Genomic DNA, 240086 nt, shown 5'->3' with positions numbered 1-240086 from the left:
GGTCTAGCTATGTCCCCCAGGCTGGTCCTGAACTCCTGGGCTCAAACAGCCCTTCTGCCTCGGCCTCCTAAAGTGCTTGGGATTATAGGTGTGAGCCACCATGCCTGGCCTAATCCCAAATTTTAGTTCAAGAAAATTATTACGAAAGGCCAGGCACAGTGATTCATGGCTATAATCCCACCACTTTGGGAGGCCAAGGCAGGCAGATCACTTGGGGTCAGGAGTTTGAGACCAGCCTAGCCAACATGTTGAAACCCCGTCTCTATTAAAAATACAATTAGCTGGGCACGGTGGTGGGCACCTGTAATCCCAGCTACCTGGGAGGCTGAGGCAGGAGAATCTCTTGAACCTGGGACGTGGAGGTTGTAGTGAGCTGAGATCGCACCACCGCACTCCAGCCTGGGCAACAGAGCAAGACTCGGTCTCAAAATAAAAAAAAAAAAAAAAAGAGAAAATTATTATGAAAGTTCCCTTGAAGAATAGGCAATATTTATTTTTAAAAAGGAAAGAAAAACCTGAAAAAGAAAATAGCAAAGGCATAGACTACCTTCAGCATGATTCTGGAATAAAGATAAACATACAGAAAGAAATACATGCACATACAGAAAGAAATATTGTACCAAATCGATAGCCTCCAAATAACCTGTAAAAAATTTAATGTTTTACAGCCTGGGGAACATAATAAGGCCCCATCTCTACAAAAAAAATTAAAAACTAACCGGGTGTGGTTGTGCATGCCTGTAGTCCCAGCACTTTAGAAGGCCAAGGTGGGAGGATTGCTTTGAGCCCAAGAGGTCAAGACTGTAGTGAGCCATGATTGCACCACTGCACTCCAGCCTGGGTGACAGAATGAGACTCTGTCTCAAAAAATAATAAATAAATAAATAAATAAATGTTTTAAATATTTGAAGTATCACATATGAATGAGAAGCAGAGTGGTTAATAGTTTGGTCTCTGTGCCAGATGAGGTGGCTCACACCTATAATCCCAGCTACTTAGGAGGCTAAGTGGGGAGGACTGCTTGAGGCCAGGAGTTTTGAGACCAGCCTGGGCAATATAGTGAGACTATCCTCACCTCTAAAAAAAGATGATTGAGGCCCGGCACAGTGGTTCGCACCTGTAATCCCAGCACTTTGGGAGTCCGAGGCGGCTGGATCACCTGAGATCAGGAGTTCGAGACCAGCCTGACCAACATGGTGAAACCCCATCTCTACTAAAAATACAAAATTAGCTGGGCATGGTGGCACATGCCTGTAATCCCAGTTACTCGGGAGGCTGAGGCAGAAGAATTGCCTGATCCCGGGAGGTGGAGGTTGCAGTGAGCCGAGATCGCGCCATTGCACTCCAGCCTAGGCAACAAGAGCAAAACTCTGTCTAAAAAAAAAAAAAAAAAAAAAAAAAAAAAAAAAAAAAAAAGAGAGATTGAGCCTCTAGAGGCAGACTGCCTGAGTTTAAATATAGCTGTGTAACTTGCCCTCAGTTTCCTCTTTAAGAAAAGGCATAATAATAATATGCACTTCATGGATTATTGTGAGAATTAAACGAGTTAATACACTGAACCAAATGGTTTTCTCTGGAATATAGAAACGAATGAGCCAGTACATGTAAGGCACTTGGAACAGAGACTGACACATAGTAAGTTATGTGCTAATATTATTTTTGTGTGAAAGGGAAAGATTATTCAGGACATGATGCCAGGATTTAGCATAAAAGACAATTTGTTCTGGCTCCTGCCCACATTTTTAGCTTCACTTCTCTCAGTTGACTAAGGGGTACACAGCCTGCTAACTTGTAGCCCTGTACCTTGGTATGTGTGCTCTCTGCACAGAGTATGTTTCTCCCTTCATCTAGCTCATGTCTATCTTTTTTTTTTTTTTTTTTTGAGACGGAGTCTCACTCTGTCTGCCAGGCTGGAGTGCAGTGGCGGGATCTCGGCTCACTGCAAGCTCCGCCTCCCAGGTTCACTCCATTCTCCTGCCTCAGCCTCCTGAGTAGCTGGGACTACCGGCGCCCGCCACCACGCCTGGCTAGTTTTTTGTATTTTTAGTAGAGACGGGGTTTCACCGTGTTAGCCAGGATGGTCTCGATCTCCTAACCTCGTGATCCGACCGTCTCGGCCTCCCAAAGTGCTGGGATTACAGGCGTGAGCCACAGCGCCCGGCCGTCTTTTTTTTTTTTTTTTTTTTTTTAACTTTTAAGTTCAGGGACACGTGCAAGTTTGTTACATACGTAAACTTGTGTTATGGGTGTTTGCTGTATGGATTATTTCAGCAGGCAGGTATTAAGCCTAGTACTCATTAGTTTTTTTTTCCTGATCCTCTCCTTCTTCCGACCCTCCACCCTCTGATAGGCCCCAGTGTGTTATTTCCCTCTATGTGTCCAGGTGTTCTCATCATTTAGCTCCCACTTATAAGTGAGAACCTGCGGTATTTGGTCTTCTGTTCCTGCATTAGTAAGGCCTTTCTGACTCCCTATGACTCCCTAGCCTGATTGGATTTAGATGGATCTTCTGTTTTCCCATGGCAGCCCATGTTTTCTCTATTATGACACACAATAAATCAGCTAACCACACAATAAATGTATCTGTATCCTCTGTTTGAGTGTAAGTTTTCTCTCTCTCTCTCTGTTTCTCTCTCTCTCTCTCTTTTTTAAAAACCAAAACAGGGACCATGATTGGTTCCCTGTTGATTGTCTGTGGCCCAGCATGGTACTTGACATATAGCAGTCACTAAAGTATTTACTGAATGAATGAGAGTATCTATAGTAGGCTGGGCATGAGGGCCCACACCTGTAATCCCTGCACTTTGGGAGGCTGAGGCAGGAGGATCGCTTGAGTTCAGGTGTTCAAGACTAGCCTGGGCAACATAGTGAGAATTCATCTCTACTAAGAAAAAAAAAGTAGCTATAGTAGACTATGTATACCTCTATCACTGCATTTATCACATAATCCTGGAGTTGTTTGTCTCCTCCACCACACTGTAAGAATATCTCCTATCTAAATGTTTATAATTGCTTATCAGAGTAAATGATTAATAATTATCTATTGAATGAATGGAGTTGGTACATTACTATTTATGAAAATAAAATTTTAAATGCAATATCTTAGATCCTCACAAATATATTTAATTCAAAAATGTATAACCACAGAAATGGTTAAGATGGTACATTTCATATTACTTGATTTTACCACAATTTAAAAAATATAGCCACAGAAAATTAAAGAAAACAGAAGTAAATATTAAATTATGTAAATGTGTAGATTATATATATTATTCTATTTACATATGATGATATATAAATAATTTATAATTAAAATATAAAAAATAAAATTTAAAGGCAAATAACAAACTTGGAAAATGTCAAAGCAAATCTAGAAGGCAAATGGCCAAAGTAAGGCAAATGGCCATAAGTAATTCATGCAAATCAACAAGAAAGCCACTAAATCTCTAACAGATAAATGGCCAAACAACATGAATTTAAAAATACACAAAAGAGGAAATGCAACTAGTGAAAAATGTGGCTAATAAAAAATTAAACCATGAGTAATTAGAAACATACATAAAAAGAGGTATATAATATTTAATCTTTTTTTTTTTTTTTTTTGAGATGGAGTCTTGATCTGTCACCCAGGCTGGAGTGCAGTGGCACGATCTAGGCTCACTGCAACCTCTACCTCCCAGGTTCAAGTGATTCTCCTGCCTCAGCCTCCCGAGTAGCTGGGATTACAGGTGTCTGCCACCACTCCCGGCTAAGTTTTGTATTTTTAGTAGAGACAGGGTTTCACCATGTTGGCCAGGCTGGTCTCGAACTCCTGACCTCAGGTGATCTGCCTGCCTTGGCCTCCCAAAGTGCTGGGATTACAGGCATGAGCCACCGTGCCTGGTCAATATTTTATCTTATAAAATTAGCAAAAATAAAAATGATAAGTGATGAAAACCAGTGTTGATTAGATTGTTGATTGCAATGTAAGTTTGCACAATACTCATGAAAAGTATATATGTGTGTGTATGTATATATATATATATATATATATATTTTTTTTTTTTTTTTTTTTTTTTTTTTAAAGATAGAGTGTTGCTCTGTCGCCCAGGCTGGAATGCAGTGACGTGATCTCAGCTCACTTCAACCTCTGGCTCCTGGGTTCAACCAATTCTCCTGCCTCAGCCTCTCAAGTAGCTGGGATTATTTAAACGCATACCATCACAGTTGGCTATTTTTGTTTGTTTGTTTTTGAGACAGAGTCTCGCTCTGTCACCCAGGCTGGAATGCAGTGACGTGATCTCGGCTCACTGCAACCTCCACCTCCCAGGTTCAAGTGATTCTCCTGCCTCAGGAGAATTGTTATATTTTTAGTAGAGATGGGATTTCACTGTGTTGGCCAGGCTGGTTTTGAACACCTGACCTCAAGTGATCCACCTGCTTCAGCCCCCCAAAGTACTGGGATTACAAGCCTGAGCCACTGTGTCCGACCACATGGAAAGTAATTTTCCAATATACCATGAACCTAAAATTTTTTGATTCAAGAATTTCTGAAATATATTGTAATGAATTGTTTCTAAATATATAAAGTCCTCCATGCAAAAATATTTTTATAGCAATATTATTTATAACAGAGGAAAATTATAAATAATTTAAAGATCCATCTATAGGGGAATACTTATCTAAGGCATGGAATATTCATTTGAATATTCATGAAATGTTGTAGAGTCAGTAACATTTTCAGAGAATATATAGTAGCATTAAAATACTTAAAAAACCATTAGAACAATAACCACATATAGAAATTATAAGAAAATGCCCACATTTTGCCATATTGTGTTTGGACGGTGAGCTAAGGGTTATAGTTATTTTTCTTCTTTTGTATATTTAATCTGATTTTTTAACTTTTAATAACAAAAATGGGCCAGTGCAGTGGCTCATGCCTGTAATCCCAGCACTTTGGGAAGCTGAGGCAGGTGGATCACCTGAGGTTGGGAGTTCGAGACCAGCCTGGCCAACATGGTGAGACCCCCCCATCTCTACTAAAAATACAAAAATTAGCCAGGCATGGTGGTGTGCACCTGTAGTCCCAGCTACTTGGGAGGCTGAGGCAGAAGAATCGTTTGAACCTTGGAGGCAGAGGTTGCAGTGAGCTGAGATCGTGCCGCTGCATTCCAGCCTGGACGACAGAGTGAGACTCTGTCTCAAAACAACAACAACAACAAAACCCAAAAATGAACATTAAAAGAATACAAATAGTTGATATTAGATGTAAAAGTTTATTGAAACCCAGGCGTGGCGGTGTACACTTATAGTCCTAGCTACTTGGGAGGCTTAGGCAAGAGGATTGTATGAGCAAGGAGTTCGAGGCTTTAGTGCAGTATAATTGCGCCTGTGACTCGCCACGGCACTCCAGCCTGGACAACATAGTAAGACCTTGCCTCTTAAAAATAAAGTCTATTGGAGAAACTAGATACTTTCCTACTAAGATTAGGAATAAGACAAGGATGTCTGTTCTCATCACCTCTATTCAACATTACGCTGGAAGTTGTAGCTAATGCAGTAAAACAACAGCAACAAAAGAAATAAAACATACAGAAAGGGAAGCAACGAACAAAACTGTGTTTGTTCACAGATGATAATGATTGTCTATGTAAAAACTTCTAAAGAACCAACCAAAGAATCCTGGCACTAATAAGTGATTACAGCAAGGATGCAAGATACAAGATTTTTTTTTTTTGGTAAAAACAAAATGTGTTTTTTTTAATTAAAAAGTATGAAGTCTGCCACTAAACTCTCGAAGCAACCCTTTTTTCTAATCCCCTTCTTGTGTCAAAGAATGTGTTGCAGTTGATTACTTTGTGGTGGTTTCCAAATGGGCAGGTGGCAAGTTCTCTTGGATTTCAGCTTCTACAGTTATCCAAAATCAGCGTCAGCTGAGCTATGCTCCCTCTGAAGGCTCTGAGGGAGAACCCTTCCTTGAGTCTTCTGGTGGCTCTTGACATTCTTTGGCTTGTGGCAACATGATTTTAATTTCTGCTTGTTTCACATGGCGTTTTTTTAGACAGAGTCTTGCTCTGTCGCCCAGGCTGGAGTGCAGTGGCATGATCTCAGCTCGCTGCAACCTCCACCTCCCAGGTTCATGCCATTCTCCTGCCTCAGCCTCCCGAGTAGCTGGGACTACAGGTGCATGCTACCACACCTGGCTAATTTTTTGTATTTTTAGTAAAGACGGGGTTTCACCATGTTAGCCACGATGGTCTCGAACTCCTGACCTCCTGATCTGCTTGCCTCGGCCTCCCAAAGTGCTGGGATTACAGGTGTGAGACACCACGCCTGGCCTTTTTTTTTTTTTTTTTTTTTTTTGAGATGAAGTCTTGCTCTGTTGCCCAGGCTGGAGTCTGGAGTGCAGTGGCACAATCTCAGTTCACTGCAACCACCATATCCCAGGTTCAAGCGATTCTCCTGCTGCAGCCTCCCGAGCAGCTGGGACTCAGGCATGAGCCACCATGCCTAGCTAATTTTTATTTTTAGTAGAGATGGGGCTTCACCATGTTGGCCAGGCTGGTCTCCAACTCCTGACTTCAGGTGATCCACCTGCCTTGGCCTTCCAAAGTGCCGGGATTATAGGCGTGAGTCACTGTGGCTGGCCTCACATGGCCTTCTTTGTGTCTTTTCCTCTTCTTGTTTTTCCTTTTTCTTTCTTTTTTTTTTCTTCAGAGAAAGGGTGTCACTCTTGCCCAAGCTGAAGACAAATAAAGAATGCTTCACAAATCTTTTTTTTTTTTTCAGAGATAGGGTGTCACTCTTGCCCAAGCTGAAGACACATAAAGAATGCTTCACAACTCTATCCTTGCACAGAGGCTATGCTAATCTTCTCTGTATCATTCCAATTTTAGTAAATCTGTTTCCAAAGTGAGCACAAGATGCAGGATTAATACACAAGAGTCAATTGTTTTCTTATATGCCAGCAATGAACGATTGAAATTTGAAATTAAAAAGACAAAATCCAGTCTGGATAACATGGTGAGACCCCACCTCTACAAAAAATAAAAATAAAAAATTAGCTGGACATGGTGGTGCACACTTGCGGTCCTATCTACTAGGGAGGCTAAAGTGGGAGGATCACTTGAGCCTGGGAAGTTGAGGCTGCAGTGAGCCATGACTGTGCCACCAAACTCCAGCCTGGGTGACAGAGTGAGATTTTCTCAAAAAAGGAAAAAAAGAAGCTTCTCAACAAAGGCTAAGTTTTAAAATATGTACTCTAGCTGGGCGAGGTGGCTCATGCCTGTAATCCCAGCACTTTGGGAGGCCGAGGGGAGTGGATCATGAGATCAGGAGTTCAAGACTAGCCTGGCCAATATGGTGAAACCCCATCTCTACTAAAAATATAAAAATTAGCTGGGCGTGGTGGCGTGCACCTGTAGTCCTAGCTACTTGGGAGGCTGAGGCAGAAGAATTGCTTGAATCGGGAGGTGGAGGTTGCAGTAAGCAGAGATTGTACCATTGCACTCCAGCCTGGGTGACAGAGCAAGACTCTGTCTCCAAAAAAAAAAAAAAAAAAAAAAAAAAAAGTGTACTCTAGGACTGAAGTAACTTTTCCTTAAAAAAGAAAAGGAATAAAAATAAAGTGTACTGAATATTTATTTGCTAGTGAGCAATAATTTATCACTAAATGATTTCAGATTTCACATGAGAAAATGCAAGAAATGAACATTTTCAGAGCAAGTTCATTAAGCTGATTAAATGAGAACACATGTAGATAACAATAACATAATTTCACATCCATTATGATGACTATGATTATTTTTTAAAACCCAGAAAATAATAAGTTTTGGAAAAGATAAGGAGAAATTACAATGTTTGTGCCATGCTGGTGGGAATATAAAATGGTGCAGCCATTGTGGAAGAGGGTATGGTAGTTCCTCAAAAAATTAAACAGAATTACCATATGATCCAGCAGTTCTCCTTCTGGGTAGGTACCCCAAAGAATGGAAACCAGGGACTTTGCCAGGAGCATGTCTCAGCACTTTGAGAGGCTGAGGTGGGAGGATCACTTTAGCCCAGGAATTGGAGACCAGCTTGCTCAACATAACAAGACCCTGTCTTTATCACAAATTTAAAAAATGTCCGGGTGCGGTGTCTCACACCTGTAATCCCAACACTTTGGGAGGCTGAGGCGGGCAGATCACTTAAGACCAGCCTGGGCAACATGACAAAACCCCATCTCTACCAAAAATACAAAAATTAGCTGGGCATGGTGGTGCACGCCTGTAATCCCTATTCCAGAGGCTGAGGCACAAGAATTGCTTGAACCCAGGAGGTGGAGGTTGCAGTGAGCTGAGATCATTCCACTGCACTCCAGCCTGAGTGACAGAACAAGACTCTGTCTCAAAAATAAATAAATAAATAAATAAAATAAAAAGAAAGGGATTCAAACAGAATTTTTTGCACTAATGTTCATAGTAGTATTATTCACGGTAGCCAAAAGGTGGAAACAACCCAAAATGTCCAATGACTGACGATTAGATAAACAAAATGTGGTATACACACAAATATTTTTTAGCTTTAAAAAGGAATGAAATTCTGACACATTCTACAACATGGATTAACCTTGAAGACATTATGCTAAGTGAAATAAACCAGACACAAAAGGACAAACACTGTATGAATCTGCTTATGTGACGTACCTAGAGAGGTCAAATTCAATTCATAAAGACAGAAACTAGGATGCTTGTTGCCAGGGGCTGGAGGGAGGAGGGAATGGGCAGTAGAGTTAGTGTTGAATGGGTAGAGTTTCAGTTTGAAAGAATGAAAAAGTTTTAATGATAAATAGCAGTGATGGTTGCACAACAGTATGAATGTACTTAATGCCACTGACCTGTATACCTAAAAATAGCTAAATAATAACTTTTGTGTTATGATTTTTTTTTTTTTTTGAGATGGAGTCTCGCTCTGTCGCCCAGACTGGAGTGCAATGGCGCGATCTCAGCTCACTGCAACCTCTGCCTCCCAGGTTCATGTGATTCTCCTGCCTCAGCCTCCCGAGTAGCTGGGATTACAGGCATGTGCCACCATGCCCAGTTAATTTTTTTGTATTTTTTTTCTTTTTTTTTTTGAGACGGAGTCTCGCTCTGTTGCCCAGGCTGGAGTGCAGTGGAGCGATCTCGGCTCACTGCAAGCTCCGCCTCCCGGGTTCACGCCATTCTCCTGCCTCAGCCCCCCGAGTAGCTGGGACTACAGGCGCCCGCCACCACGCCCGCCTAATTTTTTGGATTTTTAGTAGAGACGGGGTTTCACCGTGTTAGCCAGGATGGTCTCGATCTCCTGACCGCGTGATCCACCCGCCTTGGCCTCCCAAAGTGCTAGGATTACAGGCGTGAGCCACCGCGCCCAGCCTATTTTTTGTATTTTTAGTAAAAATGGAGTTTCACTGTGTTAGCCAGGCTCGAACTCCTGACCTCGTTATCCGCCTGCCTTGGCCTCCCAAAGTGCTGAGATTACTGATGTGAGCCACCGCGCCCAGCCTGTGTTATGAATATTTTACCATAATAAAAAATTTCTTTTTTTAAAAATAAATGAGGCCGGGTAGAGTGGCTCATGCCTGTAATCCCAACTACTCAGGAGGCTGAGGCAGGAGAATTGCTTGAAACCAGGAGGTGGAGGTTGTAGTGAGCCGAGATTGCACCATTGCACTCCAGCCTGGGCGACAGAGTGACACCCTGTCTCAATCAATCAATCAATAAGCAAAACCTGCATATGAAGAAATCTTTATGATAGTGATGACTTAATACCGTGGCTTAGTCTGGGCGTGGTGGCTCACACCTGTAATCCCAGCACTTTGGGAGGCCATGTGGGTGGATCACTTGAGCTCAGGAGTTCAAGACCAGCCTGGGCAATATGGTGAAATCCCATCTACAAAAAATACAAAAATTACCTGGAGGCCGGGTATGTTGGCTCACGCCTGTAATCGCAGCATATTGGGAGGCCAAGGCGGGTGGATCACTTGAGGCCAGGAGCTCGAGACCAGCCTGGCCAACATGGTTAAACCCTGTCTCTACTGAAAATACAAAAATTATTGGGTGTGGTGGCACATACCTGTAATCCCAGCTACTTGAGAGGCTGAGGTGGGAGGATGGCTGGAGCCCCGGAGGTCAAGGCTGCAATGAGCCATGATCACACCATTGAACTCCAGCCTGGGTGACAAAGTGACTGTTTCTGAGACCATGTCTCAAAAAAAAGGAAGAAAGAAGGAAAAAGAAAAAAATACTCTTAGAGAATTCTCAAATATTTATGAAAACAGATGATGAATTTATGAAATATTTATTACAACTTAGTGAATCAGGATAGGGACTTCATCTTTTCTAAACGATTATTAAGTATTTATTGAATATTTTACTATATTGAGGGCTACAATGGACTGAGTGCTTGTGTTCCCAGCAAACTCGTATACTGAAATCCTAACCCCCAATGTAATGGTATTAGGAGATGGGGTCTTTGGGCGGGTAATTAGGTCATCAGGATGGAGCCTTCATGAATAGATTAGTGCCCTTATAAAAAGGACCCCAGGCGGGGCGAGGTGGCTCACGCCTGTAATCCTAGCACTTTGGGAGGCCGCGGCAGGCGGATCACAAGGTCAGGAGTTCGAGACCAGCCTGGCCAACATGGTGAAACCCTGTCTCTACAAAAATTAGCCGGGTGTAGTGGCGTGTGCCTATAATCCCAGCTACTGGGGAGGCTGAGGCAGGAGAATTGCTTGAACCCAGGAGGCAGAGGTTGCAGTGAGCTGAGATCACACCACTATACTCCAGCCTGAGCTACAGAGCAAGATTCCGTCTCCAAAAAAAAAAAAAAAGGACCCCAGAGAGAGCTCTCTCACTCACTTCTTTTTCTTTGCTATTTTTTTTTTTTTGAGACAGGGTCTCACTCTGCCATCCAGGCTGAAGTGCAATGGCACGATCTCGGCTCAGTGCAAACTCCACCTCCTGGGTGGAGTAGCTGGGATTATACATGCTAGCCACCACGCTGGGCTAATTTTTGTTGGCCAGGCTGGTCTCAAACTCCTGACCTCAAGTGATCTGCCCGCCTCGTCCTGCCAAAGTGCTGACATTACAGATGTGAGCCACTACACCCAGTCCTCTCACTCTCTTTCTGCCATGTGAGGATACAATGAAAAGATGGCAGGGTGCCAACCAGAAGAGGGCTCTCAGCAGCACCCCACTTCATTGGTACTCTGATCTAGGACTTCCAGGCCCCAGAACTGAAAAATACATTTCTGTTGTTTAGAAGCCACCTGGTCTATGGCATTTTGTTACAGCAGCCCAACTAAGACAAGAGGCCATGTTAAGCAATGTAAATTTAAGGAATTTACATTTTATTATTATTACTATTATTTTCTCTCTTTTTTTGAGGCATAGTCTCACTCTGTTGCCCAGGTTGGAGTGCAGTGGCATGATCTTGGCTCACTCCAACCTCTACTTCCCGGGTTCAAGCAATTCTCCTGCCTCAGCCTCCTGAGCAGCTGAGACTACAGGCATGCACCACCACGCCCAGCTAATTTTTATATTTTTAGTAGAGATGGGGTTTCACCATGTTGGCCAGGCTGGCCTCGAACTCCTAATGTCAAGCAATCCACCCGCCTTGTCCTCCCGAAGTGCTGGGATTACACGCGTGAGCCACTGCACCCAGATGGAATTTACATTTTAAGAAGAAAACATAATAAAAATTATAAAAGTTTAAGAATACAAAATATAGTATCTGCCAAGTATTAAATGAGTGGGGCAGACATATATACTCCAGGAATTCTATATTCAAAGCACTACTTCATAGTGCTTTGTACAATGACAGAATTTTGCAGCTGGAAGGGATCTTGGAGATCATCTAGTTCTTTTTTTTTTCATTTTTCTTAACTTTTTTTATTACAAAACTATTTTTATCTTCAGAAATTAGGTCTTGCTATGTCGCCTGTGCTGGACTTGAACTCCTGAGCTCAACTGATCCTCCTGCTTCAGCCTCCCGAATAGCTTGGACTGCAGGCGCATGCCACTGGGCTGGCTTGATTATCTTTTTAAAGAATTTCAATTGACGCACAATAGTTGTACACACTTATGGGGTACAAAATAATAGTTCAATATATGTATATAATGTGTTATAATCAAATCAGGGTAATTAGCATATCCATCACCTCAAACATTTATCATTTCTTTATGCTGGGAACCTCCAAAATCCTCCATTCTAGCTATTTGAAAATATACAATAAATTATTTTAGCTATAGTCACCCTCCATTTCTATAGAACACTAGAACTTATTCCTCCTACCTAGCTGTAATTCTGTATACTTTAACCAATCTCTCCCTATCTCCTCTGCCCACTACCCTTCCCAGTCTCTGGTAACCACTATTCTACTTTCTACTACTGTGAGATCAAAACAATTTTTTTTAGCTCCCACATATGAGTGAGAACATGTGGTATTTGTCTTTTGGTGCCTGACTTATTTCACTTAACATAATGACCTCCAGACTCATCCATGTTGCTGAGAATGGCAGGATTTAGTTCTTTTTATGGCTGAATAGTATTCCATTTGTTACATATACCACATTTTCTTCATCTACTCATCTTCTGATGGACACCTAGGTTGATTCTGTATCTTGGAAGGAGTTCTTTATATATATATATATGATTAAATCTCTTGTTTGATATACATGCATATATTTTCTCCCAATAATTTGTTTTTTAACAGCTTTATTGAGCTATAATCCCCAAACCAAACAATTCGTCCACTGACAGTGTTAAATTCAATGTTTTTTGGTATATTCACAGAGTTGCACTACCATCACCAATCAATTTTAGAACATTATTTAACTTTTAATATTTTACATGTGCAAAAGTTTTTTTCAGTTTTGTGCAGTCAAATATCTCCATATTTATACTTTCTGTAATATGGAGATACCATCTTTCATCTCATTAATTTTATTTTTATTTGTTAATTTTTTTTGAGATGAAGTCTCAGTCTGTCGCCCAGGCCGGAGTGCAGTGGCACCATCTCAGCTCACTGCAAACTCTGCCTCCTGGGTTCAAGCGATTCTTGTGCCTCAGCCTCTTGAGTAGCTGGGATTACTGGCATGTGCTACCATGCCAGGCTAGTTTTGTATTTTTAGTAGAGACAGGGTTTCACCATGTTGGCCAGGCTGGTCTTGAACTCTTGACCTCAGGTGATCCACCTGCCTCGGCCTCCCAGAGTGCTGGGATTGTAGGTGTGACCCACCATGTTCGGCCTTAACTCATCAATTTTAGATTTTGTCAATTGATTTCCTATTATTGTAGATAAAGATTTGGCTTTCTTATACAATCATTTCGTATTGGTAAAAAAAAAAAAAGTCTACTTTTGTAGTTAAATAAATATTTAGACTCTAAATTATGTTTATATAAACATTATTCAATGCTGAGTATTATAATGTACTTTATGTCTTATTTTTTACTTTTTTGTTTTTCCTATAGTTTAATAATTGCTGTGTTTTTGTTTTCGTTTTTGTTTTTTAATTGAGACAGAGTCTCACTCTGTCTCCCAGGCTGGAGTGCAGTGGTGTGATCTCGTCTCACTGTAACCTTCATCTCCCGGGTTCAAGTGATTCTCCTGCCTCAGCTTCCTGAGTAGCTAGGATTACAGGTGTGCACCACCATGCCTGGCTAATTTTTGTATTTTTAATAGAGACGGGGTTTTACCATGTTGGCCAGGCTGGTCTCGAACTCCTGACCTCAAGTGATCCACTTGCCTCAGCCTCCCAAAGTGCTGGGATTATAGGTGTGAGCCACTGCACCCGGCCAATTGCCTTGTTTTTTGATTTGCTTAGTCATATTTGCATCTGTTACTAAATCTTCTCATGCCTGCCAGTAGCTTTTGGTACAATTTCTCACAAGGTCCACGTCCTCTATACATATATTCGTTTTAGTTCTCTCCTGGAGATCTTTGTTTCCCTCTATCTAGTAATGTCCTATGCCTGCTCTCAGTTGCCTATTAGTCCTCTTGAGACTTCCCTTTGCTGGTATTTTAGGAATTCCTCCTAATCTGAATTCTGTTCTTTGAATGATTTCATTTTTCTTGGTTTACTGTGTCATTTTCATGGAGCGTATGTTCCAGTAGCTTTGGCCAGAGGGTATAGTGGCGACAAGTATTACTGTGCCTGTCCCTTGAGTGACACTGCTGTAGTCCAGACAGTTTGCCCTCTCCCGCTTATGCACGTCTGTGATTTGGGGATTCCCTTCTTTTTTCTCCTGTGCTGGGTCGCCTGTTTTCTGTTTTCCATATCTGCCTCTTCTTTGTTTACCCCACATTTTGATAAAACATATTTTCCAATAGTTTCCTGAGAAAAATTACAGAGGAAACACATTTTTTAAAAAATGTATTTTTTGACTGGGCGCAGTGGCTCATGCCTGTAATCCCAGCACTTTGGGAGGCCAAGGCGGGCAAATCACGAGGTCAGGAGTTCAAGACTAGCCTGACCAATATGATGAAACCCCGTCTCTACTAAAAGTACAAAAATTAGCTGGGTGTGGTGGTGCGTGCTGTAATCTCAGCTATTCAGGAGGCCAAGGCAGGAGAATCTTTTGAACCCGGGAGGTGGAGGTTGCAGTGAGCCGAGATCATGCCACTGCACTCCAGCCTGGGCAACAGAGTCAGACTGTCTCAAAATAATAATAATAATAATAATAATAATAATAATAATAATAATAATAATAATGTATTTTTCTTCCCACACATGTGTTTGTTTGGCTGGTTTCAGGGTTCTAGATTGTGGATCATTTTCATATAAACTTTTGAGGGAAACAGAGGTGATGCTTCCTGTGGTGATGGAGGCTGAAGGGTCCTCTCTGGTATGCCTGAGAGTTTTCAGGAGCCAGTTCCACATCCCATGGAATGTCTCCAGATTCATGAGCACGCAGAGGTTGTGGCAGTGGCAGTGACAGTAGCAACAGCAGTTGTACCTTCTAAGTGTGACCTTAAAGCCAAAAGTCTAGTGATGGTGTCTGGCATTGTTCCTTCCGTTCCTGCGCCCTGCCCCGCCCCAACCATGTTAAGTACCAAATTTCCTGAAAACAAAACAAAACAAAAACAAAACACTTTTTTGAATGAAATACTTGGAGTGATTTCTGTTTCCTGTGCTGAAGGCCAACAGATAATGTTCTCTTTGTGATTACGTCCATAAGTATGTCACATGTGGCTATTCCATATTCTGAATTGTAAATCATTTGGACTCTAAATCTGTTTTGTCTGTTTGTTTCTGCTGAGTCTCATGGTGCTGGTGCTTGGTCATATTTATTGTGAGTAGATTTTACTGTGGTCAGGGTGGTGATGGTATGTACAGATCACAGTAGGGAAATAATGAGGAGTGAGTGAAAAACCCTCGAAGTAGAAGCACGTCCGGCACCTTCAGGAAGTAAGAGGTCGGTGTGGCTGCAGTGGAATGAGCGAATGGCAGACAGTAAGTACAGAGAGGTAACGGGTCAGATGGTACAGGGATATGGGCAGGAATTTGTCTTAGACTCTTAGTGAAAAGAAGAGCACTGGAGAGTTTTCAGCCGAAAGAGTGATATGATCTAACTTACATTATATAAGAATCACTCTGGATGCCATGTTCAGAGTGTACTGTAAGGGGAACAAAAGCAGAATCAGGGATATCAGTAAAGAGATAATAACGAGATGCAGACGATGGTAGCTTGGACCTGTAGGTAGTATTGGAGGCAGTGAAAATTGCTGGATTTTGGCTGTGTCTTGGAGATTGAGCCAATAGAATTTGCTGATGGTTTAAATATGAATGTGTGCATATGTTTGTGTGTGTGGAGAGAGAGAGGAGAGGAGAGGAGGAGAGGATTACTTCAAAGTTTTCAGCCTGAGCAAATGGAAGGATGGAGGTATTATCAGTTGAGTTGAGATGCAGGCTTGTGAAGGAAGATCAGGAGTTTAGTTTTGGGGATATAACTTTGATATATTTATTAGGCGGCCAAATGGAAATGTGAAGTTGGGAAACGGATATGTAAGTCTGAAGTTCATGGGAAAAATTAGCAGTTGATAGGAATTTGGAAATGTCAGTATTCAGATGGTATATAATGCTATGAGATTGGATGAGATCACTAAGTAGTGAGTATAGAAACGAGTTCTAGGGCAATTAAGTATTAAGAAGACAGGAAAACCAGGAACAATGAACATGACCATCTGAGAAGGAGTGGTTATCAAAGAAGAAAACCAACCCATTGACGTCCTTGAAACTTAGTGAAAAAGTATTTCATCAGGAGATTTTTCTCAGGCCGGGTGTGGTGGCCCATGCTTATAATCCTAGCACTTTAGGAGGTGGAGATGGAAGGATGGCTTGAGGCCAGGAGTTTGAGGCTGCATTGAGCTACGATCATGCCACCGCACCACTCCAGCCTGGGTTGGAGAGCAAGACCCTGTGTCTAAAAAAAGGAAAGAAAAGAAAATCTTCACTTAACATGGAGAAGTGTTTTGTTGAAATCATAGAGACTTAAATTCCAGATTATTAACAATTTTCTCTTTTTTTGAGAGAGGGTCTCACTCTCTTTCCCAGGCTGGAATGCAGTGTCAGGATGATCATGGCTCACTGCAGCCTCCACCTCTCAGGCTGTAGTGATCCTCCTGCCTCAGCCTCCCTAGTACCTGGGACTACATGCATGCACCACAACGCCCACCTAATTTTTTGTATTTTTGGTAGAGATGGGGTTTCACCCTGTTGGCCAGGCTGGTCTCAAACTCCTGGACTTAAGCGATCCTCTCACCTTGGCCTCCCAAAGTGCTGGGCTTACAGGTGTGAGTCACGGCACCTGGCCTAACAATTTGTTAATTATACTTTTTTTTTGCAAAGGATCCTTCTTAAATATTTAATGAAACTTCACAAGCATATTATACATTAGACAGAAAATAATGCAAATTTTCTGATCTTATTTCTTTTTTTTTTTTTGAGATGGAATCTCACTCTGTTGCCCAGGGTGGAGTGCAGAGGTGCGATCTCGGCTCACTGCAACCTCTGCCTCCCGGGTTCAAGTGATTCTTCTGCCTCAGCCTCCCAAGTAGCTGGGACTGCAGGCACACGCCACCACACACAGCTAATTTTTGTATTTTTAGTAGAGACAGGCTTTCACCATATTGGCCAGGCTAGTCTTGAACTCCTGACCTCGTGGTCCACCTGCCTTGGTCTCCCAAAGTGCTGGGATTACAGGCTTAAGCCACCACGCCCGGCCTCTTTTTTCTTTATATATGTATAAATAGAGATGGAGTCTCGCTATGTTGCCCAGGTTGGTCTCGAACTCCTAGCCTCAAGTGATCCTCCCACTTTGGCCTCCCAAAGTTCTGGGATCACAGGCCGAGCCACCACATCTGGCTCCAAAAAACAAACTCTTATCTCTTACCTCCAATCCTAATCCTGTTGGGTCAAAAGTACATCATCCATTTTTGGATTATCTATTGTTTTTATTTAAAAAAAGTTATAGAAAAGTTGCAAAAATAGTGCAGAGAGTTAACATTATATCTTTTACTCAGTTTTGCTTCGTGTTAACAATTTCCATAATCATATACAATTATGAAAGACAGAAAATAAACATCAATATGATACTATTTGCTAGAGTACAGGCCTTATTCAAATTTTACCCTTTTCCCACCTGTGTCTTTTTTCTGTTCTGGGATCACCCATTGCATTTAATTGTCATGCCTTGAATCTGTGACAGACTGGACAAGCAAAGACAATGAAAGTCAGGGAAAGACAATCTTTCCTTGTCTTTCATAATCTTGATGTTGATGAATCCTGGTCAGTTATTTAGTAGAATGCCTTTCAGTTTTGGTTTATCTGTTGTTTTCTCATGATTAGATTTAGATCATGCATTTTTTGGCAAGAATACCATAGAAGTGATGTTGTGTACCTCTTTATACATTATACCAGGGGATACATGATGTTAACATGTGTAACTACTGGTGATGTCAACCTTGATGATATCTGCCTGCTTTCTTCATAATAGCCACTGTTAAAGTGAAAGAAAATGACTGTTTTTCCCCTTTGTAATTGATAAATATCTTGGAGGCAATACTTTTTTTTTTTTTGAGACAAAGTCTCGCACTGTCACCCAGGCTGGAGTGCAGTGGCACGATCTCCGCTCACTGCAACCTCCACCTCCCGGGTTCAAGAGATTCTCCTGCCTCAGCCTCCCAAGTAGGTGGGATTACAGGTGCCCACCACCCCGCCCAGCAAATTTTTTGTATTTTTAGTAGAGACGGGGTTTCACTATGTTGGCCAGGCTGGTCTCAAACTCCTGACCTCATGATCTGCCCCCCTCAGTCTCCCAAAGTGCTGGGATTACAGGCGTGAGCCATGTCGCCCAGCCCTTGGAGGCAATACTTTTAGACAATGCTAATAATCCTCTCTCTCCTCAAATTGTCTTTATTTTATTTTATTTTATTTTATTTATTTATTTATTTATTTTGAGACGGAGTCTCGCTCTGTCCCCAGGCTGCTGGATTGTAGTGGTGCGATCTCGGCTCACTGCAACCTCTGCCTCCTGGGTTCAAGTGATTCTCCTGCCTCAGCCTCCCGAGTAGCTAGGACTACAGGCGCGCACCACTATGCCCAGCTAATTTTTGTATTTTTAGTAGAGGTGGGATTTCACCATGTTGGCCAGGATGGTCTCAATCTCTTGACCTTGTGATCTGCCCACCTCGGCCTCCCAAAGTGCTGGGATTACAGGTATGAGCCACCATGTCCTGCCTCTCCTCAAACTTTCATCCATTGATTTTAACATCAATTGGTAGATCTTGCCTGCAATAATTATTATTGTGGTGTTTTCCTAATGGTGATTTAGTATTTCTCTCATTCTTTATATATATATATATATTAGTTAAAATGTTTCTGTAAGAAAGAGATGTCTTTTGTTTATTCAATTACTTATTTCACTATGAATTTATAGATATTTTAGTATATGGGTTTAGCACAAATATATGTATTATCTTTATATATATACACACATGTTCATATAATAAGTATTATTAGCTATTTTGTGGTTCAAATTGTTCTAATTTTGGTCATCAGGAGCTCCTTTAGTTTGGATACTATGGCTTCTTCACATATCCTCATCCTTGATCACTTTCTTATTTTTTGGCACCATAAGGTGTTTCAGCCTCTTCTATATTTTTTCCTTCCCAGCTATAAAATCAACTGCTTTTCCAAGTTCCTTTTATTGGAGAATAGTACTTAGAAAAAAATATCTGGGTTTTAGGTATGCTCATTGTTGCTACTGGGATGTCATTGCTCCTAGGACCTTGTAGTGGATACAGCTAAGAGCTAAGGAATGTAAGTATGTATATTAACCCATGCATACACACACATTCATATTTATTTCTATGTCTATCAATCAATTGATCTGTATATCTATTAAAAATCATGTCCTCGGCTGGGTGCGGTGGCTCACGGCTGTGATCCCAGCACTTTGGGAGGCTGAGGTGGGCAGATCACCTGAGGTCAGGAGTTAGAGACCAGCCTGAGCAACATGGTGAAGCACCGTCTCTACTAAAAATACAAAAATTATCCGGGGGTGGTGGCAGGCACCTGTAATCCCAGCTACTTGGGAGGCTAAGGCAGGAGACTCACTTGAACCTGGAAGGCGGAGAATGCAGTGAGCTGAGATGGTGACACTGTACTCCAGCCTGGGCAACAAGAGTGAAATTCCATCTCAAAAAAAAAAAAATCATATCCTCCAATTGCAATTCAACACTGGAGTTAATCTTTCATAAACTATTTTAAAATTTTATTTAAAGTAATAAAAATATGACACAGAAGGGAATTATAAGTCCAAAACTGAAGTGAATATGAAAACTCAGAGAGGTAAATAAGAATGGAAATCACTTAAGACTTAACTATTATTCTGCATGTGTATTACACTTCAATAAAAGTTAAAATAAAACAAAACACAACAGGTCCTACATGGTGGCTCATGCCTGTAACCCCAGTACTTTGGAAGGCTGAGGCAGGAGGATCCCTTGAAGCCAGGAGTTTAAAACCAGCCTGGGCAGGACCCTGTCTGTACATAAATAAATAAATAAGCCTGGCATGGTGGCATATGCAGTATTCCCAGCTACCAGAGAGGCTGAGGCAGGAGGATCACTTGAGCCCGAAAGTTTGAGGCTACAGTGACTATGATAGTGCCACTGCTCTCCAGCCTGGGTGATAGAGTGAGGCCCTGTCTCTAAAAACAAACAAACAATCAAACAAAAAGTTAAAAAACAGGGCTGGGCACGGTGGCTCACACCTGTAATGCTGCACTTTGGGAAGGCCCAGGAAGGAGAACTGCTTGAGCCCAGGAGTTGAAGACCAGCCTGGGTAACACAGCGAGACCTCATCTCTACAAAAATACAATTAAAAAATTGGCTGGGCCGGGTACAGTGGCTCACGCCTGTAATCCCAGCGCTTTGGGAGGCCAAGGTGGGTGGATCACGAGGTTGGGAGATCGAAACCATCCTGGCAAACACGGTGAAACCCTGTCTTTACTAAAAATACAAACAATTAGCTGGGTGTGGTGGCACGTACCTGTAATCCCAGCTACTTGGGAGGCTGAGGCACAAGAATCGCTTGAACCCAGGATGTGGAGGTTGCAGTGAGCCAAGATCGCACCACTGCACTCCAGCCTGGGCGACAGAGTGAGACTCTGTCTCAAAAAAAAAAAAAAAAAAAAATTGGCTGGCATTGTGGCACATGCCTGCAGTCCCAGCTACTTGGGCTGAGGTGGGAGGATCACTTGAGCCTAGGTGCTTGATGTCACAGTGAGCTATAATCATGCCACTGCACTTCAGCCTGGGTGACAGAGCTGAGCAAGACCCAGTCTCTTATGGGGAAAAAAAAAAAAAAAAAGGGACAAAGCAAGATGGCAGAATAGAATGCTCTACCAATCATTTTCCCAGCAGGGACACCAATTTAACAACTATCTACACACCAAAAAGCACCTTTTAAAGAATGAAAAATCACATGAGCATTCACAGTACCAGGTTTTAACTTCATATCGCGAAAGAGGCACTAAACAGGTTAAATAGGAAAGAGAGTCTTGAATTACCAACATCACCCCTCCCCCACCCCCCAGCAGCGGTAATGTGGTGCAGAGAGCATTTCGGTGTATGGAGAGTGAGAGTTCGGCAATTGTGAGGCATTGAATTCAGTACTGTCCTATTATAACAGAGACAAAGCCAGACCAAACTCAGCTGATGCCCGACCACTGAGGGAGCATTTAAACCAGCCCTAGCCAGAGGGGAATCGCGAATCTCTACAGTCTGAATGTGAGTTCCCGCAAGCCCCGCCATCTCGCCATCTCGAGCTAAAGTACCCTGTGGTCTTGGATAAACTTGAAAGATCGTCTAGGCCACAAGAACTGCAGCTGCTGGGTAAGTCCTAGTGCTGAACTGGGCCCAGAGGCAGTGGACTGGGGGGCATGCAACCTACTGAGATACCAGGCAGGGTGGCTAAGAAAGTGTTGACATTGCCCCTCCCCTAGCCCCGGGCTGCACAGCTCATGGCTCCAAAAGAGACCCTCTCTCTCTACTTGAGGAGAGGAGAGGAAGAGTGGGGAGGACTTTGTCTTGCATCTTAGATACCAGCTCAGCCACAGCAGGATAGGGCACTGGTCAGAGTCATGGGGTCCCCTTTCTAGGCCCTAGCTTCTGGACAACATTTCTTGACACACTGTGCCAGAAGAGAACCCACTGCCTTGAGGGGAAGGACCCAGTTCTGGCAGTATTCATTATCTGCTAACTGAAGAGCCCTTGGGCCCTGAAAAACCAGCGGTGATACCCAGGTACTATGTCAAGGGCCACAGGTGAGACTCAGACATGCTGGCTTTAGGTGAGACCTAGCACATTCCAAGCTGTGGTGGCTACTGGGTGAGACTTCTCCCACTTGGGAAAAGCAGAGGGAAAAGTAAAGGGGACTTTGTCTTGCACCTTAGGTACCAGCTCAGCCACAGTGGGGAACACCAACCAGACTCTTGGGGTCCCTAATTCTAGGACTTAGCTCTTGGATAGCATTTCTGGACCTGCTCTGGGCAGGAGAGGAGTTCACTATCCTGAAGGGTGAGTCCCAGGCCACGCAACATTCACCACAGCTGATTGAAGAACCCTTGGGCCTCAAGGGTGGTAGTCTGGCAGCACCCCCTGTGGGCCTGTGGTGGTGGTGGCCATGGGATGAGGCTCCTCTGCCTTTGAAGAAGGGAGAGAAGAGTGGGAAGGACTGTGTCTTGTGGCTTGAGTGTCAGTTCAGCCTCAGTATAATAGAACACCAGGTAGACTTCTAAGGTTTTTAGGTCTAGTCCCTGGCTCTGGATGGCACCTCTGGACCTGCCTGGGGGAACTCACCACCCTGAAAGAAGGACACGGGCCCAACTGACTTTGCAACCTGCTGATTGTAGAGCCACAGGGCCTTGGGTGAACATAGGCTGTAACTAAGGGGTGACTACAGGGAGCCTTGAGTGAGACCCAGTGCTGTGCTGGCTTCAGATCTGACCCAGCACAGTCTTAGTGATGGTGGCCACAGGGATGCTTGTGTCACTCCACCCCCAGCTCCACGTGTCTCAGAACAGAGAGAGAAGAGAGAGAGAGAGAAAGAGAGAGAGAGACTCCATTTGTTTGGAATAAAGTAAGAGAAGAGAACAACAGTTTCTGTGTGGCGATTCAGAGAATGCTTCTGGATCTTGTCTAAGACCATCAAGGCGGTACCTGTGTGAGTCTGCAAGAACAACGGCATTACTGAGCTTGAGGTGCCCCCTAAAGCAGATACAGTTTAGATCACAACACTGAAGTCTTTTTGAATGTCTGGGAAGCCTTCCCAAGAAGATGCATACAAACAAGCCCAGACTGAGAAAACTACAATAAATACCTAACTTTTCAATGCCCAAACACAGATGAATATCTACAAGCAACAACACTATCCAGGAAAACATGACCTCACCAAAGGAACCAAATAAGGCACCAATCCTGGAGAAATAGAGATATGTGACTTTTCAGAGAATTCAAAATAGCTGTTTTGAGGAAACTCAACAAAATTCAATATAACACAGAAGGAATTCAGAATTCTATTGGATAAATTTAACAAAAAGATTGAAATAATTAAAAAGAATAGGGGTGAGGCGTGGTGCCTCATGCCTGTAATCCCAGCACTTTGGGAGGCCGAGGTGGGTGGATCATCTGAAGTCGGGAGTTCGAGACCAGCCTGACCAACATGGAGAAACCCCATCTCTACTAAAAACACAAAATTAGCTGGGCGCAGTGGCAGATGCCTGTAATCCCAGCTATTCAGGAAGGCTGAGGCAGAAGAATCGCTTGAACCCGGGAGGCTGAGGTTGCAGTGAGCCAAGATCGCGCCACTGCATTCCAAAAAAAAAAAAAAAAAAAAGAATAAAGCAGAAATTCTGTAGTTTCTGGAGTTGAAAAATGCAATTGGTAAGCTGAAGAATGGATCAGTCTTTCTTTCTTTTTTTTTTTTCGAGATGGAGTTTCACTCTTGTTGCCCAGGGTGTAGTGCAATGTCATGATCTCGGCTCACTGCAACCTCGCCTGCCAGGTTCAAGCAATTCTCCTGCCTCAGCCTTCTGAGTAGCTGGGATTACAGGCGTGTGCCACCACACCCGGCCAATTTTGTATTTTTTTAGTAGAGACCGGGTTTCTCCATGTTGGTTAGGCTGGTCTCCAATTCCTGACCTCAGGTGATCCGCCTGCCTCGGCCTCCCAAAGTGCTGGGATTACAGGGGTGAGCCACTGTGTCTGGCCGCATCAGTCTTTTAATAGCAGAATTGATCAAGCAGAAGAGGGAATTAGTGAGCTTGATGACAGGCTATTTGAAAATACACAATTAGAGGAGACAAAAGAAAAAAAGAATATAAAGCAATGAGGCATGCCTACAGGATCTAGAAATAGCCTCAAAATGGCAAATCTAAGAGTTATTGGCCTTAAAGAGGAGGTAGAGAAAGAGATAGGGGTAGAAAGTTTATTCAAAGGGACAATAACAGAGAACTTCCCAAACCTAGAGAAAGATATCAATATCCAAGTTCAAGAAGGTTCTAGAACACCAAGCAGATTTAACTCAAAGAAGACTACCTCAAGGCAATTAATACTCAAACTCCCAAAGGTCAAGGATAAAGAAGGGATCCTAAAAGCAGCAAGGGAAAAGAAACAAATAACACACAATGGAGCTCCAGTATGTCTGGCAGCAGACTTTGCAGTGGAAACCTTACAGGCCAGGAGAGAGTTTCATGACATATTTTAAGTGCTAAAGGAAAAAACTTTTACCCTAAAATAGTATGTACAATGAAAATATTCTTCAAACATGAAGGAGAAATAAAGGCTTTCCCAGACAACAAAAACTGAAGGATTTCACCCTCAGCTTTCATCAGACCTGTTCTGTAAGAAATGCTAAAGGGAGGCTGGGGGTGGTGGCTCACACCTGTAATCCCAGCACTTTGGGAGGCTGAGGCAGGTGGATCACCTGAGGTCAGGAGTTTGAGACTAGCCTGGCCAACATGGTGAAACCCTGTCTCTACTAAAAATACAAAAAATTAGCTGGGCATGCATGGTGGTGAATGCCTGTTATCCCAGCTACTTAGGAGGCTGAGTCAGGAGAATTGCTTGAACCCAGGAGCTGGAAGTTGCAGTGAGCCAAGATCATGCCATTGCACTCCAGCCTAGGTGACAGAGTGAGACACCATCTGAAAAAAAAAAAAATGCTAAAGGGAATACTCCATTTAGAAAGACAAGGATGTTAATGAGCAATAAGAAATCATCTAAAGGTTCAAAACTCACTAGTAATAGTAAGTACACAGAAAAACAGAATACTATAACATTGTAACTGTGGTGTGTAAACTACTCTTATCTTAAGTAGAAATACTAAATTATGAACCAATTAAAAATAACTACAACAACTTTTCAAGACATAGACAATGCATAAGATTAAAGAGAAACACATAAGTGGGAGTTGAACAATGAGAACACATGGACACAGGGAGGGAAACATCACACACTGGGGCTTGTCAGGGGTTGGGGGGTAAGGGGAGGGAGAGCATTAGGACAAACACCTAATGCATGCAGGGCTTAAAACCTAGATGACAGGAATATAGCAGGAGTAGCTATACTTACATCAGATAAAATAGATTTCAAGACAAAAACTATAAGAAGAGACAGAGAAGGTCATCATATAACGATAAAGGGTCAATTCAGCAAAAGGATATAACAATTTAAAATATATATGCACCCACCACTGGAGCACCCAGATGCACAAAACAAATATTATGAGAGCTAAAGAGAAAGACAGGCCCCAATTCAATAATAGCTGGAGACTTCAACACCCCACTTTCAGCAGTGGACAGATCTTCCAGACAGAAAATCAATACCAAAAAAATCACACTTATCTGCACTATAGACCAAATGGACCTAATAGATATTTACAGAACATTTCATCTAATGGCTACAGAATACATATTCTTTTCCTCAGCACATGGATCATTCTCAAGGACAGACCATAGATTAGGTCGCAAAACAAGTCTTAAACATTCAAAAATGGAAATAATACCAAGCATCTTCTCTGACTCCAATGAAATAAAAATAGAAAACAATAACAAGAGGAATTTTGGAAACTATACAAATACATGGAAATTAAACAATATGTTCCTGAATGGGTAAATGAAGAAATTAAAAAGAAAACTGAAAAAAAATTCTTGAAACAAATGATAATGGAAACACAACATACCAAAATATATGGGATACAGAAAAAGCAGTACTATCAGGAAGGATTATAGCTATAAGTGCCTACATCAAAAAAGAAGAAAAATTTCAAATAAACAAGCTAATGATGCATCTTAAAGACCTAGAAGAACAAGAGCAAACCAAACCCACCAATAGAAGAAAAGAAATAATAAAGATTAGAGCAGAAATAAATGAAATTGAAATGAAGAAAACAATACAAAAGATCAATGAAACAAAAATGGGTTTTTTTTAGTTAAACAAAATTGACAAGTTAACCAGACTAGTGAAGAAAAAAGAAAGAGAAGACTCAAGTAAATAAAATCAGAGATGAAAAAGAAGACATTATAACTGATACCATGGAAATGCAAAGGATTAGTGGCTATTATGAGCAACTATATGCCCATAAATTGGACCTCTAGAAGAAATGGACAAATGCCTAGACACATACAACCCACCAAGATTGAACCAGGAAGAAATCCAAATCCCGAACAGACAAATAACAAGCAACAAGATTGAAGCCATAATAAAAAGTCTCTCAGTAAAGAAAAACCTGAGACTTAATGGCTTCACTGCTGAATTCTACCAAAAATTTAAAGAAGAACTATTACTAATCCTACTCAAAGTATTCCAAAAAGTAGTGGAGGAGGGAATACTTCCAAACTCATTCTACAAGGCTAGTATTACCCTGATACCAAAGCCAGACAAAGACACATTAAAAAAAAAAAAAAAAAGAAGACAACAGGCCAATATCTCTGATGAATATTGATGCAAAAATCCTCAACAAAATACCAGCAAATGAAATTTAACAATACATTAAAAAGATCCTCATGACCAAGTTGGATTTATCACTGGGAGGCAAGGATGGTTCAACATATGCAAATCAATCAATGTGATACATCATATTAACAGAATGTAGGATAAAACCATTTGATCATCTCAATTAATTCTGAAAAAGCATTTGATAAAATTCAACATCCCTTCATGTTAAAAACCCTCAAGAAACTCATTATATAAGGAATATACTTCAACATAATAAAAGCTGTATATGACAGACCCACAACTAATATCATATTGAATAGGGAAAAGCTGAAAGCCTTTCCTCTAAGTTCTGGAACACAAGAAGGATACCCACTTTCACCACTGCTATTCAACATAATACTGGAAGTCCTAGCTAGAGGAATCAGATAAGAGAAACAAATAAAGGGCATATAATTTGGAAAGGAAGAAGTCAAATTATCCTTATTTGCAGACAATGTAATCTTATATTCAGAATAACCTAAAGACTCTACCAAAAAACTTAGAACTGATAAAACAAATTCAGTAAAGTTGCAGAATACAAGATCAACATACAAAAATCAGTAGCATTGCTATATGCCACAGTGAACAATCTGAAAAATAAAAAAGTAACCCTATTTAGAGGCCAGGCATGGTGGGTCACTGGGCACATTGGAAGGCTGGTAGGCGGATCACCTGAGGTCAGGTGTCTGAGACCAGCCTGGCCAACGTGGTGAAACCCTGTCTCTACTAAAATTACAAAAAATTAGCTGGGCATGGTGGCAGGAGCCTGTAATCCCAGCTACTCTGGGGCAGGAGAATCGCTTGAACCCAGGAGGTGGAGGTTGCAGTGAGCCGAGATTGCACCACTGCACTCCAGCCCGGGCAACAGAGCGAGACTGTCTCAAAAACAAACAAACAAACAAACAAAAAACAAACAAAAAAATCCTATTTACAATAGCCACAAAAAAATTAAGTACCTAGGAATTAACTTAACCAAAGAAGTAAGAGACATCTACAATGAAAAATATAAAACACTGATGAAAATAATTGAAGAGGACACCAAAAAAATGGAAAGATATTCCAGGTTCATGGATTGGAATAATTAATATTGTTAAAGTCCATGCTACCCAAAGCAATCTACAGATGCAATGCAATCCCTATCAAAATACCAATGACATTCTTAACAGAAATAAACACAATCCTAAAATTTATATGGAGCCACAAAGACCCAGAATAGCCAAAGCTATCCTAAGCAAAAAAGATAAAACCTGGAGTAATCACATTACCTGACTTCAAATTATACTACAGAGCTATAGTAACCAAAACACCATGGTACTGGCATAAAAACCAACACATAGACCAATGGAACAGAATAGAGAGCCAGAAACAAATCTACACACCTATAATGAACTCATTTTTGACAAACGTCCCAAGAACATACACTGGGGAAAAGGCAGTCTCTTCAATTAATGGTGCTGGGAAAACAAGATATCCATATGCAGAAGAATGAAACTAGACTCCTATCCCTTGCCATACACAAAAATCAAATCAAAATGGATTAAAGACTTAAATCTAAGACTTCATAATATGGAACTACTACAAGAAAACATTGGGGATACTTTCCAAGACATTGGCCAACATTTCTTGAGTAATACTCCACTAGCACAGGCAACCAAAGTCAAAACAGACAAATGGGATCACATCAAGTTAAAAGCTTCTGCACAACAAAGGAAACAACAAAGTGAAGAGAAAACCCACAGAATGGGAGAAAATATTTACAAACCATCCATCTGACAAGGGATTAATAACCATAATATATAAGGAGCTTAAATAACTCTATAGGAAAATAATCTAATAATCAGATTAAAAAATGGGCCAAATATTTGAATAGACATTTCTCAAAAGAAGACATACAAACGGCAAACAGGCATATGAAAAGGTGCTCAACATCACTGATCATCAGAGAAATGCAAATCAAAACTACAGTGAGATATTATCTCACCCCAGTTAAAATGGCTTATATCCAAAAGACAGGCAATAACCATTGCTGGTGAGGATGTGGAGAAAAGGGAACTCTCAAACACTGTTGGTGGGAATGTAAATTAATACAGCCACCATAGAGAACCGTTTGTAGGTTCCTCAAAAAAGTAAAAATGGAACTAATATATGATCCAGCAATTCCACTGCTGAGTGTATACCCAAAAGAAAGGAAATCAGTATATCGAAGAGATATCCACACTCCCAAGTTTGTTGTAGCACTGTTTACAATAGCTAAGATTTGGAAACAACCTAAGTATCCATCAACAGATGAATGGATTAAAAAAATGTGGTACTTATACACAATGGAGTACTATTTAGGCATGATAAAGAATGAGATTCTGTCATTTGCAACAACATGGTTGGAACTGGAAGTCATTATGTTAAGTGAAATAAGACAGGCACAGACATACAAACATCATGGTCCAATGCGGTGGCTCACGCCTGTAATCCCAGCACTTTGGGAGGCTGAGGCAGGCAGATCATGAGGTCAGGAATTCAAGACCAGCCTGACCAACATGGTGAAACTCTGTCTCTACTAAAAATACAAAAATCAGCCGGGCGTGGTGGCAGGCATCTGTAATTTCAGCTACTTGGGAGGCTGAGGCAGGAGAATCGCTTGAACCCGGGAGGTAGAGGTTGCAGTGAGCCGAGATCACGCCATTGCATGCCAGCCCAGGCAATAGTGCGAGACTCTGTCTCAAAAAAAAAAAAAAAAAAAAAAAAAGAAATACAAACATCACATGTTCTCACTTATTTGTGGGATCTAAAAATCAAAACAACTGAACTCATGAACATAAAGAGTAGAAAACTGGTTAGCGGAGGCTGGGAAGGGTAGTGGGTGGTGGTGGAGAGGTGAGGTTGGTTAATTGATACAAAAAAAATAGAATGAATAAGACCTAGTACTTGATAGGACAACAGGGTGACTATAGTCAATAATAACTTAATTGTACATTTAAAAATAACTAAAATAAGGCCAGGCGCGGTGGCTTATGCCTGTAATCCCAGCACTTTGGGAGGTCAGGAGTTCGAGACCAGCCTGACCAACATGGAGAAACCCCATCTCTACTAAAAATACAAAATTAGCCAGGCGTGGTGGCACATGCCTGTAGTCCCAGCTACTAGGGAGGCTGAGGCAGGAGAATCGCTTGAACCTGGGAGGCGGAGGTTGTGGTGAGCTGAGATCACGCCATCGCACTCCATCCTGGGCAACAAGAGCGAAACGCCATCTCAAAAAAAAAAACACACACACATTAAAATAGTGTAATTAGATTGTTTGTAATACAAAGGACAAATGCTTGAGGAGATGCAAAAAAATGGGCAAAATAAGAGAGAGTTTGTCAGGGAAAACTTTATCAACAAAGCCAATTTTGTGAAAGTAGGATCTATTTCATGCCCCTCCACCCTTAAAAATATACCACTGGTGGAAGAATAATTTACATTCCATGAAAAACTCTACCCCCAAATTTAGAGTATTTACATTCACATCTTTATTAGTATGTTTCTAAACATGAGAATAATTGAATTATGCTTATAGTAAATGGCTCTTTCTGTAGCATAGAGAGAGAGATAAATCATAGCCCTCCTGAAATGATTAAAAGTTGCATATTGGTCAGAAAGTGCATGATCTGAATTTTGGTCCTTCCTTACAGTCTAACTCCTACCGTGTGTAAGTGAAAAACAACTGAAATGGTCAAAGTAAATGCTCAGTGTTAATATATCTGGCTTAGTTAACTTATCCATGTGACAGACATAACTCTTAAAGTCACTTTTGAAATCTTTTTCAGAAGCACAATAATCACATTGTCTTTCACTAGACTTTTGAAAGTCAACAGAAATCAATAGAATTTTCACTGTGCAACAACAAATGTGACTTTCTGCCCTCTGGATAAATATTAGCATGTCCTGCTTTGTCAGAGTTTATTGGAACATTTTCCTTACAGACAACAGTCCATTAGGCAGCTTACTCTTTTCTGTGTTCGTGATGACTGCAGGTCTCGACCGGTGATGTTGACCTTATAATCCATTTATGAACATAATCATTAAATCATAATTTGTCACTATTAAAGTACACATATTCTAATTTAGGAAATTGGGCACTAACTATGTCATTTATCTTAATTCTTGAGTGATATCCATTTAACCTTCTTAATATGACTATGCTTGACTAAGCTAAGTTTATGTAAACTTGCCTAATAATTTTTATAGCCCGAAATAACAAAGTTTTTGCTAAGTAAATCAGTATCTTCACTTAGGTGAGAAGAAGCATTTACATCTAAAATAGCAAAAAAACCATATAACTTTACTGTTGACATACTCCTTTGATTACATATCTAATGTGTCTCAAGTCATGGATTAATTCCTAAAATATTCATTGGCAATTTTATGGGTGTGTATGAACAGAGTGACAGGAATTCCATCAGCACTTTGCAGTGATAGTAGATTTTATGATTAATCTTTTTTCAGTCCTACAAGCCAAAGGAATTCCAGGATTTGTGTTGTTGTTTTTGTTGTTGTTTTGCAGAAATAATGTGAGGCATAGCAAATAAAAAGCTACCCTCAGTTACTTGAGAACTGCTGCTATATTAGGGATGATCACATACGTGGATGTTCCAGACCCTTAGGACCTCTGAAAACCTGAAATGCTATGAGAAGGTATGCCCGGAATTCTCATTCATATTTCAGCAATGTTTGTGATAAAAATACATTTTGCCCCGTCTCTACTAAAAATACAAAAAATTAGCCGGGCATGGTGGCGGGTGCCTGTAGTTCCAGCTGCTTGAGAGGCTGGGGCAGGAGAATGGTGTGAACCCGGGAGGCGGAGCTTGCAGTGAGCCGACAGAGCGAGACTCAGTCTCAAAAAAAAAAAAAAAAAAAAAACATTTTGAACTTTCATGGAAATCTCACATGTTGTCTTTCTTGACATGAAGTTTAAATAGAATTAAATATGATCATCAGTTTATACGGAGTAGTGTATATTAGACGTTTTAAAATTTTACAAATACATCCGGTGTGGTGGCTCACGCCTGTAATCCCAGCACTCTGGAGGGCAGAGTTGGGCGGGTTGTTTGAGGTCAGGAGTTCCAGACTAGCCTAGCCAACATGGTGAAACCCCATCTCTTCAAACCATACAAAAGTTAACTGGGAGTGGTGGCGTGCATCTGTAGTCCCAGGTATTTGGGAGGCTGAGGCACAAGAATCACTTGAATCACTTGCACCTGGGAGGTGGAGGTTGCAGTGAGCCCAGACCGCACTATTGCACTCCAGCCTCGGCGACAGAGAGAGACTGTCTCAAATAAATAAATTAATTAATAAAATTTTACAAATAAACACAGATTAAAGTAGGAAAGGCATAAAAAAGGAATCCCAATACATTCACATCTTCTATAAAATATACGGCAAAAATCTTACTCAGATAAAATCTGGTTCATGACCACAACAGGATATAAACAATACTTTTAACATATCCATTTAAATTGTTAGTTGCTATGAAGAGAGCTAACTTTGTTTTAGTACAAATAAGGTAAGTGCTTTGGACTCTACATTTTAAAATATTACACCTGCGTTGATGGCTTCATATAACTATTAACATTAGCTCTGGATGGTGGTGCTTCATATAAATATTATCATTAGCTCTGGATGGTGGTAAGCACTTGATAAAGTAAATACAGTTTATCACTAATACCTGAGATTCTCTAGACATTTTTTTTTGAGACAGAGTTTTGCTCTTGTTGTCCAGGTTGGAGTGCAGTGGAGCAATCTTGGCTCACTGCAACCTCCGCTTCCCGGGTTCAAGCAATTCTCCTGCGTCAGCCTCCTGAGTAGCTGGGATTACAGGCATGCGCCACCACGCCCAGCTAATTTTGTATTTTTAGTAGAGATGGGGTTTCTCCATGTTGGTCAGGCTGGTCTTGAACTCCCGACCTCAGGTGATCTGCCTGCCTTGGCCTCCCAAAGTGCTGGGATTACAGGTGTGAGCCACTGCACCCAGCCGATTCTCTAGACATTTGTAAGAAAATGTTTTAGTTTAAGAGTGTGTGCCAGGCGTGGTGGCTCACGCCTGTAATCCTAACAGTTTGGGAGGCCGAGGCGGGTGGATCAGTTGAGATCAGGAGTTTGAGACCAGCCTGGCCAACATGGTGAAACTGTGGCTCTACAACAGAGACAGGGCAATAGAGCGAGACTCCATCTCAAAAAAAAAAAAAAAACAAAAACGAAGTGTGATTAGCAAAACTATAAATTGAAACTCACTACTATAGTTGAATTTCACCTCTTTTCCGTTCTCTCACTGATTGACTTTAAGTGCCAAGAATGATTATTAAAATTGCATAAAATGAAGACAAAGAGTAGTTCAGTTGTCAGCAAATCTCTACACATTAAAGAAATATTTTTCTTAGCGATTGCTCTAAGAAATATATATACATAAAATATATATGTATAATAGGATATCTCCTATTTAGAAGTCGTCATAGTTTCCTCATTCATACACCCTGCATTATAGATTGTGTAGAATTTAAATACTGCTATTCATATTTCCACTGGAGGCCGGGCACAGTGGCTCCTGCCTGTAATCCCCGCACTTTGGGAGGCCAAGGTGGGAGGACTGCTTGAGGCCAGGAGTTTGAGCCCAGCCTGGGCAACAGAGCAAGATCCCGTCTCTACAAAAATAAAATAAAATAAAGTAAAAAATAAAATAAAGTTCCACTGGAGTCAAAAGTTCTGAAAATTATAGGTGAATATGTAATTATAAATAGAAATAATTGAACAAGTAATAGACTTAAACTAAAAGAAATTTTGTATTAATGGCAACTACTGATAACTTTATGACATACTAAAATTATTTCTCTATCAGCTAAATGCAACCTATGCCATTGTTACCTGCTTCATAGAGATACAGATGTTATTTTTTGTGTGTGTGCAGTGTAAATATTTTATCCTCATTTCATTCATAAAATTCACTGAGGTAGGGAAAGCTTTTACTGATCTTTCCATTCAGCCTGAACAGCCAGCAAAATATATTGCATATGGAATAGATGCTTCTTTTGCTCAATGGTATATGTATTAGCCCATTTTCACACTGCTCATAAAGACATACCCAAGACTGGGCAATTTACAAAAGAAATAAATTTATTGGACTTGCAGTTCCACATGGCTGGGGAGGCCTCACAATCACGGTGGAAGGCAAGGAGGAGTAAGTCACAACTTACATGGATGGCAGCAGGCAAAGAGAGAGAGTATGTGCAGAGAAACTCACATTTTTAAAACCATCAGATGTTGTGAGACCCATTCACTATTACGAGAACAGCATGGGAAAGACCTGCCCCATGATTCAATCATCTCGCACTGGGTCCCTCCCACAACATGTGAGAATTATGGGAGCTACAAGATGAGATTTGGGTGGGAACACAGAGCCAAACCATATCATTCCATCCCTGGTCCCTCCCAAATCTCATATCTTCACATTTCAAAACCAATCATGCCTTTCCAGCAGTCCCCCAAAGTCTTAACTCATTTCAGCATTAACTCAAAAGTCTACAGTCTAAAGTCTCATCCAAGACAAGGCAAGTCCCTTCTGCCTATGAGCCTGTAAAATCAAGAGCAAGTTAGTGACTTCCTAGATACAATGGGGGTACAGGCATTGGGTAAATACAGCCATTCCAAATTGGAGAAATTGGCCAAAACAAAGGGGCTACACGCCCCATGCAAGTCTGAAATCCAGCAGGGCAGTCGAATCTTAAAGCTCCAAAATGATCTCCTTTGACTCCATGTCTCACATCCAGGTATGCTGATTCAAGAGGTGGGTTCCCATGGTCTTGGGCAGCTCCACCCCTGTGGCTTTGCAGGGTACAGCTTCCCTCCCAGTTGCTTTCATGGGCTGATGTTGAGTGTCTGCGGCTTTTCCAGGTGCATGGTGCAAGCTGTCAGTGGATCTACCATTCTGGGGTCTGGAGGACGGTGGCCCTCTTCTCACAGCTCCACTAGGCAGCGCCCCAGTGGGGACTCTGTGTGGGGGCTCTGATCCCACATTTCACTTCAGCACTACCCTAGCAGAGGTTCTCCATGAGGGCTCCGCCCCTACAGCAAACTTCTGCCTGGGCATCCAGGCATTTCCATACATCTTCAGAAATCTAGGCAGAGGTTCCCAAACCTCAATTCTTGACTTCTGTGCACTTGCAGGCTCAATGCTACGTGGAAGCTGCCAAGACTTGAGGCTTGCACCCTCTGAAGCCACAGCCCAAGCTCTACATTGGCCCCTTTCAGCCACGGCTGGAGTGGCTGGGACATAGGGCACCAAGTCCCTAGGCTGCACACAGCACGGGGACCCTGGGCCTGGCTCATGAAACCACTTTTTCCTCCCTGGGCCTGTGATGGGAGGGGCTGCTGCAAAGGTCTCTGACATTCCCTGGAGACATTTTGTCCATTGTCTTAGTGATTAACATTCGACTCCTGGTTGCTTATGCACATTCCTGCAGCCGGCTTGAATTTCTCCTCAAAAATAGGATTTTGTTTTCCACTGCATTTTCAGGCTGCAAATTTTCCAAACTTTTATGCTCTGCTTCCCATTTGAAACTGAATGCCTTTAACAGCACCGAAGTCAACTCTTGAATGCTTTGCTCCTTAGAAATTTCTTCCACCATATACCCTAAATCATCTCTCTCAAGTTCAAAGTTCCACAGATCTCTAGGGCAGGGGCAAAGTGCTGCAAGTCTCTGCTAAAACATAACAAGAGTCATCTTTGCTCCAGTTCCCAACAAGTTCCTCATCTCCATCTGAGACCACCTCAGCCTGGACCTTATTGTTCATATCACTATCAGCATTTTTGTCAAAGCCATTCAAAAAGTCTCTAGGAAGTTCCAAATTTTCCTACATTTTCCTATCTTCTTCTGAGCCCTCCAAACTGTTCCAACCTCTGCCTGTTACCCAGTTCCCAAGTTGCTTCCACATTTTCGAGTATCTTTTTAGCAATGCCCCACTCTGCTGGTATTAATTTACTGTATTAGTCCATTTTCACGCTGCTGATAAAGACATACCCAAGACTGGGCAATTTACAAAATAAAGACATTTATTGGACTTACGGTTCCACATGGCTGGGGAGGCCTCATAATCATAGTGTAAGGCAAGGAGGAGCAAGTCACATCTTATGTGGATGGCAGCAGGCAAAGAGAGAGCTTGTGCAGAGAAACTCCCGTTTTTAAAACCATCAGATCTCATGAGACCCATTCACTATCATGAGAACAGCATAGGAAAGATGCACCATCATGATTCAATTATCTCCTATCCCACTGGGTCCCTCCCACAACAATGGGAATTATGGGAGCTAGAAGATGAGTTTTGGGTGGGGACACAGAGCCAAACCATATCAGTATATAAGACTGGGCCAGGTGCAGTGGCTCACACCTGTAATCCTACCACTTTGGGAGGCCGAGGTGGGTGGATCATTTGAGGTCAGGAGTTAGAGACCAGCTTGACCAACATGATGAAACCCTGTCTTTACTAAAAGTACAAAAATTAGCCAGGCATGGTGGTGGATGCCTGTAATCCCAGCTACTTGGAAGGCTGAAGCAGGAGAATTGCTTGAACCTGGCAGGCAGAGGTTGCAGTGAGCTGAGATTTCGCCAATGTATCCCAGCCTGGGTGACAGAGCAAGCCTCCATCTCAAAAAAAAAAAAAAAAAAAAGTATACAAGACTGATCTGTAGTGTTGTATGATGTATGATCTGTATTTCATTGATTTTTATTGTTGTATGAATATATTTCAATTTATCCATTTTCTTTACAGTTAACATTCAGATTGTTTACAGTGGTTTTTGTTTTGTTTTGTTTTTGGGACAGCATCTTGCTCTGTCGCCCAGGCTGGTCTTGAACTCCTGGCCTCGAACTCCTGGTCTCAAGCAATACTCCTTCCTTGTCCTCCCAAAGTGTTGGGATTACAGGCATGAGCCACTGTGCCTGGCCTTCTGCGGTTTTTTGATTATTCTCTGCTTTGTGGTATACAGATATTGCTGAAAATGTCGAAAAGGCCTGCAGATACCCCTTTGGGTAACAGTGATAAGAAAAAGAGGAAGCATTTATGTTTATCTGTGGCACAGAAAGTCAACCTTAGAGAAGTTGGACAGCAGTATAAGTGTGAAAATCTTACAAAAGAGTATGGGATTGGAATGACCACCATATATGATTTGAAGAAACAGAAGGAAAAACTGTTGAAGGTTTATGCTGAAAGTGATGAACAGAAGTTAATGAAAAGTAAAAAAACAAAACCAAAAAAACCCTCCCAGCACTTTGGGAGGCCGAGATGGGTAGATCACGAGGTCAGGAGTTCGAGACCAGCCTCACCAAGATGGTGAAACCCCGTCTCTACTAAGAATACAAAAAATAGCCAAATGTGGTGGTGCACAACTGTAATCTCAGCTACTCAGGAGGCTGAGGCAGAAGAATCGCTTGAACCTGGGAGGCGGAGGTTGCAGTGAGCCGAGATGGCGCCACTGCACTCCAGCCTGGGTGACAGAGCAAGACTCCGTCTCAAAAACAAAAAACAAAACAACCCCCCCCCCAAAAAAAACTACGTAAAGCTAAAAAAGAAAATCTCAATCATGTATTGAAAGCATAAATTCATAAGCATCATAGTGAACACATGCCACGTGATGGTATGCTGATCATGAAACAAAGATCTATTGCAATGAACTAAAAATTGAAGGGAATTGTGCATATTCAACTGGCTGGTTGCATAAATTTAAGAAAAGACAGGGTGTTACATTTTTAAAAAATCTGTGGCAATAAAGCATCTGCTGATCACAAAGCAGTGGAGAAATGTGTTGATGAATTTGCCAATATTTTCACTCATGAAAATCTGACACTAGACCAAGTCTACAAGATTGCTGAAACATCACTGTTTTGGTGTTATTTGCCCCAGATAGATACTAACTATGGCTGATGAGCTAGCCCATAAAGGAATTAAGGATGGGAAGGATGGAATAACAGTGCCGGCATGTGCTAATGCAGCAGGCATCCATAAATGTAAACTTGCTGTGATAGGCAAAAGCTTATATCCATACTGTTTTCAAGGAGTGAATTTCTTTCCATGCCATTATTCTGCTAACAAAAAGGCATGGATCAGCAGGGAAATCTTTTCTGATTGGTTTCACTTTTTTTTTGTTTTTGTTTTTTTTTCCTGAGACAAGGCCTCTCAAAGTGCTGGGATTATAGGCATGTGCCACCATGCTCAGTCCTATTTTGGGTCTTCAAAAATATTTCCATTCTGGATATCTATTCCTTTATAAGAAACCACTCCAATACTTATTACCTTAACAGAGCAATCATTTAATTATGTTCACGCTACTGTGGGTCAGGAAATTTGGACAGGCCTTGACTGAGTGATTTTTCTGCTCTCCCAGGTGTTGAATGGGGTCAACAAAGCTAGTGAAATTCCATCAGTTGCTGGATGGGATCTGAGATGGCTTCATTTACATGCATGGTGCCTGGTGGAGATGGCTATAAGGCTGGTCTCAGATGACCACCTCCCTGGCTTTACATGGTGCTCCAAGAGAGCAAGACAGGAGCTGCCAGTCTTCTTAAAGCTTAGGTCTGGAGTTGGCATAGTATCACTTCCATTGTATTCTTTGATCAAATCAGTCATAGGCCAGTCCAGGTTCAAGGGAGGAGTTTCAAAGCATATGCAGTCATTTTAGATCTGGTATATTTCTGAGATAGAGTATTTTCATGTAAATAAATATTCCTAAAGAAAACAATCTCACAAAGAAGTTACAGTCTCCTGACTTAAGTCTCATTTAAACTCAAGGAAGGCTTCAAATGCCAAAAAAAAAAAAAAGCAAAAGTTAAGAGGAATGTAATATAAAAGACACGTACAACTTTTTATGTCTTATTTACTCATTTATTGATTTATAACACAATGAACATTATAAATTGGTGTAGGTCCTCTAAAATTATGGGCAAAAATTTGTGTGATATGTCTGCTAAGACAAAACCGAGGCACAGTAACTTGCCCTTGGTCACATAAATAGCAGGTGGTGGGGCTGGAGACCTAGCATCCTGGCTTCAGAGGGAACAGTGCAGTGAGGCCCTGTTAATAAGTAACAGTCTGTCTGTAAATTCGGGATAAGAGTAGTCAGTGTCATCATGGGGATAAAATGAGCTAGGCTAGTCCAGAGCTGCACGTACAACAATAGGCGTTTAATAAATACAAGCTGTCAATGCTCAGCCTCTGTTGTATTCCAGGCTGTTCTATCTTTCGCCATAGAAATGTTGGTGTCATAAAGCGCAAGACCCAACAGGGGGTGGATGGGTGAGAATTTCAAAAGTGTAGCTAGAGCCAAAGCTGGAGATACTGCTTTCTCCATTGAACTCTTTATGGTCTAATCTTTCTCTTGAAATCGTACGCAAATGTTTCATTGTATTCCGTGATTCAATTGCTAATCTATTCATATACAACTGGTTTACCCCAAAGCTTTCGGTATCTTTTCTTTTTTTTGAGGCGGAGTTTCGCTCTGTCGCCCAGGCTAAAGGGCAGTAGCTCGATCTCGGCTCACTGCACCACTGCCTCCTGGGTTCAAGCAATTCTCCTGTCTCAGTCTCCCGAGTAGCTGGGACTACAGGCACACGTCACCACCCCCTGGCTAATTTTTGTATTTTTAGTAGAGACGGGGTTTCACCACATTGGTCAGGTGGTCTCGAACTCCTGACCTCAGGTGACCCACCCGCCTCGGCCTCCCAAAGTGCTGGGATTAGAGGGGTGAGCCACCGCGTCCGGCCTCTTGATGAAACCTTATTACAGAATAGATATTTATACATAATATGTAAAACGCACAGCTAAAACATTTATCTTACTAAAGTTGGTAGTAAAAACTTTTCAAAGTTACTATAGGGAAGTGCATTGTCCAGACGTGTAACCGGGAGGTACTTGGGTACCCCGCCTGCCAAGGAAACCAATATCGGATCCCCCTACTTTAGCGCCCCCGCCAAAAACCGAGCTCACACCAAAGCACCGTGGTTCCTCTCGATGTCAGCGGCCCGCCTGCCCTCGGGGCAGCACCTGGGCAGGCGTCGCACCTCCCGCCTCTGGGCGGGACGGAAGCAAAGCTCGCGCCTCCTGACGTCATCACCGCGCGCCACTGTCTTCGCCTTCTTGCACTTCGCGGGAGAAGTTGTTGGCGCGAATGGATCCTGAGCCTCGATAACAGATTCCTCAACCGGCCCACCCGCCAGCCAGCCAGCGCCTTCATCCTGGGGCTGCGATGGTGAGCCGCTGGGGGAGGCCGTGCGGCTCGGGGTCTGGGGGGGCTTTGCAGGCCTGGTGTGGACCGGGCACTCCTGGTATGCAGGGTGGGGGAGGATGGCGGTGGGTGGTTCCGGAGGCTAGCAAAGGCAGAGAAGGGGCCGCACACCGGGCACTGGACGCAAAACTTTCATTGCATCGCGGGCTCTGGCTCTGGGCGGCAGCCAGCGCGCAGGGATTTTGTTGCTACGTGTACTTGCACTTTCCCCCCGCCCCCCACTCTTGGGGGAAGGGAGAAAGGAAGAGAGGAAGGATGGTGGTTTTGGGACGCATTGGTAAAGTTATTTTCTTGTTCGGCGTTGCCCGAACCTCAGTTTGAGTACTGCCTAAAGCGTGGATTTCAAGCTTTGGGTCACGAGGGAGAAGAATGTAACAAACTTTTCTTTCTTAGGGAATATGTTGTGTAGGGCCTTAAACTTTTATCATTAACAGCTCAGCTCGTCTCATCTCCGCTCGTCATTAACGATCACCTGAGCGGTGTTGAGACCGAGGGCATGGAGAGGATATTTTATTTTGTTTAGATGAGTTCATAGGAGTCAAAAGGATAACATGGCTTACTAGGAAAAAGAAGTACAGCGAATAGAAACAGATGCAAGACATTTGACAGCTGTCATCCTCTTACCACCTGATGTTTAAAATCTGAAAAAAACCCAAGCCTCACTGCATAATTCTGGATAAAATGTTCAAACAAATTGAAAGTGAAATGATTATGCAGCCAGCAAAGCAGACATTCCTGATGGTATGGCAATGGATATGGCTCTGTGTTTGAAATATTTTTAAAGGACCATTTAAAATGTTCATTAAGCTAGAAGATACTTAACAATCCGATATAATTTTTTTCAATCATTGGTCAACGTGTCACAGTGACAACATTCTGGGGGGGGGCGGTGAAAATTTTATGCCACACTGGGAAACGTTGCAGGCCTTTGTGTTTCTTCTCAAAAAAGGGCAACAGTAATGATAGTAGCTACCTTGTACCAAGCATCTTCTTTAGGTCAATATGTGAACTGTTGGTTTTCCATGGTTTTTTTTTTTTTTTTTTTTTTTCATTTCAACCCACATCGATGCAGTTTTACAGATGGTGCAAGCACCTTTTTGGAATTTAAACAGTGTATCATATAACTAGTAGGTGGTTGAACTAGAATTAGAATCTTGGTGTTTCTGACCACCATGTTATACTACTTCCCTATAATGATCATCATTACATTTTGGAGGCCAAAGCACTGTGGTATTTTGGAAGCTTGAGACTTGGAGTCTTGAAGATGAAGAACGTGGTAATATTTTAGTTTAATGGTTTATATATTAATTTATAGTTATATTACTATGTTAGTATAGTCTAGTTTAATAGTTACGTGGTCTTGGGCAAGTAAATAGCTTAAGTTTAATCTCTTTAAGCCTCTGTTTCCTTATCTGTAAAAGAGGGGAAAATAATAGCTGCCATAGTGATTGTTTTGGGGATTAAGCAAGATGTATAGGTAAAGCTTCCGTTCTGGTTCTGGTGCCTGGCATGTTAGGCAACTACACAGCTACCAGTGATCTATTTTCTCAGAAAGGACTCTATGGAAAGTTACATAGATTTTAAGAGGCATGGTAGATTCCTCTGTCATTTATGGTGAACATAGCTTGTGTGGTCAACTTTTGATCATTCAGGTGCTTTTACTTTTGGTTCTTTTCTTTCTTTAGTACTCCTGTTCATGGTGCAGATAAAAAATAGACCTCTTCTCAGAAAAGAAATAGGTCAAATTGGTCAGTTTTGTTGTTAGTGGGTAAACATCCTATGAGGTAGATAAGAATTTTGTATTATACTGATATTTAATTTAGCCCTCCAGTCTCTAGTGCAACAATTAGCAAAACCCTAGACTAAAATTGATTCAACAAATGTTTATTGAACACTTGTGCAAAGTTATAAGACAGTAGTTCTTTTTTTTTTTTTTCCCTCAGACTGTGTCGTTGGGTATGAAGGACAGTAGTTCTCAATCTTTGTTTCAGTTACAGTTTCCTTTGATAAATACAGTGAATGATATGCAAATTTTCTGCCCAGAGAAATGCATATGGGCATATACACACCATTTTAAGGGATTGACCTATCTTCTTCTTCTTTTTTTTTTTTTTTTTTTTTTAAAGGCAAGGTCTTGCTCTGTTGCCCAGGCTGGAGTGCAGTGGTGTGATGATAGCTCACTGCCATCTCTAATTCCGGGGTACAAGCGATCCTTCCACCCTGGCCTCCCAAAGCATTGAGATTACAGGCATGAGCCACTGTGCCTGGCCTGTTCACTTATCATCTTCTTCTTCTTCTTCTTTTTTTTTTTTTTTTGAGAGTCTTGCTGTTTTGCCCAGGCTGGAGTGCAGTGTGCAGTCTTGGCTCACTGCAACCTCTGCCTACCAGGTTTAAGCGATTCTTGTGCCTCAGCCTGCCTGGTAGCTGGGAATACAGGTGTGTGCCACCATGTCCAGCTATTTTATTTTTTTATTTTTAGTAGAGATGAAGTTTCACCATGTTGGCCAGGCTGGTCTTGAACTCCTGGCCTCAAGTTGATCCACCTGCCTCAGCCTCTTAAAGTGCCGGGATTACAGGCATGAACCACTGTGCCTGGCCTATTCACTTATCTTCTGAAGCCCATCCATAGACAGCTCTTGCCCTGGGAGCTGCATTGAAAACAAAAATTCCAATTAAAAGTTATCAATAAAGAAATAAAGTACGTGTATTCACACAATGGAATACTGTGCAACCTTTATAAAAATGAGAAAACTTTATACTCTGATATGAAACAATTGCCAAAATATAAAATTTCTCTGGAAAGATACAGAAGGAACCAACTGATAACATTTGTTGCCTCCAGAGATGGGAAATATGTGTCTGAGAGGCAGGATAAGAGGGGGACTTTTTACCCTTTCGAAATTTGAACCACGTAAATAAATAGAAAGAAAATTAAAAATAAAAGAAATAAAGAAGCCATGTAGACAATTTGAATTTCACTGAGATTTAATTGTTTGCACAAAACGTGAATAAAACCTGAGAGATGCCATTTTTAAGAAGTCAGCATATATAATTAATTGGTTGGTATAATTATTGAAAATATGCATAAGATTGAATTAAACACACATGAGACTTAAGGAACAGCTGTTTGAAGAGCCGTGAGGTCAGTTTAAATAAATTGTGGTCTGAACTGTTTCATTGCTCCACTCCTACAGGCAGGCAACTTTCACATCATGGTTTACTATGTGGAATGCTCTCCCTGGAGCAGTGCTCGACTTTATTATAATATAGCTTTTGCCAAATAATATGCTTTTGCCATGCATATGTACCTGAACTTGGCCTCTAAGGCCCCTACCTACCTCTCTGATTTTCTCTCTCTGTCTTTTGAGTGTGTTAGGTTGGTTCTGTTTCTCTCCGGGCTTTTGTTGCTATTTTCTTTCTTTGAAATAGTCTTCCTCCACATCCTTGCATGTCTGTCTTTTTTTCATCATTTAAGTTTCTCTTGCTAATCCAAGGTCATGAAGATTTATGCTTAAGAGCTTTGTAGTTTTAGCTCTTACATTTAGGACTTTTATCCATTTCTGAGTTAATTTTTATATAGGGTGTGAAGTATAGAGGTCCAATTTTATTCTTTTATATGTGGACATCTAGTTGTCCCAGAACCATTTTTTGAAAAGACTCTTCTTTCTCCATTGAATTATCTTGGCACCCTTGTCAAAAATCAGTTGACTGTAAATGCGAGAGTTGATTTCTAAACTCCCAGTTCTGTTCCATTGATCTATATATCTATCTAAATGCCAGCAACACACTGTGTTACCGTGGCTTTGTCATAATTTTTGAAGTCAGGAAGTATGTCCTCCACCTTTGTTCTTTTTCAAGATTGTCTTGGCTATTCCATTTCCTTGAATTTCTATATGAATTTTAGAATCAGCAAAGATGCCACATGGAATTTTGATAGGGAATTTATTGAATCTGTAGGTCAATTTAGGGAATATTGCCATCTTAACAATATTACATCTTCCGATCCATGAATGTGGGATGCCTTCATTTGTTTAGGTCTTCAGTTTGTTTAAATAGTATTTTGTAGTTTTTCACAGTGTGAGTTTTACACTTCATTTGTTAAATATATTCGTAAGTATTTTATTCTTTTTGGTGATTTTTTTAATGGAACTGATTTCTTTTTTTTTGAGACAGTCTCGCTCTGTTGCCCATGCTGGGGTGCAGTGGCACCATCTTGGCTCACTGCAAGCTCCGCCTCCCGGGTTCACCCCATTCTCCGGCCTCAGCCTCCCGAGTAGCTGGGACTACAGGCGCCCGCCACTGCACCCATCTAATTTTTTTTTGTATTTTTAGTAGAGATGGGGTTTTACCATGGTCTCGATCTCCTGACCTCGTGATCAGCCCGCCTCGGCCTCCCAAAGTGCTGGGATTACAGGCGTGAGCCACCGCGCCCAGCTGGAACTGCTTTCCTAATTTCATTTTTGGATTGTTTATTGCAAAAGTATACAGAAATACAATTGATTTTTGTATATTGATCTTGTATCCTTGCTGAACTCATTATTCTAAATTTTTTAGTGGATTTCTTATGTTTTTCTGTAAGATTGTTTCATCTGTAAACACATGGGTTTACTTCTTGTTCAATGTAGATGTCTTTTATTTCATTTTATTGCCTAATTCTTTTGCTAGAAACTCGACAACATTGAGTACAAGTGGCAAGAGCAGACATACTTTTTCCTGATTTTAGAGGGAAAGCCCTCCAACTGCTTACTTTTTGCTTCCAAGGTATAAGGCCTTAGTATAATTTTAAATATTTTATTGATTGATTGATTGATTGATTGAAACGCAGTCGCGCTGTTACCCAGGCTGGAGTGTGGTGGCGTGATCTCAGCTCACTGCAACCTCCGCCTCCCAAGTTCAAGTGATACTCCTGCCTCAGCCTCCCAAGTAGCTGGGATTACAGGCATGTGCCACCACACCTGACTAATTTTTCTGTTTTTAGCAGAGACGGGGTTTTGTCCTGTTGGCCAGGCTGGTCTCGAGCTCCTGGCCTCAGGTAATCTGCCCGTCTCAGCCTCCCAAAGTGCTGGGATTACAGGCGTGAGCCATCGTGCCTGGCTTAAATACTTCACAATTATTTCATGATTTTTTTTCTGTGTTCCCACCAGTTAAATCATTATATATTTTATTCAGATATATGATTTTGCATTTTAATGATTTTCAGGATAAAAGATTTTTGTACTTGGATAGACTTTTGTGAAGTATGTTGATGATAATCCATTTCTGCTCATGGATTTGGTGGGCTGTTTTAAAATATTAACCAGAAATACTTATATTTCTTTATTACTTTCAAAATAGAGAAGTAAAACCAAAATACAATATTTTGTCAACCGCTCTGCAGCATACTGCGGTACTTATTTTGCATAAAACTGTGTACTCTTCAAAGATAAAATGAACACAGTGACATAATTTGCTTTCTCCTTTTTTTTTCTGAGACAGAGTCTCGCTCTGTTGCTCAGGCTGGAGTGCAGTGGTACAATCTCAGCTCACTGCAACCTCCGCTTCCCAGGTTCAAGCAATTCTCCTGCCTCAGCCTCCCAAGTAGCTGGGACTGCAGGTGCTCGCCACCATGCCAGGCTGATTTTTGTATTTTATTTTATTTTATTGTATTTATTTTATTTTATTTTATTTTATTTTATTTTATTTTAATTTTATTTTGTATAGAGATGGAGTCTCGCCCTGTCACCCAGGCTGGAGTGCAGTGGCGCGACCTTGGCTCACTGCCAACCGCTGCTGCCTGGGTTCAAGCGATTTGCTTGCCTCAGCCTCCCAAATAGCTGGGACTACAGACGTATGCCACCACGTCTGGCTAATTTTTTTGTATTTTTAGTAGAGATGGGGTTTCCCCATATTGGCCAGGCTGTTCTCAAACTCCTGACCTCTAGTAATCTGCCCGCCTTGGCCTCCCAAAGTGCTGGGATTACAGGGGTGAGCCACCGCACCTGGCCGATTTTTGTATTTTTAGTAGTGATGGGGTTTCACCACGTTGGCCAGGCTGGTCTCAAACTCCTGACCTGAAACGATCCACTCACCTTGGCCTCCCAAAGTGCTGCAGTTAAGGTGTCAGCCACTGCACCCGGCCAAAAAAAGAAAACATTTTTGTGTTGCCTTCATTTTTATTTATTTATTATTATTTTTAAATTTTTTATTTCCATGGGTTTTTGGGGAACAGGTGGTATTTGGTTACATGAGTAAGTTCTTTAGTGGCGATTTGTGAGATTTTGGTGCACCCATCACCCAAGTAGTAGGTATGAATCCAGTTTGTAGTCTTTTATCCCTCACTTCCTTCCCACCGTTTCCCTGACTCCCCAGAGTCCACTGTATTATTCTTTTTTTTTTTTTTTTGAGACAGAGTCTCGCTCTGTCACCCAGGCTGGAGTGCAGTGGCGCAATCTTGGCTCACTGCAAGGTCCGCCTCCCGGGTTCATGCCATTCTCCTGCCTCAGCCTCCTGAGTAGCTGGGACTACAGGCGCCCGCCACCATGCCTGGCTAATTTTTTGTATTTTTAGTAGAGATGGGGTTTCACCGTGTTAGCCATGATGGTCTCGATCTCCTGACCTCATGATCCACCCGCCTCGGCCTCCTAAAGTGCTGGGATTACAGGCTTGAGCGACCACGTATTGTATTATTCTTATGCCTTTGCATCCTCATAGCTTAGCTCCCACTTATGGGTGAGTGAGAATATACAATGTTTGGTTTTCCATTCCTGAGTTACTTCACTTAGAATAATAGTTTCCAGTCCCATCTGGGTTGCTGCGAATGCCATTAATTCATTCCTTTTTATGATTGAGTAGTATTCCATTGTATATATATATCTCCCACAGTTTCTTTATCTACTTGTTGATTGATGGGCTGAATGACTTTATATTTTAAAAGTGCTCAAATCATTGCATGGCACAGAGTGAGGCCTCTAGAAAGTTGTGTTAAGTAAACAAAAGAAGTCCTGAATCAAGGCAGTGGCAGTGGGAATAGAGGGGAGAAGACAGCAGTATTTGGGAGATCGTTTAGGTTGGATGATTAGGTGGAGGGCCAGAGGGAGGAGGAAAAGCAGTGGCCATGTTTCTGTTTTGGGTGAATGGTGGTGCTATGCATGGAGATGGGGAATAAAGGGAGAGAAGCAGGTCCCAGCTGAAGATAAATTTAGTTGAGGACATTATTAGTTAGAGGCACCTTTGGGAGATTTGCAATGGGATGGATTTGGCTGCATGTTGGCTGCATAAATATGGAATTCAGAGCTGGTCTGGAGAAACAGACACAAGATTTAGGAAGTATCGGTATGTACATAAGTGGTACTGGGGTTAAGTAGGTGTGAGTTAGTTCGCACAGTGTGAGTGTGTGGTTCCGGAGTTTTGACTTGGGGTTCCCAATAGGCTTTAGGGGAAAACCCCTAACATTGGATACAAAGTTTTGTGCATATGTTTGTTTTTTCGTATTTCCGTGGAAAATATGTGTAGCTTTCATCCACAAAAGCATAAAAACAATTGGCATGATTAGTGGGAGAGCACCTGCTTTGTTTCCTTGGCACACATTTTGGCTTATTTTAATAAATGAGCAACTTGTTGCAGGTGTTGACAACTTCCTTCACTAGCATATAAGCTCTGTAAGGGCAGGGGTCACAAGGAGAGGGAACTGCCATATAGCGCGTGGCTCACGGTGCGTTTTCCACAAATATTAGAGGAATGAATAATTACAAGTGAACTTTATATTTCCACTAAAAATACAAATAAACTAGAAGGTAAAACTTCCTGGTATAAAAACATCTCTCGCACTGTTGCATGACTTTATATCTAAGCTATTAAAACACTTAGCGACAAATAATATTGCCTAGAGAAATACAGTTATTTTATTATGTTGTAGGTCTATTTTCAGTTTGGACTTAATTTCTTTTTTTTTGAAACGGAATTTTGCTCTTGGCCAGGCTGGAGTGCAATGGTGCGATCTCAGCTCACTGCAACCTCTGCCTCCCAGGTTGAAGTGATTCTCCTGTCTCAGCCTCCCTAGTAGCTGGGATTACAGGTGTGCACCACCATGCCTGGCTATTTTTGTATTTTTAAGTAGAGACAGGGTTTCTCCATGTTGGTCAGGCTGGTCTCGAACTCCCAACCTCAGGTGATCCACCCGCCTTGGCCTCCCAAAGTGCTGGGATTACAGGTGTGAGCCACTGCGCTTGGCCCAGTTGGACTTTATTTCTGTGTTCATTTAAGTAGTTTAAATTTGATTTTTTTGGCTCAGAAGTCAGTTGTAAAAAGCTAGCTTCTGGGCCGGGCGCTGTGGCTCATGCCTGTAATCCTGGCACTTTGGGAGGTGGATCATGAGGTCAGGAGTTTGAGACCAGCCTGGCCAACATAGTGAAACCCTGTCCCTACTAAAAATACAGAAAAATTAGCTGGGTATGGTGATGGGCACCTGTAATCCCAGCTACTTGGGAGGCTGAGGCAGGACAACTGCATGAACCTGGGAGTTGGAGGTTGCAGTGAGCTGAAATCGCCCCACTGCACTCCAGCCTGGGCGACAGTGCAAGACTCTGTCTCAAGGGAAAAAAAAAAAAAAGTTAGCTCCTGGATGAATAAAAACCATAATCGGAGTACATTAGCCCTGGTGAAAATGTCAAAATTCTGAAATAAACCATTAGATCAGGCATAAACAGTCTCAAATGCTTTAGTTATCCCAGTTATGCAGGTATGAAAAGATGCTTTTTAAACTTAAATTAGATAATTATTTCCATTTGCTATTTTAATATGCCTGTGTTGATTTGTATTTTTGGATCAGGTACCTGGAAACTTCTGTGATAGAGTATTTCATTGAATGCGTAGTCTAAAGCTCAATGATAGTAAATATTATGACTTCAGAATCTTATTCTTCCCTCTTGCCACAACAGCAGTAGAAATGGGTCTTTTTGCTGTCATGGGAGTGGCCTCTCAGGTAGACTTAACAGATACTGGGGTGAGTAGGGGAAGTAGTTTCTATTCTCTATTTCTGTTCCCTCAGTGTGCTTTATTTCTTCTGTTCTTTCTTTTCTGTGCTCTGCTTTGTTTTCTAAAGATGGATTAAAGAAAGATTAGGAACAGAAAGTAGAATGAAAGCTTCACAAGAACAGAGACCTAGCCTGTTTTGTTTATCCCAAGCATCAAAAATAGTTCTTGGTCCATAAAAGGCTCTGAGTAAATATTTCTTGAATGGATAAATGAATGATTGAATGAAAAAAGTTGATGCGGGCTCTTAAAATTCTTCCTAGCTAGAACTTGTTACTGTTCAAAAGTTTTTCAGACCACACTTATATTTCACTCACCAGTGTTTTCCTCAGAGAAGTTTTTGAGACCCATGCTAGACTGTTAAATTAGTAACATCAATTATAAATCTAGAGATATTTCTGATTTCTTTAAAAAAGTTATTAGTTTGACTTAAAATAAATTTTAAAGAAGAGGAAATGTCCTACTAAAAGTGAAAGTATATTTTTGTTTTTTGTAGCCACAATGTTTTAATATGAGAGTAACAGAAAATCAATTATAGAAACTCAGTTTTATTAACTTAGCTCAGAAATAATATATAATCAGCATTAATTTAATACCTTCTTAAAATTTCTTAGGTAAAGTCATAGCACAAAGTTAATCCCAATTAAAAGATTCTTTTAATACATAATCTTTAAAAACAAATCTACCATTTATTTTGGTTTACATAATCAAGAACCTCTCTTTCTGAGTGCAGTTGTGAAGGTCAGTGGCCTGAGGAATAACCGTTCATGTGTTCAATGAATTTTTTTGTTTTTAAGACGGAGTTTTGCACTTTTTCCCCAGGCTGGAGTGCAGTGGCGTGATCTTGGTCCACTGCACCCTCCACTTCCCGGGCTCAAGCCGTTCTCCTGCCTCAGCCTCCTGAGTAGCTGGGATTACAGGCACGTACCACCAAGCTCGGCTAATTTTTGTATTTTTAGTAGAGATGGGGTTTTGCCATGTTGGCCAGGCCAGTCTGGAACTCCTGACCTCGTAATCCACCCGCCTCGGCCTCCCAAAGTGCTGGGATTACAGGTGTGAGCCATCACGCCCTGCCTACCATTTCTTTTAGAAATGAAATTACTGGGCAAAGGGTATGTACCTTTAAAATTTTGGTAAGTGTGGCTAGATTGCCTTCCATAAAGGTTATACCAGTGTTTTTTTTTTTTTTTTTTGAGGTGAAGTCTCGCTCTGTCACCAGGCTGGAGTGCAGTGGCATGATCTCGGCTCACTGCAGCCTCCACCTCCCGGGTTCAAGCGGTTTTCCTGCCTCAGCTTCCCAAGTAGCTGGGACTACAGGTGTGTGCCACCATGCCCAGCTAATTTTTGTATTTTTAGTAGAGATGGGGTTTCACCATGTCGGCCAGGATGGTCTCGATCTCTTGACCTCGTGATCCACTCACCTCGGCCTCCCAAAGTGCTGGTATTACAGGGGTTAGCCATTGCGCCCAGCCAAGGTTATACCAGTTTTCACTTTTATCAGCAGTATAGTGCGTGAGCATCTGTTTCCCCACATCCTTGACAGATATGGGCATTATCAGTCTTCTAAAACTTAGGGGAAAATGATCAAGTTTTAACTTATCTGCTTATTTGTGACATCTAGCATTTTTTATGTGTGTTGGCTATTTGCATTTCTTTTATACTTTGCCTATTAGGAGCTTTTATTTATTTTTTCTATTGGTTAGGTTATCTTTTATTGATTTGTAGGAACCCTTTTACAAGTTTTGTGTGTGTGTGTGTTTTAAGATAGGTTATTGCTCTGTTGCCCAGGCTGGAGTACAGTGGTGTGATGGTCATGGCTCACTGCAGCCTCAAACTCTTGGCGCGCAAGTGCCACCCCAGCCTCCTGAGTAGCTGGGACTACAGGCATGCAGGCATGTGTCACTACACTAGGCTGATTTTTTTTTTTTTATTTGTAGAGATGGGGGTCTCCCTGTGTTGCCCTGGCTGGTATTAAACTCTTGGGCTCAAATGATCCTCCCGCCTTGGCCTCTCAAAGTGTTGGGATTACAGGTGTGAGCCACCACACCTGGCCTGTTGTGTGTGTGTGTGTGTGTGTGTGTGTGTGTGTGTGTGTATTTTTTTTTTTTTTTTTGAGATGAGTGTCGCTCTGTCGCCCAGACTGGAGTGCAAAGGGGCATTCTTGGCTTACTGCAACATCTGCCTCCCAGGTTCAAGCGATTCTTGTGCCTCAGCCCCCTGAGTAGCTAGGATTACAGGTGTGCACCACCACACATGGCCAATTTTTGTATTTTTAGTGGAGATGGGGTTTTGCTGTATTGGCCAGGCTGGTCTCAAACTGCTGGTCTCAAGCAGTCCAACTGCCTCGGCCTCCAAAGTGCCGGGATTACAGGCGTGAGCCACTGTGTCCAGCCTGTTGTAGATGTTTTTAAGTTAGTTGCTTTTTTTTTTTTTTTTTTTTTTTTGAGATAGTTTCACTATGTTGTCCAGGCTGAACTTGAACTCCTGGGTTCAAGCAATCCTCTTGTCTCAGCCTGTCTGGTACCTGGGACTGTAGGTGTGCACCACAGTGCCCAGCTCTGTTGCTTGCATTTTAACTTTGTTTATGGCACTTTTTGTGTAGTAAAATCTGCCTTTCTTTAGGGATGGTTTCTGGCCTTGATGTTCTGCTTTGAGGGACTTCTACTTGCCAAGATTGAAAAATAAATTTAAATATTTGTTCCTTTCTCCACTCATATGCTCAACAAGAATTATTCTGTGCAGGCAAGAGAAGTGTTTAGATTCATTATTTGGGAGTTAGACTTGTTTTTCTGCATTTCATGAAGTCTTTGAAGGTCTAGAACACTGGACAGCAAATGTTAATTGGAACAGTCAGGTGAAGTCACGTGCTATAAATTAAGGACAAATTGCTGACCTTTGCCTCTTAGATGTTTATACCTCAGATGGCTGCTCACACTGGAGATAGTTCTAAAAAAGTATGAGTAGAATGGCTTCCATTCTGATGAAAATTATTTTCTAAAAGCTTTGATTTTTAGTGTATACTGAGTTAGGTTACGATGCTGCAATTTCTTTAACTCTTACGTTGCCATCAGAGTGTGGGGGAGTTTAGGGGAGTAGGGTAAAGTAATGCAAAGGGAAAGAAAGGAGGATGTGAGTGGAAATAATTACGTAGGGAGGAAATGGTGTAACAGTGCTAAGGAGTGGCAGTGCAGATTTTTGTACAGACAAAAACCAGACAGATCAGTGTTAACAGTGGCTCTGTTTCCTGAATTACATTTTGTTTTCTTTCTCTTCTCAGTTTTAAGCATTTTTGGTCCGAAAACAGGTTGAAAACCACCACTTGCTTTAACCAGATTATTAATTTACAGTTTGGTTATTTCCATGGCACACATGCACTATCACTCTGTCTTTGTGTGTATGTGTTTAAACAATCACTACTTTTTATTTTTAAAATGTTTCCATCTATGAGCTCACTTAGAACAGTCATGATTGTTTGAGTGAAGAATCACTGTGTAATTTCAAAAGTGAAACTGATACGAAACTCATTTGCTCCAGAAGCAATAAAGTAGTTGTCAGCCTCAGACTTGATTCTCTGTAATTATAGGAAAGACTGTGGTTTTCTTTATTGTTCTTCTCCTCTTTAGCATCTGATACAGATGTCTCAGTTTCATAGCTGAGACACCCAGTCTGTAAGCAGTATCTTTTAAACTTAGACTTAATTAGGATGGATTTGTAACTAGGAGATTTACAAAAGAGGATATAAAGCCAGAGAAGTCTTTAATCTTTTTTTTTAATTTTTTTTTTTTTTTTTTTTTTTGAGACAGTCTCGTTCTGTCGCCCAGGCTGGAGTGCAGTGGTACAATCTCGCCACACTGCAACTTCTGCCTCCCAGGTTCAAGCGATTCTCGTGCTCCAGTCTTCAGAGCAGGTGGATTATAGGCATGCACCACCGTGCCTGGCTAATTTTCATATTTTTAGTAGAAATGGGATTTCACCATGTTGACCAGGCTGGTCTTGAACTCCTGGCCTCAAGTGATCCTTTTGCATTGGCCTCCTAAAGTACTGGGATTATAGGCATGAGCTACCTTACTTGGCCTTAAAAAAATTATTTAACATGCTATGTACTTCAATTATCTGCTTTGTTTATTGGCTTAGCCACAGTTATTTGTGTGTGTGTGTGTGTGTGTCACACTTATTTGGGATTTTTGACATTGTAAGAGTATGACAATTATTGTCAGGATCTAGGAAATAATTGCTAACTTTTCTTAACACTTTACAAAGTACTTTTATAGGCATTTCTCTCAGGCAATAAAGAGAGGTAGGTTGTAGGGATAAAAAGTGATAAAAACTGGTGATTACAACCATCAAGGATAGGAAGAGGGAAAATGATACAGGTGGTTCTTAAATCCAGTTCTTTGGAATTCAGATCCTACATTCTCATTATTTTTTCTTCTTATACCCTTCTCTATAAGCAGAGATAATGATAAACAGAGTGTTTCAGTAATATGAAGGGATGATAGTTCAGAAATGAGGTGAGGGTAAGATTTTTACTGGGCCAGAATTGTGGTAGATGCATAATTAATCCACATAAAGGGTCAGTATTAGTCCCACTTTACTGAGGAGAAAACAGATAAAGTAGCTTGCCCAAGATCACACAGTTAAAAAGCACTAGAGCACAGATTTGAATTAAGGCTTCTGATTCTAAGGTCTGTTCCCTTTCCTCTATACCACAGTTTCTTAAACTAAATTTTAGAGAGGTGGGGAAGACTATGCAAAGGTTAGGAAAAGTGAGTGATTTTAATTGTAAATTACATTGTAAATGTTTCAGTGTGATTAATTTGAATTCTGTGGTTTAACACGGGTAATTAAAGAGCATATTGTAATAAGCATCAAAGGTTTTTTTTCTTCAGGATGTTGAAAAATCATATAAAGGAAAACAATTTGAAGCTTTTTAGTTGCCAGGAATGATTAGGGTTGTGAGAGTTATTCTTTCATACTGGAGTATATGTTCCACAGACAAGGATCATATTCTCCAACTTTGTCTTCTCCCCAGCTATGCCTGGGATGATGGGATGTGTATGTGTATGTGCATGTATGATCAATAATAAGTAACTGCCACTTGCCTCTTTAATAACTCTGATGTCATTAGCAAAAATATCACTTGCTTATTTTGGCCTGTTTTTGGCCTGATTCTGAGAATTTATATTACTCTTTATTAGACAAATTATTCTTTTTTTTTTTTTTTTTTGAGACGGAGTCTTGCTTTGTCATCCAGGCAGGCTGGAGTGCAGTGGTGTTACCTGGGCTTACTGCAACCTCTGCCTCCTGGGTTCAAGCAATTCTCCTGCCTCAGACTCCCAAGTAGCTGGAATTACAGGCACCTGCCACCATGCCCAGCTAATTTTTTGTATTTTTAGTAGAAACGGGGTTTCACCATGTTGGCCAGGCTGGTCTCGAACTCCTGACCTCAAGTGATCCACCCACCTCGGCCTCCCAAAGTGGAGGGATTACAGGCGTGAGCCACCGCGCCTGGCCGACAAATTATTCTTAACTCAGGTAAAGTTATCAGTTAACTTTTGCACATGAAAAGAAAGCTACTATATTCGTGGAACTATCTTGGTATGGAAAAATTACTCAGGGTAACCCAGTGTGTACATAAAGCTGTCCCATCTTACAATTGAAGTTATAATTTTATGCGGTTAATGTTTATTCGTGAATCTCCTGTTTTTTGCTTTTAGGACATTCGGAAATTCTTTGGAGTAATACCAAGTGGAAAGAAACTTGTAAGTGAAACAGTAAAGAAGAATGAGAAAACAAAGTCTGATGAAGAAACTTTAAAAGCAAAGAAAGGAATAAAGGAAATCAAGGTTAGTTTTCTGGGTATAATTTTGCATTGAATGAAATGTAAAATAAACTCAGTTCTTATAAGTTTTTTTTTTTTTTTTTTTTTTTTTTTTTTTTCCTGAGACAGAGTCTTGCTCTGTCGCCCAGGCTGTAGTGCAGTGGTGCAATCTCGGCAGACTGCAAGCTCCGCCTCCTGGGTTCATGCCATTCTCCTGCCTCAGTCTCCCGAGTAGCTGGGACTACAGGCGCCCGCCACCACACCCAGCTAATTTTTTCTATTTTTTAGTAGAGACGGGGTTTCACCGTGTTAGCCAGGATGGTCTCGATCTCCTGACCTCGTGATCTGCCCGCCTTGGCCTCCCAAAGTGCTGAGATTACAGGCGTGAGCCACCGTGCCAGCCATTCACTCCATTCTTTATGCCCTAGTTGTCATATATATTACACCTACATATGTTAATACTGCACAATTCAATGTAATTTTACTTTAAATAGATGTGTATTTTTTAAAAAAATTAAGGCAAAAATTGCTGTTTTTATTTTATGCACGTATTTGCTATTTCTGATGCTTTTCATTTCTCACTGAAGATCTGAGTTTTCGTCTAATATCATTTTCTTTCAACTTGAAGAATTTTGTTTAGCATTTTTTGTAGTGTAGGTCTGTTGGTGATAAACCTCTATAAGTTTTTGTTAATCTGAAAATGTCTTTATTTTGCCTTCATTCTTGAAGGTTATTTTTGCTGGATATGGAATTTTGGGTTGACTGTTTTTTAAAAAACTTAAGCCTTTTAAAGATGTTCCACTGTTTTTTGGCTTCTAGTTTATCTGATGAGATGCCTCCAGTCATTGATGTTGTTTTCTCATGTGTGTTGTTTTTCTCATGGTTCATTAAAGAATTTTTTAATTTTTGGTTTTCAGCAGTTTGACTATGGCTTACCTGAGTGTGGTTTTCTTTTGTTTATCCCATTTTTGGTTTCTGAGCTTCTTTAATCTGTAAATTTATATCTTTTATCAAAATTGGGAACATTTTGCTATAATTTCTTCAAATATTTTTTCTGCCTCATTCTCTCTCTTCTCTTCTTGAATTACAATTACATAAACGTTGGAGTTTTGATATTGTCTCACGGATCATTGAGCCTTGTTCATTTTTATCAGTCTTTTTTTCAGATTGAGTACTTTCTCTTTCTGTCTTTAAGTTCATTGATTCTTCTTTTATCACCAATTTACTGTTAAGGCTATCTAGTGAATTTTTATTTTACATATTGTATTTTTTAATTCTAGAATTTTCATTTGTTTCTTTTTTGTAGCTTTAATTTCTGTCTTTTATGTCCTTGAGTGTAATTATAGTAGCTGCTTTAGTTTTTATTTTGAGATGGAGTTTTGCTCTCATTGCCCAGGTTGGAGTGCAATGGCACGATCTCGGCTCACCGCAACCTCTGCCTCCTGGGTTCAAGCAATTCTCCTGCCTCAGCCTCCCAAGTAGCTGGGATTTTAGGCATGAGCCCCCATGCCCGGCTAATTTTGTATTTTTAGTAGAGTTGGGGTTTCTCCATATTGGCCAGGCTGGTCTCAAACTCCCGATCTCAGGTGATCTACCTGCCTCGGCCTCCTGAAGTGCTGGGATTACAGGTGTGAGCCACCGTGCCCGGCCTAGTAGCTGCTTTAAAATTCTTATCTGCTAATTCTGACATCTGTGTTGTATCAAAATTGGTCTTCATTAAATGCCTTTTGTCCTGATTCTTTGGGTCATGTGTTAGTTCAGGCCACCATGACAAAATACTACAAAATAGATGGTACTGGCTGATTAGGTGTCTGGTGAGGGCCTTTTTCCTGCTTTGTACATGGCTGCCTTCTCGTGTTGTCCTCACATAGCCTCTTCTTAGTGCATATGGGTGGAGAGAGAGATTGAGCACTGGTGGAGAAAGAGAGATAGAGATTGAATGAGCACTCTGGTGTCTGTTCTTATAGAATGCTAATCCTGTCAGATCAGAGCCCCACCCTTACGACCTTATTTATCCTTAATTACTTGTTTAGAGGTTCCAACTCCAAATATAGCCACCCTGAGGGTTAGGGCTTCAACGTGTGAATTTTGGGGACACAGACATTCAGGATATAACATTCCATCCATGGCCACCCAGAATTTATGTCCTTCTTGCATGCAAAATACATTCATTCCATCATAACAGCCCCCAAAGTCTTAACTCATTTCAGCATCAAGTCTGAAGTCCACAGTCTCATGTCAATATCATCCAAATCAGATATGGGTGATACTTGAGGTATGAATCATCCTGAGGGAAAATTTTCTTTTGCTGTGAACCTGTGAAACCAGATAAGGAATGTGCTTCTAAAATATGATAGTAGAACAGACATATAGGATAGACATTACCATTCCAAAGAGGAGAAATCAGAAGGGAGGGAGGGGTGATGGATCCCAAACAAGTCCAAAACCTAGCAAGGCAAATTCAATCAGAACATAAGCCTTGAAAATAAACTCTTTGGCTTGATGCCCTGCCCTCTAGACCCACTGGGTTAGTGGCCCTACCCCCACAGTCACAGGCAGCTGTCCTGCTTCTGCAGCTCTGCTGGGCCATCCTGCCCACAAGGCTTTGGGTGGTGGCTGTCTCATCTGTTGAAACCAAGCTCCATCTTTTGAAGAGGGAGTTCTGATGGTTGATCTCTGAATTGCTTTTGGGGCCATTCTTCCCTTTTCTTGAAGAATAGCTGTGTTGTCCTGTCACTGGAATCTCAGAAGTCTGACAGCCTTCTTTCATTTTGTCCTTTCTCCATCCTCTTCAATTCAAACTGACAGTGTTTTTGCCTGTATAATCCCATAATCTCTTTATCAAGTGATACTCCAGCTACACCGTTGCTATTCTCTTTAGAACATGCTTTTTCTTTTCTTTTCTTTTCTTTTCTTTTCTTTTCTTTTCTTTTCTTTTCTTTTCTTTTTTGAAACAGAGTCTTGCTCTGTTGCCCAGACTGGAGTGCAGTGGCGCAATCTCGGCTCACTGCAACCTCTGCCTCCCAGGTTCAAGTGAATCTCCTGCCTCAGCCTCCTGAGTAGCTGGGACTATAGTCGCGTGCCACCATGTCCAGCTAATTTTTTGTATTTTTCCTAGAGATGGGGTTTTACCATATTGGCCAAGCTGGTCTCAAACTCCTGACCTGAAGTGATTGGCCTGTCTCCCACAATGCTGGGATTACAGGCGTGAGCCACCACACCTGGCCTAGAACTTGCTTTTTCATTTTCTGAAATACGGACAGGCTGAGAATTTTACAAATCTTCAAGTTCTGGTCCCTTTTGGCTGACCGGTTTCTTCATTAGTTCATCTCTTCCGTTTTGCATTTGACTACAAGCAGTCAGGAGGACTCAGGCCGCATCTTCAAGATTTTGCTTTGAAATCTCCTCAGCTAAATATCTGATTTCATCATTCACAGGTTCCATCTTTCACAAAGCACTAGGACACAACTTGGCCAAGTTCTGTGCCACTTTATAATAAGAATTGTCTTTCTTCCAATTTCCAATAATCTCTTTCTCATTTCCATGTAAAACCTTACCAGGTTGGCCTTTAACATTCATATTTATACCAACATTCTGTTCATGATGATATATGTATTCTCTGAGATGAAAGAGGCTTCTTCTCTAGCTCTTCTCTTCTCTTCATCAGCTCTCATTGTTATTACATTTAACGTTCATATTTCTACCAGCAGTTCCTTCATGGCAGTCTAGGCTTTTTCTACATGCTAGAAAATATCTAGCCTCTCCCCAGTTCCAAAGTCACTTCTGTATTTTAGGTTTTGTTTTGTTTTTGTTTGTTTGTTTGTTTTATAGTAGTATCCCATTTCTTGGTACCAAAATCTGTATTATACAGTCAGAGTTCTGTAGAGAAACAGAACCAATAGGATGTATGTGTGTATACATAGAGAGATTTATTACCAAGAATTGGTAGAGCTGATGTTTTAGTTGGAGTCCAACGGCAGGAAGAAAGTGTCCCAGAGATATCCCAGCTCTAAGGCAGTCGGGCAGGAGGAATTCCCTCTCATTCAGCAGAGGGTTGGCCTTTGTTCTTTCCAGGCTTTCAGCTGATTAGATGAGGCTTAATGCCATTAGGGAGGGCAGTCTGCTTTACTTAGTCAATTGATTTAAATATTAAGCTCATTCAAAAACACCCTTGTAGAAACACCTAATATGATGTTTGACCAAATATCTGGACATCTTGTGGTTCAGTCAGGTTCACATATGAAATTAGCCTCCACAGGTCACATTTCCTCTTTGCATGTTCTAGTTATTTTGGATTTATCTTGGACATTGTGAACGATACAGTGTAGGAACTTTGGATCCTGTTATTCCTTCAAAGAGTGTTCTTTTGGTTTATCAGGCATTGATCTTGGCTGTACTCAAGCTCCAAACTCTTGTCTCCCCTGTAATGGGCAGCAGCTGAAATCTTTATTCAATTCTTTTAACCTTAGCTAAGCTATAGGAGTTGTTCCACATATGTATAATTCAGGAGATAGCCAGAGATTTGGGTAAAGTTTACAGGCAGAATTTGGGATTTCTTTCTGTGGCTTTCTCCTTTACTTGATACCTTCTTCTCTTACTTTTGAGGTGTGGTTGATTCTGACTCTGTCCTTGATCCAGTGGTATATATAAATTATAATTGCTCATTTGTTCCATTTTCTTGCAAGCTAGTTGATTGTTCTTATGTTTTTGAAGTTTTATTATAATGGATAGAAATAGTTTCTATTTCTACCTTATAATTGATTACAATCAGTTTTTTCACTGCCTTCTTGATGCTTTCTGAGAAAATTTGAATATGTTAGAAATGTGATGTTTAACTACAAAATATATAATAATACCTTTTGCATTGGTTTTATTTAGTACTTTTTTTTTTTTTTTGAGACGGAATTTTGCTCTTGTTGCCCAGGCTGGCATGCAATGGCGCGATCTTGGCTTACTGCAACCTCTGCCCCCCAGGTTCAAGCGATTCTCCTGCCTCAGCCTCCCAAGTAGCTGGGATTACAGGCATGTACCACCACGCCTGGCTAATTTTGTATTTTTAGTAGAGACGGAGTTTCTTCATGTTGGTCAGGCTGGTCTTGAACTCCTGACTTCAGGTGATCTGCCCGCCTCGGCCTCCCAAAGTGTTGGGATTACAGGCGTGAGCCACTGAGCCTGGCTGGTTCTATTTAGTTTCCTAACAGGCATTGGCTAGTGGTAGGCCACTAGCTTAGCATTTATTCCTGTTTCTGTCGTTTCATTTTCAGGAAGCACTTGCCTTGTAATATCTGATATCCTTTTATTCTTTGTTGTATACATAGGTTAGTGTTGAAAATGGAGCTGAATAATAATATAGCGTTTTCTGTAATTATTTTTTTCCCATTGTGGTACAGTTACTGTCTGGCCTATTTTTAGCCAATAAGGGTATATTACTGACAGTTTAGTCTGGAGAATTCTTTGTTGTGGAGGACTGTCCTGTGCATTGTAGGATGTTTAGTAGCATCCCTGATCTACCTGTTACATGACAGTAAACCTCCCTACCCCCATTTGTGATAAGTAAAAATGTTTCTAGACATTGACAAATGCCTTCTGGGGGGCGGGGATGCAAAATTCCCCCTGGTTAAAACGACTGAGCCCAAATCTAACGAGAAAAAAGGATAGCCCCGTCTCTACTAAAAATACAAAAAATTAGCCAGGCATTGTGGCGGGTTTCTGTGGTCCCAGCTACTCAGAAGGCTGAGGCAGGAGAATGGCGTGAACCTGGGAGGCGGAGCTTGCAGTGAGCCGAGATCGTGCCACTGCGCTCCAGCCTGGATGACAGAGTGAGACTCCGTCTCAAAAAAAAAAAAGATAGTTATATAGGCTTCTTTATGTTCTAATTATATTGTGATGTTTATAGGTAAATAGCTCCCGTAAAGAGGATGACTTCAAACAAAAGCAACCAAGCAAGAAAAAGAGGATCATCTATGATTCAGGTAATAATTTCTTCTGAGGAGCTTTAAAATTTTAAAGTTATTGTATATCCCTTAGAACAGTGCTTTAAACTATGTTCTAAGGATGGGTGCGGTGGCTCATGCCTGTAATCGCAATCGCAGCACTTTGGGAGGCAAAGGCAGGCAGATGACTTGAGGTCAGGAGTTCGAGACCAGCCTGGCCAACATGGTGAAACCCCTTCTCTGTTAAAAATACAAAAATTAGCTGGGCGTGGTGGCACGCGCCTGCAATCCCAGCTACTCAGGAGGCTGAGATATGAGAATTGCTTGAATCCCAGAGGCAGAGGTTGCAGTGAGCCAAGATCGCCACTGCACTCCAATCTGGGTAGTGAGACTTTGTCTCAAGAAAAAACAAAAAAATTATAAATAAATAAATCAACTATGTTCTGAGATACGTAGCTCTCTGAGATGTTAATAAGTCCTGTGAGAAGAGGGCTGTATGCTCAAGTAAAATTTCAAACAATTTTATTATAGAACTTATCAGAACCAAAATATGTTTGTATTAAAGATTCCTTCAGAAAGTGATATAGTATGCAGCATTTGTCAAACTTATTTTGAATGTGATATATGTGTTTTTATTTAATTTAATTAATTTATTTAGAGACAGTCTTGCCCTGTTGCCCAGGTTGGAGTGCAGTGGTGCGATCTGGGCTCACTGCAACCTCTACCTCCCAGGTTCAAGCGATTCTTGCGCTTTGGCCACCTGTAGCTGGAACCACAGGCGTGCAGCACCACATCTAGCTAATTTTTATAATTTTAGTAGAGATGAAATTTTATAATTTTAGTAGAGATGGGGTTTCACCACGTAGACAAGGCTGGTCTCAAACTCCTGGCCTCAAACAATTCGCCTTCCTCGGCCTCTCAAAGTCTTGGGATTACAGGCATGAGCCTCTGGCCCTATTATTTTTTAAAATACTTGTATTAATTTCTTTTCCAGTTGAGGTTGTTGGAAGTTAAATTTGAAAAATAGTGCCTTAGAATACTGTTTTTAAAGCAAAGATCTAAAATTTAATTTTTGTGCTTTATTGAAAGATCTGGCTTTTTTGGGTTGCATTTAAAAAGGAATAAACACAATTTAAAGGCTTTTCTTTGAACATAATTTTAAAATAGGGAACATGAATTTTTTTGCATGCCTTTTATGATGCACAAAATGATGGTAAAATGGTAGAATTCAGAAAGTTTCAGTTTTTGCTTTTGTGGACAAGATCTGCTGTATTAATTCTCTCTTTCTGTTTTATTTTTATCTGGTGTGAATTTTTTTTTTTTTTTGAGACGGAATTTTGCTCTGTCACCCAGGCTGGAGTGCAATGGCATGATCTTGGGTCAGTGTAACCTCTGTCTCCTGGGTTCAAGCGATTCTCCTGCCTCAGCCTCCCAGGTAGCTGGGATTACAGGTGCCCACCACCATGCCCAGCTAATTTTTGTAGCTTTTAGTAGAAAAGGGGTTTCACCATGTTGGCCAGGCTGGTCTCGAACTCCTGACCTCAGGTGATTTTGCCTGCCTCGGCCTCCCAAAGTGTCGGGATTACAGGCATGAGCCACCACACCCGGCCTTCTGGTGTGAATTCTTAAAATAAAAAATGTGCCTAAAGAAGGATTGTCAAAATTTTCACAGTACTATCAAAGGTTCTGAATTCTGAAAGTACTTAAGTGTTTACTCTGTGCCTTTTATTGCTCTATATTGTAAAGAATTTGAAAGAAGTACGCGTTCCTCTTCCTCAGGAGTTTTGTTTGTTGGGAAACTGGACATTTGTTTGATACAGTTTACTACAGTGTGACAGGATTTATAAATGCATGGTGCAGGGGAAGAGGAAGGACACTAAAGTTTATGAAACATCTATTTTGTACCAGGCACTGTGCCAGGTACTCACACTTTGTTCTGATTTATATTTAAGTGCCCTGGGAGATTAGGCTGTGGTAGACAGAATAATGCCCCCAAAAGATATCCACAGCCTAATTCCTAGAACCTGTGACTATATTAGGTTATATGGCAAAGGGAAGTAAAAGTTACAGATGGTGTTAAGATGGCTAATCAGATGACCTTAAAAATAGGGAGATTAGGCCAGGCGTGGTGGCTCTTGCCTGTAATCCCAGCACTTTTGGAGGCTGAGGTGGGCGGATCACTTGAGGTCAGGATTTCCAGACCAGCCTGGCCAACATAGTAAAACCCTGTCTCTACTAAAAATACAAAAATTATCTGGGCGTGGTGGCACGCGCCTGTAGTCCCAGCTACTCAGGAGTCTGAGGCAGGAGAATCGCTTGAACCTGGAAGGCAGAGGTTGCAGTGAGCTGAGATCACGCCACTGCACTCCACAACAGAGCGAGACTCCGTCTCAAAAAAGAAAAAAAAATAGGGAGATTATCCTGGATTATTTGGATGGGCTCAGTGTAGTCACAAGGAATAGGGAGGTAGAAAAAGGGTTTAGAGAGTGAGATTAACTGTGGAGGAAGATTAGAGGATCCGGGAGATGGCAACGTGAGGGCTTTCGCTTGATGTTGCTGGCTTTGAAGATGCAGGAAGGGTCTTTGAGCCAAGAATGCTGGCATCCACTGGAGACTGGAAAAGGCAAATAAAATTCTTTCTTAGAGTATTCAGAAAGGAACATAGCCCTGCTGGTACCTTGACTGGCCCAGTGAGACCCATATTTGCCATCTATCTAACCTCCAGAACTGGAAGATAATAAATTTAGTGGCTTAGTTGTTTTAAGCCACTAAGTTTGTGGTCATTTATTATAGCTGGAATAGGAAACTAATACATAGGCTTAGCACTGAGTAAAAGTAACCTGTGAGAATTCACAGAAGACATGTGCCTTGAAAAAGACCTTGAGGAATTGGTTCACCGTGACTACTTTAAACATGCACTATATTATAATAGTTCTTTTCAAAGTTTTGTTTTATTTTTCTCTCACATACAGATTCAGAGTCAGAGGAGACGTTGCAGGTAAAAAATGCCAAAAAGCCACCAGAAAAACTGCCAGTATCTTCTAAACCTGGTAAAATTTCACGGCAGGATCCTGTTACATACATTTCAGAAACAGGTAAGGTTGCATTGTGGTATATGAGATGCCGTGTGTGTTATGTTCTTGAGTTTTTTGTTGGTGTCTAAATGTACCTCCTTCACTTTGAATGGAATTTCTACTGCCTTTTTGCTTTGTTGAGTTATATTTGTCAGGGAAGGCTGGGATCATCTTTTGCATTTCCAGTAGATTAAGGACCAATTACAGGGAAATTGCTCTTGGAATTTTTTTTAAGTGCTTGTATTGAATCATATAAGTTGAAGCTTAATCTTGAATCACATATTAAAATAGTATTGGGTTGTTTTAGAACTACTTTTTTAATGCAAGCTTTTTATCTGGCAGGCCAAAGTCAATAATCTAAGTGTAGAGTGATTACTCATATTTGTGATTTATAATTTAGCACGGATGTTGAATTCCTTGTATTCTCTGGTGACACTACAAATTTAAGTATTGGGTTTTTTAAAGAAGATTGTTTTGTACTTAAATTTAGTTCTGTTACATCTGTTTTAAGAGTAATGAAAGTGCAAAGGACATTTATAAATAATTATGTGCTAATCTCAAATATTTTGTTGTGTAAGTAATTGTTTCATGGATATTGTTCTTTTATGTAAGGATCCCAGAGTTATATTGTCATCCTAGGAGAAAAACTCAGATAAGTTAGTGGTGAAGTCATTTTGATTGTAATGTTGTTAACCCTTAGAGGAGACAATAACCGGAATAATACGGGATGCTGTACGTGAAAGGGCCAGACCCAGTGCCTGACACATTGAGTAGCAGTCCAAAGGAAAAAATAAAAAGAAAAACAAAGTCCATAGGTGAACTTTGTAGGTTACGTGAAACATTTGTTGATGAAACTGTTCAAAATATCAAAGACAAAAAGTAAGTGATGTGAACATATTTTTTGGAAAATTTTTACCAAACAGACGTTTCTTTGTTATGGGCAGGTGGCTGATTGACTCTTAACCTTTTTGTGCTGTTGCTAAATATCTGCCCAGGCACACTGTGTAAACGAACTCTTAAATTAAGAGGCTCTCCTCTTAGCTCTGGCTACCTTTGTGAAGTTTTGAATACGTGGGAGGGGAGAGTAAGAACAGTATAGTGATAGGTTTATTATGTAACTGAAGGTGGTGTGATAGGGCTTTCCAGTGACACCCTGAAAAACGTCAAAGTTAGTGTGCAGCCAGCCATGGCCTTCAACTGTGGATCAGGGCTGTTGTTATCTTGTGATTTTAAGTAAACAAAAAGGTCAGACAATTTAAGCTCTGATCACAGATTTTCTTTCACATGGGACTAGTTATTTCAGACAAGCAATTTTTTTCTTTCTGTATCCAGTCATCCATTAAGATGAGCAGTTTTTGAATGTTGTTTTGTGAAGAGATGTCCAGCTTTTTATCTGGACTTTTTATGAACGTTAGGCAGTATTTGTGTCATTTGCTGGTAGCATATACATGTGAAAGTAAACATTGTCCTCATGTTTTAGCTAAAAATCTTGGGGTATGATGTACCTGTCTCAGATGGTGTTCAGTATTATGCATTATTCTATTTTTTTCTTAGAATTGAGATGTAGGGAAGAAGCTTGCTTTATTATTGCCTGTTTTATCTTTTCATACTTTATTGTTTGAAATGATAGGTGAATGGGAGGAAGATAAGCCCTTTCCTTCATACAAGAGAATGAGACTATTAAAAAAAGCCCACAATAAGATTGGCATAATAAAATCACAAATGTAAGAGTTTCAAAAAAGAAAAGTGCAGCTTTTTCAAATTAATATAGTACTGGAAAATCCTTGACGTTAAAGTAATGCTTTCATTACTCTTTACGTTAGGCTAAAACCATACTTTTCAATATTGGGTCATAAATATTTTTGTTTTATATTACCAGTATAAGGTTAAATAAAATGTGTGTGTGTGTATAATAGAATTGGGCAATACCTCATTCCATAAAACAGAATAAGTGTTCCCAATATTTGTGTAATAGTTTAAAAATTCTAATCTAAAACTGTATTGATTGTCTGGAGATTGGAGCTTCTTGTGAAAAAGTGTCATATGACATGATTCAGTTTTAAAAAACCTGTTAATTCCAAAAGATAGAATTTTTTCTTCATTATTGCATACTTTATCTTTTCCTATCTTCTGTATTCTGACTTTAAAAACAACCTTTGGTTCTATTGGCATTTTTCTTGCGGCATAGCATGTATACTGTTTAAAAGCATGGCCTTGTTTACTTAACTTTCCTTGTGTTTTAGTTTACTTATATGTAAAATGGAGACATCGCTAGTACCTGCATCAGCAGCCTTTGTGATAATCAAATGAGATAATGCTTGAAAAGCATTTAAAATAGGGTCTGACTTAGGGTCTAAAATAGTAAATGCTCAATAAATATTAACTGTTATTCTTATATTTTGACTTTCTTATAAGCCTACATCTGCCTTTAAAGACATTTTGTATTTGTTTAGTTACTTAGGGCTTTCTGTTGATTTTGTAATTGAGCTTTAGAAATTTGGAAATGATATTTGGCCCACTTATGTTATGGATTTGTGTGGTCTCGTATGGGAACTACTAGTTATTTGTGGCTATGGAGCGCTTGAAATGTGCTTTTAGCCTGAATTGAGAATGCTGTAAATGTGAAATACACACAGATTTGACACAGCAAAGGAAACAGTCAACAAAATGAAATGACAACCTACAGATTGGGAAAAAATTTGCAAATCATATATTTGATAAGGGGATGATATCTACAATGTATGAATAATTCATACAATTCAATAGAAAAACAAACAATCAAATTTAAAAATGGGTGAAGGACCTGAATAGACATTTCTCCAGAGAATGCATAAAAGTGGCCAACAGGTATATGAAAAAGTGCTTAATATCATTAATCCTTAGGGAAATGCAAACCGAAACCAGTGTGCGATAACACCTCACTCGTTAGGATGGCTATTATCAAAGAGTAAAGGGATAACAAACGTTATTCAGGGTGTGCAGAAAAGGGAACCTATACACCATTGGTGGGAATGTAGATTGGTGCAGCCATTTTGGAAAACAGCATGGAGGAGCCCAATGAAATTAAAAATAAAACCACCATATGACCCAGCAGTCTCTCTTCTGGGCATATACCTAAAGGAAATGAAATCACCACCTCAGAAAGTTATGTGCAATCCCATATTCATTGCAGCATTATGCACAATAGCCAAGATATGGAAACAACTTAAGTGTCACATGGTGGATGGATGAAGGAATTGCGGTATATGTAATAATGGAATATTATTTGGCTTTAAAAAAAAAAGGAGATTCTGTCATTTGCCACAGCATGTGTGAACCCGGCGGACATTATGTTAAGTGAAATGTCAGGCACAGAAAGAAGAATATTGCATGATCTCACTTATAATGCGGACTCTTAAAAAAGAAGTCAATAGAGAATGCAACAGTGGTTGCAGGGGCATTGGGGAGGACATGGGGAGATATTGATTAGAGGTTACAAAGTAGCAGATACATGGGATGAACAAGTCCAGAGATCTAATGTATAACATGAGGACTATAGTTAATAAAGTTGTACTGTATTTGGGATTCCTGCTAAATTAGTACATTTTAGTTGCTCTTGCCACAAAAATAAAATGAGTAACTATGTGAGATGATGGATATGTTAATTTGCTTCACTATAGTAATTATTTTACTATCTGTGTATCCCCTGACATCATGTTGTATACTTTAGATATATACAATAAAATTTATTTTAACAACACCGATTTCAAAGACTTCCTACACAAAAAAGGTAAACTACCTTGTTAATTTTTTATTATTGATCCCATTTTGAAATGCTAATAATTTGGATCTATTGGGTTAGATAAAATATACAGTTAAAATTAATTTCACTTGTTTCTTTCTACTTTTAAAAATGTGGCTGTGAGAAAATTTGAAATTTTATATGTGGCTTGCATTTTACTTCTATTGCATAGTGCTTTATAAACAATGAAAAACAGATTTAGGAAAAATGTAGGTTTCAAGTATTTTTGCTTATATTATTATACAGCTAGCTTTTTAGATTATTGTTATACAGATTTTTAGGCTTTCCGTTTCACTCCATGAGAAATATTTTTCATCATCACTTTGATTAGATCTGTCTTCTACTAGGATTTATTGATTTTTAAAAACTAATTTAACCACATTAATTTCCCAAGTTACAGGAAAAGGAAAGAACTGCTTATAAATATCTTTATAGCCAACTATTGACTCTAGTAAAATGTTCTTCAAGGTTGGTAAAAACCCAAATACTTGTTGTACTGGGTAAATATATTTACTTTTAGCTGTTTAATGAAGTGAGAGACCTTGAGTCTTGTTTGGCGAAGATTGACCTTTTATTACGGTTTCATCAGGGCCTGTTGTTTGATCGAAAATGGTGGGGGTTTTTCCTGTCTTGAATTGTTTGACTGGTAATTTTAATTGTGCATATAATTCTGGAGGCAGTTAGTACTCCTGAAGTTAAAATTATTTGAGGAGTGTTTAAATGGGAAAAAAATTGGCGATGTTGTGTTCTCTAGGTGACAGGTTACCATGTAATAAGAGTGACTTGTGACTTTGGAAAATAGTAGCAGAAAATATTCTTGGGGATGTGTGTAACATTCTCTTTGCTAACTTTTAGAGACATATAGTCTTGTGTATCAGACAAATAGGTATATATTCTGTATATGATAGAGAGCTTCTCTTAGATGTTTGCAGGGAAACCTAGAGTGATAAAGGTAGAAAATTTCCTTCAAGTGAGTATTGTATTTTTTTGATTATACTTGTTAAAAAATCAATAATTTGTACACTAAAATTCTGTATAAAAGAAACTAAATTTAGAATTTTTGAAGATGAGAGATTTAAATTAATAATTTTAAATTACCTAAGTAAATGTTACACACACACACACACACACACACACACACACACACACTTATTTGAGTAGCATCTTATTGTAAAATTTCTACAGCTTGCTTTTTCTTTTTTTTTTTTTTGAGACGGAGTTTCGCTCTTGTTGCCTAGGCTGGAGTGCAATGGTGCGATCTTGGGTCACCGCAACCTCCGCCTCCCAGGTTCAAGCGAGTCTCCTGCCTCAGCCTTCTGAGTAGCTGAGATTACAGGCGTGCACCGCCATGCCTGGCTAATTTTGTATTTTTAGTAGAGACAGGCTTTCTCCATGTTGGTCAGGCTGGTCTCGAACTCCCGACCTCAGGTGATCCGCCTGCCTCGGCCTCCCAAAGTGCTGGGATTATAGGCGTGAGCCACTGCACCTGGCCTACAGCTTGCTTTTTCATAACTTAATGGCTTAACCCTCCCTTCTTCCTTCCCGCCCAGTAGAAGAATCTAGATCTTTGGATGTCTCTCATACACTTATTTTTTCATGTCATCTAGTTTTATATCTTCTATAAATTTGATAGATTTATCTTTGTGTTCCTTCCTGAATCATTATTAAAATTGTTTAGCATTAAGGGACAAATAAAGTTTTTTTCAAAATTTGCTTTGAATCATCATCAGCACCCTGGATATAGCTGTTTAGTTTCTTATGAATAACTGTCTAATTACTTATGAATCTTAGTAATGACTATTGTTTTGTATTTCTCTATCTTGCCATAAATCAGTGTTTCTCAACCAAGGGTGATATTGCCTTCTGAGGGGCCTTTGGCAATATCTGGAGACATTTTTGGTTGTCACAACTAGGGGATGCTACGGCATGTAAGTGGCAGAGGCCAGGCATGCCACTAAGCATCCCGCAATGCACAGGACAGAGAGTTACTCGGCTTCAAATGTCAGTAACGTGGAGGTTAGAAACCCTGCCTCTTATCAGAAGAGAATTTGGTGGATACTTTAAGTCCAGATATCATTTTTAGTATTCATTTCACCTACTAGTCTGATAACTCACAGAATAAATGAAGGCTTAGGCCTTGGTTTATGCTTAGTGAGCCCTTGTCTACTTCAGTTGAGTGCCATATGCTGCTCCTGACCAGTTCATGATGTTACTGTATAGCATTGTCACTAAACCTGTCTTCTGTAGTTCTGTGGTGTGGATCTGCCTTTCTCTTTTTTTGACAATTAGGACTTCATTTCTTTAATCTTCAGGGGCTTCTATTTTATATGATGATTCAAAGGTCACTGATAGTGCTTTAGCAATTTTATCTGCAAATGCACATATTTATGAGAGCTAGATGCTTTCTTATAATCTTTTTTGGTAATTTGTTCTTCAATTCTCTTTTATTAGTGTGTATTATGGGACCTGAAAAAAATTAAGTGGCATATGGAGAGGAAGGAGATTTGAAAAGGGCACAGTAAATAATGAGACACTAAGATACTGAGGTTCCGAAGCATCTTTGAAAATGAACAGACTGTTCTGGTGACAGGTACTTTACTGTCAGGCACTTGTGAAACTGTGAGAGACATAGGACTGTATTCCTGAATGCCAAGGAAGTAGGATTATGTGATGAAAATATCATTAAGTACTAATACAATACAATATATAATAATAAAATAATATACAAAATGACTTATACTTGGCTTTCGTACTGAGACCAGCACTGTTCTCTCCTCTTGTGTGGGGAAGATGTATGTGAATGGCAGTGGGGAAATTGCATCGATTGCAGAATCACTCCCTTAACTCTGTGGTCAGGCAGATTTCCTTATATTGCCCGTTTTATGCCTTAGAATTGTAAGAAGCTTTGGGTAATGTACCTGTGGCCAACTGCCCAGGCCTTTCCCCCACTTTTTCTTATTTAGGCATTCCAGTGGACTCGGTACCTGTGTGGTGGATAACATCACATTTCAAGCCAGTACTTTTTTCTCTTATTTATCATTACTCAGCTACCTCACTAGACCCCACGAATTATAAAATAAGGTTTATTTTAAAAATATAACTGACTCTGTTTGATTCTAAGAGGATTCATTTGTAGTGAATCATGAGATCTCTGGTTTCTTGATTGAAGATGAGCAGTCTTAGGGGTTTTATTTTATGCTGATATGTATAGAATGTCTGATTTACCACATAAATGGGCAAAAGTGCTATGTTTAGTTTCTCTTCCATCCACTTAATTTAACCAGTATTTATTGAAGGCTTGGCACATACATGAACCTTTTTCTGTCTCTGAAACCAAAATGATGGTTTAGATTTTTGACTCAAGGAAATATTGAAAAGAAACTTTATAGAAAAAGGCTTTAAACACCTTGATTCCTTTTTTAGTTTTTGTTGCTAAATAAATTATTTTAATCCCCGTAACTGGATCTCTTCATTAATTTGCTTTTTGTGTATTCTAGACCAAAGAAAATAAAATCACAGAATTAGAATTCAGAGATCTGTTTGGAAAGGCCAGATTCTCAGCAGTATGAATTCCAGAATTAGACTTTTTTCCTTTTTGCCTTTTAAATAGATTTTTATATGGACCCCCACATTTTTTATTTCTCTTTTGTTATTCTTCTAAATAAATGAATGTATCTAACACAGAGTGTTAAAGCAATCTTCTCTCCCAGGCAATTCCTCTGCTGTGTGTAGGATAATGTGATAATGCTAGTTTGCTTGGTTGTTCGTACCACATTTGAGGTTATGTTGCCTATAAATAAAAATAAATGGTGTTTTTACAAGAAGACAGATATCCTAGAGGGAAAATCTAAGTGTTCAATTGTTCATGATTTTCAACCAGTTCTCCTCAATTTGACTTAGATCTGTTTATCATTATTTTATTGTAAGTTTCTGGGGAGAAGAGAACATAGTTTGCCTTTGGCTTCCTATGAGGCGGAATCCAATTTAAGCTTATTAGAAAACAAGAACAAATGTTAAAAAAGAACAACTACAACTTTATTTGGAATGTTTCATCTCTACACACTGTGTAGGATTGTAAAATATTTATTTTACATGAGGATCCTCACAGCAACACCTGTTAAGTCACTGTCTGTTGGAAGCAGCTAGTTGTCTTCTTGGCCTGTTTTGTCTTCTTTCCATAATATATTGGTATAGCCTTTAAAATGTTAAGGGCAAAGGAACTTTAAGACAACTAGTTCAGAAGTCATAGTAGAGAAACAGTAGGACTGCTCGTTCTTCAAGTTTTCTGGTTTCATCAAGGCAAGATGACAGTGTTTTCAGATATGCCTGTGGCTTATAGGGTACCATATTTATTTATAAAATAAATATGAAATCCCTTATATTTGTGAGAAATATCTCAATGCTTAGGATCATGAATTTGCTTTTTTTAATGTTATTCTCATAACTGTAAGGAGTATGGGGAAATTGGCAAATCAGGGGGCACTAAATAGGTATTAAAGCAAGAGAGCCAGTCCTTGAGAATTACCCTCCCTTTTTCTTTTCATAACTGTGTTTTACTAGAGTTACTCGTACCTTCCTAGGGGCCTAGAGAGCTGTTTATTTTGTAGTTAACAGAGAAAAGGAGCCTTATTTGCACTTTTTGTTTAACACAATGAAAACATACTTGAAGTATCTTATAGAACACTCCCATATTTTTTCTTTGGAGAGCCATGTGTAATTAAATTTTTCTCAGAAATTATAAAAATGTTTATAAAATTATGCCTGTGTTTAGCTATAGTACATTTTTTAAATCTATAGCTTGAAGACATTGTTCAATTTAAATTCATGTATTCAGAGAAGGGCTCTGTTACCCTCCACTATTGTAAAGAGATCTCTGGTAGAGGAGGCTCATAACAAGAACCTCCCCTTTTAGGGGTGATGTTTATACCTATAACATTAGGGTGCACATAAAAGAACAGAGTGATGTATTTTGTTTTTTTGACAGCCGTTTTGCTATTTTCATGAGGTTTTTTTTTTTCAGCCTCGAAATTTGGGCTTAATTTTTGATGGCTTCATGAGTCCATTGTATAGTTAGACCATAATTTATATAAAAATTTCCCCGATTTCAGCATTTCAGTTGCTTATACTTTTCATGTTCCTAATAGTGTGATGACTAGACTAAATTTATATGCAAATATTTGTCATCACCTCTGATTATCTCCAAGAGTTACTATGCTAAAGGATATGAACTTCTTTAAGGTTCTGGTGTGTTCTACCAAATTACTTTCTAGAAAAGTCACACTAATTTACACTTTTATAATTAGTGTTTTTATTAGTACAAACTCATCACATTTTTACCAATATTGTGTATAATATTAAAAAAATCTATATGGCTACCCATAGGGTCATAAAATTGTAAAGGGGAAAATCTTAAGAGTTCGTTTGGTCCAACATTTTACAGAAGATCGCAGTGAAACCCAGATGGTTAATTAAAAATAGTAAGTCAAACTTAGGTTAGAATTTTAGTTTTCTAGACTTCTGGTTCAGCACTGTTTTTCCCAGAGAATACTACTTTTATTTATTGAATGGCTGTAACATGGCTAGGTGCTACACTGGGCACTTAGCCTCTAAAATTTTGTCTTATTGTATTTGTAGAGATGGGGTCTTGCTCTTTTGCCCAGGCTGGTCTTGAACTCCTGGGCTCAAGTGATCCTTCCGTCTTGGCCTCCCAAAGTGCTGGGATTATAGGCGTGGGCCACCATGTCCGGCCCTTCAAGAAAAATTTAATCTTCCCAGTAACCTAAATGTTGATTGGCTTGAAACTGTTTTACTATTTATAGAGAAGGGGACGTAAGGAAGAAATAAGGGCAGACTTCAGAGGCTGAATGTGGAAAAAGTAGATAAACTTTTTCTCCCTGTTCAGCGGATAGATTAAGGAAAGTAGGTGGAATTCACAGGGAAGTATTTTGACTTAATATAAGGAAAAACTTTCCTAAGGAGTATAGTATTTTGCTATTTGCTAAAGAAAGAAGGTGAATTAACATTGCTCGATTTTGAAAGTATTTAAGTCTAGTCTATTTTTTTGTTAGAAATGTAGAAAATGGGGTCTATGTATTGAATAAGGAGGTAGGACTAGTTGACTAAAGATAATTTATTATAAAGTTCTTGGCATGTAGTTTAATGCTCAATAAAAACTTATTAATAGTAAATAAAAAGATACCATGAAGTCTGTGAAGCCAGCAACAGAATAGCAGAGGTGCTGATAAATAATGAACAGAAGTAAGCAAAGAAGAGTGGAGAGGAGGTAGAAACTAAAGCACTGACTCTGAAAGCTAAGGGGTCAGAGAGTTCTAGGATGTATTCAATTTGTTGTAAAACATTAGACGGAGAAAAGGGTGTATTAGTCCGATTTCATGCTGCTAATAAAGACATACCCAAAACTGGGCAATTTATAAAAGAAAGAGGTTTATTGGACTTACAGTTCCACATGGCTGGGGACCTCACAATCATGGTGGAAGGTGAAAGGCACGTCTCAAGTGTCGGCAGACAAGAGAAGAGAGCTTGTGCAGGGAAACTGCCCTTTATAGAACCATCAGATCTCATGAGAGTTATTCACTATCACGAGAACAGCGCAGGAAAGACCTGTCCCCATGATTCATTCACCTTTCTCTGGATCCCTCCCATAATGTGGGAATTCAGGATGAGATTTGGGTTAAGGGCACAGCCAAGCCATATCAAAAGGTGTGAAAAAAACATAAAAATTACCCATATTTCCCTAATCAGAGATAAAAATTGTTAATGTTTTATTGATTCTTTTCAGATTTTAGAATGTGAATTTAAAAGTTATGTATATAGCTATAGATAAACAGTGTCATTAAACATACTGTTATGTCATCTGCTTTTGCCACCTAGTAAACATATGAATATATTTCTATGAGCAAATATAGATATTTTTTATAATTTTTATTGCTGTAGAGATTTTGTTACATGGTTGAGTATACATATTAATAGATATTTAGGTTATTTTTTTTCCCATATTATACACAATACTCACATCTCTCTGTTTGTACTGCCATTGTTATGGTTGTTGAGGCCATCTTTGCCTACGTGGTCATTTACTTTTTGTCTTCCCCTTTTCTTGCCCTGTTACAATCTGCTCTCCATAGTAGTTGATCTCACCCACTCAGCTATGGGGTTTTCTGTCATACTGCTTATAAGCACGGCTAAGTGTAGTGGAAATGGAATGTTAGTATTTTAGGCATTTTTAAGGTGGTAGGAAACTAGTAGAGCACCATCATTTCAGAGACAATTTAAGTTTGTTCTTTCTCCATTAAGGGACTCCCTCTTGCCCAGAAGTACAATTGTTGAACTTAAAGCAAATAAACATTATAAAATTTAATAAGATAAGAAATTTAACATATACTGGGTATAGCTGGTCAGCTGTCAAGTATTAAAAAAATTTGAGTTTCTATAATACCATGATCATTGTGTAATTATTTTAGAGAAAAGGAAAGGACTTTGAGATTATATTCTCAATGGTTAGTTACTAGGACTATTATGGGTGATCCACGTGGCTGTTATAAATGGAATGGTGATGTTACCTAGCCTTTTGCAAAGCCTTTTTCCCGTCTGGCAAAGAGGCAGAGAAGAACCAGTAGTTAGGTAGGGAGAATATATATATATGTGTGTGTGTGTGTGTATATATATATATGAATGACTGAACCTAGTCTGTTGACTCTTTGTAACGTGGTTGAACTGAAATCTGTTAATTGTATCAGGCCTTGGATGTGCTTTAGAAAGAGTTATGGATAAATTTTTAATTAAAGCTTGACGGTAGATTGACTATAGTTGAAGAGAAGTGAAACAAGTATGTTTTAATTTAACTCTTTCGGTTGCAAACACTTTAGTGTAAGCAAAATGGGGAAATTTATTAGGAGCCTGCTAACTTATCTCATTGAATGTAGAAATAAACCTTTTGCACCTTGGTTTGTACATACTGGTTGAGCAAATCAAGGATAAAGTTGGCCCCACCTTGCTGAAGTGCTCACTCCTGGTCTAGCTGATTGTGGTCAAGAGTGTGGAGCCATCTAATGGATATATCTGTGGTTTTTGGAGGCCCTTGGAGGGAGGGGTGAGCTGTAAATTATTAGAGAAAATGTGCTTGTAGTGAAGGGCACTGGCATCCTCAGAGATTTCTACTACATGCTTGCTTTAAATAGTGGGTTACTTTTTACATTTAGTAATCAGAAACCTGTAAGAGTGAAGTGTTGCAAAATTTATAGTTTCATTTTAATATAAATATAATAATTAGAAGGTAAGGCTGAATCCTTTTGATTTTTACATATCATTAGATACTTTCATGTTTGAAATGGCAGCCACCTAAGGATAACACAGTGCCTGGGACGTAAGGCCTTTAGCAAATGTTCATAGTTGAATGAGGGAGCAGTTGAGAGGACATAGGAGCCACTCATATGTGGCTTTGCATACCAAATTGATACAGTGAACCGTCCCCCATCCCCACCAAGACCTAGTCTTCATGGTTGTCTTTTATTTAAAAAAAAATTTTTTTTTTGAGAGGGAGTCTCACTCTGTCGCCCAGGCTGGAGTGCAGTGGTGCAATCTCAGCTCACTGTGACCTCCGCCTCCCAGTTCAAGTGATTCTCCTGCCTCAGCTGCCCAAATAGCTGGGATTACAGGCATACTCCACCACGCCCAGCTAATTTTTATGTTTTTAGTAGAGACGGGCTCTCACCATGTTGTCCAAGCTGGTCTTGAACTCCTGACCTCAAATGATCCGCCCATCTCGGCCTCCCGGAGTGCTGGGATTGCAGGTGTGAGCCACTGCACCTGGCCTATTTTCAATTGTATTAAAAAAGTTTTTTTTAGAGACAGGTTGGAGTGCAGTGGTACAATCGAGGCTTACTGCAGCCTCCATTTCTTGGGCTCAAGCGATCCTCCTACTGCCTTAGCCTCCTGAGTAGCTGGGGCTACAGGCCTGCACCACCATGCCCAGCTTAATTTTTCTTTTTCTTTTTTTTTTTTGAGACAGAGTCTTGCTCTGTCTCCCAGGCTGGAGTACAGAGGCACAATTTCAGCTCACTGCACCCTCTGCCTCTGCCTCCGGAGTAGCTGGGACTACAGGCGCGCACCGCTACGCCCGGCTAAGTTTTGTAATTTTAGTAGAGATGGGGTTTCACCATGTTGACCAGGCTGGTCTTGAACTCCTGACCTGAAGTGATCTGCCTGCCTCCCCAGCTAATTTTTTTTGGTAGAGATGGAGTCTCATTATGTTGCCCAGGCTGATCTTGAATTCCCAGGCTCAAGCAATCCTCCGCCTCAGCCTCCCAAAGTACTGGGATGACAGGTGTGTGCTACCGTGCCCGGCCTCATGTTTGTCTCTTAGATTTTCATTTTTATTGGATTTCTTTTGTTTATAGGCCAAATCGAAAAGCTTTTTTTTTTTTTTTTTTTTTTTTTTGTGAGTCACTGAAGCAAACAAATTTATTGAGGCCCTTTTGAGGTACATTTTTGGAGCTCCTAATTATCTAAACGTTGTCATGAATGCTTAAAAAGACATTTAAAGCCAGATGTTTTGTGGAAACTTTTTAGAAAAATAAAATGTAACAAAGAATTTATGGTCTTAAATGAATGGTTAGATATCAGTAGATGGTTCACCTGCAATATATAGCTAGAACCTGACAACTTACTACCTCTGCAAATACCACCACAGTCCAAGCCTTCCGTATCTCATCTGAAACTGCAGTAGCTTTCTAAGTGGTCTCCCTGCATTCACTTTCCCCGCTCTGCAGTGTGTTTTCCAAATGACAGGCCTTAAGTTGGGTCACAAACTATTCTCAGAATTCTCCAGTGGATTCCCGTTCTATAATAAAGACTAAAATTATTCCTATTGCCTAGAAAGTCCTCCAGGATTTGGCCCCTACCTCTTTCACCCGAACTCTTCTGGCACGCCTCCGCATTGTGCTGCAGCCACATTGAACTCCAGGCACACTTCCGTCTCGGCTTTTCCATTTGTAGTTTTAATTGCCCAGATATTCTTGCCTGAGGTATCTTCATTTCAGGCCTCCGTTAAAATGTTGTTTATCAAAGAGGCATTCCCTCACTACCTTATCTCAAAGAGTACCCTTCATCACTCTTTAATTCTTTCACCCTGTTTTACTTTTTATTCATAGAACATTTAACTTGACAGTGTATATTTGTTTATTTGTATATCTGTTTCCTCTTCTAGACTTTAAGTTCCATGAGGGCAGGGATTTTGTCTTTTTTATTCACTGCTGTATCTTAAGTTCCTGGTACATAATGAGTGCTCAGTAAATATTTGTGTACTCTTGGTAGTAACTGGGGGATATAGCGTATTACAGGCCTGGCACTGGTAAATGTGGGGATGATGGTTGAATTTTGGAGATAGGGGGAAAAAGTTATTAGCATCTCTAAGTTCTTGGATGTTTATTTTGTTTTTGAGACAGGGTCTTTGTTGTTCAGACTGGAGTGCAGTGGTGCAATCACAGCTAACTGCAGCCTCAACCTCCTGGGTTTATATCCTCTTGCCTCAGCCTCCCTAGTAGCTGGGACTACAGGTGTGTACCACCATGCCTGGCTAATTTTTTGTTAATTTTTTTGAAGAGAAGGAGTTTCATGATGTTGCCCAGACTGGTCTCGAACTCCTGAGCGCAAATGATTCTCCTATCTTGGTCTCCAAAAGTGCTGGGATTACAAGCATGAGCCACCATGTCTAGCCTCTTGTATACTTTTTATAAAGTTGGTAGAAGTGTTTTCTTTGTATAACCGAATTGATGTTTTATAAAAAATATTTGGTTACATTTCATTTAAGATGAAGAAGATGACTTTATGTGTAAGAAGGCGGCCTCTAAATCAAAAGAGAATGGAAGATCTACAAATAGTCATCTTGGAACATCAAACATGAAAAAGAATGAAGAAAACACTAAGACCAAGAATAAGCCTTTATCACCAATAAAACTTACACCCACATCAGTACTTGATTATTTTGGAACTGGAAGTGTCCAAAGATCTAATAAGAAGATGGTGGCAAGCAAAAGAAAAGAGGTAAGTGTTCTACATATAAGCAAGTATGCTCAGGATTTATACCCATTCACTAATATTAACAGGAGAAACTAGGATGTAGTAAATAGGCAACATGTTTTAATAATTAAAATAATTTTCCTATGATTATGGATAAAATGTATTGCCCTCATTTTAAAGGATGAGGAAGTTGGAATGTTACATATTTAATTTTTTAATTCTTGAAAGCGGGAAAAGATCATTTAAGCCATAAGAAAAAATGATAATTATTCGAATTTAAATTGAGTTCTCAGAATGGAAACTCATTTTACTATTGACCTCAACCAGTCAATATTAGCGATAAATTTGTTTCCAAATGAGATAATAAATAGATTCCTTATAAATAGAGCATACCTATGCTACACTTGTGACCTTCTCTACTTTGGCAGATATTGGATTCATCTGTTTCTGGCCATTTAGGAAACAGACATACCAGATAAATTATGGTGAAAGTAGTCCCCTGAGTTAAAGAAAGCCTGCCCCATAGTGTGTGTTTGTTGATTCTATCACTTCCTCCATAGAACAATGTAATCATTCTCACATATTGGTTTGCCAATGTTCTGGGCTACTTGTCAAGCCAAGACATTAATCTACAGGATTGGGTTTTTTTATTTTTATTTTTGGTACTTCTCTTGAACATATCAATAGAACTAAGTGAGACAGGTCTGTCTATAGGATATTTATTAGGGATTGGATATGGTCAGGGAGTAGCCATAAATTTGACTTTCTGGCTGGTGTACATTGCAGCTGTTACTGATAGATACACTTATCTCTCACTGGTGTATTTAATCAGCAACAGTCAAGAAAAAGTGCCTTATTTTTAACTTAAGGTTTATGCTGATTTTGCTTGATTTTCTTTGAAATATAGCTTTCACAAAATACAGATGAGTCTGGATTAAATGATGAAGCCATCGCCAAGCAATTACAGCTTGATGAAGATGCGGAGGTATTGGCATTTTGCTTAGAATCATTAGTAACTTGATATTCTGACTAGCTATTTAGTCCAGCCAGGTTTTGAATTGAACCTCATTGGAAGTTACATGTAAAATAAGTTAAAATCTAATAAATGAAAATCTAAATTTCTATACAAGATAAATGATGAGACCAGGGGAGAATTATTTACTGAAAGATTTATTTTTAGAGAAGATTGATCAAGTGCTGTGAGATGATTTTGAAGAAATGGCTAGCAGCAAATCCTGTAGGTCATGATAGGTCTTTGATACCTACAAAAAGGATGTTAATTATAAGGACTTTGGAATTTAGTTTCTTCCAAATGGGAAACCATTGGAGTTTTTATTTTTTATTTTTTGAGACAGAGTCTCGCTTTGTTGCCCAGGCTGGAGTGCAGTGGCATAATCTGGCTAATTGCAACCTCCACCTCCTGGGAATCAAGTGATTCTCCTGCCTCACCTGCCCCAGTAACTGAGACTACAGGCGCCCACCACTACGCCTGGCTAATTTATGTATTTTTAGTAGAGACGGAGTTTCACCATGTTGGCCAGGCTGGTCTTGACCTTGGCCTCCCAAATTGTTGGGATTACAGGTGTGAGCCACCACACCCAGCCCCATTGGAGTTTTGAATAGAAAAGTGACATGACTTGGTGGATCTTAAAAGAAAATTACTTTGGCTTCGATGATGTTAATAGTTCATGGTGGGGGCAAGATCAAAAGCAGATCAGTTTGCAGACTGAATGGTAGGTGAGAGATGTCAGCTTGTAATAGGAAAAGGCAGTGAGAAGTGGGCATAATCTGAATGTGCCTTGAAACATGCAAGTTCTTTTTGACAGATTGGATGTAAGGTGTGAGGGAAGAAGATTCACAGATGAGGCTGGGTGTGGTGGCTCATGCCTGTAATCCCAGCACTTTGGGAGGCCGAGGTGAGAGGATCACTTGTGCCTGGGAGTTTGAGACCAGTCTGGGTAACATAGGGAAATCCCATCTCTACCAAAAATACAAAAATCAACTGGGCATGGTGGTGCACACCTGTGGTCCCAGATACTTGGGAGGCAGAGGTGGGAGGATTGCTTGAGCCTGGGAGGTTCAGGCTGCAATGAGCTGTGATTGTGCCACTGCACTCCAGCCTGGGTGACAGAGCAATACCTTGTCTCTCGGAAAATAATATTCAGTTATGGCCTTAACAACTGGGTGAATGGTGATACGATTTACTAAGGCTGGAACACAGGAAGCAGAACAGGTTTGGTACAGAGAGATCTTTTGGACAAGTTAAGTTTGAGATGTCTAATAGACTTCCAAATGGAAAGGCAGAGTAGGTGGTTGGGTAGAAGAGTCAGGAACTCAGGGGAGAAGTCTAAACTGAAGATGGACATTTGGAAATCATTACCAGTTGAGTAATATTTAAACCTGTGTAACTGGATGAGATCATGGGGAGATAATGCAAATAGAAAAGAAAGAAAGGTCTCAGGATTGAGCCCTGGGCCACTGTTAGAGGTCAGGAAAAGGAGGATGATCCAGCAAAGGAGAGGAGAGAGTGGCTAGTGAAGTAGGAACATCAGGAGAGGTTGATATCTTACAGAAGCCAAAGAAAGTATTTCAGGGAGGAGCGCTCATCTCTGTCAGAGGTTCCAGGCTTAGCTGCCGGCTGTTAGAACTCCCTTCCTCTTGCTTAGCTTAAGTGTCACTTTCCCAGACTACCTCAACTATATTAGAAACCCCTCCGATATACTCTGTCACACTCTGTCATAGCTACTATTATCATTTATTATACTTGCTATTTAATTAGAATGGCAAGTATAGGCTCTAAGGTCCCCTCACCAGGACTCTCACTCAACCATTTGTCTCAACCATTTATGTCTCACTCAACCATTGTTACATCAGTGCTTATCTTAGTGTCTGGCATACAATGGGCTCTTGATAAGTATTATTGTGAGAGAACAATATTGTGATTGTTCACATTTTATTACTTTGGCAGTTTAGTTTGTGTTTTCAAAATGTTTTTCTATCTTATTTGATCACACTGAATTACATAAACTACAAGCGAGTATCCACATGACTCAAGGTAGCACAAGTAGCCTAGGTCAAACTAGGAAGTAATTTTTAGGAACCTGACTTCTCCTGATCCAAATACTAGAGGGTTACCTAATCCTTTCCAAACCAGGTGTGGTACTTTGTATCACAATCCTCTATTTTTCCATTTTTATCACATTCTTTCAGAATCTTGTTTGGGTAATTTATTAATCTGATTAAGGACTTCTAGGTGTCAGTAACTGAAGATGTCTTTACTAATTATCCCTGTAAGAGTTTTTCCTCCCTTTTTTTTCACTTCACTTTTAAAAGATTGAGTGGATTTTGAAGTCCTTTTCTTTGTTTGAATAATGTAGGGTGTTTTTTATTGAATATCACGTAAGGCCATTTTACCAGGGAGCATACAGCCATTTGGTTTATAATGAGAAAGATACTCCACTGCTATATATTCTCTTTTGGAAGAGCTCCATTTTGCTGAATGTGAAAGTATTTTGAAATAACTGAGATAACTAGAATGTCTCTGTGTTACATTAGCATGTTAGTAGAACTCCTGACATGATGACTTAAATTTTCAAAAGTGAGAACAGATGCATTTGAATTAGTAATTGAAAATAGGAGTTTGATAGTAAAAGTGATTTTACATTTGTATATAGCTTACTATATGTGCCAAAAAAATACTGTATAATTTTTTTAAATTCTTAGATTCACTATTTTTGTACTCCCCAGATGATTGTGTTTTCCTATTAGGTTGAGATTCCTTTCAGAGGTCTTTTTAGATAATAAATAGAAATAAGAAAGCTGTGTTGCATAAGAACCATTAAGAGAAAAGTACAGACCTCATGTTTTATAAGTAAGAAATATGACTTTAAAAATATGCTCACTTTATCTGTCATCCCTGCAAAACCAGAACTGTATGTTCCAAAATCTGATTCAGCTTAGTGAAACAAACCTGTGATACTTCACTATTAATGTTGAGTGGGAAAATGTCATAATTATTTTCTGGAAAATGTTTTTCTAGTTTCTTCTAAATATATGAATCAGACATTTAAAAATTCTATTTACGAAAAGAAAAAGAGCAACTCAACTCACTTTGCTGACACATTTTACAGCTGGAGAGGCAGTTGCATGAAGATGAAGAGTTTGCCAGAACATTAGCCATGTTGGATGAAGAACCCAAGACCAAAAAGGTGGCATAATGTTGGGCTATTTGCGTTCTGAATATACAGTACAGATCAGTGTTCATACTTGCGTGTTCTAGGCTCTAGCCAAAACATGAATAACTTTTCCAGAAAGAAATTAAATTATTTTATAAAAATGTTTTTGGGGAAGCTCATTGAGAAACTTATTCTTCTTAAAAGAAGGGTGACGGCATCAAAACAAACCAGAACCTTTTATCACAAAACAAAGAATTATATCTTTTCCTTATTCTTTTTATATTTTATTTTATTTGTTTTAGAGACAGGGTCTCTCATGAAGTGCAGTGGCCTGATCTGGGCTCAGTGCAACCTTTGCCTCCTGAGCTCAAGTGATCCTCCTGCCTCAGCCTCCCGAGTAGCTGAGACTACAGGTGTGTGCCACCACACCCATCTAATTTTTGTATATTTTTGTAGAGAGGGGGTTTTGTTATGTTGGCCAGGCTGGTCTTGAACTCCAGAGTTCAAGTGATTCTCCTGCCTCAGCCTCTCAAAGTGCTAGGATTATAGATGTGAGCTACCATGCCTGGCCTTTTAGTTCTTTTTTTTTTTTTTGAGACAAGGTCTCACTCTGTTGCCCAGGCTGGATTACACTGGCACGTTCATAGCACACTGAAGCCTCGAACTCATGGGCTCAAGCTATCCTCCCACCTCAGCCTCCCAAAGTGTTGGGATTAGAAGCATGAGCTTCTGTGCCCAGTTTACCTTTTCCTTACTCCTTTATCATAGGAGTTCTTATGTACTTGTTCAGAAAATAATGCTCATAAAAATTCTTTTGGAACACAAGTTTAATAACTTCAGTATTAATCACTGTCTTTTCAGGAAGCACAGTTTTGTCAGTTCTAATTAGTTAACTCTAAGATCTATATTATGACAGTCTCATATAATAATGAGTATATTTTGAGGAATCTTTTTCTTTCTTTTTTTTTGCGAGGTCTCACTTTGTCACCCACGCTGGAGTGCAGTGGTGCTATCTCAGCTCACTGCAACCTTGACTTCTTGGGCTTGATTGATCCCCTCACCGCAGCCCCCCAAGTAGCTGGGACTACAGGCATGTGTTACCACACCCAGCTAATAATTTTGTGTTTTTTGTAGAGATGGGGTTTTGCCATGTTGCCCAAGCTGGTTTTGAACTCCTGAGCTCAAGTGATCTGCCTGCCTCAGCCTTATTTTGGGGAATCTTTAAAACATCAAGACTTTAATTTTTTTAATTTTTTTATTTTTATTTTTTATTTATCTCCAGGAGATTAGCTTTATTTCTGATGAATCACATTCTGTTAATATAATTGTCAATGTCAATATGTGATTACTTCAAAAGATTTTACTTCTTTAAAGCAGAGAGTTGTAAACCTAGATACATCAGGAGCTAAGACTAAACAGGCAGGTATTAAGACAGTAGGGAGTGGTAGAGACTTTGCCATTTGAAAAGTCTTATTTCATCTAAAGACACTCAAATTATAATTACTTTAAAAGACTGTATCACACACCTCAATTTGTGAACTTTTTATAAAATGGAGTTTTGAAGGAGCAGTGGAAAGAATGGATATATTTTTTTCCCCTTTGAGAAAGTGCTCTCATTTTCTTTCGAGCTTTTGTTTATTTTTATTTTAGTCTTTTAAATTTAGATTTTAGTTTTTAACTACTTAATACTAACAATTTGAGAGTTGAGATGAAGGAGAAATAAGGCTTCTACTTCCAGATTTACAGGTTGGGATGAAGAGAGATAATTTTTATAGATGTATTTTTATACCCTTTCATCTGTTTCCTCATTTGTAACATGAAGTAATAAAATATGCCTCATTTGCCTTGGAAATTTTGTGGATGAATGAATGACAGTTTATTGTAGTGTCCTGCTAGTTGAAAGGTGACCCTTAAAATTTTGATGGATTTTAACAACAGATTTTATGGTAATAGTTTTTCTATTATTTGTCACATTTGACACTTTTAAAATTTGTTTAGGCTCGAAAGGACACAGAAGCGGGAGAAACGTTTTCATCTGTCCAAGCCAATTTAAGTAAAGCAGAAAAACATAAATATCCTCATAAAGGTAATACTAGCAGAAAAAAGTAAGATGGAGCACTTGTCTTCATGGAAGTAAATTCATGATAATCTTGTTTAAGTATCCTATTCAGTAATTATGTATTGTTAGGTAGACATTATTTCACAGGACTATTAGAGCATATTGAACTTAGAAACTTTGAAAGCTCTTTGGATGCTAGCTGGTACAGAATGCCCATCTGCTCTATGATTACTGTGAGAATTGTGTTAAAACTCCTGGCTTCTTGTTAATTTCCAAGTATAGTGCAATATGTGGATTTCAATATATAAAGATGAAGAACCTAGATGTTTTGAGCTTTTCATGTCAGAGGTAGTCTCAGAGTTGACTCATAGTTGGCCAGGTCATCTTCAGCTCTCTTGCTTATTGCCTGTAGGTTTTATTCTTCAGTGGTTCTGATAGCAAATCATCTGCTAGTCTAGATGATCTTAGTCCTATAAGTAAATGTATTTATAGATTTACTATAAACAGATGGTCTTGACACTTTAGGACTTTGGGCCTTCAGGGTATATTCTGTGCTAAGATTACTCAGTTGAAAAATGAAAGAAAAGTTGATATAGATTATCATTTTCCAAAAACAACAACCATAATCTTTTCTTTCTTCCTAGTAAAAACAGCACAAGTTTCAGATGAAAGAAAGAGCTACAGTCCTAGGAAGCAAAGTAAATATGAAAGTTCAAAAGAATCTCAGCAACATTCCAAGTCATCAGCTGACAAAATAGGAGAAGTCTCTTCTCCCAAGGCCAGTTCTAAGCTGGCAATTATGAAAAGAAAAGAAGAGAGCTCTTATAAAGAAATAGAGCCTGTGGCCTCAAAAAGAAAAGAAAATGCCATTAAATTGAAAGGAGAGACAAAAACTCCTAAGAAAACCAAAAGTTCTCCAGCTAAAAAAGAGGTAAGAACTTTGTTTTTTTTTTTTTTTTTTTTTGAGATGGAGTTTTGCTCTTGTTGCTGAGGTTGGAGTGCAGTGGCACAATCTCGGCTCACTGCAACCTCTGCCTCCCAGGTTCAAGCAACTCACCTGCCTCAGCCTCCCAAGTAGCTGGGATTACAGGCATGTGCCACCATGCCTGGCTAATTTTGTATTTTTAGTAGAGACGGGGTTTCTCCATGTTGGTCAGGCTGGTCTTGAACTCCCGACCTCAGGTGATCTGCCCACCTTGGCCTCCCAAAGTGCTGGGATTACAGGTGTGAGCCACCGCGCCCGGCCTTGGTAGGAACTTTCTAGGGAGTACAGTATTCCCCCTTATCCATGGTTTTGCCTTCTGAAGTTTCAGTTACTTGTGGTTAATCATGTTCTGAAAGTATTAAATGGAAAATTCCAGGAATGAACAATTAATAAGGTTTAAATTGGGTACTCTTCTGAGTAACATGATGAAATCTCTCTGGCCAACCTGCTTTATCTCACCCAGGATGTGAATCATCTCTTTGTCCAGCATAACCATGCTGGATACACTACCCACCCGTTAGTCACTTGGTAGCCGGCTTGGTTATTAGATAGAAAAAACAGTACATGTAAGTATATATATAGTTTGGTACTGTCTGTGGTTTCAGGCACCTACTGGGGTGGTCTTGGAACATACCCTCCTCGGATAAAGGGGGACTGCTGTATATATTTTGGTGCTATGTGTTAGTCTGGGTTTGTTTTCAAGTTTTATTTCTAACGATCATAAGTCATTATAATATTTTTAAGATATCTTATTTAGAAGCTGTTGTAGGATATGGAGTATTAATATAGCTAAGTAAGCCCATATTTATTGTTATTGTGTGTCAGATACTGTGCGAATACTTTACATGTGGTAGCTCATATAATTTTCACAACAACCCTGTGAGATATTTATTTTTATTATTCAACTTTTAAAGACGAGGAAACAGGCTGAAAGAGTTTAACTATTCTAAGATCATCCACCTGGTAAGTGGCAGGGCCAGCCTTGAACTCAGGTCCTCTGAAGCAGTATAACATAGTGGCTCCACACACAGGCTCTGGAGCCAGTTTCAGGCTCTGGGACTCTGAGCAGGTTTGGTCACTTCCCCTGTCTGTGCTTTGGTGCTGTTTGTAAAATAGGAATAATAATAATAGTACCTAATGACTTCATATGTAAAAGCACTTAGAGCAGTGCCTGGGACCTAATAAGTGCCATCTTAACTATTATTATTAAAATGATTGTTATTTGGCTTAGTCCTAAATTTACTCTTTTTTATTCTTGTACAACAGTGTTGCGATACTGAAATTATTTTTAAAGGAAAAAATGATGAGATAATGAATATCTTTGAAAAATTTTGCTAGGAAATATATTTGAGAAGCGAACGGTCTCTGAATCTCCAATTTGGAACTACTTTAGATTCATAATGAGAAACCACTATTCATTCATGCCTCTTAGGCACTTAGGATTAAAAGCAGAATATCACCTATTTTAACTGGTCATCACCATTATATTTTAGTGCAGAACAGTGAAATGGTGATGATTTCAGAATGCTTTTGTTTGTGGACAATGCTTATAAATACGCTTAAAGGAGCAATTAACTTTTTGATCTCAGATTTTTTCTGCACTAAATGCTTATCTGGTAAATGAATGGTTTTCTTCAGGCACACTAAAACATGTTCCATTTACAGAGGCAGTCTGTTTTTATGAAGAAAGAGGAAATCTTTAAATGATACTCTTCACTGTACTTTTTAAAGTTAGAATAGAAATAACTCAAAACTTTTACTTAAGCAGTTTTGGTTGGAAACGTCAAATAAAGTCTATTTAATACATTTAGTTGGTCTTGGTCAAATAATTCTGACTTCATAAAGTGGGTGTCCTTCAAAGTTATTGTATACGCTGTTTACCATTCAGAATTCTTTTCATAGAATGAGTGTCGTAAATTAATCGTTTTTCCATGTTGGTATGCACTGGACTCTCTTGTGAAACTTGTTAAAAAAATGGAGTTTCCCAGGGAATGTGGTGTGGGCAGCTGTATTTTAATAAGCTCCTCATATGATATGAACACACACCAACATTTGAGAACCATTGTTAGAAAGTAGGGTTAGATTCTAGGACCAGCCTGTTAATGGCTTATCGACCTCTTAGCCAAACCAGCTGAACTATTTTATTGGTTAAGCCATTCCTTTTTTTTTTTTGAGACGGAGTCTCGCTCTGTCACCCAGGCTGGAGTGCAGTGGCGCGATCTCAGCTCACTGCAAGCTCCGCCTCCTGGGTTCACGCCATTCTCCTGCCTCAGCCTCCCGAGCAGCTGGGACTGCAGGCGCCCGCCACCAAGCCTGGCTAGTTTTTGTATTTTTTTAGTAGAGACGGCGTTTCACTGTGTTAGCCAGGATGGTCTCGATCTCCTGACCTCGTGATCCACCCACCTCGGCCTCCCAAAGTGCTGGGACCACAGGCGTGAGCTACTGCAGCCGGCCGCCATTTCTTTGTATAGAAGTTACTATTTTGTCTACTCTCAAAAGGATTTGGGATTGCTTACAAGTTAAAAATAATGTTAAAATAGGAAGTGGAAAAATAACAAACACCTGATAGTGGTTCTTAAATGAGAGCTATCTAAGATATTTTTCCCCCACATAAACACATTCTAGCCATACCCCATATCTCCGAAAGAGAAACTTGGAGGTGGATCTAGGGATGCATAGTTTGAAAAGTTTCCCCAGGATTTTCTGAGATATACCTATGGTAAATTCCCCGAGAGAAGTAGAATGGGAGGAGATGAAATAGCATAGAGAACGTGTCTTCTCTTTGGAGTAAAGCTTGTACCTTCTTTGAGCTGACTGTTTAGATTCTCCTACTGGAATGCTTATGTCCTTAGGGATGCAGGCTGGTGCTTTAGGGGCATGGAAGGTCATAGGATTAACACAGAATATCTTCTCGGGCGATCAGGTTTACTTGGGGAAAAAATGTATTTTCCCGTTAAACATGGATATATGGATATATCATGAAATATAATTTAAAATTCAGGTGAATTCCTAAAGTAAAACACTTTTTGCATTTCTTTGCTTGGAGCTGGCAACTTGGCTTATTCCCATAATCTGCCCTGAGGTGTGTGGCTTTAGAGAGTGGAAAGTTTTGAGAAGCGCTGATGCAGGGATGTTCGTAAGTCAGTTGTCTGTAAGTTAGGAAGTACTTGTGTAGCTAAAACTGTTAATTTCACAGCCAGACACAGAAGTGACACAATAAAAATAATGTTTATTTCTAGATATGTATTTTAAATTTTGCATGAATTCTGTATGACTTTGTTCATTTTCCTTTCCCTGTTCCCAAAGTCTGTAAGTCCTGAAGATTCTGAAAAGAAACGCACTAATTATCAAGCTTATCGAAGCTACTTAAATCGAGAAGGTCCCAAGGCTCTGGGCTCCAAAGAAATACCAAAGGTAAGAGTACTGAGAGGGCATGCCATTCTGTGAGGGCCTCTGCCGTATGGGTCCATGTATGTATTCACGATGATTATAGCAGCAGAGGATTAATAATTAAAAATGAGCAACAGAAAAGCTTCAGTTACTGTCTTCAAGAATTAGGGATGTTTATTCATGTTATGAATCACTGCTTGATACTTAGAAAAATTTCCCTTTAAATAACAAGTAGCCCTAGAAAGGCTGAGCTTTGAGACTATACCAGTGACAAAACTAATGTTTTTGCTTGCATGGCACTTATAGCCTAAAGAAAGAGACATTAAATAAATAATTTAATTATAATTGGGATATGTGCTATGAGGGAAAAATCTAAGATGCCCTTAGGTAGTATAACAGAGGAACCTGGTCCTTGGTGGGGCATGTAGAATGTGACATTTAAATGGAGACTTGAAGAATGAAAGGGATTCAACAGGTGTGAAGGGGTTGTGATGGCGTGGTGGTCTGGGCAGAGGGGCCAGAATGTATGATGTTCCTGCAGGGGGAAGGTTCTTGCATGGTATGTTTGAGGAACTGAAAGAAAAATTATGGTTGGAGCATAGTGACCAAGGGATGAGAATGGCCAAAGAGGTTAATAGGATCACATCTTGCAGGGCCTAATGTTTAAGACTTTTGTCTAAGAGAAGGAATTTTTATTTTGTGTTTTTGAAATGGAGTTTTCGCTCCTGTTGCCCAGGCTGGAGTGCAGTGGCGCAATCTCAGCTCACGGCAACCTCCACCTCTTGGGTTCAAGCGATTCTCCTGCCTCAGCCTCTGGAGTTGCTGGGATTACAGGCGTGCGCCACCATGCCTGGCTAATTTTGTATTTTTAGTAGAGATGGGGTTTCTCCATGTTGGTCAGGCTGGCCTCGAACTCTCGACCTCAGGTGATCTGCCTGCCTTGGCCTTCCAAAGTGCTGGGATTACAGGCGTGAGCCACTGGGCCCGGCCGAGAAGGAATTTTAAAGTGGAGGGATAACATGACCAGATTTGAATTTCTGAAAGATCGCTCTGGCTGCTGATGTACCAAGTGCTGTGGATGGGGCAGAAATAGCTACACAGAGATCATCAGGAGAGATGGTGAGAAGTGATAGGGACTGGTCTGGGGGAGCAGTGAAAATGTCGAAAAGTGGAGAGGTTTCACTAGAAGAGGCAAAATCTATGGGACTTGGTGATAATTGAAGTGGAAAGTGAGAAGAAAGAGTATTGGGGATGATCTTGTTATTGGCATGAGCAGCTTGGTGGATCATGCGATTGGTGGCAGGGCTAGTTTGGGGAGATGATAATGAGTTCGTTGTTGGCCACACTGTGCTTTAGGGTTATGTGAGATGTCCACATGGAGATGCTGAGTAGACAAGCAGATATGTGGGACTGGAGCTTAGAACAGAAGTCAGAACTAGATGGACAAACTTGGGCATTCTTGGCATGAAGGGATTAATAGCATCTGGTAAACTAGTACAGAACAAGAAGAGAAGAGGGCCTTGGCCCCTGCTTCTTTGTGAAGTAGAAGAGGGTGGAAACCAAAAGGAAACTGAGAAGTAGCAGCTACAAATATGGGAGAGAAGTTTGATAAGCGTGGGATCACAGAAGCAAAGGGAAGAGAGAGTATTTCAAAAATGATTGAGTAGTTAAGTCTGTCATGCTGTTAAGATTCCAGGTAAGGGAAGACCGGAAATTGTTCCATTTAGTAACATGAATTAATGATCCTTAGTGGCCTTAGCAAGAGCTAAGGACAGTGGAGGCAGAGCCTGATGGAAGCGGGTGGAAGAGTGAGTGTGAGGAGACAAAATGGAGACAGCAAAAGTAGATATTTTTGATAAGTTTGGCTGTGAAGGAGAAAGAAGTGGGAGGACTTCTAGCTAGAAGGACTAGAAGGGGAAGTGACTTCTAGCTAGAATGGAAAGTGGAATTTAGGGGGAGATTTAAGTATTTTTATGGTAGGAGATATTTAAAGCATGCGTTTTGCTAATGGGATAGATCCTACCAGAAAGGGAGAGATGGAAGTTATACCAGCAGGAGAAGGAGAATCAATTGTAGCATGAGATTTCTAAGAAGGCAGGAGGGGAGGGGATAAGTATACAATATATGTATAAATTTAATTTTCAGTTTGCTTGGTATATATAAGTACATATAGAGATTAATAGCTCCCCTAATAAAGAGAGGGAGAGATGGTGTAGCTGGGACCGGAGTGGGGAGCGAGAAGGTCGGCCTTAAGGGGCTTATGGGTTTTATGGGAGCCTGCAGGAAGATGCCAGTCTTGCCTCCTGTACATGGGTATGAGAGACCAAACAAGTTCTGCTTGAGAGGACTTCAGTCAAAGTGGTGCCCTGAGGGGACAGACAGGTTTCAGTGAAGGCAAGGCTATGGAGGGAATGTTGGAGAAGAGGTTGAGGATACTAGGGGTGGCTGGCTGCTCCTGGAGTAAGAGCTTAGCCAAATTCTAGAATAGAAGAGTTTGATAGGGAGGCTAGAAGTGCTAAGATTGGATAAGTAAAAAGATAATCAGAGCCATAGTGGGTGATAATTTGGGAGATAATAGATGTTTGGGATATGGGATATAGGGGCTTGCATGTGCAATTTTTCCAGGGTTGTTTTGAGTTTGTTCAGAAGTAGTTAAGTTCCTGTAGTGTTACAGTAGATCATTTCAATCCAAGAACCCATAAAGGCTTCAAGGGACCCTGAGATATTGTTAGTCAAACCTTTTCTTTCCAAGCACCTTCATAGCTGTTTCTTTTTGTCTTCCGAGAAAGATTCTTCATCTGAATGGTGAAGGATTGAACTTACATGGAGGCAGTCTTTGAATTTTGGTTGGCTGCTGCTTTTCAAGCCCATTTTAAGTTTATTAATCTCAATTCTCTATTAAAAGAGTAATAAGTAACTTGGAATGTCATGTATAATTTTCATTTTGTTTGGTTGTATAATTTTATTGAACCATTGCAAAAATATATAACTCAACATAGTTCCAATTAAGATTTAATGTCTTTTCCATCCAGCTCTCTTTGGCAAGTATCTCTTATATTATACATTATGAGAGTTATCTTTCCAATCCAGAGATAATACGATCTTGCCTTTAAGTTACTAGAAGATTGCTAGATTTACTATCCTAGAGTAATGAGCAGAGAGGAAGGCACGAGCTCACACTTGCTTAGCTTTTTAGAATCAAAACTTTCCCTTTTTAACAATAGCAAGAGTTGCCTTTTTTCCCTTTTTTCCCATAAAACAGTAAAAATTTTTTATTAAGCATTATAAGTTGCATTCAGTAGCCTTCAGATATGCCACACCACAATCCATTGGCAGACCATCCAACCCAGCAGCAGTTTGTTCTTGTACAATCCATGAGTTCGGGCAAAACTCCCTTCAACTTACAGTTAAGATCCTACTTAGCTCTTGCGGGCAGGGATTGGGGAATTAGACCTCATTTCTGATCACTAATGTGGTGAAAAGCATCAGAAGTATTTGAAAATGATAAGAAGTGATTCTGATTTTAAAGTACATTGTTTCGAAACATTAACAGAAACATCAAAATGATAGGAGTATACCTGCTTCTATTAAATTCTTGTTGGGAAAGTTCTTAAGAACAAGCAGTTTCCTGAATAGCAAGAGTTTCTACAGATGGATTGCATTTGGTTGTTTATTTATAGTTATGCAAGTTAACTAGTAGTTTAGATATGAAGAGGGCATAATGGAAAATAGTATGAATGGGTAATTTTAATAGCTTTGCTAACAGTGTTGGATGTATGTTTTTCACTGCTTGTTTTGTAAGTTTATTAAACGTTAGCCATATCAAAATTTCTTAGGATCTAATTTCAGGTGGTGCTTATTTGCTGTAAATTTCCAGCAAACTTTCCATGCCAAGGTTATTTATGATGTGAAATGAGAAAAATCAACTTCCTGCAGTTTTGATGCCAAATGTTTCTTTGGAAAGCTACCATGTAATTTCCTCTCTGCTTGAACATTTTGGTTTTTAGGGAGCTGAAAATTGCTTGGAAGGCCTTATATTTGTAATCACAGGCGTGCTGGAGTCTATTGAACGAGATGAGGCCAAGTCTCTAATTGAACGTTATGGGGGAAAAGTAACAGGAAATGTCAGCAAGAAAACAAATTATCTTGTCATGGGTCGTGATAGTGGACAGTCCAAGAGTGATAAGGTGGGTACTGCTTTGTTCTCAACACCATGACACCTCCTGCCTGCCTTGGCACACTCTTGATGTGATTTGCCCTTTACTCAGAGTTAAATGAAGGAAAGAAATAGAAAAGTAATTTCTTGCCTACATTATTTCTTCTCCACAGAAGTGTTATTGGCTCTGACACCAGGATTTTGGTTTTCCAATGGAAGGCATAGTTCCTGTTTACTTGACTTTTTTTTAGTGTATTTAAGTTTAAGTCTTTTTTTATTTTTGAAGATAGAAACAAATGCAGTTTTCTTTTTCTTCCAGTCCGAAGTATTCCTATATATGCCACTGTATACACCATCTTAGGTTTTTTTAAATTGGTGTTTTTAGAAAAAGAATCAGCGGCCTGTTGGGTAGGATTGTGTTTAGCTCCAAACAGCAGAATATCTGATTAACCGTGGATTAAACAGCTGCTAATTTTTCTCACAAGAATTCTGGAGGTATTGCTGGGATAGTTCGGCATCTCAACGATGTGGTTCCTCCATCTGTCCTTATTGTGTTAACTTTTGTCCTCATGCATGTTGCCTTGTGGTTGCAAGGTAGTTGCAGCTCTAGGCATTTAAATTCTTATTCAAGGCAGGAAAAGGGAACAGTGGCAAGTATGTCATAAGAGCTGTGACTGGCCTGACGAGAGTTTTCCCAGAAACATGTCTTATAGAATTTCACATAAGGCTCATTGGCCAGAGCTGTCACCTGGCCACTCAGAGCTGTATGGGAGGTTGGGAAGAACCAAGACGTTTCTGGTTGCCTTGGACCAGTCATCATTCATCACTTGAAGAAGGACACATTGGAGTTCCATCAGCAGGGAAGAAGGTGGGGGAAATGTCTGCCATATGCATTAAATATGGGAGAAGGTATGAAGAGCTGGTCTTAGGCCCTAGTGGCCATTGCCCCTTTCTAGGGGAGGAAAGGTAAAGCAGTCCACAAAAGTAGAAATGGACCACTTCCCATGCCAACCTGCTACTCTTAGGGAATGTATCTGTTATTTTCTTTCTTTTCAATGTTACTTTTTCAATGAATGTGCTATTTTTTGTTTTTCTTTTTTAATTCCAGTGTTATCTTAATTTACGAATGTGGTTTTTCACCTACTAATAGGCCCTAGAATTTTTTTTTTTGTAAGAGAAGGGAATGGTAGGATGCAGGATGCAGTTTTGATGGTTTACATTTTTAATCAACAGGCCGCAGCCTTGGGGACAAAAATTATTGATGAAGATGGCCTGTTGAATCTGATTCGGACTATGCCAGGCAAGAAATCCAAGTATGAAATAGCAGTTGAAACTGAGGTTCGTATAAAATGAATGTGATTTAAGTTGGTGTATATTAACTTTTTAATTTCATAGACATATGTCTTGGGTGGATACAGGCTTGTTGGCTGAAAGATTAACATCCCTGTCTACCACAAATGGACCACCTTAGTTCCTTTTGAGCTGGAAGACTCTGCTTCAAGATGTCTACTTTGTTGTTTTTCCTTATCTTTGTCAGGGAATATGAGTAGAGAAAGGACAGTATATTGCATATAACATATCTACTTATCAAACTTTCCTTATTTTCCATATTACTATTATTACTACTATTTTTTAATTTTTTGAGACAGAGTCTAGCTCTGTCCCTCAGGTCGGAGTGCAGTGGTGTGATCTCGGATCACTGCAACTTCTGCCTCCTGGGTTCAAGCGATTCTCCTGCCTCAGCCTCCTGAGTAGCTGGAACTACAGATACCTGACACCACGCCTGCTAATTTTTATATTTTTAATAGAGACGGAGTTTCACCATGTTGGCCAGGCTGGCCTTGAACTCCTGACCTCAAGTGATTCACCCACTTCAGCGTCCCAAAGTGCTGGGATTATAGGTGTGAGCCACTGTTCCCGGCCATATTCTCACGTTGACTTTATGCAAAGGTTATTGTTTAAGAGTTCCTTAAAGGATATTTTAATAGGTATTAGCATGATAAATTTGTTTTCAATTAGAACTGTATTAGGACTTTTTAAATTGTGCAGACACCTAGCCTGTATTAGCTTTTGCAAAAGGAAAAATGTTGGCTCACATAACTAAACTATGGGCAGGGAGGGTCTGGTCTAGGAACTATTGGATCCACAGACTACAAAGCTGTGAGGACCCCTTCAGTTTCTGTCTCTCTGTTTCTACTAGTTAGCCTCATTCATTCCCACTGTAGACCATCTTTTTTTACACACAGGACACAGGATTGCCAGCATTCCAAGATTTTAATGTCCCCAGCTCTGTCACCCAAATGGCAAGATGGTCCATCCAGGTTATTCCGGTTAGAGAAATCTAGGGAATGATTTCGATTACATAACCATAGCATAGTTATAAAAACCAGGAAATTAACATTGATGCCGTATTGTTAACTAACCTGTACATATTTTTCGAACCTTACATTTTTCCCTGTAGTTCTTCTGTTCCAGGGTCCCACACTGCATTTAGTTGTGTCTTCTTAGTCTTCTCCCGTCGATGACATTTCTTCAGTCTTTCCTTGTCTTCTTACAACCTTGACACTTTTAATGAGTACTGGTCAGTTTTGTGGAATGTCTCTCAGTTTGGATCTGTGATGTTTTCTCATGATTAGGTTGAGGTTATGCCTTTTTTCTAAGAACACCATGGATGTGATCTTGTGTCCTCAGTGCATCCTATCATAGATACAGGATGTCAATAACGTCTTATTATTAGTGAGGATAATCTTGATTATTTGGTTAAGATGATTCAGCATCCCACTGAAACTAGTGCTGGGTTCCTTCACTAGTAAAGTGACTATTTTTTCCTTTGTAATCGATAACTGTCTTGGCAGGAGAAGGAGGTACTTATGCTTATATCCTGTTTGTCCTTAAACATTCATCCACTAATTTTAGCATCCACTGCTAAAGAGGCACTAATTTTTTTAAAAACTGAGATATTACATACTATAAAATCCACCCTTATAAAGTATACAAATCAGTGGTTTTTAGTATATTAACAAGAGTATACAACCATTAGCACTGTGTAATTCCAGAACATTTTCCTCACCCTGAAAAGAAACCCTGTACCTATCAGCAGCCACTCATTCTATCCACCCCGTGGCACTCACTGCTCTGCTCTGTCTCTATGGATTTTCCTATGCTGGACGTTTCACGTGTGTATGGAGACATTAGAATATATGGCCTTTTGTGTCTGGCTTCTTCCACTTAGCATAGTGGTTTCAAGGTTGACCTGGGTTGTAGCATGTATCAGTGCTTCAGTCCTTGTTAGGGGTAAATAATATTTCATTGTGTGGACACATCCTATTTTGTTTCTTTTTCAGTTGATGGACATTTGGATTGTTTCCATCTTTTAGCTATAATGTGGTTATGAACATTTGTGTACAAGTTTTTGTCGAGGCATTAACTTTTAATTAGGAAACTTTGAAACAAAAATCTCAACACTGTACCTTGTTTTTTTCAAACTAAAATTGGAGTACTTATTACTTTTAAAAATCAACGTGTTGTCACTTTTAGAAATTGCATTTGGTGGTTTCTGGTGTGTTTGTTAATTTTTATAGTTTAGAAGGTGGTGATTTCCACAAACAGGAAAGTCTGTTGTGAAAAGACCAGCCCAGGTTGAGTAGCCCACTTGGATATCTCTGATTGCTCTCTGTAGTACGTTTAGCAGGATAGAAATTCTGTATGTTTCATCAGGTTTCTTTTTTCCTCATTTTTCCACTTCTTAAGATGAAGAAAGAGTCCAAACTGGAGAGAACACCCCAAAAAAATGTCCAAGGAAAAAGAAAAATTAGTCCATCTAAAAAGGAATCAGAATCTAAAAAGAGCAGGCCGACTTCCAAAAGGGACAGTTTGGCAAAGACAATAAAAAAGGAAACAGATGTGTTTTGGAAAAGCCTGGATTTCAAGGAGCAGGTGGCTGAGGAGACAAGTGGTGACAGCAAGGCTAGGAATTTGGCTGATGACAGCAGTGAAAACAAAGTGGAAAATTTGCTCTGGGTGGATAAATATAAGCCAACCTCGCTCAAGACCATAATTGGACAGCAAGGTGACCAGAGCTGTGCCAACAAACTCCTACGCTGGCTCCGAAACTGGCAAAAGAGTTCTTCCGAAGATAAAAAACACGGTGATTTTACAACCTCACTCATTTTTGTGTGTGTGTATATCAACATGTGATTGCTCAGTGGCACATATATGAGAAAATCTAACGATTCATTCATCTGTCAGCAAGCATTTATTAAGAGCTTGATCTGAACCCAGGTGCAGTACTAGACCCTGCTGGTGGTGTTGTGAACAAAACAGTCCCTCTCAGGAGCTCACAGGCAGTGGGGGAGGCATATCTGAACCAGCCATTAAAATATATTTGCCAAGTACTGCTAGAGGGGTAAGTCCAGGGTGCTGTGAGGATGAAGATGTGTGGTCAGGGCCAGGGTGTGTGTGCTCCCATCCCAGAGGAAGGGATGGCTAAGCTAAGACTTGGAAACAAAGTAGGAGCTAGCTAGGTGAAGGGAGGGAGAGATGAGTGTTGGGTAGGAAAGAGTATGTGTCCCAAGGTCTGAAGCCATGTGACAGCAAGACCCCTGAGTGGCAAGGGCACTAGGAGGAAAGCTGTGAATAAATAACAGAGGCATGCGTGCAGGGCAGTCAGCCTAAACTCCCAGTAGCAAGCACGATTTGCTGTGGCAGGCCCGATAGGCCTGTGCTTCTGTAGTTTCTGTCCTTGTTTATGATGTATTATTTGTCGTGGAGAGTGAAAAGCTCCAATATGTATTTAATGTCCAAAGTATTTTCTTAACTGAGCTTTGAGATCACAAATGTTTTAGTAGTGTTTTCAACATAGACCAGTGATGACTAGATTGCCAATCATCATTGCCAATGATGCCTGTTTATTTATAAAAATAATATATTGTAATGATACAGGACTAAATTTAAGTTAAATCACTTTTTTCATTCTGAAACTTCATAAAATCTCCCTTAAAAGAGGAGACAGGCATTTCATGTGCCTGGAGAAGACTGTTTTTTTTTTGTTTTGTTTTGTTTTGTTTTGAGACAGAGTCTTGCTCTGTTGCCCAGGCTGGAGTGCAGTGGTGCGATCTTGGCTCACTGCAACCTCTGCTTCCTGGGTTCAGGTGATTCTTCTGTCTCAGCCTCCTGAGCAGCTGAGACTACAGGTGCACACCACCATGCCTGGCTAATTTTTTGTAGTTTTAGTAGAGATGGGATTTCACCATGCTGGCCAGGCTGGTCTTGAACTCCTGACCTTGTGCTCTACCCGCCTTGGCCTCCCCAGGTGCTGAGATTACAGGCGTGAGCCACCGCACCCAGCCAAGAAGACTGTTTTAAAGCTTCGGGTGAACTCTAGTCCCTGTCTTCATGCCCGCTGGCAGTAGGTTGAAAACCATTGTCTCTGTCAGTTATTGAGTATGAGTTGAGCATGATGTATGTGCCAGGTGCTCACGTGGTGAGGGGAGGAAGAGTGCTGTAGTGTTGAGGGGCACAAGGTAGTTGCAGACGCAGCATCTTCAAGTCATTTTTTCTTCTTGTGACCATGTAGCTACTATGCTTGTTAACATTTAGTGAAGCTTGCATGGCTCTGTGCTCAGCCATTCCGTCCTCACAACATCCTTAGCAGCAACTTTACTGTTGTTCTCCTCATCTAACAAAGGAGGAGGCAGGCACAGAGGGGCTAAGTCACTTCTAAAGTACCCACGGCTGGTGAGAGGTGGCATGAGGATGGATGGAGTTGGGATCGAGCCCCGGCAGCGTGCTCCATGGCCTGTGCGTTCACAGGAAAGGAAACTCATACAATTATTATTTCAAATCAAGAGTTTTAAGTGAGTTAGTTTTAGTTTTTTATTTTGGGTGGGGGTGAGGTAGGAAGTAGAATTTCACTGAATGCTCTGGAAACTTGTTTATGCTTTGTAGAAAATAGTCTGCAAATTTAGAACTAAACTGGAGGACAGCTGTCTATGTGAAGTTTAGGCATAACTATTTCTGCCATGCTTGAATTTCTGTTAGGTGATATAGGTTGACACTCTGGAACTTCTTTTTTCCTAGCAGCAAAGTTTGGTAAATTTTCCGGCAAAGATGATGGCTCTAGTTTTAAAGCAGCGTTGCTGTCAGGCCCTCCTGGTGTTGGCAAAACCACCACAGCTTCCCTGGTGTGTCAGGTGGGTGCGTTGTCACAGTGTGGTCGGACAGATAACCTCGAGTGGTCATGGCTAGGAGATAAAAGTGTGTACCCACATCTGTGCGTGTGCATGTGTGTGTGTGGTGTCTATATATAAACTGTGTTTATTTTTCTAAGATAAAACCTTTAGAACCTGTTTTGGTTCTGGCGATGTTTGTAATTTTAATCCTTTTAAAATATTGGTAATTAAAGTAATAAGCAATACTTACCAACGAGCGAGGCAGTGTACTAAGCACGTGGGTGTATTATAGATAACAAAAACATGTATTCTAGACTCTGAAAGATGCAAATATCTTAATGCCTTTGAATAATTCTGTGTACTGAATAATTATCTGTACTGTCATCATCCACATGTGTCAAATGAAATAGGCTTAGGGAGGAGGGTGGAGGCCCAGTTTTCACCCGGTAGCGCGACTCAGGGTTCTGCTCTTCAGCACTGTGTGATCCTGCCTTCGTTCCTATTGTCTCTATTGCTACTGAATCCCTGTAGACAATGGGAGAACTTGACTTGCTTAGGCACTAGAGCAGATCAGAGTTCACGTGTTAGTATCACAGTGATGAAATAAGAGATTAGAAATTTATTGCTGGATTTCTCAATCCTCTGCTGCATAAGCTTGTGGTTTCTTTTGTTTTTTTGTTGTATGCATCTGCATAAAATTTAAATAAAATTTTATCTGTTTCCACTGTGTTTATAAACATTAATGAAAAAGCAAAACAACATTTTTTTCCTAGTCCCTACAGTTGTGAACACAACTCTTTTTCTCTCTTTATTATTATCATTATATTTTTTATGAATTAAGGCATAAGGTAATCAGTTTTGGGAAATGAATCAGAAGAATTTGAATTTTCCTGATTTCAGAGGAAAATAGTTTATTGGGATAGTGTCGTGACAAAGAATGATTTAACTTTATAAATTATCTTAGAGAGGATTACTTTTTGATATCTTATTTTATTTTTTTGTTTTGAGACACAGTTTTACTCTGCCACCCAGGCTGGAGTGTAATGGCACGGTCTCGGTTCACTGCAACTTCTGCCTCCCAGGTTCAAGTGATTCTCATGCCTCACCCTCCAGAGTAGCTGAGACTACAGGAACACGCCACCACGCCCAGCTAATTTTTTGTATTTTTAGTCGAGATGGGGTTTCACCATGTTGGCCAGGCTGGTTTCAAACTCCTGACCTCAATTAATCCATCCACTTTGGACTCCCAAAAGCGCTGGTATTACAGGTGTGAGTCAACGCACCTGGCTGGTATCTTATACTAGATTAATTCTGTGTCTGATAGTGAATTGTTGGGATGATTATGTTTAATCCTTTTTTTAGGACTTTAAGAAGTAAATTTAGTAAAATTGCTTGTTTGAATATACTCTTCCAGATTAGTGATTTGTCAGCTGAAGTTTTAAGACCAAACTTATTTGTGTTTGTATGTGTATGTTATATGTATGTATATGATATTCTAAAAATTTCTAATATTGTAAGGCATACTATAGTTAATCTCATTGTCTGTTAGTATCATACTTTATACTTTACCTATGGGTTTTTATATTAATTTTGTACCTTCTTTCTTTCTTAACTGGCCTTTCTTGGCGGGGGTGGTGGAGTTAATTTGTATTGTGCCTTCAGTGGTTTCCAATATTTTGATTAGGAGTTGGGATACAGCTACGTGGAACTGAATGCAAGTGACACCCGGAGTAAGAGCAGTTTGAAGGCGATTGTTGCTGAGTCACTGAACAATACCAGCATCAAAGGCTTTTATTCAAGTATGTGGCTTTTTGACCTCCTGTTGTTGTTATATAAGAAAAATATGTTCATTTCAATGTTCAGTAACCAGTATTGAACACAGGTTGTGTGCCAAGCACCCTACTAAATTCTGGGGCTAACAAGAGAATAAGAAAGCCGTCTGACATCACTCTTATGGGGCAGTACTTACCCTTTCGTAGGTCTTAGAGGTTTCTAAGAATGTGATAAAAATGTGTACATGCACATATTCGTTTTTCATGATTTTAGAGGATTCACAGGTGAATCCTGTAAAGAGAGAAAGAAAATAAAAAACCATGTGTAATGCAGTGTGACTTATTACCTCATTACCTTATTAACCTCACTCTGCATGTATGTAATAAAGTATGTAATACAGAGTGAGGTAATAAGGCCAGCAGATGAAGAAGTAATTATGCTTGGGGCATTGAGTTAAAGGGGTGATAATTGTTTTGAAAGACCTCAAAGAATGAGAAAGAAAACTATTTGGAGGTGGAAGAGGTCACTGCAGGCAAAGGTAGTAAAAGAGAAGACAGTGTGCAAATGCCCACTGTGTTTCAGGTTGTAGCTAGTGGTCCTCTATGGCCAGAGTTCATGGAAAATAAGATGCTCAAGTTAAGGACCGCACAGTGCCTATTTAGAGTCTATGGTGTGTTGTTTTGTCACCTGAATTCTTGGTGCCTTCACATTGTTCAAAATAATTTGCTCAGGAAATGTCACTCTTAGACGTGGCTGGTGGGAGGGTAGATTGGTACAACTCTGGAGAGAGTCCAGCAATATTTCTCAAATTACACATACCGTCTAGCCCAGAAATTCCAATTGCTGGAATTTAGCTATTATTTTATATGTGCAAAGTGGCATATATATGCCATATAGATAAGGATAGTCATTTAGTATGACATAATAGAAAAAAGCTTGGAAGCATCCTATATATTTCATTAATGGTGATTAAGTAAAGTGTGTGATACAAGTGTAGAATGGAGTATTAAATTGCCTTAAAAAATGAAGTGTTCTGTATCTGTAAGATAAAGAATGAATCACCAAAATACATAAAATGACAAAACTGGCTGGGCATGTTGGCTCACGCCTGTAATCCCAGCACTTTGGGAGGCTGAGGCGGACAGATCACCTGAGGTCAGGAGTTTGAGACCAGCCTGGTCAACATGGTGAAACACCGTCTCTACTAAAAATACAAAAATTAGCTGGGTGTGGTGGCGTGCGCCTGTAATCTCAGCTACTTGGGAGGCTGAGGCAAAAGAATTGCTTGAACCCGGGAGGCGGAGGTTGCAGTGAGCCAATATCGTGCCATTGCACTCCAGCTTGGGCAACGAGTGAAACTCTGTCTCAAAAAAAAAAAAATTCAAAACTCAGTTGTATATTTTTATGCACATATGTGTACAATATCTCTTAAAGGACATATAAGAGACTGTTGTTTGCCTCTGGGAAGGGAATTGGGGTCTGCAGGGGAAGGGGTGGCAGGGAGAGTTTCTCTTCTCTGCATATTCTTTTTTTTTTTTTTTCTTTAACAACACTCTGTAGTCCAGTGCTGCATATTCTTGTAGCTTTTGAAGTTTAATATCTGTTACATAATTTTCTACAGAGCAGCAGTTTTTGAGCAATTGTTATTTTGTTTTTGTCTCATCCCATTGCTCCTCAACCTGGGTCAGATGGAGCAGCCTCTTCAGTAAGCACGAAACATGCTCTCATCATGGATGAAGTAGATGGCATGGCAGGCAATGAGGATAGGGGAGGAATTCAGGTAATTCAAGTGCTGTATTTTTGCAGTTTCACTGTTGATAATTTAGATTGTTAGAACATTGTCATTCTCTCATACTTAGGGCAGTTAAGGCATGTTGCTGAGGAGATTTTTAGAACCTAAAATAGCTTGTGTGGTATTTGTCATTTTTAAAATAATTATTTTTGTGTTGCAAACTTGCCTTTCAGGAATTAATTGGCCTGATAAAACATACTAAAATTCCCATTATTTGTATGTGCAATGATAGAAATCATCCCAAGATTCGCTCTCTGGTTCATTATTGTTTTGATCTTCGTTTTCAAAGACCTCGGGTTGAACAGATTAAGGTATGATGATTGAAATTTTTTTTCCATCACACTAGCCTATTTATTTAAGGGTCAATTTTTAAAAGTACCTGATAAATATTTTTAAAATACCTGATTATATGAGTTAAAAATCATTGAGGACTCCTCCCTTGTCAATTTCAGGGTGCTATGATGTCTATTGCATTTAAAGAAGGTTTAAAGATTCCCCCTCCAGCTATGAATGAAATAATTTTGGGAGCCAATCAAGATATCAGACAGGTAAATTAAATATATATCATGTAACAGTTGTTGATTATTTTTAACTAATGCTTTCAACCTTGTAGGGATGGGGAGCAACAGGATTTTCCTATCTTGACGTTGTCTTATTTGTGATTCTTTTAGGTTTTACATAATCTGAGTATGTGGTGTGCACGAAGTAAAGCATTAACCTATGACCAGGCCAAAGCTGATTCTCACAGAGCCAAAAAGGATATCAAAATGGTAAAATAAATGTCCATGTCTTAGTTACTTTCCTAAGCCAAAACACTTCTTGTTCTGTAGGTAGCTTGATAGAAGTAGTTATTATAGTTCCTTGGTATGCCTGTGGAATCCAGGGATATATAGTAGGAAGTATAGACAGCTGCTGAAAGTGTTTCTAATTCAAATGATTTTTTTCTCAAAGATTGTCAATGTCAATTATAAATTTTGAGAAAGGGATAAATTTTAAATTATACTTATGCTTCAACAATTATAAAATGGCTTTTCCAGAGTTCTTTATGTTTGGCTTTCGTGTTTGGAATGGTTTTGCACTGTTCAGAATAATCCATGTCAAATGGTTTAGTTTAATGACCTCTCTGAAACTAGAGGTATGTATCAGTTTCCTCTGTGTTGTATTTTACCTAGTTGCTAATCAGAATTTATAGTTAGAGCAATGATTAAGCAGGTTCTAAAAAAGTTAATACACTTTCTTATTTATTTAAATTTTCAAAATTTTTGGTAGAGACAGGGTCTCGCTATGTTTCCCCGACTGGTCTTGAATTCCTGGCCTCAAGTGATCCTCCTGCTGTGGCCCCCAAGGTGCCGGGATTATAGGTGTGAGCCACCACGTCTGGCCTATACGCTTTATTTTTTAGAGCAGTTGAGGCTCAGGAGTTTGAGACCAGCCTGGCCAACATGGTGATCCATGCCTGGCCTATGGATTAAAAATGGAGTGGAAGGTACAGAGAGTTCTCACATACTTCATGTCCCCCTCACACGCACAGCCTCTCCCACTGCCAACATCCCCCACCACAGTGGTATATCTGTTACAATCGATGAACCTACAGTGATACCTCATTATCACCCAGAGTCCGTAGTTGACATTAGCATTCCCTCTTGGTGTTGTACGTTGTGTGGTTTTGACAAATGACATGTATTCACCATTGTAGTATCATACAGAATAGTTTCACTGTCCTGAACATCCTCTGTGCTCTACCTGTTCATTCTTCCTTTCCGCTTTCCTCCCTACAACCCCTGGCAGCCACTGATCCTTTCACTGTGTCCATAGTTTTGCCTTTTCCAGAATGTGGTATAGTTGGAATCATGTAGTATGTGGACTTTTCCAGTTGGCTTTTTTCACGTAGTAATGGCATATAAGGTTCTTCCATAACTTTTTTGTTTTTGTTTTTGTTTTTTTTGGTTTTTTTTTTTTCGGAGTCTTGCTTTGTCACCCAGGCTGGAGTACAGTGGTGTGATCTTGGCACACTGTAGCCTCTGCCTCCCGGGTTCATGTGATTCTCTTGCCTCAGGCTTCTGAGTAGCTCGGGTTACAGGCACCTGCCACCACACCTGGCCAATTTTTTATTTTTAGTAGAGACGAGGTTTTACTATGTTGGCCAGGCTGGTCTCGAACTCCTGACCTCAAGTGATCCGCCCACCTCAGCCTCCCAAAGTGCTCGGATTACAGGGGTGAGCCACCATGCCCTGCCCCCCCATGTCTTTTCATGGCTTGATAGCTCACTTCTTTTTAATGTTGAATAATATTACATTGTGTGAATGTACCACAGTTAAATTGTTTATTTACCTACTAAAAGGACATCTTGGTTGCTTACAACTTTTGGTAATTATAAATAAAACTGCTTGTAAACATCCTGTGCAGATTTTTGTGTGAACATAGTTTCATTTGGGTGAATACCAAGAAGCGTGGTTGCTGGATCGCGTGGTAAGAGTATGTTTAATTTTGTAAGAAACTACCAAACGGTACAGTTTTGCATTCCCACCAGCAATGAATGGAATTCCTCTTGTTCCATATCCTCGTTAGCATTTGGTGATGTTACCGTTTTGAATTTTGGCCATTCTAATAGGTGTGTCCCTCTCTTTTTTCAGGGCCCATTTGATGTTGCCCGGAAAGTGTTTGCAGCTGGAGAGGAGACTGCTCACATGTCACTTGTGGACAAGTCAGATCTCTTTTTTCATGATTATTCAATAGCACCCCTCTTCGTCCAGGAAAATTACATACACGTGAAGCCTGTAGCAGCAGGGTGAGTGTCCAGAGCTGGTGAGAGGTGTGCTTAGTATCCAGCACTGCGAAGGCTAAATACCCGTGAAGAAGGGACCTGGGGTGTGGAGAGTGGGATAATCCAGACTGGTTCTTTCCTGCAGGGGTGACATGAAAAAGCACCTGATGCTTTTAAGCAGAGCAGCAGACAGCATATGCGATGGTGACCTAGTGGACAGCCAGATCCGGAGTAAGCAAAACTGGAGTCTTCTGCCTGCGCAGGTGAGCAGAGGGCTCTCCCTAACATGCAGGCTCTGCTTTTACTAAGAGAACTAAATAGCTTTTAGCTGCTGTACTTATTTTATTTTATTTTGTTTACTTTATTTTTGAGATCGAGTCTCGCTCTGTTGCCCGGGCTGGAGTGTAGTGGTATGATCTCGGCTCACTGGAGCCTCTGCCTCCCGGGTTCAAGAGATTCTCCTGCCTCAGCCTCCTGAGTAGCTGGGACTACAGGTGCCCGCCACCATACCCAGCTAATCCTGTAGTTATTTTAAATACCAGATAAATGTTATGGCTCTTGTGGCAAAAATATAGTCTGTTACAGATTATAATACTCTGTGGTAACTATCGTCTGTTTCCTAATCTGGCCTTATTTTTCTTTTTTCTTTCTTTCTTTTTTTTTTTTTTTTTTTGAGACAGTGTTGCTGTGTTGCCCAGGCTGGAGTGCCGTGGCGTGATCTTGGCTCACTGCAAGCTCCGCCTCCTGGGTTCATGCCATTCTCCTGCCTCAGATTCCTGGGTAGCTGGGACTACAGGCGCCCGTCACCACGCCCAGCTAATTTTTTGTATTTTTAGTAGCGACAGGGTTTCACTGTGTTTGCCGAGACCAGCTCAGTCGGGGAGACCCTAACCCAGCGGCACTAGAGGAATTAAAGACACACACACGGAAATACAGAGGTGTGAAGTGGGAAATCAGGGGTCTCACAGCCTTCAGAGCTGAGAGCCTCGAACAGAGATTTACCCGTGTATTTATTAACAGCAAGCCAGTCATTAGCATTGTTTCTATAGATATTAAATTAACTGAAAGTATCCCTTATGGGAAATGAAGGGATGGGCCGAATTAAAGGAATAGGTTGGGCTAGTTAACTGTAGCAGGAGCATGTTCTTAAGGCACAGATCGCTCATGCTATTGTTTGTGGTTTAAGAATGCCTTTAAGCGGTTTTCTGCCCTGGGCGGGCCAGGTGTTCCTTGCCCTCATTCCCGTAAACCCACAACCTTCCAGTGTGGGCGTTAGGGCCATCATGAACATGTCACAGTGCTGCAGAGATTTTGTTTATGGCCAGATTTTGGGGGGCCTGTTCCCAACAGTGTTGGCCAGGATGGTCTTAATCTCCTGACCTCGTGATCCGCCCGCCTTGGCCTTCCAAAGTGCTGGGATTACAGGCATGAGCCACTGCGCCCGGCCCAATCTGGCCTTATTTTTCTATATTTCAAAAAATTTTTAATGTAAATGGACACATAGAAATAGGAATGTTAGATTTTGGTTGTAAGATGTGAATCAAAAGTTTCATTTGCTGTGTTTTACCTTAAGAATCCTTGTTTTTTTATTTTTGGTCATTCTTGGCTCTCCCAGGTGGTCACTGAGTAGCGGCTTCTAGAAGCAGTGCAGCTAGGGCAGGCCAGCAGCCATGTCTCTGATGCATTCATTCGGATTTTCTTCCTTGCTAAAAAGGCAGTTTTATATTGGGTACTGTATTTAGGTTGAGATCTTTAACTCGAAACAGAATTTGATAGACATTTGTAATTAAGAGAGTTATTCGTTCTTTTTGACTTTTGTATAGTTATACAGGATTATTGGCCTGAGTAATAAAATAAGTAAGACGCTTCCAGAAAGCCTAATGCTTCTCTTGATTCCACTCACACATTGCTTGAAAACAAGAAACAAAATTTCATTCTGGAGATACAGAATTTTTTTTTTTTTTTTTTTTTTTTTTGAGACAAGGTCTCACTCTGTCAGGCAGTCTGGAATGCAATGGTGTGATCATGGCTCACTGCAGCCTTGCCCTCCTGGGCTCAAGTGATCCTCCCGCCTCAGCCCTGCAAGTAGCTGGGACCATAGGTGTGCGCCATCATGCCAGCTAATTTTTGTATTCGTTGTAGAGACGGGGTTTCGCCATGTTGGCCAGGCTGGTCTTGAACTCCTGGGTGCAAGCTGTCTGCCCATCTCCCAAAGTGCTGGGGTTACTGGCATGAGCCACTGCACCTGGCCCAGAATCTTTTCTTTTACATTTTATGTGTTTTGTTTTGTTTACTTAATAATTGTAGCTTAAAGGCATAATGTTTTAACACAGGAAAAGCTTAATGTACAAAAATACTTCCTAAAGTGTTCTGATAACAAAAAGTTGGAGAAAATCTCCATGTCTAGCAGTAGGAGAATAATTATGATGAATCCTCTTGAAGAAGTATTTATAGCCTTTAAAACTATTTGCAAAGATTATCTAATATGAAAAAGTGCTTGTGAGGGAATTACTAGAGTAAAGCAGCATACAAAATTTATGTAAACTATAATTCCAGCCTTTAAGAAAGTGAAGTGCTCGCTTCGGCAGCACATATACTAAAATTGGAACGATACAGAGAAGATTAGCATGGCCCCTGTGCAAGGATGACACGCAAATTCGTGAAGCGTTCCATATTTTTATGGAACAGAACAGAGCCCTCAGAAATAACGCCGCATACCTACAACTGTCTGATCTTTGACAAACCTGAGAAAAACAAGAAATGGGGAAAGGATTCCCTATTTAATAAATGGTGCTGGGAAAACTGGCTAGCCATATGTAGAAAGCTGAAACTGGATCCCTTCCTTACACCTTATACAAAAATCAATTCAAGATGGATTAAAGATTTAAACGTTAGACCTAAAACCATAAAAACCCTAGAAGAAAACCTAGGCATTACCATTCAGGACATAGGCATGGGCAAGGACTTCATGTCCAAAACACCAAAAGCAATGGCAACAAAAGCCAAAATTGACAAATGGGATCTAATTAAACTAAAGAGCTTCTGCACAGCAAAAGAAACTACCATCAGAGTGAACAGGCAACCTACAAAATGGGAGAAAATTTTCGCAACCTACTCATCTGACAAAGGGCTAATATCCAGAATCTACAATGAACTCAACCAAATTTACAAGAAAAAAACAAACAACCCCATCAAAAAGTGGGCGAAGGACATGAACAGACACTTCTCAAAAGAAGACATTTATGCAGCCAAAAAACACATGAAAAAATGCTAATCATCACTGGCCATCAGAGAAATGCAAATCAAAACCACAATGAGATACCATCTCACACCAGTTAGAATGGCAATCATTAAAAAGTCAGGAAACGACAGGTGCTGGAGAGGATGTGGAGAAATAGGAACACTTTTACATTGTTGGTGGGACTGTAAACTAGTTCAACCATTGTGGAAGTCAGTGTGGCGATTCCTCAGGGATCTAGAACTAGAAATACCATTTGACCCAGCCATCCCATTACTGGGTATATACCCAAATGACTATAAATCATGCTGCTATAAAGACACATGCACATGTATGTTTATTGCAGCATTATTCACAATAGCAAAGACTTGGAACCAACCCAAATGTCCAACAATGATAGACTGGATTAAGAAAATGTGGCACATATATACCATGGAATACTATGCAGCCATCAAAAATGATGAGTTCATGTCCTTTGTAGGGACATGGATGAAATTGGAAATCATCATTCTCAGTAAACTATTGCAAGAACAAAAAACCAAACACCACATATTCTCACTCATAGGTGGGAATTGAACAATGAGATCACATGGACACAGGAAGGGGAATATCACACTCTGGGGACTGTGGTGGGGTGGGGGGAGGGGGGAGGGATAGCATTGGGAGATATACCTAATGCTAGATGACGAGTTAGTGGGTGCAGCGCACCAGCATGGCACATGTATACATATGTAACTAACCTGCACAATGTGCACATGTACCCTAAAACTTAAAGTATAATAAAAAAAAAAAAAAGAAAAAAAAAAAGAAAGTGAAAACCCTGGACATAGAAGACATCTAAGGTTACATTTTTAAAAAACTTTTCTCAAATGCCAGTTTAATTGACCGTAATCATTAGTCTTTCTATGCTTTAATCTACCTATGTTGTCAGTCATTTATGTTAAAGACCATCATATCCCTCTTAAGTAATTATTTGCTGTGACGTTGGCATCGGTGAGGTAACCGGTATGTTGAGATTAGTTGCTTGAGGAGGCTGAGTTGGCGACATGATCTCCCTGAGGGCCATAACATGTTGGATCAAGGTGTGTACCGCAATCTGTTGTTTTCTCTGGGAGAAGTTTCCTGTACCAGCAGATCAGAGTTATAGAAAGGGTCTGACTGCCCTGTAGGTAGGTATTTGGTACAGTGTTGCTTTATCTTCCGTAGACTGTTTGGAAGCCAATGACTATTAAGGAAGTAACTTTGTACGGAACATAAATTCTGGACTGCAATTGATTTTTTTTCAGGCCATTTATGCCAGTGTTCTTCCTGGAGAGTTGATGAGGGGGTACATGACCCAGTTTCCCACCTTCCCAAGCTGGCTGGGGAAGCACTCGTCTACAGGCAAACATGATCGTATTGTTCAGGACCTGGCCTTGCATATGAGTCTCAGGTAGGTGGGATTACTCTGTTTCGGGTATTTTATCGATTTGGTGTATTTGGCCTTTATCCAGTAATGATCATGTGAGTCAAAAGATTTGTGTTTTAGTTTTTATTTTATTGGTAACTAGATGAATGATCCTGGATAAGTTCCTTATATTTTATGGGCCTGAGTTTTATCATCTGTAATCAGTATAACACTTGTTTTGCCACTTAAAAGGATACTTTGGACAATAAAATGGTAGATGTCATAATTTAAAATTTTAAAGACTGCGTAAGTCTGAGGTGGCACTGTTACTGTTATTGTTATTATGCCTATTAGTGGGAATAGCTTCGCAGCTTCAGAATAATTAATAGGAAAATAATTGAACTATTTAAAGAAATGAACTATTTTTTACCAATTTACTCTAGTAGTAAACTGACCTAGTCATTTGGGATAGGAAATAACAGTTTAGCATGTAACAGGAGGAGGCTGCTCAGATCATTGAAAATGAATGTGCTTGGAAAAGTTTAAGGAAGTTCAAAAATACTTGCATTTGGTACAGTTTTGTTGAACTTTAGAAACTTGGAAAATGTGCATAAATATTAAGTACACTTTATGGATTCTTCTTTTTATTCTTTTTTAAGACAAGGTCACACTCTGTCACCCAGGCTGGAATGCAGTGATGCGATCTCTGCTCACTGCATCCTCCACCTCCGGGTTTAAGTGATTCTCCCACCTCAGCCTCCTGAGTAGCTGGGATTATAGGCGCACGCCACCGTGTCCGGCTAATTTTTGTATTTTTTGGTAGATATGGGGTTTCATCGTGTTGCCCAAGCTGGTCTTGAACTCCTGTCCTCAAGTAATCTGCCTGCCTTGGCCTCCCAAAGTGTTGAGATTACAGGCGTGAGCCGCCATGCCTGGCCTATGGATTCATTTTTCTTTTTTTTCTTTTCTTTTCTTTTTTTTTTTTTATTGAGACAGAGTGTCACTGCGTCGCCCAGGCTGGAGTGCAGTGGTGTGATCTTGGCTCACTGCAAGCTCCACCTCTGAGGTTCAAGCAATTCTTCTGCCTCAGCCTCTTGAGTAGTTGGGACTAAGGTGCATGCCACCACACCTGGCTAATTTTTGTATTTTTTAGTAGAGACGGTTTCACCATATTGGTCAGGCTGGTCTCGAACTCCTGACCTCAGGTGGTCCACCCTCCTTGGCCTCCGAAAGTGCTGGGATTACAGGCGTGAGCCACACGCCCGGCCCCTGGATTCATTTTTAACCATGAACTACTTGAGTGATCTTAATTTGCCATCTGGTCCCTGGAAGGAATATTAATATTTGATCCCCCATTCCACTTTTAAGTTTTGGTTAGAGCTGACCTGAGCTAGTTCCTTTTTTCTGTTCCTGTAAAATTCTATTTTATTATCTTGTTCTCTTTCTAACCTATGGCATGAGTCTTTTGTGCTACCCATGTATTAGTTTTCTGTTGCTGTTGTAAGAAATTACAACACACATAATGGCTTAAAACAACACAAATTTATCAAGATCTTAGAAGGCATCAACCCTCAGTCCTGATCTTGAGCTGGGAAGATTTTCCTGGATTATCTGTGCAGTTATCACAAGGGTCTTCATAAAGGGAGTCAGTAGTGTCAGAGTCAGAAAGGTCTGAGGATGCTACGCCAGGCCTTGAGAAGAGAGACAGGGACCATCAGCCAAGACATGCAGGTGGCCTCCAGAAGCTGGAAAGTCTGCTTTCCCCATGGCTCTTCTCATTGGCAAGGCTGCGGCTGCCTCTTGCTGTTTTCCTGCTCCTTACCTGGCGTTTTTAAAGGTCATGGGTTGCTCTGCCCTAGGGTAGCCCTCTCAGATGCTCCCGCTAGACTCCATGTAGATTTTGAGCCCTGGACTTCCGGGTTGTTTTATGGCTATTCTTCACTGTCCTCTTCCCTCATTAGACCAAACATTTTTGGGGGTGGGAACTGCGGCCTCCTCATCTAGTAGTTGGGTCATATTTAGGCCATTATTATCAGCAAAGACATTTATAGTGAATTCATAATTTTTAAAGTAAATTAAGACCTCCCTACTTTTTAACCCTGATCAAGTCACTGAACTTTTTGTAGGTCCGTTTCTCTTCTTTAAAAAATGGAAGAGTGATCTTATTGGTTTGTAACCTTTTTGGGAGTCATAGATGCTTTTGAGAATCTGAATGCTTTGATTTTTATTCCCCTGACAATGCACAGATCCACAAAGAAAACACTTTTAGGGGAATTACAGATTCCTGAGGTTAAGAACCCTTGGTTTAGGTGCACTAAATGGCATCTTTGACTTTTCTATGAGTCTATTAGAAGATGATGATACTGTAAAACATTGTAGAACAGTTTTGGAAATGGTTTCATGATTTCTGGGGGTACTGTGGCTTAGGGACTCACACTGCTTCCTTTAAGTACTAGCGTGCTTAATTATGGAAGACAATCTAGAGGAAATGGATGAAATTAAACTAGGAGAGTTTTAAAAACTCTTTGTCTAGGTAATAGTTGCGAGGGTGAGTCTAGATTTCTGATCAGGAAAAAAGCTGTGGCTTCTTATGGTTCACACATTCAGTTCCTTGAAGGCAGGAGCAGGACCCATAGACAATTTGTAAAGAATCATTTCTTTTTGCTTCTGATGCTGGTTCTGATAACAACAACTTTTGAAGTTTTACGTATACAGGCTGGGTGCGGTGGCTCACGTCTGTAATCCCACCACTTTGGGAGGCCAAGGCGGGTGGATCACCTGTTAGGAGTTTGAGACCAGCCTGGGCAAGATGGTGAAACCCTGTCTCTACTAAAAATACAAAAAAAAAAATTAGCCGGGTGTGGTGGCGGGTGCCTGTAATCCCAGCTACTTGGGAGGCTAAGTCAGGAGAACCTCCTGAACCCGGGAGGTGGAGGTTGCAGTGAGCCAAGACTGCACCACTGCACACCAGCCTGGGCAACAAGAGTGAGGCTTCGTCTTTAAATAAATAAATAAATAAATAAATAAATAAATAAATAAATAATGTATACATATAAATGCCTGGTTTGAAGATAGAGGCAGCTGGGTTGGAAAGATTTAGGATGGTGGCATTTGAAATATTGTTTTGTTCAGTTGCTTTCTGTCTTTAAGAAGTGACAACATTTAAGAGAGAAAGAAAGAGTCATTTTATGATAACATTCGAGTTCTCAGCAGACCAGAGACTGTTTCCCTAAACCTTCCTCTGGCCACTGTGGATCACTTTTTGATTTTGTGGGAACACTCTGTAATTTTCTTAGATTTGGAGAAAAGCCGGCTCTAGAACTGACGATTTCAGAGTAACAGTATTAGGAAATGTGAGGGAAGCATTCATATATGATTTTGTGTGTTATAATCAGGGACCAAAAGGTGTTATACACATTCACACACTTGAGATAGGGAATTTCATTGCCTTATACTGATGCTTTTAATATTTTGGAACTTGGAACGAGTCATATTTATGAACACAAAGAAACATTCTGTTGCCTGGGCCTTAAGAGTAGGGTGGAAGTAGAATCCACGTATGTTTTTCAGTCACTGATGTAGGTAAGTAGAAAATTTCCTTTGGGCACATTGATGTGTACCCATTACCCTCATGCTGTGGTGCTGGGCTTTCTAAACTACACCAGCTGGCTGTCAAATAGTAGGCATTCCATTCAGCATTATTGAAATTGGATTGAACTCTGCCTGATTAACTCAGTGCTGTTATGCACAGTATGACTTGAGTTGATACTTTGCTGTTGACTATGTCTCTTTTGTTGTGGTTTCAGAACTTACTCCAGCAAAAGGACTGTAAACATGGATTATCTGTCGCTTCTAAGGGATGCACTTGTACAGCCCTTGACCTCACAAGGAGTAGACGGAGTACAGGATGTTGTTGCACTTATGGACACATATTATTTGATGAAAGAAGACTTTGAGAATATCATGGAAATCAGCAGCTGGGGTGGCAAACCTAGTCCCTTTTCAAAGCTGGATCCCAAGGTAAATCATGTCACTCACTGGTTCTTCGTCACTTTCTATTACCAGGTTTGTACTGACAATACTTCGGAGGTGTTTTAGATGCTTTAAGATTTACTTCTTTTTCCCCTCAAATGCTTGTTGCTTCTTATGGCCTATATTTTCCAAAGATACTATTTGAATGCAGTATTAAGAGTAGACTTCTGGGCTTGACTTTACAATTTGTATTTTTATCTTTGCTTTATGCTCAGTGGAAAAGCAAGAAGTGAAATTTGAGGAGCAAATATAAATATATTCTTTATAAAGGATGAGTGGATGAGTCTAGGGAATTAAAAGTTGAGCGGTGAGCTCTGGTGGTAATGGGTTGTAAAAATAAAATATGTTTATTGGCTGAGGATTTGTACAAATTTTCTTTTTCTTAGTCTACCTAATCTGTGGATTCAGTATTTATTCCAGTTGGATAATCTTCTCTGTAATAATGTATCCCCACTTTTCTTATAATGAGACGAAAAAAACTAAAGTGATACATCATGAATATGTAACATCCAATACCCAACTCTTGCACCTGTGTAATGAATGCGTTTTAGAAGACATATTCTCTGTAGTTTGCCCTCCCCAGAATTTTGACCCGACTTTATGGTTATCAGTAAATTCTCACAGCAGACATCCATTGTTAGAATTCATGGACTAATTCAGGAATTATGTTTAGAAGCTTGAAGGTAAGACTTTCAAGTTACTTAGTATTTTGAAGTAACTACTCTTATTATGGAAAAGGTATCTAGTGTTTTGTGGAAATTAAAGGCCAACTTATATCTTGTGATGAGCTCCCCCAACCTTTTTTTTTTTTTTTGAGACAGTCTAGCTCTGTTGCCCAGGCTGAAGGGCAGTGGTGCGATCTCGGCTCACTGCAACCTCTGCCTCCCGGGTTCAAGCCATTCTCATGCCTCAGCCTCCCAAGTAGCTGGGATTACAGGTGCACTCCATCACGCCTGGCTAAGTTTTGTATTTTTAGTAGAAATGGGGTTTCCCTATGTTGGCCAGGCTGGTCTCAAACTCCTGGCCTCATGTGAACTGCCTGCTTTGGCCTCCCAAAGTGCTGGGATTACAGGCGTGAGCCACCACACCCAGCCGAGCCCCTTTTTGATTTACTGATTCACTGATTAACTTTGCTTACTACTTTGTAGAAATGTGGAGAATGCTGAATAGGTAAACATGATGACTTGAAGTGACCTTTTGTTTGTTTGTTTGCCTAAAGTTCCCAAATATATATATACGTATTTTTTTTTTTTTTAGACAGAATCTCACTCTGTTACCCAGCCTGGAGTGCAGTGGCGCAATCTCAGCTCACTGCAACCTCCACCTCCTGGGTTCAAGATTCTCATGGAGAAGCATGAGCCACTGTGCCCCACCTTCAGTCTTTTTTGTCATGGGCTCTATTAAGAATGTTATGAAAAATATGGAACTTATCCACAGAAAAATGCACGTACTTAGATTTACATGTATATACATAAATACTTTGCAAACAGTTGCAGGGGGCTCCCAGGGTCTCTTTAGGCTTACAGAGTTTAAAAGAATTGTTTGGGACTTAGATTTTTAAAAACTCCATCTACTCCTTTCATATAGGTGAAAGCAGCCTTCACAAGAGCTTACAATAAGGAAGCCCACCTTACTCCATACTCACTTCAAGCTATAAAGGCATCTAGACACAGCACAAGCCCATCCCTGGATTCGGAATACAATGAAGAATTAAATGAAGATGACTCTCAATCTGATGAGAAAGACCAAGATGCTATAGAAACTGATGCCATGATCAAGGTAGTATTTTAAGCCACAGACAGGAGAACCTCAAAATAGATGATCTTTCCTTGCCTGGTGAATAATAGGGCCTTTTCAGCACATAGCAGAATAACTTGAAAATACTTCTTAAGTTTTTTTGTTCATCATGGTTGAGGGTGGAGAAGGTAGAGATTTCATTTTTATAAAGTTTCTTATGGTAGTCGAAGAGCCAAACAGCAAGAAAACAGGCCATGATATTGACGGCCATATGTTCTGTTAGAAAAAGTACCATTTTTATTTATCTAGCCATTGGTGTATGCTTTCAAGAAAAATGTTTGTAACAAAACAGTTTCTTCTGTTGCTTATGTTTTGCTATAGCCACTAAACTGCTTTGTAGAAGTTTCTTAGAGCAAAACATTCTTGTCTTTTGATGGGAAATATGAAAACCAATTGTGGTATCAGCCTGCTGTGTACAGCTGGCTGAGCCAAGGAACCTCATCTGATCCTCCTCTGTCCTTCGCTGGGTGTGGGTGCTTCTTGCCCTTCATTTCTGTTTTCTGTATGCAGGAGTAGGAATAGTGGCCTTCTTCACTGTGGCTCCCATGTCGACCCTAACAGGTGGTCTTCCTCTCTCCCTCTCTTCTGCTTTCACAAAATGACTGTTTACACCTCTAATCTGAAACTGAAAGAAGAGGAAATTCTTCATCTAAACATTACCCTATTTGTCAATTACCTCTTGCTTATTTTGTCTTTCCTAAGTATACCTCTGTTCTAAATCCAAGAAACTGTCTTACATGGGGAACGGATCCTAGTTCTAAATTCTAAACTAAAAGTTTTTACTGCCAGCTTTTAAAGGCTGTAAGTGGCGCAGTTGTTGCTGTAAGCGCTTCATGGGTTGCAGTAGTTCAAGATCTCGATGTTTGCAGCCTCTCTTCTTTTTTAATTAAGTTGCAGGTAAAGATTAGATTTGTTATAGAGATGAACTTATTTCATTTACTCATAAACACAGCTATTAACTATTTTGTTATCTTCCCCCTAACAGAAAAAGACAAAATCTTCAAAGCCTTCAAAACCAGAAAAAGATAAGGAGCCCAGAAAAGGAAAAGGAAAAAGTTCGAAGAAATGAAACCATTTTTCACTAGCGACAGCCACTTTTTACTCTCCCTCCTGACCAGTCCAGCTGGTCTAGAGAAAGCCTTGTTTTTTCCCAGAGCAACCATGTTTTAGCATAATGGGATGACCTGGTGTCCCATTATAAATAAAGGGTGGTATGGCTAGAAGGGTATGAGCAGTAGGCTTATGTACACCTCTTATAGAGGTTGATAGGACTGCTTGGGTCCTCCACTGTCCTCTGTCAATCTAGTTAGACGTGCTTCTGAATGACTGTAGAATTGGAACTAGAAACTACACCTGGGCTTTGGAGTCAGATTTTAGTTAACAATAATGAGCCTGGGAGCAGTAGTACTAAGGCGTCTTTTGTAGGCTTAAGAATTTATCCTAATGGCCTTTATAGGACCAATGCTGATTTTTTTTAAAGGCAGTTCCTATTATGTGGTGAAATTTTGTAAATAAATGATTATACAAAACAGTCACCACCTAGAACTGGGTATTCTTTGTACATTGTCAGATATCTTTCAAAGTATAAATTAGGAATAAAAATGTTCCACATGATATGTGTACAAATTCTTTTTAAGATTGTCATCTTGTACAGCAAAATATTATGTTGGTATATTACTTCCTTATTAATTTGCAAATGATTGGATTAAAAAAGCTCACTGTATTCCTTACTAACCTGTTGTGTGAAACATAACATTGGCAGTCGAGGAGTCAGAACTCGGATTCCCAGCCTCACTCCCTCTGTGTGTGTTGACCACGTCTCTGCTGTGAATAGGATTTCATGCAGTGGTCTGTTATGGGGCTTTGCAGCGTGGGGGGCTGCAGAAGATTCTCAGACATTCTTATCCTTCTGGAGTCTCAACCCATCAGGTTCAGACCAGTAGGAACCAGGCTGGGTCAGGCTCTTAATTTCACTATGGTGGGGGACAAAATGAACACTGGCTTTTGTTCACTTTGCCCCTGAGAGATCTAGTCCTGTCCTGTGATGGCTTCCACAAACCCTGTTGGAAGTTTGGGTTATTCCTATAACTGTATGTGTTGAGTGGCCGTGAGGCTATGGACCTAGCCTGGAATTTAGATGTCTAGCTATTTTTTAATCTTGTTGGTAAATGCTCAGAGGTCTGTGCTACCTCTGTGAGGTATATACTAAAATGAATGTAAAATAAGGATCGTATTCCCTGCTTTAAGGAACTGGTAGTCTTGTTTGGGTGATGAGACAAAGTTCTTGAGACATTTAAACTGTATTTACCAGTGTGAAAAATGTCATTTATGGAGATTAATTCATTATGGAAATAAAACATTGCCTAAGCCCTTGCCTGCTGAGTCACGACCCTGTCTTTGTTAAAGTCCATCTTGAAATTCTTATGCTTCAGGAAAGGTTTTCTCACCAGTAGGGTGAGGCTGGCTTTCCTATTCATGTTCTTCCATTTCTATGCCTTTTGGATATGCAAGTCACGTCTCCCTAGGTCTTCTGCAGCCCCCAGGAGAGAGACTTGAATCTCCATGCAGCCAGGATGCGGCATAGTGTCCTTCACTTGTTCATTATGATTTTGTTTGTAATTTTAAATGTTTTAAACCCAAGATTGGGATAATATGTGTGTAAAATTAATAGCATTTCTTTTAGAATTAGAAATTGTAAATATGCCCTTTATGAGGATGGCATAGGTCTGATTCCTCTTTGAAGCCCTCGTGACCATGAGGTGAATGAGTGAGATTCATGGTAGGAGGCAGTTGGTGGTTCTGCAGCAGTTTGGATGTGAATCTGAATGGTCTGTATTGGGGTTGAGTCTTCATTGGAGCCACCGATGATGTGGCCTTTTGGAGCCACTTGATGGCACATGCCATCTTTGCAGCATAAAACTGTATACTTACTCTTTTCGAGATCCATTGAGTCACGGCCATTTTGTTACTTACACACCATTCAGCTTTAGCCTTCATCTTGTTAAATGTTGGCAGTTTGTAGCACCACCATGATTTGATCTCTTAAAGTTACTGATGGGGTAGATTATTTGTACTAGGATGAGTAGCTTCCTAAACAAGCTCCAGTATGAGTATGCTCATGGTGAAGGTCTAAGGCCTGTAACTCCTAAGAATTATTTGCCCACTCTCACAGTCCCAGGTGCCTGTGGTTCTTATTCCTACAGCCTTACAGTATACCTCCAGGCATATTAGAGGAAGCAGGGGACTGTGGGTAGGTTTTATGATGATAATAACTTTGTACCACTTAGTAAGGCCAAGGCCTCTGGCCTGTTCTCTGGCCGGCCACTGGGAGGGAAGGACAGGTCCTGAAGCTGGAGGCATCATGCAGTTGGGATACTTGGATGCTATACAACATTACTGGCACCTTGGGCCCTAGCTTAGGCCCCTGGGTACCACTGTAATGCTCAGGTTGCTGGGGCCATACTGTAAAATAATATCATCGGATTCATTCACAGTTGACTCCCTGACTCATTTCTGTCAGCTGCTCAGACTTTGGTGACTGGCCTTGGATGGCAAGGAAGCATATACTGATGTGGGAAAAGAAGAAGAAGTATGTACTCCCTTGGAGCAAGAGAGAGTGTGTGTGTGTGTACAGATGGTGTGTGTTGTATGTGTGATATGGGGAAAAAGAACCTTCACACAGCCTCAGAGAAGATGATTCCAAACAAACAATGTATGTTTTCAGGGGAAGTCAAATGACTTAATTTTGTGACGGGAATTCTGTAGTATGCAGTAGAATGACTCGGCAGATAGATATAAGCTGATAGTTTCATTCATTCTTTACAAGATTGGTTTTCCTAATTTTTGATGTTTTGCTTCTGGGCTGATTGATTCTGCTTAATAGCTGTGATTTGTATAAACAACAGCTTTTCATTTCAAGCTTTTTACACCATTCACATCTGTGTTCAAACTTGACAATGTCCTTCAGAACTACCTTTATCTCTTTTTCTGTCTCCAAATCCAGAAAAACGTCACAGATATCTAGTCAACAATTTTATTTTAAAGTTTTTCAAAATACAAAAGTTAGCAAAAAGCTGAATATTTACAATTATGTCATAGGTTACTATTAACAGTGCAGAGGATAGAGTGTGTAAGAAAGACTTTGAAGAGGAAATAATATACAAAGTACAATAAACAGCAAGGTTACATGTCATCGTTTTGCCACCGTACAGAAGTGGAAAGTGCCGACCTGGAGAGGTCACCGTTGTTTCATTTCTCTGTATCCAGAAAGGACCGTCTCTTAAATCCACCAGGGGAGGAAACAGCCTCCTGTGGAAAATGCTGTCTTCTCAGGAGCATTGTATCTAGAAAGGACAAACAGAACACATGCCTCTAGAAGGGTTTCAAGTAATGGCTGGCATTTAGTAATAAAGCCAAACATACTAAAAAGAATTTTTTTTTGCCTGTTTCTAGAATGTGGAACAGGAAACATTCAAGTTAGAAATCTCTAGACTGTAATCCGCATCAAGTTTCAGTATTAGCCTTGCCAACTGACTAAAATTGTGTGGGTAAGCTCTTGAGCCTTTGTAATGAAGTAAGGATGCTGATGATAACAGCCATCTCACTGGGAAGAACAAATGCAAAGTGCTCAGCAATTTGTAGAGAAAAAATTTTCCTGAAATTAAACAGTTATATTTGTCTAAACGCCAGTGAACAACAGCTTCAACCAGTATTCACTGTATAAGGATGCTTACAGTGACTTTGTGTGTGTCTTTTTTTTTTTCCTAGGAGATGATGGGGTCTTGTTACATTGCCCAGGCTGGAGTACAGTGGCTGTTCATAGGCATGATTATAGTCTCCTAGAGCCCTGAGCTCCTGGGCTCAAGTGATCCTCATGCCTCAGCCTCCTGAGTAGCTGCGACTATGGCCACAGGTTCTGCGCCTGGCTATAGTGACGTTTCTGAAGGATAGTGCATAATCATAACTCAATGAAGACATATCTGCAAGGAGCTATGATGTACCATGGTCTGGTTACTTGAAGTTTTGTATAAAGCATAATCTAATGCCATGATTGATTGATAGTGTTTGGAGAGATTCTGTGGATGTTTTTTAAAAATACAAGGTTCCACTTGCAGTTTAATTTTCCCATAGATAACAGTTATAAACTTGGGACAAAATCTGAATTTTTTTTTTTTTTTTTTTTTTAGAAAGCCAGGAATGGTGGTTCACAGCTGTAATCCCAACACTTCTTTGGGAGGCTGAGGTGGGAGGATCACTTGAGTCCAGGAGTTCAAGACCAGCCTGGGCAACATAGTGAGACCCCATGTCTAAAAAAAAGAAAAAAAAAAGCTGGGTATGGTGGCACATGCCTGTAGTCATAGCTACTTGCAAGGCTGAGGCAGGAAGATCATTTGAGCCCAGGAGTTTGAGGCTGCAGTGAACGATGATTGTGGCACTGCACCCCAGCCCAGGCAGCAGAGTGAGATCCTGTCTCAAAAAAAAAAAAAAAAAAAAAAAAATTTTTTTTACTTACTTAGAAGAAAGGTCAGTGAACTAGAATATAGATCAAAACTAATTATCCAATATGAACAGAAAAAAAAGATGACAGAGGAAAGAACTTTAGTGACCTTGACATCAAGTAGTCAAACACAGATATTACTGGAGTTCCAGAATGAGAAGACAGAAAGGGATAGAAAAAGTGATTGAAGAAATAATGTCTCAAAATGTCCCAATTGAGGGAAAAATATAAACATACAGATTCGAGAATTCTAGAAAATCCCAAGTTAAAAAAATTTAAAAACCACACCCAGGCAAGTATAGTCAAAATTCTGGAAACCAAAAATAGAGAATTCCTTGAATGTAGCCAGAAAGAAACCAGTAAATGCAGGGGAACAATGAAGTTTGATACTGGAGACAATCGTGAAAGTGCTTTAAGAAAACCTCAGAATTCCATATCAAGCGAAAATATCCTCAAAAATGAAGGAAAATAAAGACAGAGAAGAAGTCACCAGCAAACCTGCACATGTAAGAAATGTCAAAGGAAGTACTTCAGGCTGAAAGGAAATAATACCATATGGAAACTTGGATTCAGGCAAGAATAACATGGAAATTATAAATGTGGGTAAATGTAAAGCTACATTGTATTTTTTTCTTTATAATTTCCTTTAAAAAGACACAACTAAAGAAAAATTATATCATTGTATTACAGGATTTATAATGTGTACATATGTATATTTGTGTGTGTGTGTATATATATAATAGGATATTAATCAAGTACAAAATTTTGTAAAAACATAGGTAAAAAGTCAATAGAAGAATCAAATGAAATACGAAAAAATATTTAGTCAAATAGAAGGCAAGACAAGAGGAACTGAACAAAAAGTGGATAGGACAAATAAAAAACAAGTAACAAAATTGTAGACCTAAATTCAGCCTGATAATAACACTTGAAAAAAAAACACAACAGAGGAAAATTGTAGACCAGTATCCCCCATGAACACAGACACAATATTCTCAATATTAGCAAAATAATCCAGCAATAGGATAATACATCATGATCAAGTGAGTTTATCTCCAGAGTAAAAGTTGGCTTTAACATTGAAAATCAATATACCTTACCATATAAATGGATTAAAGAGAAAAAACCATATCATCTCAATTGATAGAGAAAAAGCATTTGACAAAATTTGTCACATAGTAAACTAGAAGGAAACTTCCACAATTTGTTAGGAGACCTCTCTGAAAAATCTTACATCACAATAGTGAAATACTAAATGCCTTCTTCCAACACTGAGAACAAGACAAGGATGTTGACTCTACTATTATACAACATTGCAGAGGAGGTCCTAGCCAGTGTGTATGAGAAGAAAAATAAAAGTTATAAAGATTGGAAAGATAAGTAAATTTTTTGTGTATTTGTAGATGACTTTACGCAGAAAATCTTAAGGATTCTACAGTACAACTACTAGACATAAGTCAATTTAGAAAGGTTATAGGATGCAAGGTCAATATATAAAAATTAATTGCACTTTCCTACGTAATCAATTAGAAAATGAAAAACTAAATTTCATTGAGTATTAAAATCTCCCCAAATTATTTAGAAATAAATTTAACAAAAGACACGAAAGACTTCTTTATTCAAAACTGCAAAATAGGCCGGGCACGGTGGCTCACACCTGTAATCCCAGCACTTTGGGAGGCCGAGGTGGGTGGATTACCTGAGGTCAGGAGTTCAAGACCAGCCTGGCCAACATGGTGAAACCCCATCTCTAATAAAAATACAAAAATTAGCTGGACGTGGTGGCGGGCGCCTGTAATCTCAGCTTCTTGGGGGGCTGAGGCAGGAGAATCACTTGAACCCGGGAGGCAGAGGTTGCAGCGAGCTGAGATTGCATCATTGCACTCTGGCCTGGGCGACAAGAGTGAAACTCCATCTCAAAAACAAACAAAAAACCCTGCAAAACAGTGATGAGGAATTGAAAAAGATCTAAATAAATGTAGAGATATACCATATTCATAGATTGGCAGACTGCTGTTAAAGATGTCAGTTCTCAAAATGATCTACAGAATCAATGTTAACTGTTGTGATAGGCAGAATTCTAGGATGGTCCCTAAATTTCCCACACCAGTGATACTTATCCTATGTAATACCTTCCTCTTGAGTGTGGGCAGGGCTTGTGATATGATGTGATAATAACCATATTAGATTTAATTATATGATAGAGATGAAGGAATTTTGCAGATGTAGTTAAGGTCCCAATCAATGGACTCCAAATCAAAAGAGAGTTTGTTGTGGGCTTCATCAGGTGAGCCCTTTATAATAGGGTCCAGACTTTACCTGAAGGGAGAGATTGTAAATATGAGAGATGCTCTTACACTGGACTTGAAGCAGTTTCATGTTGTGGGGAGGGTCACGTGTCAGGAAACTGCCTGTAGGAGCTAAGGGCTTCAGTCCTCTGACCATAAAGATCAGAATCCTCCCCCCGCCAAAGAAAACAAAACCTAACAAATAGACTAGAAAAAGACTTCGGATAAGATTTCAGCTCCAGTCAACACGATGATTATCGCCTTGAGAGACCCTGAGAAGACCCAGCTAAGCCATACCTAGACTACTGACCCATAACCATAGAAATTGTGAGATAATAAATGTGTGTTGTTTTAAGATGCTAAATTTGTGATAATTTGTTATACAGCAACAAAATTAATACAAGCCCCAATCATAATTTGAGCAGGTTTCTAAAACAGAATTTGAGAAACTGATTCTAAAATTGTCTACAAAGATAAAAAGAATAACAGCCAAAACAATCTTGGAAAAAAAAATAACACATTGGAGGATCCACAGTACCTGACTTTAAGAGAGTCTATAAAGCCACAGTAATGAAGATAGTGTAGTATTAAAACAAGGGAAAAACACGTCAACGGCAAAGAAGAGAGGGTCCAGAAATAGGCCCACATTTTATATCCAGTTGAGGGGAAGAAAACCCAACCCCTCCTCACACTGGAAACAAAAATCATTTCAAGATAAATTGCAGATCTAGAGCTTCTAGAAGAAAACAGAAAAATATGTTCCTGACTTGTTAGTAGGCTTTCTCTCTCTCTCTCTCTCTCTCTCTCTATATATATATATATATATATACACACACACATATATATTTAGGACAAAGAAGGCAATAACCAAAAAATTTAAAATTTAACAAATTATAATTCATCAAAATCAAAACCTCATCAAAAGATACCATTCAGAAAAAGAAATGGGAAGCCACAGAGTGTGATATTTGCAAAATATATCTGACAAAGAACTTGTATCTAGAATACATACATAAAAAACTTACATCTCAAATAGACAATAATCCAGTGTCAATGAGGAAAATTTGTCTTTTCAGCAAATTCTGCCGGGTCAGCTGGATATCTACATGCAAAAGAAGGAAGCTGCATCCCTATCTCACACCAGACACAAAAACTAAGTGGATCAAAGACCTAAATATAAGAGTAATGACTATAAAACTCCTAGAAGGAAACAGGTGTAAATCTTCATGACCTTGGAGTAGGCACTGTTTTTATTTAGAGATGGGATCTCGCTATGTTGCCCAGGCTGGTCTTGAACTCCTGGACTCAAGCAATCCTGCCTCAGCCTCCTGAGTAGCTGGGATAACAGCTGCATGCCACTGTGTCTACTTTACACAATGGTTGATTGGTTGGTTGGTTTTTTGAGCCTGTTGCCCAGGCTGGAGTACAGTGGCTTGATCACAGCTCACTTCAGCCTCAGCCTCCCAGACTCAAGTGATCCTCCTGCCTCAGCCTCCCAAGCAGCGGGGACTACAGGTGTATGCCACCATACCTGGCTAATTATTTTTTTGTAGGGACATGGTCTTACTATGTTGCCCAGGCTGGTCTCAAACTTCTGAGCTCAAGTGATCCTACCACTTTGGCCTCCCAAAGCACTGGGATTATAAGCATGCACCATTGTGCCCAGCCTGGCAATGGTTTTTGATACAATACCAAAAGCATAAGCAACCAAAGGGGGTGAAAATCAAACAGATAAATTGGACTTCATCAAAATAAAATACTTGTGCATCAAAGATGCTACCAAGGCTGAGCATGGTGGCTCATGCCTGTAGTCCCAGCACTTTGGGAGGCCAAGGTAGGAGGATTGTTTGAGCCTAGGAGTTCGAGACCAATCTGCGCAATGTGGCGAGACCCTGCCTCTATTAAAAAAAAAAAAAAAAAAAAAACAAGAAAAGGGAAAAAAACCCACAAAAAAATACTTCCAAATCATATACATGATATAGAACTTGTATCTAGAACATATAAAGAACTCTTAGAACTGAACAATAAAAAGACAAACACCCGGCTGGGTGTGGCGGCTCATGCCTGTAATCCCAGCACTTTGGGAGGCTGAGGCCGGCGAATCGCATGAAGTCAGGAGTTGGAAACCAGCCTGGCCAACATGGTGAAACCCCGTCTCCACTAAAAATACAAAAGTTAGCCGAGCGTGGTGGCACACGCCTGTAGTCCTAGCTACTCAGGGAGCCTGAGGCACGAGAATCACTAGAATCTGGGAGGCAGAGGTTGCAGTAAGCCGAGATCATGCCACTGTACTCTAGCCTGGGCAATAGAGCAAGACTGTCTCAAAAAAAAAAAAAAAAAAAAAGTAAGGCAGACAGCAGCTGTTGGCAGGGATGTGGAATGGAGAGACGAACGCTTGTGTGCTGATGGTGGGAATGTAAGAGGGTGCAACTTCTGTGGAAAACATTTTGGAGTGGCCAGGGAAGGGCAAGAAGGCCAGTGGGGCTGCAACATGGTGAGTAATCAGACCTGAGGCAGGAGGAGGAGGCTGGGCCTGTTCATGGACAGACTTGGAGGCTCTTTGTTTTTGCAGGTGCAATAAAAAGCCAAGAGAACCACGAACCAGATATACTGGAGATAGCCTGAGAGCCCTTGCTCATGGGGGCTGAGGGTGAGAGGTATCTAGATAATATGTAGGTTTCTGTCCTGTCCAACTGGTTGGCTGGAGCTGCCGCTTCCTGAGGAAGGGAAAACAGAGAGAGGTTGTGGAGGGACATCTCGACTCCTATCTAACCAGGCTAAGTGTGAGATGCTGTGTCAGAGATGAATTACTTTCACCTTTCCCTTTGGTAAAAGAATATCCTGAGTTTTGGCACGGCTTTTGGCTTCTCAATTAAAGACTACATTTCCCTGCCTTCCTCCGCAGTATGTGTGGCCACGAGTAAGTGCTTCCAATGGAATGAAGTAGAAGGAATATGTGTAGCTTCCACGTGACAAAAATGGGACTTGGAAAGAAAAAGAAATGGAGATTATTTCCAAATCTCTGGAAGCCAACATTTTTACAATATATTCTCCTGAATTATATCACAGACCCTAAAAAAAAATACTTTTATTAGCTGGCTCTAGTTTTAATGGAGTGATTAAAAAGACCCCTGTGAGATTTGACAAAATCTGGTCTAGTCAGAATCATACTGCTTGGCTAAACAACCTTTGTCATTATGGAGATGATAATACCTGCATTTTAGCATTAAAAAAAATACATCAAAAGGTGGTTGTCAGATTGTTCAAATCTGGCAAGTTCCATGGTGCACTGAAAGGAGTTGATGCTGATACACAGTGAAAAGCTGCGTGCACGCTGTGGGCCCTTGCGCCCAGAAGGTGCGTGGGCGCTCTGCCACTCACCTGCACGTGCCAATCACAGTTCCTCCTCCGTTCGCAGGTACTGGGTACAGTCTGAAATCTTTTTCAGCTGAGCAGCGTTTAATCTTTCTGAACACATAGGACATGTGCTTTCAGTGTTTAGCATGCTGTTTAGGGGAGGGAAAGGCAGAGTAAATTAAATATATAACATTCCTTTAGCTTTGGGTTACTCTAATGAGAAAGACAACAACTTTCTGTCTACACCTCTTAACACATGTCCACCATGCAATTTGAGAATCAGAACTATTCAGTCTCATGCAAGATCCTCTTTAAAGATAATATTCTCAAAGGTCACAGGAGGTTCTTCCCAGAAGACAATTTGAGTCTTTAGAGATCCTTAGGAACACAAATAGAAGAATGCTTCGGAAGAAAAGAGGTAGAATGAAAGGCCTGTGTCGGGAGAAATCAGTGAGACTGAGTGACGTGATGCACACTTACATCTTCAATTCTGAGTATAGAGCAGGGAAGTCACAATGTGGACACACCGTCCAGTCATCTTTCAACATGTGTCGACCCTGGAAACAGGATGTTTAAGAGTTAAATTCATCTTTATTTTAAAAACTCCCACTGTTAGTCAATTTTTTTTTTTTTTTTGACGGAATCTTGCCCAGTCACCCAGGCTGGAGTGCAGTGGCACATTGTTGGCTGTCTGCAACCTCCACCTCCTGGGTTCAAGCGATTCTTCTGCCTCAGACTCCTGAGCACCTGGGACTACAGGCGTGCGCCACCATGCTTGGCTAATTTTTGTGTTTTAAGTAGAGACAGCATTTCACCATGTTGGCCAGGCTGGTCTTCAACTCCTGACCTCAAATGATCCGCCTGCCTCGGCCTCCCAAAGTGCTAGGATTACAGGCATGAGCCACTGTACCCTGCCTGTTATTCAATTATAATAATTGAATTCCAGTTATAAGTCAGACCTCTAAATTATAAAATCATTGCTATTTCACATGTGTGGGTAACAGAGAGACAGCATTAAAAGGATTAAAGCTAGGTTTTACTTATCAGATTCATGTTTAAAGGAATAATATTCAGTTTTGTGATATTACCTGAATTTAGTTTTCTTTAAAATAAAGCTTAAATTAATCCAGTGAATTATAAATAACCTGATATGTTAAAGTTCTCTGATACTAGGTCTCAATATTATAATAAAAACTACTGCTTATTAAGTGCTGCAGCCTGCCAGGATGGCACCAAGGAATTGTGTAGCTCGTCAATCTGTGGTTGATTCAGTAGGCAGGTGTTACTACAGAGGACTGAGCCCGGGATAGTCTGATCCCCGAGTCTGTGCTATTTGGTCCTGCAGTGATAGTGCCTCCACTATTATTATTTGCTTTGAATATCACCTTTAACTGTATTGACTATGAAATAAAATGCTAGATGTTGCAGGAAATTTGAGGGATAAGATTATTTTAAAAGTGAAGAAAATATTGACATACATCAAGTATTCAAATGGGTTACAAATATATATGCAAAGAAAGGGAAATTACTATAAAGGAACTCACTGTTGCAATGCAATATGGGATACTGTTTTTACATCCAGGACAGAGGAGTTCACACTCTGGGAGAAGAAATTTGCAGAATGGACATGGAGTCGTGGCCTCTTCTATCTCAGATATATCGGGTCTCCTGTGAGGAAGAATCATGTCATTTAAAAATGCCGTTTTATTCATGTACCGGGGATGGCAAAGAGAAAGCATATTTGGAAAACCAGGGACATATGACACACCTACTTCATAGTCAGACTCTGGGCTTAGAGAGATACTTACAAGCTCACACCAGCCCTTGATCCACTCCAGGGAGGAGGAAGAGTACCTAGGATTGGTTAGGTTCTAGGGTGTTACATGGGCCACCTTTGGGAACTGGAGTTCATAGCACATTCAACGGCAGAAAGCATGGGTAGGTCTTGCGGTCTTCTCTCTTCCTGTGCTACTGGAGTGGTGAGCTTGGTATTTTCCCTCTGTCTCTCCCTTTTGTGTAACAGAAGTGGTACAAGTTATACCAGCACCGTCCAATAGAACTGTCTGTGACAATGGAAATGTTTGGATTCTGTGCTATCCAATATGGTAGCCATGAGCCACATTTGAACACTTGAAATACGGGTAGTGCGAAGAACTAAGTTTAACTTTTATTCCATTTTAACTAAATTTAAATAGCCACATGTGGCTAGCAGGTACCATATTGGACCACATAGCTATAAACCATTTGTGCATGGGGAGAGAATGACTAGCATCTCCTCCCAGCCAGAGCCCCAGCTAGCGTGGTTCTATGCTGTTGGGGTAAACATGATCTTGCATTTTCTAGTTACCTTCTCCCCATCCCACTCTCCATACTAGCAGGTATTCTGGGTCAGACCGATTTGGTCTGAAGCTACTTAGACTTAAAAAAAGGAGTATTCTATGTACTCCCATCCAGCTTAGAGCTCTCTGCCATGAGGGTAGCTCCCAAGCCCAGCTACCAGTGAAGTGTCATTTGCTTCCATTTGTCATTACCAATCCAGTCATCTCCCTGGGCTAAGGTCTGGATCCAAGATTCAGGTACCTGGGTCTCGTCATAATGTAATGAACAGGAACCCCACATGTCATCACTTCTGAAAAAGTGGTTGTTTAGAATTACTCTATGACTGCAATGACTTTTTTCTTTTCCAAATGCAAGGGCTACTTTTTCCTAGTTTTTCTTTAGAAAAACCTAGAAAAACCAGGCTACTGACTGCTTTCTGAAGCAAGGACGTGCCTAAGGGCTTTTGGGGCTGCACAGGATTTGGAAATGAGCTCTCTGCTGGCAGTGGGCCCTGTGAATATGAAGTTCCTCACACTGAGAGGAACTTCCACTGAACGTCCACTATTTTCTTCATCCCTCTTTGGCAGACATAGTTCGCTGCTTCTCTCCATCTCCTTGCCAACAGAACTTTGTTTCCACTTAGCAGCCTTAAGTCCTGTGAGGCAGAGTACTGGCCATGGAGGTGAAAATTGAAGGTCCTGAGGATGGTACCTTTCTGAACAAAAAGGCGAAGATCCCTTTGACCTCTCATTTCCCTACTTCTTCCTGCCTGGAACGAGGACATGATGTCTGGGGGTGTGGCAGATGTCTTGCCACCATGAAGAGGAAACCTCTATGCTATGGATGTCAAAGCTGGAAGACGGGGATCTGGTCTGGTGGCATCAAGGCACGGTGACACCAGCTCTGGACTGTGATGCCTTGTGTATGAGTCAAATAAATACTGACTTGATTAAGCTGCTGTTAGGTTTTCTGATGCTTAGAGCTAAATACAATCCTAATTGATATGCCCATCTTTTTTTTTTTTTTTTTGAGATGGGGTCTCACTCTGTTGCCCAGGCTGGAGTGCAATGGCACGATCTCGGCTCACTGCAACCTCTGCCTCCCGGGTTCAAGCAATTCTCCTGCCCCAGCCTCCTGAGTAGCTGGGACTACAGGTGTGCACCACCACGCCCAGCCAATTTTTGTATTTTTAGTAGAGATAGGGTTTCATCATATTGGCCAGGCTGGTCTTGAACTACTGACCTCAAGTGATTTGTCCACCTCAGCCTTCCAAAGTGTTGGGATTATAGGTGTGAGCCACTGCACCTGGCCCCCCACCGTTTTCTTATTGAGCTTGCACACTGGCAGCTACATTTTTGGAAATACTTTGAGAAATACGATTAGATAGCAGAAATAGCCATCTCTGCCTACCTGACCATTCCCTCGATCTTCTTTTTGTATTTGGCATCTATTTTGCTGCGGTATTCAGGCCTCATCAACATAGCTGCGAAGCTGAAAGCAGAGTTCTTCAGGCCTGCCCTGTGACACTCAATCACAGTTGACGTCAGGATGGGTACAATGTCTGCAAGAGAAAAGGGGAGAGCAGCAACAGCACAGTGTCTGCTGTCCTCAGTGATACAGGCGGGATTCCACCCTGGTTCTGTAGGAAAACAGGGTCATGGTCTCTGAACTTTGCTTTTTCTGCAAAGAACCAGATATGATCTGTTTAATGAGGAAAGTACGTAGCTGTGGGGTCAGGCTAACTGCCCATCAAGTGCTTTTCCTTTGATGACACCATGTTCTGCCTTGTAACACTAGGACCTGCACCCCTTGAGGCAACACTTCCATGAGTTTCCTTTCATGCCTCTTAGATATTTTTTGCATCTGACAGGACTGCTGATAAAAGCATTAGGGGGATTAATGACTTTATACACTAATCTCTCTGCAGGCATCAAATTCTTTCTTCAGGACAGACACCCAGAATTACCGGCTCAAAAACAGGACCTTTTAAAAAATACTCTTACCACAAATTGCCAAACTGCTTTCTGCAAAGGCCATACCAATTTCCATCCCCACCAGCAGTCATGAGAGTGCCTGTCCTATCCCATACCTTGCCCGCATGGTAGACTTTGATGTAACAACAACAAAAATACACTTAGAGAATGTGGGTTGGCCAATTATGACCCATGGACCAAATCTAGCCCTCTGACTTTTTGTATGGTCCATGAGCTAAGGATGATTTTTACATTTTTAAATGGTTGAAAAAACATCAAAAGAAAAATATTTTTGTGACATGTTAAAAGTGTATGTGGTTAACATTTGTGTCCAAACATAAAGCTCTATTGAAACACAGTCATGCCCATTCGTTTACGTATTATTCATGAGAAGATGGCAGAGTTGAGCAGTTGTGACAGAGGCCACATGTCTCACGAAGTCTAAAATATTTAACATCTGGTCCTTTACAGAAAAAGTTTGCTGATCCCTGTCATGTAATGTGACAGTATTTAATCACTTAAGAATGTTATCATGACATGTCTTTTGGAATAGTGAGGCCTTTTCAGAGGCAACGTCCTACCGTGCTTGTGAACACAGAGTCAGGCTATTATTAGCTGACAATGTGATCTTGGGCAAATGTTATTTCTTTTGTCCCAGTTTGTTCAGAAAAGTACTTGTGTGTGCAGGCCTGAGACTGTCATCCTTGGAAAGGCTTGAACAGCTAACCCTCGGCTCGCATCTGGAACATAGATTTGGAGACGGTTCCCACCGTTTCCAGAACTGATGAGTGGCTCACCGTGCCTAAAATCTTTGTACAAACAACGTGGTTTATGCCGAACACCTGCTCTCTGGGAGCCTGGAAAACTGGGCACATGCCACGCAGGGGGCACCTATGTGACCACACCCCAATAAAACTCCTGGCTGCTGAGTCTCTAATGAGCTTCTTGGCACTCTACGTTTCACCATGTTGTACAAGTCAGTCGTGGAGGAGTTACGGAACTTGCGTCCTGTGTGCTCCACTGGGAAGGGACTCTTGGAGGTCCGTGCCTGCACCTGCTCGCCTTTGCGTGAATCCTTCTGCTCATTTTGCCTCAGATCCTTTTGCTGTGATAAATCTCGGCTTTGGTACTACTGTGTGTTGACTCTTGTAAATCCTCCCAGTGAAGAGTCATCAAACCTGGGAGTGGTCTTGGGGCCCTGACATACCACTTCATGGAGCTGCTGTGAGAATTAAACGAGTTAGTGTATGAGGGGAGCCTGCAAAAGGGGCGCTGGGCTAGCATGCGGCATGGGGCATGGGGCATGGGTGAGAGCTCTGGTCAGTGGTACTTACGTGATGGAAATTTGCTGATGTTGTTGGCCACCCGAATGAGCATGCGAGCCCCTTTCATGTGATCTCCATTTTTAACATGAATCTGAAACAAATGACATATTTTACTCTTCTTATAGTCATTGATTAGCCCCAATTCATGCTTTGTTCCCCCAAATAAACAACTCCTTGATGATGGCCCAGGGTCACTGTGGGATCCTTGTAGACTTTCCTGGCTGATGCCATTAGAGATCCCTCCACTTTTTTCTCTTCAACAGCTACTGCCTGGCCCCATGGCCTCACCTACTCTATGCTCTGCTTTTCACTTTGCCCTAGACCACTTGGTATGGGTTCAAATCCCCAGTCTATCTCTTACTGGCCATTCTTGGGGGACCAACTTCACCAAGTTCTGGTAAGACCCAAAAGCTGTGTGAGTCAGGAATCAGGTAGAGAGAGAGAGAATGATCTGCTAAAGGAAAGGCGCCGTGTCTGTGCTAAGAGGGCAATGACGGGCAGAAGGCCTGAGACTGGGCAAGGACCAGGAGGGTCAGTGACACATCGAGGGGTGCGTTTAGGATGGGGTGAGCCTCGAGAGTCAGCAGGGGCCAGGACATGAAGCCACTGCAGTCATCCAGGGGTGAGACAAGGAGGCCAAAAAGGTGGGGCAGTGGGGATGGAGAGAAGCAGACAGATGTGGGGTCAGGGCTGAGGATACTTGGTGAGAGTGTGGAATGATGCCAACCCTTGGGGCCAGAGAAAAAGAAAAGGACTCAAGAAGCACCCCTGTGGCTTATGGTGCTAGAAAGCTCTGTTGCAAGAGGGCCTCTTATAGGAATTCCTATTTTTGCCCCGCATCTTTCACCAATGTGTTTCTGTGCCCCCTGCACTCCTAAAGACTCCATTTTGTTAGATTCTGTGCTTCCAGGACATTGAATCACCACTCATGTCTGCAGCTGAGAAAGACTTCTCTCCTTCAAACCCCCTTCTTTATGGAAGAAGGATCCTCCTGCCTCTCTGAAGGGAAGTGTACTCCTGGAGGTTGCAAGTTATAACTCCAGATGCATTTCCCTTAGAATCAGCATTATAGACCTGTGCAGTCTCCTGTGGTAGGCATTAATCACGTATGGCTACTTAAATTTAAAAGTTAAAATCATATACAATTAAAAATGTAGTTTATCAGCTGTACTAGCTGCATTTCAAGTGCTCCATAGCCAGGTTAGTGGCTACCATATTGGGCAGTACAGTATAGAATAGTTCTATCACTGTAGAACATTCTACTGGACAGTGCTGATATAGACAATAATTAGGATGTAAATCATTCATAACATGACTGCTCTTGTGGACAGGTCAGAGAACCAATTTAGCATTAATACGGAAAGATGTACTGCGACATAAATGAATATTTGAAAAAATATGTAAGTTGGAGTCTGCCTGTATCTTTACAGAGATATGTATATATATAAATGTACACATGAATATACATGACATTTATGTAAGTTGTATTGTGTCTTTTTTTAGAGTTGAGGTCTCGCTCTGTTGCCCAGGCTGGAGTGCCATGGTGTGATTATAGCTCACTGCAGCCTCAAACTCCTGGGCTTAAGTGATCCTCCTGCCTTGTCCTCCCAAAGTACTGGGATTACACGTGTGAGCCACCATGCCCAGCCTCATTTATGTAAATTATACATACAAGTACTTGATGTTTGCAGGATCTATTTTTGTTTGTATTGATAATTACTGATTTAAAAAACAGAATATACACAACTAAACATAATCCCAATTTGGTAAAAAACATGCATTTATAGAAGTACAAAGAATATATACAACACTATTAACAATTGTTATATCTGGGTGATGGACTTAAAGGACGAATTTTTAAAAAATTCTTTTCTGGCCGGGCACAGTGGCTCACGCCTGTAATCCCAGCACTTTGGGAGGCCGAGGCAGGTGGATTGCCTGAGGACAGGAGTTCGAGACCAGCCTGGCCAACGTGGTGAAACCCCATCTCTATTAAAAATACAAAAAAATTAGCCGGGTGTGGTGGCATTTGCCTGTAATCCCAGCTACTCAGGAGGCTGAGGCAGGGGAATTGCTTGAAGCAGGGAGGTGGAGGATGCAGTGAGCCAAGATCGGGCCACTGCACTCCAACCTGGGTGACAGAGTGAGATTCCATCTCAAAAAAAAAAAAAAAAATTCTTTTCTATATTTTTTAAACTTTCTTAGGGAATATGTATTATTTTTATATTTGGATGAAAACTAAACAATATTTACAAAACAGTGGAATTTTATGAAATCCACTAACAGAATAAATAAACTAACAAGTTTTGCATAAAGAAAGATGTTTTAAGTAAATCTATTTTTCTGGCACAGGCAATACATTTACATGTTTCAAAATCAAAACAATATAAGAAAGCTGAGCGTGGTGGCTCATGCCTGTAATCCCAGCACTTTGGGAGGCCAAGGCGGGCGGATCACTTGAGGTCAGAAGTTTGAAATCAGCCTGGCCAACATGGTGAAACCCCATATCTACTAAAAATACAAAAAAATTAACTGGGTGTGGTGGTGTGTGCCTGTAATCCCAGCTACTTGGAAGGCTGAGGCAGAAGAATTGCTTGAACCTGGGAGGCAGAGGTTGCAGTGAGCCGAGGACGTGCCACTGCACTCCAGCCTGGGTAAAGAGCAAGACGTCGTCTCAAAAACAAAACAAAACAACCCACACACTATAATAAGATGCACATGATGAAGCCTGGTCCCCCTCATCTCCCCGTCTCCCTGTCCCCACACTGGAGTTTGGTACTGTGCCTCCTGCCCCGTGCCTCATTCCACACAAAGCAGCGTATTGTAGATATGTTCTGTATCTTGTTTTGTTACTTAACAATACAGACATCTAGACAATCACTCGAATCCAATGGAGAAGGGCCTGGAGAAAATCTCAATGGGGGACAAACACCTGGCAGGTTATGTCCCAAGTCACTCCATGGGCCTCACCTTTACTAGTATATAGCTGTGCAGAATCATGAGGTTGGTGGCCATCTCGGAGGGAATTTTGATCTTCTGGGATTTCAGTTCTGCATACATACTGAAGAGAACATCGTGTGCATTCCGGTAGTTGCCTTGAAAAAAGGTGGTAAAACGACATTACTGCAAAGGGTGACATCTGAGGACATTCTATGGACCCCCATCTTACTAGTGGATTTTGTTAATCTTGTTATTAGTAATCTCTTAATAATGTCTTATTCAAAGCAACTCAGCAGATTTCCTATTTATCTGTCTGTCTGTCTGTCAGAGATAGGGTCTCGCTCTGTCACCAAGGCTGGAGTGCAAGGGCACAATCTCTGTTCACTGCAACCTCTGCCTCTCAAGCTCAAGTGATCCTCCCATGCCTGGGTAATTTTTGTGTTTTTTGTAGAGACAAGGTTTTCACCATGTTGCCCAGGCTGGTCTCAAACACCTTGGCTCAAGAAATCCACCCTCCTCGGCCTCCCAAAGTGCTGGGATTACAGGCATGAGCCATTGTGACCGGCCAGATTTCCTATTTTAATTGATGTTATGAACATCTAGCCAGTTGCTCTGGTGAAAAATGGTGGTGTCCTCCTTGATGTCTTACTCTTCCTCAGGGCACCCCCCTGGCCCTGAAGTCCACCAGGCCATGGAGTTCTGAGTATAACTCTCAGTCTCCCAATTCCAGCCTCCCTTCCCATGCCTACTGTGAATGCTTCTCATCATTTCCTTCTGCTGTAGTGCTCATCAGGATTGCTCTGGGCCCACATCTGATGTCAGAGTATGCCTTCAAAACCCTCAAGCCTTGATCCACACCCAAACAACTCAAGGTCACACCCCTGCATAAAACCCTCCAATGGCGCCACTCACGCCTGGAAGTGCAAATTCCTGAGCAGAGGACTTGTGCCCTTCAGGATCGGCCTCTGCGCTCCTTTCTGGCCTGATTTTCCCTCCCTTTCTTCTCCAGGTGTGTAAATGCTGCAGCCTTGCCAGCACTTTTCCTCATCCCAGCACTTCCCCACCTCCCCATTTCCCCAAATCCCAGCACTCTGGCTCCCAGCAACCTCCACTCCCCTCGTCACCTGCTCCCCCATCCTTTCAAAACTCAGGTAAAGCTTTCATTGCCTTCTCTCGTCTCCATCCTCCAACTCTCCCTACCCCAACCTTCAGGATGCTGTGGGTAACCCAGCAGTCGCTCTTATTTTAATTGTGCCTTTTCAGCCTATTTCTCTTTCTAGTCTGGCACTTGTCATCCCGTCCAACTCTGAATTTACTTTCTGTCTCTCCCATCAAATCATGACCTTGAGGGTTGAACTGTGGCTCAGTTCTCTCTGTATCCTGAGCTCCTAGCACGCATCTGACAGGAAGAAGGTGTTGTTAGATCAACGTAAGCTGAATAAAGTAATGACTTATTTGACTGCATATTTTCCAAAATTGTGTCCACATTTATAAAGATTTAAGAAGATCAGCTCATAAAAATTAATGAAGATATCAGACTAATCCTCTTACTCACTCAATAAGTATTGACAGAGCACATGTGAGCAGAACCATCCTGAAGAGTCTATCAAGCCTCTGCATATTATAAAGAACTAGGTCTGTAACAGCACCGCATCATTACCCTCCATCGCCTAATGTCTCATATTGTTAAGGCCAAACACAGGGAATGGAAAGAAAATGCCGTGAGACTGTAGGAAGGGGGTTGTGGGCTGGAGGGGTGAGAGGAGACATCATTCATGAGACAGAACCTCTGAGGTTGTGGGGGAGAGGAAATAGCACTTGACAAGAGATGGTCTTAGTCTCTTACATTTATACAGTCTCCTGGGATAGTACATTGTTTAACCCCTCTGAAACCTAGAAATGGTCATCTCTTTAGTCTTTTGGGTTCAAAGCAAGCCTATGTTACAAACGTAGGGGCTACTCTTTCCTACACAGAAAAGGGGCTGGGGCTTGATTCTGCTGCCTGCTTGGGAAGTAACACATACGTATCACGGACCTACCTGCAGACTGCTCTTCTCTGGCAATGATGATGGCAGTCTGGGCAGCTTCTCGGTATTGCTTCAGAGCCATGTACAAGCGGAACAGGTACTTGGCATCCTGACACATAAACCATTATAGAAACATTACTTTCTTCATTAGCTAAGGGGAGATTACATTTTTGTATTGCAGTTAGAATCACATTCATCTGCCAGTAACTGAGAATTGATATTGCTTTAAAAACTCAATGAATAAAGAATTCGTTTATTTATTAAACATTTATTCAGAGCTCAATATGGCCAGGTGGTATTCTAAGTACTTGAGAAATACTAATGCATTTAAATCCTCATACCCACCCTAGGAAGAAGGCACTATTGTTATCCCGATTTCACAGATAAGAAGCTGAAACAACAGGAGGGGGCCAGTCAGGATTTGAACCACAGGATCTGAGTCTATTCCTGACCCTACTCCACAGAGTATTTCTCATGTACTTGGAAACAAAATATATTCTTACATGATATATGAACTTTGCAAACTTTCCATAATTTTTATATGCATATCAATTTTCTCTGACCTATAACATTTTCTTTGGCCTTTGGCCATTTTCCATTCCTATTCCAACTCTAGACAGCTGCGAGCATCTGACGCTGGTTTTCAAATTATTGGAATAAGTGGACACCATGGGAGGTGGCTGGAGCAGTTGAAGGGCCTGTATCCTTTGGCAAGTTAACTGAGCTGCTCTGGGTCTCTGTGGCTTTATCTGTAAGATGCAGAAAATGGACTCAGGGACCACTACGGTCCTCTCCAGCTGTGACATTCTATTGCCCTCGTTTCCAATCAGTGACTTGAGTTCTTCACCAGCAAATCTCCTTGAACATAAAGCAAAGGGGAAGGAGGTCTGGGGCATTCTCAAAGGTGTGTGGGTCTCTCCTCACCAGGACTGGGAGAAGATGGACGTTCTGTAGGAAGCCACAGTGAGTCGCATATTTTGAAAATATGCTTGTAATGATTTCTTTCTTACTTTTTCTTTTTGAGATGGAGTCTCACTCTGTCGCCCAGGCTGGAGTGCAGTGGCACAATCTCGGTTCACTGCAACCTCTGCCTCCTGGCTTCAAGCAATTCTCCTGCCTCAGCCTCCTGAGTAGCTAGGACTATAGGCGCATGCCACCATGCCTGGCTAATTTTATATTTTTTGTAGAGACGGGGTTTCGCCATGTTGGCCAGGCTAGTCTCCAACTCCTGACCTCAAGTGATCCACCCGCCTTGGCCTCCCAAAGTGCTGGGATTACAGGCATGAGACACCGCGCCTGGCCAATTTATTTCTATTTTATGTTATAGAGAACTACCTTTATGCTTAATCTGATTTTTGTTAACTTCCATAATTTTTGAAATGTAAACAAAGCACCCTCTGAGTTTTAGAGATGAATGCTAGGTCATAGTTGCAACATCAGTGATCTTTTTTCATAGTTCCTAGAATAAACAAAATTATAACATTTGAGAAAAATTGTATGTGGTGAGGATTGTTATCTAGAGGGGCATGGCTATCTCATAGGTGGCAAAGCCAATTTTAAAGAGTGAATATACGTTATCCTCCAAAACGCAGGGTCTGTCTAGATCAACTTGTCCAACCCACAGCCTGCAGGCCACATGTGGCCCTGGACAGCATTGAATGCAGTCCAACACAAATTTGTAAACTTTCTTAAAACATTATGAGTTTTTTTTGCGATTTTTTTTTTAAACTCATCAGCTATTGTTAGTGTTAGTGTATTTTATGTGTGGCCCAAGACAATTCTTCTTCTTCCAATGTGACCCAGGGAAGCAAAAAGATTGGACGCTCCTGGTCTAGATGATCTACACTACTGGCAGAGAGAAAATTTTTCATGTCTATGTTGTAAAAGCATGATGGGTAAAAACAGGCAGAATCAAACTGTAACTGAGACCTGAGGATGCACACGAAGCCCACGTGTTCAGTACCTTAGGCATGCCATCGTTCTCCCCCAGGAGATGGTCTATCAGCTGATTGGTCAGCAGTTCATCTTTGGCCTGACCAACCTGTTTAATAAGAGAGAAAAACCCAGCAAATTCAGCATCTTAAACCGAGCAAGAGTGGAGAAAAAGACAATCTTCTGCTTAGGGAGATGGAATAAAAAACATTAATAGTATCTATAGTAAAGTGCCTGAAATATGACATAGGATCAGGGCCTTTCTTCATTTGTTGCTAGAGTCTCCATTAATAAAAATCCATCCTTAGAAGCTTTTTCTTAGCTGCTGTATCAAAATACCATATTTTCTTTCACATGCACAGAGAATGTACTTCTTGGATTTTTTTTTTTTTTTTTTTTTTGAGACAGAGTCTTGCTCTGTCACCAGGCTGGAGTGCAGTGGCATGATCTTGGCTCACTGCAATCTCCGCCTCCCCGGTTCAAGTGATTCTCCTGCCTCAGCCTCTCGAGTAGCTGGGACTATAGGCATGCACCACCACACCCAGCTAATTTTTGTAGTTTTAGTAGAGACGGGGTTTCACCATGTTGGCCACGATGGTCTCGATCTCCTGACCTTGTGATCTGCTCGCCTCAGCCTCCCAAAGTGCTGAGATTACAGGCATGAGCCACTGTGCCTGGCCCTTGGATGTTTTAATAAAAACTTTCTTAAATGACTATGACACCTTGAGGACAGCATCTTAAGCACAAGCACTGACACAACGGTATCATTCCAGGGGCCCTCCTCTGCAGCGGCTCCCTGAGGAAATGTACTTGCGCATGACTACATGTCATTGAAAGTGTAAAGAAGTGAGGGTCCCAGCCAGGGGAGCCTGGACAAGAGCAAGCAGCTGAAACATGGGTGGGGTTCTGGAGGGAAGGCTGGCTTAGAAATCTTTACTTAAAAGTCATCTCCAGGCCAGGCACGGTGGCTCATGCCTGTAATCCCAGCACTTTGGGAGGCTGAGGTGGGTGGATCACTTGAGGCCAGGAGTTCAAGACCAGCCTGGCCAACATGACGAGATCCTATCTCTCCTAAAAATACAAAAATTAGCTGGGTGTGGTAGTGCGTGCCTGTAATCTCAGCTACTCGGGAGGCTGAGGCATGAGAATCGGCTTGAACCTGGGAGGCAAAGGTTGCAGTGAGCCGACATCCCGTCCCTGCACTCCGGCCTGGGCGACAGCGTGAGACTTTGTCTCAAAAAAAAAAAAAACGTCATCTCCATAAAGGCGAGTTAAATCACTGAAGTATTGGGTGGTGTTGAGCAGGAAAAATAATGTACCACATTGCAGGATGGGCATGTATGAGTTTAATAGGAACAGAATGTGTGAGGTCAGGAATTTAGGGGAGGCACTAGGGAATTACTGACAAAATTAGGAGGCTTCAGAATTGTGTGTCTATTAAAAAGGGGTGAGCCAAAAACACACCTGGAGCTCAGCTTAGGGGAAGGAACACTGAACAGTCTTGTCATGGTAATGACATTACAATGAGAAAAGCCACTGGAAAATGGAGGAGATGATCACTGGGGACTCAGCCACACATGGCCTTGCTTGCTACACCTCAGGGGAGGTATGAGGACAAGTCTGCAAGTTATCTGTCTGGCAGAGGAAGGATGCAATCAGTAGACTTGAGTAATAAAGAGATGACCCTGAACCTGCAGGTGCAGAGGCTCTCAGGCTGCAGGATTTCTGCACACTGCCCTGCCTGTGGTCATCGTCAGGGGAAAAAGCTAGGCTTTCACCAATCTGTGTCACCTCTGCTCTTGCCACTTCGGTAAAGCAGGGACGTTGGTACATAAATGAGAGCTTGTTCTCTTGATGGCTTCTGTGGATGGCTTTGGGTGAATAAGCCAGGACAGAGAAATGGTTAAAGCAAAGGCTCTGGAGCCAGCCTGCTGGAGGTCAATTTAGTGACACTACTTGAGACCCATGTGATCGTGGGCAGATTACTCTTGGGGCCTCAATATGGGCAATAATAGCACCTAACTCACAGAACTGTTGTGAGGATTAAATAAGTCAATACATGTACAGGGCTTGGACAGGTGCCAAGTAGACAGGACTGTCAAATACAGACAATAAAAATACAGGATTCCCAGTTAAATTTAAATTTCAGAGAAGCAATAAGTAATTTTCACTATTACATATGCAAAATGTGGCTACTCCACTGCTAGGGTCAGCACTCAGTAGGTGTCCCTATTTTTTTTTTTTTTTTAGATGGAGTTTCGCTCTTGTTGCCCAGGCTGGAGTGCAATGGCATGATCTTGGCTCACCGCAACCTCCACCTCCCGGGTTCAAGTGATTCTCCTGCCTCAGCCTCCCGAGTAGCTGGGATTACAGGCATATGCCACCACTCCCGGCTAATTTTACATTTTTAGTAGAGATGGGGTTTCTCCATATTGGTAAGGCTGGTCTCGAACTTCTGACCTCAGGTGATCCGCCCACCTCAGCCTCCCAAAGTGCTGGGATTACAGGTGTGAGCCACCATGCCCGGCTGTCCCTATTGCTTTTATCACCAGCAATAATGGCAGCTGCCCCCAGGGAGAGTGGAGCACACTTGAAGTGTCAGGACAGACAGGCAGACAGGAGAGCCAGCAGGGAATAGATGTGGCCAGGCAAAGGCAACTCACGGCAGGGTGCGGATGGAATGCTGAGGGGCACTGGCATTGAAGGGGCAGAGGGGCCAGGGAAGGAGGCTGAGAAGGGACCATCTGAGAAGGAAGTGGAGAACAGAAGATGCAGTGTTCTGAGGGGAAAAATGTCCAGAAAGACGTAGTATAATAGGGTAAAATGTGACCGTAACATGGAGTAGGGTGAAGACTGAGACGAGACTTCTATATTTAGCAAGTGAGAGATCTGTGGGGACCTTTTCAAGCAAGTTCATGGAGTGGGGAAGGCAGAAGCTGAGTGCAAGGAGGTAAGGAGGACTCTCCCAACTCACCTGAGGGACACCAGTGAGCCCCACCTTCCCCATCATCTCCCAGTGAGGGGCCTCGTACTTCCCTTCCCCCTCCATAAACCAAGGAGGCATTTCAGAGCCTTGAGGTGTTGAGGATTGGGGGTGGGTGGGCGTGGGTGAAGCACAAGCATTTTGACGATGTACCCAGTAACTCAGGGGTGTGGCTTCTGGCTGCGAATCACCAGGTGAAAGAGCACACAGATTGTGAGAAAATGCAAGTCACGAGTAAAAGTGATTTTTTTTTTCCCCAGGGGAAGGTCCCCAAGAAAGAAAGAAATGGAGGATTGGGAAGGAAACTTGTATCATCTGTTTTCACTGAGCTGGGGACCAACATGTGCTCAATTCAACAAATACTGAGTGACTGCCATGTGCTAAACACTCTCTTGAAGAGATGGGTTCCGGACCTTGAGGAACTTGTAAATCTGAAGGGACTTACTATAGCAATAAGTGACATTCAAAGTGCTTAGACCATTCTAGGGAGGGTGAAATTTCATCCCGAGGACAGTTTAGGAAAGGCTTATTGGGTAGGGGTATGAGATGCAGAGGTGCAGCGGGAGGGGTGTTTTAGGTGTAAGGAGCAAGAGTGAAGGAACGAAGGAAGCGGAGCCCTGAACTATTCAAATAAAAGAGGGCAGTTTAAGGCTGGGCACTGTGCTCACACATGTAATCACAGCACTTTGGGAGGCTAAGGTGGAAGGATCACTTGAGCTTAGGAGTTCAAGACCAGCCAAGGCAACATAGCAAAAACCCATCTCTACAAAAATAAAAAATTGGCCGGGTGCGGTGGCATGTCTGTAGTCCCAGCTACTTGGGAGGCTAAGGTGGGAGAATTGCTTGAACCCAGGAGGTCGAGGCTGCAGTGAGCTCTGATTGTGCCACCTGGGCAACAGAGAGAGACCCTGTCTCAAAACGGGGGGAAAAAAGTGGCCAATTTAGTTGTAGCACAGGCTGCTGACCTAAGAGGAGTGTAAGAGGTAAGTGGGAAGGAAAGGAAGCTTTGGTTTTAGTCCCAGATCAATTACTTTCTATCTGGGTGTCTGTAGGTTAGTCATATCATCTTCTGGCACCTCAGTTTCCCCATCAGTAAAGTGAAGAAGGTTAGACTGGTTCACTTCCAGGTATTTCTAATATTTTATGATCCATGAAGGATAATTTGGGAATGAATTGTGGAGGCAATGGGGAGCCACTATAGGTTTTGCAGCTTGAGAATAAAATGACTTGCAGCTGCACTTGAAAAAAAATCCAGTAGTAAAATTCAGAATGGACTTGTCTGAATGAAGTAATCCCAGCAATAAGTACAAATATGTTGGTTTCACTCACTACATGTCCTTGGCCTTAATAAAATTTAACAAAGTCCATTAGAAACACAACAATGAGAAAGTACTGTGGGATTACAGAATACTAATGAAAGGAGAGAAATTTGACAGCTGCAAGGGACATCCATAATTTTGTCTAATATTCATTCCTTCAGCTCTTCTGAGAGATGCTTCTACTTCACTTCAACCATGGAGTTCTAGTGGAAATTCCATGTCTTAACAGACCCCATCTCCATGGCTACTGAACTTTGTCTAGTGGTGGGAATTTGACCCAATTTGCCCAGGCATGATATTCCATCCCTGTGGCCACCAGTTGATTAAACCTGCAATGGACACTTGAACTACCCAAATCAGAGCCCTTCTGGACTTATTAATTAAAGGCAAGTCGTCTTCTTCTTCTTCCAATGTGGCCTAGGGAAGTCAAAAGATTGGACACCCCAATCTAAGTAATAATCATCAATGGTTGCTGAGATCATTAGGTGAAAAGTTGATGGGAAAGCTTATCATAGATTGATCAGGCTGACCACACCTACACCCAATAATCAATCTTAACACCATAAAAAGAGAGACCAGGCCGGGCGCGGTGGCTCACGCCTGTAATCCCAACACTTTGGGAGGCCAAGGTGGGTGGATCACCGGAGGTCAGGAGTTTGAGAACAGCCTGGCCAACATGCTAAAACATCCGTCTCTACTAAAAAATAGAAAAAAAAAAAAAAAAATAGCCGCGTGTGGTGGTGGGCAACTCAAGGGGCTGAGGCAGGAGAATCACTTGAACCCAGGAGGTGGAGTTTGCAGTGAGCCAAGATCGTGCCACTGCACTCCAGCCTGTGCGACAAAAAACAACAACAACGAAACAACAAAAAAGAGACCAAAAAAATATGGGCTATTATGAACTGTTTGTGTCCCCCTACATCCCCCAAATTCATCTGTTAAAGCCCCAATCTTCATGTAATGATACTTGGAAATGGAGCATCTGGGAGGTAATTAGGGTTAGATTGTAGCCTTAAGAGGAAGGGAGAGAAATCTCTCTCCTTGCATACATGTACAGGAAAGGCCACGTGTGGACACAGTGAGAAGGCTGCTGTCTGCAAGTCAGGAAGAGAGCCCTCATCAGGAACCAAATTACTGGCACCTTGATCTTGGACTTCCCAAACTCCAGAAGTCAACCAGACTATGGTATTTTGTTATGGCAGCCCAAGTTGATTTAAGATATGGCCCTACTAGGCTGGGTGTGGTGGCTCATGCCTTTAATCCCAGCACTTTGGGAGGCCAAGGCAGGCAGATCATTTGATGTAAGGAGTTGGAGACCAGCCTGACCAACATGGTGAAACCCTGTCTCTACTAAAAGTACAAAAAAATTAGCTGGGTATGGTAGCACACACCTGTAATCTCAGCTACTGCTGGAGGCCGAGGCAGGAGAATCACTTGAACCCAGGAGGCAGAGGTTGCAGTGAGCTGAGATCGCACCACTGAACTCCAGCCTGGGTGACAAAGTGAGACTCTGTCTCAAAAAAAAAAAAAAAGAAAAAAAAAAAAGATGTGGCCCTACTGCTGTGATGAGAATAGGAAGTACACGGTACCATCTATGAAGTTGTTTTTACAGAAATATCATCCATATCTGATCAAGTATCTAGATTTAACTACTAGTTAGTGGGAAATACAGGGAAATTATACCACAAGGATGTAATTAGCTAAATCAAAATGTCAGAAATTCCTCAGGATAAATGACCCATTTTCTTAACAAATAAATAGCAAGTATGCGTGTGGGGGCGGTGTTTAGGAGATATAGAGTTGAAGAGAGAGAGAGAGAGAAGGAGAGAATAAGGGAGGGGAAGGGAGATGAAAAGAGACTTAAGGCCCATATAAACTAAATGTAATACATGAGCCTTGTCTTGATACTGAGGTGAACTAAAAACTGTATGAAAGCATTTATGCAAGAGTTGAAGAAATTCAAACCCTAACTAGATAGCTGACAATATCAAGGAATTGTTGTTAGAAAAACTGGAACCCTCACACAGTGCCTGTTGGAATGTAAGTGGTCAGCTGCTTCAGGAAACAGTTGGACAGTTTCTCAGAATGTTAAACACAGAGTTTACATATGGCCTAGAAATTCCACTCCTGAGTAATACACTTAAGAGAAATGAAAACTCACACACAAATGTTAATAGCAGTATTACTCATAATAGCCAAAAAGAAGAAACAACAAATGCCCACCAACTGATGAATAAACAATGTGTGGTATATTCATACGATGGAATATTATTCAGCCATAAGAAGGCATGAATTCTTGACACATGCTACAACATGGAAGAGCCTTGAAAACATGACGCTAAATGAGAGAAGCAGGCACAAAAGGCCACATATTATATGGTTCCATTTATATAAAATGTCTAGGATAGGCAAATCCACAGAAACAGAAAGATTATAATATATAATACATATAGTAATCAAGACAATGGCGTATTGGTACAAGGACAGACGACTAAAGCAATGGAAAAGACTAGAGGATCCCAAACCAGATTCATACCACATGGTAATTTCATTTATGACAAATGCTCTGTGGCAATTCTGTGGTGGAAAGGATAGTATTTTGATAAATGGTGCTAGGTCAACAGGATATCCACACTGAGAAGAAATATCCTTGACCCCTACCTTACACCATATACCTAATTAACTCGGGATGGGCATAAGCCTAAATGAGACAGATAGAACAAACTACTAGAAGAAAACGTAAGGGAAATATTTTCATGATCATGGGATAGGCAGAGATTTCTTTTCTGTTTTTTTTCTTTTTTGAGATGGAGTTTCATTCTTGTTGCCCAGGCTGGAGTGCAATGGCACAGTCTCGGCCCACTACAACCTCTGCCACCTGGGTTCAAGTGATTCTCCTGCCTCAGCCTCTGAAGTACCTGGGATTACAGGTGCCCGCCACTATGTCCAGCTAATTTTTGTATTTTTAGTAGAGATGGGGTTTCACCATGTTGGCCAGGCTGGTCTTGAAGTCCTGACCTCAAGTGATCCACTGCACCCAGCTTAAAATTTCTTAATGGGACCAAAAAGCACTAACTATAAAAGATTCATGAGTTGGACTTTATTAAAAGTTAAGAATTTATGTTCGTCAAGAGAATAAAAAGGCAAGCCATGCCTTTGAAGATTTTTGCAACATATATCTGACAAAAAGACCTGTATTTAGAATACTATGACCTAATAATTCTACTCCTGGATATATACCCAATAAAACTGAGGGTTTTTGTTCACCAAAAGACATGAACAGCTTTAGTGCAGCTTTATTCCTAATATGCCCAAACTGGAGACAACTCAAAAGTCCATTAACGGAGTAAGGGGTAAATAAATTGTAGTACAGTCATATAGTAGAATACTACACAGCAATGAAGAAGAATGACCTATTGCTGGGCTGGGTGCAGTGGCTCACACCTGTAATCCCAGCACTTTGGGAGGCTGACGTGGGCAGATCACGAGGTCAGGAGTTCGAGACCAGCCTGGCCAACATGGTGAAACCCCGTCTCTACTAAAAATACAAAAATTAGCTGGGCAAGGTGGCAGGCACAGGTAATCCCAGCTACTTGGGAGGCTGAGACAGAAGAATCGCTTGAAACTGGAAGGCGGAGGTTGCAGTGAGCCGAGATTGCACCACTGCACTCCAGCCTGGGCAAAAGAGCGAAACTCTGTCTCAAAAAAAAAAGAATGACTTACTGCTATGTGCAATAACACAAACGGACACATTTGCATACATAATGCTGACTGAAACTGGACATAAGAGGACACATGTGTGATTCTGTTTCTATGAAGTTTATACACAGGCAAAACAAATCTATAAGAATATAAGTCAGAATTGTGGTTACCTTTGGTGGGGGATATTGACTGGGGGGTGACATGTGGAGACTTTTGGGAGCTGGAAATGTTCTATATCTTGATCTGGGTGGGGGGTACACAGGTATGCATAGAGGAAAAAACTAATCGAGTTGTACACTTAGGATTTGTGAACTTTACTGTATGCAAGTTACACCTAAAAGAAAATCCAAAGGTTCTTATCTTTTAGACACTGATATTGTATCCACAAGTGAAATGATATGGTGACTGTGATTTACTTAAAAAAAAAACCGGGGAAAGAGGGTGAGGGTATGAAAAAAATGAGGCTGTCTATGTATTGACAGCTGTTGAAGTTACACGATAGGTATGTAGGGGTTTGTAATACTGTTTGGTCTACTTCTGCATATATTTAAAATTTTTTTCAAGAAGTTTTTTAAAAAATTGGCATTATTGAAAGTTTCATTGAAAGCGTACTTACAGTTTCAATTGCCATTTCTATTGCCACATTATCTTCCGAGCTTGGGCATTTCAGGAAGTGTTTAAGTGCCTGAAAAGCGAATTACAGCAATTAAAAATTTTCAGAATGTTTTCACATTAGGGAAAACAAAGCTTTCACACAGCTTTAACACAAAGTAATTACAGTCTGTGAAAGTATCTTCATCTCAACCAGGGGCTTGCATGGTGTTGGATCTTAAATATGTCCTTAAAAGCTGGATATAGTTTAAAAAATGGAAGGACCCAGTTAACCCTCTGAAGAATCTAGTCCTGATGAAATGAAAAGGCAAAATGTGCCCTTTTCAGTAGGAAGATTTAATTATTTTCATTCATTTATTCTTTCAACAAATAGTTACTGACAACCTGCTACTATGTGTGTGGGACTTCGCTAGATCCCATGGAGAATACCAGGAATGGTATGGCACGGCCCCTATTTTCTGTGTTATGTACAGTCTTGCTAAGAAGATCTGTGTGATATGATGATAATATGAGACCGATTATTTTAAGTTATAATTGTCTAATTCCTGAACACCGTAACACCACACTTAGGAAGAAATTTACAACTATAAAAAGACAAATGGACTGGATTGTTAGTGTTTTTTTTTAATAGGTGCTCTGAGGAAGAAAAGATGGTTTTGCATGGAGATGATCCTGAAGGTGTCACTTGAAGGACAAATAGGTTTGTGGTAGGTGGTGTAGAGAGCAGAGAGGAACCCAGATGGAGAACAGGATGGATGAAGGCCTGGCTGTTAGAGGAGTGTGGGACTCTTCCATGGAAACAGCTGGGTGCCAGATTAGGGAGTTCTGGCTGGTTGGTCAAACTATGGAAATTTCTCTTAAGTGCCAGCTAAGGAGTTTGGACTTTATCTAAGAGGCCAGCAACAACAAGTTGGTGGTGGCCTGTAGGCTGAATTCACACACAGACATGTTTTTTTTGGCCAGTGAGGTATTCTATAAATATTGGGGCACATATTTCAAAACTGGCAGCCCCAAGCTTCCGTTTCTCTTGAAAAAATCGTATGATCTGGCACTACAGGGCCTGGATTCCTAAATGACAACAACTTTATGGAGGTGAGAAACAGCTGGCTTCTTAAGACATGTGCCATTCAGTAGTCCCTACCCTGTCACATGAACAAAGCGCAGCTTTACCCCATAGCTTCACTTATGATGTCCCTTCTTTGGACACTGTAACCCCTGCCTTAGGCCAAGGGGCTCTGTAACAGTGAAAGCAACTATTATTTGGGGAACAAAGTGAAGGATGACAAACTCTAAAGGCGGACAAACTAAAAACAGGAAAAATAAGAAACTACTGCAATAATCAGAAGCAAGGTCATCTGGGCCTGGATTGAGCTGACAGTAGTTAGAATGAAAGTGACAGATGTGAGAGGTATTACGAAGGAAGGTTGTGACTGGGTGTGGGAGGGAGAGGAATATTTCAGAGTTAGCTCTGAGATTTCAAATCTGAGTGGGAGTTACTGGCATTTACATATATTTCCTACAATTATTCCTGGCATTTACGTATATTTCCTACAATTATTCCTGCGGAGTCAGTGTATATTTTCTTGGCAAATACTAACTCGTGAATATTGGCCACACAGCAAGAAGAATTTTCCAGCCTGAAGATATCTCTTTTCTCCTTCAAAGTATAAGGCAATGCTTTGATAGTCTTCATTAGTAGTGTCTTCAGAACCTGTAACAGAAGTTTACTGAGTAAAATATCTGAGCAAAATTTGTTTACCTTTTATTGCTAACCTGAAAATAAAATCTAAAAATAGGTGATTAAAAACTCTTAACAGCAAACATCAATGTAATTATTAATGTCTGTTTTCATCACAAAACATACTTATCACAATTACTCCAAATAGTAACTCTGTTCCATCTTTTTTTTTTAACTCTAAATGTGAACCAGGAGAGGAAATTACAAGGTTTTTGTTAGTAATACAAATGGAATGCATACCTCTCAGCAATGCCTGGTTTAAACAATAGTCTGTATATTTGTCAGACAAGTAGGGAAGATGACATTCAAGTAGCCAGTAGATGCTGGTTAAAGATATGACTGTCTTTCCTTTGGCTTGGGGCTTAAATATATTAAGCATAGAGGAAGAAGGACCCCAAAAGCTACTGGAATTCCAACTCATTGTTTACATTTACCCGTGGGAGTTGGGGCCCAATAGAATACTAAAGTATAACAACCATGCTGCGCCTCCAGCTGGAGGAAGAGGGAGTTTATAAGAGAAAGGCATAAAGCAAAGTGGGGAAAAGTATGTGTGTGTTTTGAAGGTGGGAGGAGGCCCACACACCCCCCACCAATATACACATCTTATATAAGACAAACCATATTCTTACAAACTTAGAAAAACTGCTTTAGTGAAATGGTGGTAGTAATGTTAGGACAGAAATGTCATCTGTCAAGTTAAACATTGGCAATTCTAAAGTTGCCTATCTGTACTCCTTTTCTTTTTTTTAACTCTGTTTTCTCTAATTATCTTAATAACTTTGCAAGAAGTCATTTGGGAAGCCAAAGCATCCCAAGAAGCTTTTACCTAATTAATTTGTTTCCTTGAAGACTGAAATAAATATTTTCTTGTGAATCCTAACATCAATTCTTATGGTCATTTCGTGGATTTTAAAAAACAGAATAACACAAAAAGAACAAATATTTTATGATTCCACTTATACGAGGTACCATGAATAGTCAAATTCACAGATACAGAAAGTAAAATCATGGTTACCAGGGTCTGGGGGAAAGAGGGCAATGGGGAATTATTATTTAACGGGTACAGGGACAGTCTGGGATGATGAAAAAGTTCTAGAGATGGACAGTGGTGATGGCCGCATAACAACGTGAATGAATGTACCAAATTATACACTTTTAAATGGAAATTTTATATTATATATATTTTAGCACAATAAGAAAACAAAACAAAACACAAATAACATTATGTATGGTCCATGAAATGAAAATCTGAAAATTATTTCAGTAGTTTCTAAAAATAATTGCAAACATGAGAAGAAAACCTCTAAACAGGCATTCTCAGAATATCAAATTATCCTTTGGACTGTCCAAATCTTTGAAAAACACATCTTGTGTATATCACTGTTCACCAAAGTAAGCATTTTTCTTAATTTGTAACTCAATTTTTTAATGAAAATATTTACATTTTCAAAAATCATCTTGCATTTCCTATCACCTTCATTTTGAAATCTTTGATTTACTACTGGCTGATAAATAGCAGGATTTGGGAAATCTAGCCTCTCTTGGAATTCACACAGAAAAACCCTTAATTTTTGAAAATAGTCCTTTTTAATAATACCATCTCACCTTGAAGTAGCAGGGATCTTCAAATCCAACACATAACATAGATACATGTGTGTCTATGTATAAATGGTAAACATTTACACCAGGCGCATTCTTGTATGTATACCAATCTGATAATTAGATCATAAGAGACAAAGTGTTTTTATGATAAACATCTTGAAGAGAACCAGGGAAAAAATGATATTTACCAATAATATCTGCATAGATTTCCATTTTGTTGTGTTGCTGAGCCAGTGTGAAAGCTTCATTGTTGCATTTGGACATGACAAGAAACTGGATGGCAGACCCATAGTCACCAAGCTGTAGAAAAAACCTAAAGCAAAGTACTTTAATTAGCTAGACTCTTAATATAAATTTGTGATTTACAAAATTTTTCAACCAGGAGAAACCATTTAAAAATCAAAATTTTTAGATAAATTGCAGTTCTTTTTTTTTTTTTTGAGATGGAGTCACACTCTGTCACCCAGGCAGGAGTGCAGTGGTGCAATCTCAGCTCACTGCAGCCTCCGCCTCCTGGGTTCAAGCGACTTTCCTGCCTCAGCCTCCCAAGTAGCTGGAACTACAGGCATGCACCACCACACCCAGCTAATCTTTTGTATTTTCAGTAGAGATGGGGTTTCACCATGTTGGCCAGGCTGGTCTCAAACTCCTGACCTCAGGTGATCCACCTGCCTCAGCCTCCCAAAGTGCTGGGATTACAGGTGTGAGCCACCATGCCCAGCATGCAGTTCTATATTATATGCTTACACTTGAAAGACATACTCTTGTCTGCTGACCACGACAGCCTTTGAATTTAAACGCTTAGACCTGATAAAAAAATAAAGACTAAATATTCCTTTTGAATTAATATATTTGATGATAGAAGGCAGAGGCTTACTTTTATGGTTAGTTTTTGAAAGTCCAAAAATATTAATGTATTATGTTACCTGGCTACCATTTTGGCTCCATCCAGAGACTGGGTCTCTCTAACAATATTGACAGCTTTTTCAGGATTATTGAGGTGATCCAGATAGATGCGGATTACACTTTGCCACTGTTTTGCATTTTCATAAGCTACAACAGCTTCTTTGTATCTGTAAAAAAATAGCTCAGATAAACTTTTTTTAACACTGTCAATTTGGGGAGAAAATGTTGATAAATGTTTAGGACACTTTTAAATTTTATTGATGGTGACTGCTTATTTTTCCTGAACTTCTTTTTCCTTTATCAGAAAAATACCAGGAACCATCCCACTAAAATGTTCTGTTTAGGAATTTGATAAATGAACAGTAAAATATCAATATTAAATTGTATTTTCCCATCTGAATCAAAGCTATATATTTTTAAACATTTTACTGTTTTTTTCCTTTTAAGTAGGAAGATTATAATAGTAATATAGAAAATGTAGATTTTTTTCACAATTATAGATACAGCTTAATGTTGATATATAAAACCTTTATATATCCTTAGTCACAAAGCTCAAACTTTAGTGTTGACCTCTAGATAGAGCTCAGGACCCCTCTTCAGTTCCTGACCAGCTCTCAGCTCCATTTCAACAAGACATTCAGTGTATATCTCTATTTCCTAAGGTTACTTTTCTAAAAGTATTTAAAAGGGTATTAAATCTCCTTTAAAAGTTCCTTAATAGATATTTCTAAGTTAATTTCCAGAGGCTATAGAAAGTTACACTTCTTTAAAAAATTTTTTAATTTTTTTTTATTATTTTTTATTATTATACTTTAAGTTTTAGGGTACATGTGCACAACGTGCAGGTTTGTTATCTATGTATACATGTGCCATGTTGGTGTGCTGCACCCATTAACTCGTCATTTAGCATTAGGTATATCACCTAATGCTATCCCTCCCCCCTCCCCCCACCCCACAACAGGCCCTGGTGTGTGATGTTCCCCTTCCTGTGTCTATGTGTTCTCATTGTTCAACTCCCACCTATGAGTGAGAACATGAGGTATTTGGTTTTTTGTCCTTGCAATAGTTTGCTGAGAATGATGGTTTCCAGCTTCATCCATGTCCCTACAAAGGACATGAACTCATCATTTTTTATGGCTGCATAGTATTCCATGATGTATATGTGCCACATTTTCTTAATCCAGTCTATCATTGTTGGACATTTGGGTTGGTTCCAAGTCTTTGCTATTGTGAATAGTGCCACAATAAACATACGTGTGCATGTGTCTTCATAGCAGCATGATTTATAATCCTTTGCGTATATACCTAGTAATGGGATGGCTGGGTCAAATGGTGTTTCTAGTTCTAGATCCCTGAGGAATCACCACACCGACTTCCACAATGATTGAACTAGTTTACAGTCCCACCAACAGTGTAAAGGTGTTCCTATTTCTCCACATCGTCTCCAGCACCTGTTGTTTCCTGACTTTTTAATGATCGCCATTCTAACTGGTGTGAGATGGTATCTCATTGTGGTTTTGATTTGCATTTCTCTGATGGCCAGTGATGATGAGCATTTTTTCATGTGTTTTTTGGCTGCATAAATGTCTTCTTTTGAGAAGTGTCTGTTTATATCCTTCACCCACTTTTTGATGGGGTTGTTTTTTTCTTGTAAATTTGTTTGAGTTCTTTGTAGATTCTGGATATTAGCCCTTTGTCAGATGAGTAGGTTGCAAAAATTTTCTCCCATTCTGTAGGTTGCCTGTTCACTCTGATGTTGGTTTCTTTTGCTGTGCAGAAGCTCTTTAGTTTAATTAGATCCCATTTGTCAATTTTGGCTTTTGTTGCCATTGCTTTTGGTGTTTTAGACATGAAGTCCTTGCCCATGCCTATGTCCTGAATGGTATTGCCTAGGTTTTCTTCTAGGGTTTTTATGGTTTTAGGTCTAACATGTAAGTCTTTAATTCATCTTGAATTAATTTTTGTATAAGGTGTAAGGGGAAGGGATCCAGTTTCAGCTTTCTCCATATGGCTAGCCAGTTTTCCCAGCACCATTTATTAAATAGGGAATCCTTTCCCCATTGCTTGTTTTTGTCAGGTTTGTCAAAGATCAGATAGTTGTAGATATGCAGCATTATTTCTGAGGGCTCTGTTCTGTTCCATTGATCTATATCTCTGTTTTGGTACCAGTACCACGCTGTTTTGGTTACTGTAGCCTTGTAGTATAGTTTGAAGTCAGGTAGTGTGATGCCTCCAGCTTTGTTCTTTTGGCTTAGGATTGACTTGGCGATGCAAGCTCTTTTTTGGTTCCATATGAACTTTAAAGTAGTTTTTTCCAAGTCTGTGAAGAAAGTCATTGGTAGCTTGATGGGGATGGCATTGAATCTATAAATTACCTTCGGCAGTATGGCCATTTTTCACGATATTGATTCTTCCTACCCATGAGCATGGAATGTTCTTTCATTTCTTTGTATCCTCTTTTATTTCACTGAGCAGTGGTTTGTAGTTCTCCTTGAAGAGGTCCTTCACATCCCTTGTAAGTTGCATTCCTAGGTATTTTATTCTCTTTGAAGCAACTGTGAATGGGAGTTCACTCATGATTTGGCTCTCTGTTTGTCTGTTATTGGTGTATAAGAATGCTTGTGATTTTGGCACATTGATTTTGTATCCTGAGACTTTGCTCAAGTTGCTTATCAGCTTAAGGAGATTTCGGGCTGAGACGATGGGGTTTTCTAGATATACAATCATGTGATCTGCAAACAGGGACAATTTGACTTCCTCTTTTCCTAATTGAATGCCCTTTATTTCCTTCTCCTGCCTAATTGCCCTGGCCAGAACTTCCAACACTATGTTGAATAGGAGTGGTGAGAGAGGGCATCCCTGTCTTTTGACGGTTTTCAAAGGGAATGCTTCCAGTTTTTGTCCGTTCAGTATGATATTGGCTGTGGGTTGGTCATAGATAGCTCTTATTATTTTGAGATACGTCTCATCAATACCTAAATTATTGAGAGCTTTTAGCATGAAGCGTTGTTGAATTTTGTCAAAGGCCTTTTCTGCATCTGTTGAGATAGTCATGTGGTTTTTGTCTTTGGTTCTGTTTATATGCTGGATTACATTTATTGATTTTCGTATGTTGAACCAGCCTTGCATCCCAGGGATGAAGCCCACTTGAAGCCCACTTGATCATGGGGGATAAGCTTTTTGATGTGTTGCTGGATTCGGTTTGCCAGTATTTTATTGAGGATTTTTGCATCGATGTTCATCAAGGATATTGGTCTAAAATTCTCTTTTTTCGTTGTGTCTCTGCCAGGCTTTGGTATCAGGATGATGCTGGCCTCATAAAATGAGTTAGGGAGGATTCTCTCTTTTTCTATTGATTGGAATAGTTTCAGAAGGAATGGTACCAGCTCCTCCTTGTACCTCTGGTAGAATTTGGCTGTGAATCCATCTGGTCCTGGACTTTTTTTGGTTGGTAAGCTATTAATTATTGCCTCAATTTCAGAGCCTGTTATTGGTCTATTCAGAGATTCAACTTCTTCCTGATTTAGTCTTGGGGGAGTGTATGTGTCGAGGAATTTATCCATTTCTTCTAGATTTTCTAGTTTATTTGTGTAAAGGTGTTTATAGTATTCTCTGATGGCAGTTTGTATGTCTGTGGGATCGGTGGTGATATCCCCTTTGTCATTTTTTATTGCGTCTATTTGATTCTTCTCTCTTTTGTTCTTTATTAGCCTTGCTAGTGGTCTATCAATTTTGTTGATCTTTTCAAAAAACGAGCTCCTGGATTCATTGATTTTTTGAAGGGTTTTTTGTGTCTCTATCTCCTTCAGTTCTGCTCTGATCTTAGTTATTTCTTGCCTTCTGCTAGCTTTTGAATGTGTTTGCTCTTGCTTCTCTAGTTCTTTTAATTGTGATGTTAGGGTGTCAGTTTTAGATCTTTCCTGCTTTCTCTTGTGGGCATTTAGTGCTATAAATTTCCCTCTACACACTGCTTTGAATGTGTCCCAGAGATTCTGGTATGTTGTGTCTTTGTTCTCGTTGGTTTCAAAGAACATCTTTATTTCTGCCTTCATTTCCTTATGTACCCAGTAGTCATTCAGGAGCAGGTTGTTCAGTTTCCATGTAGTTGAGCGGTTTTGAGTGAGTTTCTTAATCCTGAGTTCTAGTTTGATTGCACTGTGGTCTGAGAGACAGTTTGTTATAATTTCTGTTCTTTTACATTTGCTGAGGAGTGCTTTACTTCCAACTATGTGGTCAATTTTGGAATAGTTGCTGAAAAGAACGTATATTCTGTTGATTTGGGGTGGAGAGTTCTGTAGATGTCTATTAGGTCTGCTTGGTGCAGAGCTGAGTTCAATTCCTGGATATCCTTGTTAACTTTCTGTCTCGTTGATCTGTCTAATGTTGACAGTGGGGTGTTAAAGTCTCCCATTATTATTGTGTGGGAGTCTAAGTCTCTTTGTAGGTCAGTAAGGACTTGCTTTATGAATCTGGGTGCTCCTGTATTGGCTGCATATATATTTAGGATAGTTAGTTCTTCTTGTTGAATTGATCCCTTTACCATTATGTAATGGCCTTCTTTGTCTCTTTTGATCTTTGTTGGTTTGAAGTCTGTTTTATCCGAGACTAGGATTGCAACCCCTGCCTTTTTTTTGTTTTCCATTTTCTTGGTAGATCTTCCTCCATCCCTTTATTTTGAGCCTATGTGTGTCTCTGCACGTGAGATGGGTCTCCTGAATATAGCACACTGATGGGTCTTGACTCTTTATCCAATTTGCCAGTCTGTGCCTTTTAATTGGAACATTTAGCCCATTTATATTTAAGATTAGTATTGTTATGTGTGAATTTGATCCTGTCATTATGATGTTAGCTGGTTATTTTGCCCATTAGTTGATGCAGTTTCTTCCTAGCCTTGATGGTCTTTACAATTTGGCATGTTTTTGCAGTGGCTGGTACCGGTTCTTCCTTTCCATGTTTAGTGCTTCCTTCAGGAGCTCTTGTAGGGAAGGCCTGGTGGTGACAACATCTCTCAGCATTTGCTTGTCTGTAAAGTATTTTATTTCTCCTTCACTTATGAAGCTTAGTTTGGCTGGATATGAAATTCTGGGTTGAAAATTCTTTTCTTTAAGAATGTTGAATATTGGCCCCCACTCTCTTCTGGCTTGTAGAGTTCCTGCCAAGAGATCAGCTGTTAGTCTGAAGGGCTTCCCTTTGTGGGTAACCCAACCTTTCTCTCTGGCTGCACTTAACATTTTTTCCTTCATTTCAACTGGTGAATCTGACAATTATGTGTCTTGGAGTTGCTCTTCTCGAGGAGTATCTTTGTGGCATTCTCTGTATTTCCTGAATTTGAATGTTGGCCTGCCTTGCTAGATTGGGGAAGTTCTCCTGGATAATATCCTGCAGAGTGTTTTCCAACTTGGTTCCATTCTCCCCGTCACTTTCAGGTATACCAATTAGACGTAGATTTGGTCTTTTCACATAGTCCCATATTTCTTGGAGGCTTTGTTCGTTTCTTTTTATTCTTTTTTCTCTAAACTTCTCTTCACACTTCATTTCATTCATTTCGTCTTCCATCGCTGATACCCTTTCTTCCAGTTGATCACATCGGTTACTGAGGCTTGTGGATTCGTCGCGTAATTCTTGTGCCATGGTTTTCACTCCATCGGGTCCTTTAAGGACTTCTCTGCATTGGTTATTCTAGTTATCCATTCATTTAATTTTTTTTCAAAGTTTTTAACTTCTTTGCCATTGGTTCGAACTTCCTCCTTTAGCTTGGAGTAGTTTGATCTTCTGAAGCCTTCCTCTCTCAACTCGTCAAAGTCATTCTCTGTCCAGCTTTGTTCAGTTGCTGGTGAGGAGCTGCGTTCCTTTGGAGGAGGAGAGGCGCTCTGATTTTTAGAGTTTCCGGTTTTTCTGCTCTGTTTTTTCCCCATCTTTGTGGTTTTATCCACCTTTGGTCTTTGATGATGGTGACTTACAGATGGGTTTTTGGTGTGGATGTCCTTTCTGTTTGTTAGTTTTCCTTCTAACAGTCAGGACCCTCAGCTGCAGGTCTGTTGGAGTTTACTGAAGGTCCACTCCAGACCCTGTTTGCCTGGGTATCAGCAGTGGTGGCTGCAGAACAGTGGATATTGGTGAACCGCAAATGCTGCTGCCTGATTGTTCCTCTGGAAGTTTTGTCTCAGAGGAGTACCCAGCCCCGTGTGAGGTGTCAGTCCGCCCCTACTGGGGGGTGCCTCCCAGTTAGGCTACTCAGGGGTCAGGGACCCACTTGAGGAGGCAGTCTGCCCATTCTCAGATCTCAAGCTGCGTGCTGGGAGAACCACTCCTCTCTTCAAAGCTGTCAGACAGGGACATTTAAGTCTGCAGAGGTTATTGCTGTCTTTTGTTTGTCTGTGCCCTGCCCTCAGAGGTGGAGCCTACAGAGGCAGGCAGGCCTCCTTGAGCTGTGGTGGGCTCCACCCAGTTGGAGCTTCCTGGCCGCTTTGTTTACCTACTCAAGCCTCAGCAATGGCGGGCGCCCGTCCACCAGCCTTTCTGCTGCCTTGCAGTTTGATCTCAGACTGCTGTGCTAGCAATGAGTGAGGCTCCGTGGGTGTAGGACCCTCTGAGTCAGGTGCAGGATATAATCTCCTGGTGTGCCGTTTGATAAGCCCATTGGAAAAGCACAGTATTAGGGTGGGAGTGACCCGATTTTACGGGTGCCGTCTGTCACCCCTTTCTTTGACTAGGAAAGGGAATTCTCTGACCCCTTGTGCTTCCCGGGTGAGGCGATGCCTTGCACTGCTTCGGCTTACACACGGTGCGCTGCACCCACTGTCCTGCACCCACTGTCCAGCACTCCCCAGTGAGATGAACCCGGTACCTCAGTTGGAAATGCAGAAATCACCTGTCTTCTGCGTCGCTCATGCTGGGCGCTATAGACTGGAGCTGTTCCTATTCGGCCATCTTAGCTCCACCCCCCAAATTTTTTATTTTTAAACTTGTTATAGAGAGAGGCTCTCTCTATGTTGCCCAGGCTGTCCTCAAACTCCTGGCCTCAAGTGATCCTCTTGCCTTGGCCTCCCAAAGTGCAGGGATTGCAGGTGTGAGCCACCACGCCCAGCCCAAAAGATACATTTCTATCAGTTGTGTAATATAAGCACATTTTGACAACATGGTTATTAGTTTAAAATAAATATTTCCAAATATGACAAGTTGCCTTAATTTAATTACTATTAGTGAGGTAGAACCTTTTCATGTTTACATCAAATACAATTTCATAATTGTGTTTCCTCCTCTGGCGCTTGTGTTCTTGTCTTTAGCCCATTTTCCTATTAGTGTCTTTGAGTTTCTTGTATTAAGTAGTGGGAGATCTTTGTATGTTTAGGATATTAACTATCCATTGCTATATTTTAACTGTATTACAATAGAGTTATACATTTTTAAATACGGTTAAAATATAGCAATGGATAGTTAAGCAGCTTAAGCAAGCTTAAACAAGCAGCCATATGTGGCTTAAGCAAGCAGCTGTATGTGTGGAATTCATGTTTCTTCACTTTTCTTTTCCCCTGCATCTGTGATTTATAAAATAATAATCCTTCTTAATAAAATAACAATCACTTTATTTTCATGCCATATCAAAATTTCAACTTCCATTATAAAACCCTCAAATAAAAAGAGATAATAGTCTATATTTGAGTATGTAAAGGAAACACTTGAAGTATATGAGGTACAGGAGGATTTTAATAGTCTGGCACTTCAGGCCAACAAGGGGTAATTAAAGGTGTTTTCTGTCTTTCTCTGGTTTGCCTTTCTTACAGGGTTGCAAATATCAATGGTTAATTTGTAAAGCTTACATTACTTTAAATTGGTATAAATTTGAGAAAGTGTACAAACCTTCCATCTGCTTCCTTGGCTTTGGCATACTGCAAATGGATCTTAGGAGAAGAAACGTGGGGCAGAAGATCACCAACTTTTGCCCTGGAAAGGTAGGTCCAGGAGAACAGTATGAGTACTGTGTTCACTCCAAAAGTAGCCTGCTATAACCAAATGTTAGGTTTTAGGATTCAAAAACCAGTTATTACTATCTTTCAAAAATCTTGGCTCCTGGCGGGGTGCAGTGGCCTGTAATCCCAGAACTTTGGAAGGCTGAGGCGGGCAGATCACCTGAGGTCAGGAGTTCAAGACCAGCCTGGCCAACATGGTGAAACCCCACCTCTACTAGAAAAAAAAAAAATACAAAAATTAGCCAGGCATTGTGGCAGCATGCCTGTAATCCCAGCTACTCAGGAGGCTGAGGCAGGAGAATTGCTAGAACCCAGGAGGTGGAGGTTGCAGTGAGCTGAGATCGTGCCAGCTGCACTTCAGCCTGAGCAACAGAGAGAGCTTCTGTCTCAAAAAAAAAAAAAAAGAAAAAAAAAAAAGAAAGAAAATCTTGGCTCCTATAGGTAAAAGCTGATTTAATTGCTTTTACTCCTAACACCCACTTCACTCCCTCCCCTAAAGGTAGGAAAATGGTTAGTCCATTAACTCTTTTAGGACAACAGGGTTTTTGTTTTTTCCTACTAATTTATCTGATTAAGGATTTCTCCACACCAAACCAGGAGAATGTGCTATTCTTTGGAAAAAGAACTATTAATATGAACTTATCTAAGGAGAACAAAAGAGATGAAGGGTAGGTCTAGATAGGGGAACAGAATGGACAGAGAGAAAGCATGGCAAGGAGGCAAGTGGGGAGACCCCAGAGGCACATTCATTTCCAATCCTGTTCAGAAACAAACCGCAGGCAGCTCTTACCAATTCTTAGAGCGGATGTAAACAGATGCTGCTTTATCGTAGTAGAGACCTTTTTCATACAGTTGGGCCGCTTCTGAAAATTGCTAAAATAAGACAGGATTATTAAAATACTAAGTTATTATGTATAAAAGACCACATGTATATTGATGCAGAGAAAAGAGGACCTTCATATTCTCCAATATGGCTCCACAGTCTCTTTTAAGGACCCTGCTGGGATGCTTGAGGGCTTGGTTAACCCCTCGACGTATGTCTCCCATTCTTATGGACATCTGGGCCACTCCAGCCAGACAAGCTTCATCATGTTCCTGCAATCACAAGGCAAACACTAACAAATCAGATTCTAGCTTAACACGATGTGTTTAAGACAGAACAATGAATTTAACTCTAAAATGAGTCCAAAGGTTATGGTTTACTTTTATCTTTTCAGGGAAGCCTCATGATTTTAAAATAACACTTGAGACTTTTTTTTTTAAAAAAACCCAGCTATTACAAAATTATATTTTGTTCTGCGAAAGCCTAGATCAACTTTATGCTTAAGACCAAATTTTTACTATCCCTCATATGTCTTTTTGGTATAAAATTTAATATAAAAAGTAATATACTGGCTATATAGCATAAATGCTATGAATAAAATTAAGAAGAAAACCATTTATCAAATTGAAGATTGCTCTATGAGGCATGATGAAACATAAAAACTTCATTTCGTTAGTAATTGTTAAATTCATTAAAGGTACCAAAGACAGCTAAAGAAACTTATCAAATAACTAATCTCTACTAGTAAGATGTAATGTCAGATTATATTTTATCTAAATCAGCATGTCTAGTAAAACTTTCTGTGATGACAGAAATGATCTGTATCTGCCCTGTCCGATATGGTAGCTACTGGGCATTTGAAATATGGCTGGTGCAACAGAGGAATTGAATTTTAAATTTTATCTAACTTTAAATAATTTAAGTAGACACATGTGGCTAGTGCTTACTGTATTTGACGGTGTAGATAAAGAATGAACTAAAATTGATGTAGCCAGACAAAGAAAATGTCAAAAACCTAAGAGATAAATGAGCAAAGGACATGACCAGACAATTCATTAAAAAATACAAGTGGAAACAAAATACAATTGGCCAATAAATAAATAAAAACACGCTCAACTTCACCAATAATCAAATATACATAAAATAAAATATATTTTTTTGCTTATAAAATTGGTAGAGATAAAACAACTGATAACATTCAGTTTTGCTGAGAATGAAGGGGACACTATCATACATGGAGTGTGTGTGAATTACTACAATTTCTTTTGAACAGCAATTTAGCCATGTCAAAAATGAAAAGTACACTTTGTGACTTATAAGAAAATATTCTTCAGAAATACTATCATAGGTAGCTAAAGATACATGTACTAGGTAGAATATTCATTGCAGTGATTTTAAAAAATGAATTTAATTTTTTAATTTTTACTTTTTAATTTTAAAAAGTTGCTGTTTTTTTAAAGAGACTGGGTCTCATTCTATTGCCTAGGCTGGAGTGCAGTGATGCAATGCTACCATACCCAGCTAATTTTTTATTTTTAAATTTGTAGAGATGGGCCGGGCGCGGTGGCTCAAGCCTATTATCCCAGCACTTTGGGAGGCTGAGGTGGGCGGATCACTTGAGGCCAGGAGTTCAAGACCAGCCTGGCTAACATGGCAAAACCCTGTCTCTACCAAATACAAAAATTAGCCAATCGTGGTGGCCCATGCCTGTAATCCCAGCTATTCAGGAGGCTGAGAGGTACGAGAATCACTTGAACCCAAGAGGTAAAGGTTGCAGTGAGCCAGGATCGCACCACTGCACTCCAGCCTGGGCGACACAGTGAAAGACTATCTCCAAAAGAAAAATAAACAAATAAATTTGTAGAGATGGGGGTCTTGCTTTGTTGTCCAGCTGGTCTTGAACTCCTGGTGTCAAGCATTCCTCCCACCTTGGCCTCCCAAAGTGCTGGTTATCACTAGCATGAGCCATTGTGTCTAGCCTGCAGTATTTTTGATGATAGAAAAAACCCCACAACTATACTTCAGTAAGGTAGTGGATACAAAAAATTATAGTACATCCAAATAATGGAATATTAGAAGCTCTTAAAAGATTAAGACTGGCTGGGTATGGTGGCTCATGCCTGTAATCGCAGTGCTTAGGGAGGCTAAGGCGGGAGGATGGCTTGAGGTCAGGAGTTTGAAGCTTCAGTAAACTACGATTATGCCACTACATTCCAGCCTGGGAAAGAAAGTGAGACAAAAATAAACATAAAAATAAAAATTTTTAATTTTATTATAAAAATAAAAAATTATCTGGGTGTGGTAGCATGTACCAGTAGTCCCAGCTAATAAGGAGGCTGGAGCAGGAGGATCACTTGAGCCCAGGAGTTTGAGGCTGCAGTGAGCTGATTCTTCCACTGCACCCCAGTGTGGGCAACAGAATGAGACCCTGTCTCAAAAATAAAAAGATTAAGACAGATTCATATGTATTGACTTGGAAAGGCCATGAAGAAAGCAAAATGCTGCTTTGCACTGAGTGAATACTCAATGATCTTTGCTGAGTGAATGGAAATGAATGATTTCATTTTTGGTAAAAAAAAAAAAAAATCCATATTACAAGTATGCTTAGAAGAGCTTCTGGAAGAAAATATATAAAATCATTAACAGTAGTTACCATTAAGGGGTGTGGATGGAGGAGAGAATATTGGACTCACTTTTCTTTCTTTCTTTCTTTTTTTTTTTTTTGAGACAGAGTTTCCCTCTTGTCGCCCAGGCTGGAGTGCAACGGTGTGATCTCAGCTCACTACAACCTCCGCTTCCCAATTCAAGTGATTCTCCTGCCTCAGCTACCCGAGTAGCTGGGATTACAGGCGTGTGCCACCACACCTGGCTAATTTTGTATTTTTATTAGAGACAGGGTTTAACCATGTTGGCCAGACTGGTCTCCTGACCTAAAGTGATCCACCGGCCTCAGCCTCCCAAAGTGCTGGGGTTACCAGCGTGAGCCACTGTGCCCGGCCCCGGACCCACTTTTTTTTTTTTTTTTTGAGATATAGTCTCACTCTGTTGCCCAGGCTGGGGTGCAATGGCGCAATCTCAGCTCACTGCAACCTCCGCCTTCTGGGTTCAAGCGATTCTCCCCACCTCAGCCTCCCAAGTAGCTGGGATTATAGGCACCCGTCATCACGGCTGGCTAATTTTTGTATTTCTAGTAGAGATGGGGTTTTGCCACATTGGCCAGGCTGGCCTGGACTCACTTTTCATGTTAACATATTTTGATGATTTTTCAAATTAGCTATCATGAGGTTGCATTACTTTTGTAATAAAAATGCTATATATAAAACAGAAAGTCAAAAGATTTTCAAGCTTCACAAGACATTACCTAACTTAAAAACAGCAATTATTATTATAAATCTTAGCTTTTTAAGCTAGAATTCTGGGATGGGAAAAAGAGGTGGCACAGTGGGTCATGCTCTCCAGGGTCATCTTAAAAGATACAGTATGAGAAAGAAACGGCAGAATGAAGTTTTACGGATTGGAAATTCACTTTCAAAATGGTTACTGAAACTTTTTTTTTTTTTTTTTGAGATGGAGTCTCGCTCTGTCGTCCAGGCTGGAGTGCAGTGGCATGATCTTGGCTCACTGCAACCTCATCCTTCCAGATTCAAGCTATTCTTCTGCCTCAGCCTCCTGAGTAGCTGGGACTACAGGCGTGCACCACCACGCCTGGCTAATTTTTGTATTTTTTTTTTTAGTAGAGATGGGGTTTCACCATATTGGCCAGGCTGGTCTTGAACTCCTGACCTTGTGATCCGCCCACCTTGGCCTCCCAAAGTGCTAGGATTACAGGTGTGAGCCACCGCGTCCAGCCTACTGAAACTTTTAAAAAGAGCAAAAGGAAAAACCTTATGAAAATCATAGCCTATAAGTAAGAAAGGATAAAAATCTTATTTCCAACTTTAATTAGACTTATATTAAGGATGTAAAACTTATCAGACTGATAAAAATATTGTCATCATCAGATTTTAAGAGCTTGAAGTGTTTTAAAAGGATTTAACTATTTCCTTGCAAGGTTGTTAGTAAACCAAAGAAAACACTCACCTGCTAGATATTAAATACAATACAAATAAGACCATGATTTTTAAAAATGAAACTGAAAACAAACCCAGACATAATTAGGCATATCTTATCTTTATCCAAGGTTACCTTATTATCACCTGTTATTCCTTTCTCATAATGAGCCAAAGCATTTACATAATCACCCCTGAAAAAAAAATAAGAGTGAATTTTAATAATTTTAATATATATTTTAGAATTTTATTTACATGTACTTTTTCCTTTTTTTTTTTTTTTTTTTTTTTTTAGAGACAGGGTCTCACTCTGTTGCCCAGGCCGGAGTGCAGTGGCACAATTACAACTCACTGTAGCCACGACCTCACTGGCTCAAGTGATCTTCCAGCCTCAGCCTCCTGAGTAGTTGAGACTATAGGCATGCGCCACCATGCCTTGCAAATTTTTAAAAGAATGTTTTGTAGAGACAAGGTCTCACTATGTTGCCAAGGCTGGTCTTGAACTCTTGGACTCAAATGATCCACCACCTCGGCCTCCCAAAGTGCTGGGATTACAGGCATGAGCCACCACTGGGGAGTAGTAGACCAATTTACAAATACAAGATTTAAAAGATAATCTTTGTCACTGAGTTGCTTAAGCTCACAAAAGATGTGGAACACTACAGATGCATTCTTTCAAAGTGCAGTCTGTCATTATGTTGCTATTTTAAAAGTAATTATTAAGCCGGGTTATGCTATACTATAAGGTACTTACTGTGTGGTATGCTAGGCATTTTGAAGAGCTACATTAATTTTTTTTTAAATTCGGGGGTACACGTGCAGGATGTGCAGCTTTGTTACATAGGTAAACATGTGCCATGGTGGTTTGCTGTACCTATCAACCCATCACCTAAGTATTAAGCCTAGCATGTATTAGCTATTTTTTCTGATAAGAAGCTACATTAATTTTATTGGCTACTTTTGGTTAATTATTTCCTTTGGGGCACTAAATGACAATCATGTGACCATAAAACACATTTTTTTTTTTTAAACCAAAGGCCCAATATTTACAAGAATATATATTGAGGGAATCTGGAGGGCTGTCAATTTATTAAAGGGTAGAAGTGGAAGAATACATTGGTGATTACAGTACTGAGGGCTCTGGTTCTTACACTGAGAAAAAGTATTAATATACATGATATAAATAATATTCCCGGGCCAGGCACGGTGGCTCACACCTGTAATCCCAGCACTTTGGGAGGCCGAGGCACACGGATCATAAGGTCAGGAGTTCAAGACCAGCCTGACCAACATGGTGAAACCCTCTCTCTACTAAAAATACAAAAATTAGCCGGGTGTGGTGGCATGCGCCTGTAATCCCAGCTACTCGGGAGGCTAAGGGCAGGAGAATTGCTTGAACCCGGGAGGCAGAGTTTGCAGTGAGCTGAAATTGCGCCACTGTACTCCAGCCTGGGTGACAGAGTGAGACTCCATCTCAAATAATAATAATAATAATAATATTCTCTTCCCATGACTGATGCTAACATGGATCTCCATATACAGAAGACTTTTATTATTTCAATTTATTTTCATTGTTTGGGATAGAATGAATCAGTGATTTGCCTGAGATACTTTTTGGGATCTATCTTCCTCTAAGAAACCATCTTCTCCAGGATAAATTAATCAGCTCTGAAATGGCATGATTTGAGATCTACCTCATCACTACTTTATCAGCTTAGGCAAGTTACTAAACCTCTCTAAGCCTCATTCACTTTCCTCATCTATTAATGTACAAGGACATTTTTGGAAAAGAAGCTGTTCTGCAGTTGAGAAATTTCTTTTGGTCAGCCTAGGACTCCATAGTCAGCAATGTTCCTAAGTGGAAATTACCAGTATGGACCTGATGACATCAACCAAGCTAGGGATTTTTCCTGAGAATAGGGAGGAGACATTCTCAGGAGATATCCCTAGCTCAGCTGATATAATCAATTGAGTTGACAGTTCCTTCCACAGGAGCCTGAGATTTTCCTTGGGCAAGCTAAATTAATACTTTGGAACTCTCACTTTATTTTTATGTTGTTTTTAGCTCACTGGATTATTTATTATTTTATTTTGAAGCTCTCATATGGAACTAACTCATTAGTTTAATCCCAGACTTTAGTAAGTTAAATCTCACCCAGACCTGATAGACTGGCCCTGCTTTGACCTAATCACTGTCTTGGATGCATAATGAAACAAGACTGTTGAAATTGAACACAGGCCTAGGGTCTTAGGTGTCAAAGTCATAGCTGGTGGCTACTCAGGTATTTGATGACAATGAACTATACCTAGGTTAGTTCCTATTATCACAAGGAAATTCCTTCAGACTATTGGGGGCTAGGGTGTGTGTACATTAGGGTCCGAAGATCTGCATACAAATATCAGTGAAAGCTTTGAGAATCGGTGGCTTCATGGTCAAGTGATGAGCAGAAAGGGTTAGAAACAACAACACAGAGGCTTTCAATTGAACTCAATTCATCTGACCATAATGAGACAAGTTTGAGAATTTGTTACAAAACTTCAATTTTCCTGAAGGAAGTGAAAATCGAAGAGTTCTGGATGGTCCGAGGGCTTACTGGGGTGTCTGTACTCTGACAGGACTTGGTGGATCATCTTTCCTTCTTAGCACAGAAGTTTTATATTCTAAGACTCAGTCATCCTCAGGATGCAGGTGGAGGGCCAGGGCAATGGGGCTCTGTCTCTTGTGTTATGTACTAAGATTCCAACGTCACTTTTTGGTATAGGCATTTATAAGGAACAGAAATGTGGCAAACTGAAATCAAGATTGGTTAAGAAGAAATAAAATCTCTATAATGTTTTTAATCTGTAGAATAGAAAATTTGAAATAAGATATCATGGTTAGAAATGAAAGAGTACTTCTTTTTTTGAGACAGGGTCTTGCTCCACTGCCTAGGCTGGTGGGTAGTGGCGTGATCACAGCTCACAGCAGCCTCAACCTTCTGGGCTCAAGTGATCCTCCCACCTCAACCTCTCTAGCAGCTGGGACTACAGTCATGTGACCCCAGGCCTGGCTAGCTTTTCTTTTTTTTTTCTTTGTAGAGACAAGTTCTCATTATGTTGCCAAGGCTGGTCTCAAACTCCTGAGCTCAAGCAGTCTTCCTCCCTTGGGCCTCTCAAAGTGCTAAGATTACAGGCATGAGTCACCGTACCTGGTCCAAAGAGTACTTTTTGACAGAATAACTCCTACAACACGAATTTATGTGTCAGTATTCTCAATGAATCCAAAGTCTCTATGACAGTAAAGTAGAATTATGTAAAAATGTTTTATAGAAAAAATCAAATGTTAGAACTATACTTTCTTTGTTTAAAGACTAATCTTTTTCCATATTTTAATATTTTTGAATGTTGGAATATATCATAATAAATGTCAAAAGAAATTGGTTGTCATTACACATACATGTACAAAATTATATTTGCAAATAAATTATTCATTTATTTTCTCTGCAGATATTTGCATTGGTAGCACCAACCATGGCTGAATGTTAACTTAAAACTGGATCCTAAATGCCTCTAAAATTACACTTCGATGCAACACTGCAATAAAAATGTATAGTCTGTCAATTAAGACTATTGACAATTAAGAGGGTCTAGCAATTAAGATCACTAGAAAATTCTAAATTTCTCAGAATAGATTATGGAATTTCCAAAGGCAAGAGAGATTTGTGACTCCTATTCATGCATCATAAAGGACTATTACTCAAGCACTCAATATCCTCCTGGGAAGAGTTTTTGGCTTGAATTGCAACAGCAATTGTCTAATTTTCATACATGTGCAACTCAAGAAAGAAAAACTGTAATAAAAAAATCATTTAGTTAAAAAAATATATGTATTTGTGAGGTGCAAGTGGAGGTCTTTGCATGCATATATTGGGTAGTGGTGAAGTCTGGACTTTAAGTGTACCCAGGTAATTTTTCAACCCTCATCCACCCTCCCACCTTTTGGAGTCTCCAGTGTCTGTTATTCCTCTCTGTATGTCCTTGTGTACCCATGGCTGAGCTCCCACTTATGAGTGAGAACATGCAGTATTTGACTTTCTGAGTTACTTCTTTTTGGCCTCCAGTTCCACCCATGTTGCTGCAAAAGACACAATTTATTCTTGTTTTATGGCTGAGTAGTATTCTATGGTGTGTGTGTCTGTGTGTGTGTGTGTGTGTATACCACATTTTCTTTCTCCAGTGCTCCACTGATGGGACACTTAGGTTGATTCTTTACCTTTGCTATTATGAATAGTGTTGCAATAAACATACGAATGCAGGTATCTTTTTGATATAATGATTTCTTTCCCTTTGGGTATACACTCAGTAGTGGTATTACTGGGTCGAATGATAGTTCTAGTTTTAGTTCTTTGAGAAATCTCCATACTGTTTTCCATAAAGGTTCTACTAATTTACATTCCTATCAACAGTATATAAGCATTCCCTTTTCTCTACATCGTTACCAACATCTATTATTTTTAGACTTTTTAATAATAGCTATTCTGACTGGTATAAGACGGTATTTCATTGTGGTTTTAATTTGCATTTTTCTGATGATTAATGATATTGAGCATTTTTTCATATTTTTGTTGGCTGCTTATATGTCTTCTTTTGAAAAATGTCTATTTATGTCCTTTGCCCAGTTTTTAATAGGTTATTTTTTTTTTCTTGTTGAGTTGTTTGAGTTCCTTGCAGATTCTGGATATTTGCTTGTTGCTGGATGCATAGTTTGCAAATATTTTTTGCCATTCTGTTGGTTGTGTTTGCTCTGTTGATTGTTTCTTTTGCTGTGCAGAAGCTTTTTAGTTTAATTAAGTCCCATTTGTCTACTTTTGTTAGAAAAAACTATAATTCTAAGCAAATAGAAAATGTAGATGAAACCTTGGTGTTTTTCACTATGGTTTGAAATTACAGAGCAAATCCTCAAAGTGTTAAAGGAGGTCAGAACCATGAACATAAGTTAGGAAAAGCAGTGTGATGCTATGCATAGTTGTTGATGGCCACATGTGATTAAAAATAATAATTAGGCTGGGCGTAGTGGCTCACGCTTATAATCCTAGCACTTTGGGAGGCTGAGCTGGGAGGATCACTTGAGCCCAGGAGACCAGCCTGGTCAAGATGGTGAGACCCTGTCTCTCTAAAAATTAAAAAAAATTTAAAAATTAGCCAGGCCTTGTGGTGCATGCCTATAGTCCCAGCTACTCAGGAAGCTGAGAAGGGAGGATCACGTGAGCACAGGAGTTCAAGGCTACAGTGAGCTATGATCATACCACAGCACTCCAGCCTGGGTAACAGAGAGAGATCCTGTCTCTATTAAAAAAAATAATAATAACATTTAGATTCTAAATGCAGAAACAGCTTAGATCCAGACTTAGATTTTGATGCTGAAAACTTAAAGTGGATAATGCATGGATAAGACATTGTTAGAAAAAACATTTTTCAGATATATAATTAATACAGTATTTTTTCTCTAAAAAAATTATTAAATCAATGGAGGGCCTTATCATTAATGGAAGTTTCGAACTGAAGATATTTGCAGTCATTAGCTACTGACTGAAATGTATAAAAACAAAGACTTACGCGAATTCAAGCTGAATAGCATATTCTTTTGATATAAAAGGTATCTGGTCTGGGGCCAAATGCTTTGCCAGTTGTAGAGCACTGTCCCAATGCTGTAAATCCCTTCTCATCTGTTAAGAAGAGAAAGACCTTAATTTCAAATGAGCAAAATTATTTTGCAAAGTTACCACAAAGAGCTAGTTTTAATAAAACTAATTACAAAACCTTTTTGTTTAAATAATGAAACTTGATCTTTACAATGATAATATATTACTATAGTATGTATTCTCAATAGGGTCTTGATAGAGCCCTGAAGGAGGCAAAAATTGATTCTTGGAGGGGCAAAAAAATCTTAGCTATTATAATGGTTTGTGGCCCTCCAAAACTCAGTCGTATCTAACAAAATCTTAGTCCTTAGTATTTAATTTTTCTCAGCAAGGAGTAATCAAATTAAATTAATGTAATCAATTAAATTAAAGTTAATTTTTATTTTTAGAAGGTAGTGATTCTAAAAAGTTGAGAACACTTTGCTATAGGAATTGGTGTGTTTTTCTTAGAAAATCTGAAGCTCTATCACAAGAGTAATAGCAAATGTAACTAAAATGTAAATATATGTTCCTGTGGTCTTTTTTCTCTGCCTGGTACATAATTCTAAATATAAACTCATCATTAATCTTTTAAAGTTCATTCCTCACTTTATTCATACTTCCTAAACAATAATAGCTAACATTTTTCAAGTGTTATTATCTGCCAGATACTGTTCTAGGGGATTAGCTTATTTATCTTTCACAACTACCCTTTTGCAATTTATTAATACTTTCTTGTATCCATTTTAGAGATCCAGAAACTGAGGCAAACAGAGGCTCCTCTGTATATAAGGTTACACAGCTGGTACATGACAGAGCTGGGCAGTAGGGCTCTGCCTCTGAACTCTTCACCTGGTTAACTCATCAGCTTTCAAAGTGAGGTTAAAGAGTAATCACCCCTCTCCATTATCAATCCATTACCTCAAATCCTTTCCAAGTCTAGCAGCACATGACAAGTGCCCACAGTTAAATGCAAAAGAGTTGAGATGATATATTTCCCCTCAGTCATCGCAGCCATATTCCTATTTCAGTGAGTACTAATCCAAGTTTTGAAAACTTCTCAGGGTGTCCCAATTATCTTAAATAATACTGTAAAATTACCTAAATTTTTCTTATAACAAAGTTAATTTAGTTCACTTAAAATTTAAAAATGAAAATTTGCTATAGAATGATTTGTAAAAGGAAAGTTGTAAAATTAATAACAAACGCTCCCAAAACAAGCTCTTTTACATAGTTGTAGAAATGCCAGTTTTAGGTGAAATAATATTAATGATTACAATAGCTAATTATGTGTCTTTACTATTGATCAGGCACTGTGCTAAAAGACCTCATTCTCATTTTTAAATCCTTACAAATATCCCGTGGGTTAGATATTATTCTTCCTACTTTAAAGAAATAGGATCTAGGGTTCAGAAAGGTTAAATAACATGTCCAAGCTTACACAGAGCTGGAATTTGAACCCAGACATGTCTGACTGTGAAGTCTATGCCCCTCATTGCTAGTCTATATTGCCAGGTTTCCCTTCTTCCCTGCCCTTGAACTAACCAGGCCCTTCATCCTGCTCTAGGCCCTCTCCTGCAATGCTCACCTCTGGGAAACCAGTGATGGTACACTAGTCCTTAGCTCACCTTTTAATACACAACAGAATTTCACACAATAAGGATAAATGTGCCTCGGTTTTCCCATCTGGAAAATAGAGAAAAAACCAATCCTATCTCATAGGATTGTTGGGAGGGTTAAATGAATTAATACATGATAAGTGCTTAGAAAAATGCCTGGCCCACATGAGCACTCAATATATGGTGATATTTTTCCTTGTATATGTTTTTGTAATTTACACAATCTGTTCTCTTTGGACACATTTAGATTTCAATTAGTAATGTTATAATACCATGCATTTTATACCTCCACAAAATGCAGAATAAACATTTTTGAATTATAATTTTAATGATTAACATTATAATTAATGAGTACTCAGGGGTTCTTAAACTGACATGTTTGAATTTTAGGAGGGGGAAGGCATATAGTGTCTGTGCTGAGAAATTTTAATTATATAGAAGGGGTGATCCTCCTTTGATATTCTTATGTTCTTTCCTTTTTTTTTTTTTTGAGACGGAGTCTCGCTCTGTCACCCAGGCTGGAGTGCAGTGGTACAATCTTGGCTCACTGCAATCTCTGCCTCCTAGGTTCAAGCAATTCTCCTGCTGGGGCAGGAGATTACAGTAGCTGGGATTACAGGCTCACTGCAACCTCCACCTCCCAGGTTCAAGCAGTTCTCCTGTCTCAGCCTCCTGAGTAGCTGGGATTACAGGCACATGCCACCACGTCCGGCTAATTTTTGTATTTTTAGCTGAGATGAGGTTTCATCATATTGGTCAGGCTGGTCTAGGACTTCTGACCTCAGGCGATCCATCCACCTTGGCCTCCCAAAGTGCTGGAATTAGAGGCGTGAGCGGCTGCACCCGGCCCCATTTTTTTTTCCCCCATTTCCCCACTGGATACCTCTTACACAATTTCCATTCTTACTTGCTGCCATACCTCCAGGGCAGCAATAGGACAGCTGGATGCAAGGTACAAGTCCTGAGCCAGGTTATAATCGTTGGTAAACATGGCAAGGTGTCCTGCCAAAAGATTGTAGTCCTCTATTCCCTACAAATAAAAGCAATTCTGATGAGAAAAAAAATGCAAGAGTTTAACTTTTTTTTTTTTTTAAGGACTTTGATCAGTAGGAAGTGGTAACGTTCTATCGATTCACTTGTTTAAGAGGTAAGATTAAATGCAAAAAATTTAGACTGCATTTAACTTAAAATAGCATTTAAATTTTAACTTGATAATTCTATAACATGCTGTTTACCTTTATTTGTTCCAAGGACATCACTATGCCAACATTTCCAATTCTCCGATAAACACGGATTGCAAACTCCACTTCCATGTGATGTAGACAAGCTCTGGCCAACTCATTCCAGGCAGCCTCATCATTCAGAATCCTGCACATTTCCCAAGCATCAGAAAACCTGGGATGTAAGAACATAAGCTTAATCAGAATGTTCCACTTGCCACATGTTAGGCAATTTTCAGACTACATGTCATCTAATAGCGTGCCCCAGATAAACTGTCTAAAACATTTCTTAACCTGTAATTGTCATTTACAAGTAATGAAAAAACACTTAAGCTTTCTTCCTTTTTTTACAGATAAATGTTTTTCCCTAAATTTCTTTTATTAATCTGAATCTACTCTGTAATAAGCCTACTCAATTAACTAAGCTAATCCTATTCATTTATTTCTTTTTATTTCACACATAGATGAATATTATTTTTGTTCTCATATAAGTCTAATAAAATTAGTATTCTATTCCTATAAATTTAGAAGTTTAAAACAGGGGTCAGCAAACTATGGCTTATGGGCCAAATCTAGTCAGGTGCTGTTTTGAAAATACAGCTTGAGTGGAACAAAGTCACTGATCAGCCCACTCTTTTTTTTTTTTTTTTTTTTTTGAAGACGGAGTCTCACTCTGTTGCCCAGGGTGGGTGGAGTGCAATGGCGTGATCTCACCTAACTGCAACCTCGGCCTCCTGGGTTCAAGTTATTCTCCTGCTTCAGCCTCCCGAATAGCTGGGACTACAGGCGCATGCCATGACACCCGGCTAATTTTTTGTATTTTTAGTAGAGACAGGGTTTCATCGTGTTAGCCAGGATGGTCTTGATCTGCTGACCTCATGATCCGCCCGCCTCGGCCTCCCAGAGTGCTGGGATTACAGGTGTGAGCCACCGTCCCCGGCCCAGCCCACTCTTTAATGGATTGTCTGTGGCCACTTTCCTGCTACAACAGCCAGACTGAGTAGCTGCGATAGAGACCCTATGGCCCGTAAAGCTTGAAATATTTGCCATTTGGACCTTAACACAAAAGGTTTTCCGACCTCTGGTTTAAAACATGAACATAAATGCCAATTAAACTTTTTGTGGAACCTCTACATGAGTGAATATATTACATCCATCTATCTATTCATTCATCCATTTATCTATTCACCTATCCATTTTTTCATCCAACACACATTTACTGAACTCGTTACATGCTTGGAAACATGATACAAAAATCAACCACAGTTGCTGTCCTTAAGGCAGTCACAATTGGGGAAGGTGGAAGAGACAGATAAGGAAACAAATGACTATAGCATAGTTTGACAGAGGTAACTGAGTACTTACAATAGGTAACTCTTTGTGCTAAGTCTTTTGCATAAATTCTCTTACCCTAATAACCCTACCCACTAAGTATTATTATTATGTCTCCTTTATAGATTAGGAAAATGAGGCTTAGAGACGTCAAAAGACTAGCCCAAGGCACACAGAGGTAAGTGGTGTCATGCTCTTCACCACTGTGTATACTGCATCCTGGCTCTGAGGCAACACATCAGAAAGACCCCAAGCAGGACTGCCTGTGGTGGTGGGGAAGTCGGGGAAGGCTTCCTGGAGCAGGAGATGGCTCCACTTATCGCTGATGGGTAAAGAAAGAGGGGTTACTACATTCAGAGCAGGGAAAGGGCATTCCAGGAAGAATCATGAAATATATGCAATTTCAGCAGCCAGTGGAACAGAGAGGGACTTGAGTGGAGACAGTTGAGCTGGTGTTAAATCATGAAGTGCCTAGTAGGTCATAGAGGTCCCCCAGGAATGGATTTGTTTGTAAAGGCAATAGAAAGTCACTGAAGGATCCTGAGCAGGGAAATAAGAGGATCAAATCACATCTTCAAAAGTGTGTGGAGAACAGATGAGATCGTTACAAGGCTATTGGCAGACAGAGCAGTTAGGAAGTGGTTAGTTACATTACACATTATTCCAGGTGAGGGCCTGGGTAAAGATGAGGGAACACGGGAGGAGGAAAGGAGCTGGTGTATATGTGTGTTAAGGCATGTGCATGTGTGATTACAGTGAGGGAAAATAGGGGCCTGTGGAAATTGATGAGTTCAGTTTTAGAAAGGGCAAGTTTGAAGAGCTCATGGACTTCCAAGGACACATGACTGGAAGGTAGTTGTAAGTACAGGTTTAAGATAAAGACACAGATTTTAGAGTCAGCTTCATATGGGTGGTATGTTGAGCCATGTTAAGCAGAGGAGATTCACTCAGGAAGAATAATTAGAGTAAGAAGAGAAGGAAACTCATGAGACCCCAATAAACAGCAGCATTTAAGAGAGGCTCGGAAGAATTAGAACGTCAAAGGAATTCACGGTGGCTCTAGGAGATAAGAGAAAAAAACAGTAAAAGGAAATTATAAGCAAAGCAAAATCAAACCTCACTATGATGAAGTCAAGATATTGTTGAAATAATTAGGTTTATTTTATTAGGATTTCCCAATAACTAGGCTCTCTGGAAGCTTAGAAACCGTTTTGTTCTTAAGGGCTTTTCTTGTAATAAAGTACTCATAATAAAAACAGCTGACTATCTTATCTGAGCCTCACAATATCCCTGTGAAATGAACAAGGTAAGTGCTGTTATCTCCATCTATTGAATAGGATTTGACATTTTATCAAAAAGACACCTGCACTCATATGTTTACTGCAGCACTATTCACAATAGCAAAGTCATGGAATCAACTTAAGTGTCCATCAACAGATGACTGGATTTTAAAAAGTGGTGTGTATATATAGATATACACACTATGGAATACTACTCAGCCATTAAAAAAATGAAATCATGTCTTTTGCAGCAATATGGATGGAATTCGAGGTCATTATCCTAAGTGAAATGCCCCAAAGTCAAAAACTGCATGTTCTCACTTAGAAGTGGGAGGTAAACAATGGGTACACATGGACATACAGGTGGAATAATAGATACTGGCAACTCCAAAAGGCGGGATGGTGAGACAGGGTTGAGGGATAAAATACTACCCACTGGGTACAGTGTTCACTATTCTGGTGATGGGTACATTAAAAGCCCAGACTTCACCATATGCACTATATCCATGTAGCACAACTGCACTTGTACTTCTACATTTACAAAAAAAAAAAAAATTCTTGCAAGGATAAAGAATAAAGCAATAAAATAAGATAGAATAATTATAGGATTTGACCTTTAAAATCACAAAAGCAAATGAGAAGTTCCAAAAGAAGTGTGTGAAAGCCTACCTCTTTAGCATTAAATTCTGTGCCAGCATTGGTCTCAGTTCGTCAGGCCCCGTATCTTTTAAGTTGCTGAGAAAGCCATGGGTGCTAAGGTAGATGTTGTTTACTTTTCCACTCTGTGTTTGGCAGGTCAGCTCTCCATTATATAGCAGCAAAGGTTTATGAGCAAAAGGAACTTTGGTGCTACCAGCCAAAATAACCTTGGCTCCTACATTATAAAACAGACATCGCAATGCTGAAAGCTAATACTCAGCACAAACATCAGAAAGAATGTTTTAATTTTACTGCAATGGGAAATTCATCTGTCAGCGAATATACACAAAAGGGGTTTAGTACCTTGTATAGTGTCCTTGTGAAAGACATAAGTGTACACCTTATCATCATCATAAGCAATAAATACACCTTTATCCATTGGCCAGTTTTCCCAAAGAACACCTTTAATGGTTGGTGAAAAATCTGGAATCTCATAGGTAGCGTCATTGACCTACAAAATAAAATTTACAGATTTGCCCCAAGTCTGTACTTGAATCATTATCATTTGCCGTGGTAGAAGCCTGTTTGCAGCCTTAGCTGGCTTAGCTTACTGAGTCATATTCAACCTAACATCACTCCAACAACAACAGGAAAGAAAGTTTCTTTTTCCATTCCTATCCTAGGTCTGGCTTGAAAAAACTATAGTTATTTGGAAAAGCCAAGGTTTGATCTAAAATCTGGCAAATTTGTAGGAGAACCCACAAGTCTAGACACAAAGCTTCAGGTTAAGGAAAAAAAATTAAAGCTGCTCAGGATGACAGAAATTTAAACTACGAACACACTTGTACTTGTGTTTAGAAATTTTTCAATAATACTGAGTATTTGATAATAGTGGGTATTAAGAAACAAATTAACTCACATGATTGAAGTAAATTACACTAGGGATACTTTATTTCAAAAGCTTCTCTAAAATGCATGTCAACAAATATAAATATACAATCATCCCTCAACATCCATGAGGGATTGGTTCCAGGATCTCCCACGGATAGCAAAACCCACAGATGGCCAAATCCCTGAATAAAATGGTGTAATATGTGTATAAACTATGTACACCCTCCCTTATACTTTAAATCATCTCTAGATTACTTATAATACCTAATACAATATAAATGCTATGTAAATAGTTGTCATACTGTATGGGGAATATAGACAACAAAAGTTTTCTGCACAGGTTTAGCACAGACAAAACCATCCATTTTTCCCCTGAATATTTTTGATCTACAGTTGGCTGAATCCATGGATGAGGAACCCACAGATAGGGTGGGCTGACTGTAATATTATACTAAATAAGCTGTTTACAAAAATCAGTCCATATAAGTCCTGTGAACTCAGGCAGGTAGGCTTGTATATATCCTGAATAGGGAACTGAAAAATATCTGCCTCATCCTACTCTCAAAATGAGAATGAAATATAAAATTCTTGCAAATAATAATTCATACTACAAAGCTGTGTTATTTAACATAGTAGTTGCTATTATAACATCTACATGTAGCCAGATGTACCTATTAAGCACTGAAATGTGCCAAGTCCGAATTGAGATATGTTTAAGTGTAAACTACACAGAGAGTTCGCATGAAAAAAAGATTGTAAAATATCTCATTACTTTTTTTATATTCAATTACACATTGAAATGATAATATTGAGATACCATTGCACACCAGTCAGAATCGCGATTATTAAGTCAAGAAACAATAGATGCTGGCAAGGCTGAGGAGAAAGAGGAACGCTTTTACACTGTTAATGGGAATGTAAATTTGTTCGACCATTGTGGAAGACAGTGTGGCGATTCCTCAAGGGTTAAATTAAATATATTAAAATTAATTTCATCTGTTCGTTTTTTATCTTTTAAAAATGTAGCTAATAGAAAATTTTTAATTACATATTTGGTTCACATTATATTTGTATTGGACAGTGCTACTTACAAGATATTGTACTAATTACTTCATTTAATTCTAACCTTATACTCTAGAAGACAGATACTATTATTATTCCCGTTTTACAGATGAAGAAACTAAAGTACAGAGAAATCTGCCCAAAGTCACACAGCTAGTAGGCTGACGAGCCAGTATTTGAACCCAGGCAGTCTGGCTCCTGAGTCTCTGCTTCTAACCACTATGCTATACTGATTCTCACTTTGTATAGATGAGCACATCAGTGCCACTGGACTAGTGGCCGAACTGTTTTCAAAAAAGATTTAGTGCTTATTATGTGGCTAACACTATACTAAAAGCTTACATGCATCATCCTATTTACTTTTCATTTAACAACCCTACAAAGTAGGTACTAGAACTGTCTCCATCTTAGACAGACAGAAAAACTGGAAATCCAATCAAAGTGAGAGCTCTTTAACAGAAATTATCAAGAAAAAGAGAACTGTAAATGGAGAAAGTAAAAATGATTGAAATCACCTTGTTTAAGGCTGACCTTACTCCTTACCCTTTTCCTAGCAGCTACACCCTATTTCTGAATTTAACTCCTGACAGATACCTGATTTACCCTCCTACTCTCTTGTATATTCTGTCTAAGCCACAGTTTCTAACTGTGGTGAACGCACACAGGGGAAATTCAAGGCAGCTCTAATTAGTTCCCTGTTATAGAAAGGAAACCTATACAAGGTGGAATTTCTGTATTAAGTAGAGGAAACTCGAGGTTTATCTTCATTTATGTCATCCTCATTTGCTTTGCAATTGGGAGAGGAATGCATTGACTAAGAACTAGCAGATTAGGAATTTGGCATATATAATCCAGGTACATCTGTGGAAATTTGTTATACTTGTCAAATAAAGAAAGAAAAGAAAAAGAGAAGAGAAGGAAAGGAAGGGAAGGGAAAGGGAAGAGAAAGGGAAGGGAAGGAAAGGAAAGGAAGAAGGGGCGGGCATGGGGAGGAAGTAAGTCTTTGTATCAAGTGAAGTGTAGCAGTGAGGAGCAGGCTGTTTACATTGGGGAGACAACACAGTGAGACCTAGGCACCTGGAAACAGTATTAAGGATGGGTCCACAAGCAGCTGTAGCTTATGTGAATTTGACCAAAAACACAGTAAACCATTAACAGGATATAAAAAGTAAATGAAAAATCCAATTGTAGTTAACTAATGTAAAGGCACATCTCCTTTTTTCTAAATCTATTTTCAAAAAAGTTAAGGATGTTTAAAAATATGAGTGACTGATTTTTAAAATGGGTTCATCCATTTTTACTCATCTAATACAGAAATACCTGTTCCTTGTGCTCAGGATCTTCAAGGAAAGAGGAAAATCAACTGAGGTGGGCAGAAGGCACAGATAAGCTCACTGCCTATTGGGAGAGAAAAGTCATGTACAGGCAGATACACTATAATTATTGTATTGTGCAGTAAGTATATGATAAGTTTGAAAGTGGTTTAGGATATAATAACTATTTTTCCCATTAAAAATCTTTCTGGGATGGCCACTATGAAAAATTACAGAATAATGGAAAAAGTTTTCTTGATATGAGAAATCTATCATAAACATGATATTATGAAGATGACAGCAAAGAACTACAATCCTTGGCACTAATTAATAGAAAATTTTACATGAGATAGGCTTTAAACACTTTTTTTCCCTATATTGCATTTCAAAAAATAAACATTTAAAAATGTTCCAGACTTACTGGACAGTAAACAAATCCATCACTTTTTTCATCAATGAAAACTAATCTGGTCCCATTTGGGTCGGGAAAAATCTTTTTCACACTGACAGGATGTCGATAATCATTAACGAATTGCCAGTCTTCAATGTAGAAATACTGAACGACACCAGTCTAAAAAAAAAAAAAAATCCAGCCATGAAAATATAAAAGGTAGTCAAGGAAATCCTAACTTTCAACATTTAAATTAAACATATGTTCTAATTTTAAGAGAAAAATGTCATGTTTTTGATGAAGTATCTAAGAATAATATTTAGTATATGTGAAAGGTACAGACTCAAGAAAATAAATAAAATGGGAAAAGCTGGGCGCAGTGGCTCTTGCCTGTAATCCCAGCACTTTGGGAGCCCACGACGGGCGGATCACAAGGTAAGGAATTCGAGACCAGCCTGGCCAAGAGACCAGCCTGGCCAATATGGTGAAACTCCATCTCTACTAAAAATACAAAAATTAGCTGGGCATGGTGGCGGGCGCCTGTAATCCCAGCTACTTGGGAGGCTGAGGCAGGAGAATTGCTTGAACCCAGGAGGCAGAGGTTGCAGTGAGCCGAGATTGCACCATTGCACTCTAGCCTGGGCAATACAGCGAGACTCTGACTCAAAAAAATAAAAAATAAAAAATAAAAATAAAAATAAAATGGGACTGTACCTGTGATTAAACAGTCTATTAATTCTAACATTCTTAGTGATATTAAAGCATAATTGATTTTTAGATTTCCTACTTGCTAGAAATACCCCTATTATATAGGAGTAACTTTTAAATACATTATTTCAATTTTTTGCTATTAATAAATTAGAAAATTAATTTTAAGACAAAAAAATCCACCTGATAGAATCAACTGAATGTATATTAGCAATGAACATGTACATACCAAATTAAAAATGCAATACCATTTACAATTACTCAAAAAATGAGATACTTGGGTATAAACTTAAACATAACATGCCCAGGACTTGTATGCTGAAAATTATAAAACACTAATGAAAGACACAAAATATTTAACTAAATGGAGAGGTATACTGTGTTCATGGATGGGAAATTAACATGTTAATTATTCCCATCTGATATAAAGGTTTAATATCATTCTAATAAAAGAAATTTCAACAAGATTTTTTTGTAGATAGACACACAATTATTCTAAAATTTATACAGACTGATAAACTAGAAGAGCTAAAACAATTTAGAAAATAAAGTGGGAAATTAGTCTACCCAATTTTAAGGCTTTCTTTTTATAGCTATAGTAATCAAGACTGCGTAGTATTGGTGGAAGAACAGATACACAGATCAATGGAAGCCTGAAATAGAGACAGATATGTTCAACTGATTCTTTTTCCTGTTTTAAAGATGCCTGTATTTGGCCAGGCGTGGTGGCTCATGCCTGGAATCCCAGCACATTGGGAGGCCGAAGTGGGTGGATCACGAGGTCAGGAGTTCCAGACCAGCCTGACCCCATCTCTACTAAAACATGGTGAAACCCCGTCTCTACTAAAAATACAAAAATTTGCTGGGCGTGGTGGCGTGTGCCTGTAATCCCAGCTACTCAGGAGGCTGAGGCAGAAGAACCTCTTGAACCCAGGAAGTGGAGGTTGCAGTGTGCTGAGATCGCGCCACTGCACTCCAGCCTGGGCGACAGAGCGAGACTCCATCTCAAAACAAAAACAAAAACAAAAAATGAAAAACAAAGAGGACTGTACTTTTATTCTTATTTTTAATAGCTTTATTGATATAATTTACACACTATAAAATTCACCCTCTTAAAGGATACAACTCCATGGTTTTTTGTATATTCATAGAGTTGTGCAATACTTCATCACAATCAATATTAAAACATTTCATAACCTCAAAAAGAAACTCCACTTGGCTGTCAGTCCGTATGCCCTTCAATGGGCAAATGTTAAACAAACTAAGTACATCCATACCATGGAATACGACTCAATAACAAAATGGAACAAACTATGGATACACACAACTTAGATGAATCTCCAGAGAAGTCTGCTGAGTGAAAAAAAAGCCAATCTCAAAATATTGCATACTGTTTGATTCCATTTACACATTATTGAAATGGCAAAATTATGGAAATGGAGAACAAGTTGTTACCAGGGGTTAAGAATGGGGTGGCAGCAGAATTGTTCTGTATGTTGACTGTACCAATGTCAATATCCTGGTTGTGATTACTATAATGTTACCACTGCGGGAAACTAGGTAAAGGGGTACCTAGGACTTCTCTCTGCGTTGTTTCTTACAACTGCATGTGAATTTTACAAGGATCTCAAAACAGAAAGTTTAATTAAAATTTAAAAAAAGGTAACATTTTGGACTTCTATTCAGGGCAAGATAGAGAAGGATAATCTTTTCAAAAAATGGTGCTGGAACAACTGGATATCATTTGCAAAAAGTGATCTATACCTCATGGCATAAACAAAATTTAACTCAATGGACCTAAATGCAAAACATAAAACTATAAAATTTCTAGAAGAAAACATAGGAAAAAATTTTGTGACGCTGGGTTAGGCAAAGATTTCTTAGCTATGACACCAAAAGCATGATCCATGAAAAAATAAATTGATAAACTGGACTTTGTAAACATTAAAAAAAATCTTCTCTTTGAAAGACACTATTAAGAGAATAAAAATACAATCTGTGCGCTGGAAGAAAATATTTGCAAAGCATACATCTGATAAAGGAGTTGAATCCAAATATATATAAAGAACTCTCATAAATCAATAAGAAAACAACTCAATCAAAAATTGGTCAAAAAATTTGAACAGACGCTTCACCAAAGATATACAGAAAGCAAATAAACATATGCTAAGTGCCACATCATTAGTTCATTAGGAATCCAAATTAAAATAACAATGATACCACTACACATCTATTAGAGTGGCTAAAATGAAAAAGACTGATTATGTCACATCTTGGTGAGGACAGAGAGGAACTGGAACACTCACACACTGTTGATGGGAATGTAAAATGGTACAACCGATTTAGAGAACAGTTTACCAGTTTCTTGAACATGAATGTTGATAGAGGCTTTATTTGTAAATACCCCAAACTGGAAATAACTCAAATGTTCACCTATAATTCTTGGATAAGCAAATTATGATATATACATACTATAGACTACTACTACTCAGCAATAAAAAGAAATGAATTACTGACACACACAACAGCATAATGCATCTCAAAAAAATTAATGTTGAATAAAAGACAAACAAAAAGTAGTGCATACTTTATGTTTCCATTTATATGAAACTCTAGAATATACAAACATTTATTACATTTACAGTTACAGAAAAAGCATGGGGTGGGGACAGATGAGAGGGAGGAATCATAAAGGAGCAGGAGAAAACTTTTGGGGGTGATGAGTATGTTCACTATTTCTGAGCCTCAAACTCCTGAGCTCAGGCAATCAGCCTGCCTTGGCCTCCCAAAGTGCTGGGATTACAGGCATGTGCCACCACGCCTGTCCAAATTGTATAACTTTAATAGTGCATTTTTTTGCATATCAATTAAACTTCAATAAAGCTGCCAAAAAACATGATATTTTCTGAATCACTCAAGAATGAAACCAGGATAGTTGCTGCTTTATGAACAGACTACTACACTTATTCCAAAAGCACTGTGGCATAGTGGAAAGAGTAGATTTTCCATCAGGAAATCTTAGTTTAAGTTCCACTTTGCTACAGACTTGCTAGCCTCTCAATCTTCAGTATCTTCCTCCTGAAAATTTCCCTGTGTATTTTATAGATAATGAGATAAAATAAGTGAGATCAGGGCTCTATAAACTATTAGTGTCATACAAATTTCCTATTCCATATTTTTCCATATCACCAAATTACCTGATATATGAGACCTACCTTACTGATGTATATTATCTCAGAGACTTACTAGTTTAGGTCAAACATAAATTTTAAAAAGTCTCTCAGATGGCAACAAGCATGCTTTAAAACATGTTCTTTTAAAAAAAATAATTTAGGCCAGGCTCCTGTGTCCCATGCCTGTAATTCCAGCACTTTGAGAGGCCAAAGTAGGAGGATCACTTGAGACTAGGAGTTCAAGACCAGCCCAAGCAACAAAGGGAGACCCAGTTTCTACCCCCATCAAAAAAAAAAAAAAAAAAAAAAAAATTAATTAGCAGGTTTCTAAAATAAATAAATAAATAAATAAAAAGAAAATATAAAAAATGTTTCAGCTGGGCACGGTGCCTTGCGCCTGTAATCCCAGCACTTTGGGAGGCTGAGGCGGGTGGATCACGAGGTCAGGAGTTCAAGACCAGCCTGGCCAAGATGATGAAACCCCGTCTCTACTAAAAATACAAAAATTAGCTGAGTGTGGTGGCGGGTACCTGTAATCCCAGCTACTAGGGAGGCTGAGGCAGAGAATTGCATGGGCGACAGAGAGAGACTCTGTCTCAAAAAAAAAAAAAAAAAAAAAAAATCAAGGAGGTCTGTTTCTAAAAAAAAAAAAAAGAAGAAGAAGAAGAGAAAAAAGAAAAATAATTTAAAAAACTAAAAATTAGCACGACATGGTGGCATGCATCTGTCCTAGCTACTCAGAAGGATAAGGCAGGACGATTGCTTGAGCCCAGGAGGTTGTGATTGTAGTAAGCTATGATTGTGCCACTGCACTCCAGCCTGGGTGACAGAGTGACATCCTGTCTCTAAAAAACAATAATGATAATCATAATTTCATGTGAGAAAGTGGAAACTTTTAAAGTAGTAAATAACTTTTTGTTTGTTGTTATTGTTTTTTGTTTTTTTGTTTGTTTGTTTGCTTTTCAGACGGGGTCTTGCTCTGTCACCCAGGCTGGAGTGTAGTGGCGTGATCTCAGCTCACTGGCAACCCACCCCTGGGGCTCAAGTGATCTTCCCACCTCAGCCTCCTGAGTAGCTGGGACCACAGGCACACATGACCACGCCCGGCTATTTTTTTGTATTTTTATTAGAGATGGGGGTGTCGCCATGTTGCCCAAGATGGTCTTGAACTCCTAAGCTCAAGCAATCCACCCGCCTCGGCCTCCCAAAATGCTGGGATTTTAGGTGGGAGCTACTGCACCGGCCACTATTTTGCTAAAGTGGAAAACAAAGCATTTTCTAACAACTTAATTCTTTTACAGACTGAACAAGGTAACAGGCATGATATGCTTTGAAAAATCTGTGAAAACTGTTTACAAATATAAGATGCTATAACTAGTTTATGTGCATGTGGCTAATGTAATATTTGGAGATTTAGGGTACCCATGGTTCAAAGGACCAAGAAATTGAAGTCAGATTCTTAATATTCAATTAATTTTAATATTTGCTGAATGCCTACTAAATGCACGCATTAGAGATCTGAAGTTGAATTGTCTATGTTCATCACCAAATTAAATCCTTAAAGCACCCAGATAAGGAAAACAAGGCTTGGAGGGGTTAAGCACCAGCTAGCAAGTAATAGAACTGGTGTTTGAACCCAGATTTGCCAGTCTCCAAAGTCTGAACTTTTCACTAGGCCATCAAAATTGCTTAAAAATCACAAAACCACTGATATTAACAAATCATGCCACCTGTGTGTTCTATATATGTACCAGTCATTCGCCACATAATGTTTCGGTTGGCGATGGACTATGTACATGATGGTAGTCCCATAAGATCAGGATGGAGCTGAAAAATTCCTATTGCCTAGTGACATCATGGATGTCATAATGTCAGAGCATAAGGCATTACCCTGAAGTTTGTATTGATGCTGGTGTAAACAAACCTCGTGTGCTGCCAGTTATATAAAAGTATAGCACATATAATTATGTGTAGTACATAATACTTGATGATGATAATAAATGACTGTTACTGGTTTATGTATTTATCATACTATACTTTTTATTTTTATTTTGGAGTGCACTTCTATTTATTAAAAAAAAGTTAACTGTAAAACAGGCTCAACCAGGTCCTTCAGGAGGTATCCAGAAGAAGGCATTGTTATCACAGGAGATGACAGCTCCATGCATGTTATTCCCGCTGAAGACCTTTCAGTGGGACAAGATGCGGAGGTGGGAGACAGTGATACTGATGATCCTGATGCTATGCAGGCCTGCACTAATGTGTGTGTTTGTGTCTTAGTTTTTATAAAAAGTTTAAAAGTTAAAAAAAGTGAAAAACAAGGAAAAGCTTATAGAATAGGATATAATAAAATATTTTTTAAGAAAATATTTTGTGTAACTGTACAATGTGTTTGTGTTTTAAGCTAAGTGTTACTACAAAAGAGTCAAAAAGTTTTTTTAAATATAAAGCTTATAAAGTTACAGTGAGCTAAGGTTAATTTATTTTTGAAGAAAAAATGTTTAAATAAGTTTAGTGTCCCTAAGTGTACAGTGTTGATAAAAATCTATGGTAGTGTACAGTAATGCTGCAGGCCTTCACGTTCACTCACCACTCACTCACTCACTCACCCAGAGCCATTTCCAGTCCTGCAAGCTCCTGTCATGGTAAGTGCCCTATACAGGCATGCCATTTTAAATATTTTATATCACACATATACTGTACCTTGTCTATGTCTAGATAGCATTGTGTTACAATTACCTATAGTATTCAGTACAGTCACATGCTGTACTGGTTTGTAGCCTAGGAGCAATAGGCTCTACCACACAGGCTAGGTGTGCAGTGGGCTGTACCATCTAGGTTCCTGTAAGCACACTCTATGACATCCACACAATGATGAAATTGCCCAATGACACGTTTCTCAGAATGTATCCCCACTGCAAAGAGACACATGAATGTATATAATTAATCACAGATAACTTCATTAATTGTATTGGATTCAATATAGAAAAAAGACTGGTAGGAAAAGAGAATGACTGAGATCACAAAATAAAAATTAAAAATTCCCAGTGTTCTCTAAAAAAGAAGGCAATACATACATCTGTACCATAGATGAGGAAATCACTAGTTAAGGCATGGCATAAGATACGGCACTTATCATCCACTGCTGGGAAAAGCCGAGTCTCACGTTCTTCTTGAGCATCCAAGATTTCGCTTTCTATCTAAAACGTAAAGAATAATAATGGCTCACAGATTTATTTGAGTAAACCATCTATACAACATCTAGGGGTGTCTTTTTCTCAAGTTCACCTAAACATTCAGGCTCCCAAGACTACGAGAGGTCAGTTTAGTTGGAAAGCTATCACACAGGAACCACGGCTTGCCAGCAAGGTAGCACAGATGTCCCTCTTAGTGTGAACAGTCTTTACTGCAGGCTCTGCAGCTATTTAATTGTTAATCTCTTTGTCTTCCTAGATGTAAAGAGCCATGAAACAGATGTGAGAGATGCCCTGACTTAGAAGCCCCCTCTTCACAGGTGCCAACATCTCTTGAACAACTCAGCAGGCATGGTTTCAAAGACCCCCCCACACAAAATGCCCGATTATGAGTCAACACCTTCCAGGAAGCCCAAAGGTATGGCATTCCCATCAGGTTTTTATAGTTCATGTATAGTTCCTTCTAGCTCCAATTTACCAACAGGGTAATTATTATTATTATTACTGTTTTACTAAAGGCTATGTTGTGAGTAGCACTGTTGGTATTTATCAGGTTTTTGGGGAACAGGGTTAGAAAGTCAACAGAACTTCTAATATAGAAGGGGAAGGGTTTTGTTAATCCTTTACTCACACTTGGCTTTCTAGTTAGTCTGTACATCCTTGCTTCCTGACCAATATTCTTGATAATCAGACATTAGGCTGTTCATTATAACTTAGCGCGTCTCCAGGACATCAAAATTATACTTACCAAATGTAACTGGACTTTGCCTTCAAAAAGTGCAGCAGCATAGTCAGAATGAAGGCAAATACTGGCTACTGTTCCCAGATACTCCATATCTTTCAATTTTTTCACAGCTGTAGCAATTTTTAAAAACCAACACATTAAAATGTTGGTAAAACTATCTCATACCTACTTGCAAATAATTTTAAAAGGTGTGCTTTTGCAAAAATATTCTGAACTTAAAATTTCATTTTAATCTTAAATGATTAAATAATTAAATTGAATCTTAAAGATTAAATTTCATTTTAATCTTAGTTGCCATATAAATTTGCCTTCAGGCATTCCATTATGGTTTACCTGAAACAAAGTAATAGAAAATAAAATTATATGCAAAACAATTAAAGAATTAAACCTTAAGTTGCAAGAAACTTAATGGTATTTCCTGTTTAACAGGTTAATTTTCAGGTTTGTTCTATTCCTGAGGGTTATCTGACCTAGAATTGGGGAAAGGTGATGGGGAGGAGGCAGGGGAAGAAAAAACAAAACAAGGTTTTCCTCACATGCTAATAGCTATTATTCAAAGAATAAAAGGGGAGACAGAACTAACATTTATTAAGTACCCACTAGGTTTAAGAGTGCTTAAAAAAAGTCACTGTGCCAAGTGAGACCACGCATTTTATTTAATCTTCCTCATGATCCATTAAAAGTAGAAGTATCCTCATTTTCCAGATGAGTAAGGCTCACAAGTGTAAAATGATTTGTCTATAGTCACTTAGCTAACAGAGGCAGAAGGGGAAATTAAATCCAGGGCCTCTCTAATTCTGAAGCTCACATTCTACCCACTATGCTATGCTGCCTTCACTACAAAGGTAAAGAATAAAAGCTTTCTAAAAATTATGCAAATTTTTAGAAGACTTACAAAACCATTTAAGCTAAGAATGAGATATGTGAATAAAAAAGAGTGAAAGACTTGGTCCTAAAAGAAACTTGCAGTGCTTCCCAAATAAGAACAGAAATTATGTGCTAGATAAGAATAAACAACTGGATTTAGACTTGCCATTTTCTCCAAGGACATAAAACCAAGCTCGATTATTCATTCCTACAGCCAGATGATAAAGACCTACTGCCACAAAGTTGGGTTCCACATCAACAGAAACTGTGATTGGTAGCTCCTATAATAAAGAAAATAGTAATAAATCAACGGCTAAACTTATTTTATTAATAAATAAAAGAAAAATAACACCATTTTCATACTCCTTCAACAGGGTTGGCTACGGTGACTTCAAGGAGGGAGGTGAGATAGGCAATCCTTGTGCTGCAGGCATCCCCAAGTATGGGAAGCTTGGTCAGGAAAACATGAAGTGAGCCCCTTTGGGTAGAGAGTGCTAGCAACTGGCCATCATCAGTCCAGGACAAGGTACCCAATCCTGAAATAATCGACAAAATAAATGATTATTCAAAAACAATATATAGTTGCAGGCAGCAAACAAATATTTTCATTTAAGCTACCAGAGACATAACAATTTTCAAATATTTTCCTTACTAGTTTAAGTAGTTTTTTTTTTAGACTAGGAAATTTGCCATGGATTGGCATAAGAATATGAGCACTGGCTCATTCCCTGTGGCTCAAAGGGAAAGTACAGTTATGTGTCACTTAACAACAGGGCTATGTTCTGAGAAATCTGTCATTAGGTGACTTTGTTGTTGTGTGAACATCATAGAGTGTACTTACACAAACCTAGATCAAATAGCCTACTACGTACCTAGGCTATATGGTATAGCCTATTGCTCCTAGGCTATAAGCCTGTATGGCATGTTACTGTACTGAACACTGCAGGCAAATGTAACACAGCAGTAAGTACTTGCACATTGAATCATATCTAAATATAGAAAATGTACAGTAAGCCTGAGCAACAAAACAAGACGCTGTCTCAAAAAAAAAGAAAGAAAGAAAGAAAGAAAGAAACAAAGAAAAGGTAGTAAATATGGACCATGTATGTGGACTGAAACGTCATTATGTGGGTCATGACTGTATATAAGAATTTATACTTTACATTAGAATTAGGATAAAATTCACTATAAATCTCTGGATCAAAGTAGACATATCTTTCTAGTCAAGCAGTATGACAACATAATTACTAAAATAAGGAGACTATTTTAGGGAACTCTAGTGAAGAGTATTAAAATTTATTTCTGGCCAGGCACAGTGGCTCACGCCTATAATCCCAGTACTTTGGGAGGCCAAGGCAGGCGGATCACCTGAGGTCAGCAGTTCGAGACCAGCCTGGCCAACATGGTGAAACCCCATCTCTACTAAAAATACAAAAATTAGCTGGGCGTGGTGGCACGTGCCTGTAATCCCAGCTACTTGGGAGGCTGAGGCAGGAGAATAGCTTGAGCCTGGGAGGTGGAGGTTGCAGTGAGCAGAGATCATGCCATTGCATTCCATCCAGGGCTACAAAACAAGAATCCATCTCAAAAAAAAAAAAAAAAATTATTCCTCCTACAACGAATGCAAATCACACGATAACAAACACAACCTTACTCTCTGTAACTGGAATGATAAAATGTCAATCTGCTTCAGAAAAATCAATACCTTTATTTTCCTCATCCAGGTTGAGTATAACATACATGTCTTTTAAGTCAACCAAGTCTTGGATTTTAATGCTGAAAAACAAAAATGCATTATTAAAAAATATATATGATCTTTATATAAAACTGTTTTAATTCACAAAAAATTACAAACCATGGAATAGGTTACTGGTCTCCAAAATGTGATGTACAGAATGATCTACTGGGTTAAGAAAATATTAGAATTTCTGTACTTCATTATATTTTATCTTTAAACTTTTGGGTTTGTTGTTGTTGTTTGTTTGCTTACTGTGTGCAGAGATGGGGGGCGGGTAGGGTTGTGCCTGGCTTAATCTCTGATCTATAGCTTCAGGAATAAGGAGGTTAAAATTGTCCTGAAGAAATTTGGGTACGAAAATATTCTCCTGAGTAGTATTAATTATTGTAAGATGATACAGGTTTCTCTTTACAATGTGTTCCCTTTCTCCCCTGCCCAGAGTTCTTTCATACAAAAGGAAGTGAATTATAGTATAGAAAGAACATTAAATTTGGATCAGAAGGATCAGGTTGAAAGCTCTGAAAAATGCGGGCATAACATTATTTCATAAGGTTGTAGTAAGAATAAGTAAGTTGATGTAAATGAAAGTTGTGTAGTACAATGTTGGGAACTAATAGTTGTAACATTTCTTTCCTCCTAACCTCCTTTTCTCCTTCTCTTCTCTTCCAGTGTTTTCCTCTTACCTTTTTTCCCTCATTATTTTCATTTAATTAAACTTTTAAGATAATTTCAGATTCACAGGTAGTTGTAAGAGGCAATATAGAGAGATAGAGAGATTCCATGTCCCCTTTTCTCCCAATAGTAACATCTTGAAACACTATAGTATAATACCACAATCAGGATACTGACATTGATAGAAACCACAAATCTTATTCCGACGTCCCTAGTTTTACTTGTACTTAGTGTGTGTGTTTACTTGTACTCAGTGTGTGTGTTTAGTAACTTTCTCACACATGAGATTCATGAGACTCACAACCATAGTCAGGATATAGATAGTTCCATGACCACAAGGATCTCTCATGTTGCCTTTTTATAAACACTCACCTCCTTCCTTCTGACCCCAGCTCCATCTCTAACCTCTGGGAATCACTAATCTGTTCTTTGTTTTTATAATTCTATCTCTTCAAGAACATTATATAAATGAAATCATATAATATGCAACCTGTTGAGACTGGCTTTTTTCCATTCAGTGCAATCCTTTGGAAATTCATTCAAGTTGTTGGGTGTATCAATAGGTTGTTCCTTTTTATTGTTGAGTAGTGTTCTATGGCATGGATGAACCATTCACCCACTGAAGGACATCTGGATTGTTTCCAGTATTTGGCTATTACAAATAAAGTTGCTATAAACATTCATATACAGGTTTTTATCTGAATGTAGGTGTTCATTTCTCTGGAATAAATGGCCAGATGTGTAACTGCTGGATCATATGGTAATTGCATGTCCAGTTTTTTAAGAAACTGCCAAACTGTTTTCCAGAGTAGCTGTACCATGATGCATTCCCACCAGCAATGTATGAGTAATCCAGTTTCTCCTCATCCTTACCCACATTTGGTGTTATCACTATTTTTCATTTTAGTCATTCTAATAGATGGGTAGTAATAGCTAATAGTGGTTTTAATTAGCACTTCCCTAATGGCTAATCATGTTGAGTATCTTTTCATGTATTTGTTATTATTTGGTGAAATCTATGTCTTTTGCCTATTTTCTAATAGGGTTGTTTGCTTTTTTTACTGTTGGGTTTTTGTTTAATGGTAACTATATAAGTAAATGTATTATTTTCGTGTTGTATAAATTGATATGTAAATAGATAATTGACATTTAAACAAAAAAAGTATCAACATAGTGTTGGGTTGATAACATATACAGATGTTAAACATATGACATACTGTTGGGTCTTGAGAGTCCTTTACATATTCTAGATACTAGCCCTTTGTTGGATACGTGGTTTGCAAATATTTTCTCATTTTGCAGCTTATCTTTTCATCTTATTTATTTGTTTATTTATTTTCAGAGTCAAGGTTTCACCACATTGGCCAGGTTGGTCTCAAACTCCTGACCTCAGGTGATGTGCCTCCCTTGGCCTCCCAAAGTGCCGGAATTACAGATGTGAGGCACCGCGTCCGGCCATCTTTTCATCTTTAACAGAGTACTTCACAAAGCAAAAGTTTTAAATTTTGATGAAATCTACTTTATCAATTTTTCCTTTTATAGATCGTACTTTTGGTTTCAAGTCTAAGAATTCTTTGCCTAACCCTAGATCCAAAAGATATCCTCCTATGTTTTATATTTTATATTTAAGTCCATGAGTGAATTTTTTATTAAGGTGTAAGGTTTGTGTCGAAAATTTTTTTTTCATTTGTGGATGTCTAATTGCCCCAGTACCATTTGTTGAAAAGGGTATCTTGCTTTTATTGAATTATTTTTCACCTTTGTCAAAAACCAACTGTGCATATTTGTATGGGTTTATTTCTGTCTTCTCTATTCTGTTCCATTGATTGATATGTCTTTTCCTCTGCCAATGATACATAGTCTTGATGATTGTAGCTAAACAAGTTTTTATATTGGGAAGAATGATTTCTCCCATTTTATTGTTCTTTTTTAAGATTGCTGTTGGCTATTTTAGGATCTGTGCCTATCTACATCTATCTATCTCTCTCTCTCTCTCTCTCTCTCTCTCTCTCTCTCTCTCTCTCTCTCTCTCTCTCTGTCTGTCTATATTAGAACAAGCATGCCTATGCCTACAAAGAAGCATGCTGGGATTTTGATATAAATTTCATTAAACAATAGATCAACCTGGGGGAACTGATATCTTCACTTTGTTGAGCTTTTCAATCTATGAACACAGTATATCTCTCTATTTATTTGGGTCTAATTTGATCTCTTTCATCAGCATTTTATAATTTTCAGCAAAGACACTGTACAGGTTTTGTTAGAGGTATACTTAAGCAGTTCAGTTTCTTTGGAGTGACTGAAAATGGTATTGGTTTTCATTTTTGTTTTCATTGTTAATGTTCATTGTTAGTATATAGAAATGTGATTAATTTTTGTGTGTTGATCTTATATCCTACAATCTTGCTCAACTCATTTATTAGTTTTAGTTCTAGGAGTTGCTTTTTTGCAGAAAAATAAACTAAAACTCATTTATTAGTTTTAGTTCCAGGAGTTGCTTTTATGCAGAAAATTCCAAGATTTTTATGTAGAAAATCCCAAGATGATCATGACATCTGCAAATAGAGATAGTTTTCCTTCTTCCTTTCTAATCTGAGTGCCGTGTATTTCTTTTTCTTGCCTATTGCAGTGGCTGGAACTTCTAATGCTAGGTTGAGTAAGAGTAATGAGAGCAGATATTCTTGTCTTGTTCCTAATCTTAAGGGACGAGCATTCCGTCTTTCACCATTAAGCATGATATTAGATGTAGGTTTTTTGTAGTTGTTCTTTTTTTTTTGAGACAGGGTTTCACTCTTTTGCCCAGGCTGGGGTGCAGTGGCACGATCACAGCTCACTGCAGCCTCAACCTCCCAGGCTCAAGTGATCCTCCCACCTCAGCCTCCCAAGTTGCTGGGACTACAGGAAATGACCACAGCTCACTGCAGCCTCAACCTCCCAGGCTCAAGTGATTCTCCCACCTCAGCCTCCCAAGTTGCTTGGACTACAGGTAACTTGTAGAGATGGGGTCTCGCCATATTGCCCAGGCTGGTCTTGAACTCTTGGGCTCAAGTGATTCTCCCGCCTTGGCCTCCCAAGGTGCTGGGATTACAGGTGTGAGCCACTGTGCCTGGCCTATATTGTTCTTTATCAAATTGAGGTAATTACCTGCTATTCCTAACTTGCTGAGAGTTTTTATCATGAAGGTGTGCTGGACTTTGTGCAATGCTTTTTCTGTGTCAATTGATGTGATTATATATACGGTTTGTCTTTTTTAGCTTCTGATAGAATGATTACATTTTTTTTGTTTTCTTTTTGAGACAGGGTCTTGCTCTGTTGCTCAGGCTAGGGTGCAGTGATGCAACTGCAGCTCACTGCAACCTCAAACTCCTTGGCTCAGCAATCCTCCCACCTCAGCTTCCTGAGTAGCTAGGAATACAGGCACATGCCGCCATGCCTGGCTATTTTGTTTTAGAGATGGGGTCTCGCTATATTGCCCAGGCTGGTCTCGAACTCCTAGCTTCAGGTGATCCTCCTGGCTCAGCCTCCCAAAGCGCTGGGATTACAGCAGCCATGTGCCACTGCACCTGACATAGATTACACTGATTTTTAAATATTGAACCATTTGATATTTTCAGTATCTGAAATAAATCACACTTGGTCATGAAGTATAATTCTTTTTATACATTGCTACATTCAGTTTGTTAAATTTTGTTGAGAATTTTCATGCTCAAGTTTATGAGAGATATTGACCTGTACTTTTTCTTTTTTAATACACTGTCTTTGTTTGGTCTTGGTATAAAGGTAATACTAGCCTTATAAAATAAGTTGAAGTGTTCTCTACTCTTTATTTTCTAGAAGAGATTTTTAAAAAATTGGTATTAATCCTTTCTCAAGTGTTTGGCAGAATTCTTCAATGAAACCATACAGGCCTTGAGATTTATTTTTTGGGAGCATTTAAATCACTAATTCCATTTTATTGTAGTTATAGGGCTAATCCAGATGATCTGTTTTCATTTGGGTTGAGTTTTGGTAGTTTGCAGTTTTCAAAGAATTGTCCCATTTCTTCTAGGTTGTCAAATTTTGAGTGTAAAATTGTTTGTAGTATTCCTTTATTATTCTCATAATGGCTTTCAGATGGATACTCCTGTTTCATTCTTGATATTGGTGATTTGTTGTGTCTATTCTCTTATTTTTGTCAGGCTTGTTAGAAGCGTATCAATTTTATTTTCTTCAAAGAACCAGCTTCTTGTTTAATTGATTTTTTTTTTTTTTTTTTGAGACAGAGTCTCGCTCTGTCACTGAGGCTGGAGTGCAATGGTGCGAACTTGGCTCACAGCAACCTCTGCCTCCTGGGTTCAAGCGATTCTCCTGCCTCAGCCTCCCGAGTAGCTGGGATTATAGGCATGCACCACCATGCCCGGCTAGTTTTGTATTTTTAGTAGAGACAGGGTTTCTCCATGTTGGTCAGGCTGATATTTAAAATTTTCTCATTTTCCATTTCACAATTTTCTTTTTATTATATTCTTCCTTTTGCTTTATGTTTATCTTGCTCCTTTTTTCAGTGTCTTGAGGTAGAAACTTAGATTACTGATTTGAGGCCCTTTTTCCCCCTAATGTAAACATTTAGTGCTATAAATTTTCTTCTAGGCTGCTTTAGCTGCCTCCCACGTATTTTGATATATTTTCATTTTCATTCAGTTCTATGTATTTTTTAATTGCTTTGGGGCTCTAGGACCCATGAATTATTTAGAAATATGTTGTTTAATTTCCAAGTGTTTGCAGGTTTTCCTGCTGTTACTGACTTCTAGTTTGATTCCATTATGGTCAGAGAACATATTTTATATGATTCAATTTAAATTTGCTGAAGTTTGTTTCATGAGCCAGGGTAGTCTATTGTGGTGAATGTTCCACAGGCACTTGAAAAAAATGTGAATTTTGTTGCTGCTGGGTGCAGTGTTCTATTAGGTTTAGTTGGTTTATAGTGCTGACCTAGTCTTTTATATCCTTGTTGACCTTCTGCGTAGTTGGTTCTATACATTACAGTTGTCCCTCAGTATCCCAAGAGGATTGGGTTCCAGGATCCCTCTGTGGATACCAAAATCCACAGATGCTCAAGTCCATTATATAAATGATGTTGTATTTGCATATAACCTATACACATCCTCCCATATACTTTCAGTCATCTTTAGGTCACTTACAGTACCTAATACAAGGTTAAATGCTGTGCCAAGTTCAAACATATCAATGTAAATGATGGCTAGAGTAGCTATCTTCTGGTTAGCATTTGTATGGTCTTTTTCTATCCTTTTACATGGTTATATCATTATATTTGAAGTGAATTTCTTACAATGACCCTTTTAATAGGGTCATTAAAAATACATTCTAGGCTGGGCGTGGTGGCTCACACCTGTAATCCCACCATTTTGGGAGGCTAAGGCGGGTGGATCACTTGAGGTCAGTTCGAAACCAGCCTGCCAACATGGTACAACCCCGTCTCTACTAAAAATACAAAAATTAGCCAGGCATGGTGGTGCACACCTGTAATCCCAGCTACTTGGGAGGCTGAGGTAGGAGAATCACTTGAACTTGGGAGGCGGAGGTTGCAGTGAGCCAAGATCATGCCACTGCACTCCAGCCTGGGCAACAGAGTGAGACTCTGTCTCAAAAAAAAAAAAAAAAAAAAATCCACTCAGTCTATGTCTAATAAGTTTTTCACTTACATTTAATGGGCTGACATGTTTGAATTGAAGTCTACTGCTTTATTATTTGCTTTCTATTTGTTCTCTCTTTTATTTGTTTTTATTCCTGTTTCTTTCCTTTGTTTAGATTTGAACATTTTTTAGTATTCCATTTTAATTTATCTATTGTGCTTTTGTATATTTCTTTGAATAGTTTTCTTAGAGGTTGCTCTAGATTATAATATACATATTTAAGTTTTCATAGTCTACTTAGAATCAATATTTTGCCATTTCAAGTGGAATGTAGAAGTCTTATCGCATACAAAAACTTTTACCCTCTCTCCCCTTTATAGTATAGTTGTCTTATATATTGCATTTTCATGCATTAAACACCCTACTGAGCAATATTATAATTTTTTTTTTAAACCATCACATATACGTTAAAGATCTCAAAAGAAAAATGTCTATTATATTTACCCGGATATTTACCATTTCTGTTGCTCTTCCTTCATTCTTAATGTCCCAAATTTCCTTCTGTTCTCAGTTCTCTTCTATCTGAAGAACTTCCTTCAGCAGTTCTTTTAGAGAGCAAGATAGTCTCTTCATTTTCCTTCATCTAAAAATGCTTTTATTTCACTTTCATTTACTGACATACATTGTCACCGGATAAAGAATTTCAGTTGACAATGCTTTTATTTTAGCACTTTAAGAATATTGTGGCATTTCCTTCTAGCCTCAATGCTTTACGGTGAGAAAATCCACTGTCATTCAAAATGTTGCTCTCTGGCTGCTTTCAAGATTTTTTCTTTGTCTTTATTTTTCAACAGTTTGATTATGATGTGAATAGCTCTAGATTTCTTCTGGTTTATCCTTTTGGGGACTTGCTGAGCTTCTACAATATGCACGTTTATGTCTTTTGCCATAAAGTTTCCAGCCATTATTTTTGGGATTCCGAAGACACAAATACTAGACCTTTTGTTACTGTCTAATAGGTCTCTGGGACAAATAATTTTGTTTCATTTTTTTCTTCCATGTTCAGATTGGATATTTTCTAATGATCTCTCTTCAAGTTCACTGACTCTTTATTTTCTCCATTTGCTACTAAGTCTATCAAATTTATTGCATTTTATAGTTCTAAAATTTCCATTTGGTTCTTCTTTATTGGTTCTATTTCTTTTCTGAGACTTTCTAGTTTTCCATTTGTTTCAAGAGCATTAGCCCTTACCTCTTGGAGCATTTCTATATCTGCTATCTGCATAATCTTGGCATTGGTGTTTTTTTATTGTTATTTCCTGAGCGAGTTAAAATTCTCCTAATTCTTCATATGTCAAGTAATTTGGGGTTCTATTCTGGACCTTGTGAAATTATGAGATTGTGTCTAATCTAAATCCCATGGAGAAGGTTAATATTTTTGTTTCAGCAGGCCATCAACCTGGCTGGGTTCAGGCCACAAGTTTCAAGGAGCCTTCTGTAGCTGACGGTTTCAATGTCAGTTCTATTTTCAACGCCTTTGCAGTGGTATTCAGATATGTCCCTCTATGGCCCACTCAGTGGCTAGTATAAGACCTTGGCTATGATCTATGTCTCAGTTCAGTTCACAGGGTCTTTGGTATATGTTTAGGATAAGTCTATACATATGCGCTTAAGGATGAACCCAGGAGTTCATAAATATCTTTACAGGGTTGCTTTCCTGAGTTCCTTCCTCCCTATGATCAATCTAGTACTTTCCAATCCCTAGGTCTCCTAATTTTGGTCCTCTATTAATGCTTGATCTCTAGTTACTCTGTTCTACCACATAATTCCCACACTGTATGAGCACTTGTGACCAAGGGAGGACAGAGAGAAAAATAGGCAATAGTGGTTTGCCCTATCTTCTTGAAGCCACAGCCTCTAATTGGAGAGAAGATTATCCTCCATCAGAGTTTTAGGTGCCTGTGGGTCCTTGGTGCCACTGTTCTTGTTGCCACTGCCATGGGGAGACTGCTTGGTGGCTGGAGCATTAGAGAACAAAGAACAAAAAAAGAAAAAGAAAACCAGGGGATTTCCCCAACTGCCTTTGAGCATTATAAGTTCTCTTTCCTGCAACTTAAGCCAGAACCAGAGAGTTTCCTTAAAGCTCTCTCTGTGCTTTGGTGCCTACTTCTAGGTTTCAGACTTCCTTGAGTCCTGGCTGTGAGACAGCAGAGGACAAGTGGGAGACTCCCCACTGGTTAGTTGGCACTTCAAATTCCGTCTTCTTTTCCAATCTGCCTGCTACCATTTACTTTTCAGAGTCCTTAAATATCTGCTCCATGCATTCTGTTCACGTTTTATAGCTGTACTCAGTGGGAGACATGGGGTGGAGTGTGCTTACTCCATGTTACCCAGAACTACCTATTTTATTTTTAAGATTGATTTTCAACTATACTTTGTTTTATATTTTTGCCCTGAATATTAAAATCAGGAGCAAAGTAGTCTTAGACGTTTTAAATTGTAAACATGATTGCCAGATTCATATTAGCTAACAAAGTTTGGCTGATTCACTTAAGTATTTACTATATAAGCTTTCCTAAAAATATGTGAAAATAACTTACCAGTTATCTCCACATGTAGCAACTTTGTTAAGAGTCTGTGATACTGCAATGCTGGTTAGATTATCTTTATGGTTACGAGCCTGAAATATCTCTTGACCAAGCTCTCCAGTATGAGTAGAAATGACCACAAAATGTCCACATGAAAAACCAATCATGATGCGGCCATCACCATACCTATAGCAAAGAAGGCAACAATATGGTAAACAAGGAGATTAGCTATCAGTGGCAACATGGTAAATTAGCAAGTACCTTAAAATTAAGGAATTATAGAATATAATTTATCAAGGGCCTACTTTGTGTCAGATAATATACTAGGTAGTTTTGCATACTAAATCACAGACCATGAATCAGAAAATGTGACGTATAGAATTGAATGTTACAAACAAAAATTGAATACAATTAGTAAGGAAAAACCTACAGATGTCCTTCTGTAATGAGCTTTTTGTACATACCAGTTATAGCAGACATACCAATTATAGCAGACAATGTTGCCAAAGTCCTGCTGAAATTCAAGATCAGCTGGGTTATCTGGTTCATTCAGATTTAAAAAAAACAAAGTTTTCTTGCCAAGCACCACACTTATCTGCCAGAAAAGATTAGGAGATTGTGAAATGAGTTACTTAGTACTTCATGAAAAGACCATTAAGCAAATCCAACAGCTGAACCTAATTTGTGAAAATAATAAGCCCAATTTAGATGTGCTAAATGCTGTAACTAGTACAATATGACTAAAAATGTATTTACTAATATATAAACTGGTAAGCGTCCTTGGTTTTACACATCTTCAATATACCCTTTGAAATATACTACAATTCCTTTGTGGAGTGTCCATTTAAATTTTCTATACCTTTCATTAGAGTACTGCACACTACAGGATTGTAAGTCTGACAGTTCCACTGCAAATGAATTCATATTTAGATTATAAAGACTCTTCCACTCTAAGAGGCTGTTCTGCTCTTGAGCCATTTGGGATTATAGGTCCACACTCCTGTGGATACTCCAGCTTGGCTTTTATATCATCATTGGTTCCATCACCTGCAGGTCAGTGTTGGCTAAACTAGTGTCTCTTTGCTACTCATGCAAGTAAATTCTTAAGTGTAATTCCCAGTGGAGGATGTAATTATGTTGGGGAGAAAAAAGTACATTACTTATTTGGGCTCATTATCATGTATTTCCTTAATTATAAGATGCTCTCAATTGTAAGTCACTATCAATTTAATAGGTTTTTAGGAAACAAAGAACTACTACTTTATTAAATATATTCATATTGATTGTGAAAATCATACTGATTTCAGAATGTTAAGATGTGGCAGGGAAGATGCATCTAAGTATTAACCAAAAGCTACAACTTTGGCCGGGTGCGGTGGCTCACGCCTGTAATCCCAGCACTTTGGGAGGCCGAGGGAGGTGGATCACCTGAGATCGGGAGTTTGAGACCAGCCTGACCAACATGGAGAAACCCCATCTCTACTAAAAATACAAAATTAGCTGGGTGTCGTGGCGCATGCCTGTAATCACAGCTACTAGGGAGGCTGAGGCAGGAGAATCGCTTGAACCTAGGAGGTGGAGGTTGCGGTGAGCTGAGATTGCACCACTGCACTCCAGCCTGGATAAAAAGAGCAAAACTCTGTCTCAAAAAAAAAACAAACAAAAAAAAACAAGCCTACAACTTCAAGAGGTCTGCTAACCACATCTCATAGAGTAAAAATTTTAAAAATAATATATGAATTAATACTTCTGTTCTGCAAGGTACCCCTAATGTTTTTGCTATCACAAGAATGAAAAGAGCAATACCAATTGTAACAGAAAGCTGTCCTCATTTGCTGTAATGCCAGGTAGTCAGTAGCAATTACAACAACTTTTAGGGACTAAAAGACCTAGCTCTACCTTGGCTTAAAATACAGTCAATGGACCTAATTTATTTATCACTATTTTAGTCATCCAAGAAAAGTAAATTATACATTCCACAAAATTACCCAAATGATTTGCACGTGGATTTGATTAGAATTCTTACCATGCTTTCAGCAGCAGAGGTTCGGTCATCCATCTTCATCAAGAAAAACTGCATGTTGCTAGGCTCTGATCTCACTTGTGTCTAAAGGAGTAAAAACATCATCACTATGAACAAACCCAATATTTAAATTCATTCTGAATATTAATAGAATGGATAACTTGTTTTCATTCCTGACTAATGTTGGACTAAGAACCTGAAAATCCTACTGTCACAAATATCTAGAAATTCTAGATGAAACAGAAAATATATCTTATTAAATAGATAAATAAGCTTGAAAGAAGAAAAGGGAAATTTACAGGGACCATCAGCAAAGATCACACTAAAACCAGAGTGTGTGCAGAAACTGATGCTGCAGCTATCCAGAGCAGCTAGCTATGGGAGACAATAAGGAAATCCATTTGTTTTGGCTTGAGTGTTGAGTCAGACAAAACAAAGTTCATTTCAATAATTTAATTAAAGGATGGGTGCGGTGGCTCATATCTGTAATCTCAGTACTTTGGGAGGCTGAGGTGGGAGGATCGCTTGAGCCCAGGAGCTTGAGGCTGCAGTGAGCTATGATCATGCCACTGCACTTCAGAGCAAGACCCTGTCTCAAAAAAAAAAAAAAAAAGAAAGAAAAAGAAAAAGGAAAAAGGATTTAATTAAAGACCTCCCTTCCTATTCTCATTATAGTCTGAGGTTCAAATGTGTATGTTAGGTCATTTGGTAGCTCCCAAGATGAGAAATTAACATAAAATATGGAAGGATCCAGGCTCATACTATCCCTGCAGTTTTGGAAAAAACTAACCCAGAACCTCTACCAAGGTTTTAAAAAATTTCCACACATAAACTTTGCTAAAGATGAGCTCATAATTCAAAATTACAAAACTCGTAAAGAAACAATGCATCAAGAGAAGGAGTTAGCAGATATAAAAATAATAGAATTATCAGAGAGAGAAATTATAAAATAAATATTTTAAAAATGACTAAAGCTGTAAAAGAACTCATAAATATGAGAAAAGAATTTTTTAAGTTCAGGCAGTTTTTTTTTTAAGTGCATATGTACTTTTGTATTATAGGAGGTGTATCTGAAGGGTAGAACCCTAGAAATGGTATTGTTAGGTCAAAAAGTACATACAGATGTAGTTTTGTTAGCTATTTCCAAATTTTCCTCCAGAAGGGACATACTAATTTTATCTACAGTTTCACCAACAGAATATGTTGTCATATTTTATATAATTTTGCCACCCTGATAGGTGAAAAATGGTATTTCAGTGTGGCTTTAATTTGTAGTTATTTAATTATGAGTAACTTTGAAATTTTTTTCATATGTATGAGAGCCATTTTTTATACATTTTTGTGTGAACTGTCTATTCATGTATTTCAAGTGGATTTTTAAAAGAACTACAAAGTACTTTCTAAAAACGAGGCGTCATTAAAATAAAAAAACTCAATGTATACACAGATGATTAGACAAATTTGAAGAAAGAATATGTGAACTAATATGAGGAAATCATCCAAAAGGTTGCAGAGTGATAAAAAGATAAAACTATGAAGAGGAGAGATTAAGAGACATAAGAAGGTCCAACAGCTATCTAACAGACGCTCCTGAAAAACAGAATAGAAAGGGCAAGAAGTAATATTCAAAGAGATAATGACTATGAATTTTCCTGAATTGACAAAGGATAACAATCTTCAGATTCAGGAAGCAAGACAAATCCTGAGCAGGATAAATAAAAATAAATCCATACAAGTAACACCATAGTGATCTTCAGAATGCCAAAGTTAAAACAATTAAGAAAAAACACAAAACAAAGCAACACTTATAATGTATATTTTGCTTACTACATGACAGCTTAAGTAGTATGTCTAATTTTGGAAGCAGACTTCTTAAGGATTAGAAATGAAAAACAGTTATCTTATATGTAAATAATGGCTGAATTGTAGTGACTTCCTGGAATGCTATACGGAAAAAATATTCTAAGGCCATATTTTTATTCAGTGGAGGGAAAAAAAATCCACTATCTATTGGTAATGTCTGATATGGACACAAGAGAGGGGAGCTGTAGCATTTATACCATATTTACCATTCTATTTCTAAAGGGCATTGAAAATAGAATGATTAAAACAGATACAGGAATCGACTTTCTTCTTCAGCCCTATTTTCTAAAAATGCCCAATCAAAACCTCTATCTTCAGTTAGTCCAGGCTTGAACAACTCAGGAACAAGCTGTAGTTTTTCCTTGCTGTTCTGCTTGTACTGAATGAGTAAATGTTTTGCACTATCTACTAAAATAAGTTTTAGCAAGGTACATAGTCATCTAGCTGGACTAAAATTGCAGCTTTCCTGGGAGCAGGTAGATTTGGCCACATGACTAGGTTCTAGTCATATGATATGAAGGGAAATAATAAATGCATCTTGCAGATCAAGTCCTTTACAAATTTCTTACACTCTATTTCTTCTCTTTGTCCTTTCCCTGGAGCTGAAATGCAGATGTGATCCTGGTACACTAGCTTCAATCATGCAGATGAGGGTACAATACTCTAGAAAATGGCAGAGCAATAAGATGGAAGGAACCTGAGACTCGGTACAATTTAGTGAAGCAGAGGTACGTAGGTGACTTTGTCTCTCTGTTACATGAGAAAAAGAGAGAGGAAACCCCCGACCCCAACCCATACTATCATATTCTTCCGGCCCCTGAAGTTTTAGGACTCTCTGACCCAACAGTTTAGTCTATACCCTGACTGATTCAGATAGCCTTCTATCTTTGAGAGACTCACAATCAAACTTTCATTGATCTCCTCTATCTCCCAAATGTTATAGGACAGGTAATTTGTACCACAAAATATGGCAATTAATCAATAAGGCCATGTGTGTTTTATAATATTACTAATGTCTTCTTAAGAGTGGGGCCCTACGATCAGCAGCCTGTAAGATGGCCCACAATGATCCCCACTTTCTGGTTTTATGCCTGTGTGGTCCCCATCCCTGCCCTACTTTTTGTGGGCTATACCTTGTAGTTCACTTCTAAAGAACAAAATATGGCAAAAGTGATTCTGTGATTAGGTTATAAAGAGATGCAGCTTCAGTCTTGAATGGCTGCTCTCACTCTCTCACCAGCTGCTGTGTTGTGAGGCACTCTATGGAGAGATCCATGTGGCAAGGAAGTGAGGAAGGCTTCCAGTGAATAGCTAGAGAGAAACTGAAGCCCTGAATATAACAATCTGTAAGGAACTGAACCCTGTCAACACCCATGTAAGTGAGCTTGGAGGCAGATTTTTCTCCCTATTGAGCCTTCACATGAAACTGCAGCCCTGTCTGACAACACGATTGCAGGCTTGTAGAGACTTTAAGGCAGAGACACCCAGATAAGCTGCATCTAAATTCCTCATCCACAAAACCATGAAATAGTAAGTGTTGTTTTAAGCTTCTACATTTTGATTAATGGTTAATTTGTTATGCAGCAATAGATTGGCTAATACAGAGCCATATTTCATATTCTTTCTATAGTATATAGCACAGTGCCATGTGCCTAGCAGGTATTCAAAGAATGTGTTAGTCAATATTGCTCTAGCAATACTAAATCATAAGCAGTAGTCCAAAGTGAAATTTTCCCATTGGCCACATTATGTAGCTACTGGCGATACAAATTCCCATAAGGAGGGAGCCTCTGAAAGAGCTAATCAATCTTGAGAAATGTGAATAGTAGAAACATTTAATCTTAAAATTAAATTCCATTAGGATTAGTTTAGAAGCAATTTATCAGTTAAAGGTATGAGCTTTAGAATTAGGCAGATTTGACTCTGAGTTCAAGATCTACCAGTTATTAACATTTGTATTATAAATACACATATATAAAATAAGAGTTATTTCACAAATACACTGTCTGACTAGAACCACAGAGCTGATAATCCATGTTAATACGGAAGGGAAATATACAAAGGAGGATATTTGGATAACATATTCATATCAAAGAAAAATGTTCTGACAATAAATAGAAAGGTTTTTGAAGTTATTGTGTATACACACACACACATATATACCTCACATATAGATTTTTAAAAATTGTATAGATTAGTTTGACAGACAAACTATTTATTTGGGGGGAAAGCTTGAATATATCAGACCAAAGAGACGTTACTGTATTACCTGTCTTATCGTGTCACCTTCCTGATTACTAACTGTAATCATTTTATCTTCACCACCTAAAGCAAGCAGATTTTCTGCATTCCAACATCCACAAGTGATTCTCTTAGTATGTTTTCCTGAAAAAGAGATTATTTTTATACAGACATGTGGATTTCTCAAAGAAAAAAATCTGTGATGCCAATCTGAATATAGCAAGAAATTAAACAGACAAGAATTTAGAATTTCATCAAAGCAGTTAATGTCTACGCAACCTTATTTAAAACAGTTTATTACCAAGGTATAAAATAATGGCATATAAAGGCATTACTGTTTTCCAAATTTTTATCTGGATATAAGCCCTAATGTAAAAAGATATTCTGCTCCTTGACAAGATTTCTTCGTTTATCATATAACCAAACCTGCAAAGATAATGTCTTTTTTTCTTTTTTGAGACAGATTCTGGCTCTGTCATCCAGGCTAGAGTGCAGTGGTGTGATCTCAGCTCACTGCAACCTCTGCTTCCCAGGCTCAAGCCATCCTCCCAACTCAGGTCCCAAGTAGCTGGGACTATAGGCACATGCCACCACACCCAGCTAATTCTTTTTTTTTTTTTTTTTGAGACAGAGTCTCACTCTCTTGCCCAGGCTGGAGTACAGTGGCGTGATCTTGGCTCATTGCAACCTTTGCCTCCCAGGTTCAAGCAATTCTTCCGCCTCAGCCTCCCAAGTAGCTGGGACTACAGGCGAGCCACCACACCCAACTAATTTTTATATTTTTAGTAGAGACAGGGTTTCACCATGTTGGCCAGGCTGGTCTTGAACTCCTGACCTCAGGTGATCCACCTGCCTTGGCCTCCCAAAGTGGTGGGATTACAGGCGTGAGCCACCGCACCTGGCCATTTTTGTATTTTTTGTAGAGATGTGGTTTCACTTTGTTGCTCAAGTTGGTCTCCAACTCCTGAGCTCAAGCGATGCACCTGTCTTGGCCTCCCAGAGTGCTGGGATTACAGGCGCGAGTCACCGTGCCTGGCTCCAAAGTTAATGTCTTTTTTTTTGAGACGGAGTCTCGCTCTGTCGCCCAGGCTGGAGTGCAGCGGCGCGATCTTGGCTCACTGCAAGCTCCACCTCCCGGGTTCATGCCATTCTCCTGCCTCAGCCTCCCCAGTAGCAGGGACTACAGGCGTCCGCCACCATGCCTGGCTAATTTTTTTTTGTATTTTTAGTAGAGATGGGGTTTCACCATGTTAGCCAGGATAGTCTCAATCTCCTGACCTTGTTATCCGCCCGCCTCGGCCTCCCAAAGTGCTGGGATTACAGGCGTGAGCCACCACTCCCGGCCGTTAATGTCTTAAGAGAAGTAAATTCCAGAGCAGTGAAGTTAACTTTACTTATATTCAGCTTCATGGTGTGGTATACCTTTGACATAAGCAGATTTAACATTCACTGTTTAACTGTTCAGGTATAACTAAAAGAGGCCAGGCACAGTGGCTCATGCCTATAATCCCAGCACTTTGGGAAGCTGAGGTGGGAGGATTGCATGAGCCCAGGAGTTCAAGACCAGCCTAGGCAACATAGTGAGACTTCATCTCTACAAAAATTAAAGAAAAAAAATTAGCCAAGTCTGGTGCACACACCTGTAGTCCCAGCTACTCGGGAAGCTGAGGTGGGAGGATCCCTTGAGCCTGGGAGATTGAGGCTGCAGTGCGCCGTAATCCCACCACTGCACTCTGGCCTGGGTGACAGAGCAAGACCTTATCTCTCAGAAAAACAAAAACAGTAACAACTAAAAGATATATAATAATTTATGATAATACTGATGTACCTGTTTGAATGCACCTCAGTAAGACTTGTGTTAAGAACTGTGTAACTATGCTAATGAGTAACATCAGATAGCCACTAACTATTGGGAAGCTTTTTCATTGAGCTTTCCAGTCAGTGCAAAAACTATATATTTTTTTTTTCAGGGAAATCACATGCTTGACACTATGGGTATTTCTGAAGGTCTTGGGATAGATAAATCCTCAAGAGTCCCAAGGGTAATTCTACTAATGAGAAGAATAGTTAAGTGTATAGATTCTGGAGCCAGACTGCCTAGCTTTGAATCTTAGCTCCACTACCTACTGAAAAAACCTTGCGTAAGTTACTTAACCTTTTCTTTTCTTTTTCTTTCTTTTTTTTTTTTTTTTTTTTGAGATAGAGTCTTGCTCTGTTTCCCAGGCTGGAGTGCAGTGGTGTAATCTCAGCTCACTGCAGCTTCTGCCTCCTGGGTTCAAGCAATTCTCCTGCCTCAGCCTCCCAAGTAGCTGGGATTACAGGAGCCCACTACCACACCTGGTTAATTTTTTTGTATTTTTTGTAGAGACGGGGTTTCACCATGTTGGCTGGTTTCGAACTCCTGACCTCAAGTGACCCGCCTGCCTCGGCCTTCCAAAATGCTGGAATTACAGGGATGAGCCACCATGCCCAGCCAACCTTTCTATTCCTTACTCACTTCATCCATAAATTGGGAATAATAGTAGGACCTCTCATAGGGTTGAGGATCAATTGAATTAAAGCACTGACCAAAGTGCAAGGTACATATGAAATGCTATCACAGTGTCAGCTATTTTAGCTGTTACTGAGAGCAGAGACCACATTCATTTTATTCTTCGTACCCTCAAAGAATCTAATACAGTACCTATGCAGAAAGCAGGTATTAAATGAATGCTTTAAGTGAGTAGACCCCAAGGCAGGAGTTTGCCTAGTGTGTTAGAGGCTCAGCAAGGACAATGTGGTTGGAGCAGACAAATGAGGAGGGAAGAACATGAGATGAGGTCAGAGAGGTTGCGAAGGCCAGATTATGGAAAATTTGTTCTGGCCATTTTAAGGCCTTTTGCTTTTATCCTGGGTGAGACAGAAACCATTGAAGAGTTCTGAGCAGAGGGCTCATTCTGGCCTCTGGGTTGAGAAGATTCTAGAGTGGGGCAAGAGTTGAAATGGAGAGGCCAGTAAAGAGGAGACTGCAGAAATTAAGGTAGAAAATGTCTGAGACCACACCATGGTGGCAGCAGTAGAGATGGTGAGACCGGCTGGATTCTGGAGATATTTGGAGGTTGAGTCTGTAAGATTTTCTGACAAATTAGTTATGGAGAGTATGAGAAAGAAAAGAGTCAAGGATGGCCCTAAACATTGGCCTAACAATTTGGAAGAATGGAATGCCAACAATGGTGGAAGGCAAAGCTGTGAGTCAAGAAGGTTTTGGAGATACTAAATTTGAAGTGTATACTAGACACCTCACTGAAGATGTTGAGTAAGCGTTGGAGGTATGAGTCTACAGTGTGGAAAAGATATAAATTTGGGAGTTTTCAGGATATAGACAGTATTTCATATCAGGAGACCAGAACACAAAAGTGAAGGAAATATTCAGAGAAGAGACTGGGGCTACAGAGATTTTGCTGATCATAGATTAAGGGACTTGGGTGTTAAATGGAACTGGGTGTCCAAAGAAACAGGCATTAGGAAGGGGAAAAGACTATACAATGACAAGTAGGAAGATGCCAAAGACATCTTTCTATACCCAAGAAAGGGAGAAGAAAATCTCTTCTTCCTCCTCCTCCTTATATACCTCAAAGCCCTTTTGCTTCCAGTGCTCAGAAATCAAGTTAGTCTTAACACCAATAATAACAGTTAATAGACAAACTAATTTAAAGTTGATATTTGTAACTTAAAAAAATTTAGTTTAACTTTTCAAATAGTTCAATGACATTAATGTTTAGCTATAGCACCCAAAATTAATGTTAACATTAAAGAGATACATATATGTAAAACTAATTTGAAATGATCGTCTTGAATGGAAGGGCACTTTCTCAAGTATCTGTGGGTGCCATGATCTCCAGAGTGTAATTCCTTTATTAGCAGTAAGTTATACTTTTCCTGGCCACCTGGATGCAATTAAGCCCACTAGGTTCTACCATTCATCACAATGATGTTACAATAATTGACAAGAATAGATGTTTCTTCTTGGCTATTCAGAGGGCAGATGCCAAGTGACCAGAGGTTGGGGGAATCAAAGAGCCAAAACAAGAAGGTCAAACAAGGAGGGACATAAAAACACCCTCTGGCTGCATATCCTGAGGCAAATGGAACTCATAGTCCACATCTAGATTTAACTAGGATTTGGAGAAGGTGAGGGGTCAGAATTAGAAATCTTGCTTCTATCCAAGCAGTAAATGTTTTTTTTTGTTTGTTTGTTTTTTTGTTTTTTTTTTTTGAGATGAAGTCTCACTCTGTCACCCAGGCTGCAGTGCAGTGGCGCGATCTCTGCTCACTGCAACATCCACCCTCCGAGTTCAAGTGATTCTCCTGCCTCAGCCTCCCGAGTAGCTGGGATTACAGGCGGCTGCCACTGTGCCCGGCTAATTTTTTGTATTTTTAGTAGAGATGGGGTTTCACTATCTTGGCCAGGCTGGTCTTGAACTCCTGACCTCGTGATCCACCCATCTTGGCCTCCCAAAGTGCTGGGATTACAGGCGTGAGCCACCACGGACTCAAGCAGTAAATGTTTTAATCTACCATGTGGACTAAAATTACCACATATTATAATGCAACTAAATTAACTAAAATTAATAACAAAAATAGCACATATTATCAAAATGTGTTCATATGTGTATGAGCTATTCCTCGTCCAGAGGTACAGTCTGGGTGGGAAAGGACAAATGGAAGCCATGCTGTTAATGTCCTGATGCGAAAGGCACAGCCTGACTTTAACTCAATCTATTCTATGTACCCTGGCAAGTTCTTAGTAAGCAGTGAACAGGGATCTTCATGTTTAGCTAAATGTAAGACTTGCGGAGGGACATGGGGAGGGGGTTTGTACTGCAAAATTTCCATTGCAAGATCAGGGAAACCTGAGGCGGCAGAATTTACATTGAGGTAGAGCATCTCAAATATTTAGCAGTGTTTCCAGCTATCACCTACCAAGGACAGGAATCTTTCGAGATGTCTGATGATTATAAATAAGCAAATTTCCTTTAACAGTTCCAACAGCCAGGAAACTTCCAACTTTTGACCAAAGAAGGAAAGACATTTGATCCCTGTAACATTAAGATATAAATTACTAAACAATTCACGATCATAACCTCTAAACAGTCCTTTAAAAAAGTACTCCTTGGATAATTTTAACATCTACTTAGAAGCCAAAGTACAAAATACAACTTAATGCTTTAGGACAAAGACTAAATGCTAAAGATATTTTGGAGATGCTACAGAATGATCTTAGGGTCAGTTAGACTCAAAATACAAAAGTATAATGAATGTAGACTTCAGTTATGATGGAACCTCAAAATTCATGAGATGACCTATGATGAGATATTTATTAATTTGTCTATTAATGATAGTTTTAGCTCTAAATGTGATTACAAAAATATTAATGGATGGTGAAACCTCATACTTTAAAAAAGTGGCACCCAATAACATATTAAATGGTAAAAATCATTGGGAATTCATGACTTTAAAAATGATATATCTTTTCCAGCTCCGTCACCATTAAGAGTAGCTCAAAAGCAGGTAGAAAACACTTTTGCCCACCACCAGTTCTGACATGCATTCTACGATTCATGAGGTTGAAGTGTTATACAATTCCCTACTAAGGGGAAGCAGAACTTCTTGGAGAGTACCTCTTTCCATATATTGAGAAAAGAAATCACAATGAGTCAAGAACAGTGGTTCTCAAAATTTGAAATCAGAACCAGCAGCATCATCTGGGAACTTGTGAGAAATGCCAGTTCTCAGATCCCAGCCCAGACATACTGACCGAGCAACTCTGAAAGTGGCACCCAGCTACCTGTGTTTTCATAAGCCCTCCAGGGGATTCTGATGCAGCTAAACTTTCAGCACCGCTGACAGACCATGGTATGGTTTTCAGAAAGCAGCACTGCTTCCAAGAATGTTGAGGGCAGTGATAAAAGGACAAAAGAGTAAGTTTAAAGAGGTTTCCTCTGGCTAAATTAGGAGAATTTGAGGATTAAAAATTACATACTTATTTGATACAAGTTGAGTTTGTGAAAGGTCGTAAAATCATGATGTTACTTGGAAGAGAAAAAATAATTTAAAGTATGTGGAAAAATTAGTTGTAATAATAGAAGCATATAATAAAATGCTTAGTTAAAAAATTAATTTTAGGCTGGGCATGGTGACTCACGCCTGTAACCCCAGCACTTTGGGAGGCCGAGGTGGACAGATCACAAGATCAGGAGTTCGAGACCAGCCTGGCCATTATGGTGAACCCGTCTCTACTAAAAATACAAAAATTAGCTGGGTGAGGTGGCATGCACCTGTAGTCCCAGCTACTCAGGAGGCTTAGGCAGAAGAATCGCTTGAACCCGGGAGGCGGAGGTTGCAGTGAGCCAAGATTGCGCCACTGCACTCCAACCTGGGCGACACAGTGAGACTCTGTCTCAAAAAAAAAAAAAAGAAAAGAAAAAAAATTAAATTTAGCAAGTAAGGGAGTAGTAACATACCAGGCTGCTAGGTTCTTCTATTAAGTATCTATTTTACAAAAGATAAATACGCATTTTAATCTTTTTTTCCTTTTTTAAAATAAATGCTGTAGCCGCAATAATGTGCCTCTCAGATTTCCCTCCGTTTGCAGAAAGTGTAACTGCCCATGAGCCCCAGCTGCTAGGCTTTGGAATCCATCACCTCAATGAGCTGGGCTGTGCTTTCTCATGGGCTGTTCCCAGACAATGACTGAGTGAGGGAGGGATAACTGCTGGGCCCATTCCTGGGCAGAACTCCTTTGACAGGTAACTTTTGCCCAAAGACTCCCCACAGACCTAGCTGAACTTTCTTAATTAGAACTGTGCTACAATTTAATGGGCTGGGCACGGTGGCTCACGCCTATAATCCTAGCACTTTGGGAGGCTCAGGTGGGCAGATCATCTGAGGTCAGGAGTTCGAGACCAGCCTGGCCAAGATGGTGGAACCCCATCTCTACTAAAAATACAAAATTTAGCTGGGCGTGGTGGTGGGCACCGAGCTACTTGGGAGGCTGAGGCAGGAGAATCGCTTTGACCCGGGAGGTAGAGGTTGCAGTGAGCCAAGATCAAGCCACTGCACTCCAGCCTGGGCAAAAGAGGGAGCCTCCGTTCCAAACAAACAAACAAACAAACAAAAAACAACTGTGCTACAATTTAAGACACTTCTTCCCAACCTTACTTCTTTCCCTCTCTCATTTATAAGGGTCAGACATGCACTGAGGTCTAACAGCTCTTCCAATCTCTTCTAACCTCTCTATGTTCCCTCATAGGCATTTCCTGTAAGAAATCTCTTACACAGTTAATCCTGTCTTGGAGACTCCTTCAAAGAAAATATGAATAAAAATAATTTTGCATGAGCTAAAAATAGTATCAGAGAAAACTGTATAACAAGAACAAGATCTGATCAGCAACAGTGATCATATATAATAAGATAAATATAACATTAGTCCATTCAATAGTTTATCAGCACTGACAGTTACTCAACAACCAACTAGAAAGAAAGTGTTAAATAATGTGTTCTAAGAAGATCAAGTAATCAAATGTTCTCAAAAGAAGAGCTAACTGAACAGACTCCATCCCTATTCTCTTAGGATATAAGGCCCGTAGAAACCCTTGCAAATTACAATATGATACTAAAGCATATGTAAATTTCCAATAATGCCATTGGATCAGGACAACATATAACAATTACATGTATCTCTGGCCAAGCAAAATTTAAAGAATATATCATGCTAGGGAAATGTACAGGTTACAAAAAATTGCAACCTATGTATAAGGCATGGGCTTAAAAGAATTTTACTAATACGACAACTCAAGGTCAATTTAAAAAGACACTGAGTAGGATACCTAGTACTCAGGTCCAAATTGCCTTGGGAGAAGCAACCATGTTCTGTGATCCATCCAAGAATGAACTGGTTGATGAAGCAGATGTTATGTATAGGGTTTTCTCTGGAAAGAAATGGCTATATCCCAGTTACATAATTAAATGACTACTTCTGTTAGGCCTAGGCAGGAGCAGAGTAAATACCGCTATAATTCTAAAAGAGTATAAATGCATACATAGCAAAAATAAATGAATTCAGCTCATTGAATTAATATATTTTTAGTTAAGTGGCACCACAGTAAGTTTTGTGATAATTACATTTGGATAGGTTTTGGGTACTATTTCAGGTGTTTGAAGTGCTCAAAAGACTCACTTCAGATAAATTTTATAAAACCTAAATTGCTTAAAAGCATTTATTTACTAAGGAATAACAACCCAGAGGAAGCAAGGTGGTCATGTACAACAGGACCTTCTTAAATAAAAATACTTAAGAAAAATTGATATTCCAAGTTTTGTTTAATAACTAGCTAGTGTAACAGATTGACCTTTGAATAAAGAACAAACAGTGGGTATGCTTTTGTATATACAAAAGTCCTTTAGACATTAAATATAAACATCAACAGTAAAGCAACCTTAATTTTATTTTAATGACAATTACGATAACATCTACCATTTACTTGGGTCTTAATTTTATGCCTGGCCATGACATATATTTAAACATCACAACAATCCTGAGATGATGTGGAGAAACAGACACTGTGGGAAGACAGAGAGCTGGAGGCAGAGATAGACCAGTTAGAAACACCAGGGGATTAATTATGCACTTTGCTCTGAGTGAGAACATGGCCTTACTGTTGCTGAATTTGGCTCAAGAACCAGTACTTGAAGTTTATTAAACTTTCCCTTGAATGGAAGCACAGAGAGTATATAAAATCTTTCTGAAAAGTGATGTAAACCCAAAGTGTAAGAGGACAGAGCAAGAAATGAAGGTTCTTAGACTCAGGAAGACTTTACATTGGTAGACAGTATCTTCTGCAGCTACTTGCCTCAACGGTCACTTTGGAGGGTCAAAGGCACTACACTCACTAGGTTGTATCTGATCCTGCGCTACATGACTGCCTTGCTTTCTCTGGGTTCAGTTATTCCTTAGTAAATAACTTGAAAACTTATAGTCTGGTCTCATAGCGTGTATATGATCTCTTCCTCCCCACATGAGGGGTACATGAAGCCATGAAGCATGTTATACCCATGTCATACAGATGAAGAAATTGAGGCTTGGAGAGGGGTTAAGCAATTTGTCCAAGGTCAAAATGGCAAAGTTTTAGTTGGAAATGCTGACAAGTTTTTCTTTTCCATATTGGAAACTGGTTTCTCTTTTAGCAGATATCTGTCATTTATTCTGTCTGCCCAAGATTTTTTTCCATTTGGGAACTGCCCTGCCCTTTGCTCTTCCTTTCACTTGGTGGGAGTACCAATCCATGGCCCTGCCTACTCCACTCAGAGACCTGCTGAGGAACTGAATGGGCTCTGGTGATGTCAAGGCACATGCTCTTTTCTCTGGCATGACTTGCTGTGAAGAATGATACATACTGATAGCTACCAGTAGTCGTGGGTGAGAATCTGATTTAGAATAAAGTCAATATAGAGAAAAGAGGAGCTGAGAGATGGAGAAAAAGTCTTGATTGCACCATTATAACTCCTAGATCTAGCCATGCCTATGGTCAAGCCCATCTCTGGATTTTCCCATATATATTTTGTCTCATCTCTGCACTTCTTAGTCTGTTCCACTGAAAGCAACTTTTTAAGAAGCTATTTATAATTCACAGTTATAACAATTTCATTCTAATTGGGTAACAATAATAAAAATAATCCTTTTCTATGAAAATAACTCATTGAGGAATCTTTAAAATGAAAGTAGTAAAGAATTGTTAGCACCAAACCTACAAATATTCATGTTTCTAAGTGAAGCTTTAAAAAATTAAAAAGTTATCTTACCTCATGCCATTGTCTAACTGGCTGGTCTTATTTGTGTTGGCATCCCAAAGATAAATGCAGCTAGATTTCTCAGCAATCACTGCTAGGACATCTCCATCTTTATCCCAATCCATGGCAACACAGTTACTTTTAAAAAAGAGAGCAAAATACCACTATACAGTTTTTTAAAGTAAAATTACTATTTGTGATTTTTGTCTATAACAAGATTATTCAATCTATTTTGAACAGATAATAAACTCTCTAAAGTGAGAAATACAACTCATTATTCACTGCATGGGTAATGTTAACTTCAATTTTTTTGCTGTGGTTGAGGGGACGGTAAAATTTAAAATTTTACTTTTAATACCATTTTCATATACTACATTAAATATAATCATACTTAAGTTAGCAGATTTTCTTCAGTCCTATAAAGAACCCTGCCTTTTGATAAAACAAACTCGCCACGCACCTTTACAAATGAATCACATCTGGAATCGAGACATAATTTGTATGATCAACTTTTGAAAGATTATTTTAGATTGACAGAGAGGACAAGAAGGTATTGATAAGAAACAAAGTGGCTGGGCGCAGTGGCTTACACCTGTAATCCCAGCACTTTGGGAGGCCGAGGCAAGCGGATCACCTGAGGTCAGGAGTTCGGGACCAGCTTGACCAACATGGAGAAACCCCGTCTCTACTAAAAAATACAAAAATTAGCTGGGCATGGTGGTGCATGCCTGTAATCCCAGCTACTTGGGAGGCTGAGGCAGGAGAATCGCTTGAACCTGGGAGGCAGAGGTTGCAGTAAGCCAAGATCGCGCCACTGCACTCCAGCCTGAGCAACATGGCAAGGTCCCATCTCTACCAAAAAAAAAAGAAAAAAAAATGAGCTGGGCGTGGTGGCATGCACATGCTACTCAGCTACTCAGGAGGCTGAAGTGGGAAGATTACTTGAGCCCGGGAGGTAAAGGCTGCAGTGAGCCATGTTTGTGTCACTGTACTCCAGCTTGGGAAACACAGAGAGACCCTGTTTCAAAAAAAGAAAAGCAGCAAAGTTATAGCTAGATAAATTGAGTGATTGGGTAGATATAGGATTGTAAAAAAGGGAAAGATAGAATTCTAAAGTGGTGAATAAGAAATGTTATTTTCTTTTCTTTCTTTCTTTTCTTTTTTTTTTTTTTTTTGAGACAAGGTCTGGCTCTGCCGCCCAGGCTGGAGTGCGGTGGTGCGATTATACTTGGCTATAACCTCACACTCCTGGGCTCAAATGATTATAGTTCACTATAACCTCGAATTCCAGGGCTTAAGCGATCCTCTGCCTCAGTCTCCTAAAGTACTGGGATTACAGGTGTGAGCCCCTGTGCCTGGTCATTATTTTCATTTTATATCTTGATGGAAAATAACGAGAGTAATTTGATTAAGGTAACAACATAGTTATAAACAGGAAATGGTCTATTTAACATGATTCTTGCTATTATTCCAAAATGTATATTATAAAAAACTTTACAATTTCTTAAATCCTTAATAAAAATATTTACCTTTTCTTTTCTGATGTTATTTTTCATCTTGGTATTAAATATATTTTTCATCTTGGTATTAAATATTTTTCATCTTGGTATTACATATATTTTTCATCTTGGTATTAAATAACCAAATGTGTATTATAAAAAACTTTACAATTTCTTAAACTCTTAATAAAAATATTTACCTTTTCTTCTCTGATGTTATTTTTCATTCTTGGGTATTAAATAACCCATACTTTGATTTATATTTAAGACAGTTGGGAATTACTTCAATTATTTTATTTTTCAAAATGTTGAAATATGTTTTAGGATCTTCATTTTCTAAAGTATATTCAGAGATTTGGGGAGTATGGAAGAGGGAAGCTTTCAAATTATTGACAAAATCATCTGCTAATTAAAGATTGTGTATTTAACAGCATTTTCCTTATCTGGAGATCCTCTGTCAGTCAAATTCCACTATTATGAATACAGCAAAACAATACAGAAGAAATGAGACCATTATGTAACAGAAATAGATGTCACAGAGATCACACAATAAAGCTCACGCAATTTACTCCAAGACAATTTTTACTGAGTGCCTTCTTTCACTTCACATATAATTATAGCTTCTTTGATCTGTTTCCAGGAATACAGAAACCAGAAGCCACAATTAAGAGAGTTAATGGAAAATGCCAAAATGATAGCATTAGGTGGGTGGGGCAGGGCAGGAGGTAGGAAAGGCTGTTAGAGACCAAGAGAAGTAAAACCTAATTTTCAAAAATGGTCAATAAACTACAGAAAGAAACATGAATTTTAAAAGCACAGCAGCATAAGTCAGTTTAGGTGAGGGACTCTATACATCTTTTTTTTTTTTTTTTTTTGAGATGGAGTCTCGTTCTGTCACCCAGGCTGGAGTACAGTAGCGCAATCTCGGCTCACTGCAACCTCCACCTTCCGGGTTCAAGTGATTCTCCTGCCTCAGCCTCCCAAGTAGCTGGGACTACAGGCGCATGCCACCACGCCCAGCTACTTTTTTGTATTTTTAGTGGAGACGAGGTTTGACCGTGTTAGCCAGGATGGTCTCCATCTCCTGACCTCATGATCCACCTGCCTCGGCCTCCCAAAGTGCTGGGATTACAGGCATGAGCCACCACACACAGCCTTTATACATCTTAATAACCACTGAGACCATCAGTAGAATAACTAATATAGGTAGTGATTACACTGAATCATTAAAAATGCTTCAATTATGCTTAGTATAATGTAGAATGATTTCCTGAAAATGGATAAAGCCTTCACCCTTTACAAAGTTATGTGGAAAGTCACTATTTTCCAACAATTTATTAGAGATGGAAAACTAAAGTAGATACAGGTTTATCTTATCTGCCTATACAAACACTAAGACTTGTTTATAATTTAAAAGAATTGTTTCGTGTGGACTCTAATTCTTTCACACGGTCTGATTTATAATCCTGCCGTAAGGCTTCTCTGTGAGTATATGGGTGTTTATAGATAGAAACTCTAATTCATGCTATATCTCTACATATTTCATAACTACTTATGGCTAAAAAAACAAATCCCTTTGCAAATGGAAGAAGCAAAAGATTCCATCTGATTATAATTTTAAGGCAGTATTTTTTTAATCTTTTAGGCAACAAAACTTGACAGGTTTTTTTAAATCTACTTCTGTACTTACCCAGGTAAGTTAATTTCACTTCTTTTTTGACCATGGCGATCAAAGATTTTCACAATATAATCAGCTCTGAAAGCAATCAGAACATAAAGATATGATTTACTTTTTTTTTTTTTTTTTTTTTTTTTTGAGACAGAGTCTCCCTCTGTTGCCCAGGCTGGAGTGCAGTGGTGTGATCTTGGCTCACTGCAACCTCCACCTCCCAGGTTCAAGCGATTCCCCTGCCTCAGTCTCCTAAGTAGCTGGGATTACAGATGCCTGCCACCATACCTGGCTAATTTTTGTATTTTTGTAGAGATGGCGTTTCACCATGTTGGCCAGGCTGGTCTCAAACTCCTGGCCTCAAGTGATCTGCCTGCCTTGGCCTCCCAAAGTGTTGGGATTATTGGCATGAGCCACTGCACCTGGCCTAAATGTTTCTTTCATTTATCTATGTATATAAAGCTGCCATCCAAATGATTTCAGTGTTTTCTCCTGATAGTTTCAGAATTTGCATAAAAAGTTATTACCAGGGAAAAGGTTCTATGAACTTTCATGTTAATGGAGATGAATATATTCCTTTTCCTGTCATATAACTGTTAGACAAAAACTTTTACTGAGGCCAGGTTCACTTGAACCTGGGAGGCGGAGGTTGCAGCAAGCTGAGATCGTGCCACTGCACTCCATCCTGGGCAACAAAGCTAGACTCCATTTAAAAAAAAAAAACAACAACAAAAAAAACTTCTACTGAGTAGATGGTGTGATTACATGGGCATGCAACCACTGCTTAAAACATTCATTGGTTTCTTACCCTGTTACTGCAAGGTAGTTTCCTGATGTTTTTTGCCAGGCAAACTGTATTGGTGCGCCAAGCCAAGTCTTTTCTAGCAGTGAGAAAATACGCTAAAAAATAAACACAATTTTTAATATTTTCAAAACATACAATCAAGTGTTGATCAGAAAAGGTATCAAAACATGGTCATGAAAACCATGTTTTCATAGGATTCAGGATAGTGAGGATTATGTTAGAGCTTATCTAGAAGTTAACAACAAAAGAAATAAAACAAAATCAACCAACCAACTAAACATACACAACTACTTGGTAAATTACAGATCTCAAGATATAGGAGGGCTTTTATTTTAAATTTTTTTTGGCTTTTTAATGTTTCTGAATGTTAATTTTACAAAAATATGTAATTTTAGTGTTTTGTAGATGTTAAAGACTAAAATAATTGAAGCCTGAATTCAGTTAATTATCTGTGGCACGGATTCCTGGTGATTAAACTGAACAAAAATTGCTATCTTAAACATGATAAAAACACAAAATGTCTTTACTCCTTTCAACATTATTTTCTTCTATTAGTTCCATTAGTTATATTTACATCATCATTAAGTGTTTAACTTGGCTACTGGGTGAATAGTGTTATCAACTGAAAACTCTTTCTTTTCCTTGAAACAATCAAGAAACGTGATGTCCAATATGGAGGCTACAAACCACATGTAGCTATTGAGGACTTGGAATATAAGTAATCCCAACCTAGCTGTGCTGTAAATATAAAATGTATATCAGATTTCAACAACTGGAAAAAGAATGTAAACTATCTCGTTGTTAATTTTTATATTGATTACATGTTGAAATAACATTTTTGATATACTGGGTAAGATAAAATATATTATTAAAATAAATTTTACCTGTTTTCTTAAAAAATTTTAATGGTCAATAAAAATATGAAATTACATTAGCTCACAGTACATTTATATCAGACAGTGTTGATCTAGAACATTTAGGAATATGAGTTTCAGTGAAAAAATTTAGATTTCAATATTAGGTTAAATTATAGATTAAACAATGATGCCCATTTCTAGGCATATGAAATTTAGATACTGTTACACGGGACTTAGTCTGTGCGGCAACACAAAACTCTTACAATGCTCAAAATTAAACACCGCCTGGCCAACATGGCGAAACCTCGTCTCTACTAAAATTACCAAAAAATGAGCTGGGCATGGTGGCGCTTGCTGTAATCCCATCTACTTGGGAGGCTGAGGCACGAGAATCCCTTGAACCCGGGAGGTGGAGGTTGCAGTGAGCCGAGATGGTGCCACTGCACTCCAGCCTGGGTGACAGAGCAAGACTTCGTCTCAAAATAAATAAATTAACAACCAACAACCAAACACAAAGCAGTGAGGTTGTTTATTTTTATTTTTATTTTTTTTTAGACAGCGTCTTGCTCTGTCGCCCAGGCTCTGGAGTGCAGTGGGGCGATCTTGGCTCACTGCAACCTCCGCCTCCTGGGTTCAAGCGATTCTCCTGCCTCAGCCTCCCGAATAGCTGGGATTACAGGCACACGCTACCACGCCCGGCTAATTTTAAAAATATTTTTGGTAGAGACAGGGTTTCACCATGTTGGCCAGGCTGGTGTCGAACTCCTGACCTCAAGTGATCCACCTGCCTCGGCGTCCCAAAGTGCTGGGATTACAGGCGTGAGCCACCGCACCCTGTCCCAATGAGCATTTTACATGCTAAAGAAGAAATTCCCCTCTATTGAAAGTAGAGGTGGGCTATGATCATGGGACATAAAAGTTTTATAGAGCATAAAGAAACTCATGAAGAAAGAATATTTAAAAGCATCTTACTTTTGCAATTTTGTGACCATTTCACCCTGGAACTCCTTCATGCAAGTGAGAAGTCCTTAAACTTGAATTTCATTACCTTCAATGGCTGACTTGCCTCTAGCTGTGATTTCATATTATTTTTTTTCAGTGGAGCTCTATAGATGCTCCACATACCGTGCAGAGGAAAAACTGCTAGTTTCACAACCAAAAAACCAAGACTTAAATTTTGTTTGTAGCTTATTAGCTGTAGGGCTTTAAGTAAGTCGTTTAAATTGCCTCCAGCAAAAAATTCTCAACTGTAAATCATGAATAATAACTCTTCACTTCTAATATTTCATAAATTGTAAAGAGCTTTAGAAATAAAAATGGGAGTTATGATTACTGGTCCGTCAATTCCAATTTCCACACTAATAGCCACGAAGAAGCATGAGGACATCTAAAATAATTTTAAAATTGAGCCTTCCAGCCGGGCGCGGTGGCTCACGCCTGTAATCTCAGCACTTTGGGAGCCCGAGGTCGGGGGATCATGAGGTCAGGAGAGTGACAGCATCCTGGCTAACACGGTGAAACCCCATCTCTACTAAAAATACAAAAAATTAGCTGGGTGTGGTGGCACGCGCCTGTAGTCCCAGCTACTCGGGGGGCTGAGGCAGGAGAATCGCTTGAACCCAGGAGGTGGAGGTTGCAGGGAGCAGAGATTGCGCCACTGCACTCCAGCCTGGGTAACAGAGCGAGACTCAGTAAAAAAAAAAAAAAAAAAAAGCCTTCCATTTCTTTGCCAGAGCAGAGCAAGGGGGGACTGCTCTGATAAATCAGAAAGTGGGGTGAACAAGAAGCCCAAGCCTAGAAACCGTGCGTGCAGAGGATGAGGCACATGAGCGTGAGACCTGAGTTTTCGGGTGCAGATTTCCCGTCAATAATGTACACTCGCTAGCAGGTGATTGGACTGGTCACAGGTAATACATTTTGAAGTTATTCTTTAGGAGGCTTTTCATTCTTTTTAAGGCGCTGGGCAGCTGCGCGGCTTGCCAGAGGCTTAGCCCCAAGAAATGAGGTAGCTCGTGACATCGGACCCAGTCAACTTCACAGCGACCCTCCAAACGCGTTAACTCGACCAGTTCTTTCCGCGTGCGAAGCTGGGGTATCTTTAGATCCAGTCCGCTCATTTCGGCCAGGGAGGGGTTCCCACTTTCTGCACCGCTTCTACGGCGTCTGCAGTCCCCAAAACGAGAGGCCTCTCTCTCCGCCCTCTCCTCTCCTCCTATTTTCTTTCCTTTCTCTCGTCCCTTCAGCTTCGCCCCCGCTCTCTCTGGCCACCTCTCTCTCTCTCTCTCTTCCTCATTTCCAACGAACTCAGAAGGGAGAGGGACAGATATCCTCTTTTAAAAGCGACCAAGGGCCAGTAGTCGCGTTTTCCCGCCCCACCCCGGGAATTTGTAAGTTATTTACCTTCATCTCCACGCTCGAGCCGCTACGCGAACTATGAAGTACGCAGGCGCACCCGGTCTCCACCAAGCAGGCTACCGCGTTCCCGTCACCCAGGAGACCGCGCGAGCAGCGACCAATCAGCGAGTGCTAATTGAAAGGCGGTGCCTCGAGGGGCCGGGCCAAGCGCACCGCCCTCTGCGAGGGTGGGTGAGAGGCGGAGGGTGGAATCACATGACATCAGAGACGCTAACCCTGGGAAGTTGGGCGTCGCGAGGCCTTGCTGAGCCTCGGCTTCCTGGCTGGCTCTGATTGGATGAGATTCGTCCGGGAGAGACGGGCTCTGTGAGCCCTCAAAGGCGCGTGCGTAAATTTTGGACCGCGATGACTAAGATGTCAGTGCTGGCCAAAGGGGGCGCCGAGAAGCTGAAGGAAAGAAGACGCAGAATGTTAGATTAAAGGAGGCAGGATGGGCTAAATACTCCTATACAGTCCACGCAAAGAGGGGTTGGACGAGCTCGGGTATATCTTTTTTTCTTCCAGGTTTCTGGGGTAGAAGGGAGGAGGCATAAGAGGTACAATAGTTTATTTCAAGGTAGGGTTGTTGGTGCTTTTTTTTTTTCAGTTTCACCAAAATCTTTTTTTTTTTTCAATGTCAACAAAATGTGCTAGCTAACGTGGGCAGGAAAAATGAGCTCCAATAGTTTTCCTTTAGAGTTTGGATCTGGCAGCTTTTCCCCAAGTATAAAGCCCTGTTGTACAGTATTTGTGCTGCATTATTTATAGCATGAAAGTGCATCTTTTACCCAAGCGTCTGAAAGTGTTGAAACAGTCTACCTTTTGCTTTTCTTTTCGACATCAGGTAGGAATCTGATTGGCTTAGAGAAAGTTAATCAATGATTTGAAATAACTAATAATGAATGTTTGCAAATTCTTAAGTAGGGTGCTATGCCTTTGCACTGGGGTTTTCAGTTACGTTACGACAGGGGTCCGGATCCAGACCCCAAGAGAGGGTTCTTGGATCGCGCGCAAGAAAGAATTCAGGGCGAGTTCTCAGTGCTGAGAAAAGCAAGTTTATTAAAACACGTAAAGTGGTGAAAGGACAGCTACTCCATAGACAGAGTAGGACATTCCTGAAAGCAAGAGAAGGGACGCATCCACCCTAGGTACAATGCTTGTATATATGGGGAGATGTGCTCTGCTACAAGGGTTTGTGATCAAAGATTAATTTTCTTAATTATTTTGCAGGAATTGATATTATTATCTTTAAAGCAAAATTAGGAATGCCTTTGTTCTCCAGATATCCCGATATCTGGGTCTGTTTTAGTAAACATTATTAATTTATTCCCTTAATCGTAAACATCTAGAGGCGAGGAATGCCCAAATTCTGAGAATTCAGCCCAGCAAGTCTCAGCCTCATTTTCCTAGCCCTCACTCAAAATGGAATCGCTCTGGTTCAAACGCCTCTGACAGTTAGGTTAATTACTTAAATTTTTACTGAAAGATTCCTCTGCTGAAAGGGTAACCATTTAAAAATAGCCAGAGCAATCAGTTCTTAACAAGACCTGCCCTCAGGAGAAAGTATTTTTACCAAAGCCTAGTCTGCTGGGGTTTTATCAGAGCCTAAACTACCTGGGAGAAGGGAAATACTCAACTTCAGCCTCCATAAACCATCCTGTTCCACTTAAGTGTGGGAGATTAAGAAGTATTGGCGGGCGCCTGTAGTCCCAGCTACGCGGGAGGCTGAGGCCGGAGAACGGCGTGAACCCGGGAGGCGGAGCTTGCAGTGAGCGGAGATCGCGCCACTGCACTCCAGCCTGGGCGATAGAGCGAGACTCCGTCAAAAAAAACAGCAAAAAGAAGTATTGGTGGCCAGGCTCAGTGGCTCACGCCTGTAATCTCAGCACTTGGGGAGTTCGAGGTGGGGGGCTCACTTGAGGTCAGGAGTTCAGGACCAGCCTGGCCAACATGGTGAAACCCCGTCTTTACTAAAATACAAAAAATTAGCTGTGCATGGTGGTGGGCACCTGTAGTCCCAGCTGCTCGGGAGGCTGAGGCAGGGGAATCGCTTGAACCCGGGAGGGGGAGGTTGCAGTGAGCCTAGATCGTGCCACTGCACTCCAGCCTGGCGACAGAGCAAGGCAAGACTCTGCTCAAAAAAAAAAAAAAAAAAAAAAAATTAGCCTGGCGTGGTGGCACATGCCTGTAATCCCAGCTACTCGGGAGGCCGAGGCATGAGACTCGCTTGAACCTGGGAGGCAGAGGTTGCAATGAGCCGAGATTGTGCCACTGCACTCCAGCCTGGTGACGGAGCTAGACTTCGTCTCAAAAAAAAAAGGAAGTACTGGTGACTTTTACCATCCACACCGGCTCACTAAAGGCTGAGGCCTAATCATAGGACTATAGAACACTTGCCCTATCCTGTACCTTACCACATACCACTAAAAGACTACTTACAAGTATTCCTTTTATCCAGTATATCCTGTCTGGTGTCTTAGTTGTTTTCTGTTGTTTATGACAGAATACATAAAACCGGGTAATTTATAAAGAAAAGGAACTCATTTGTCATAGTTAGGGAGACTGAGAAGTCCAAGGTCAAGGGAGTGCATCTGGTGAGATCCTTCTTGCTGGTGCGGACTCTCTGAAGAGTCCTGAGGCAGCACAGGATATCACATGGCAAGGAGGCTGAGTGTGCTAACGTTCTAGCTAAGGTCTCCTTATAAAGCCACCAATTTCACTCCCATGATAACCCACTAATTCATTAACCCATTAATCCCTGAATCTTTGAATGAATTAATCCATTCATGAAAGCAGGGCACACAGGAACCATTTGCCTCTTAAAGGCCCCAACTTTCAATATTGCCACATTGGTGATTAAGTTTCAACATGAGCTTTGGAGGGGACATTCAAACCATAGCATCCAGATTTCAACAAAAAATTACAAGGCATACTAAAAGGCAAAAAACACTGCTTGAAGAGACTGAACAAGCAGGAGAACTAGAGTCATATATAGCAGGAGTGTTGAAATTATTAGACCAGGACTTTAAAAAAAAAATAAGATGAATGTGCTACTGGAGGTAATGGAAAAAGTAGACAACATGCAAGAGCAGATGGAAAACACAAGCAGAGAGATAGAAATTCTAATAAAGACTCAAAAAGAAATGCTAGAGATCAAAAACACTAACAGAAATGAAGAATGCTCATGATTAATTTCCCCCAAGTTCATGTCTGACAACAAATCACACCTCCTGGAAGCTCAGAGAACTCCAAACAGGATAAGTGCTCAATAAACCACACCTAGGCATATCATATTTAAACTTTGAAAAATAAAATATTTTTCAAAAATCGTGAAAGAAGCTGAGGGGAGGGGGGCATTATGTATAGAGGAGGTAAGATAAGAATTACATTGAATTCTCAGAAACCATGAAAGGAAGAAGAGAGCGGAATAAAATATTTAAAGTGTTGAGAATTTTTTTTAAACCCACAAATCTAGAATTCTGTATCCTGTAAAATTATCCTTCACAAGTGAAGGAGTCCACTCCTCATTGATTAGATGCCAAACTCAAAATGGCTAACTTTGGTGAAAGGATCTTGACCTGCCTTTTTTCAAACTGGAACTGTTCTTGCCATGCATTTTCCTCCTGACTCAACAGTAAAGCTACTTTAGTTCTAAGTGTTTTGATACCACAAGGATGTAGTGGTCAGTAATCAGATCAAGACTTGAAAAAAAGAGTATTTCATGTAAACATTATTTGGGGGTTACTCAAACAATACTAGTGATTTATGATTTAATGTAAAACACACACACACATTTTTACAGAAACACTATATGAGGATTCAAATCCCTGAATATCAGTAAATGGGATTGAGAAATATTTTTGTGTAAGGATGAGGAAGTTGATCCTGTACTATGAAGGAGGTACAGTTGTTTCATGTAGACTTAAAAATGTTTTAATGTGTTTCATGGCCAGGAGTAGCAGCTCAAGCCCGTAATCCCAGCACTTTGGGAGGCCAGAGGTGGGAGGTTCACTTGGGCCCAGGAATTTGAGAATGGCCTGGGCAACAAAGCAAGACCCCTTTGCTACAAAAAAAAATAAATAAATAAAAATTAGCCAGGCATGGTGGCATGTGCCTACAGTGCCAGCTACTTGGGAGGCTAAGCCAGGAGAATCCTTTGAGGGTATCACATGGCATTCAAGGCTGCACTGAGTTATGATCACGCCACTGTGCTCCAGCCTGGGTGACAGAGTGAAACCCTGTCTCAAAAAAAAAAAAGTGTTTTATGTTTTTTATACTGTTTTTAACTAAAGTTATAAAAATGTTTCCAACAAGTTATCTCTCCTTATGTTTTAAGAATCTAAATTATCTCAGTGAGTTGAAATAAGGGTGTTAGCAGCTTTCTAATTAGTATATAAATCTGTCCAAACAAGAGGACATCCTAGTACACAAAATAATGTCACTGTTTCAAACCAGTCTAGACCAAAAAAAATTAAAATTTTCAGAGTCAAAAATGAACATCTGAAGAGAAACTAATTCCTCCTTAAAAATAAAAGTATCTTCAAAATAGAAAAAAAAAATTCAGAATCGTTTCATAGTTTAATTGCAATATGTCACTAACAGATGGTGATTCTTCTCTTGGTAAAGATTTAAGTAAAAACTTTGATATAAAACCAAGGTAAAACATACAGTGTTCATGTAGATGTACACATGGTATTACATATAGACATTAAATTATACTTATCATTAAGCTAATTTTTAAATTAAAATCAAAGATTTTAAAAAGTGAAGAAGTAAAGACTTTCTTAGACAAAAAAAAAAAAATTTTGAGGGAATTTGTTGCTAGTAGACCTGCCTTGAACAAGAAATATTAAAAGAAGTTTTGTTTTTCTTTTAGAGAGAAAGAAAATGATATATGTCAGAAACTCAGATATCCGTAAAGAAAGAAAGCATTGGGAAAAGAATAAATGAAGGTATCATTAAGTATTTTTTCTAATATTTAATTGATTTAACAGGTAACAGTTCTGAATAAGAATAGCAACAATATATTCAATGACATGCTTATATATAAATATATGCTTATATGTAAGAGAAATTAATGATAACAATGATTTAAGGAATGGGAGGGAAGAAATAGAAATATTTTATTATAGGGTACTTACATTACCTGTGAAGTGGTAAAGTGTTATTTGACAGTGGACTTGGTAAATGTATATTGCTAAATATAGGGCAACTACTTAAAAAAGATTTTAGAAAAGTATAATTGATATGCTAAGAAAGGAGAGAAAATAGAATAATATAAAATGCTCAGTTAAAACCACAAAAGGCAGGTTAAAAAAGTGTAGAAGACAAAAATAAGAACGAAGAGCAAATAGAAATGAAACCATACAATGTCTGATCTCAATCCTTATGTATTTAAACTAGAAATCAATAACAGAAAAATTGCTGGAAAATCCCCAAATACTTGGAGATTAAACAATACACTTCTAGATAACACATGGATCAAAGAAGAAATCTCAAGGGAAATTTAAAATATTTTGAACTAAATAAAGTGAAAATACACTTGTTAAAATTTGTGGGATGTGGTGAAAGCAGTGCTTAGAGGGGATTTTTTTGTTTGTTTGTTTTTGTTTAGTTGTTTTTTTTTTTTTTTTTTTTTTTGCGTTGTGGTCTTGCTCTGAAGCCCAGGCTGGAGTGGGAATGCAGTGGCATAATTATACCTCACTGCAGCCTCAAACTGCTGGCTTCATGCTATACTCCCACCTTGGTCTCCCAACATGCTGGGATTACAGCCATAAGCCACCATGCCTGGGGAAGATAGAAATTTATAGCATCAAATGCATATTTTAGAAAAGAAGAAAGCTCTAAAAATCAATAATCTAAGTTTCCACTTTAGGAAACTAGAAAAAGAAAATTTAAATTTAAAGTAAGAAAAATAAAAGATATAATAAGAATTAGAGCAGAAATCAATAAAATTGAAAATAGGAAATCAATAGAGAAAGGAGACCAAAAGTTGGTTATTTGAAAAGAGCAAAATTGACTAGCCTCTAGCTAGGCTAAGAAGAAAAGAGAGAAGCTCAAAAATTACTAATGTCAGCTGTACTAATGAATTACTAATGAATAGCCTGTATCTATTTAAAAAATCAGATCAATAATTAATAATTTTCTAGGCTGGGTGCAGTGGCTCATGCTTGTAATCCCAGGACTTTGGGAGGCTGAGGCGGGCGGGTCACCTGAGGTCAGGAGTTAGAGACCAGCCTGGCCAACATGGTGAAACCCCGCCTCTACTAAAAGTACAAAAATTAGCCGTGCATGGTGGTAGGCGCCTGTAATCGCAGCTACTCGGGAGGCTGAGGCAGGAGAATCACTTGAACCTGGGAGGTGGAGGTTGCAGTGAGCCAAGATTGCACCACTGCACTCCAGCCTGGGTGACAAGAGCAAGATTTGGTCTCAAAATAAATAAATAAATAAAATAATAATAATAATAATTTTCTGAAAGAGAAAGCACCAGGTTCTGACAGGTTCACTCGTGAATTCTACCAAACATTTAAGGAAGAAATTATACCAATTCTCTATAGTCTCTTTCAGAAAATAGAACCTGAGTGAATACTTCATCACTCATTCTATAAGGCCAGAATTACACTAATGCCAAACCAAAACAAAGACATTACAAGAAAAGAAAACTATAGACCAATATCTCTCATGACCATAGATGCAAAAATTCTCAACAAAATGTTAGCAAATCAAATCCAGCAACATATAGAAAGAATTATACACCATAACCAAGTGGGATTTATTCTAGGCATACAAGGCTGGTTCCACATTGGAAAAACAATGAATATAATTCATCACATCAACAGGCTAAAGAAGAAAAGCTATGTTTGTAGACCAATAGATGCAGAAAAAAGCATTTGACAAAATCTAACATTAATTCATGATAAAAACTCTCAACAAATGAGGAATAGAGGAAAACTTCCCAACTTGATAAAGACTGTCTACAAAAAAACCTACAGCTAACATCATACTTGCTGGTGAGAAACTTGAGGATTTTCCCACTAAGATCAAGAACAAAGCAAGGATGTCCCCTTCTTACCACTCCTTTTGAGCATCATACTGAGAGTTGTAGCTAATGCAATTAGACCAGAAAGAAAATGAAGGGTATATTAATTGGGAAGGGAGCGGGAAAAAACTGTCTTTGTTTGCACATGATGTGATTGTCTATGTAGAAAATCTGAAGGAATGGACAAAAAAGCCCTCCTGGAACTAATAAGTGATTATAGTAAGTTTGCAAGATACAGTGTTAATGCACAAAAGTCAATCACTTTCCCCTATACCAGCAACAAACAAGTAGAACTTGAATTTAAAAACCAATATCATTTACACCAGCATCGCCAAAATGAAATACATAGCTATAAATCTAACAAAATATGTACAAGATCTATATGAAGAAAACTATAAAACTTTGTTGGAGAAATAGTCCAGGTTCATGGATGGGAAAACTCAGAATCGTTAAGATGTCAGTTTTTCCCAACTTAATCTACAGATTGAATGCAATCAAAATCCCAGCAAATTATTTTGTGGCTATTGACAAACTGATTCTAAAGTTTATGTGGAGAGGCAAAAGAACCAACTCAGTTTTGAAGGAGACGAACAAAATTGGAAGACTGACGCTACCTGACTTTAAGACTTATGCCACAGTGATCAGAGAACATGATACTGATGAAAGAATAGATGAATAGATCAATAAAACAGAATAGAAAGCATAGAAAAGACCCACATAAATTTAGTCAACTGATTCTTTTTGTTTTTTTGAGATGGAGTCTCACTCTGTCACCCAGGCTGGAGTACAGTGGCACAATCTCGGCTCACTGCAACCTCCGCCTCCCGGCTTCAAGTGATTCTCCTGTCTCAGTCTCCCGAGTAGCTGGGACTACAGTTGCACACCACCACGGCCAGCCAATTTTTGTATTTTTAGTAGAGATGGGGTTTCACCATGTTGGTCAGGCTTGTCTCAAATTCCTGACCTCAGGTGATCCACCCATCTCAGCCTCCCAAAGTGCTGGGATTACAGGCGTGAGCCATGGTGCCCTGCCTAATCTTTGACAAATGAGTAAAGGCAATACAGTGGAGCAAAAGTAGTCTTTTCCAACAAGTTGTGGTGGAACAACTGGACATCCACATGCAAGAAATGAATCTAGACACAGAGCCTTTACAAAAATTAACTCAAAGTGGATCATAAACCTAAATGTAAAATGTGGAACTATAAAGCTTCTAGAGTATAGGAGAAAATCTAAGATGAACTTGGGTATGGTGATGACTTTTTAGATATCACACTAAGAGCATGGTCCCTGAAAGAAATAATTGATAAACCTGCATGTTGTGCACATGTACCCTAAAACTTAAAGTATAATAATAATAAAATTTAAAAAAAAAGAAATAATTGATAAGCTGGACTTCATTAAAATTTAAAATTTCTGCTTTGCAAAAGACACCTGTAAAGAGAATAAGACAAGCCACAAACTGGGAGAAAATATTTGCAAAAACCACATTTGATAAAGGATTGTTACCCAAAATATACAAAGAATTCTTAAAACCCAGCAATAGAAAACAAACAACCTGATTTTAAAATGTGTAAAAGACCCGAACAGACACCTCACCAAAGAAGGTATACAGATGGCAAGATAAAGAAATGTTCAAAATCATATATCATTAGGGAATTGTAAATTAAAACAACTACTATTACACACCCATTAGAATGACCAAAATCCGGAACACTGACAACACCAAATGCAAGTGAGGATGTGGCACAACAGGAACTCTCATTCATTGCTGGTGAGAATCCAAAATGGTACAGCTACTTTGGAAGATTGTTTGGCAGTTTCTTACAACACTAAACATACTGCAAACATACAGCCCAGCAGTCATATTCCTTGGTATTTATTTAAATGAATTGAAAACTATGTCCACACAAAAATCTGTACAAAAGATGTTTATAGCAGCTTTATTCATAATTGCTAAAACTTGGAGGCAATCAAGATTATCAAGATGTTTGTTAGTAAGTGAATGGATAAATAAGCCATGGTATATCCAGACTATGGAATATTACTCAGCACTAAAAGGAAGTGAACTATCAAGCCATGAAAATATATGTAGGAACCTTAGCAGCAAATTGCTGAGTGAAAGAAGCCATTCAGAAAAGGCCACATACTGTATGATTCTAACTACATGACATTTTGGAAAAGGCAAAACTATGGATATAACTATAACAAAACTATGGATATAGCAGGAGAAATAGGCAGAGCACAGAGGATTTTTAGGGCAGTGTCACTATTCTATACAATACTGTATTACTATGGTGAATACATATCATTATACATTTGTGAAAACCCATAGACTGCACAACACCAAAAGTGAACCCCAATGTAAACTGTGGACTTTGGATGACAAAAATATATCAGCCTTAGTTCATCAACTGTACTTAGTTCAACCAATGTGCCACTATGGTTAAACTGGAATTTTAAGGGACCAGAATACCCAAAACAAAAGAATAAAGTTGGAGAACTCACATTTTCAAAACTTACTACAAAGCTGCAGCAACTAAAATAGTGTGGTATTGGCATAGGATACTATATATAGATCAACAGAACAGAATTGAGAGTCCAGAAATAAAACCATACATCTGAGGCCAACTGATTTTCAATGGTTGTCAAGACAATTCAATGGGTGAAACAATAGATTTTTTCAACAATTGGTGTTGGGACATGCAAAAAATGAAATTGCACCCCTACCTCACAGAATATACAAAAATTAACTCAAATGGATCAAAGTCCTAAATGTGAGTTAAACTATAAAATTTTTAGAAAAAGCCTAAGAATTCCTGACCTTGGTTTAGACAATTATTTATTGGACCTGACAACAAAATTGCAAGTGACAAAAGAAAAAAATAGACAACTTGTACTTCATCAAAATTAAAAAGTTTTATGCTTCTAAAGACATCATGAAAGTAAAAAGATAACCCATAGATTGAAAGAAAATAATTGCAAATCATATATCTGATAAAATATTTATATCCAAAATAGATAAAGAAATCTTACAACCCTAAAACAAGACAAATAACCCATTGAAAATGGGAAAATGATTTGAATAGACATTTCTCCAAGGAACGTATAAATGGCTGATAAGCTTATACAAAGTTATTCAACATTATTAGTCATTAGGGAAATGCAAATCAAAACCACAGATGCACTTCATGCCCACTAAGATGATTAAAATAAAAAAGACAATAACAATTGTTGGTGAGTATGTTGAGCTATTGAAACCTTCATACATTGCTGGCAGAAATTTGAAATGGTGTGACCATTTTGGAAAACGGTCTGGTAGTTCCTTAAAATGTTAAACATAGAATGAACATTTAACTTAGCAGTTTCACTTCTAAGTATCTACCCAACAGAAATGAAAGCATATGGCCAAAAATGAAGGATATGGCAGCATTCATAATAGCATTATTCATAATAGCCCCAAAGTGAGAACAACACAAATGTGCATCAACTGATGAATAGATAAACAAAATGTGGCAAATCCATATAACAAAGTATTATTAATCAATAAAAAGGAATTAAGTACATGCTACAACATGTACTATGAGATGAGCTTTGAAAGGATTATGCTAAGTGAAAGAAGCTAGTCACAAGAGGCCACATATTGTATGATTCCATTTATACTGTATATCCCAAATATATAAATCTGTAGAGACAGAAAGTAGTTTAGTGGTGTGTGGATGTTTTTATTCTGGGGAGTGATGAAAATTTTTCTAAAATTACATGGTGGTGATAATTGCATAATTCTGTGAATATATTGAAGCCATTGAATTGCACACTTTTAAATGGTGGATTTTGTGGCTTGTAAATTACATATCAATTAAGCTGTAAAAAACTGGCAGATAACACTTCATAAAACATAGGTATTATGATCAATAAGGGAAATAGTATTTTCTAAAATCTGAGAAGCAAACTTTGGTTTTTATATGCAAAAATAAACTGGTTAAATTTTATAGCACTTCTGTGTAGCAAGATCATCATTATTATAGATATGATATTGTGATAGATACAGTTCCTGACTCATGTGACTTTAAAAAAGATTCATGACAAGCAGTTTCAAAGTGTCAAATTTTGGTGGGGCGCCGGTGGCTCACGCCTGTAATCCCAGCACTTTGGGAGGCCGAGGCGGGCGGATCACGAGGTCAGGAGATCGAGACCATCCTGGCCAACATTGTGAAACCCCGTCTCTACTAAAAATACAAAAATTAGTTGACCCTGGTGGTGCGCGCCTGTAGTCCCAGCTACTCGGGAGGCTGAGGCAGGGGAATCGCTTGAACCCGGGAGGCGGAGGTTGCAGTGAGCTGAGATCGCGCCACTGCACTCCAGTCTGGGCGACGGTGTGAGACTCCGTCTCGGAAAAAAAAGAAAAACAAACAAACAAACAAAAAACAAAGTGTCAAAATTTTTTGACAAATTTATCCCTACCAAGTGTCAAATGTTACTAATTTGCTAGTAAGTATGCCAGCAATGTGGCACGAAAAGGTGCATGTGATCAGAGGGTATGAAAAGTGTATGATCAGAGAGGGTATGAGAAACGCATATGATCAGAGAGGGTATGAGAAGCACCTGTGATCAGAGAGGGTGTGAGAAGCGCATACGATCAGAGAGGGTGTGAGAAGCGCGTACGATCAGAGGGTGTGAGAAGCGCGTACGATCAGAGGGTGTGAGAAGCGCGTACGATCAGAGAGGGTATGAGAAGTGCGTACTATCAGAGAGGGTGTGAGAAGCGCGTTCGATCAGAGGGTGTGAGAAGCGTGTACGATCAGAGAGGGTGTGAGAAGCGCGTACGATCAGAGGGTGTGAGAAGCGTGTACGATCAGAGAGGGTGTGAGAAGCGCGTACGATCAGAGAGGGTGTGTGAAGCGCGTACGATCAGAGAGGGTATGAGAATTACGTACAATCAGAGAGGTTCTAGAATGGGGAAACTGAGTGCTTACATAACAAGAAAGTTTTTTTAAGTATGAAAGAATGTGGTTTCATTTCACAAGGTCATGCAAATATCATATCCACATCAGTTATTGTGAAAGAAGTCGGTAACAGTACAGTCTGAGATGGTGTGTGTACTATCAGAAGAATTAAAATAGCACATTTAAGAAGCAAGTTTTAAGCCTTTATTTGTGGACCATACGAACAATAAACTTTCATCCCCCAATGGTAGTGTTCGATAGGGCCAACTGATATGAAAGCATGCAATAGCATTTTAAAAAAATCTGACCGGGCGTGGTGGCTCACAACTGTAATCCCAGCACTTGGGAGGCCGAGGTGGGCAGATCACAAGGTCAGGAGCTTGAGACCAGCCTGGCCAACGCAGTGAAACCCCGTCTTTACTAAAAATACAAAAAATTAGCTGGGCATGGTGGCGGGCACCTGTAATTCTCGCTACTTGGGAGGCTGAGGCAGGAGAATCACTTGAACCCGGGAGGCAGAGGTTGCAGTGAGCTGAGATTGCATCACTGCTCTCTAGCCCGGGCGACAGTGTGAGTCTCTGTCTCAAAATCAATCAATCAATCAATCAATCAATCAATCAATCTGTTGTTGCACAACAGCAAAATTTAATGGTCTAAAGTAATAACCACTTTATTATTTCACAATTCTATGGTTGACTGGGCTCTCCACAATGGTTTTTCTCCTCTATGTGATGTTGGCATAGGCTCCTGTCATTTGTGGGCTTGATTAGTTTGGAATGTCCAAGATGGCTCACTCAGATGGCTGACATTTGATGTTTGCTACTGGCTGCTGGCTATTGGCTGGGAGCCCACCTGGAGCTATTAGCCAAAGCTTACTTACATGGTGGCTACTTTATATGTGGCCTCTCCACGTGGCTTGGGCTTCTCAGAACATGGTAGCTGGATTCTGAGAGAGAGCATCCCAAGAGTGAGCTCGAAGAGGTAAAATTGGAAGCTGTCAACTGGCATGATGCCCACTTCTGCCACATTCTTTTGGTTAACCGATTCACAGATTCAACCCAGAGATAAGAGGAGGGGAAAAATATTCCACTGCTCAGTGCAAATAATCACAAAGATTTTATGGTCATTTAAAAACTATCACAAGTGCCAACAGAAATCAGAAGCAAAGCACAATGCAACCAGTTCAAATTTTAAACATAATTACCAGTAATTTTTCTCAAGCTGCGAAGATTCAAAACTATGCAATTCACCCATTTTAAAGTTTGAGACCAAAGTTTTTCTTTGAAAGCTTCATTAAAAACAAATCATAAAATTACTATGTAGAAAGACCTGAGAAGTATTATATTTAAACATAAACAGTATAAAATATTGGTTTTCTTTCAACAAAGAATTTTTAAAAATCAATGACATTATTGTGCATAGTACATTTGTTTTCTTTTAACATGTAAAAACAGACTCCATTAACAATTACAGATCTAGCATTTGCAGTTTCAGCTGCTTGCAAATGGCTCTGAAAGTCATGGAGCATTTGAATTACAAGCTTTGAGGCTGATGTGTAGTGCCATCAGATCACTTATCTTGTGAGTGAGCTTAGTTTTCTATCTGGCATTTGCAACTTTTTGGAATTTGTTTTATTCTACATGTTATCATTTGTATTAATAAGTGATTAAATTTGTTTCTTTGTGGTAAATAATTCTCAAGAGGAAAAAAATATGTTACAGAGCCAAACTGACAGTAGAAAGCCAGAAGCCTGTACAAAGGTTGACATACTCATGAATATGAGTGGTTCAACATGGTGAAACCCTGTCTCTACTAAAAATACAAAAATTAGTTGGGCGTGGTGGCATGCACCTGTAATCCCAGCTACTTGGGAGGCTGAGGCAGGAGAATTGCTTGAATCTGGGAGGTGGAGGATGCAGTGAGGTGAGATCACGCCACTGCGCTCCAACCTGGGTGACAGAGCAAGACTCTGTCTCAGAAAAAAAAAAAAAGTCTCTGAGATCACTAATGTCAAGAATCCAGTGTACTATACAAGGGGACTTCAAACAGTTTTTGAAAGATGAAATTAAAAGATAAAAATTAAAAATGTAAACATATTTCTCAAAATAACTCCATCATGCTCAAGACAGTTTTGTAAGCAATGATAGCCACTTAGTCCACCCCTAAAGAACTGAGAATCCTGGAAATTTAACCAAGTCAATGCAGTCTTTTTTACATAATTAACTGAAGAAAAATAGGTGCCTTTTCAAGATTTTTTAGGATTTGAAAACAAAAGGAAGTCAGAAGGGGCAAAATCAGGACTGTAAGGCAAAAACCTAGTGATTTCCCATTGAAACTTTTGCAAAATTTTCCGTTTGATGAGAGGAATGAGCATGAACATTGTCATGGTAGAGGACTCTGCTGAAGCTTTTCCAGGCATTTTTTTTTAAACTAAAGCCTTGGCTAACTTTCTTAAAACACTCATAATAAGCAGATCTAATTGTTCTTTGGCCCTTCAGACAGTCAACAAGCAAAATGCCTTGGGCATCCCTGAAAATTTTTGCCATGACCTTTGCGCTTAACTGGTCTGCTTTTGCTTTGACTGGACTACTTCCATCTCTTAGTAGCCATTGCTTTGATTGTGCTTTGCCTTTTGGATTGTACTGGTAAAGCCGTATTTCATTTCCCATTACAATTCTTCAAAGCAATACTTCAGGATCTTCAGCCACATCCTTTTTTTTTTTTTTTTTGAGACAGAGTCTCACTCTGTTGCCCAAACTGAAGTGCAGCAGCAGCAGCACAATCTTGGCTCACTGCAAGCTCTGCTTCCTGGGTTCAGGCAATTCTCATGCCTCAGCCTCCTGAGTAGCTGGAACTATAAGCATACGCCACCATGCCTGGATAATTTTTGTATTTTTAGTAGAGATGGGGTTTCACCATGTTGTCCATGCTGATCTCGATCTCCTGACCTTGTGATCTACCCACTTTGGACTCCCAAAGTGCTGGGATTATAGGTGTGAACCACTGCAAACATTTTTATCATTTTTTTCTAAAAAATTGATGTGGGTGGTCTGCCGCCGTGAGTTTCATCTTCAGCTTGTCTTGTTCCTTTCTAAAAGGACTGATCCATTTGTAAACTGCTGATTTCCTTGGGGCATTGTCCCCATAAACTTCCCGTAAAGCATCAGTGATTTCACCATTCTCCCACCCATGCCCCACCATAAAGTCGATGTTTGTTTCGTTTCAATTTCAGTAGCATGTTGCTCTGATAGGGATCTTTTTAAAACTGATGTCTTATTCTTTTTACTACCTCAAACTAGATCTTGTTCAGACATGTTGTAACAAGCTGGTACAAGTTTATTTTGGTGCAAAATAATCTTAAAATCCATATACACATTTTTCATAGTGCACTTTTTTTTGTTTTTGAGACAGGGCCTCTGCTCTGTTGCCCAGGCTGGTGTGCACTGGTACAATCATAGCTCCCTGCAGCCCTGATCTCCTGGGCTCGAGCAGTCCTCCAGCTTCAGCCTCCTGAGTAGCTGGGACAACAAGTATGCACCACCATGCCTGGCTAATTTATTTGATTTTTAGCGGAGACAAGGCCTCGCTATGTTGTCCAGGCTGCTCTCAAACTCCTGGGTTCGAGCAATCCTCCTGCCTTCGCCTCCTGAGTAACTAGGACTACAGGCACATGCCACTGCATCTGGCTGACTTAGGTATTTATTTATGGAGGTGGAGTTCTCGCTTTGTTGCCCTTGTGCTGAGATTGCAGGTGTGAGCCACCATGCCTGACCTGTTCAACTTTTATCTGCCAGATACTGCATCATGCCAGTTACAGAGATCAAAGACTCAATCAGTCTTCGAGAAGCTACATCGTTGTACAGATAATAAGCAATAAAACAAAACAAAATTATAAATCAAGCAGGACTCAGGGTTCTGGCTTCTGCAGCCGAATAAGTAGCTAAGATATACAGATAGATGAGATTTGGGGAGTATCAGTTTGGTTTGGAGTATATTAAATCATGAGGGACTCATGGGATATCAAGTTGGAGATGTCTAATGTCTAACTTGGAAGTGGGCCTTACGAGGGGTCACAGCTAGACATGTTGTCATTGGCATATAGTCATTGGCAGTTAAAGCCACGAGGGTGAATAATGTTTTTCCCCAGAGGGAAATAAAAAGAAGTAAAATGTGTTTCACTTGGTTTGATTTGGGGGTTAGGGGGTTGGTTTTTGTCTTTATTTTTTCCTCTTCTTAAATGTTTGATGGAAGGCTTGTAATAGAACTGAATAGCATGAGGAAGTGAGACTGAATTCACTGAAGCTCGGATAGAGTATAGGAGATTTTTGAATGAGAAAAGACCCTTAGCCAGTGGAAGCTGGGTGGTTAAGTTTCATGTGGTAGCTTCCTTCAAGGAGCACACAGGAAAATCTTTTCACGGAGAGACACCTAAGGAGCTGAGGACAGTTTAGCCTGACTGGAAGAATACAGGCAGTGCTACAATATGAAAAATGCTGAATACTTTTAGAACTAGTCGTAACTAATGGGAGCTCTACACTGAATGACATTTCCCATTCTTGTGAAGAAGAGGATGCTACTTTTTGCATTTAGGATTTTCTACAGTGCTTTGAGCAGACTAGAAG

The 240086-nt window shown here is 39.7% G+C and overlaps 2 protein-coding genes and 2 pseudogenes across 17 annotated transcripts, besides 9 other annotated features; 2 read left to right on the top strand and 2 right to left on the bottom strand.

The window, feature by feature from the left end:
* Positions 6803-6902, bottom strand: RNU6-887P (RNA, U6 small nuclear 887, pseudogene; annotated as a pseudogene).
* Positions 39648-39767: an enhancer, noted in NCBI's record as "active region_21457". NCBI's record gives its function as "activates an Ori minimal core promoter by ATAC-STARR-seq in GM12878 lymphoblastoid cells {active_cell/tissue: GM12878}" and the evidence as "EXISTENCE:reporter gene assay evidence [ECO:0000049][PMID:35858748]".
* RFC1 (replication factor C subunit 1) lies at positions 39689-118595 on the top strand. Of its 7 annotated transcripts, none has more exons than NM_002913.5 (25): positions 39689-39812; positions 54575-54703; positions 60575-60650; positions 63584-63706; positions 78295-78527; positions 79411-79488; positions 82634-82711; positions 84677-84764; positions 85382-85668; positions 89029-89136; positions 93120-93299; positions 94502-94606; positions 97019-97415; positions 99350-99459; positions 101123-101237; positions 102900-102991; positions 103177-103314; positions 103456-103551; positions 103675-103773; positions 105637-105791; positions 105913-106030; positions 110292-110437; positions 114199-114412; positions 116012-116203; positions 117207-118595. In NM_002913.5, exons 1-25 carry the CDS (start codon positions 39810-39812, stop codon positions 117288-117290), a joined length of 3444 nt encoding a protein of 1147 aa, NP_002904.3. In that variant the 5' UTR covers positions 39689-39809; the 3' UTR covers positions 117291-118595. The 7 variants fall into 7 exon arrangements, 6 of the variants coding, with proteins under 6 accessions (NP_002904.3, NP_001191676.1, NP_001350424.1 ...); NM_001204747.2 differs by having other exon boundaries at positions 99347-99459; NM_001363495.2 differs by lacking the exon at positions 82634-82711.
* Positions 51907-51956: an enhancer, noted in NCBI's record as "active region_21456". NCBI's record gives its function as "activates an Ori minimal core promoter by ATAC-STARR-seq in GM12878 lymphoblastoid cells {active_cell/tissue: GM12878}" and the evidence as "EXISTENCE:reporter gene assay evidence [ECO:0000049][PMID:35858748]".
* Positions 108340-108445, top strand: RNU6-32P (RNA, U6 small nuclear 32, pseudogene; annotated as a pseudogene).
* Positions 120241-223522, bottom strand: WDR19 (WD repeat domain 19). 10 transcript variants are annotated; one of them, XM_011513724.2, is made up of 37 exons: positions 223488-223522; positions 220234-220325; positions 219447-219512; positions 216270-216395; positions 211392-211507; positions 206458-206573; positions 202329-202409; positions 200785-200897; positions 200315-200488; positions 191380-191450; positions 190038-190210; positions 189841-189955; positions 188811-188917; positions 187946-188068; positions 181018-181167; positions 177694-177841; positions 177361-177565; positions 174095-174254; positions 173767-173889; positions 171176-171285; positions 165717-165774; positions 161663-161803; positions 161499-161581; positions 160599-160682; positions 152759-152905; positions 152021-152145; positions 150091-150203; positions 148497-148565; positions 139911-139988; positions 137960-138056; positions 135951-136075; positions 132990-133071; positions 131093-131243; positions 128908-129031; positions 127844-127920; positions 127388-127512; positions 120241-120564 (listed from the first exon to the last, which is right to left on the bottom strand). In XM_011513724.2, exons 1-36 carry the CDS (start codon positions 223491-223493, stop codon positions 127401-127403), a joined length of 4041 nt encoding a protein of 1346 aa, XP_011512026.1. In that variant the 5' UTR covers positions 223494-223522; the 3' UTR covers positions 120241-120564; positions 127388-127400. The 10 variants fall into 10 exon arrangements, with proteins under 10 accessions (XP_011512026.1, NP_079408.3, NP_001304853.1 ...); NM_025132.4 differs by having other exon boundaries at positions 173779-173889; NM_001317924.2 differs by lacking the exon at positions 211392-211507 and having other exon boundaries at positions 173779-173889.
* Positions 121549-121794: a silencer, noted in NCBI's record as "fragment chr4:39285877-39286122 (GRCh37/hg19 assembly coordinates)". NCBI's record gives its function as "represses an EF-1alpha promoter that drives an FKBP-Casp9 reporter gene in an ReSE screen in K562 erythroleukemia cells {active_cell/tissue: K562}" and the evidence as "EXISTENCE:reporter gene assay evidence [ECO:0000049][PMID:32094911]".
* Positions 222484-222553: an enhancer, noted in NCBI's record as "active region_21455". NCBI's record gives its function as "activates an Ori minimal core promoter by ATAC-STARR-seq in GM12878 lymphoblastoid cells {active_cell/tissue: GM12878}" and the evidence as "EXISTENCE:reporter gene assay evidence [ECO:0000049][PMID:35858748]".
* Positions 223254-223403: an enhancer, noted in NCBI's record as "active region_21454". NCBI's record gives its function as "activates an Ori minimal core promoter by ATAC-STARR-seq in GM12878 lymphoblastoid cells {active_cell/tissue: GM12878}" and the evidence as "EXISTENCE:reporter gene assay evidence [ECO:0000049][PMID:35858748]".
* Positions 223528-223822: an enhancer, noted in NCBI's record as "tiled region #13789; HepG2 Activating DNase unmatched - State 1:Tss, and K562 Activating DNase unmatched - State 1:Tss". NCBI's record gives its function as "activates a minimal TATA promoter and a strong SV40 promoter by Sharpr-MPRA in HepG2 and K562 cells {active_cell/tissue: HepG2 | K562}" and the evidence as "EXISTENCE:reporter gene assay evidence [ECO:0000049][PMID:27701403]".
* Positions 223528-223853: a biological region, named in NCBI's record as "Sharpr-MPRA regulatory region 13789".
* Positions 223674-223853: an enhancer, noted in NCBI's record as "active region_21453". NCBI's record gives its function as "activates an Ori minimal core promoter by ATAC-STARR-seq in GM12878 lymphoblastoid cells {active_cell/tissue: GM12878}" and the evidence as "EXISTENCE:reporter gene assay evidence [ECO:0000049][PMID:35858748]".
* Positions 238142-239341: an enhancer, noted in NCBI's record as "MED14-independent group 3 enhancer chr4:39168330-39169529 (GRCh37/hg19 assembly coordinates)". NCBI's record gives its function as "activates an origin of replication core promoter dependent on BRD2, BRD4, P300/CBP and CDK7 cofactors, and independent of MED14, by STARR-seq in HCT116 cells {active_cell/tissue: HCT116}" and the evidence as "EXISTENCE:reporter gene assay evidence [ECO:0000049][PMID:35650434]".

Source organism: Homo sapiens, chromosome 4 (genome assembly GCF_000001405.40).
Source record: "Homo sapiens chromosome 4, GRCh38.p14 Primary Assembly".
Lineage (NCBI taxonomy): Eukaryota > Metazoa > Chordata > Mammalia > Primates > Hominidae > Homo > Homo sapiens.
Note: the sequence above shows the minus strand (reverse complement) of the source record. Positions and strands in the feature narration are given on the sequence as shown.

Bases quoted from the DNA above. Each gene is read 5' to 3' on its own strand.
- RFC1 (NM_001204747.2), top strand. The intron at 102,992-103,176 runs GTAATTCAAGTG...CTTGCCTTTCAG, and splicing joins AGGATAGGGGAGGAATTCAG to GAATTAATTGGCCTGATAAA. The intron at 106,031-110,291 runs GTGAGCAGAGGG...ATTTTTTTTCAG, and splicing joins GGAGTCTTCTGCCTGCGCAG to GCCATTTATGCCAGTGTTCT.
- WDR19 (XM_011513724.2), bottom strand. The intron at 161,582-161,662 runs GTCCTCTTTTCT...GTCTTATTTTAG, and splicing joins CCATATTGGAGAATATGAAG to CAATTTTCAGAAGCGGCCCA. The intron at 150,204-152,020 runs GTAAATATCATT...CTTCTGTTACAG, and splicing joins AATCTATGCAGATATTATTG to GTTCTGAAGACACTACTAAT.